General features: G+C 41.9%; 5 protein-coding genes and 2 long non-coding RNA genes across 28 annotated transcripts; 2 read left to right on the top strand and 5 right to left on the bottom strand.

The window, feature by feature from the left end:
* The first annotated feature begins 1,501 nt into the window (after nucleotides 1-1,501).
* Nucleotides 1,502-34,498, top strand: Kdm5c (lysine demethylase 5C). Of its 16 annotated transcripts, none has more exons than XM_077106730.1 (26): nucleotides 1,502-1,958; nucleotides 5,635-5,712; nucleotides 7,539-7,661; nucleotides 7,956-8,126; nucleotides 8,878-9,009; nucleotides 10,035-10,158; nucleotides 10,257-10,438; nucleotides 11,421-11,579; nucleotides 13,811-13,930; nucleotides 14,063-14,221; nucleotides 16,434-16,615; nucleotides 16,714-16,876; nucleotides 24,817-24,936; nucleotides 25,046-25,240; nucleotides 28,112-28,293; nucleotides 28,383-28,507; nucleotides 28,636-28,783; nucleotides 29,352-29,457; nucleotides 30,350-30,708; nucleotides 31,293-31,431; nucleotides 31,896-32,075; nucleotides 32,242-32,379; nucleotides 32,570-33,169; nucleotides 33,448-33,517; nucleotides 33,665-33,864; nucleotides 33,974-34,498. In XM_077106730.1, the coding sequence occupies exons 1-26, from the start codon at nucleotides 1,809-1,811 to the stop codon at nucleotides 34,337-34,339; spliced, it is 4,671 nt and encodes a 1,556-aa protein (XP_076962845.1). In that variant the 5' UTR covers nucleotides 1,502-1,808; the 3' UTR covers nucleotides 34,340-34,498. The 16 variants fall into 16 exon arrangements, with proteins under 16 accessions (XP_076962845.1, XP_076962842.1, XP_076962837.1 ...); XM_077106727.1 differs by having other exon boundaries at nucleotides 33,448-33,526; XM_077106722.1 differs by having other exon boundaries at nucleotides 10,236-10,438; nucleotides 33,448-33,526.
* Nucleotides 34,499-35,180: 682 nt separating this feature from the next.
* On the bottom strand, nucleotides 35,181-105,486 carry LOC143638816 (uncharacterized). The gene is made up of 3 exons (XR_013154639.1): nucleotides 105,340-105,486; nucleotides 105,148-105,222; nucleotides 35,181-39,361 (listed from the first exon to the last, which is right to left on the bottom strand). It is a non-coding gene; the product is annotated as an uncharacterized LOC143638816 (long non-coding RNA).
* On the bottom strand, nucleotides 79,198-79,428 carry Kantr (KANTR integral membrane protein). The gene has a single exon (XM_077107444.1). The coding sequence runs from the start codon at nucleotides 79,426-79,428 to the stop codon at nucleotides 79,198-79,200; it is 231 nt and encodes a 76-aa protein (XP_076963559.1).
* Nucleotides 105,487-112,344: 6,858 nt separating the features above from the next.
* Nucleotides 112,345-118,746, bottom strand: Tspyl2 (TSPY like 2). Its single transcript, XM_077106851.1, has 7 exons — nucleotides 117,828-118,746; nucleotides 116,435-116,512; nucleotides 116,217-116,328; nucleotides 115,989-116,134; nucleotides 115,774-115,868; nucleotides 114,739-115,460; nucleotides 112,345-113,091 (listed from the first exon to the last, which is right to left on the bottom strand). Exons 1-7 carry the CDS (start codon nucleotides 118,632-118,634, stop codon nucleotides 112,943-112,945), a joined length of 2,109 nt encoding a protein of 702 aa, XP_076962966.1. The 5' UTR covers nucleotides 118,635-118,746; the 3' UTR covers nucleotides 112,345-112,942.
* Nucleotides 118,747-122,733: 3,987 nt separating this feature from the next.
* On the bottom strand, nucleotides 122,734-123,875 carry Gpr173 (G protein-coupled receptor 173). The gene has a single exon (XM_077107660.1). It carries the CDS (start codon nucleotides 123,873-123,875, stop codon nucleotides 122,754-122,756), a length of 1,122 nt encoding a protein of 373 aa, XP_076963775.1. The 3' UTR covers nucleotides 122,734-122,753.
* Nucleotides 123,876-194,754: 70,879 nt separating this feature from the next.
* On the bottom strand, nucleotides 194,755-212,725 carry LOC143639306 (uncharacterized). 2 transcript variants are annotated; one of them, XR_013154679.1, is made up of 7 exons: nucleotides 211,529-212,725; nucleotides 209,983-210,032; nucleotides 209,353-209,493; nucleotides 207,625-207,825; nucleotides 207,201-207,321; nucleotides 204,233-204,427; nucleotides 194,755-196,406 (listed from the first exon to the last, which is right to left on the bottom strand). It is a non-coding gene; the product is annotated as an uncharacterized LOC143639306 (long non-coding RNA). The 2 variants fall into 2 exon arrangements; XR_013154678.1 differs by lacking the exon at nucleotides 207,201-207,321 and having other exon boundaries at nucleotides 211,529-212,720.
* Nucleotides 211,546-224,524, top strand: LOC143639303 (protein FAM156A/FAM156B-like). 6 transcript variants are annotated; one of them, XM_077107484.1, is made up of 5 exons: nucleotides 211,546-211,769; nucleotides 213,594-213,685; nucleotides 214,815-214,895; nucleotides 215,153-215,293; nucleotides 222,425-223,847. In XM_077107484.1, the coding sequence occupies exon 5, from the start codon at nucleotides 222,545-222,547 to the stop codon at nucleotides 223,187-223,189; it is 645 nt and encodes a 214-aa protein (XP_076963599.1). In that variant the 5' UTR covers nucleotides 211,546-211,769; nucleotides 213,594-213,685; nucleotides 214,815-214,895; nucleotides 215,153-215,293; nucleotides 222,425-222,544; the 3' UTR covers nucleotides 223,190-223,847. The 6 variants fall into 6 exon arrangements, 5 of the variants coding, with proteins under 5 accessions (XP_076963599.1, XP_076963598.1, XP_076963597.1 ...); XM_077107483.1 differs by having other exon boundaries at nucleotides 211,546-211,989; XM_077107482.1 differs by having other exon boundaries at nucleotides 211,546-212,052.
* The last annotated feature ends 591 nt before the right edge of the window (nucleotides 224,525-225,115 follow it).

The following is a 225,115-nucleotide window of genomic DNA, read 5'->3' as shown; positions in this document are numbered from 1 at the left end:
AGGTTGGTAAGGAAAATAGGTTTATTCAAAGCCAACTTGGAGGAAATTAGAGACTTCTCAAATCATCTTCTTGGGGGCTCTTAAGGCAGCTGGAACAAAAGGCAGGAAATATACATATGCAGATTTAATAAGCCAGAGAACCAGTCAGTTTCAGCTTCCCTTGTGTCTGTGCTCTGTTGGAGGAAGTAAATGCTGTCATCGGGAAGTTTTTAATTTCATAGGGAAATTAATCATTTAATTTAATTTAATTAAATAAATCTATTCTGAAACTGCTCAAGGAACATGCATACAATAGAAGTAGATGTACATACAGTAATAAAATGCATATGATGGGCTCTACACTACACAATAAACACACAATGTACACAACCATTTTTCTTTCTTTTCTTTCTTTTTTCTTTTTTTGGTACAGGGAATTGAACCCAGGGACGCTTAACCAGTGAGGTACACCTTCACCCCCTCCCCCCTTTTGGTATTTTATTTAGAGACAGAGTCTCACTGAGTTGCTTAGAGCGTCACCATGCCGGGCTGTACACAGACATTTGAGAAACAGTACGCTGTAAGCTTACAATTGACCCTGGTGTTTTACACAGTAGCACTCACCGGTAGGCGAAGGATAAAATAACGCTTGCTAAACATCCAGCAGTTAAAATATATACACTCGGGCTTATTTTATAGGATTACTGTGCCACAAATGTGTACACAAATACATATAACAGTTGAAAGCGTTCATTAAAATGCTGTCAATGATTCTTTGGGGGTTAAGAATGAAAACCCATCTCTGAGAGGCCTCTACATAAACTTGGATAAAAGAAATATTTCTTTACTCTACTTGGGACCGAGGATTTAGGGTTCTAAAAATCCATATTCCCCAGGGAGTGAGCGGCCTCTTGCCTTCCTTTTTCCAAAGCTCTAGAGGTCGGGGCCTAGAACAGGGAGCCTAAGTATATTTTGCTCCACCTGCGAGCCAGTACAGAAGGGGTCCTGTGAAATCAGGCACCCCAAACTGCCTTCCGCGGTCCACACAAAAGATTAAGAATAAGGGGCAGAAAACACCGGAGCGGGGCTGGTGACCAGGTTGAGATCCTCTGGGTGGTGGTGTGGCGCGGGGGTAGGAGGGGTGGGGGGCGGAGCGGGGCGTCAGTTTGGGCCCACCACCCACGGAGACCAGCTCCTCTTCCGGTCTGTCCCCCAAATGCGCATGCGCACCACTGGCCTTTAAACGTGCACCGCAGGTTCATCCGGAAAAAGGATCCGGCAAACAAATTACAACCTTGTTCTTCCGCGGCTGAGGTGAACTATTTTCTGTAAGTCGGGAAGGTACTTTTGAGTAATCGCTTTCAAATAGGGAGCCCGTGACATTCTATTTAGCCAAGTCCCCAAAGGATAAGGGCTTCCTAGAGTTTATCCTGATGCTAGTTAAAAGAGGCTCGGAGGGACACTCCGCGGAGGGATCCGGTTTGTTGTGGTGAGGGGAGGGGGAGACGCTGACAAACCAAGATGGCGGCGGCGGCGATGGAGGCCGCGGCGGTTGGGAGGTAACTGTAGTGGTGAGTGCTCCGTTAGATAGGAGGCAGCGGCAGAGTTTGGAAGGAACGGAACAAGACGAAGAGGGGATAGCAGCGGCGGTATCCTGAGAGTCTCAGAGTGCGGCAGCCACACGCCCCCCTAGGCTTTCGGCGGGCGGCGGCCGCCGGGCTTAGGGCCTAGTCTCCGAGCAGTGCCTCGGTTTCAAATAGCGGCGGCGCCATGAGCCCTTAAGGGCGGTTCGAGCCCTGCTGATCCCTGGCCCATTCCTCGGGCCCGCCATGGAGCCGGGGTCTGACGACTTTCTACCGCCGCCGGAGTGCCCGGTGTTCGAGCCTAGCTGGGCTGAGTTCCGAGACCCTCTGGGATACATCGCGAAAATCAGGCCCATCGCTGAGAAGTCCGGCATTTGCAAGATCCGCCCACCCGCGGTAAGGCTTGGGGGCCGGTAGTCGCCGGCGGCGAGGCCGGGGATGAAGGATTAGGGTAGGCAGCGGTGAAGCTTGGGGCGGAGGGCAGCTCGAGGTGTGGGAAGATGGGTTGGTTGGGACCGTTGTGGATTGGCGCGGGCTGGAGAAACGGTGCTGGGGGCAGGGGTCCTCTAGTTTGAGGCGCACAAGTGACCTGGGGTCTGAGTCCTACTTCCGTCCCCGCTTTTATTTCTTGGTTTTAGGCAGGGAGTCTAGTGGGCGGGGAAGAGTTCACAGAGAGGCATCCCAAATATCTCTTAGTTACTCCGGACCATTCAGGTCAAGGCTCCATTCAATAAAGCCCTTCTTCCATCTGCTGTCATCACTTCCCTTAAGGCAGGCGGCATAGTGTAATGACAGTATCACAGCTCAGAAGGGAGACAGACTTGAGTTCAAAACTCCGCTTTGAAGCTTAGCAGCTGTGTGACCTTGGGCAGGTAATGTAATCTCTCTGAGCCTGTGAAATGAGTCCCAGGAATGGTTGTTTCTAGGATTGGATTAAACTAGGTAGCGTCTGTGCATAGTAGGCACTAGGTAAGGGGTAATTAGTGAGACTGCGAAGGTGTTTGATGTGGTCATTGGTTTGCTTCTATGTGGGTTGACTCATATTTACTCACACCCTGCTAGGCCAATTCGTCTATGATAACATCCTGGCCGGGTGGACCAGTCATGAAATCAGTCTCACAGGGAATGCTCTGTCTGGCTCCCTTGAGGTGGGTTCAGGGATTGTCCCCTTTTCCTATTTGAAGGCAGTGTCAGGCCTTTTCTTGCACATAACCCCCAAGACTTGCCTTCTGTGGAGAGGCTTGAACCAGTCATCTTGGTAGTGTGGGCTGAGTCCTTCTCAGAAGATTTCCACTTTTCTGTGGCCCCGGATGTGGGAGGTCCCAGAGGAGAGGGTTTTGGGGGCGGGGGCAGGGGCAGAAACAGAATGGAGCTATGGAATTGTGCCCTTTTTGGAACACTTGATTCCCAGATGTCAGCAACAAAGGCCATGTCTTTCCTTCTGGACCTGGCTAGGCCTGGAAAAATCCCCCAAGGGCTAGGAGAGATTGCTCTCTTGCCATGGAGAAGAAATGATATATGCTGTTTATTGACCACTTGGGATTCTGAAGGCAGGAATTGAGTTTGAATGGAACAGGGGGTCTTTTGATTGGGTGTCTCTGGATGGGGAGCCTCATTCCCACCTGAGGAGGGCACCACAGGCCTTCTTATCCAACTTGGTACTTTTGGTGCTCAGCCACAGATCTAGGATGGTTTCAAATAGATCCTCTGGGAGGTGTTGGGTAAGCTAATTTCTTCCTTGTTGGATCCTGGCCACAGATCTCTGAGGTATCCTTATCCATGGTGAGGGAGTGGCAATGGGAGTGAGAGGTCAGGAAAGCCAGCAGAAGGGAGAGGCTGGAGTCCTGGGCACCCTTAAGGAGGCACTCCCTGAAGTGGTTGGGCAGGCCTGTGGGAGAAAAAAATATATTTGACATAGGGATTAGTTGAGGACTCAACTTCCTTTTTTCTACCTTGGACTTACCCGGCAGGCTGGCCTTCTGCATATTATTACCCTGGTGTGTGTATGTGTGGGCAGGAGGGATCTGTCCTTTGTTAGGTTTCTTTACCCCAACAGTGTGCTCCCCTCTGATCCAAGGCACTTGGCTCTCTGGTTTGGTATTGTTTTTTCTTCTAGACGACTGTTAGGCAGGTTGATATTCGAAGCGCTTACCCAAATGATGCTTGGGTTCAGGGTAGAAACCTATGTATGGGTGGGTGCCTGGGAACTGGAGGTTTGCCTTAGGATGAGTCATTTGGGGTCTGAATTGCTGGGAAGGTATTACCACACTAGGGATAGATGGGTGGGAGGACAATGTTGGTACCCTAGAATAGACCAAGGGAGCTTGGAAGGTTCTCACTTCCTGCCTTTTTGTCACCAATCGTAATAATGCTACCATATTGTACATGGGCACACAGTAGTATGAGACCAAAGGCAGGAAGTTTGCTGGACCTTCCCCAGCTATCAGTTGCATCCACAGCTCCTGCTCTAGGGTTCCAGTTCTGCAATTTCCTGTTGGGTGCTTGATATTGCACTGATTCTTGTCTAGAACCTGAGTCAGTAGGAAAGAAGGTGCCTGGCTTTTGGGTTTGAGCACCTTTCTACCTGGGTTATCTGCACTGAGGGGAGTGCCCTAGAGGTAGGAGACAAGAGACATTGGAAGCTTGACTGGGCTTTAGCCTATCATTTTAGCCTATTTTTTCTCCCCCTGCTTCACTGTATTTTTTACCTGCTCTTGCTGGAGTTCAGGAGGAGGGGTGAGGAAGAGTATGTGTGCATGCAAGTGTAAGTTCTCTTGCCCCTTTTTCTAAAATGTAAGTGTAGAAGAGGTCAACAGCTTTTCCCTCTCTTACTGTCCCCCCACCTTTCCTTCCATGTATATACATGTATGTATGAACACTGGTGCCTTGCTGTAGTGCAAGGAACCTTGGACCTGTAGTTAAAAGATATGAGTGACTCCACCACTAACTCAACATGTGAGTTTTGGAGAAATCACATTTCTTCTTTGGGCCTCATTTTCCCCATTTGTAAAATGAGGGCATTGATCTAAGTTATTCTAGGTTCTTTTTGTTTTGCCACCCCAATAAAAGCCAGAACTCTGGGTACCCCTCTCTAGTACCCCACCCACCCCAGGGACATGGTAGCTGGGGGTGGGTGGAGTACTAGAGAGGGGAGGAATCGTTTACCGTCATCCTTTGGGCAGGAGAGAACAAGCTCCAGCATGAAAAGGCAGAGTCTCCCTTACTTCTTTATTTTTCCTTGACTTCCCCCTCCTCAAATCTTACCATTCGTTGCCACCACAGTCTGGCATCCCAGTGCTTACCTGCCCTCGGCTTCCTCCCCTATCTCTTCCTGTATGAGGCTGATGTATAAGAGAAGACCCACAGGAAACCTTCCAAACCAAGGGAGTATGAGGATTTTGATGTTCCTTGCTTTTTCCTGCAGTATCTATCTCAGGCCCTTTAAACTGAGAATAGACATGAAAGTCCCAAACCTTTAAATCCTGCCAGAATCAGAGCTGAGCTACCCTTTGTGTGTATTGGGTTATGGAGTCAGCCTTTGATGTTAGGTCTTAATGATGACTCCTTATTTATTTATCAAGACCAGAGTTCCTTTGAATGATGTTTTCATTCGAAAATCAGTATACAGGTTCAGAAAGGTAAGATTTTATAACTAGTAAGTAGTGGAGCTAGAACATGAACCCAGGTCTTCTGACTGTAGATCCTATGTGTTTTCCTGTACATGCCTTGGGTATAGGGAGTTAATGTGGGTGTGAGGAGGGTTTGGGGTCATCTGTTTTGGGCTCCATCTCTCTGTGTCTTGAAATCCTGACATTGTACTGTTGAGAGGGACTAGAAGTTTCCCAGGGCATATGCATGGGACCTTGGATGTAGACTTGTGGGTCTACCAGGCCTTTTGTGAGTTCTTGCTGGGAAATAGGGGTGGGTGGATTGGGTATTTGCCAGGTTAATGGATCTGGGGTGCCTAGAGATCTGGGAAGGTGTAAAAGGAGTGCTAAACTACTTTTATTGCCCTCTAGTCTTGTATTATACTGGGATAACGCTAGTCTCTTTCCCCTTTTTATTCTCTCAGGATTGGCAGCCACCCTTTGCTGTGGAAGTGGACAACTTCAGGTTTACCCCCCGAATTCAGAGGCTGAATGAGCTAGAGGTGAGAAGACTGGTAGCTGGTGGTTGGGTTGGGAAAATGAACACCTGAGCTCCGATCCCTCTTCCTTCATACCTTCTAGGGCTAAGGTCCTTTATTGTCAGGGCCATAGAGGAAGCTTTAGAGCTCCAAATAAAACCAAGATCAGGGGGCATTTAACGTTTCTGGTTTGGTGGCCCAAAGGCTAGAAATGCCCCTTTCCCACAAAAGTTTGCTATTTTTGAAGCTCCCCTGTCAAGATCTACCTTCTTGGGTTAATAAAAAGGAAATACAGGGCTGGCTGAGACCCTTTCTTCATATATCTAATTCATTTATAGCCTTGTGCTTTCTATCTTCTTTCCATGGTGCTTGGTAAGGTGGGAGGTGAGGTAAAAGGGCAGGAACAACACAAGGACTGGTCTATGTAGAGGCAAGAATGGTTAGAGACAGGCTGGGTCAGGCAGGTAGGCTTTCCCCTCTACCTTTTGTTCTATACAGGAAGTCCAGGCCCTTTTTCATGGATAGATAGGGTTCTACACCAAGGAATTGAGAATACCCTGGGATAATGAGATAGGGTGCTCTGAAACCAGTTCTAGGTAAGGTCCTGGAGTTTTCCATGAAAGATGTAGGTTAGACATGTGCTTCCACTCTTCCAACATTATTATGTATTCACAAGCCTTACTAGAAGTTCTAGGGGTGATTGGGCCCAACTAAATACCCATAACCTGAAAGTTTATTTATCAAGACCAGAGTTCTGTAACCTCAACACTGTTGACATTTTGGGCCAGATCATTTTCTTGTCATGGTGGATGGTTGGTGGGGCTGTCTTGTTCATTGTAGGATGTTTTGTCTGTCTTATGTTGTACAGGCGACTGAACCCAGGGGTACTTAATCAGTGAGCCACATCCCTAGCACTTTTTATTTTTTATTTTGAGATAGGATCTTGATCTTGCTAAGTTGCTGAGGCTGGCCTTAAACTTATAATCTTCCTGTCTCAGTGTATACTAATAATTAATTCTCCCTAGAACCATGTCCTCTGACTGGAGTGAGGAGGTTATAGAATTGGGGCTTTGGGGAGCCCTTCTTAGGTCACTGAGTTGACCCATGACCCATGATACATGCCTTTTTCCTAGGATTTTTGCTCTAGGTCAGGTACTGAGTTGGTCAGATGATGGTGCTATTTCAGAATTCCATCTCAGTTCTTTAGTCCATTCTGCCTATAGCATGTTCTCTTGTCCTTTAAGAGTTTCATGGTACTCTTGGATCCAGTTTCATGGTACATAAGGAAGTGATTATGTTCTTTTGGAGTCTTCATTCTTTGAAACCTGCTTAGAGCTTAGATACAATTCTGAAGTTTCCAGAGGGCCTTTACTGGTCTTATTGAGTTTACTCCTCTAGGGTAGGTGGACTGCCAGTTATTTTCTTTGTATAATAAAAATATGGTTGATTCAGACATTAGAACCAATTTGTTCAAGGCTATACAGCAAATCAGTAGTAGAGGGAAAACTAAAACTTTAGTTGTTTGACAACCCAGGTATCTTGATGCTTGCTGTGTGATATAACTCTCTGATCCTTTGTGTCCTCTTCTGTACAAGAGATGATAATACTCATACAACCCTGTCAGGGAGATTGGGAATAAATGTATGTAAAGCTTTGGCTGTTCTACCCTCTCTTGGGAGATGAGAGAGAGAAAAAACTAAGCATTGCCCAGAGCGGGAGATCCAATTTAGTAGGAAAAGCCCTGAGTTAGTGTACATGGGCTGCTCTTTTCCCTTTTCTCCTTCTCTTGAGCCAGAAGATAGGAATTGGGGGAAGGGCTGGCCAGTCTCTTTGAGCCATTTCTTCTTCAGGCCCAGACAAGAGTGAAATTGAACTACTTGGACCAGATTGCCAAATTCTGGGAAATCCAGGGTTCCTCCTTAAAGATTCCCAATGTAGAACGGCGGATTTTGGACCTCTACAGCCTCAGCAAAGTAAGAACAGGTTTTTTTCAAATATCCCTACCCCACCCCAGTAACCTTGCTACTCTGGATTCTCCTTATTTTGGATATTAGATCTCTAGGCTACAGTTGAAAGGACGCAGCCTGATAGCGCACAGGTGTCATCAGAACATCTTGGCATCTCTTGCTGAAATTTGAGATTGGGAGAAAGGGGTAGCCCCCAGTAAAGTGAGGGGCTGGGGTTGTTCATATTTCCCCTTTGACAGGCCTGCTTCCTTATGTACATAAGCACAGCACATTTATGTCCTTTCCTGCTTGTCCTTTCAGATTGTGGTGGAGGAAGGTGGTTATGAAGCCATCTGCAAGGACCGTCGGTGGGCCCGGGTGGCCCAGCGCCTCAACTATCCACCAGGCAAAAACATTGGTTCCCTGTTACGCTCTCACTATGAACGAATCGTTTATCCCTATGAGATGTACCAGTCTGGAGCCAACCTTGTGGTAAGGATGCCAGGCAGAGATAGAGTAGGGCTTTACCCTTAGACATAGATTGTCACTCTTTTTAGGGGGTGGGGGATTGGGGGGGTACCGGGGATTGAACACAGGGGTACTCAACCACTGAGCCACGTCCTCAGCCCTATTTTGTATTTTATTTAGAGACAGGGTCTCACTGAGTTGCTTAGTGCCTTGCCTTTGCTGAGGCTGGCTTTGAACTCATGATCCTCTTGCCTCAGCCTCCCAAGCCACTGGGATTACAGGCATGTGTCACTGCACCCAACTGGATTATCACTCTTGCTCTTAATAAAACTAGCTTTGTGGACTGGAGCTCTGGGAGCTAGACCATACCCTTTCCTAGTGGGCCTTTTCTTTTCCCACACTGTCCAGTGTTAGAGGTCAGGGAGTTATCTGTAGAGCTAGCCTACTATTGACAAAGTCATAACTGACAGAGAAATTCAGAAGAGGGAGGGATCTTTTGGACTAGAGAGGTTGTGGGAAGAGATAGCATCTGATTTACTTCGGGAGATGGTTGAAGAAGGATCATTGGAAAGAGGAATGACTGTGCAAAAGCACTGAGAGGTCCTCAAATGCATCTGGTGTCACTGATAGAGACTCGTTGAAGGGAGGCTATTGGTATGTGTCAGGGCAGTGTACCACAATTTTGGTGGCTATTGAGTGAGGTTAGAGGGAAGTTTTTGCTCTTGAGGACTGAAGTTCCATGCCCTGATCCCTTCCCTTCATGTGTCCCCAGCAGTGTAATACACGTCCGTTTGATAATGAGGAGAAGGACAAAGAATACAAACCCCACAGCATCCCCCTTCGACAGTCAGTGCAGCCTTCCAAGTTCAACAGCTATGGTCGGCGGGCCAAGAGACTGCAGCCTGATGTGAGTACTTCCCCTTTTTTAATTTAGAGTTGCTTTGGGGTGGAAAATCTTCTTTTCGCTGACCAAGGCTGTGTTCCCTGTTGTACTGTCTCTCTCATTCTCTGAGGGTTCTTTTTTTTTTTGAGAGGAGTGTAATTGGGAATTTAACCCAGGGGCACTTCACCACTGAGCTATATCCCCAGCCCTATTTATTTATTTTATTTTTTGGTACTGGGGATTGAACTCAGGGACACTTAACCACTAAGCCACATCCCCAGCCCTTTTTTATTTTTTATTTTGAGACAGGGTCTCATCAAGTTGCTGAGGCTGGCCTTGAACTTGTTCCTTCTGTCTCAGTCTCCCAAGCTGTTGGGATTATAGGCATGTGCCACCATGCCCAGCTCATTCTCTGAGTTTTTAAGCATTGGTGTGCTTATATCTGCTTTCATTCTTGCTCATTTCTCCATTCTTGGCTGCACTATTGAGCTAGATCCTGGTCTGTTTATGTAATACCTTTTGTATGTTTGCCCTTCTTACCTGTCTATTCTTTTCTTGACTCACTTTGTTCATAGAAGTGAAAGTCTTTTTCTTTATACCTTGTATCCTAACTTTAGGCAGAAGCTTATGTGCCAGGTGTTTTTGATGCTGGTGATAGAGTAGAGAACAGGATAGATACTGCCCCTGGGCTCATTGAAGCATATAATTCAGCAGACTATTATAGTCACTGCCACTAATTGATAAAGCCAAACAATATTAGATTTTCTTAATATGAGTTATCCTTGAACTGCATCATCAATATGAGGTAGGAGTTAATAGTCTCATTTTATAGCTAGGAAAACAGATTTTATCTTTAATTACTTTCTAAGAGAGGGCTGAGGTGGGAGCTCATTTACCCCAAGTGTCCAAAAAGCACCTGAATTCTTGTCTTGGTCCATCTGTGCTTGAGCCCCTGGCTTGCGCTTGGGTGATACATAGTCCGAGTTATTCTTTCTGAATGGGGCATTCAGCCACAGATAGCAGTCTTGATTCATTTCTTTTCCTCCTAGCCGGAACCCACAGAAGAAGACATTGAAAAGAATCCAGAACTGAAGAAGCTACAGATATATGGGGCAGGTCCCAAGATGATGGGCCTAGGCCTCATGGCCAAAGATAAGACTCTGCGGAAGAAAGGTGAGCCCTAATAGGCGAGGGATGGTCTCGCCTTGGGGGAGGAGGTAGGGCCCTACATGTCTCAGACCTATGTTTAGAGCCACTTTTCTTTCTGCTAGATAAGGAAGGCCCTGAGTGTCCCCCCACTGTAGTGGTGAAGGAGGAGTCAGGTGGGGATATGAAGGTGGAGTCAAACTCGCCCAAGACCTTCGTGGAAAGCAAGGAGGAGCTGAGTCACAGCCCAGAACCCTGCACCAAGATGACCATGAGGCTGAGGAGGAACCACAGCAATGCTCAGTTTGTAAGGACCTAGCCCTGATTTTCTAATGTTCTGCTTCATGGCCCTTCAGTGAGCATTTTCCCAGCGTGGCACTGCATTAAACAGACAAGTGGGTCTGGTGGGCCCTTAATTGGGAAACAAAGCCAACTCACTTGGAACAAAGAACAAGAAAGGGTGATCAAGTGTTGTCTACATGAAGTGCTGGAAGGGTCCAGAGAATGAGACTCACTGTCCATTAATTTAGGATAAAGGCTAAGCTCCTCATTATCATGCACGATCCAGTTCCTGGTGACCTCTACCCTCATTCCCCATCACTGCCTACCTCATTCATCTGCTGTAGCCACACCAAACTATTTGAGGGTGTGTGTGTGTTTTTTTTTCCCCTAAGATATGCCATCCTCTTTCATACCTGCATCCTTTGCATATGTTGTTTCTGCCTTGAAGTTTCTCCTTCTGCTGTGCTCCATTGCCAAGCTTCCACTTGCCTAAAGGGTTCATCCATTATCAAGTGTCACTTTTACAAAGAAGTCCTTCCTCAAGGCTGTCCTTCCTTATCTCCAGCTGTTTTGAGTGCTTCCTTCTCTAGGCTCCCATAGTACCTTTTATGGCCCATATTGGCCGTAAGTTTTTATAAACATAGGTGTCTAGAGTACCGTAAGCCTTTGGAAGGCAGATACCATGTCTTACTCATTTCTGTGCCATAGGGTCTAGGGTAATGCTGATTCAGTAAATGTTCACTGAATTAATAAAAATGGAAAGATTCAAGACAATGATAAAGACCTTTCTTACAGTTCTGCCTGCTTATTTGGGGAGATGGGACATGCATGCAGTTGAATTCTAGACCTCACATGAGTAACTCATACAGGGCCATGAATGATTCAGCTGGCAAGCACAGCAGGTTTTCACAGCTGCTCTCTGGACTAGGGTTCTGTGTGGATGGACCTAGAGTTTGAAGGCTGGACAGGGCTTGTGTTGATGGACTTTTACTTCCCTCCCATGTCAGATTGAGTCATATGTATGCCGGATGTGCTCCCGAGGGGATGAGGATGACAAGCTCCTGCTGTGTGATGGCTGTGATGATAACTACCACATTTTCTGCCTGTTGCCTCCTCTGCCTGAGATACCAAAAGGTGTCTGGCGATGCCCAAAGTGTGTCATGGCGGTAAGGCTTTCCCAATCCATCCACATAGGGTATCCTGTCCTTTGTTCCTCTGACCTTACTGAGGACAGCCTCCTAGCTCAGCCACAAGCCTTATGTTTTGGTTCCCTGGGGTGGGGTTAGTCTGAGCAGAACTTTGGGAGAGAGAGAAAGAAGAGACCCAAGCTTTGCTTGTGTTCAATGGGAGTTCCTAGGTAAATGTCATGAACAGAGAAATTGTGTTTGGTGATTTATAAGCAAACACTAAGAAATTCTGAGGTATAGCAGTTGAGAAGAGAGGAGAATGATAAGGAGTAGTAATCAGGGAAAGTGTCAGGAATGAGCTTTGAAGGATAGGAATAGATTTCTTTTTCATGTTTCTGAGATTTTTATTCTTTGATTTTTTTTTTTTTTTAAGAAAATAGACAAATTACCTATCGCCACCTAGTGATAATCACTATTAATAGTCTGATATATTTTTTTCTCTTTTTTGTTGGTTCTGTGTAACTATCTTTAACAAGTTCGGGGTCTTGTTATATATGGTCATTTGTTACTTCATATCATATTTTTTTATTAAACTTATTCAAGGTATGAAATTTTAATTATATGGGTATAATGTTCATTTGGTTGTTCTCCTATTATGACCTTTAGATTGATTTGCAGTAAGCCTGGGGAATGGGAGATTATTGGGAGCTGAGTTGTATAGGAGAGAATGTGCTTAGGGCAGGTAGGGGCAGTAAGCAGAAGCAGCAGTGAAGGCCAAGGACCTGGGAAGTCTGGCAGGTCCATTTCATGAGCTTCCTGCTTTCAACCAAATTCCTGGTGCTTGTCTTCTACATTTCCCTCTGGTTTTCTGGAGAGCACGCATTGGTGGTTTCACCTCATCTTAGGGACTCAGCTGTGGTTGTAGAGACCGGATGTGCACATGTACACACACACACACACACATATGGAAAAGGACCAGGGCAATACAATGCATAACGGCCTTGGTATTAATGGGGATTATTGCCTGGAAAAGTTTGGATACCAATAGCGTCATGAATGAGGAAGACTGTGAGCCCTACTTGGCTCTCTTAAGTGGTTATGAGCCAGTGGACCAGGCTGACATTTATTTTTCCATCATAAGCAGGATGTGTGGGGTGCATACAATTCTCATCTGAAATCATGAATATAGATACAAGTAAGGCAAACCCATGTCCTGTCTTCTTAGACAGTCTACAGAACAGGAATAGTGAAGGGTGTGACACTAGAAACTAGTGCCTTCGTTTTTCCATTCAGTAAGGTACTAGAATATTCAGTGCCATTTTCCCAGGCTGAAAAGTTCCAATTTGACCATTAAAGAAAGCTTCATTAGAAGTATCCTATATGAACTCATACTTATTGGAAAGAAAAAATGATGGCAGAAGAGCATGGGAGACCATATTAAAGCTAGAGCTCGTGGTTTAGATGGTAGAGTCTTAAAGAATAGAGTATAGCTACAGCTATGAGGCAACAGTTTCTGGAGGCTGTGGGACAGAAGTTGGGTTTTGTGTTTTTTTCTTTTTTTTTTTTTTTTCCCTTGGTACTAGGATTGAACTCAGGGTGCTGAACCACTGATCTACATCCCCATATTTTTATTTATTTATTTATTTTTTTTACTTTGAGACAGGGTCTCACTAAATTGCTGAGGCTGGCTTTGAACTTGTGATCCTTCTACCTTAGCTTCCCAAGCCACTGGGATTATAGGCATGCACCACCCTACTCAGCTTTTTTTTTTTTTTTTTTCTTCTTGAGGTGGAGTCTTGCTACTTTGCCCAGGCTGCTCTTGAATGCATGGGCTCAAGTGATCCTTCTGCCTCAGTCTCCCAAGTAGCTGGGACAGGCATGCACCAATGTATTTGGCTTGAAGTTGAGTTTCGAAGAGTCATGAAAAAAATGTGAGAGGGGTTGAGGGTATAGCTCAGTGGTAGAGCACGTGTTCAGCATGTGTGAGGCCCTAGGTTCAATCCTCAGCACTAAAAAAAAAAAGAGAGAGGACATTTCAAATAAGGAGGATCTATATGAACAAAAATATAATGAGGGTGTATGTGGGGAATGGAAAAGATGAATTAAGATCAAGTGGTAAGAGAAAAAAATAGAGCTATAAAGTAAAAGCTGCCTCAAAGGCCTTGAGCGCAGACCTCTCTCCCTTACTCCTACTCCATATTCCAGTTCCACTTATGAGGATTCTCTATCTCTTTGCCTGTTTTGGTGACATGTTCTCCTTTGGGTTTCAGGAGTGTAAACGGCCCCCTGAAGCCTTTGGCTTTGAGCAGGCTACCCGGGAGTACACTCTGCAGAGCTTTGGCGAGATGGCTGACTCCTTTAAAGCCGACTACTTCAACATGCCCGTGCATGTAGGTGATGGAGGGTTGGGATAATGTTGGGGCTAGGGTCATAGGTATTGGTTCCTGATAGTCTCACCTTTCCTGGGTCAATGGGGCCAGGATAAGACGTACCACAATTCTCTGCTGTCCCTGTTTCCCCAGATGGTGCCTACAGAACTAGTAGAGAAGGAGTTCTGGCGGCTAGTGAATAGTATTGAGGAAGATGTGACTGTCGAGTATGGGGCTGACATCCATTCCAAAGAATTTGGCAGTGGTTTCCCTGTCAGTGACAGTAAGCGGCACCTAACCCCTGAGGAGGAGGTGAGTGGGTAAATACCATGGTTATATGTCAGCTATGTAGCTTAGGCAAGTCATTTAGTATCTGAAAGATTCAGTATTTCTCTAAGATGGAGATGATTATGCCTCTTAATGTAGTTGCTGTGAAATTTAGATGAAATGCTGTATGTAAAGAACATAGTCTAGTACCTGGTGTGTGTAGATGCAAGATGGGTTCTTTGACCTTTCTGAACCTATTTTCTTAGCTGTGAAATGGAGATAATACCTATCTTGCAAATGTTACAAGAATTTGCTCAGCTTATTCATAGGAAGTGTTCAGGGAGTGGGATTTGGATGCATAGGAAATTGAGGGCCCAGTCTATCTCAAGGGAAGAGTGGCATTTGGGTTTAGAACAGGGTTTTGATGTTTATTTTAAAATTTATAAAATTATTAAATGTATTATTATTAAAACTGATATATAAAAACATTAGAATTATATATACTTATGGGGTACCATGTGATGTTTCAGTATAGTATATATTGTATAATGTTTAAATGAGAGTAAATATCTCATTTATCTATGGTCAGCATTCAAAATCCTTTCTTCTAGCTTTTTGAAACATAATAGTACTTAATTGTTGTTGGGGTTTTGTTGGACTGGGGATTGAACTCGGGCGCTTGACCACTGAGCTACATCCCCAGCCCTATTTTGTATTTTATTTAGAGACGGGGTCTCACTGAGTTGTTTACGCTGTTGCTGAGGCTGGCTGTGAGGTTGGCTTTGAACTAGCAATCCTCCTGCCTCAGCCTCCTGAGCCGCTGGGATTACAGGTGTGCACCACCACGCCTAGCTCATAAATGTTATTTATAGTCAACCTACTATGCAGTAGCATACCAGAATTTCATACTATCTAACTATAACTTAGTATATAGTTAGATACACAACCTTTCTTAGTTCTGCCCTTACCTTTACTTTCTCTGCTCACTAGAACCACCATTTTACTCTCAGTTTCTGTGAGGTATGAACTTGTTTAGATTCCAAATACAAACGTGATCATGTGGTACTTGGCTTTCTGTGCCTGGCTGCTTTCACTTAATATAATGATCTCCAGTTCCATCCATTTGCTGCAGATGACAGGATTTCATCCTTTTTATAGTTGAATAGTATTTCATTGTGTATATTTACCACAATTTCTCTGTTCCTTCATTGGTTGATGGACTCAGGTTGGATTCCATTTCTTGGCGATTTTGAACAGTGCTGCAATAAACATGGGAGTGCAGATGTCTCTTTGACATACATATTGATTTCCTTTCTTTTGGATATATACGCAGTAGTGGGATTGCTGGATCATGTGATAGTTCTATTTTTAAGTTTTTGAGGACCCTCCATACTGTTTCCAACATGGCTATACTGATGTACATTCTTACCAATAGTGTACAGGGGTTACTTTTCTCCATATCCTTGCCAGCACTTACTAACTTTTGTTTTTATTTTTCTCTTTTTCTGTGGTGCTTAGAATCAAACCCTTGTGCATACTAGGCAAACTCTATGCTGAACTATATTCCCTGCCTCTTTATCTTTTTGATACTAGTTATTCTTACTCAGGTCAAGTGATATCTCTTTGTGGTTTCACTGTGTATTAATCAGGTTATCTATTTTTTTGGTATTGAATATTTTGATTACCTTACTTATTCTGAATATTACTTCCTTGTCAGATATTGTTTGCAAATATTTTCTCCCATTCTGTAGGTTGTCTCTTCGCTCTGATTGCTTTGCTGTGCAGAAGCTTTTTAATTTGACGTAGTCCCATTTGTCTACTTTTGCTTCTGTTCACTGTGTTTGGGGGTGTTATGTGGCATAGTAAAGGAACCAAAAACCCTTGCCTGTTTCAATGTCCTGATGTATATCCACTGTTTTCTTCTATTAACTTCATAATTTAAGGTCTTATATTTAAGCCTTAACCCATTTAGAGGTGATTTTTATTAATGATGGAAGATAGGGGTCCAGTTTTATTCTTTTGCATATGGATATCTAGTTTTTCCAGCAACATTTATTGGAAATACTGCTCTTTCTCCAATGTGTGTTCTTAGTGCCTTTGTTGAAAATCAGTTGGCAGAGGGCTTTGACTTGTAGTTGGTAGATGGATAGATCAAATATAATTGAAATTTTGTGTTTATGCATTTTGAGGGAAGGGGGGTAAGAAAACTTCAGTTTTAGATGTTTAGATGTGATTCCCCAAATATCTGACCTTACAGGAGTATGCTACGAGTGGATGGAATCTGAATGTGATGCCAGTGTTGGAGCAGTCTGTATTATGCCACATCAATGCAGATATCTCTGGCATGAAGGTGCCCTGGCTCTATGTGGGCATGGTCTTCTCAGCCTTTTGCTGGCATATTGAGGATCACTGGAGTTACTCCATTAACTACCTCCATTGGTGAGTGGGGCCCTGAAGAGCCTGAGAAGCAGTCAGGATGGGCTCTCTGCATGACATCAGGTGTGACTACATTATGTGTTCCTTTTTCACTTGAGCAGGGGTGAGCCGAAGACCTGGTATGGGGTACCCTCACTTGCAGCAGAACATTTGGAAGAAGTAATGAAGAAGCTGACACCTGAGCTCTTTGATAGCCAGCCTGACCTCTTGCACCAACTTGTCACTCTCATGAATCCGAATACTCTCATGTCCCATGGTGTGCCGGTGAGTGTCCAGGAAAAGTGAACAAGGAGTAGGAATGATTTAGTGATATCCTTTTTGGTGGCAGTGGTAGTCTTCATCTGAGTTTACCCCTGCTCTCGTTCCTTTTCTATCCTGATTGAGTTGTAGGTGTGACTATTCTAGTAGAGACCCATGATAATAGGTAGATACACACTGTGATTGTGAGCCCTCCAGGCCTTGTGTTTGAGGCGGGTACCTTAGGACTGGCTTATTATCATAACTGTGTTTTAGTTAGTGGAAGAGGGAAATGGAGGAATGGCAGGGCTAGAATGTTTCCTTGCTTTTAAAGGCAAATCTATCAACTTATCTCCTGTTAGAACTTGGTCACATGGCCACATCTAGCTGTAAGGAAAACTAGGAAATGTAATTTTTACACCGGATGGTCATATACCACCTACAAATTGTAAGTTAAATTATTATGAAATAATATCAGAGGACAAATAGCTATTTGTGCCATGTTTTCATATTGTTACCTTTTTTGGAGCAGTGGGTATATCTTTTTACTTATTAAACAGGTCAAAAGTTGAATCCAGAGTCCTGGCCTATCCACTTTCTCTGACAATTTTTTTCTTACCATGAAAACAAAACAAAACAAAAAAAACGTATTGCTGGGTATACAACTTCACATATCTGTGAGGGACTTTATATTTCTGGGAATTTTTGGCATTGATTAGCATCTTCCAGTTTTCTGGTGTGGACCTTAAAAAAACAAATAAACAAAAAAAACTGATCAACATTCATATGTAAAAAGGAATTAGTATATCTTCCATCTATGCTTTAGTTCTTACTCTGTGCTGATATTACTCCCTATTCCCTTCTACTCCCTCTGGCCTTGGCCTTATTGCCACTTAGTCTTATACGTAGGACATATTAGGTAGTTATTAATATTTAGTCTTTTTGAGGTATCCCAGACCTTTTGCAGTAGGGCTTTGGACTTGGTCTGTGGTTCTCTCTGAATTTTTTTCTTGCATTCTCCTTGTGTTATTATTTTGTATATCCTATGGATAAAATTTTTTACATTTTAATGATACTTAACCATGAATTGGGATATTGAACAAGGGAAGCAACATCTTAAAACAGCTCTGGCAACCTTCCTGCACTTGGAAGGGACTCTCCTTTTCCCTCTGTGCTTTACCCCAGTTAAGGATTACTGCAGTCAAAATGATCAAGGAGGGCTGCAGATTGACTCCATGGTAGAATGTGTGCTTAGCATGTGCAAAGTCCTGGGTTTGATCCCCAGCACATACCCCCTAAAAAAGAAAAAAAAAAAAATCATCAAAGACCCTTTCAGTTTTGCTACTTCATAAGTAGACTTTGGGTCTGACCTTTTCTCAGACTTCCCTCTTTCTCATTCATAGCCCAGCATTTGTTCTAGTCTACAATGCCAAGGAAAACTGTAAGAGTAGAAGATTCTTAACGATTTAGGCAGCTAGGATGCATATATAGAGAGAAGGTCATGGAGCTGTTTGATCCTGAGCTCTTTTTTAAAGACTGTCACACACTTTTAAACATGTACTCTTTGCTTATATCTCCATAGCTTTTTTTCTGCTAATGGCTAACCAGCTTCGTTAGCCAGCTCCTGCTTTACCACTCTGCCCTCTTTCTGCCCCACCCCATTTTGGTAGTTCCTAGCATCTCTAGGTCCTTTGGACTTGGCAGTATCCCCCTAGTCCAAGGCATCTGTGATTTTCATGTTCTCATACTGGCAGGCTGCAGTGTAGCCAGCTGGAGCTCCCTGCAAAGCTATCTTTAGCTATCTGTTCCCCCCTGCCTTCTTCTTTGGAGGGAGAAGGCCATTTCTTTTTATAGATATACAGTGTAAGTATTATTTTCATTAAAAAAGAAACATTCCTCCTTTTCAAAAAGTGGAAAATAAGGAGGTTATCCATATTCCATCCTAGTAAACATTTTTGTTATGTTTCCATATGTTTTTTGTTTTTTGGGAAAATTTTGATGTAGTAATAATCAGTATATAGATTTTTTAATGTTTTATAAATTTGACGGTCTAGAACTGCACTGTCCAATTGGTAGCCACTGGTCACATGCGGCTATTAAACATTTGAAATGTGACTAGTTCCAGTTGAAATGTGCTGAAAGTATATATAATTTATGTTGGATTTCAAGACTTAGTATGAAACAAAGATTGTAAAATATCTCACACTTTGTATAACAATTGACACGTTGAAATGATAATATTGTGCCTTTATTAAATAAAATTATTGAAATTAATTTACCTGTTTATTTTTTTAATGTGTACTAAAGAATTTTAAAGTGCATATGTGCCTAGCATATTTCTTATGGACAGTGCTAGTCTAGAATGATTTTTATAATTGTCATTTTTTTAAAAAACAGTTCATTGCATTATGGTTTACATACCATAAAATTTATCCATTTTAAGTGCACAATTCAGTTGTGCTGCCATCACCAAAATCCAGTTTTAGAATATTTCTCTTATCCCAGAAAGATCCCTTATTAACATTTGTAGTCACTCTTCATTCTAGCCCTTAGGACCAGGCAACCATTGATCTGTTTTCTGTCTCTAGATTTACCTTTTCTGGCCAATTCATGATAATAGAAAAATAAGTGGTCTTCTCTCACCTAGTAGGTTTTTAAGGTTTATCCATGTCAGGAGTTCATTCCCTTTCTGACCCAATAATTTCCCTTCACTATCTAATGAATATTGGGTTGTTTTTACTTTTTGGCTGTTCACATATGTCATTTTTAGTAGCTACAGAACGTGAGAAGAGTTTTTTAAAACCACCATGAAGGAAATAGTAAAGTGAAATTTGCCAAAATGAAGGTGCATGCTGAGATGAAGAGCCAGGAGCATTAGGTTCTACTCCTGGTTTTCCTACCAAAGGCTTCTCTGGGACTAGTTTTCACATCTGTAAAATTAAGTGTGGGACTAGATCATTCAGCAAATATTGCTAAAGCCCTTTCTGTGTGCAGGGCCTCTCATCAACACCCTGAAGGTCAATAAATCAGTCACTGCCTTTGGGTATGCACAGTTGAGTACAGGACAGAGAGCAGTAAACATGGAATAAAGAGGGGTGCTGCAAAAGAACCACAAACTGGGTCATTTAAGACTGGGGTTTTAGGAAAGGGTTTGTAGAAACAGGTTAAAATGAGGGGCTCTCAGCAAAGATATGCCATTGTCAGATTTGCAGTTTTAGAAGATAGTTCAGGTGTTTGATAGTAGAGGCTAGTACAGTAATATGGCAAGCTAGTACAATAATACAGCAAGAAATGCTTTGAGGCAGATAATTGCCTCTAAGCAGAGAAGAAGAAAATGTACTGGAGGTAGAAACTGATATATGCCCCAAATGAATGTGGTGATATGTTCATGAATGGGAAGATTTAATTTTGTTAGCATTAGTTCATCCTGAACTATTCTAGAATCCTATCAGAGGAATCGTTGAAGGGTATAAACAGGTTCTTGATAAAAGTTGGCAATTTTGCATGCAGTAGGAGTAACTTAGAGACTCTGGGTTCAATTCCCAGTGTGTGCACACACATAAGATTATTTTTTCGAGAATAGAGTTTATTTTTTTAGCATCACTGTACCTATTTCACTGTGTGTCTTTGCTAGCATCAAATGTTCATCTTAAAAGTTTTGACTTATTGTAAAAAAAGATAAAAGTATACATAGCTATTTCCATTCCTTAGTGAAACTCCAGTAAAACGACACAAAGGGGTTTTTTTTTTAGGATATAAGGTCACAGAGATTATGAAAACAGAGGATACAATGGTAAATAAAATTCCTGAAACTATAAAACAGACAAGGAAACTGAATCTTAAGCCAGAACTGAGAACATCTGAGAACCAAGCTGATTTTTACCTCAGAAGTCCCCCAAAGGTTTGTAGTCAGTGGCACCAGACATTCTAGAGGCAAAGATGGGATGAAAATAAGGACTGGTTTAAATCTATATGAGAAGCTGTGAGCCAGGTGCTGTAGCATATGCCTATCGTGCCTGCTACTAGAGAAGCTGAGGTAGGAGGATCACAAGTTCAGGGTCAGCCTGGGCAAGTTAGTTTCTGTCTCAGCATAAAAAAACAAAAATGAGTCAGATGTGGTAGCGCACGCCTGTAATTCCAGTGGTTCCAGAGGCTGAGACTGGAGGATCGTGAGTTTAGAATCAGCCTCAGTAAAAGTGGAGGCGCTAAGCAACTCAGTGAAACCCTGTCTCTAAATCAAATACAAAATAGGGCTGGGGACGTGGCTCAGTGGGTGAGTGCCCCTGAGTTCAATCCCTGATACCCATCCCACTAAAAAAAAAAAATAAAAAGGACTGGGGTTAGTGGCTTAGTGTAGAGTACTCCTGGGTTCAATCCCCAGTACTGTAAAAAATAAAAAATAAATAAAAGAATAAAAAGCTGGAGGTTCCCCTCCCACGCTGGGCTGCTAGAAATGTGAACTACCTTTACTCAAGTAAGACCAAGGATCTATTTCTGAAGAGGTTAATACAGAGGGCCCCTGGATTGAGGTCCCCTAAGTGCAGTTGAAGGTGGGGTTAACAGTGAAAATAGGATTTTTATCATTTGAGCATCCTGATAGCTGGGATTCCTAGGCATTTTCTTTTGCTTGACCATTAGAACATGCGGACAGGCCTTTTTCCTACAGGCAAAAAATGTGAGGATTTTCTCTGGCCTCAGAGGAAAGAAGTAGAGTTTTCTAAACAAAATGACTCAGGTAGATCACCCAGCATTGAAACTCAAGTTGTCAGATTTCACCTATGTACTCAGAGCTTTTTCATCTCTCTCTTTTTTTGGTACCAGGGATTTAATCCAGGGATACTGAGCCACACTGAGCCATATCCCCAGTCCTTTTTATTTTTTACTTTGAGATCGGGTCTTGCTCATTTGCTGAGGCTGGCCTTGAACTTGCAGTTCTTCTGCTTCAGCCTCCTGAGTTGCTGAGATTATAGGCATATACCACCACAACCAGCAGCATCTCTTCCTCTTAAATATAAATAGGCAGCCACAAATTAACAGTCAACTAAAGAAACCCTAGTAAATGCAATAGAAACAGACAAATAAGAAGAAAGCTACTTGGAGAAACAGAGGCCAGGAAAGGAGAAATAAACTTAACTTTAGGGTTTTTTTTTTTTTTTTTTTTCCCTTTTTGTACTGGGGGTTGAACCCAAGGGCACTTTACCATGGAACTATATCCCTAGTTCTTTTAATTTTTTTAAATTTTGAGACAGGGTCTCACTAAGTTTTCTGAGCCTGGCCTTGAATTTGCAATCCTCGTGCCTCAGGCTCCCAAGACCCTGAGATTAGAGGTGTGCACCACCATGCCCAGCTTTAAAAGCAAAAGAAACTTCATTACTGTCTTCAGAGATAAGCATGCACAGTAGTGCCCTTTTATTCATAGTTTTGCTTTCCATAGTTTCATTTATCAGTGGTCAGCTGCAGTCTAAAAATTTTAAATTCCAGAAATAAACAGTTTATAAGTTTTAAATTGCATACCATTCTGAGTAGCATGTTGAAGTCTTGTGCCACCTCTGTTCTATCCCACCTAGGGCATGATCATTCCTTTGTCCAGTATATCTGTGCTGTATATGCTACCCACTTGTCAGTCACATAGCTATCTTGGTTATCATATTGACTGTCAAAGTATAATAGTGCTTGTGTTCAGGTAGCCCTTGTTTTACTTAATACTGGCCCCAAAGTGCAAGAGTAGTGAAGCTAGCAATTCAGATATGCCAAAGAGAAGCTGTTAAGTGTTTTCCTTAAGTGAAATGTGAAAAGTTCTCAACTTGAAAAAATTGTGTGCTGAGGTTGCTAAGATCTACAGTAAATCTTGTGTCTGTGAACGAAAAAGAAATTTGTGCTATTTTTAATATCACACCTCAGACTGCAAAAGATATGGGCACAGCATGTGGTAAGTGCTTATTAGGAAAGGAAAGGTATCAAATTTGTGTATGTATGTGTAGGAAAAAAAGCATTAAATATAGGATTTGGTACTATCCAAGATTTCAGACCTCTACTAGGGGTCTTGGAATGTATTCCCCACAGATACAGTGAGAGTACTGCACTGCAAACCTGAAAGAACAGAATACTATTTAAAAAGAACATACTAAGAACTAATTAAAAAGACATACTCAAAACATATTGAGCTCTTGGAGCTTAAAATTTTGATAGCAGAAGTGAAACTTAAAAAAAAAAATGTAGTTGAGATTTCCTAGAAAATAGAATGAAAAGATAAAAATGGGGAAAGATAACATTTGAGAATTTATCCAGGAAGTTCAAATTCAAATAGTGGGAATTATGAAAAGAAAAAATAGATGGAAACTGAGAGAATGGAATCATTGGTGAAATCATTTAAGAAAATTTCCTTTAACTGAAGAATTGAGTTTTCAGAGTCAAACAGCCTATCCAGTATATGAATGATCTACACTAAGATATATCTTGGGGATTTTCATCTCCAACACTGGGAACAGAATAATCATGTGAACTTCTTGAGACAGAATCAGGTTTAATTCAAAGCATTAGAAATAAGAATAGCTTTAGACTTTTCAACAGCAATATTGGAATCTAGAAGACTAGAGCAAGCCTTCAAAGTGATTTTCATCTTAGAATTTTATTTTATTTTTTTATTTTATTTTTTTTAAAGAAAGAGTGAGAGGGAGAGAGAGAGAGAATTTTTTAATATTTATTTTTTAGTACTTGGCGGACACAAAATCTTTGTTTGTACGTGGTGCTGAGGATCGAACCCGGGCCGCAGGCATGCCAGGCGGGCACGCTACCACTTGAGCCACATCCCCAGCCCCATCTTAGAATTTTATACACAGCTGTATGTCGTGGTGCATGCCTTTTATCCTGACTCAGGTTGCTGAAGCAGGAGGATGGCAAGTTCAAGGCCAGCCTCAGCAATTTACCAAGGCCCTAAGCAACTTAGTGAGACCCTGTCTAAAAATAAATAAAAAGGGCTATGGATGTGGCTCAGTGGTAAACTGTCTCTGGGTTCAATCCCCAATAACAAAAAAGCAAAAAAAACCCAAGAATTCTATATACAGTCAAGTGTGAGAGTAAGAATAGACCGTATCACCACCAAAAAACGTTTCTTCCCTCCATTTCTTAGGAAGTTTTTGGAGAAAATGTTCAAATAAGGCAAAGGAATAAACCAAGAAGGAGTAAGTCATGGGATCTAAGAAATAGGAGGTCTGTCATAGAAGTATGAGGATCTCAGGAAGACAGCTGATCCAGACTGGATCAGATGAGAAGGCTGTATGAGAGAGTGTTATAGAAAGGTGAAAATTAATAGGAAAGGTGATTCAGACACTTGTCAGAAAGTTGGGGGTTAAAATAATAGTATGTGCAGAGAAAGTTAAGCAAATTGAGAAAAAAGAGGCTGTCTTTTTTTTTTTTAACCCAGGGCCTCACACATGCCAGGCAAGTGCTCTGCCACTGAGCCACAGCTCTATGAGACTGTTTTTAACAGAGTCCAGAGCATGTCATTTAGGGTTGTTAAAGGTCAACACCAATGTAACCAGAAGAGGTGAAAGTGATTGGCTCTGGGAAGGGGAGAATGGTAGGACCTTCTGATTTTATAACAAATCATTTAGAACACGTTTGACTCTTAAAACTATGTCTGTGACTAATAAAAGTAAACATTAGTATAAAAAGTTTGGCCAGCTTAATGAAAAGTGATATTTATAATTTTTACAAAAATTACTAGGGAAGTTGAAATAATTTGATAGGTATGTTGCGGGTTTGTGACTCAAATCTTTCTGTCATCTGTCAAGATCAGAACCTTGAAAAACAGACTAATGGTTCTCCCTTCAGAATTGAAGGGCCTAGGATTCTGTTGTCAGGTTGTGTACCCTGATGCTTTCCTTTGTCTCCTTAAGGAACCTGCAGTGGTTTCTGCAGACTGGAAAACCTCCATATCAATAGTCTTCACCTTTCTTGTTTTTCAGGTTGTCCGTACAAACCAGTGTGCAGGAGAATTTGTCATCACCTTTCCCCGTGCTTACCACAGTGGCTTCAACCAAGGCTACAACTTTGCTGAGGCTGTCAACTTTTGCACTGCCGACTGGGTGAGTCTGGAGTGTGGTGGGCTGGCAATGAGAAGCAGGAAAGTTGTGAGGAAGCTAAGACATCACTGCCTTCAGACTTGGCCACACTCAAACTTGAACCTGTCCACAGCTGCCAGCTGGGCGCCAGTGCATTGAGCACTATCGCCGGCTCCGAAGGTACTGTGTCTTCTCCCATGAGGAACTCATCTGCAAGATGGCTGCCTGCCCTGAGAAGCTGGACCTGAACCTGGCAGCAGCTGTGCATAAGGAGATGTTCATCATGGTGCAAGAGGAGCGGCGTCTACGGAAGGCTCTGCTGGAGAAGGTGGGTGGTGGGAGAGTCCCTAGCATTAGATACCCTAGCCTAGGAGGTTGTAGGAAATGGGCCATACCAAGGAGATGTAACCTTACTCTTGGAGTGTAGTGAAAAGAACTGGATGCATCTGAATTGAAAAACTCACTCCATTCTCTGCTCTACCCTTTACTGGCAACCTTACACAAGTCAGTTGACTTCACTGTCAGTTTTTCCATCTGAAAAATGGGAATTATAATAATGCTTATGGGCTGGGATTGTGGCTCAGTGGCAGAGCACTTGCCTTGCACATGTGAGGCTCTGGGTTTGATCCTCAGCACCATGTAAAAGTAAATGCATAAAATAAAGATACTGTGTCCATCTATAACTAAAATAATAATAATAATAATACTTATATTTTTGAATAGTCCAGGAGATCAGATATAATGTTTAATAACTGACCCATAGCTGGTGATTGTACAGCAATTCTTTATCATTGTCCAAATAACTCAGTGAGACAGGCAAGCATATGAAATCCTTACTGCTAAGTATCTTGGTGACTTTATGAGGTTACTTAAACTCTCATAGTTTCACTTTCCTTACTCTGTAAAATGTGAATAAATACCTGATCTGCAAGGTAGTTGTGAAACTCAAACTAAGTTTCACATGTGTGAGGCAAGTGTGAGGCCCTGGGTTCAAAAAAAAAGACAGCCTCTTTTTTCTCTGCTCTTTTTGGTAATGTTAATACATGAAGAAAATGAAATATGGAATATTTCTTTGAAAGTGCTATTTTCTTACACATAGGTGGTTTAGTAACTCTAATTAGGGAAATAGTGTTACCAAGTAGAAAGTGTTTCTACTTTAATACATTTCTGATAAGCATGTGTCAGTTGTGTGTGTGGCTGAGTAGAAGCTGCTACAGAGGTATAAAGTCCACCCATGCAGATTCAGCTGCCACCTTCAGCTCCACACTTATCTCTTTAGGGAATTGACTTAGTGGGGCTCCTCCATAAGATTACAGAGTAGGGTTGAGGGTATAGCACAGGAGTAGAGTGTGTACTTAGCATGCATGCATAAGGCCCCAGCACCACCAAAAAGAACAAAGTTTACAAATGAATGCTGGTCCTGAGAAATTCCTTGCTTCCTATTTGGGATGATACTTTATAATTTTAAAGCTCATAACTTTTCTGTGAATATGGGATGTAGGGAGAGTTTCAGCTATAGTAGTGTTGGAAGTCTGGGGCCTCTAAGTCATGGCATTAGTTGGTAAGTCTCTGAGGATTTCCAGGCATCATTTTCTCTTTCTGTGGTCCTATTCTTAAATGATGGCCCTGAGGCTATACTATACTATAGGAAAGAGCCAAAGCAACATGGGGAGAATAGACTTTCCTGTCCTAACATTTAGAATTCTGTACACTTGGCCCTCACCTCAGAGAGGAGTTTTGTACACCCTGGTCTTGGAATACTTAAGACATGATGTGTGTGTTTGAATACTTTTCTGGGAGGAGAATATTTGATTTGCATCCAATTCTGTTTTGTTTAATTTGATACTGTGGATTGAACCCACTAAGCTATATTCCAGCCCTTTTTATTTTTTATTGTGAGACAGGGTCTCACTAAGTTGCTGAGTCTGGCCTTGAACTTGTAATCCTCCTGCCTCAGCCTCCTGAGGCACTAAGATTACAGCATTTGCCACCACGCCTGGCTGCATCCAATTCTTAGGAGTTCATGATCCATGAAAACCTAGGGGCTTCATTTTTAATTTTTTTTTTAAGGAAGTTCTATTCTTTTTTAAATACCTTTATTTTATTTATTTTTATGTGATGCTGAGGATCAAACCCAGGGTCTCACACGTGCAAGGCGAGCGCTCTACCGCTGAGCCACAACCCCAGCCCATAGGGGCTTCATCATTATAACATTCTTTGGCTTGGAGTCAAAGTTACTATAGTCAAATCCTTAGTTGGCAAGTAACTGACTCTTGAGACTTAATTTCCTCCTTAGTAAAATGAGATATGCCTGTGAGATACATATTAGAGCTAATAATAATAATAATAAGTATTTGTGGAGCACTGAAGTTGCTTTTTAATCCTCCTAACAATCCAAAGAGGATGGTACTGTTACCTCTGTCTTACAAGAAAACTGAGACCCAGAGAGGTTTAAATAATTTACTCATGATTATACAGCTAAAATAAGTGGCACAGCAGTGGTATCTATAATTTGCAGTGGGCTTATAGCTTATGCAGAGGTTAGTTGTTGAAGGGTATAAGCAAAACTGTTAGCATCAGTATTTCTCTTTAAAATCCCTAAAATAACCCATAATATATAGCATTTTGTCTTTAAGTTACTCCAGCATAGTTGGCTTTTCCTTCATTTCTGAAATAGACTGGTTTGTCTTCATTCTAAGCAGCAGATGAAGTCACTGGCTTAGCTTTGGAAATCTTGTATCTTTAAGACATGGACACAAGGGCATGCAGTTGAATTTCTGTAATCTAGATAGATGCAGGCAGTGTCTTCTGCCTGATAAGCAGTCAGCACAAGTAACTCTTAAGCCAGGATTGTTCCCTTGAATACATTCTACATTGCTACCTCTCTGGTGCCATGGTCCATCACTGTCCTTGCCTTCTCTCATCCAAAAGGCCCTTAGTATCTAGCTGAATCTTATCTGATTTTCTTCCTCTATTAAATTCTGTCTCAGCCCATATTGATTTTGCCCTGATCCATCTGATTTCCTCTGCCTTGAGAGTGTGGACTTGATAAAAGGCAGGTGTGCTCTGTGAAGTTTGGCCTCTCGACCTCCATGACCATCAGCATAGATTTGAGTCTAAATTGGGGCTCAGTGGTAGCTAAGATGGGGGTTTATTCAACCCTGCCTGGTTCATAACACATGTGGTTGGATGTTCCCAGGGTATCACAGAGGCTGAGCGAGAGGCTTTTGAGCTGCTCCCAGATGATGAACGCCAATGCATCAAGTGCAAGACTACATGCTTCCTTTCTGCCCTGGCCTGCTATGACTGCCCAGATGGCCTTGTCTGCCTTTCCCATATCAATGACCTCTGCAAGTGCTCCAGTAGCCGGCAGTATCTGCGGTGAGCATGGAACCTTTCTGGAGGAAATGAGATAATGAGGAGGGTGCAGAGCTGGGCCAGACATGCTCTTCCTTGTCTTCTTCCTCCAGGTATCGGTACACCTTGGATGAGCTCCCTGCCATGCTGCATAAGCTGAAGGTTCGGGCCGAGTCCTTTGACACCTGGGCCAACAAAGTGCGAGTGGCCCTGGAGGTGGAGGATGGGCGGAAGCGCAGTGAGTGATGGGGGGGTCGGAGGGACTCCACAGGCAAGTTCTATTCCCTTTTCTACTGTACCCCTGACACCCTTCCTGTGCCTTTACTCAATACTGCCTACTTCTTGCTGCTCTCATTCTCCCTCTAGGCCTTGAAGAACTGAGAGCACTAGAGTCTGAGGCCCGTGAGCGGAGGTTTCCTAACAGTGAGCTGCTGCAACGACTGAAGAATTGCCTGAGTGAGGCAGAAGCTTGCGTGTCCCAGGCTCTGGGGCTGGTCAGCGGCCAGGAAGCTGGGTATGGCAACCTGAGGTGCTAGGGCATAGAGAGACTGCTTAGGATCCTGTGCCTAAGAGAAGTGCTACAGGGGGTGGACTCTCAATACCACTGGGTGTGTCAGCAGGAAGTTGTTAAGTACCTGAGAGTATGAGGTAGCCTGGAAGGGTAAGGAGACCAGGCAACTTGTGTCTATTTTATCAGTACCTATAGGAGATTTGAGAGACAGGCTGAGGAATTTTGTGGGCAGGGAGAAGTTATGGGAGAGTTGGGTTAGAACAGGATGTAGACACATAAATCTGAGCATAGCCACACATCTTTGGGTACACAGTCGGGGATGGATTAAAGAGTCCAGGTATTGGGATGTGTAACTAAGTGTAGAGGACCTATTTCTCCTAATTTCCCTTATCCTATGAACATACTTATACTTTAAAACCCTACCTGTAATCTGGGGCAGTTGGGGAAATCCTGAGGTATGAGATCAAGGTGGATAAGTATGGTGAGGAAAGGTATTGGGTCTTACTTAGCACAGAGATGGAGGGAAGGGACTGGTTTTGGACCTGAAACCCCCACATGTGAAACTCCATAGTCCCCACAGGGTAGCTGGTCTACAGATGACCCTGGCTGAGCTCCGGGCCTTTCTGGACCAGATGAACAACCTGCCTTGTGCCATGCACCAGATTGGGGATGTCAAGGTGAGGAGGGGTGGACTTGGAATGCTGCTGAGGGATCAGAGGGACTGGGGAACCTGAGCAGCAGGTCACTTTGGGCTCCCTTAGCAAGTTTAAGGTATTTGGGTGATGTAGGTGCATGTGTGAGAAAATAGGCACGAGGCAAGGGTCTAATAACTCTCTGTTAAATGTGGGATTTGAGGGGCAGGTGACGGGTTTGAGTGTAGGATGCAGAATCAAAAGAAAGTTGTTTGGAGGAGGTAGAAGAAAAGGAGGTAACGAAAGTGCTTATTGGGCCTGGAAAATTGAACGAAGTTCATAAAAGTAAAGAATTAGCAGGATAAGAGGAGAGCAAACACCAGTGTGAGCATGATTGTTTGTACAGGGACTAAGTGTAGGGTGGCATTTTTTAGGGCAGAGGGTCTCTCACTGCTCTGAGGGCAGAGTCCTTTGCAGAGAGAAATGAAGCAAATTCCTGACCACTCTCTATTAAGAATTTCTGAGGGTGACTGGGTGTGGTGGTACTCACTTATAATCACAGTGACTAAGGCTAAGGCAGGAGGATCACAAGTTTGAGGCTATCCTTGGCAACTTAGTGAAACCCTGTCTTAAAATAAAAAGGACCAGATATATATATCTCAGTGGTAGCCCCTGCTATACCATTAAGAAAATTTAAAAAGAATCTTTAGTGGTGGGGCCTAGGAGTGTGCATTTTAACAAATTCCCCAGGGCATCTTAAGAAGTACTCAATGTTAGGAATCACTGTCTTAGAGCTTGGAGGAGGAGAGCCTGGCATTTAGGTTCCCTTTTCCCAAAAGATTAGAGGGGAAGAAGATAGTGGGGCAAGGGTATGTACTGGTAGAACCTCTAAGTGAGCCCAGCTGAGGAGTTTGTTCTTCATTCCATATCCTGGTAGGGTATTCTGGAACAGGTGGAGGCCTACCAGGTTGAGGCCCGTGAGGCCCTGGCCTCACAGCCCTCTAGTCCAGGGCTACTGCAGTCCCTGTTGGAGAGGGGGCAGCAGCTAGGAGTGGAGGTGCCTGAGGCCCAGCAACTCCAGCGGCAAGTGGAACAGGCGCGATGGCTGGATGAGGTAAAACGCACGTTGGCCCCGTCTGCCCGAAGGGGCACCTTGGCTGTCATGAGAGGACTGTTGGTTGCTGGGGCCAATGTAGCCCCTAGCCCTGCTGTGGATAAGGCCCAGGCTGAGCTGCAGGAGTTGCTGACCATTGCTGAACGCTGGGAGGAGAAGGCCCACCTCTGTCTGGAGGCCAGGTAGGCCCGGCTCTTCCCCTCCATGCCCTTTATCCTTCAAAGTTTCATGGAGAACCCGAAGATGGTTGCTATAGGTGGTCTTGGATGTTTTACTCCTGTGTTGGTGTAGGGACTCTCCACCTAACTTGTGTTTCCTGTCTTGTTCTTTTTAAAACATAATTTATATACACAGAGGGGCAGAAATGCATAGAGGACTAGCCCTGTAGGCTTATGTGGTATACACACAAAAGTACAAATAACAAGCAGTTGGGCATATGTTAGTAGGAAGACAACACACATGGGGCAGTCTGATAAGACTGCAGCCATAGGTTACACACCAACAGTATGTGTAGGCACTTCCAGCAGACTGATAGACTGGTGGATAGGCAGAGGTGCAAGAATTGTGGCAAAAGGAGATGCATGGGTGCATGCAGTCTGAAGGAAACAGGGACTGGCAGCCGTCCATAGTCAGGACTCAAGCAATTAAGCCCACATGATAGCAGGAATTACAAGTGCCCAAGGGGCCTATGCAGTTACATCTGGTTATCAGACTGGGCTTCTGGTCAGCTATACCAGACAGAGTCCTCTTTTTTTCCTACCTTTAGGCAGAAACATCCACCAGCTACACTCGAGGCCATAATCCGTGAAGCAGAAAACATCCCAGTTCACCTGCCCAACATCCAAGCTCTCAAGGAGGCTCTTGCTAAGGCCCGGGCTTGGATTGCCGATGTGGATGAGATCCAAGTGAGGACCACTCCCCCATCCAAGGCTTTCTGTCAGCTGAGAAGAGTTTGCAAACACTGGGTTGGGTGGGCTAAAGAGAGGAAACTTGTATGGCACACTGAGGAGGCAAAATGTGCTTGGTGAACAATGTGAGAGGAAGGGTCGTGAGGCTGGCCTGAAGAAAGTTGAGGTGCTGGTTAGGATGAAGATGGTAGGGCAGGGAACCAGTTAGTGTGGGAGTGGAGCAGAGTAGGTACCTGGAGGAGGGTTGAAGAGGAAAACCACAGGCTAACAGTGAGGCTGGTGGTCCTGGGACTGGGGATAAGCCAGTCAGTGGATGCAGGTATTTAGGAGAGAGCCAGGACAATGCCTATTTTCTACTTCAAGACTGAGTCCAGTCCATCTTCTCAGCTCAGGACTGGGCAGAGTAAGGATCAGTAGACATTGGCAGTTTAAACTCAGCTTTTTCTCATCTCTGTCCTCAGAATGGTGATCACTACCCCTGCTTGGATGACTTGGAGGGCCTGGTGGCTGTGGGCCGGGATCTCCCTGTGGGGCTAGAGGAACTGAGACAACTGGAGCTGCAGGTACTGACAGCGCACTCCTGGAGGGAGAAGGCCTCCAAGACCTTCCTCAAGAAGAACTCCTGCTACACACTGCTGGAGGTGAGACCTTGCACCTTCACCCACAGCCTCTTCTCACCTGGCCTGGCTGTTGTGAGATGGCTCATATGAGAAAATGGGTTTTTGAAGGGCACCAGAAAGGGGAGGAGAGGAGAGGGTGTGGGAGGTAGGGAAGCCCGGTCATTCCCCCTCTGTCTGCCTGCCTCAGGTGCTCTGCCCGTGTGCAGACGCCGGCTCAGACAGCACCAAGCGCAGCCGGTGGATGGAGAAGGAGCTGGGGTTGTACAAATCTGACACAGAGCTGCTGGGGCTGTCTGCGCAGGACCTCAGGGACCCAGGCTCTGTGGTAAGGAGCTTAGACACAGATGGGTGAAGAGCCTGGCAATGATAGAGTTGTCTGAGCCGGGTGACCATGGGCAGACCGCTTGCTTCCTGAGCTTTACTTTTCCTGGTTTGGGAGTGGGGTGTTAAGGGGGCCAGAGAGGAGAGGGGGCAGGCTGCTGACCTATTCTTCCCCCCTGTCCTGGGCACGGCAGATCGTGGCCTTCAAGGAGGGGGAACAGAAGGAGAAGGAGGGTATCCTGCAGCTGCGTCGCACCAATTCAGCCAAGCCCAGTCCACTGGCATCGTCGACCACGGCCTCTTCTGCAACCTCCGTCTGCGTGTGTGGGCAAGTGCCAGCCGGGGTGGGAGCTCTGCAGTGTGACCTGTGTCAGGACTGGTTCCATGGGCGGTGTGTGTCGGTGCCCCGCCTCCTCAGCTCCCCAAGGCCCAGTCCCACCTCATCCCCGCTACTGGCCTGGTGGGAGTGGGACACCAAATTCCTATGCCCACTGTGCATGCGCTCACGGCGCCCACGCCTGGAGACCATCCTGGCACTGCTGGTAGCCCTACAGAGACTGCCTGTGCGGCTGCCTGAGGGTGAGGCCCTACAGTGCCTCACAGAGAGGGCCATCAGCTGGCAAGGCCGTGCCAGACAGGCTCTGGCCTCTGAGGACGTGACTGCTCTGTTGGGACGGCTGGCTGAGCTCCGCCAACGGCTACAGGCTGAACCCAGGCCCGAGGAGCCCCCTTCCTATCCTTCGGCCCCTGCCTCTGACTCTCTCAGAGAGGGCAGTGGCAAGGATATGCCTAAGGTGAGCTGCTTGGCCCAGCTCTTGTCCTCAAATTCCTGTCTCCTGGCCCCTACCCCGATTTAGATTCCAGCTCTGTCCCTGCTTTCCAATTTTCATACTCTTGGCCCAGCCTCCCTGCCCCATTCTATATCTGTCCAGATCCATAGACTCTTCCCTACTGGTAGCCTGTGTCTGCTCCCTCCTCTTCCAGGATGTAGAAGGTCCCAGGTTGGGGATGGAAGAATAAGGTGTGATTCTTCAGTTCAGTTACTCTTACCCATTATTGTTCTCCTTGGCAGGTCCAGGGTTTATTGGAGAATGGAGATAGTATGACCAGTCCTGAGAAGGTGGCCCTAGAGGAGGGCTCAGGTAAGAGAGGTAGGTCTAGATGTGGTGTGGGTAGGCTGTTGACTAGATGTCACCAGAGTGACCCATGTAGTTCTCAGCTTTGTCATAGTAGTGGAAAAGACCAAGGACAGTCTCTAACATAGCCTGTCCCCACCCCACCTCTCCTAGATCTGGAGATGCTATCCTCGCTGTTGCCACAGTTGACTGGCCCTGTGTTGGAACTGCCTGAGGCAACCCGGGCCCCATTGGAGGAGCTCATGATGGAGGGGGACCTGCTTGAAGTGACCCTGGATGAGAACCACAGTATCTGGCAGCTGCTGCAGGCTGGGCAGCCTCCAGACCTGGAGCGGATCCAAACACTTCTAGAGGTGAGGAGAGAAATCATAGGCAGGGCCAGGAGGTCAGGCCAAGCAGGCAGGGAGCCCAGGCCTGACTGCTGGCCCACAACCTATCTTTTCTGCCTGTCTGTGATCACAGCTGGAGAAGGCAGAGCGCCATGGGAGTCGGGCACGGGGCCGGGCCCTGGAGAGGCGGCGGCGGCGGAAGGTGGATCGGGGTGGGGAGGGCGATGACCCAGCCCGAGAGGAGCTAGAGCCAAAGAGGGTACGGAGCTCAGGGCCAGAGGCCGAGGAAGCCCAGGAGGAGGAGGAGCTGGAGGAGGAGACTGGGGGTGAGGTCCCCCCTACATCCCTCCCCAACACTGGCAGCCCCAGCACCCAGGAGAACCAGAATGGCTTGGAACCGGCGCTAGGGGCCACTTCAGACCCCTCGTCCCCTTTCTCTACTCTGACTTCCCGGCTGCATATGCCCTGCCCACAGCAGCCTCCTCAGCAACAGTTGTGACAGTGGCTGAGCCTAGCACAGACCCCAACAGAGATCCCCCACCTTGGCCTCAAGGATCCTCTTTCTGACCATCAAGCCTGCTTCTTGGGAGGTGGGCAGGGAGGGGGGGAAGGCCAACCCCCTCCCCACCCACCCCTGAATCCCTTGATTTTTATATTCTGACTCCAAGGTATTGTTCAGACCTCAGCTCCTGGGGGCCGGCCCCTGGAGTCCCCCCGTCCCTGGTAACCTCTAACCAGCATTCCCAGACTCCTGAGGCAGATAGACAGATGGGCAGGTGGGCAGAGGGACAACTGGGGCTGGGCCAGCACCATTCCAGAGACAAGGCCAGTGCATATGCAAACTGGGGGATCTCCTCTCTCTTCTCTTCCCCAGTTCTGGCCCTGGCCAGGCCATGCTACACTAACCTCCCCTTCCCCCTCTCACTCTTGCCTCTCCCCACTCCCCTTCCTCCCTCTCCCATCCTTCCTCTCCCTGACTGTTCTACCCAGGAGGAGGAAGCTTCACATAGCTGTGCTCAGTTTCTTATTTTAAAGGAATTTGGTTGGGGGGCTGAACAGGGCTCCCTGTGGTCTGAAGAAAGCTTTTGGTGCTTGTCCTCACACCCACCTCAACCCTCCCACCCCCTCTTCCCCTGTCTCCTTTCCTCCTCCTGGGTTCATGTTGTAATAAAGAAGATTGTTGGTGTGTAATTAATTTGTTCAAAAGGAAAAAAAAAAAGCAAAACAAGAAACTTGGTTCCAACTGAAGCCTATTTTAATTTTATTTTATTATAATTTTCCTCTTGTTAGAAATAAAACCCTTAGCAACGTTTTTTGGAAACATGTTTCTGAAGTGCATTTCTCTTCGAAGGGGAGAATGGTGCCTCCCTCGCCTGTCAGTGGAGCAGCTGTAGTGCTAGCAGGATTCTGGGGATGAGGCCAGGGAGCCCAGGGTTCACTATCTTAGTCCCACCAGCTTCTCTTTAACCTGGGCAAGACATTCCAATCAGGTGGGCTCTGGCCCTGCCCACCTAACCTCCAGCACAATAGCCTCTGCCAGCTTTGTGCCCTCGTCTAAGCCTCTAGTTCCCAGAGGAATTTTTTTTTTTCATGGCTTTATTGTGATACAGTCTTCACGCCTAAAATTCACCTGTTTGAAATGTGTGATTTGTTCTGTCAGACAGTTGTTTCTACAGTATGGATCTGACCGTATCACTACTGCTTAAAACTTTGTGATGCTTCATTGCCCTTAAGATAAAGATTATATTTAATGTCATTCTTTCTAGAATGCTTTCCTGTTTAACCTATATGCCGTATTCAGGGACTCATCCCTGATGTTTCTCCACTGGTTCTTTCTGCCCCTGATCAATGGGGACTAAAGCTCAAATGTGTGGTTGGCTATTTGCAATTCCTGAGTTCACTTTTTTTATTTGCTTTATTGAGATAAAATTCACATACCATATAGTTCACCCACTTAAAGTGTACAATTCAGTGGCTTTTAGTATATTCACAGAGTTTTGCAACCATGACTGCGAAAAAGTCTAGAATGTTTTTTATCACCCCCAAAAGAAACTCCACACTCCTTAGGTGTCCTTCCCATCCCCCCATTTGCTCATTTTTGACATTTTATATAAATGAAATTATGCAATATGTGATCCTTTGTGTTTGGCTTCTTTCACTTGGCATAATCATTTCAAGCCCATTAGTGGTCCCACAATAGTTGGGTGGATTTTTCCCTTCTGAGCCTTGAAGTCTTTTTAAGATGAGGGTGCTGGGCTAGATCAAGGACCACCCCTGGAGATTACTGACATGTTTTTGTGAGTGTTTGCATGCGTTTTTTCAGGTAAAAAGACTAACCAACTTGCATCAGATTCATAAAAGGATCCTTGACCCTCCAGAAGCTAAGAACCATTCCTTGTGGTCTTGAGTGTTCTGTGCTCAGGACATAAGGACATAGAGGAGGAATCAAGAGCATAGAAACTGCAAAGTCAACCAGCTTCTCTTCACGCTTGGTTCCTAAAGGGCTTTCCCTCCTTTCAAGGGGCTGCACAGAGGTATTAGAAGCTAAAGGCCAGGTCCTGATCCCTAGCCCAGGAATACAGCACATTGCCACTCTATTTTGTCCTTTTTTATCTGTGTGTTCGCAGGGTTCCATTTGCTCTATTTGTCTCCCTACCCAGGATTTCCAGGTGATAGGAACCTGGTGATGAATTACAAAGCATGCCCTCTTGTGGCAGCTCTGAGTGGTGAGAGGGCTTATCTCAGCCCTGTGTCGTCCAGTTTGGGTTGGGGCCCTGGACTAAGGCAAGGGCCAATGAACTACCCTATCCTGGGCCCAGTTTGATTCCAGGTTCCAGTCCAGGGAAAAAGCTGGCTTTTTATCTGCCCACTTGTCTAAAATTGATCATGAAGAGGGTAATGACAGACAAGAAAGACCTGGGACAGGGACAGAAAGGGGCTCAATCTTGGCAATTAATCACCACTCCAAGGCAGCTAACCACTAGAAGAAGTGGCCAGACAGGAAAGGAAGAGATGATGCAGCAACACCCAGGCTAGAGAACTGCTTGCCTGAGGTGGGGGTCTTCCAGGTTATGGGCCCATCCCTCACTAATTGGCAGACACCCTTTCTCACCTTGGTACCACCCTGCCCCATCCCTCTCTTACTTTATGCCCCCTTTACAGTGGACATGTATCCCTTGAATTCTACAGAAAAGGCTGTAGCCATCCTGCAAGACCCAGGTTAATTCTAACCTCTACTAGAGAACTTCCTTTGGTTCCACATCTGTCCCCTTCCCAGGTAGTCCCCTAGAAAGGGACGGGTAACTGATGCAGGAGCCTTAGATCTGAGTGGGGGATAGGAGAATGAAACCAGGGCATTAGTATTGTCTCACTTCAAAGTTATTTTCTACTTTATAGAGAAACCCTGCTCTGTATCCCAGATACTACTTTGCCCCTCAGTATGTCTCCTGAGTCTGCAGGTGACAAGGGGATAGGAAGACACATTAGTAAGGATTATCCCATTCCTCAGGCTCAATTGATCCCCCACCCAACACCTGCCATTAGTGCCTCTACTGTGCCTTAAATGGTGTCTGAAACAATAGGATTAATGGGTTTCCTCCTACCCTCTGTTCCCCATACTGGGAGTTCCTGAAGGGAAGGTGAGGCACAGGCTTGAGTCCTCCCCACTTTTAGGCTAGGAACCCTGCAAAGTTGACTTAGAAGAAGGCAGACAGAAGCAGCAATTGGAGTCCCATACTGTGCATGTGAACTTCCTTTTTGCATTGCAAAAAGTTCATTAGTACCAGATGGCAATCTATAGTGGTAGTAATTGGGTTTGAGGTCCATGGTCAATGGGACAGGCATTAGGCATGCTTCCAAGAAGACCTGAAATTGTGAGAGAAAAGGGATACCAAGCCAGAGAGATGGGTTCCCTCCCCTAGAACACTTATATTCTAGCAAAGGGAAACAGCCCCTTGTGAACCCCCTACTGGGTGCCAAGTTCCACATGAGATATTTCAGAGTCCTTGATAGACACATAGGAAACAGACCCCTAGAACAGGTCAGGCCCAGGTATTATCAACCTGATAGGGCTGGGATGTTCACTGTTTCTGTGAATCTAAGCTCTGCCTGTCAGAAGGGTTCCAAAGTAAGTGGTCTGCCACCAGGAAGTAGTTCATAGTGGGAACCCAGCATTGATCTCTGCTGTTGGTAGGCTGGGAACTCAGCAGTGCTATTCATATTGGCCTTGGTAGGTAGAAGCCTCTGTTGCTGAGATTCTGCATAAGCTCCATGCCTATCTGTATTATGTACTGGTGTGTCACAAATTACCTCAAAACCATAGTGGCTTAAAACAGCATTTATCTCATAGTTCCTGTGGGATAGAAATGTAGGTACATCTTAGTTGTTTTTATTTCAGGGCCGCTCACAGCCTGCAATCAAAGTGTCAGCCAGGGCTGTAGTCATCTCAAGGCTCCACTGGGGAAGGATCTGTTTCCAAACTCCCTCACAGGGTTATTGGCAAGATTCAGTATTTTTTGCTGGCTCTTGACCAGATACCACTCTCAGTTCCTTGCTATGTGGATCTTTTCATAGGGCAACTTGTTTTGTCAGAGCAATCAAGTGAGATGAGCGAGAGACAATGTGTGCCCACGTGCAAGACAGAAGTCATTCTTTACAACCTAAATTCAGAAGTGACATCCCATCACTTTTGCAATAGTCTGTTCATTAGAAGTAAGTCACTAGGTCCAGACCATACTGAGTGGGAGGGATTTAAACAATGGTGCCAACAGTGAAGGTGAGGAACATTGGGGGCCATCTTGGAGACTGACTACCATTGGTCCCCAATGATTCATATTCCTTCCACATACAAAATATATTCATCCCTTCCCAAGTTCTCTAAAAATCTCATCCCATTACAGCATGACCCAAAGTCCAGTATATTTTAATCAGGTCCAGGTGTGACTAAGGTGCCTTGGGTGTATTCCTTAAGTATGGCTCTTTAAATACTATTTTTCTCTATGTACAGATCTGTGAAACTTAAGAGGCAAGTTATCTGTTCCCAAGACACCCAACACACAATGGTGGAACAGGCATAGGATAACTGCTACAGATATTCCTGTTCAAAAGGTGGGGGAAATGGGAGATGCAAGAGAGTTACTGGTCTATAATAATTCTGAAATCTAACTAGGCAAACAGAAGTTCCTTGATTAGATTTCAAGGTCTGGGAATAATTCTCAATGGCTCTTTGCCCTGCCTTCTGGGCTCTTGCTTCCATCATCTGTGCCTTCTTTCCTTCCTTCCTTTTTCATTAAGAGTAGCACATGTTTGCAGCTAAGCAGTTCGCCCAATCTGCTTACCGCCAGTAGAATTTCAGAGGTCCATTGACTTCTTTTTGTCTTGTATTGTCTCTGTAATCATATGCTTGGTATTTCTCTTCTGTTGGTGAGTTGGGCAGTCACCAGTGACTATAGCCAGACTGGTGTTGGTGGAAGTCCATATTGTGGAGCCCATGTCCACCATCATGGCCATTTTGTTCAGGAGTCTGTCGGGCAAGGAAAAGGACGACAGGATAGAGGTTGGCTCATATTCACAGAACAGGTTATCTTGTCTGAGATCCTCCTCCATAGTGGATTGTTTCTGGTGCTCATTTATGAGGGACAAAAATAACTCTCACACTGTATGTCCATTTTATGGAGGACATGGCCTTCCCGAGACTTCCTTATTAACAATATTTCAACTCTATCCTTTTTAAATCCTTGACCAGGGAGCCAGGTCATTGGTAACTACTCATCAATGAGTTGTCAGCTATCTACATTTTTGACCATTTATGTGACCAGGTAGTTTTTCTACTGGAAGAATTTCCCTTCTTATTATCCTTCAAGATCAGTCTTAAGTGGGGTTGTAACCCTGCAACTAGCCACTTCTGGCAGATACCAGCATATTGTATAGAACCATTTGGTTTTAAACCAAGATTAAATATTGTATCCCTTAGTCATTTGGTCACAGGCAACTCCCATGAGGCCTAGGTGTAGGTGAGAAAGAGATGGCAGTATAACAGGTGGGGGAGTAAGATTACCTGTTCAGGCAGCTTACTTGTGTTTCCAAGACCTGCTGTATAGACCTATTCTATTTGATAGTGGAATGTTGTTGCACAAAGATAACTTCATGGACCTGATGAGACAGTTCCAGAGATCAACATAAGCAGATCAACACCAAGCACAGGTCAGCTGGTGTTGACCTGGAAAATTGATCCACTTTTCCATTTTTATTTCTCACTGCTTCTGGGATTCCTATATCATGATGTTGCCAATTCCAATTTTATCCTCCATTTCTTTAGTCTTTAAAAAGTATGTTGTATCTCCTTAGTCTTTCCTATTGATTTCCAGAAAAGGCCCTCAATCTGATCTTCCTCTCAATAATTTGTTCTTATGCTATAACCCTCTATCTTTATGCCATCTGTACTGTGTGTCTCAATAATGTATCCAGGAACTGGAGAAATCACCTTAGGATTTCTCCTGGGCACCATTTGAGGATTCAGGATGAAACTTCATGTATAACCTGATCCTAGTCTAACTAGTTGACCATAGTGAGTGGCTGGGTCACCAGGGATTAACATCAATACAGCATATCCAGTGTATTTTAAGATGTCTGGATATTTCCCTGTCCCCAGCACAAAATTATCCAGGCTGTAGGTCCCTGTGGGGAAAGCAGGAAGGGAGATTTTACCATATACACTTGTGAAAGTGTAGCAAGGTCATTCTTCAAATGGACTCTCCCTTTCATTCAAGGGGCTTTATTTAGTCTGTGGACTGGGGGAAAGGCTGGGACTGTACATTTTGGCAACTATATCATATGCCACACCAGAAAAATTTGGGGGGGGGGGTTATACAATAAGTAGGACTGTCCATCTATTTGGTCCCAATAAAACCATGCTTAATTAGCCACTAATACAGATTCCCACAGGTCAAACCATTCTGATTACTGCTGTGGTTCTGATGTTCACTATAGAACCAAACCCAACTTGTCTCTGAAGGTGATCCTATCATCCCCACTGAAATCTTCAAAATATGGTCACCATTGTACTATTGTCACCTCCATCCCAGCCAGCCAGAAGAGGAAAAGACCAGGTAGAATGTTTTTAGGAACTAAGCCTGGATGTAGTGCATGTTACATCTGCTCACATTCTGTTAGCTAGAACTCAGACAATGGCATACCCAATTTCAGGAACACTGGAAAATATAGTCTGAATTTGTCCCTAGAAAGAAGAGAAAGAAGACTTAATGATCACCTAACCAATTTCTGCCATATGTCATACTGTACTTTTCAAAGCCCTTCTAGAAGAAATAGTAACAGAGGATGAACTGAATGGGTTAGCATGATTAGTCAATTACAACATTCTTGTTGCCCTAAACAATTTGGATTCTTCTATTTACATTGTACCACAGATTTTCTGGCATCGTAACTTCATTTAACACAGATTATTGTTGAGACCACATTTTAGTCAAACAATACAACAACTCTCAGAAATACTCATAGTTGCTTCAGCCTACAAAGTACATCTAGGATTGCTAATGACTGTACCCATATTGAAAAGTCTGACCTCACCAAAATCAGATAAAAATAGCACAAAAAAAGAAAATTACAGAACAATATCCTTGATGAATATAGATGTGAAATTCTCAACAGATTACTAGCAAGACAAATCCAGCAGCAGATTGAAAGTATTATATGTCAGGATCAAGTGGGATTTACCCTAGGAATGCAAGAGTGATTCAACATGAAATATATCAAGGTAATACATCACAATAGAACAAAGAGAAAAAACACATGATCATCTCATTTCATACAGAAAAGGCATTTCAAATGCAGAAAAGGCATAGAGCTAATAAATTTAGGACAAGATGCAGGATACAAGAGGAACACATAGAAATTAGTTCTATTTTTATATTCTAGCAATGAATGATTAAAAATGAAATTAAAAAACAATTCCATTTACAATAACACCCACAAAAATAAAATACCTAGGAATAAATATGACCACGGAGGAGAAAGACTTACACATTAAAAACTATAAAAAATTGCTGAAAGAAAATAAAGATCTAAAGAAGTGGAAAGATTCCATGTCTGTGAATTGGAAGATTTATCATTGTTAATACTAGCCAAGATGTTAATACTAGCCAAGGTGTTCTATAAATTCAATGCAGTCCTCTGTGAAAGTTTGAGCAGGGTTTTTGCAGAAACTGGAAAGCCAACCCTCAAATTAATATGAAATTGCAAGGGACCAATAATAGCCAAAACAATATTGAAAAAGAATATCAAATGGCCAATCGATTTTTGTGTGTGATACTGGAAATTGAACCCAGGGCTTCACATAAACTGGGTAAGCCCTCTACCACGGAGTTAACCCTCCAGGTGGATAACTGATTTTTGACAAGGGTGACAAGTCCAGTAGGGGAGAAAATAGTCTTCAACTGATAGTGCTTGAACAACTTAATTTCCACATGCAAAACAACGAACTTGGACCCTCTAACTCACACCATATACCATTAACCCAAAATGAATCAGTGCCTTATGTTTAAGAGTTAAAATAACACTCTTTAGAAGAAAATAGGAATTACTCCTTATGACCTTGGATGTGGCAATGGAGTTTTAGATATGATACCAAAAGCATGAGTAAAACAATAAAATAGATAAATTGGATTTCATTGATATTAAATTTTTTGTGCATAATAGGATATTATCAAAAAAGAGAAAGGACAATTTACAGAATAGGATTCTATATTTTTAAATCACATATCTGATAAGGATTTACTATTCAGAATATGTAAAGAGTTCGTACAACTTAGAGAAAAGGGAAACAACCCAGTTTTTAAAATGGGCAATGGTCTTGAATAAATATTTCCCCAAAGAAGATATAAAAATAGGGGCTGGGGATGCGGCTCAGCGGTGGAGTGCTTGCCTAGCACGTGTGAGGCACTGGGTTCAATCCTCAGTACCATGTAAAAATAAATAAATAAAACCAAAGTATTGTGTCCAACTGCAGCTAAAAAATTTTTTTAAAAAAGAAGATATAAAAATAGCCAAGAAGCACAGGAAAAGATGTGTTATGTCTTTTATTAGGGAAATGCAAATCAAAGCCACAATGAAAAACCACTTAATGTCCACTAGAATGGCTACAATAATAAATTTTAAACCCAGAAAATAGGAAGTTGGAGAGGATATGGAGAAATTGTAACCCTAGTATATTGTTGGTAGTAATGTAAAAACGGGCCCTCTCTGTAAAACAGTTTGGCAGTTCCTCAGAAAGCTACCAGAATTGCCATATCACCTAGCAATTCCACTCTTAGGTTTACACTTAAAAACTTTAAAAAGGAACTCAGATAATTGAATACTAATTTTCACTGAAACATTATTCACTATAATCAAGAGGAAAAAACAACACAAGTGTCTGTCCATCAACATAAGAATGTATAAACAAAATGTGGTATGTACAAATAGTAGAATATTATTTAGCCATAAAAAGAATGAAGTTTGGACACATGCTACAATATGAAAGAACTTTGGAAAAATTCTAACTGAATTTATACCATTTTATGGTAACTGAAATAATCTAGACACAAAGGGCAAAGATTATATGATTCCACTTTTGTGAGATTATCTGGGCTTGGCAAATTCAGAGACAGAAAGTAGATAAAAGGTTACTAGGGGCTAGTAATATGAGAAAATGGTTGTGCAGAATTTCTGTTTGGGGTGGTGAAAAGTTTTGGAACTAGATAGTAGTGATGATTGTACAACATTGTGAACGTGATTAATGTCACCTAATTGTACACTCAAAAATGGTTAAAATGACTAATTTTTTTAAATAATGAAGAATTACTTTAGTATTTATTTTTTAGTTGTCTGGACACAATATCTTTATTGTATTTATTTTTATGTGGTGCTGAGGATTGAACCCAGGGCCTCACACATGCTAGACGAGCAATCTACCGCTGAGCCACAATCCCAGCCCCAAATTTTTGATTATATATATATAATGTATGTATATATATAAATATAATGTATGTATATATATATATCCATCCACAACAAAAAAACGTTTAGCTCAATGTAAAGTTACATGTCTTTCTCCTGATCTATCATCCTTAGAGTCAATTCCCACACGTTACTGAGATTCCTGCCAATATAAATTAGCTAAATCTCCTTAGGTTTGTGTATGCATGTGTGCTTGCACAGTTTCTAATAGGTGTCTACTTGTTCTCAGACGTGTGAATATCTGAATTCTGTAATGGGTCTAAAGGCAGCAAGGAGTGATATTGTTGGTTCTTTGAGAAAGATTAGCCAGATTGTTTTTTTTCTTTTGCAGGGGAGGTATTAGGGGATAAACTTGGGAGCTTTTTACCTCTGCACTACCTCCCCCTACCTTTTAAATTTTTTGAGATGGGATTGTTCCAAGTTGTTTAGGGCCTTGCTAAGTTACTAAGACTGGTCTTAGATTTACAATCCTCCTACCTCAGCCTCCTGAGTCACTAGGATTAATTAGTCAGATCTTGAAAGGGCCCCTAAGTCATGCAAGACCAGCCCCATAAGACTGGGGAGGAAGAACAGCCTCTGGTGCCAAGGGACGCTCAATGAAGGTTGGGGTTTAGGGCACTCAGATCTGTCCAAATCAACTCTGATATTTATATTCCAATTCTTTTTTAAAAAAATATTTATTTTTTAGCTGTAGTTGGACACAATACCTTTGTTTTATTTATCTATTTTTATGTGGTGCTGAGGATAGAACCCTGGGCATCGCACATGCTAGGCAAGCACTCTACTGCTGAGCCACAACCCCAGCCCCTCTATTCCAATTCTTAAGGTCCCACTGTTTTCCTAATTAGTAGCCTTGTTTTCACATAAGAGACCCGGAGGTCCTGTGAATTCAATCTGCATTGGAAGTTAGCAACCTACAGGATTTAGCTTATGTCTGATTTCAGTCTGCATCAGTCCTGGGCTTAGAAGAGATAAACAGATTTCTTTTGTAACCATAAACTTTATTTTTAGAGTTGTTTTAGGTTCACAGTAAAATGGAGTGCAAAGTACAGAGAATTTCCATATACCCCCTGCTCCCACATGTGTACAGCCTCCCGCACTATCTAAATCTCACAACAGAGTGGTGCATTTTTTACTATTCATGTTCATAAACTCATACTGTCGTATCATCAATCAAGTCAATAGTTTATATTAGGGCTCACTCTTGGTGTTGTACATTTTATGGTTTTTGACAAACATAGTGACATGTGTCTACCACTACAGTATCATACAGAGTAGTTTCGCCACCCTAAAATGTCTGTGCTTCACCTATTCATGTATCTCTTTCTTCTAACCCCTGGCAACACTGATCTTTTTACTGTCTCCGTAGTTTTGTGTTTTCCAAAATGACATTATTTAGGAATCAGAGTATGTAACATTTTCAGATTTTCTTCTTTCACTTAGTAATACTCATTTAAGTTTCCTCCATGTCACTTTATGACTTAATAGCTCATTTCTCTCCTCCTTCCCTCCATCCCTCCCTTCCTCCCTTCCTTTCTTCCTTACCTTTCTTTTCTTCAAACTGGGAATTGAACCAAGGCCTCAGGCATAGGAAAGCACTCTGTCACTGGACAGCTCACTTCTATCTTCTTCTCAGTGCTGGGGATTGAACTAAGGGGCACTTTACTAACTACTGAGCTACACCTGTAGCACTTTTTAACTTTTATTTTGAGACAGGGTCTTGCTAAAGTTGCCCAGCCTTCCCTGGTACTTGTGATATTTCTGTCTCAGTTTCCAAAGTGGTGGAGATTACAGGCATGCACCACTGCACCTGCTCATTTCTTTTTAGCACTGAATAATATTCCATTGTCTGGATGTACCACAAATTTCTCCATTCACCTATTGAAGGACATCTTGGTTGCTTCAAAGTTTTGACAATTATGAATAAAGCTGCTGTAAACATTTGTATGCTGGTTTGTGTGGATATAAGTTTTCAACCCACTGGGAAAAAATATCCAGGAATGTGAGTGTTGGACTATATGGTAAGAGAATGTTTAGTTTTGTAAGAAACCGTCAAACTGTCTTCCAAAGTGGCTGTACCATTTTGCATTTCCACCAGCAATGGCTGAGAGTTACTGTTGCTCCCAATACTCATCAGCATTTGGTGTTATAAGTATTCTGGATTTCTGCTATTCCAACAGGTATGTAATAGTATCTCATTGTTGCTTAATTTGCATTTCCCTGCTCAGTGAAGGTTGGGGTTTAGGGCACTCAGATCTGTCCAAATCAACTCTGATATTTATATTCCAATTCTTTTTAAAAAAAAATATTTATTTTTTTAGTTATAGTTGGACACAATACCTTTGTTTTATTTATCTATTTTGTGAAGCATCTTTTTCATGTGCTTTTTTACAATTTGTACATCCTTTTTTTGGTAAAGTATCTGCTTAGGTCTTTTACCTATTTCTTAATCGGGTTGTTTTCTTTTCCAAAATTAAATTTATTTTTTAACTGATACAGAACATAAAATTGTTCAAAGGCTGGAAATGTAGCTCATTAGTAGAGTATTTGCCTAGTTTGTACAAAGCCCTAGTTTGGTCCCCAGCACTGCAAAAAGAAACTATACATAATGATGGGATAACATGGGATGTTTTGGTATATGTATATACTGTATAATGTTTAAATCAGGTTAAATTTATCTATCTCCTCAGTTATTATTTCTTTATGGTGAAAATTTTCAAAATCCTTGTAGCTTTTGGAAATGTACTGTACATTATTTTTATCCATAATGTGCAATAGCACATTAGAACTTCTCTTATGTAACTAACTCAGAAACCCATCTGTCATCTTCTCTGTATATCCCTGCTATTTTTCCCTGCCTCTGGCAACTACCTTTCTACTCTCAATTTTAATGAGATCAAGTTTTTAGATTCTACATATGAGTAAGATCATGTAGTACTTGTCTTTCCATGCCTGGCCAATTTCCTTTAACATAATTATCTCCAGTTCTACCTGTGTTGTTGCAAATGACTAGATTTTGTTCCTTTTTATGGTCATATAGTATTCCACTATGTATCTGTACCATATTTTCTTTATCCATTCATCAGTTGATGGCCATTTAAGTTGTTTGCAGTTCTTGGCTACAGTGAATAATGTTGCAATAAATATAGGGTTGCAGATGCCTCTTTGACATACTTATTTCATCTCTTTGGGATATAAATTCAGGAGTGGGAGTGTTGTTTGTTTTTTTTTTTTATTGTTGAGTGTGAAGAGTTATTTGTATATTTTGGATACAAGTTCTTTATCAAATATGACCTGTAAATATTTCCTCCCAGTCTGTAGCTTGTTTTCTATTCTTTTGACAGTGTCCTTTGTAAAATATGTCATTAAAATGTCATTAAAAGATCTAATGAAGTCCATCTTATCAATTCTTTCATGGATCATGCCTTTGTTGTTATATCTAAAGTGTTATCACCATACCCAAAGGTCACCTAAATTTTCTGCTATTATTTTCTAGGAGCTTTTTTTAGTTTTGTGTTTTACATTTAGGCCTATGGTTCATTTGGAGCTAATTTTTGTAAAGGGTTTAAAGGAGATTTCTTTCCTCGGGGCAGTAAAGAAACTCCCCAGTGCCTTGAACTCAAAATCTAAAACTATGATCTTACCTTTAAAAATGCTTTTTTAAGCCAGGTGCGGTGGCGTACACCTGTAATCCCCGAGGCTCAGGAGGCTGAGGCAGGAGGATTGTAAGTTCAAAGCCAGCCACAGCAACTTAGCAAGGCCCTAAGCAACTCAGTGAGACCCTGTCTCTAAATAAAATACAAAAAAGGACTGGAGATGTGGTTCAGTGGTTAAACGCCCCTGAGTTCAATCTCCAGTACAAAAAAAAAAAAAAGCTTTTTAAAATCATGTCAGCCAGGGGCGGAGGCTGTAGTTTGGCAGTAAAGTGCTTCCTTGCATGTGTGAGGCACTGGGTTCAATCCTCAGCATCACATAAAAATAAATAAAGATACTGTGTGTTCATCTACAACTAAATAAATATTTTTTAAAATCATGTCAGCAATATGTATTTACTGTTCATAAATAATCAAAAGACACTGCTTATATTAAAACAAGGTACAGTTTCTCAAATGCATCTAGAGATAGAGAGTAAAAAGGCCAGTCATATGTATATTTTAGGATACTCACATCTACACATTTACCTTCAGGTCTAGTACAGGTAGATGTTCTCCATACTGTTTCAAAAGCAACATATTCTGACTTGGAGCACTTCTAAGACATAGAACATGTTGAACATATCTCATACATAAATAATACACTGAAAAGAAAGAATAAAGTGTTTCTTCAACCATTCTGCTGAGCTCAAGTGAAAAGCACATTAGGCCGGGCATGGTGGCACACACCCTTTATTCCAACAATGCAGGAGGCTGAGATAGGAGGTTTGCAAGTTTGAGACCAGCCTTGGCAATTTAGTGAGACCCTGTCCCTAAATAAAAAGGCTGGGGATGTAGCTCCGTGGTAGATCACTCTGAGTTTAATTTCCAGTAACCCCCCCCCCCCAAAAAAAAAAACACTAGTTTGTAAAGAAAGTGTACAGTAGGCCTATTTCATTCTTACACTAAAACATTTGACAATTACTTATTAAATACTAAATTAAGTCATCTTAAACCAAATGATATACTAATTATTACATCAAACAGGAACTTTGTTGTTCTTTGGGTGTCTATGGATAAAATTTCAGATGGAAAAACATTATTTACCTGAAATATCACATGTATTACAACTGGCGGGTATTCATATAAAATTGTTTCCTATTTTAAATTTTTGGACATAACCACAAACAGGAAAGGGTAAGAGTAAATAAAAATTTGAAATAAAAAAATAAGTAATTAAAGTACAGAATGTAACAGATGGAATAAACAGTAGATTTGACTACATTTGTAGAATGAATAAGTGAACTGGAAGATCAGATTTTTCATAGCTAATACTTCCACTTTTCTATGCCTGAAGGAAGATCCCACATGAGCTATCTGAACAGCTGAGTAGGGGTTTGTTTGAGAAGGAGGATGAAAATCCTGCTGAGATCTGAGCAATAGTTAAGGTCCATAGAACAGACAGCGGGGGCCCAACTTGTCCTGCTGGGAATGGCTGGGGCATAGAAAGTAGGATGTGAGGGAGATAAGGTGGGGGAATGCAGGACTTTGTATACTTTATAGAGCTAGGGTCATTGATTCTGGTGGGGAGTGCCCTGACTTGTGTCCTCTGCAGACTGTTATGACCTCTGGAGAGTAGTCTGAGGAAATGTTGGAGGACACCCAACTCTTTGAGTTCAAGAGAATTCCCCCATTCAGTTCATGTTCCAGGTCCATTCTTTATCCCTTGGAGTACTTGCCAGCCACCACCTCCTTTCTTTTTTTTAATTAATATTGTTTTTAATTGTCAATGGACCTTTATTTTAACTATTTATATGTGGTGCTGAGAATCGAATCTAGTGCTTCACACATGCTAGGCAAGCGCTCTGCCACTGAGCTACAGCACCTACCCCAGCCACCTCCTTTCTTTCTTGGGAACAAAGATAAGTGAAGGAGACCTAGTCTAGAGGGGCTGGGAATTGAGGTCGGCTATGGAGGGACTCAAGCAATGGAGATGTCTTTGGGGCCAGTTCCTTTCTGACAATTTCATCCCCTCAGTTATTGCTAGGAGGTGCTGCTGAGGACCTCCCTTCAGCACCTCCTTGTTCTTTGGATGATGTCATTCCCTGTTTTGTCTTGTGATCAGACAAGAGGGTAGGTAATGAGCTAGGCATTTCCCCTTGTTATTTTTTGAGACAGGGTCTCAATAAGTTGCCCAGGCTGGTCTTGAACTTGTAATCTTCCTGCCTTAGTTTTCACAGTCACTGGAATTATAGGCATGTGCCACTGTGCCCAAGAGTAGTCCTTGTTCTTTACAAATTACCCAGTTTCAGGTATTCTGTTACTGCAACAGAAAATAGACTAAGACAAGGATATTCAACATTGTCCATTATGATAGTTAATTTTAGGTGTTGACAGTGCCATGGCGTGCACAGATATTTGCTCAAACATTATTTTGGATGTTTCTATAAGAGCGTTTTTTTTTAAATATATTTTTAGATGCATGGACCTTTATTTTATTCATTTATTTATATGTGGTGCTGAGAATCCAACCCAGTGCCTCATACATGGTAGGCAAGTGTTCTACCGCTGAACCTCAGCATTTTTAAATGAGATTAAAATTTAAAGCTGAGTGTGGTGGTGCATGCCTGTAATCCCAGCAGCTCAGGAGGCTGAGGCAGGAGAATCTCAGATTCAAAGCCAGCCTTAGCAATGGCAAGATGGTAAGCAACTCAGTGAGACCCTGTCTCTAAATCAAATACAAAATAGGGCAGGCTTCTAATGGTGAGGAGATGTGGCTCAGTGGTGGAGTGCCCCTGAGTTCAATCCCCAGTACCACCCTCCAAATTTTTAAATTGGTAGACTGAGTAAAGCAGGCTGTCCTCCTTAATATCAGCAGGCCTCATCTAATTGAAGGCCTGAATAGAAAAAAAAAGTTTATTTTCTCCACAGTAAGGAAAAATTCTTCCTGCCTGTTTTGGAATTGGGCCATAGGGTTTTTTTTCCTGGTTTTGTATTTTAATTAAAACACTGGTTCTTCAAGTCTACTGGCCTTCAGACTAGAACTACACAATCAAATCTTTTGTGTCTTCATAATTAACATGAGCCAATTCCTTATAACAATCTCTCCCTCTTTTTCTGATATCCCATTGGTTACTGATCTATGCCATGATCTGGCAATAGAGTTCCACAAAATGTCACCACGGAATATTTATAATCAATCACTTATAAAAAGGTTCTGGGTGACTGTGTATACGATCCTTAGGGATATTTTTGTCAAATACAATTAGGTTGGATAAATGCTCTTAATGTCACCGGACAAAGTGGGGAAAGTAAAGGATGAGTTTCGGGATATGAATCCTAAGCTCAAACACTGCAGAAATGTCCTAAAAGCTTTTATGTGTGTTCTGAAGGTCACTCTGATCTCCAGTAGTTGCCAACAATCAAACTCAGCATCATATCACCTGGGCTGAATTACAATGCAAGTGAACTGCCAGTCTTTATTAGGAGGAACTTTGATTGTGAAAGAATGGGGTCCTGAAAGATGTAATGAAGATATGTGGGAAGATCCCTGATGAAACTGGGGACATTTGGCCCCTAAATTTTGATGTGTCTTCTCTGCCAAGGGAAGCAGCCTCCCCAACCGTAGAGGAAAAAGCCTCTTCACCTTCCTCTGAGAGTGTTAGCCCTGAATTGCCTGAGGAAAGTAATAGACTCCCCTGAGGCAGTTGCTATGCAAGAAAATGCTGATCCTCCTTACAACCCATCCCTGCCACCCTGCATTTGCTTCTAGATCTGTAACTAGACTCAAGTATCAGCAGGCTTCTAATGGTGAGGCACAAAGTAGACCCATGAGGGAATGCAGTACGCTCCAAAACTACTTGAGTCTTCTAATTTATACAGACAGAAATCTGGGGAGCCTGTACTGAGAAATACATATAAGGCCAGTCATGGTGGTGCATGCCTGTGAACCCTGCAACTCGGGAGGCTGAGGCAGGGGGATTGCAAGTTTGAGACCAGCTTCAGTAACTTAAGAGATACCCTCTCTTATAACCAAATAAAAGGCTGGGGATGTAGCTCAGTGGTAGAGTGCCCCTGGGTTCAATCCCTAGTACCAGGGTGTGGGATAATAGTGGAAGGAACATAATGTTGGATTGGGATAAAATTTATTGATATGGGCCCACAAAGAGATACTGAATTTAAGGTTGCCACTTGGAAACTTAGAAAGGGTGCTAATAGGCTGGGGATATAGCTCAGTTGGTAGAATGCCTGCCTCAGGTGCACAAGGCCCTATTCAATCTCCAGCACCACAAAAAAAAAAAGTGTTAACAGTTGGGTTGGTTGGTTGAAACATTGTGATGGGACCAGCAAAAGAGAAGGAAAAAAAGCTGGACTTGCCTCGATAAAATAGAGAGGAAAAGATTCAAAGACCTGAGGAGACTGGAATTTTAGATTGGATTTGCCACTTAAGATTTACTCACTGTGGAAGGGCCCAGAAGACACACCTTTCATCAGGATTATGGGAAATTTTGAGAGGGGAGCTCCAGCATCTTTGAAAAGCTCCCTAATCACTCCTCTCAGAACTTACAGTGGGAACTGCTGCCGCTGAATTAGGGAAACTGAAATGCCATGCAAGTGTAGTTGCTCCTCAACTTTTGATGAAGGTTATGTCCTGATAAACTCATCATAAGTTGAAAATGCATGCAGTATACCTAATCTACCAAACATCATATCTTAGCAATACAGGACACAGTAGAGAGTTATTGGTTTCCCCTTGTGAGATCATGGCTAATTGGGAGTTGGGGTAGCTACTGCTGCCACTGCCCAGGATAAGAACATATCTTGCTAGCCTGAGAAAAGGAAAAGATCAAAATTCAAAATTTGAAGTACAGGGCTGGGGATGTGGCTCAAGCGGTAACGCACTCTCCTGGCATGCACGGGGCACTGGGTTAGATCCTCAGCACCACATAAAAATAAAAGAAAGATGTTGTGTCCACCAAAAACTGAAAAATAAATATTAAAAAATTCTCTCACTCTCTTTAAAAAAAAAGTTGAAGTACAGTTTCTACTGAATGCCCATCACTTTTGTACCATCATCAAGTTAAAAAATCCTAAAATGAACTATCATAAGGGGAGACCATCTGTAACTGACTTCCAGGAAAGTAGGGGTGGACCACATCAGCCAAAGGCCAGGTTAATGTGGTAATGGAGAGCAGTCAACTCAGCAATCAGAATAATTTAATTTTGCACAAATCTAGAGCATTGGCTTGTTGATTATCGTATTCCTAGAAGTGAAATAGTTGAGAAGCCCACAATTCTTACTTGAGCTGTATCAGCATAAAAGTTCTAGGTCAAATGAACAAAAGTCTAACTTGAATCATAAAAATGTAGTATCATAGCCCCCAAGATAATTCCCAGACTTGAACCAGTTTGTAGAACCCCAAACCCCTTGAATGAAGGGGAGACTGGGACCCCTTGAGGAAAGACCCCAGTACACTGCTGAAATTACATACTGTAATCTTTTTCCCAGTTTTTCTCAAAGGTACTTAGAGTCTTTTACCAGGGCAACTGTACACTGAGGGAAAAGAAATAATTACATTTTTAAAAAATTGCTGGACACTGGCTCTGAACTGACACTAATTCCAGGAGACCCAAAATGTCACTGTGAACACATCAGAGTCAGGCCTTATGGAGGTCAGGGGCCGTATTAGTCAGCTTTTCCTCTCTGTGATCAAATTACCTAAGAGAACAATTTAAGAGGAGGAATAGTTTATTTGGGGTTCAATCGTTTTAGACCCTACTGGCTGGGCCTGGGGTGTGGCAGAATACCATGGCAGAACGACATAGGAGAAGAAAGCTGCTCAGCACATGGCAGCTGAGAAGCAGAGAGGGGACGGTGCCAGGGATAAGACATAACCCCCAAGGGCATACCTCCAGTGACCTACTTCCTCCAGCCATGTCCCACTTGCCTATAGTTCCCAGTAGTCCATTCAAATTATTAATTCATCAAATGGATTAATCTACTGATGAGGTTACAGCTTTCATAATCCAATCTTTTCACCTCTGAACATTGCTACATTATCTAACACATGAGCTCTTTGGGGGAACAACTTTAGATCCAGACCATAACAGGAGATCAATGGAATTTTAATTCAGGTCATCTCACAGTGAGTCCAGTTGAGTCCCTTAATGCATAGTTGAAAAAGATACATTTGGCAACTGGCAGAATCCTACAATGATTTCCTAATCTGTGGGGTGAGGGTTATGGTGGCAAAGGTCAAGTGGAAGCCACTGGAACCACTTCTACCAAGGGAAATAATAAACTGAAAGCAATAACACAATCCTAGAAGATAGCAGAAATCAGTGCTACCATGAAAGACCTGAGGAATGCAGGGGTCGTGAGAATCATCTCTATTCAACATGCCTCTGTTCTGTGCAGAAGACAGGGGATGGTGAAGAATGGCAGAGGATTACTGTGAGCTTACCCAGGCAGTACCTCCATTTATTTATAGCTGCTGTTCCAGGTGTGGTTTCATTGTTAGAGCAACTTAACACATCATCTGGTACTTGATATGCAGCTAGAGTTCTGGCAAATGAACTTTTTGTCTGTATCTGTCCAGAAGACCCACCGAAAGTAGTTTGCTTCCAGCTGGCATTGCCAGCAATATGCCTTGACTGTCCTACCTCCAGTCCTAATGTCATAATTTAGTCCAAAGAAATCTTGATAGATTTTTTGCTTCCACAGATATCATGCTGGTACATGATATTAATGATATTATACCAATTGGACTTAGCAAGAAGTGACAATTTCTTTAAACTTATTGGCAAGATATCTGCATGTCAGCAGGTAGGAAATAAGTCTGGGAAAAAAATTCAGGGGGCCTTTACCTCAGTGAAATTTCTAGGAGTCCAGTAGTAAGGGCATGTCAAGATATCTGTTTTAAGAAGGAGGATAGATTGTTCTATTTCCCTTCCCACAACCAAAAAGAGACACAACTTCTCATGCATTATGTTCCTCTGGTCCATTTACCAAGTGATCTAAAAAGCTGCTGGTTTTGAGAAAGGCCCAGAACAAGAGAAGTCATTATAATAGGTCTAGGCTGCTCTGCCACTATGGCCATATGATCCAGCAGACCCATTGGTATCTGAGGAGTCAATGGCAGATAGGGATAATGTTTGAAACTTTTTGTAAGCCCCAGAAAGTGAATTGCAGTGAAAACCTTTAGGATTTTGGAGCCCTGCTATCATCTGCAGATAACTACTCTCCTTTTGAAAGACAGCTCTTGGCCTGCTACTGGGCCTTAGTAGAGACCTAAATGCTTAGCTATGGGCCACCAAGTTACCATGTATCCTGAAATTCCCATCATGAACTGGATATTATCTGAGCCACCAAGCCATGAATTTGGACCTGCATAGCAGCACTCCATCACCAAATGGAAGTGGTATATATGCAACAAGCAAATTCTGAAGACACAGTTACATTAAGTGGCCCAAATGCCCATGGTCCCCACTCCTGCTACACTGCCTTCCCTCTCTCAACCTCCACCTATGCTCTCATGGGGAAGTTCTCTATGATCAATAGACAGAGGAAGAGAAGACTCAGGCCTGGATTGTGTATGGTTCTTCATGATATGCAGGGAATAGCCAAAAACAGACAGCTACAGCTCTATAGTCCCTCTCTGGGACATCCCCAAAGTACAGTGGTAAAGGAAAATCCTCCCAGTGGGCAGAACTTCAAGCAGTATACCTTTTTGTTCACTTTTCTTAGAAATAAAAATGACCAGATATGTAAAATGACTAGATAATTCATGGCCTGTGGACAATTTTTTCAAAGTATAGTCAGAAAGAAACACAGTTAGAAAATTGACAAGTAAATTGGGGTAAGAGGTATGCTGTCGTTTGGATTTGGAATGTCCCCCCAAAAGCTTATGAGTTGAAAGCATGGTCCCAGATATAGCAAGGTTAAGGTTAAGGTTAAGGTTAAGGTTAAGGTTAAGGGGTGCAGTTTTAGGCAATGATTGGATCATGATGGCCCTGACCTCATTTATAGCTGGGCTACAGGGAGGTGGAACTTAGTTGGAGGAAGTAAGTCACTAGGGGCATGTCCTAGAAGGATTTATCTTCTCCCCACCATCTTCTTGCCCCTGCTTCCTGGCTGCTGTGAGCTTTCCTTCAACATCCCCTTCCAACAAGATGTTTCTGCCTTGAAGCCAGCTGACCATGGTCCAATGAACTTCTGAAACCATAAGCCAATAAATCTTTCCTCCTCTAAGTGGTTCTTGTCAGGTATTTTGGTAACAGTGACAAAAATCTGACTAATATGGTAAAGTATGATTGTACTTGTGTCTCACCAAAGAGTGACCTCAACATAAGATTTTAATAATCAAATGGATAAAATGACCAGTCAGTTTCTTTCCCCAGCTACCCCTGTCATCTTACAATGGGTTTCAACAAAGTGGCCATGATGGCAGAGCAGAGGTTATTCATGGGCTCAGCAACATGGACTGACACTAAGCCCAACCTGGCTATGGCCATTGCTGAGCACCCAACCTACCAGCCACACAGATCAACTCTGAGTCCCTGATACAGCAGCATTTCCCAGGGTTATCAGCCAACTATTTGGTGGCAGGTTGATTCTTTTGGATGATTTCCTTCATGGAAGATGCAGTGTTTTGTTCTTCCTGAAATAGACACTCTAATTGTGGAATTACACACAAAGTTTCTGCCAAAACTACCATCCATGGACTTGCAGAATGCCTCATCATGGCATGGCACATAGCATTGCTTCTGATCAAGGAATTCACTTCACATCAAATGAAGTACAGCTGGGCCCATGCCTATGGAATTCACTGGTCTTACCATGTTCCCTACCAGCCTAAAGCAGCTGGCTTGATAGAACAGTGGAATGGCCTTTTGAAGATTAGTTACAGTGCCATCTAGATGGCAATACCTTGCAGGGGTGCGGCAAGGGTCACCCAAAGTCTGTTCTCTGAATAAACATCCAATATATAGTACTATTTCTCCCACAGCTGGGTTTCATGGGTTCAGAAATCAATGGGTGGAAATGGCACCAGTAACCATCACCCCTAGTGACTCACTGGCAAAATTTTTTCTTCCTGTTCACACTACTTCCTGCTCTACATGCCTAGAGGCCTTATTTCTAAAGGAAGTCACAACAATGATTCCATTGTACTGTAAGTGGAGTCCCATCCCTCCACTTCAGACTCCTCAGGCAAAGAAGGGAATCACAGCCCTGGATGGGTGACTGATCCTGTCAACCATGGGAAAATTGCACAGCAATTTCACAGTGGAGGTAAGAAAGAGTATTTGTGGATGCAGGAGATCCCTTAGGCCACCTCTTAATATTATCATGCGTATTATTAAGTTCAATGAAAAATTACCACCTAATCCAGGCAGGACTACATATGGCCCAGACCCTTCCAAAATGAAGGTGTGAGTCATCCCACCAGGGAAAGAACCAATCAGCCCACATTCCTGCTGAGAAGAAAGGGAATATGGAATTGGTAACTGAAAGGGGTAGTTATGAATACCAGCTACAACCACATGAACAGTCACAAGAAACGAGGGCTCTAATTTTCACAAATATTTCTTCTATATTCTGTTGTGACTTATACCTGTGGGTGTATCAAATATCTTTTTCTTCCCTCTTTTATCCCATTATCATGTAACATAACATGTGTAGGCTTTATACCATAATATTTAAGAATATTTAACTTTATATCATAGTATTTAAGACACAGGATCTCAAAGAAAAGAATAAATATCAGTGAAAGGCTTTACCTCCTTTGGAGGGGAAGGAGTTTGTGAGGAGAAAAGGGAGGATTTATGAGGATCAATTCCACATGTCAATCTGACTTGGCCATGGTGTGCCTAGTATTTGGTCCAACAGTATTCTGTGGTTTTCATGAGGGTGTTTGTGAATGAAATGAACATTTAAATTGTAGATTGAGTAAAGCAGATTGCCCTCTCTAATGTGAGTGGGCCTGAATAGACAAAAGCCTGATCCTCCCTTGAGTAAGAGAATTATCTTGCCTGACTCTCTTCAAAATGGGACATCAGTTTTTCACTCCTTTTGGACTTAAATTGAAACATCAGCTCTTCCTAAGTCTTGAGGCTACCTGCCTTCAGACTAGAACTATACCATTGGTTTTCCTGGGTCTCTGACTTGATTTGCCTTACAGAACTAGAACTAGAGACTGGTCAACTTCCATAATAACATGAGCTAACACTCCTTACAATAAATCAATCAATCTCAATCTCAATATCTATCTCAATCAATCTCTCTCTCTCTCTCTCTCTCTCTCTCTCTCTCTCTCTCTCTCTCTCTCTCTCTCTCTCTTATTTATTTTTAAGAAACAGATCTTAGTGTGTTGCCCAAGCAGGCCCCAAACTCCTGGGCTCATGTGATCCTCCTGCTTCAACCTCTTAAGTAACTGGGACTACAAGTGCCTGCTACCATGTCCAGCTTAGTTATATATTTATATACATACATCCTATTTCTCTGGAAAACCTGAAGACAGATTTGAAAGTAAGTATTTGTAAAAATTAGATCCATTTATATGTAAAAATTAGATCCATTTAAAATAATTCAAAAATTATTTTAAACTGTTAGAATGTATTAAAAACCTCCCATATAATAAATTAAATATTAATTTTGGCTAATTTAAAAATAAAACTTTGAGCTGGATGCAGTGGTACATGCCTGTAATTCCAGCTATTCAGGAGGCTGAGGTGGGAGGACTGCCAGCCTGGGTAACTTAGTGAGACTCTGTCCTAAAAAATAAAAAGGGCTAGGGATGTAGCTCAGTGGTAAAGCACCCCTAGGTTCAATCTCCAGACCCAAATAAATTAAAATAATAATAATAATAAAAATTCTAAAACTAAATATTATACTCATGTGTGAACATATTTTGAATGACAGGTTTTTTGAAGCTGTAAAGGCCTAAAATCAACCCACTCTAATGAATCAATTTAAGTGGTTCCACTGTTGGATGTTTCCTTTTTTTTCCTGAAAATAAATAATTAAAAATCAATTTCCATTTAAAAAAACCAGCATTTGGGCTAGTTGTTAGCATCAAAATCCAATAATATAGAGAAAGCGGGAGAAAGAGAAATGGGGAGGGAAAGGAAGAGGTACAAAGAATGGATAGAGAGCCCGGGCACAATGGCACATACCTGTAATCCCAGCAGCCTGGGAGGCTGAGGCAGGAGGATCCCGAGTTCAAAGTCAGCCTCAGCAAAAGTGAGGCACTAAGCTACTCAGTGAGACCCTGACTCTAAATAAAATACAAAATAGGGCTGGGGATGGGGCTCAGTGGTAGAGTGCCCGTGAGTTCACTCCCTAGTATCTTCCCCTCCCCCCCCAAAAAAAAACCAAGAATGGATAGAGAGAGAAAAAAAGATGAAAGAGGAAGAAAGGGATGGAGGGAGGAGGGGCAAAGAGAGAATAAGAAAATAACAACTGAATAAATAAACAAAATAAATGATGTTCCCAATAGTAGATGCTGTTGATACTGATAAGAAAGATGTTACCAGAAAAAAACTGTGAAGAGGATAGAGCGAGTTTAATAAATTTAAGTATTATACATATACCCACAAAATGAAGCATCTTGATGAGGAGGGGCAAACTTAAAAATCAGATTATATGGAATGATCCCCAGAGAAGATCACAGAGGTGCCATATAGTGCAGCCCCCTCACAGCTCCCTGCTGGTGGCCTGAGCTGTAACTTATAACTTTCATATCAGCATAATAATCATTGCATCTAGAAAATTAAAGAGTGAAAAATTAGACTGTTCAAATATAATTTCAAAATAACTTAACACTGGAAAACAGCTATTAATGTTTGTTAGAAATATTTTTAAAACTTTAATCATTGCTTTAAAAATTATAACTACTGGGGCTGGGATTGTGGCTCAGTAGTAGATCGCTCGCCTAGCACGGGCAGGACCCGGGTTCGATCCTCAGCACCACATAAAAATAAAGGCATTGTGTTATGTCCATCTACACCTAAAAAAAATAAATATTTAAAAAAATTATATAACTACTGATAACTCCTACCTCTGGAATCTGCAGCACTCTAAGTACCTGGGAACACAGGTCAGGGAAACTCTATTTTAATGAAGGAAGACTTGTGTTTTTGCCCCTGGAAGCTTCTAATTTGGAGGGGCATACATTTGGTTTTGGCCTTTTCCTTTTATGCTTCATGTTGTGATGAAGACCCTTTTGTCTGTCCTCTTATATATCTGTATATTTCTCTGGGACTTACAATAGCTAGGGGCAAAACTGTTGGATCATAGAATATACACCATCTCAGGTGAGGAGGAACTTCCAACAGCTTTTCACAGTGGGTGCTTTAGTCCACATTCCCATCAGCCACATAAGACCTACAAACATAGGTATTCATATCCCCACCACCATTTGGCCTTATTCTGCTTTCTAATTTTGCTGATCTGATAGACATAAAGTGATATCTCACTGTTATTTTAATTCCTCAGATTTCTAATCTTGAACCGCTGTTGGCTTTTCATATTTCTTCTGCAAATTGCCTATGCTTTTGCCTTCTCCTCTCCCCTCTTCCTTCCCTTTCCTTCTTCTTTTTGCTGTGCTGGGGATCAAACCCAGGGCCTTGAATATATGAGGCATGTGTTCTACCATTGAGGTCCATTACAAATTCCAACTGTTCTTTTCCTATTGATTAATGGGAGGTCTTTGTATATTTTAGATATTTAGACACTGCAACTACTCTCCTCAATCTGTAAGTTTTCTTCTACCTGTGTCCATAATGTCTCTCATTGACCAAAAATCCTTAGGTATTTTTTTTTTGTATGGGGTGGGGTGGTAAACCCAGGAATGCTTAACCACTGAGGCACATTCCTAGCCTTTTTTATTTTTTAATTATATATATATATATATATATATATATATATATATATATATATATTAGTTGTAGATGGACACAATACCTTTACTTTATTTATCCATTTTTATGTGGTACTGAGGATCGAACCCAGTGCCTCACATATGCAAGGCAAGCGCTCTACCGCTGAAACACAACTCCAGTCCTACTTTTTAATTTTTAATCTTGACACAGGGTCTCACTAAGTTACTTAGAGCATGCCAAATTGTTAAGGCTAGCTTTGAAATTGCAATCCTCTTGCCTCAGCTTGCTGAGTCCCTGGGAAAACAAGTATGTACCACCACACCCAGCAAATCCTTAGCTTTAATGTAATCCAATCAATCATCATTTTACCATAGTCACAAAGTTATCCTCCTACAATTTCTCCTATTAACATTACCATTTTATCTTTCACATTTATGTCCAACATGTGTCTAGAATCCACTTCTGTACATGGTACAAGGTAGAAATCCAGTTCTCCATGTCACAAGTCAGTGTTTGCAATACCCTCAACTTAAATGACTATCCTTTCTCCAATAGCTTGTTATACATTAAGTTCCTTTATATACATATGCCTGTATCTGTGCTGTTCTATTGGTGTAACTTTCCTTGCCAATAATACATTGTATATATTACTAAATTTAAATATACAAGAAATAAAAATGATAAGGCAGAAATAGAGAACAAAAGACAACAGTGAAAATTAACCAAACCCAAACTGATTCTTTGAAAAGACTAATAAGAGGGGGCTAGGGGGATAGCTCAGTGGTAAAGCACCTGCTTAGCATGCATAAGGCCCTGAGTTCAATCCCCAACACCACATAAAAAACAAACAACAATAATAAAAATGATATTTTTTTAAAAAGACTAATAAGAGAGGCAGACCTCTGACAAGAGTAGGTAAGAAAAAAAAAAAACAGAGAAAAGTTAAAAGTCAAGTGTAGCCAAGCACAAAGATGTATGCTTATAATCCCAGTCACTCAGGAGGCTGAGGCAGGATAATCACAAGTTCAAGGCTAGCCTCGGCAATTTAATGAGACCGTGTCTCAAATGGCTAAGGATGTAGTATAGTGACAAAGCACCCTGGGTTCAATCCTTAGTACAAAACAAACAACAGACCAAAACCCCAAAATATAGAATGAAAGCAGGGAAGTAACTATAGACAAAACAGATCTTTTTTTAAAATGCAGGATTACAAATTATATGTCAATATTTGAAAACCTAGATGAAAAAGATATGCGTTCTTAGAAAAATATAACATGCTTTTGGCACAAAAAGAGAGATCTTAGGGCTGGGGATGTAGCTCAGTGGTGCTTGCCTAGCATGCACAAGGCTCTGTGTTCCATCCCCAGCAGAACAAAAGAATGGGGGGAGGTCTTGAATAGTTTGGTGAGTATTAATGAAACAGAAAAGCCCAGTTGGTTTTGTAGAGTTCCAGCAAACTTCTAAGGAATAGTTCATTCTTACCTTATACATTAAAAAAAAGAACAAAACCCATCCATTCCATTTTTTGAACCTAGTGTAACCTAGGTAGTAAAACCAGATAAGGAGAACCCAAGAAAATAAAATCCTAGAGCCATTTCATTATGAAACAAAAATCTCTTCAAAAAACTTAGAAAACAGACACTAATAGTGTATTCATATCTAAGGGATATTATGGTACAACAGAAAAAATATACTAATATAGTCAGTCACAGTGGTGCACACCTATAATCCCAGTTACTTGAGAGGCTAAGGCAGGAGGATTATAAATTTGAGGCCAGCCTTGGCATATTAGTGAGACCCTGCCTCAAAATTTTTAAAAGGGCTAGGAATGTAGCTCAGTGGTAGAGCGCTCCTGGATTTAATTCCCAATAACACACAATAAAAAAAGGAGAAAGAAACACACACACACACACACACACACACACACACACACACTACACATATATACAATTTATCATATAAATGGTCTAAAGGAGAAAATTTTATCTCAATTAATGCAAAAAAAGCAATTGATCTATTCCTTTTATGTTAAAGTTAGTGCATTATGTTAATATTTTTAAACTATGTGTGTAGATGGGTTCCATTATTACTAAACTCCATTTCAGGTTGGTAAAGGGAATAATGAGTCTAATATGCTCAGACTTAACTGCCCTCAGGTGACACTGAGGCATACTGAGGACCAACAGTATACTGCCTAGAGGTAGTAGGGTCTGAATACTGATCCATGAACTGCCTACATTTGAGTGAGAAGCCCTGAGGCTGCTGTGGGTCCCTAAGTAAATGAAGAGCATCTTGTATCCCCAAACACTCCTACTATATCATCCAATACTCCTTTTGTGTGGGGTGGGGTACCAGGGATTGATCTCAGGAATACTCAACCAATGAGCCACATCCCCAGCTCTATTTTGTAATTTATGAGAGACAGGGTCTTGCTGAGTTGCTTAGCGCCTCACTTTTGCTGAGGCTGGCTTTGAACTTGTGATCCTCTGGCCTCAGCATCCCAAGCTGCTGGGATTACAGGTGTGCACCACCGTGTCCAGCTCATCCAATACTCTTGAAGGTAGAGTTATAGGAATTGAGATTCCTTTGGAGAGCCTGTCTGCTTAGGGTGGGAAAATTGGTGTAATCCGGAAGGGACAGTCCAAATTATCTGGTGCTGATGGTGAAGGTCAGCCTTGACATTTTAGTGAGACCCTGACTCAAAAAACTTTTAGGGGCTGGCGTTGCGGCTCAGCGGAAGAGCGCTTGCCTCACACATGTGAGGCACTGGGTTTGATCCTCAGAACCACATAAAAATAAATAAACAAAATAAAGGTATTGTGTCCATGTACAACTGAAAAAAAATTTAAAGGCCTGAGGGTGAAGTGAAAGCAGAGTTTTGGGTAACTGGGGTGTAGTGAGACAAACAATGTTGGTCAGGACAACCTCTAAGAAGCCTGAACTAGATTCATGGAGAGGAGGATGGTAAGTTCAAAACTCAGGGAAGAACAGGGGTGACAGATACTCATTAATGTCATATGGATCCTGATCATGGCAGTAGACCTGTCTGCTCCTAGAAAAAAATTTTTATTGACTTTCTTACCAGGATAAGGCTTGAGTTAGCTTTCTGTTACTGTAGAATAGTTAACAAAATAATCAACTTATAAGGAGGAAAGGTTTATTTTGGTTTGCAGCTTTGGAGGCTTCAGTCCTGGCTAGCTGGTTGGCTTGCCCTGTAACTTTGAGGCCTATGGTGAGGCATGTCAGTGAGAGGACCTAGTGAAGGAAGCTGCTCTCTTCGTGGAGGGTGGGAAGCAAGACAGAGGAAGCAGAGGGGCCAGGGTCTTAATATCTTATTTTAGAACATGCCCTTAGTGTCCTCAGATCTCCCATTAAGCCTCACCTTCAGCACCAAGCTGGGAACCAAGTCCTTAAACACATGGGCCTTTGGGAGACATTCCAGATCCACTATAGATTGGCCACCACACAGACTCTGGGTTAGCAAAGACAGCCAGTTTGAATAGCATCAAGTTAAAAAGCTTTTGCACAGCAAAGGAAATAATTAAGAATATGAAGAGAAAACCTACAGAATGGAAGAAAATCTTTGCTATTTACTCTTCTGACAGATGATTAATATCCAGAATATATTAAAAAAAACTCAAAAAACATAACACCAAAAAAAAATACCAAGTAACCCAATGAATAACTGGGCAAATGAATTAAACAGATACTTCTCAAAAGAAGAAACACAAATGGCCAACCAATATATGAAAAAAAATGTTCAACAGCATTAGCAATTGGGGAAATGCAAATCAAAACTCCACTGAGATTTCATTTCAAACCAGTCAGAATGGCAGTCATCAAGAACACAAACAATAATAAATGCTAGAGAAGATGTGGAGGAAAAGGAACACCTTTATACTGTTGGTAAGATTGTAAGTAAGTACAACCACTATGAAAATTAGTATTGAGGCTTTTCAAAAGACTAGGAATGGAACCATTGTGTGACCCAACTAAACCACTCCTTGATATTTATCCTAAAGAATTAAAGTCAGCATACTATAGTGATACATGCCTACCCATGTTTATAGCAGCATGATTCACAATAGCCAAACTATGAAACCAGCCTAGGTGTCCATCAATGGATGAATGGATAAAGTAAATCTAGCACATATACACAATGGAGTTTTATTTAGCCATAAAGAAAATGAAATTATTTCTTTTGCAGGAAAATGGATGGAACTTGAGAACATTATGTTAAATGAAACAGCTAAACTCAGGTCAAGGGCTGTATGTCTTCTCTCATATGTGAAAGCCAGAGAGGAAAAAGGAAAATAAAAGTGGGGGGAATCTCAGGAAAATCAAAGGGAGGTCAGTAGAGAAAAGGGATCACAGGGAGGGAGGAGAGAAGAGAAAGGGGAAGTACTGGGGAATGATTTTGGACAAATTATGATGTTATATTGTGCATGTAAGAATATTTAACAACAAATCCCATCAGGTACAACTACAACGCACCAATAAAAAAAATGTGGGGAAAAAAGGTACCCTGTTTGAGAAAGATAATAGGCTCTTTTCCCTCTTCTACCAGTTTTCAAAGTGAGCACCAGGGCAAGAAGACAGCAATGTATGCTGTGTAAGTTTGATTTTAATAGGAGTACTAAGCAGCTGCCTGCCCCCATCTTGTTAAGGTCAGCTGTCCACAAACTGGATTGGACTTCAATAAGGGCCCCACCCAGAAAGCTACTGAGGGCCAGATCAGGGTGATACAGAGCATGGGGAGGTCCACTTATACTCCAGCTGGTCTGCAGTACATTACTATGTTTAATTTGCAAGGAACATTTCTACCTGATTTGCTAGTAGACACAAAGAGCTAATCAGGAAGGCACATGCCTCAAAGGAGACATCCCATGGTAATAGGAAGCCATTTTGTATTGCTAACTGACCTGATCTCAACTAAAATTACAGCAAACAACAGCTCTGATGAGACAAACTGAATATGGGGGGATAAGACAGAATAAGCAACTTCAGGATTGAGTGGAAAGTTCCATTTGCCCATCAACAAAGACAGGGACAGAATGACTGGAGCTCAAAGGAGGCTCAGTGTGACTAGGGTTGATCTGTGCAGATTCACTATAATCCTCATCATTCTCTTCTAGTCAGAGGATGGTTAAGATTTATCCAAGCACTCATTTCACCAATCACCAGATTTTTGTTTTTGTTTTTAAACTCCAGGAGCGATTTCCAGGGACAGGGCCCAACATGCACTATACTTTTAAGGTATCAGGGTTTGTTTTTTTGTTTTTTTGGTTTTTTTTTTTTTTTGCTTTTGTAGGTATACAAGTTTGTTCTCTTTTTCCCACTAGTTTATTATGAATTGGGGCTGGGTAAGAGCTGCATTTGGAATCCTTCAGGAATGGTAGGGAACAATCTACAGACAAAACTTTGGATAAATGACCACTTAGGGGGCACTCAAAATCCTTCACCTCAGACATCCTTTCTAGCAACAATTTGCTTGATTATAATGATCTCTTGAGTATTCATGTGATTTGACCTTGGCTTTGGAACAAGCAGATTTATGTAATAGGGTCCAGTTTCTTCATCACATTCAATAGTATTTTTTTTCCTTTGAATCTCAGAAGGTAAAGGAAAACTCTACTGTACTGGTCTTGTTATATTATCTTTAAATAGTAGAATCTGTATCTTTTTCCATTCATTAATTTATTCCATTTTATTTTCATTCTCCACTCTTATTTCTAAGACATGCCCCCCATGGGTAGATATTCTAATATATTTATTATGATTCTCTTTGATTCTCTGTGTTGTGTTAGGTGTAAATGTAATTGGATTTGAAACCTCTTTGTGTTTCTTTTAAGTTTTTCTATGCATTCAATATAGAGAAAAGTTTCTGAAAACATATATATACCATTTAAAGAAGTATAATAAAATACATACTCACCAATTAGTTTAAGAACTACATCCGTAGTTTTAGAAGCATCCTACGGATCCCTTCACATGGCTCCTTTAACAGTCCCAGAGAAAACCACTATTTTGACCTTTATATTCTCATTCCCTTGCTTTTTGTGAACATTTTACCTCCCATGTATGTTTGTCTAAGTAACATATTGTTTTGTTTTGAAAACATATGGCAAGCACACATCTTAGCTAGTTATGGAAAGGGCAATATTGGTATGATTAGGTGAAGAATTCTAGGGGAGGATAAGCTGAAGAGAATCTGGGTCATCATCTGGCTTCAATTTCCCAAGAGTGTACACAAGCCACTTCTAGGGAAATATGAGAATAAAGTCAAGAGGAGCCCAGGCATAATAAAAAACAATATACACATGAATGGAAATTTCACAGTGAAACCCATCAGTATGTATAATTTATATGCATTAATAATTATAATTAGTGAGTCAAGTGCTGGGTGTGCATACTGAAATAACAGTAACTTGAGAGGCCGAGGCAAGAGCATCACATGTTCTAGGCCAGCCTTGGCAACTTAGTGAGATCCTCAGCAACTTAGTGAGACTCTGTTTTCAAAATATAAAAAAATAAAAAAGGACTGAGAATACAGTTCAGTGGTAAAGTACCCCTGGATTCAATCCCTAGTACCAAAAAATTAAAAATAAATCAAAAGAGTAAGTCTAGGGAAATGAAATAAACCCATGGCTCAATGCAGTCCAGACACCAGAAGGACTGCTGTGCAGACCAAAAATTAGTCATCTGGGCTGGGCATGGCACACACCTGTAATCCCAACAACTCGGGAAACTGAGACAGGAGGAACACGAGTTCAAAACCAGCTTCAGCAAAACCGAGGTGCTAAGCAACTCAGTGAGACCCTGTCTCTAAATAAAGTACAAAATAGGGCTGGGAATGTGGTGCAGTGGTTGAGTGTCCCTGAGTTCAATCCCTGCTACCCCCCAAAAGAGAAAAAAAATAGTTATCTGGTAACTTTATGACTAGACAGGAACTGGGCTGCTCTGATTTTCCCATTTCTTTTTAAAATTTTCCCATTTCTAATCTCCCCATGAACAGCCCCCATCCTCAGTAGATCACATCAGAACTGCTGTGAGGTGACATCATGTCCACAACTGTCCCAAGCAACTACAGTGCTGGGAGGAGGGGTCAAGACTAGTTAAGACACTCATCTGAGGCAGGCCCACCTGGGCATTCTGGCCTCAGGTCAACGGAAGATATGTGTTTCTATTTCCTTTTTATTGAAGAACAGATACCAAAGGACAAATATCAAAGGGAAATGGGTGACTAGGCCTAGGAAAACATTTATTGCTTGGAATCTGCAAGGGATTTGTTCCAGAACCTCCTATGAATTCACATCCACAGATGCTCAAGTTCTTTGCATAAAATGGAATAGTACTTGCATAGAACCTACACATATCCTCCCAAGTACTTAACTTCTTGTTAATTTTTTTTAACATGCTGGGGATGGAACCCAAGACTTCTCACATGCTAGGCCAGTGCTCTACCACTGAGCAACACTCCCCAGCCCATCTCCCGTTCACCTTAAGTCATCTCTAAATTACCCATAATATCCAGTATAATGTAAATGCTATGTAAACCATTGTTATACTGTATTGTTCACAGAATATAATATCAAGAAAATAAATTTGTACACATTCAGTAAAGATAGGATGTTTTTCAAAACATTTTCTATCCACAGTTAGTTGAATCCCTGGATGTGAAACTTGTGGATGCAGAGGGCCAACTGTATCTACTTTCTATTTATCTTTTACTCTCCTTTTTGTTTTATTTATTCCCTATTATCCATACTCCCATTCCTCCCCTAACCCACACCACATAGGATCTTTTGAATGTGCTTAACTTATATCCTTTTTGTTTGTGTGACTTCTTGAAGATGTGTGTATCTGTGACTTATATGAATAATATTAAGTAACATGGTTTGTTTCATTTCACTCAGTTCTACATGGTGAAGTCTTGCTCCAACTGCTAAGAGGCCTTCTACAGAGTGTATCCATCACTGTCCCCATGTACCCCCCACCATTAATGGACACATAGCAGGCCTCCAAACTTCCCACTGTTGCAAATCACACAATAACGAATTTTCTCCTTCGTGACCCTTTATGGATCTGTGTGAGAATTTCTTCAGAGGGTACCTGGAGATACTGAATTTGACTATGTACCACCATGTTCATCTCTGACTGTCAAAGTCTTCACCATCACTAGAAGTACATGAGGATCCCATATCCCTACTATAGGACTTGGCATGATCCAGCTTTTCAAAATTTTGTCTATGAGATCTAAAGTGAAATCTCATTGTACTTTTATTTTATACTTTCCTCATAACTCATGCATTTCAGCATCTTATGCCTTTAGTGGGGTTTCCACTTCAGGAAATTGTTTGTTCAAATCCTTTGTAGACCTGTCTGCAAATAGAGACCTCTCCACTGATTTTCTTCTCTGTATGGATCTACTAATAAGTCCTGATATTGTGGGAAGGCTGGACTCTGAACAGGGTTTCTATACTCTGTGCCAAGTTCTGTAGTGCCTTTCCATATGAATTTTAGGATCATCTTGTCAATTTCTGCAAAAAATACCTGTTGATATTTTTATAAGGATTATACCAAATCTATTGATGAATTATACCAAATCTATGATAGAATTGGCATTGTAACAATACTAAGTTTTCTGACCTGTGGATGCTATTTTCCATCTATTTTGCTCCTTTCTCTCTGCAGTACAGGTTTCTATGGTTTGGATGTGTCCCCTGTTAAAATCTTGATCTTCCTGGTAGCGCTATAGGGAGGTGGGGCCATGTAGAATGTCTTTATTTAATTGAAGCTGTATCCTCAAAGGAGATTGTGGGACCCCAATCTCTTCTTGGTTTTATCTCTTTGTTTCTGGCTTGTGATGTAAGTCGTTTTGCTCTGCCACGTGCTCCTGCCACAGTCTGCACCTTTGCCAGAGGCCCAAAGCAATGGGGAGGGCACCTGATCTTAGAATGGAACTCACTGAATCATGAGACAAATTAAATCTTTTCTTTTTTATAAGCTAATTGCTTCAGGTATTTTGGTCTAGCTATGGAAAGGTAACACACAGGTGTACAGGTCTTTTACATCTTTTGTCAGATTTATCCCCCCACTTTTTTGAGATGGGATTTCCCATGTTGTTCAGCTGGTCCAAATTTCTGGAATTAAGCAATCAGATTTATATATAATTTTTAGATATTATTATTATTTAAATTTTCTCTGCCCAATTATCTATTGCTAGTACATAGTATTGCTATGGTTTGGATGAGTATCCCCTAAGGTACATGTGAATATTGGAAGGTTCTATGAACCTTTCAAAGTAGTACCTTATGGGAGGTCCTTAGGTCACTAGGAATGTGCTTGCAAAAGGAATTGGGGGACCCTGCCAGTCTTGTCTCTCTTTGCTTCCTGGTTCATGATGTGAGTAGTTTTCTCTGACATGTGTACCCCACCATTGTCATCCAGTACCCTCATCTGAGGCCCAAAAGAAATGGGTTTATCTGATTTTGGACTGGAATACTCAGAACTCTGAGCTAAATAAACTTTTCTCTTTATAAAGTTTTAGCTGCCTCGTATACTTCTTTGTAGTAATGTAAAGTTAATAGATATACAATTGTTTTATTCAACTCTTTTTTGGTGCCAAGAATTGAACCGAGGGGTGCTTAACCACTGAGTTACATCCTCAGCCCTTTTTGTATTTTATTTAGAGACAGGGTCTCACTGAGTTGCTTAGGGCCTCACTGAATTGCTGATGCTGGCTTTGAACTCACAAGCCTCCTAAGCCACTGGGATTACAGGTGTGTACCACCATGCCTGGCTATATGCTTCATCTTGATAGTAGTTCTAGTAGGTTCTTTTTTTCAGTAGATTATATTGGACTTTCTACATAGACCATTATGTTGCCTACAGTTTTACGTCTTCCTTTTCAATCTGTATCCCTTTATTTCTTTTTCTTGCCTGATCACTTGGTGAAAACTTCCAATACAATGTTGAATAGAGATGGTAGGAAGGGACATCCCTGTCTTATTCCTGATCATGTGGAGGAAAGCATTCAGTCATTCACCATGAAACATGTTAGCTGTGGGTTTGGGGTAGGCACCCTACATCAAGTTGAAGAAGTTCCCTTCTATTCCTAGTTCCCTCATTAGTTTTTTTGCTTTTTAAAAACAAGAATAGATGTTGGATTCTATCAAATGCTCTTTCTGTATTTATTGTAATGATCATGAGTCTTGTTTTTTTAGCTTGTTAATATGGTGAATGGTATTGATTGATTTTCTAATGTTAAACCAACCCTTCATTCCTGGGATAAACACAACTTGGTCATTGTATATTATTTTTTTCATACATAATTAGATTCGATAAAATCTCATGAAATTTCACTTTTAACCCTAATGTTTCCTCAATTTTGCCTCCCCATGAAGCACCTACTTTCAGTATGACCCAGTCCTCCTGTTTGTATCATCTAGATTGTATGGGACAGTGATTGAGGTAAGACTTTCCCCAAACTTAGAGAAGGCCCTAAACTTAGAGAAGAGTATTTAGAACAAAGACTTGAAAGCATTTTTGATGTGGTTAATCCTACCTCTGAAAATGAATTAACTCCTGGCAGCATCCTTTCCCCTTAACTGTGGTGTATCCCCAACTTGAAGAATCATCACAGTACCTACAGGTTAGCTCCTAAGAAAAAAAGCATTATTAAATTTTAGGAAATCATCTTACCCTATATTATCTCTGTTACTGTTCTCCCCATTTGGTATTTCTCTGTTCCAATGAGGAAATATCCAACACAGCTTGTCTCTACAGAAGGACCGAGCATTAAATACTGCTTCCCATTTTCCACTGAAGAATCCTATTCCATTCTGCCTACCTAATTAACTTGACATACCACATCCTAAGGTGTCCAAATAATAGCTTCAGACTCCTGACCTTGTCTTTTTGTGGATGGCATTTGTTTCAAAGATAGTGGAGGAACCCATAGGGCAGGATATACTCTGCTTTCCCCAATACATCACAGAAACTCTTTTCCTTTCAATCCTCTCAGCACTAAAGTAATAATGGAGGTCTGAGGATGTAGCTCAGTGGTAGAGCACTTGACTAGCATGCATGAGGCCTGGATTCTATTGCCAGCACCACAAACACACACACACACCACACACACAAAGTAATAATGGTAATAATATCAAACATATGTACAGTGCTTATTAAGTACCAGGCACTATTCTAAACACTTTTTATATACAAACTCATTACTATCTTCAATAACCCTATGAAGTAAGCATTATCATTATCATCACTTTTATTGAAGAAGAAACTAAAGAAGATAGAGGTTAAGTAACTTGACTAGTTATGAAGTTGCAGATCTGGATTTGAACCCAGGCAGTCTAGCTCTGGAACCCACTGCACTAGAAGGCTCTCAAGTGACACATCAGTGGCACTGACCACTGTTTGCATACTAGTAGAGGGGCCCCTCTTCCCACCATCTATACAAACTCCCTCTAATATGTTACACCTTTGGTATCTATGGTACCTGCAGCCAAATCTGTCATCAGTCAGAGTTTCTCACTACAACTGACACCCAAATATATGTATTTGGAAACAAAAACTAAGAAGGGAGAAGAACACACAGAAAAAGACATTATCAACTAATATCTTCAGAGTGACAAGAAAAAAATATTACATTCATGAAGCAAGATGAAGATACTATAAAAAGGAACATTCAGAGGACAACAACAAAAAAGTTCTTAGAGTTGACTTATAATCAAAGAAGGATCTTCAAAACTGCCCAAGAAAAAAGAACACTAGCAAAAACCATTTCTACTGACATCAGACTTTGCAACAGTAATAATGGAAACTAGAAAACAGTGCCATATCTTCTAAGTGTTAAGAAGGAAGAGAGGTAATTTAGCATTGGATACCCCCAAAAAAATCTATCTTTAAAGAAGAATAAAGTTTAAAAAAGGGAATTTATAGATAAACCCAGACTGAGAGAGTTTCCTATTAAGTGATCTGCGCTAAAGGAGCTTCTAAAGTATATATTTCAAGAAGGAAACTCATCCCCAAAAGTTAGAGTTGAGGTTTAGAAGATGGGGAAATAAAAGTGCAAACAAATATTTAAAACTAAACACTGTCTGCACAAAATAATGATATTGTTAATGTGTATTTTTTGTGATAAAGTCTTCCTTTAAAGAGCTAAAATAGTAGACACAATAATATGAAAGTTAGGAGACATTAGAGTTTTACATTTTTTTGTATTATTTGGGTGGGGATTATGGTAATGTCTAACTTTAAATTTCAGGTTAAATCTGTATGGTAAAATGTCAAGGCTAGGAGCTGGGGTTGTGGCTCAGCAGCAGAATGCTCACCTAGCATGTGCAAGGCACTGGGTTCGATTCTCAAAACCACATAAAAATAAATAAATAAAATAATGGTACAAAAAGCCAAAACTTTAAAAAAAAATGTCAAGGCTAACTACCAAAACCATCTCTGGAGGGACTAATTTTAAAAAGAGAAAAAAAATGCATGAATACTATAAACAATGTAAAAGTTATAGCAAAGATTTAAAAATAAGAGAATATAATTAATTTGAAAATTTAGATGATTTGAGCCAATTCTAGAAAACTCATTAATTTACTAAATGAGATGACTATAACTTTGACCAGATAAATACAGTAGATGACCAAAGACACAAAAATCCTAAAGAATCTATTAGCAAACTAAATCCAGAATGAATAAGATTAAATATAACATAAAAAGTTGGGTTTAATTCAAATGTGAAAGCTATGTACCATCAAGAAGTTCCCATAAGAAAGTGGCCCTGTGACTTCAAGGGGGAAGTGGGGTCCTCTTTAAGAGCCATAGAAAGAAGAAGAGGCTGAAGAAGGAAATCTTTCCAGAGGGCAGGGTGGGGAGGGGCCTAGTGCCTGTGAAGGCCCCATCTTGCATGTTATGTGTTATTATAACACACAAAGAACTCTGAGGTGGGTACATTAACCTTATTTTACAAATGTTAAAACTACTAAGGCTAAAGTGTTACAAAATTTGATCCAAATCACATCAATAACTAGTTGAACTTTAATTCAAATTCACATTGTTCTGGATCTACAGATCATACTCTGAATCCTAGACTGCTCTCCCTTTCATAGCAATAGTAATAGGTATTCAATAAATAATGGCCAGGTGTATATCTGCTCTAACAGCAACAGCAACTATCAAGGTAGAGGGCAGGTGTCTTAGCTACATTCAAATAAGCAAGATGTAGGAGTTCCATGCTTAGAAACTGGGCCTACCAGAGGGCTGGGGATGTAGCATAGAGGCAGAGCAGTTGCCTAACACGAGGAAAGCCCTGGGTTGGATCCTCAGAATTGCCAAAAATGTAACAGCAGAACTTCAATGAAGTACTAAACCAAGTGTGGGGTCCCTGCCCCACTGTGCAGTTCTCACGTCTATCAAGTCAGCCCTGGATACTAAAGGGTTTCTGGTTCTTGCTGGGTGTGGTGCTTCATGCCTGTAATCCCAGCAACTCAGGAGGTGGAGGCAGGTGATTTGCAAGTTTGAGTCCAGACTCAGCAGCTTAGTGAGATAGTGTCTCAAAATAAAAAATAAAAAGGGCTGGGGATGTAGCTTACCAGTAAAGTGCCACTGGGTTCAATCCATGGTACCAAAAAAATTAATAAAATTGAAACAGGGCCTGCTGGACTCCACTACATACTTTTCCTGGATTATTATGGTTCTGAATAAAGCTCAAAACTAAGGCCCAGTCTATTTCCTGAAGGATAAGGGTTTCTATTCCATGGCAGGTGTCAGGAGTCAGAAAAACATGGGGCTTCTGGGCATGGTGGCACACAGCTGTAATCCCAGCAGCTGAGGAGGCTGAGGCAGGAGGATCAAAGTTCAAAGCCAGCCTCAGCAACTTAGTGAGGCCCTAAGCAACTCAGTGAGACCCTCTCTCTAAATATAATATAAAAAAGGGCTGGGGAATGTGGGTCAATGGTTAAGCACCCCTGGGTTCAATCCCTGGTACCAAAGAAAAGAAAGACATGAACTGAGGAAGATTCTATAACCTCCAGGACAGTGGGAGTGAGCCTAAACCTAGGGGAGTTCTAAAAGAAGTTAGTCATATAAACTCCATGATCTACATAAGGAAAACAGGAATACTGGAAACTTATAGCCATATTAAGCTCATAGACAGGTCAGACTAACTTTTCACTAACTTTATGAATATTTATCAGATTGTCACATCAGGGAGGCTACAAACTCTTTTTTTTTAGAGAGAGAATTTTTTAATATTTATTTTTTAGTTTTCGGTGGACACAACATCTTTATTTTATTTTTATGTGGTGCTAAGGATTGAACCCAGTGCCCCGCACATGCCAGGCGAGCTTGAGCCGCATCTCCAGCCCCAAACTCTTAATGTCTGAATTTTGGTATGTATCAAAGTCTCCTAGGATGGTCTTATGGGAAAATGGGTGAAACATGAGGCAGCTTGGTACATACCATGTTGCTTCTTGTCTTTGGATCATTGCCATGATGTATCTTTTGTCTGGACCACCCTCTCCTCCCCTTGTTTGATTTTTTTTCTTTTGTGATGCTGGGGATTGAACCCAGGGCTTTGTGCATGCCAGGAAAGCACTCTACCAACTGAGCTACATTCCCAGCCCATCTTCCCCTTGTTAATCAACTAGAAGACTCCTACTCATCATTTAAAATTCATTTCCTATGCAATTTCTACTAAGAAATCTTCTTGGCCTCCTGAGATGGGCTGCGTGTTCCTTAGGGGGTTTTATAGTCTACTATGCCCATCACTGTACTGATCATACTGCCCTGAAATTATGGTGCTGTATCTGGGAATACACCCTGGTTCATTTCTGTGTCTGATGTACAGCAGAAGGCCAAAACATAGCGGTCAAATTTTGCTCAACTGAACTGGTTAAACCCAGTGTGCTAATGACTAATGCTGGCATGAAGAAAGAGGTCTTTACTAGCATGCCACAATATTCTGTTTGTATTGACAATATTCTGATGAAATTAGTGGGTGACAAAAAATGTGGGGATGGGGCATAGGGCATACGTTAGACAACAGAACTAGTATCCAGTCATGCACAGGCAGTAACAGTGAAGCCAGGCTAGTTCCCAAGGGGGTTAGGGGCAAAGTCAGGGCTAGAACCCCAGAGACCATTACCACCTGGACAATGGATAAAAGTCCTTTTTGTTCAAAACTTAGTGTTCATCATTATAACAGCACTTAACTATCTACCAGAGATTTATCAGCTTCTTCACTGTTCCCTCCCCTCAAGTACCATAGATAGAAAGTCTAACATGGGTGATCCCTTGGCTTGAGAACCAAGAAACAGTTCCTCAGAGGACAAAAGAAAGGAGAATGCTAGCTGGGATCCCTATGCAATCTGGGGCTTTGGCTTCCACTGAGTAATAGGCAGGTACAATACAAGAGTTTGAGGGCTGGTTGAGACAGAGGCAGGCCTGCTTTCAGGAGCCCTAGATTGTAGGGCCAGTCATAGAGAACATGGGGCTTTTTGATCATATTACCAAGTGAGATCTTGATTCCCAAAATAACCCAGAAGCTATCCTCCTTCTTCCCAGCCCCAACCTTGTGAACTATGGTATCCAAGCTCATTAGGATGTCCTTCAGGCCTAGCCTACTTCCCAAAGCAATATTCATTCTCATATATATTCTCATTCATTCTCTCTCTTTCTCTCTCTCTCTCTCTCTCTCTCTCTCTCTCTCTCTCCTTCACATTAATTAATAAAGTCATTCACTCATTCATTCATTCAGTTTATTCCACAAATATTTATTGTCTACTAAATATTACGATGCACTCTTCTTGGCACTGGGGATACAGCAGCGAACAAAACAGAAGTCCCTGCTTTGTGGAGCTTACAGTCTATGGGGAAGAGACAAACATACTCACAATAAATAAATATAAAGTATATCAGGTGGTGATCAGTGCTTCATAGAAAGATATAACAAAGTATGTAAGGAGAAAGAAAATGGAGGTGAATGGGGCTGTTTTATACATGTTGATCAGGAAATACTTCTCTAGGGAGGTGACATTTGAACATAATGGAAATACTTGGGCAAGTCATCAGATAATTTGGGAGGAGGGGTGTTCTAGGCAGTGAGAATAGCAAGCACAAGGGCCCTACAGAGGGAGGTTACCTAGCATGCTTGAGGAGCAGAAAGAAGACAAGTGTGGCTGAAGAAGAATGAGTGATGAGGAGAGTGACAAGAGATGAAGTCAGAGAGGTAAGAGGAACCAGATTGTGTAGGTACACTTGGGCCATGGTAAGGGCTGTGGCTCTTGTTCTGAGGGAGGTGGAATCCACAGGAGAATTTCAAGCAGAAAAGGGACATGTCTGATTTGGATTTAAAAAATAATTCAGAGAAGAATTTCTAAAAAGGTACTAAAACTTAAGGCAAAAGAAAACAAAACATTAGCTCCCAGGAAAACAAAAAGGTATACAACACAGAATACGTAATCAGAATGTATTATGTGGTTTAGACACGAACAACATTTACAGTATTACACTCATGCAAACAGTGACTACTAGTTGAATGAAAATTGTATAAAATATTTGAAGAAGTAACAGATGTAACCACAAAGGTGAACAAACAATAAGAGACTACAAGGTATGACTAAGAAATTACAAAATAAAGTATATGAATCTTGTACAAATTAAAATATAATTTTTGAAATAAAATCTCAATGGAAATATTGAATAGCAGATTAGACATAGTAGAAGAGAAAAATCTAAAGGATATATCTGAAGAAATTGCCCAAAATGAAGTACAAGAAGACAGAAAATATTAAAGAAACGTTATGAGATATGGAAGACAGATTGGAGGTCCAAAATATGAATGGCTAGATTGTGAGAAATAAAAAATAGAATGAAAGAGAGACAACATTTGAGAAGATAATGATTGAGAATCTCCCAGAAACTATAAAAAACATGAATATACTGAGCCATGAAACACATTTCCAAAGTATGTATAATACATGAAAAGAAATGTATGCCTAAATATGTTTAGATGACTGATAGTGTGCTAGTGTGCTTCTTTTTCTTCTTCTTCTTCTTTTTTTTTTTTTTTTTTTGCAGTGATGGAGATTAAGCTCAGGGTCTTGCACATTCTAGGCAAGTGCTCTACCACTGAGCTACATTCCTAGCTCAACAGTGTACTTCTTAACAGCAACAAAGAAGACTTTTCAAACCTAAAAGAGGACAAGATCATATTCTCTCCAAGTACTGTAAAAAACTATCTTTTAAGAATGAGAATAAACTAAAGTCATTTACATATAACAAATATTTGGAGAATTTAACACCAAGAGACTTGTGCTAAAAGAACATTTAAATTCTATTCATAATGAAAGAAAATGATTCTAGAAGGATGGTCTGAGATGTAAGAATGGATGCATGTAAGTCCAAACAAATACTGTCTATGTAATATAATACTGAGGATGACAACATACAATCGTGAGGTTAGGACAAAAAAAAAAAAAAAAGAAACTGACATATTTGCAAATAATGGTATGTAGTCAGAAGGGTAATGACTAAAATTGAAGGTTTCTAAGTTTCCTGCATTCTTCAAGAGGGGATTAAAATACTGTTTAACTTTAAAAGAAGTTTAAGTTAAACACACATGGTAAAATTTCAAGGATAATCACAGAAAGAATAGAAAAAGAAATCCAAGCAATAGGGAGGGGAAAATATAGTAAGAAAACAAATCTTAGAACCAAAAGAGCAGGTGAGAAAAGAGAAAATGAAGCATGCAAAAAGCAGTGATAGGGAATGGGGATGTACCTCAGTGGTGGAGTGCTTGCCTGGTATGTGTGAGACTCTGGGTTTGGCTCCCAGCACCGCAAAAATAAAGAAATTAATTGATTCATTTAAAAAATAACAAAGAAAGTGGTGGTAGAAAACAGAAATAAGAAAGTGTGATGGTAGAAACAAATTCAATTAAAAGACAAAGATAATAATTTTGATTTTTAAAAAATGTCCAGCTATATGTAGTTTCCAAGAGATATATAATTAAAACATAAAGACACAAAAATGCTCCACACTAAAAGGATAGAAGATTATATGCCACACAAATCCTAACAAGACGAAATGTTTGTGCTGCTACATTAATACAAGATTAAGTAGACTCTGAGGAAAAATGCATTATTAGGAATAGAGAGGGGTGTTACATATTTACCAGAAATATATAACAATTATTAATTTGTATATTCCTAATAAAATACATAAGCCACAAAAAAGAGAGAGAACCACAAGGAGAAATTGACAAATCCACCATCATCATTCAATACTAACATAACTTTTTCAATTACTAATCAATCACGACCAAAAGGATCAGTTTAGAAAAATAATACTTGAACAACATAGTTAACAAACTTGATAATAGACATATGTAGAACTCTGTATTCAACAATTGGAGAACACACATTCTTTTAAAGCACACATGAAACAATAAAAACTGTTGACTGCATACTTGTTTAAGTCTTAAAACAAGTCTCAATAAATTTCAAAGTGTTGTTAGCACACAGACCACATCATCTGATCATAAAGCAATTAAGAGAGATTTCAATAACAAAGAGGTAAAATTTTAAATCTCCAAACATTTAAGGAATTTAAAAACACACTTCTATAGCTCGTGGGTCAAAGAAGTAACCGTGATGAAAATGTTCATGTACTCAGAACTGAACAGTAATGAAAATACTACATATCTGAACTTGTAGAAAAGCAGTATTTGGAGGGTAATTCACATCCTTAAATGCACAAATTAGTAAACAAGAAAGATTGAAAATTAATGAGCTCAAATGTGCAATTTAAGAAATCAGAAAAAGAATAACAGAATAAACCCAAAAAATGTGGAAGGAAGGAGATCAAAAAAGATAAGAGCAGAAATTAAAGAAATAGAAAACAAAGATACAATAGAGAGAAGCAACAAAGCCAAAAGCTGGTTCTTTGAAAATACTAATAAAATAGACAAACCTCTGGTGAGATTGATCAAGAAAAAAAGTGAGAAGGCACAAATAACCAATATTAGCAATGAAAAAGGAGACATAGCTACAGATTATATACAGAGAATTAAAAAAATAAAGGAACTGTGTACTAATGAATTCAAAAACGTAGACAAAAATGGACAAATTCCTAGGAAACTATTTTACCAAAATTGACTCAAGAAGAAAAAGAAATTCTCAACAGTCCTATAACTACTTAAGAAACTGAAGCAGTATATTAAAACTCTTTCATACCAAAAGAACAAAAACAGCAGGCAGAATTTTCCAGTTGGTTTATGGATTACAGGCAGGTAAAGAGATACTGGTTCCCTCAGCCCTAGAGGTAGCCAGGTAGGACCTGAGGCAGTGCAGACCCTAGGAAGACCACCTCTTTGGAGATCCTAGCCTTCTCTGGAGATCCTTAGGGAGTGGCCCTTAGTGAAGTGGGGTCTGACAAATCCCTCTGCAGCCCCTGCAGGTGGTAAGCACAAATAAGCAACATCCAGCTTTCAGTTACTGCTCTGTGGCAAATGTGCTAAGCAGGGCCAAGGAGGTGATCTACCACTTGGACAGCCTCTTCAGTAGCCAGCTTCTGAAGTCTTCTGCTCATTTGAGGACAAGGGACATGTGGAGCTGCTGGAGGAGTCTGTGTTGCAGTTTCCAAGAAGCACTATGCAGAGCCCAAGTTGTGACTGGTTAGGATGGGGCTGGGTGCGGGGTGGCCAAGCAGGGGCTTCTGGAGGGTGTAGCTCCAGGTAGAAGCCCTGAAACTCTGTCTTCCCGAATATCAGATACTTCTATCCGTTTGTTGCCCTTCTAATGATGTCCAAGCTAGCTGCAGGGTGATGATTCTAATAATGATGCATGTTCTGCAAATAAGAGCTTCATCATTATTTTGCAATAGTTAAATAAGAGAGAGATCAACTGGCTTTGAAATCTACTCATATTATCATAAGAAAATTTAACAATATATATATATATATATATATATATATATATCAGTGAAAAAGAAAAGCTGTTACATATAATTTCAACTGTTAAACACCTTTGAACACTTTTAAAAATGGTGTTAAATATTTTAACACCTACTGGTACAAAAAATATATATATATATTTTTTTGTTGATGGTTATGTGTTCTTCAAATTCTGAACAGTCATTACAAAGTCTTGGTTTGGATTTGGGGGTAGCTTATATAAAATAAACATTTTATGGAAGCAAAACGTTTTTCATTAAATTTTCTATAGATTTTAATTTAGAAGTTTAATAGTAACTCAATATTCAAAAGTAAAACACTAGGCCAAAAAACATTCTTCCAAAATGTTATAAAAGAAGGAACACTCTGGCTCATTCTATGATACCAGAAGAATCTTAATGCCAACAGCAAGTCAGAACAGCAAGAGAAAGGAAAATTAAGGACCAATTTTACTCACAAACACAGATGCAAAAATACTAAACAAACTATTAGCAAACAAAATCCACTGTTGTATAAAAAGGAAAAGATCATGACCAAGTTATGTTTATAATAGAATTGCAAAGTTCCAGAATGAAGGAAATCTACAAATATCATTTGCCAGATTTTTAGATTATTGGAGGAAAAATCCATAATCATCTAAAGAAATAGAAGAAAACATTTGATGAAAAAACTTAATACACCTTCATGATTTAAAAAATAAAACCTATTATAGCAATAGGATAGAATTTATCTAACCTGATAAAACCTATAGAAACCTACAGCAAATATCATTGTTAATAGGAAAAAGTGGTGTTTTCACTAAAATACATAAGATGGAGATGCCAACTATCACCTTTTCTATTCACTACTGTACTGGATATCTTGGCCATCTTGATAAGACAAGAAAAATAAAGAAAAGGCAAAAAAAATAGAATGGAAAAAAAATGTTTTCATTATTTATAGCTGATAAACTGTCAACATATAAAACACAAAAGAATGGACAATTTAAAAGTAACCAGAGCTCTTTGGAGAAATGGCTGATTGAAGGATTGGAATAGGAAAATACAACATGAATTTGATGCATCTTGTAGTGCCAAAAAGTAAGGAAGTTCTCAAAAACAAAGAATGAGGACACGTCAAAGAAGCAAGACCTGAAAGAGTCCACAGTGGGTAAAGCTGGAACAAATTGAGCAACAAAACAAAGAACAGAGTACTGGGTTATTAAGTTAAATTATTAAATAAATATACATGATATCATACTGATATAAATAAGTGACTGGAAAAATAAAGCATAAGAGATACATTTTTACAAAAGAATTCCAAATAATATGTATAGATATACCCTCCTCAGAAACTGGAGCTTAGTTCCTCCTCCCCTCCTTGAAGGCAGTCTAGATTCACCCAAAGAACAGAATGCTAAAAGGGAAAAACAGCAACTTTGCCATGGAGAAACCTGACCAAAACCACCTTAACTAAGGGATCAAAGTTCACATCACCAGGGGATATCCTGTGAATACTATATACTCCCTGATATGGTGGGATAAGAAGGACATTTAAACTCTGTGGTATTCATTTAAACTTGAGACAACTCCAAATTCAGGGACATTTTATGCGAGGGACGGTATCTTCAAAACTATTAAAAGTCATCTAGAACAAGGGTAGACTGAGAAACTGTCATAGACTAGAGAACATTATGGAGATATAAAAATGAAATACAATGTGGTATTTTGAATTAGACTCTGGAACAGAACAAAAAAGATATTTATGGGAAAAATGATAAATCCATGTAAAGCCTGATGTTTAGTTAACAGTAATATATCTATGTTGCTTTCTAAGTTTGATAAATGTACCATAGTAAGGAGTATATAGGAACTCTCTCTCCATACTATCTCTCTACTTATTTTTCTACAAATCTAAACTTACTCCAAAATTTAAAACTTGCTTAAAAAAATAGAACTTTGTAAGTTGAACACTAATAATATCAATCAAAAATTGACTCATTTCCATATACCTGAAAAATGGATATAATATTAAATAAAAATATCCCATTTATAAAAGCAGAAAACTCATAAAGTAAGAAGGGGTTAATCTAATTTAAGATATGCAAGGTCTTATGCAGAAAATTACAAAGCTCAGACAAAAGATATTCAAGAATTTATTAAAAATAGAGGGATATATTCTGTTCATAGCTAAGAAGATGCAACATCATAAACTTATAAATTTTCCTCAAACTGATTTGTAGATTCATCACAATTCCAAAGTTTATATAGAACATGATAAACTGATTCTGAAGTGTTTGAAATAAAAAGTGCCAAGGATATATGATACTCTTGAAGAAAAATAAGATGGGAAGATTTTGTGCTATTAAATATCAAGATTTATAAGGGAGCTAAGTAATTAAGGTAATGCAGTACTGGTTCGAGGACAAAAATCTGGTCAATAGCAAAGAAAGCCCAGAGACAGACCTATAGAGATAAAGAACTTTGATGTATGAAAGAAGTGGCACTTCAGATCATTAGTTTATCCATGTAGAAAATAAAATAAATAGCTCCATACCTTATACCCACACAAAAATCAATTCCAGTTGGATTCAGGACTTAAATATAAAAGGTAAACCTTTATTAGAACAAAGAGTATGTAATATGACTTGGTCAGGAAAGACAAGACAAAGTGCTGGCTATAAAAGGGAAAAGATGGATTCATTCAACTCAACTAGAAAATAAGAATTTCTGGTCATGCAAAGATATAATAAAGAAAAAAAGTTGTTAGGTGCAAAGGCACCCACCTGCAATCCCAGCGACTTGGGAGGATGAAGCAAGAGACCACAAGTTGGATGCCAGCATCAACAACTTAATGAGATGCTGTCTCAAAATAATAAGGCCTAGAGATGTAGTTCAGTGGTAAAATACCCCTGGGTTCAATCACCAGTACCACACACAAGAACTTTAAATCACAAACTTTAAGAAGATATTTGATACATTGATACATATACATGATAAAGGATGAATATCTAAAATAAAGATTTCCTACAAATTGCCAGGCATGATGGTGCACGCCTTTAATCCCAGTGACTTGAGAGGCTGAAGCAGGTGGATTTTGAGTTCAAAGCCAGCCTCAGCCACTTAGTGAGGCCCTAAGCAACTTAGCGAGACCCCATCTCTAAATAAAATATTTTTTAAAAGGGTTGGGAATGTGGCTCAATGGTTAAGCACCCTTGGGTTCAATCTCTAGTACAAAAAAAAAAATCCTACAAATCAATACAAATGGTCAAAAATTTAAAGGTACAAAAGATATCAATAATTCTTTAACAAAAAAAGGAACTGTGTCTCCAATAACCATGAAAAGATGCTCAAATACATCAATAACTGGGAAAAAAAGTCCACAGTGAAATATTTTATACTCACTAAAATGACAAAAAATAAGTGAGGCAAAATCAAGTATATGAAGGTATGGATCAATGGGATCTCTTGTAGATTGCTAAAAGGAGTGTAAATTGGTATCATCAGGCATAATCCTGTCAAACTGAACTTTTACATGTCCTATTAGCCAGAAATTCCATTCCTAGGGATAGATAAATGGGTGTGCATGTAAAGCAGGAGACCTGTACAAGAATGTTCACAGCAGCACTAGAAATGACCCAAGTGTCCATAATAGATAAATGGGCAAATAACTTTTTTTATGACCACCCTAAGAAATGTGATACATTGATAATGAACAAAGTACAGCTATATGGAACAACAGAAATGAATCACAGAAACATAATACTAAGTGAAAAAGGAAGTCACAGAAAACTACATACACTATGAAACCATTTTACTTTAATGATTTCTTTCTTTCTTTCTTTCTTTTTTTTTTGGCAGTGCTGAGGATTGATCCCAGGGCCTCGTGCATGCTAGACAAGCACTCTACCACTGAGCCATATCCCCAACCCCACCACTTTAAGAAAGCTCACAACTAAGTCAAATAAATAATGTATTGGTTAAGCATACCCACAAATATGAAAAAAAAACCCTCATATATGAAAAAGAGCAAGGGAATGCTAAACACAAGACTTACGGATGACTTGGGAGGCTGAGGCAGGAGGATTGCAAGTTTGAGACCAGCCTTGGTAACTTAACAAGGCCCTAGCAACTTAGCAAGACCCTGCTTCAAAATAAAAAATAAAAAGGGGTGGGGATGTAACTCAGTAGTTTAACACTCCAGGTTCATTCCTCAGTACCAAAAAAAAAAAAAAAAAAAAAAAAAAAACTTAAAAAAGTGGGAAATTTTAATGGGAAGGACACACAGGGAGATGAGATAGAAAATGACAAGGGTAGATGCTATCATTAATGCTGTTCTTGGGTGGGGTAGTGAGTCCCTGAGTTTTCATGATACAACTATAACTCATATGTACAATATATATTCTTTTATCATATATTTAAATTTTGTTCATTTGTTTACAGTACTGGGGATTGAATCCCAGGGTGTTCTACCACTGAGATAACTCCTTAGCACTTTTTTATTTTTAATTTTGAGACAGGGTCTCACTAAGTTGTCCAGGCTAGCCTCCTACGTGCAATCCTCCTGCCTCAACTTTCTGAGTGGCTAGGATTACAGGCATGTGCCATCATGCCCAGCATATCTAATATATTTTATATGAATAAACAGAGAAGAGTAAGAAGAAGTAAAAACTCATTTGAAGGGCTGGGGTTGTGGCTCAGCGGTAGTACGCTTGCCTGGCATGTGTGAGGAACTGGGTTTGATTCTCGGCACCACATATAAAGAAATAAAATAAAGGTCTATAAACAGCTAGAAAAATATTTTTTTAAAAAACTCTTTTGAAGAGTTTTGCTCTTAGGGGAATTCAGAAATAAAGTCATGATTTCAAGGGGGATATGAGATGGAGTGGGTTTAAAAAATTCTTTTGAGATAAGAACAACAGGAGGGACTTTGATGAACTCACTTTCCCTCTAAAACAATGATAATATGGGCAAATCAACTGAAATCAATTTCAGAACTCTGGCAATTAACTAAAACCACAGAATGAAATGAAAATCATATATCCAAGAGAGATTACTGAATCTTGGTAAGACAGTAGGCTTTGTGACATTTTACTTGTGACTAGTCCCTTTCTACACTCCCCATACTCTCTCCCTTTCTCCCCCAGCTTTCAGTTCAGTGGTGTAGAAGCCAAAATGTAACCAAATTCCACACAATAGAGAGATCTAACTACTTTGGGAATTTAAAAGGAAATTCTGGAGAAGGAGACAACCATAGGGAACTTACTGTACTCCTAGGGATCTAAGGGGCTATGCATATACTCAAAGGTTATGTGTATACCTGGGAAAAACTTGGGAAAGAAGAGGATCTAAGTCACCTCCTTCTGGTTGAAAAGCCCTGTACAAGCAGAAGTTGAAAGCTCAGATGGTCGTGTAAATGGCTGAAATTTGAAAGTATGTTTTCTTATACACATCTTCATGGCAAAGGATGGAAGACATACAGGCAAGGCATTGAAGGAGATCTTCTGACCAATCATTGGCTGACGAACAATATATATTTACCCTGGTGTGACTCTTAGGAATCTAGGCTTAAAAATAAAAACAAGAACTTTAAAAATACAAGCTAGCAGAAAACTCAGGGGCCACTTAATATAAAGTAGGGAATACAGAATCTACAGAATTAATCCAGGAAAGTCAATAAATAGATACATGACACCAAGAACAATAATCACAACCACAAGAGCAACAAAAGCTAAAGCAAAACAACAACAAACCTTGGGAGTCCGGACGTCAGCAAGATGGCAGAATGGGGCTTTCCAGCACTTGTCCCCCCGAAGAAACATCAATTTGAACTATCCACGCATGAAAATACCTTCACTAGAGCTAAGGAAACCAGGTGAGAGATTACAGTACCTGGGTGTAGCACAGAAATAAGAAAAGACATATTGAAGAAGGCAAAAAGAACAGTTCCCAATTATCCACTCACCCCCACCCACAAACTCATACAACACAGTGTAGAGAAAGATAGCTAACCATGAGGGGAAAGAAGAGGGAACTGAGAATTGAAATTTGTCTTGGACACCAAAACTGGGTCCATTCAAGTAAAACCAGTTCTTAGTAACCATCCACGTCCCAGATTCTAGGCCGGTACCTACAGACTGATACTCAAGGCCAACCCTGATACCAGAACAGATTCCCCAGAGTTCTAGGCTCTAGGACTACCTGGTAGACTCAGTCTATAGGCCTATCCAAGCACCAGGCTGACCCCAGGCTCACAAATGGCTCAAGTTCCAGGCTAGCTCCCATATACTCAGGTTATTGGCCTTCTCCATAGCCAGTCCTTCCCCAATAGCCCTGGGCCCCAGGCTTTAGGCCCATCCTAGCACTGGGCCAGCCTCCATAGCCCTAGCATTACAGCTACTCTCTGACAACCCAAACTGCAGGCCAGACCCTGAACCAGGCTAACCTTTAGTGTCCATGGCCTCAGGCTCCAGACCCACCACAGGTTCCAGACCAGCACAGAATGGTTGGCCCATATAACCCCATGCTGCAGGCCTACCTCAGCATGAGATCAGCCCCCCTGGCCTCAGGTAGCAGGCTTGCAACTGGAGACACAGGCTCTAGGCTTGTCCATGGGAGGCTGGTTCTGTGGCAGAACCACAGTCCAAGCTTGTTCTAGCATATGTGGAATTCAGGTCCATCCCAGTAGAGCCCAATGCAGGGCTGGCTCCTTTGGATCGAGGCTTCACACCTTCCCTAGCACCAGGCCTACCCAGGCTCCAGGCTGATCCTATGGCTTAAGGCTACACTGGACCCACAGTCCAAGCCTGCTCTAACACAGGATCAAGGCCCACCCCAATAGACATTAATGCTTGGCCATCCCCTATAGACCAAGGCTCCAGGACCACCTCTGTAGACCCAGGCTCCAGGCCAGGTCCCATGGACCCAAGACCCAAGTCTCCTGCCCCATGGATTCAGGCTCCAGACTTTCCCAGTACCAGGGTAGCCCCTTTGGACTCAGGCTTCAGGCAAAACCAGTGAATCCAGGGACCAGGCCTATCCCAGAGTCTGGCTAGCCTTAGGCTCATGGCTCACCCCAGTACCAGGTCAGACCCTGTGAACCCAGATTTTAGGCTAACCCCATGAATACAGACTCCAGGAATGCCCTTGTGGACCCAGGTTCCAGACCCATCCCCATAGATCCAATCAATAGGTCAACCCCATTATATCCAGGCTCTAGTTCAAACACTAGGATAGCCTGACCAAGGACTGCAGCACCAAGCCTGCCCATAGCCCACACTGACTAGTAAAGGCCTTTTACAGACAGTGTCACTTTTGCAAATCCTGGAATAAGTCCCTACCTCTTCAAATGCATAGAAACTGAAGTACAGTAATAATTATCAAAAATAACCAGGGAGCTGTGGTGTATGCCTATAATCCATGCAGCTGAGAGGCTGAGACAGGAGGATCATAAGTTCAAGGCCAGCTTCAGCAACTTAGAAAAGCCCTAACCAACTTAATAAGATCTATCTCAAAATAAAAAATAAAAAGGACTGGGAATGTAGATCAGTGGTAAATTACTCTGGGGTTAAATTGCCAGTACCCCCCACCCCCCGGCCCAGAAATAATATTAATCAAGGAAATACACTACTACTAGAGAAATAAAATAAAGCACCAATACCAAAATCTAAAAAAAACATTTATGAACTGTCTGAAAAATAATTCAAAATAAATGTTTTAGTGAAATCCAAAAAAAAACCACAAAAATAATCCAATATAGCAATAAAATAATAAAAAATCAAGAAGAGAAAATTATTAGAGAGGTTGTAATTATAAAAAATTATAGAGCTGAAAAAGACATTGAATGTAGAGAAAAAGGCAACAGATCATTAATAGCACAACTGATGAAGCAGAAGAAAGAACATACGAACGTGAAGGCAGGTTATTTGAAAATATATACTGAGGAGAAAAAATAATGAAAAGAATGAAGAAGCTGGGCATGGTGGCAGCACACCTGTAATCCCAGCAACTTGGGAGACTGGGAAAGGAGGACTGCCAAATCTGAAGCCAGCGTCAACAACTTGGTAAGACCCTCCGCAACTTAGTAAGACCCCATTTCAAAATAAAAATTAAAAAAAGGTTGAGGATGTAGCTCATGGTAAAGCACCCCTGGGTTAGATTCTCAGTTTAAAAGAAAAAAAGAAAGAAAGAAAAAGAAAAAGAATGAAGAAGCTTATGGGGTATATGGAGAAGCATCAAAGGAGCAAATAAATATTTGAATAGAAATTCATTAAAGAGAAGAGATAGACAAAGGAAAAGAAAGTTTATCAGAAGAAATAATAGCTGAAAACGTTCTAAATTTTAAAAAAGATATAACTATCTCTGTATAGGAAGGTCAAAAGTCTCCAATCAGATTCAATAAAAACATAGCTACAAAAGGACATATTATAATTGGACTGTCAGATGTCAAGAAGAAAGAGAAGATCCTGAAAGCAGAAAAGAAAGAAGCAAATAACATGTAAGAGAGTTATAAGGCTAGCATCAAATTCCTCAGCAGAATTCTTATAGGCCAGTAAAGAGTGGAATGATATTTTAATGTGTTGAAGGAAGAAAACTGTCAACAAAGAATATTGTATCTGGCAAAGCTATCCTTTGAAAATGAAGGAGAGATGTAAGACTTTCCCAGACGAACAAAAGTTGAGGTATTTCATAACCCAGACTTGTCTTACAGGAAATGCAAAAGGGAATTCCTCAAGTTGAAAGAAAAGGATGCTAATTTGTAATATGAAAACATAAAGAAATCATAAAACTCACCAGTAACAGTAAGTACACAAATTCAGAACACTCTAATACTACAATGGAAGTGTGTACATGACATCTTTAGAATGAGAGGAAACTATTAAAAATAATGATAGCTACCATAATTTGTTAGTGGAAACACAATATAAAATGATGTAAATCATGAGATCAAAAGACATAAAATGTCATGTGTGATGGGGTGAAGTGAAAGTGTGGAGCTTCTTTTTTTCTCCTTCTCCCTCTTCTTATTTTGTAGTACTGAAACCCAAGGCACTCTTCCACTGATCCACATCACCACCTTTTTAAGTTTTTTTTTTTTATTTTAGAAATTTTTATTCTTATTTTAAGGTAGGGTTTCACTAAATTGCTGAGGCTGCCTTGAATTTGTGATCCTCCTGTCTCAGCCTCCCATGTAGTTGGGATTACAGGTTTGAACTATCAGATAAATGTGAAGTTTCTTTTTCTTTCTTCTTTTTCTTTTGGCTCTGGGGTCTTTACCACTGAGCTACATCCTCAACCCTTTTTTATTTTTATTTTTTGTTTTGACACAGGGTCTCATTAAGTTGCTCAGTCGATAAGTTGATAAGGTTGGCCTTGAACTGTCATCCTCCTGTCTCAGCCTCTAGTCACTGGGATTACAGGTGTGCACCAAGAAGTGTGGAGTTTCCATTTTTAAAATATATTTTTAGTTGTAGATGGACATGATACCTTTATTTTATTTTCTTTTATTTTTATGTGGTATTGGGGATTGAATCCAGTGCCTCATGCATGCTAGCAAGTGTTCTACCACTGAGCCACAACCCCAGCCCTGTGAAGTTTCTTAATGCAATCAAAGTTGTTATCAGTCTAAAATAGCCTCTTATAAATATATTTTATGTAAGCCTCATGGTAACCAGAAAGCAAAAACCTATAGGAGATACTACAAAAAATAAAACATCAAAGGATACCACTAGAAGAAATCACCTAATCACACAGGAAGACAGCAAGTGAGGAAGAGAGGATCAAAAGATCTACAAAACAACCAGAAAACAATTAACAAAATGGCAGTAATAAATCCTTACCTACCAATAATTACCAGGATTTAAATGGATTAAATTCTGCAATCCAAAGGCATAGAGTGGCTGCATGGACCATAAAACAAGACTCAATTATGTGCTGCCTACAAGAGACTCAGTTTACCTTTAATGACACACATAGACTGAAAGAGAAAATATATGAAAAGATATTACATGTGAATGAAAACCAAAAGAGAGCAGGGGTAGCTATACTTCATCTGATAAAATAGACTTTAAAACTATAGGGCTGGGGATGTGGCTCAAGCGGTAGCGTGCTCGCCTGGCATGCGTGCGGCCCAGGTTCAATCCTCAGCACCACATACAAACAAAGATGTTGTGTCCGCCGAGAACTAATAAATAAATATAAAAAAAAAACTATAAAAAGAGGTAAGAAGGTCAATACATAATGTTAAAAGGGCCAATTCCTCCGGAGGATATAACCATGGTAAACATTATGTGTACCCAACAGTGGAGCACTTAAATATACAAAGCAAATCTATCAACAGATCTGAAGAGTGAGACAAACAGTAATGCAGTAATAAGAGGGGACTCTGATAAGCCACTTTCTATCTGAACAGATCATCCAGACAGAAAACCAATAAGGATACATTGGCCTTAAACTACACATAAGACCAAATGAACCCAACAGATTTATACAGGATAGTCTATCCAACAGCAGCAGAATACACATTCTTTTCAAACACACATGGAACATTCTCCAAGACAGATCATAGGCCACAAAACAAGTCAATAAATTTTAAAAAACTGAAATCATATCAAATGTCTTTTCCAACCACAATGGTATGAAACAGAAATCAATAACAGAAAGAATTTCAGAAAATTCACAAATATGTGGAAATGAAACAATATACACCTGAATAACCAATGGGCCAAAGAAGAAATTAAAAGGGAAAATGTAAAATATCTTGAGGAAAATGAACATGGACATACAACATACCAAAACTTATGATGTGCAGCAAAAGCACTTCTAAGATGGAAGTGAATTGCAATAAATATCTACATAATAAAAGAAGAAAGATATCCAACAGCCTAACATTATACCTCAAGTAACTAGAAAAAGAAGAGCAAACTAAATCCAAAGTTAATAGAAGGAAGGCAATATTAAATATCTGTGCATAAATAAATGAAAAAGAGCTACAAAAATAGAAAAAAAAATCAACAAAAGAAGAGCAAACTAAATCCAAAGTTAATAGAAGGAAGGCAATATTAAATATCTGTGCATAAATAAATGAAAAAGAGCTACAAAAATAGAAAAAAAATCAACAAAATTAAGAGTTGTACTTTTTAAAAAAAAAATAAACAAAATCAACAAATCTTTAGCTAGATTAAGAAAAAAAGAGAGATCCCAAACAAAATCATAAACGAAAGATGAGACATTACAACTGATGCCATAGAATCACAACAGATATAGGAGACTAATATGAACACCTGTACATCAACATATTACATAACCTAGAAGAAACATAGAAATTCTTAGACATATACAAACTGTTAATAAATAGAAATTCTAAACCAACCAATAGTGAGTAAAGAGATTGAATCCATTAAAAAATAGTCTGTCATGGGGCACAGTGGTGCACTCCTGTAATCCCAGCAGCTTGGGAGGCTGAGACAGGAGAATTGCTAGTTCAAAGGCAGTCTCAGCAACTGTGAGGCACTAAGCAACTCAAAGCAACTCAGTGAGACCCTGTCTCTAAATAACATACAAAATAGGGTCAGGGATGTGCCTCAGTGGTCGAGTGCCCCTGAGTTCAATTTCCGGTACCAAAAAGAAAATTTTTAAAAAGTCTCTCATCAAAGTAAAGCTCAGGACCCAATGGCTTCACTACTGGATACTACCAAATACTTAAAGAACTATTACCAATCCTTTTCAGACTCTTCCAAAACACTGAAGAAGGAGTATATCCAAACTCATTTTATGAGGCCAGCATTATCTTGATACCAAAATCAGATAAGGACATTACAAGAAATGACAATTATAGGCTGATATCTTGAAGAAAATAGATGAAAAAATACTACTCAAAATTTAAACCAAATTTAATAGTACATTAAATGGATCACTAACCATGATCAAGTAGGACTTATCCCAGGGATGCAAGGATATTCTCAACACATGCATATCTACAAAGTTGACACACCATATTAACAAAGAGAAGGACAAAAACCATAAGTTCATCTCCATAGATGCAGGAAATGCATCAACTTTAGTTAATAATAATGTATTGTAGGTTTGAAAATTGCTAAGAGAATAATAGATTGTAAGGGTTTTCAACAACAAAAAAGTATGTGAAGCGATGTATATCTTAATTAAATTGGTTTAGCTATTCCACGGTGCATGTATATTTTGAAACAAATGATCAAAATATATAATTTTTATTGGTCAACTAAATATAAATAAATTTAATAATAAAAAGAATAATAGCTGGGCATAGTGGTATACCAGTAATCTCATATACTCAGGAGTCTGAGGAAGAAGATCACAAGTTAGAGGCCTGGGCAAGTTAGCAGGATGTTGTTAGCAAGTTAGCAAGATGTTATTGTTTTAAACAACAACAAAACCTCAAGGGTAGTAACCAGATGTCGTAGTGCATGCCTTTAATCCCAGCTACTTGGGAGCCTAAGGCAGGAGGATTCCAAGTTTGAGGCCAGCCTAGGCAAATTTGTGAGACACTGCCTCAAAAAATTTTAAAAATGCCTGAGCTATAGCTCAGTGATAGAAAGTGCCTGCATGGTTCAATCTCCAATATTGAAAAAGAAAAAAAAAAAACACCCACAAACTTGAGAGTGAAAGAGTGATACTACAAGTGTTAAAGCAGAGTATCTACAATGTCCAATTTTTTTAAAAATTTGTAGTTATAGATAAACAGAATGCCTTTATTTAATTTGCTTTTTTAAAACATATTTTTATAGTTGTAGGCGGACACAATATCTTTATTTTATTTTTATGTGGTGCTGAGGATCAAACCCAGTGCCTTACGTGGGCCAGGCGAGCGCTCTATCACTGAGCCCCAGCCCCAGCCCCTATTTTATTTATTTTTAGGTGGTGCTAAGGATTGAACCCAGTGCCTCACACATGCTAGACCAGCACTCTGCCACTGAGCCACAGCCACAGCCCATATACAATGTCCAATTTTTGACAAAAAAGAAATTACGAGATACACAAAGAAACAGGAAAGTATGACACAAAGGACAAAAGGCAGCCAATGAAATATGATCCTGAGAGGGCCCATGTTTAGGACTTAAAAGACAAAGACTTTAGCTATTATAAATATTTTCAATGAAATAAAAACTATATCTAAAGAATTAAAGTATTAGAACAATATCTCAGCAAATGAGGAATACCAATAAAGTGACAATTTAAAATATAATAAAATTGAAAAGTGCAATATCCAAAATGAATACTTCACTAGAGGGACTCAATGAGAGATTTGAGATAGGAGGAGAAAGGGTAAACCTAATAATAGGTTAATAGAAATTATCCACTCTAAGAATCTGAAAGATAAAAGGAAAGAGAAATGGATCATCACAAACCTGTGGGACACCATCAAACATAACACATACATAATGGGGTCCCAAAGGAAGAGGAAGAGAAAGAGGTAAAAGTTACCAAATTTAATGAAAAATATTAATCTACACATTTAAGGAGTTCAAAGAGAAAAAAACTCAAAGAGATTTATATCTAGAAATATCATGGTGAGACTGATGAAAGTCAGAGATAAAAGAAAATCTTGAAAGAAGTAAGAGAAAATGACTTACACATACAAGGGACTTTCAATAAGTTTGTTTCCTCATCAGATACCATGGAAGTCAGAAGATGGTGTGATATCTTCAAAATGAAGTAACAAAAAGACTGTCAACTATTAATTCTCTATCCATCATTGCTGTCCTTTGAAAAGGAAAGAGAAGTTAAGATAAAGAAAAAGTGAGAGAATTTGTTCCTAGCAAACTTATTCTACAAGAAACACTGTCAGAACTGGGCATGGTGACACACAGCTGTAATCCCAGAGGCTTGGGAGGCTGAAGCAGGAGGATCCCAAGTTCAAAGCCAGCCTCAGCAATTCAGGGAGACCTTGTCTCTAAATAAAATACAAAAAAAGGGGTGGGGATGTGGCTCAGTGGTAAAGCGTCCCTGGGTTAATTCCCTGGTACAAAAAGAAAAAAAAAAGAAAGAAAGAAAGAAAAAAGAAAAAGGAAGACAGACTTTCAGGTTGAAATTAAAGTTGACTAAATATGCAGGGTATGGTGGTGAACACACCTATAATACTTGTGGCTCAGGAGGCTGGGGCAGGATGATTTTGAGTTCAAAGCCAGCTTCAGCAATTTAGTGAGGCTCTAAGCAACTTAGAAAGATCCTGTCTCTAGATAAAATATAAAAAAGTGGGGCTGGGGTTGTGGCTCAGAGGTAGAAGTGCTCGCCTAGCATGCATGAGGTACTGGGTTCGATCCTCAGCTACCACATAAAAATGAAATAAAGATATTGTGTCTACCTATAACTAAAAAATTATATATATATATATATATATATGGCTGTGGATGGAGATGTGGGTCAGTGGTTAAGGGTTCAATCCCTGGTACCAAAAAAAAATTGGCTAACTGTTAACTTGAAGGTAACTATACAGTATTACAAAAGAAAGTATTTTTGTTTGTAACTTTTATTTTCCTTTCTATCTTAAAAGACAATTTCATAGCCAGGTAAGGTGGTGAATGTTTATAATCCCAGCGACACAGGAGGCAGGGGTAGGAGGACTGCAAGTTCAAGGCCAGCCTAGGCAACTTGATAAGACCCTCAATAAATATTTTTAAGGGTTTGGGATGTAGCTCAATGGTAGAGCACCTGTAGGTTCAATCCCAAGTACTGGGGACATAGACATAAAAATAAATTAATAAATAACTATTTAAATGAAAATAATAAAATTGTTGATTTGGCTTATAATGTATAAAAAGATGATTTTTAGGACAATAATGCAATAGAGGTGGGAGGGAAAAGTGGTACACTGAAACAAAGTTTTTTTTAAAAAAATATTTATTTTTTAGTTACAGGTGGACACAACATCTTTATTTCATTTTTATGTGGTGCTGAGAATCGAACCCAGTACCTCACGTGTGCCAGGCAAGCATTCTACCACTGAGCCACAACCACAGCCCCACAAAGTTTTTATATACTATTTGAATTGAGTTATTATTAATCCAAAGTAGATTTTTACAAGTTATCATGTTAATTGTAATACTCATGGTAATTAGTAAAATCTGAGCTAAAAATACAGTTAAAAAGGGAATTAAGGGCTGGGGTTGTGGCTCAATGATAGAGTGCTTGCCTAGCACATGTGAGGCATTGGGTTTGATCCTCAGCACCACATAAAAATAAGTAAATAGGGCTGAGGTTGTAACTCAGTTGGTAGAGTGCTTTCCTAGCACGGGTGAGGCATTGGGTTCAAGCCTTGGAACCACATAAAAATAAAATAAAGATATTGTGTCCATCTACTATAAAAAATTTAATAAATAAATAAAGTTGTTATATTCATCTACAACTAAAAATAGTTTTTTAAAAAGGGGAATTAAAAATTTACAGTAGACAGTATCTATTTAACACAAAAGAAGAGAGGAATTGGGGAACAGGTGAACACAAACAACGTAAGACATACAGGACGTCAGGCACCTTGGAACATACATATAATACCAGCGACTTGAGACCAATCTCAGCAACTTAGCAAGGCCCTAAGCAACTTAGTGAGATCCTGTCTTTTAAAATAAAAAAATAAAAAGGGGCTGGAGTGTACACAGTAGTTTGGGACCCCTGGGTTCAATCTCCAGTATTAAAAAAAAGATATACATGAAGTGAATAACAATCCTTCACAAACCCATTCCAAAAACAAAGGAGGATGAAACAATTTCTAAATCATTCTATGCAACCTAAATACTATGTAGGTTGTATGATAAGAAAACTATAGACCAATATCCCTTATAATATCCTTTATGAACATAGATGTAAAAATCTCAACAAAGTACTAGCAAAACAAATCTAGTAGCATATAAAAATTGTATAAAACATGATCAGGTGGGTTTTTATCTGAAAATTAATGTAATATACCATATAAATAAAGCATAAAATACATGATCATTTTAATAGCTGCAGAAAAAACATTTGACAAAATCCAACACACATGTAACAAATTAGGAATAGAAGGAAACTTTCTCAACCTGATAAAGGGTATCAACATAGGACACACAGCTAACATCGTATGAAAAGGAGAAAGACTCAATATTTCCCCCCTAAGATCAGAAGCAAGACAAGTATATCTGCTCTTATAATTTCTTGTCAAAATTGTAATAAAAAGGGTTGTAACTCAGTGGTAGAGTGCTTGCCTAGTATATGTGAGGAACTGGATTCAATTCTCAGCAGCACAGATAAACAAATAAATCTAAAAATAAAGGTCCATCAACAACTAAAAAATATTTTTAAAATTGTAATAAAATGTTTAACCAGGGCAATTAGTCAAGGAAAAAACTTGGTATCTATTTAGGAAAGGAAAAATTAAGACCATATATATTTACAAATGACACCTTTTTATTGAGACATAATATTTATACATCTTTATGGGGTATACTATGGTAATTCAATACATGTTCACAAAGTAAAATAACCAAATCAGGGTAGTAAGCATTTCCATCTCTTCAAAGCATTTCTATAAAATCATTTTTATGTGTTGTGAATTTTATACTCTTCTAGTTTTTTTTTTGTTGTTGTTGTTGTTTGTATCAGGGATTGAACCCAGAGGTGCTGAAACCCTGAGCCACATCCCCAGCCATTTTTATTTTTTATTTAGAGACAGGATCTCACTAAGTGGCTTAGGGCTGAGTTACTGAGGCTGGCCTCAAACTTGCAAACCTCCTGCCTCAGCCTCCTGAGTCACTGGTATTACAGGCATGCATCTGACCCCCATACTCTTATAGTTATTTTGAATTATACCATATATTTTTTAACCAATAGTTGTTACTGTGCTATAGAAAATCATAACTAATTCCTCCTCTCTGTGTTTTAGTGCCCTTTATTAAACTAATTTCCAGTCCCCATCCCCACTGCCCTTTCCAATGTCCAAGAACAACTATTCCACACCATTCTTCTATGAGATGAACTACTGAGTTTCCACAAATTTGTGAGAATTACATGATTTTATATATGTAAAAAAACCTAAGGAATACACTAAATAATTATTTGAACTAATAATCATTTTAAGCAATGTATGATAGAACAATAAACAAAAATCAAATGTATTTCTATACATTAGCAATAAGCAATCAGAAAGTGAAAAAAAGAAAAAAATCCTATTTATAATAGCCTCAAAAAGAATACAATGCCTAGTAATAACTTAACAAAAGAAGTACATAACTTATATGATGAAAACTACAAAACACTCCTGAAAGAAATTAAAGAAGTTCTAAATAAACAGAGGATATGCCATGTTTATATAGTAGAAGAGAATATTGTTAAATGGCAACACTCCCCACACAGATATATAAATTCTGCACAATCCCTATTGAAATTACAGTCTTTTTAAAAAGGAAATTGATAAGCTAATCCTAAAATTCATATGGAAAAATAAAAGTGCCTTAGCAGAGCCAAAACTATCTTGAAAAAGAAAAACAATGTTAAAGAAGTCCTATTTCCTTATTTCAAAATGTTCTATATAGCTATAGTAAATAAGACAGTATGGTCTGGTATAGTAAAAAACCCTACAGATCAATGGAATAGAATTTAGAAACCAGAAATTTCCCTTTATATTTGTGATATATGGCCAAGTGATTTTTGACAAGGTTGCAAAGATCATCCAGTGAGGAAAAGAATACTTTTATCAGTAAAAGGTGCTGAGAGTGAGATAGTCACAAGAGTGAATGTAGACTAAGCAATGGTTTGAATGTGTTCCCTCAAAGTTTAATGTGTTGGTAACTTAATCTTCAAGTTCATATGTTGACAGTATTTGGAAGTGAGGTCTTTGAGAGGTAACTGGGGTTAGATAAAGTCCTGAGCGTTGGGCCCCATGATGGGATCAGTGGCTTTATAAGAAAAGGAAGAGAGACTTCAATATTCATACCCTCACTCTCTCACCATGTGATGACTTTTGCCATGTTATGATGCAGCAAGAAGGCCCTCACCAGATACAGCTCCTCAACCTTGAACTTCCCAGGCTTTTCTTTATAAATTATCCAATTACAAAATATAAAGGCCCTTTTCTTTATAAATATTGTATTTTAGCAATACAAAACAGACAAAGACAGACTCTTATATTATACTACCCAGAAAAATTAACTCAAAATGGATCATCAACATAAACGTAAGAGCTAGAACTATAAAATTCCTAGAGGAAAACAGTAATAAATCTTTGTGACCTTGAGTTAGACAATGATTTCTTAGATATATTACTAAAAGCACAAGTGACAAATGAAAAAAAAATGGACTTCACCAAAATTAGAAACTTATGTGCATCAAAGGACACAACCCAGAAAGTGAAAAGACAACCCACAGAATGGAAGAAAATACTTGGAATTCATATATTTGATGAGGGACAAGATATACAAAGAACTCTTACAACTCAAACATAAAAAGAAACAATACCAATGAAAATGAGCTAAAGATTTGAATAGACATTTCTTCAAAGATTATATACAAATAGCCAAAAATATATAACAGGATATTTAAAATAATCAGTCAGTTGGGAAATGAAAAATCAAAACAATGCAATTCTATTTTATACTCATTAGGATGGGTATGATCAAAGACAATAAAAAGTGTTGGTGAGAAGGTGGAGAAATGGAGACCCTCATATATTGCTAGTGGGAATGTAAAATGTGTAGCCAGTTTTGCAGTTTGGTAGTTTCTTAAAAAGTTAAACACAGAGTTGCTATAAGACACATCTCTTCTACCCAAGAGAAAAGAAAACATAAATCCACCCCAAAACTTGCACATGAATGTTCAGAGAAACATTATTCATAACAGCCAAACATGAAAACAATCAAAATGTCTGTCAACTGAGCAATGAATAAACATGGCATTATTTGACAATAAAAAGAAATGATATATGCAACAACATGGATGAACCTCAATAACATTATGCTAAGTGAAAGAAGCCAGATATAAAACCCAATATATTATATGACTGCATTTATATGAAATGTCTAGAACAGGCAAATCTATAGAGATGGAAAGTATATTAGTAGTGGCCTAGGGCTGGGAAGAAGGGAAGTAATGAGGGATGAATGCTAATAAGTAGAAAGCTTCTCTGGCAGGGAAGAGGGATGAAAATGTTCTAAAACTGATCATGGTGATGATTTTACAACTCCATACATATACTACAAACCACTGACCAGTACCCTTCAAAAGGGTAAATTTTATGGTATGTACATCTCAATCAAGTTGTAACAAAACGATAGAAGCGGGCTGGGGTGTAGCTCAGTGGAAGAGTACATGCTTAGCACAAATGAGGCCCTGGGTTTGATTCTCAGTGTTTAAAAAAGAAAAAAAAAAGAAAGAGAAAAAATGTGGAGGAAGCAATAAAAAAAACCTATGTGTTAATGAGAGTGATTTTTTTTTTAAATGAGAAAAATATTATTTTGGCTCACAGTTTTAGGAGTTTAGTCCAAGGTCGGCCAACTCCATAGCTCTGGGCCCAAAAATTTCATCATGGTGGAAGGGCTTGGCAGAGGAAAGTAGCTCAAAACATGGCGACCAGGAAGCAGAGGAGACATTTACCAGGGACAAAATATAAACCCCAAAGGCACACACCCAGTGACATACTTTCTCCAACCATACCCTACCTGCCTACAGTTACCACCCAATTAACCCATCTCAGTGAATTAATCCACTGATTAGGTTACAAATCTCTGAGAGCGATCCCGTAGAGAGGGGAAAATTGGTAGAGCAATGTCCTAAAGTAGGTAAGAGAGGGTGAGATTTAGAGCCAAAGTGTAAGGTGTGCATTGGGGGTTGAATCCAGGACCTTATACATGCAAAGCACATGCTCTACTACTGAGCTATACCCCTAGCCCAAAGAACTGGATTTTGATGACAGCATAAATAGATTATCCATAATAATAGAGAAGTAGGCAGAGTAGGTGAGTACACATGCTATATGGTGGTTGGATGTGATAGTGGGAATTGGTGGATGTTTTCTTCTTTTTTATTTCTTTTTTGTAGTTGTAGATGGACAGCGTGTCTTTATTTGTTTCATTTTTATGCGGTGCTAAGGATGGAACCCAGTGCCTCATACATGCGGGGCAACTGCTCTGCCACTGAGCCACAGTCGCAGCCCAGATGTTTTCTTCTGATGCCTTTACTTTTTCAGTTAAATAGGAAGCCTGAACATGATGGGAGAGGCTATGCTGGAGTTTTGAGGAGACAGAAGGTATGAAATCATCATCTTGGAAAGTAGGAGAGTGAATGGCTTGGGGAAATGCTTGGGAACAGGCAGAGTTGGATTTAACCAGGGTTTTGCCTAGTAAGTATGATGAAGTAAGAGAGGGGCAAGGGAAATGAGGCTGTATACAAGAGAATAATTATAATTAATGGTGAGCCATGGAATTTATCCTAATTAAACAAGGTACATGGGAGCAAAAGTGTGTCAACATTCGGTCCCAGTGGGGTTGAAAGATTGCTGGATTGGGGGACTAGAGACAGTGAGCTAGAAGGATAGGAAGTACTGGTTAGATAGTAGGATGTTAGAAAATGAAATCATGGAGAAAACACAGTCACAGGTACTGCTAAGAAGAAAGGTAACATTGCTAGAATGGGTGGTTGAGGTGCAGTCAAAAAGCAGGATCTCTATAGGAGAGTTGGTCACAGAAATGAGAGATGAGAAGGATCATTAGAAGGATCATTTATGAGGATATTAAAATCATACAGAGTTCAAACTTGAGCAGTGTTAAAGAGAGTTACAGTGAGTTCATAGCTAAACAACTTTTAGGAATGAGGAAGGGGACAAGTATGTATGTCTACACATGACCATAACAGAGGGGCAGTGGATGGAGAGTCTGATTTGAGATTTAAACAGGGTGACTGATAGTTGTATAATCTCAAAGAATATCAACATAGATCACTTATTAATTACAGAGGAACAAAGAGTACATGGCTGAGGGTGTGGGTCACTGGACTAGCATGCATAAGGGTCTGGGTTCCATTCCCAGCACTGCAAAAAAAATACAATTATATGTTGCTTAACAATGGAGATGTGTTCTGAGAAATGTATTGTCAGGCAATTTTATAGTTGTGTGAACATCACAGAATGTACTTACACGAACTAAGACAACTATGACGTTACTAGTCAATTGAATCATATGAGACCACTGTCATATCCATGTCCATCATTGACCAAAACATCATTATGTGGTGCATGGCTGTAACTACAGTGGAGAAACCTGGCAGACTTTACCTTAAACAAAAAGAAACAAAATTAAGATTAAGAAAAAAAGATACCAGGTGCCTCCTGATATGACACACTCAAGACCCAACATCTCCTCTATGGTATTCTTGCCAAAATTACACAACTGGAATATAATCACAATCAAACTTCAGACAAACCTAAATTCTATAAAAACAACTGGTCAGAATGCTTCAAAGTTATCAAAGTCATGAAAGACAAAGACTAAAGATCTGGTCCAGATTGGAGAGCCTAAGGAGACATAATGATGAATCATGAATTGGATCCTACAAGAAAAAAAATATATTAGTAGAAAAACTGATGAAGTCTAATAAGTTCTATACTTTTATTAGTAATACTGCACCAATATTAATTTTCTAATTTTTTGTTGTTGTAGTATCAGAGATTGAATTCAGGGCCTTACTCTTGCTAGGCAAGCACTACACCAATGAGCTACACTCCCAGCCCAATTTTCTATTTTTTTTTCTTTTTGGTACCAGTATTGAACTCTGGGGTATTCAAACACTGAGCCACGTCCCCAGCCCATTTTTGTATTTTAGTTAAAGACAGGGTCTCACTGAGTTTCTTAGCATCTCACTAAGTTGCTGAGGCTGAATTTGAATTCACAATTCTTCTGCCTCCGTCTCCCAAGCAGCTGGATAATTTTCTAAATTTTGATACATAAACTATAGTTATATAATTTCTTAACCTTTAGAGGATCTGAGTGAAGGATATATGGGAACTCTTCTGAAATTATTTTAAAATTTGTAAGTTTAAAAATTGTAAAAACAAACAAACAAATAATGATTAAGGAAGAGGAAGACAAAATGTCTGGAAAAGACAATTAGAAGCAAGGACACCCAATTCAGAAGGCTAAGGCAGGAAGACTGCAAGTTCAAGGTCAGCCTCAGCAACTTATCAAGACGTAATCTCAAAAAAAAAAAAAAAAAAAGGACTGGGGTTATGGCTCAGTGGTAAAGCATCCCTGGATTCAATCCCCAGTAACTAACACACACACACACACACACAAAATAAGAAATAAGCAGCAAGGACACCTACCATCACCTCCCACCCTCCTGGTAAGAAGGGTATGAGAGCTACTGGGGGAACAGAGTGTTCAGGGGGAAGTCAAATCTCCATTAAAACAGTGATTCTCAGTGTGGACAGTCAAGGAGTGCTTGGGGGAACTTCTGATTGTCACAAAAGTAAGAGATCATTAGTGACATTTAGTGGGCACAGACCAGAGATATACTCAAGATAACACCACACAATAAAGAAGTGTTCTGCATACTGTACAACTTTAAAATGTTGTATCAGACTATCATAGTGATAAAAAATCTGTTAATTCATTCATTTATTTGTCCAACATTTATTGAGAGAGCCTACTATGTGCCAAGCATTGTTTTAGGTAATACAGATACAGCAGGGAACAAAAAAAGACAAAAACTGCTGTCTTTCTGTGGCTTACAAATTAGTGTCAGACAATAACAACAAATATAATAGAGGTAAATAATATACAGTCAGGTGCTGCATAATGATAGTAAACTAAGGACCATATATATGACAGTGGTCCCATAAGATTACATCACCTAGGGACATCATAGCCATGTTAGTTTGCATAAGTACACTCTCTTATGTTTGCATAATGACAAAATTGCCTAACGACACACTTCTTGGAAAGTATCACCACTGTTAAGTGACACATGACTATTACCTAAGAAGATAAAGAATACTATGGAAAAAATAGAGTAGGGTTAGTGGTAGGAGGGAGCTGAAATTTTAGATCGGATGGTCAAGGTAAACCCTAACTGAGAAAGTGACAACTGAGTAGAGGCCTGAAAGAAGTAAGGGTATGAGCTTTGTGGATACTTGGGGTACATGGAAATGTGACTAGGTACATGGAAAGGCCTAGTTCAAAATCCCAAAGGTAGAAACATACCTAATGTGTTCAATTATCTTCCTTTAAGGAGACCAGAATGAGTGAAACAGAGCAAGGAGTTGGGGGAGTGGTAGCAGATAAGGCCAGGGAGGTTAGGGGGAACAGATCAGGGATTTTAATATATATTAACATTTCCAGAAATTCAATGACTTTATAAATTGAGGGAAGATTGTTTTGTTTAGAAGTTTATAAAGAATTGTTCACCATTTAGGAAAACTGCACCCTCCTACCTGTGGTTTCACCAATCAATACACATGTAGCTGTCACATTTACAGGTGCAAGTATCATTATGTGCAAGACCATTTCATTATGTCTTCTAGTAGAGTCCTATCCTAGCCTGTATGTACTGAAATGCATATTGTTTCCTTTTAAACTATTATTTCTTTATTTCTGCCTTATATTACAATTAGGACATTATATTGGTTGGGAGGGAATTATGTGTACAGACAGATTCTACTTTGTATGCACTTCACTTAAGAATAGTGAAGGGGGCATTTCAAATATTTCAAATTATACATTATAGAGTGTAGGTCCAATAGGTTTCAGAAAGACCAAGATATGGCAAGAAAATAAAGGGAGTATTCTAAAGCCAGGATGAGAATGGGGGAATGGGTTGCTGATGCCTGAAGGTGAGTTTCAGAAGGCTTGGTAGAAGGACTTCCCGATAAGGACAGAAAAGAGGTTGCCCAGGGATGCATGAAGATGTAACCAGGATAGGCTTCTTGTGGTGACTAATGTTATGTAGGATGAAGGGTTTTTTAATGTGTGGAGGGGTACTGGGGTTTGAACCCAGGGGTACTTCACCACTGAGCAACATCCCCAGCCCTTTTTAATTATTATTTTTTTTTATTCTGAGACAGGGTCTTGCTAAGTTGCTTAGAGCCTTCTTAAATTTCTGAGGCTGGCTTTGAACTTGTGATCCTTCTGCCCCAACCTCCCAAGTCTCTGGGATTACAGGTTTGTGCCTGTAATCGTGATCTTTCTACCTGTGTAGCAGAATAGGCCAGGAAACAAAGAGGGTTCTCTCCTTCACAGACCAGAGCATCTCAAGGCCAGGCTCCATTTTTTACCCTGCCCTCAGGCCAAGCACACTGCTATAAACAGGGCACTTCTAACCTCTTTGAGGCTGGGAAAAGACAGGCTGAAAAAGGAAAAATAATAGAAAGACAGAAGCATTCAGAAAAAAGACCCAATGGGCAAGGGTCAGAGACAGATAAGGAGAAAACAGAGACCAAGAGAGACAATATTCTTTTCAATTACTACAGTCATTATTTATTGAATTTTTTCTAGGGGCCTGGTGCTGGGCAAAGTGATGCACATGCATTACTATCTCAAATAGAGATTATTAGGGCCCCATTAGACAGATGATGAAACTGAGGCCCAGATAAGTAAAGTAGCCCAAGGTTTCAAAGCTAGTTTTAACTGATTGGGGCAGGATTCTGCCTCTTATATCTGGGCTGTCTAGTATGTCTCAGAGGGCGAGACAGACAGAAACAGTGGGGTGGGGGTAGACAGGGAGACAGAGAGGTAAGCAGACGATCACGTGAGCGGCAGACCCACACAGAATCATTTCCCAAGGGACTGGGATCAGCGGAGGGTGGGCCCAGCGGTGGGCTCCGCAGGGTACTCACCTGGGCGCCGTCTGGGGATCTCAGGGGCACTCGCCCTCCCTCGGCTACCCGTAGGATCCTCCACCACCCGCTGACCTAGGGTTGAGAGGCCGCCCAGGTAAAAGCTCGCCCAGGCCCCACCCCTCACGCGCTCTGGGCAGGCCTCTTCTCCCCTCCACTTCCCCCACCACCCCCACCCTTACGGCTTCTCACCAGACACCTCTAGCCGTCGGCACCGCTGCTGCCAGGCGCGAAGAGATGTCAGGGGCCCTCAGCACGATCTCGCAAATATACTGGACGCTTCCCTCCCGCCAGCTCCGGAGCTAGCGGGGTCACAGGCCTCCACCGCTACCGACGGCTCCTCGGCTCCCATTGGAAGAGTGCCTTCTGCCTTCCCTGGGATTGGCTGAAAATGGAAACACTTTATTTTTACCCCCCAGGCAGGGATCCAAGCCGAGGAAAACTCCGCCCCTTCGGGGGTCTTTGATTGGTTTACGAGTCTAACCCATCCGTTAAGAGGATTGGCCGGGAAGAGAGTGCTTGTCATTGCCCTTTGCCGGTCTATTCGGCAGGACTTAGTGGAGCCGGGGGCGGACGGGGGTGTAGCTGCGAACACGCAGGCGCGAAGCCCCAAGCCGGGCTAGGCATGAGTCACCGAACTCTCCCGTTAGTCACCTAGCACTTGCATTGCTTTACCAAGCGACGCGACTTTAACTCCAATTTCTCAAAGCTCCACACCTACGTGCAAGGATTTCTGAACCAGATGTCTCTCTAGGAGAGAATTCCTACTTCCATTCGTGGAGGTTGAAGTGGTTATGGGAATATGGACATCTCACACTGGTCCCTACTACTTCCAGAGATATTGGTCAAGTGACAACCTCGCTAGTAGCCTCGGTTTAACCATCTGTGAAATGGGAATATATTTACTTTTCCCACAATGTTGTGATGATTAAATGAGAACACAAATTAATTGACTGTGGCATAAATAATTAAATACTCTCCAAATTCTTGCCTTTCCCACGTTCAGGCAAAGAAGACTATGGCCTAGAGAGGCAAACCAATTGCCTTGAAGTCACACAACAATTACCCAGAATAAAACCCAGGCTTATATCTTCCAAAGGAAAGCTGTTTAAGAAGGAAGGAAAGATAGGAAAGAACCTTCTATTAATGTAGGTTTTTGAGTTTCACAGACCTCCAGGTGAGTCTGGGGATAGAGTTTTAAAAAGCCCATAAATTTGGGTTGCAACAAATTTATGTCTTTATTCTTTCCCTCTCTAATAACTAAAATTTAGTGTTTTCTCAATTAAGAATGTGATTAATTGGGCTGGTGGTGTGCCTCAGTGGTAGAGCCCTTGCCTAGCATGTGCAAGGCTCAGTATCACAAAAAGGAAAAAAGAAGTAACTAACCATACTACTACTATTATTGGTGACTGTCCCCAATAGAAATCACAGAGATTTTTACATCATGTTTTAGATGTTGTGGATCTCTTGAAATACATAATCTCATCACTGTTTTTAAAATCATGATACTAGCCAAGCATGCTGCTGCACACCTGTAATCCCAGTAACTCAGGAGACTGAGGCAAGAGGATCACAGGTTTGAAGCTAGCCTCAACAACTTTAGCAAGGCCCTAAATAACTTAGTGATACCCTGTCTGAAAATAAAATATAAAAAGGGCTGGGGATGTGTCTCAGTGCTTAAGCACCTCTAGGTTCAATCCCTGGTACTACAAAGTGAAAAAATAAAAATCACAATATTTATTAGATCCTCCATAAGATCTTATGATTTAATGAAGTAATGGGGAGCACATATATTACTCTAGCACATATTTGCTTTATATATTATATGTGTATACACACACACATACACACACAGGGATTGAACTCAAGGGTACTCTACCACAGAACCACATCCCCAACCCTTTTTATTTTTATTTATTTTTTTTAAGAGAGAGAGAATTTCAATATTTATTTCTCAGTTTTTGGCGGACACAACATCTTTGTTTGTATGTGGTGCTGAGGATCGAACCCGGGCCGCACGCATGCCAGGCGAGCGCGCTACCACTTGAGCCACATCCCCAGCCCCTTATTTTTATTTTGAACAGGACCTCACTAAGTTGCTGAGGCTGGCTTTGAAGTTGCAATCCTCCAGCTTCAGCCTCCCAAGCTGCTGGAATTAAAGGCGTGTGCCACCACACCTGGCTCTTTTTCCATATTTTTATAACTATATTTCAATATAATAGTTTTCCTTTGTAATTCTACATATTTTGTTTTAGGCACTAAAGAGGTATTATTTTTTTCCTGAGAAAAGATCAATGGGCTTAATTAGATCACCAAAGAGGTACAAAACATTGAACTTGAACCCAGACTCCAGAAAGACACATATTTGGTCTCTCTTGTTTTCTTGTTATATCCCTGTCACCCATTCTAGTATGGGGCACACAGTAGGTGTCAATGAGTACTTACTGAATGAATAACAGGATTCCTCCCCAATCATCCTTCACACCCTCGCTTCAGGGAACCAGTGCTGGCCCTTTTGGTCACCTAAGAATAAGGGACATTTCTGAATCTACTTTTGTCCCTGCCAAAACTGATTCTCTTCACAGAAGTGAATGGCACTTTAAAGGTCTGGCCCTAGGAAACAGTGGGAACCTCATACTCAGGAACAGGGCCCTCTGCTTCAGAGGTAGATAATCTGTGAAGGATACTAGGACAAGTTCACCATGGGATCAGGCCCTGGGGCACGTTGGATGTGTGACTATTCATCCTCCTGGCTTCTGTTTAAGGTCCCAGCTAATGGGACCTTAAAGAAGAAGACTACATTTTGGAGCTAGATGTGTCCCTAAAGACCTTTTTGAACAGTCTTTTTTTTTTTCCCTTTGGAGGTCCAGTTTAAGGACTGAGGGCACAGGGAACAAGATGTCATTCTAAGCAAAAAAATGTCCTCTCCTCCTCTTAGGGCTTGGTGGTGTCTTCTGCCCTCCATCAGAAGAAGCAGATAAAGGCACACCTGCAATGGAAACAAGACTCCACTGGGACTTCTTGCTGGAGCAGAAAGGAGGCACATCAGTGACCAAGAGAATGTCAAGCGCCTCTCAAAACAAAGAGAAAGAGCTTATTTTATTCATGTGAAAGGGTAGTAGGGGGTGAGCTAGAATTGAGGAATGTCAATTGGTTTTAGGTGTATTTTAAAAGCTGTTCTTCTTCTCCTGGGAAGCACTTTAACCATGAAGCAGGGGTAGTCAGCCCATCATCTGGTGTCAAATGTTACATTTTTCATGTTGGTGCCACATCCTGCATAAACCTCTTTGCCCTGTGATAGGATGAGTTGTTGCAGCTGTTAAGAGAGCACATGGGTGGAGAGTGGAAGAAAACATAAATCATGCAAGTAACAAGTTCAAGGGCCTAGAAATTTGTTGTTTCAGTGAGTCCTCAACAGCTTTATCTTTTATGTTGTTTGTCCTTAGAGAGTCATGAAGAGTGTGTTCTGGCTTTAATGATGCACCTGGTTTCTAAGGCCCACAAGACTATTTGAAAGTGACTGAGGGAGGGAGTGGGGGAAAGCACAAATGCTTTTAATATCCAATGAGCCTTGAGTTAAGATGGGAGAACAGGGAGAAAGCACATGCCATGCTTTTAATAGCTTATAAGCTAAGAGTTAAAGTCCCTGAAGTGCATTTGCCCTTTTCAGGGATGGGAGCTGTCTCATCTGCCCCTTCAGAGTTTTTACTTGCTTAATTTTAAGGGGTGCTGTTTTTCATGAGGGTCTCTTACTTCTTCATTCTTATGCCTTAGCCCTGGACATGAGCACCCTGGACAACTATACTAGAATTTCATTATTGGCTCCGAAGAGTGTCCCTGCAGACCAAAGGCCCTCTCTGACAGGGTGGATAAAGAGAAGCCTCATAAATCAACTTGAGGGGCTGGGAATTTGACTGGGGTGCAGAGAGAAATCAGAGAAGAGCACGAAGAAGGCTAAACTTCAGTGACTATCTTCAAAACTAGATTCTATCTTGGGAACTTAGGTTGTTTCTCTTGGACTGATGTCCCAGCATGATTTGCCTTAGATTATATATGGGAAAACTGAGGCCCTCTAGAGAGGATGAGGGAGTCACATTGTGAGGTAGACCAAACTGAGGCAAGAATAATCAGGCTGGCTACCTCCCAGACTGGCTGGGATCCTCTTGCCAGGCTCACACCTTCCTGGCCCTCTCCAGGGCCTTTGCCCTGCTGCCTCCCATTCTCCCTTCGCTCTTCACATGCGCTCATTAGGACTGGCTCCAGGTAGTGTAGGGAGATGTCTCTTTTGACTCTGCACAAGATGCCTTGATTCAGGCTGAGGATGTGGCTCAAGCAGTAGCGCACTTGCCTGGCATACGTGCGGCCCCAGTTCGATCCTCAGTACCACATACAAAGATGTTGTGTCCGCTGAGAACTAAAAAATAAAATATTAAAATTTCTCTCTCTCTCCTCTCTCTCTCTCTAAAAAAAAAAAAAAAAAAGATGCCTTGATTCAAGGTTCTGCGCTCTTTTCTTTGTTCTAGCCCTGAGGTACTACATTATCTTGGGCAAGTTTTTTCCCTTTCTTCTTTTAAAAGTAGTTTCTTTTTGTTTTGAAATGGAATCTTACTATGTTTCTCAGGCTGGTCTTGAACCCCTAGGCTGAAGCTATCCTCCTGTCTTAGCCTTGTGAGTAGCTGGGAATACAGGTGTGCACCACCATACCTGATTAAATGTTTCTCCCTTTCTAATCCTCAGTCCTTTTTACCCAGCTCTGACAAAATGAGTCAAGGTCAGAACCAGAGATATTAAAACCTCCATTCTCTTCCCAAAACATTTATCAGAAGCACTGAGAATTATGTCCATGATCTGGCATTTCAGCCATTTCAAGAGACATGCCCAGAGAGCAGGGGCCTTGCCAAAGTTTCCACCGCAACGTGACACTCAGCCTGACTCCTCTCAATCCTTCTCCTTCTATATCTAAAGCCTGGCAATTTCAGTAACTTAAAAGCTCTCGTGTAATAGACAGATTTCTCATACAGAAGAATTCTAATTACTTTAGATACTTTCCTCTCGAGGAAATGCAGCATAACTCCCCACTCCTTAAACATTAGCTGCATATAGTGGCTTCTTTCCAAAAATTACAGCAGCACAAAAAAGGACTAGCTTTAGAGTGAAGAAACCTACAGACACTACTTCAGCCATATGATCAAAGTTAACATCAACAGCAATAAATCATGTTGATAATACAAGCCCTTGATATGATATGATTAGAATAGCATTTTACTTCTGTGGTCTTCCTCCCATGTTGTGGTTTGAATCTAGAAATATCCCCCAGAGAGCTCATATGTTAGGCAATGTAGCAAGTTCAGACATGAAAATATTGGATTATGAGAGCTATAACTTCATCAGTAGATTAATACATTTGATGGATTAATAAATTGGAATGGACTACTGGGTGGTAACAGTAGGCAAGTAGGGCATGGCTGGAGTAAGTAGGTCACTGGGGATGGGCCCTGGGACTCTTATCTTGTCCCTGCTCCTCCTCCCCCTCTGCTTCCTGGGTGCCATGAACTAAAGTTTTCTTCCATCATGCCCTTTCATCATGATGTTCTGCCTCATCTCAGGCCCAGAGCAATGGGAGTAGGCCAATCATTTACTTGGACCTCTGAAACTGTGAGCCCTAAATAAATTTTTCATCCCCTAGTTGTTCTTGTCAGGTACTTTGGTCACAGAGACAAAAGATAACTAACACTCTCTCTTGTTTAATCATGAGAAAAACATCAGACAAATTCCAGTGAAGGGATATTCTACAGAATACCTGACCAGTACTTCTTAAATATTGATGACTCCAGATTATCAAAAACAAGGAAATCCTGAGAAAGTGTCACAGTCAATAGGAACTTAAGGAAACATGACAATTAAATGTAGTATGGTACTCTGGATGAGATCCTGGAGGAGACAAAGGACAACGAGTTAAAACTAAGGAAACTTGAACAAAGAGTGAACTTCGGCTAATCATAATGTGCTGATACTGGTTCATTAACAGCAATAAATGCACCACAATAAAGTAGGATGTTGATAATCAGGGAAACTGGCTGTGGGGTATACAGGATATTTCTGTATTATGTTCGTAGTAATTCTTTAAATATAAAACTACTCTGAAATTAAAATAAATATATATATTTAAAACCCTACCATATCTATCCCCATGGTACCTTCTCTTCTGAGGTATAGCTTCAACTTCCCCACAGCTTTTTCCTCCCTCCCATCCATTCTCCTGACAGCCAGCAGAGGGCTGTCTCTGAAACACAAATCTGACCTTATCTGAATCCTTCCTGCAAAATAAAGGCGTTAGATAGAAAGTTCGGGAGATATATTGTAAAATACCGACCCGAATATTTGTCTAAAAGTTATTATAGTCCAGACGAATGTGGAAAATATTTCTGGTGTCCGTGGAAATAAAGTTACTAGGTCCAAAATTAAATACAGCTCAGTCTTTCCAAGGTTTCCCAGGCAAAGCCTGCTTTTCAGATGCCCAACTCCCGACTCCTCACCCCATCGATTCCCCACCCCACCGCACAACTATAGAATGAATTCCCTTTGTTCTGCCTTTGTCTGTATAGAAACTCCTCAGCCTCAGCCCTCCTTATTCCTGCTTCTCCCTTGGGTCCAGCTACAGGGATTCTGCACCCCCCCCCCCACCCCAAAGACGAGAGCGAGCTCCTGTATGATTGTGTTGTGATATCCGGACCGATATCGTAGCTTTTATTTTTTTTTACTACGTAAGAACAAGAAAAAAAAATGGATTCTTCTGGCTTCCCCACGCCTAGCTAACACTAGGCCCCAAGAAAGACTTGACGCACTAGAAATGAACAGATGAATCACCGAATAAATTAAAGTTCAGGCTCAGAACATCTCTTTGCGCATGCGTCAAAGGAAAGGCGTGGGAAGCTCTTTGCTACCTGGCTGGGTCTAAAGCGACCGCCGCGACAGGGAGGGGCTTCCTCAACCTCACCCTGCGATTGGTCAGGATGGTCCGCAATGGTCTGACGCAACGCCTTTGCGGCCTGGAGGAGCTTGCCCCAGGTCTGCAGAACCCCCAGCAACTACCATCTTGGAGGCGATTGCGTAGGCTAGGAGGCTTCGTGCAGGCCTGTTGGAAGACTGGCCGCTAGAGACTGCACACTAGGGCGGACAAAAGACTCGAAGCGGCACTTTGAATTTGCTCAGTTTTATTAGGATCATCAGGGTTCACAGGGAAAAAGAGGCGGGACTTCTGGGGGAGCGGGGACAGGAATACCGCAATGGCAAAGCGGCCTTGCATAGACACCTAGGCAGGCTAGCGGCACGGTGAGGGAGGAGGGAAGAAGAGAAGGATGGAAAGAGAGAGACTTGGTAGAATAGGGTGGCAACAGAGCCTTCAAGGCTACTGCACAGCTGCGATGAAGGCCACAAGGACCCTCTCCGCTTTGGGATCAGGGTGTCCACTCCACAGGAAGAGGGGCTGGGGCCAACACTAACAAGGAGAAGGGGGCTAGAGGGGCCCTGACCAAGGCATCACAATAAATACGTTTAGCAGCACACAGAAGCCTGCGGGAGGAGGAGGGCCAAAAAGGGGGAGAATCTCCCTTCCCCCCTCCCAAAATAAGAACTCTGCAATTACTAAACCATAAAAATAAACTTTAAACCCGTGTACGAAGTCGGTCACCCCCCAGAAGTGCAATGTGGAGCCGCGTGGCCCTAGCTGAGGGGGTGGGAAACAGGACAGGGGGAGGGGGATACAGAGAAGAGACCCCCCAAAAGGGTAATATGTTTATCCGGTTTTCCCCCTCTTTCCCGGGTTGGCCCAAGCGTTTGGGACTTGAAGCACCTCCTCAATGTCAGAATCTTCTGAATCGATTTCGCTTCCTTCCTCCTCGTAGCTTCTTTCCTCCTCATAGCTGTCTTCGCTTTGCTCACTGCCTGCACAGGGGAGAGAGGCAAGGAAGAGGAAATCAGGGCAGTTAGATGTCACTCTGAAAAGGAACAGAAGACACAGCCAGGGCCTTTGAGGGCCTGGGACCACTTTCCAAGCGCCTCTGCTTGGAAAAAAGCAGCTCTGTTTGTGTCAGCACACGCCCACAGACTCAATCCCACAGGGTGTTGGGGGAGGTAGGAAGGAGGCATGGAGGCAGGGTGGGCTCCCTGCCTGTCCTGTCAAAATTGATACATTTCTGAAAGTAGCTTTTTTTCTGTCCCCTCACCCCCCATTCCTCAATCTGGCTCTTCCTGAGTTCAGACTTCAGCTGAATAAACCTATTCATCCCCAGGCAGCTCCCTCACTTCTTTTCCCCAGTCTGGTGCAAACAGGCCCCAGTCTGTCTTTTTCAGCCCAATTCCCCACACCCACTACCACCCAGGGTTGGGCAGACAGCTCTGCCTCCCATTCTTGGACTTGCCATCAGGTGGGAGAAGAGGACTGACAACTCCCTCAGTTCCCCTACCCTACCTGAAAAATAAATCTAAATTGAGGCCACTCACTCATCCAATGCCATTATCCTTGATGACCCACCCCTGTCTGAAATGATGTTTGCCAGGGAGCCCATGGCCAAAATCTGTAGGAGTGGTTGGTTTTCTCACCCAGTCTATCTCCCTCTCCACCAGGTGGGGGCAGGAATGACACTTCTCTTCTGTCTGCTTAGAATCAAGCTCAAATACCTCCTTTACCAGTCTTCTGGGTCAGAACCAAACTTAGGTTACCTCAAATACTTCTCTCTCCCTTAAACCCCCTTGTGCAATCCTTCCTCATTTCCCAAAAATGTGTTCTTTGATAACTTCTGTGGTAAAGAAGTTTAAACATGTTGAGATCTGCAAAGTGAAATAGGTCTTTTTTTCACAGGTTTTCTTAGTCTTTAAGGTGCTAATATGTGTGATTCTATAAGAGGAAATTATTGTATGAAGCATGTATGACCACTGAACCCTTCTGTGAGGACCAACTTTCAAAACTGATAAAACGGTTCTCAGGAGACAATTTTGGAACCCTTGCCCAACAAACCATGCATTTTCACTCTTCTAGGTCCTTCCTTGTTCACACTATCCATTCCATGGAAAATGCTCCACAATGCTCTTCATTGGGAATGCAGCTTCCAATTCAAGTATCACCTTCTTTTTCTAGCTCTCCCACCCTCTTCCCCACTCTTGAGTTAGAATTAGCTGCTCCATCCTCTAAGCTTACAAAGGAAACTGTCCCTTCACCTTCAGCTGCCCAAACAAGCCTGGGAGTTCTCACAAGACCAGGGAGCTGGGTACAGAGTGCTGAACTGTAATGTATTTGCCACTTTTTTCCACATATGTGTGTGTGTGTGTTTACTTTTAGTTTTCCACCACTATCCCCTATATTTTTGTCTACTTTTTTTGTCTTTTGCTCTTTTACAACCTAGAACAGTTCTATCATCTAGAATTGAACTTTTTTTTGTTTGGTTTTGTTACATTTATAAATAAATGCTCTCTGACCTTCCTTTATTTAAAAAGCTGCATAGAAGGTCTTTTCTTTCCTTCAGAAGAAAAGACAGTGTTAGTAGCTGGATACCCTGTTCCAGGCTTTCTCTGAGAGAAAAGAGTCTAGCTCACCTTCCTCACTGCCCTCCTCCTCTTCTTCTTCCACTGAGTCTTCAGAGATGATCTCTACCTCATCCTCATAGTCATCCTGGTTGGAGCTGTTATCCTGATCCTTGTCAAAGATGTTAATATCATTCTTGTAGTAGTCAATGTCTCTGTCGTCATCATCACTTCCCTCATTGTCACCCTCGTTGCCATCATCATCACTACCCTCATTGTCACCTTCATTGCCATCATTATCTTCATCATCACTACCCTCATCTCCGTTGTCACTATCACTGCTGTCCTGGTTGTTGGCACTGATGGCAAGGTTGCCACTGATGCCTCGGTTGTCACTGTCCAGGTTCTTGTTGTCACTATCAACACTCTTGTTGGGATTCTCATTGTTTTCAGGATTCTCATTTTTGTCGTCAGTGCTCTCATTGTCATCAGTACTCTCGTTGTAAGTGGTCTCATCATCAGCACTCTCGTTACTGTCAGCGATCTCATTGTTGGGGTTCTCAATGTGGTTAGGGCTCTCACTGTCACATAGGCTCTCATTGATGTCAGTTATCTCATTGTCAGTGGTCTCGAAGTAGTCGGTGGTTTCCATGAAGTCAGAAATCTTGATGTCATTAATAGTCTCATTGTCAGTGGTCTCATCAATGTCTGAGATCTCGCTGAGAACGTCTCCCATGGCATAATAGTCATTAGCGTCTTCCATGATCACCATCTCAAATTCATCCTTGGCTTTACTGTGGGGAAGTTTCAGGCTAAGTATGGGGTTAGTGGGAGATAAACCCAGGGAAAACACTGAAAAATGGTAAGTAAATGGGAAGGCAGTAGGCTACAAGGGCTCCTAGGAATGAGGTTAGGCTAGGAAGAGTTCCATTTCTGCCCCTGACTGTGTAACCCTCAGGCCATTTCTGGGAGTCATTCTTCACTTATAAAATATTGCACTAGATTATCCCCAAGGTCCCTTGCAGCTCCATAAATCTTGTATAACACTAACCTAGTCTTTGCTCCATGTCCAACAAACCATTTCTCAACCACCAATTCCCCCATCACCTTTCCTTCTCTTCTTGCTTCTTTCTGTTTGCCCTGTAGCCCCCTTCTCTCATGTAGTAGCGTAGAGGGTTAACCCACAGGTCATTCTTGATAATCTGTTGAAAGAGAAGGGGAACAGAGCCATGTGTATAAGTGCCAGACCTTACATCCAATTCCCCAGACACCCAGGGAAAGCCTAGCAAAGCCTTCTCTGCAAATGCCAAGAGGGTCCTCACCTCAGCAATTCTGTCAGCTTCTGGGAGGCTGTGGTTTGAGAACCAGCTGAAGAAGCTGTGGCTGGTGTCCTGGTTCCTGCGATTGTGGGCCTGGGGTTCCTGGCCCCGGTGCCAGCGAATAGGGGTGGAGTGAGATACCAGCCGGCCTATGGGAAGAGGAGGCCATAGAAACAGGACTGTATAAGGACAGACAGGGGGACATGGATTTACCTTGGGACCACCACTTACCCGAGCGGTTGCGCTGGAACTCCTTGACGATCACCATGTTTGTAAAGTAAGGGTTTGTCTGGAAGTATAGCTTCATTTTGTAGCCCATGGAGATATGTCTGAGATCCTGTACCTGCTCAGGGTGGTGGCAATGGTGGAATCTTTTCCCCCAACGGTACCTCCCACACCCCCCCTCACCTTTAAGGACCAGATTCCTTGGTGTTCCTCTTTGGCCTGACCTGAAGATTGGTCAAGTAGCGGAAAATGTCTTCATCTCGTTGGTTGATCAAGATTGAAATTCTGGGGTGGTTGAGGAACTGATGAGTGGAGCAGTTTAGGTCAAGGATTAACTGTTCAATGTGAGGGAGGGAGGGAAGGCCAGGCAGGGCAGAGCAAAAGAGAGGCTGGAGCAGGAGGATTTCTTCTATATTGATGTGATATGTGTAGAGCAAGCATACTTTATAAAAGCATACTTTTATTCCCATGATACAATTTATGTGATGAGACCCTGTGTTTATGTAATGTTAAACCTGTGTTAGGTAGCCCTGCCATGGTTCATATTTGCTATGTGTCTGGGTGCTGAGGATCTATGTCCATGTGATATCTCTGGATGCTGAGGGTATGTGTTCACAAAATACTATGTATCTGGGGGCTGAAAGCCCCAAGTGATGATGTATCCGGTTACTGAGGGCCTCTAAGTGGGTGTCAAGGGTCTGCATCCACATGATGTTGTGTGAATGGCTCTTAGAGTCTGTGTTCAAGTGATGCTATATGTCTGTGTGCGAGAAGCTATGGCTACATAACACTGTCTGGGTGCTGAAATCTTGTGACTACATGATACTGTATGCCAGTGTGCTGAGGGCCTGTGATCACATGATATTTATATCAGGATGCCAGGGGTCTGTCTCCATGTAATTCTGTTAAGATGTTAAACCTACATGTTCCTAACATGTTACATGTATATGTGTTCCCCAGGGATGAGCTTAACAATCAGGAACAGTGAATGGGATTCTTCCTATTCTCCCTTTTCCTTCATTTAACCCCTTGATCTCCATACCCAGGTAATTCTCTCCTGGCCTTTCAGAGGCTCCAGCCCCTCCCAAATGCCCTCTCCTCCATCCCCTCCCAACTCCAGCTAGGATTGAGGTCTCCTAGTGTCTAAGTATACAACAAGGCTTGCAGAGCCCTCTGTGCCTTAAACATCCTCTCTGGGCAGTTTCTCTGCCTTTCTCCTCCCTCTTCACTGTCTGAGTCAGTTCATCTTCTGTATGCCCCTCCCCTTCTCCTTTCACCATCTCTGGTCCAATTTTTCTGCTGTGCTCCCCTGTTACCCTCCCCCTTTCACTGTTTGTGATCCATTTTTTTTTAATGTTATGCTTCTCTTCTTCCCCCATTCTTCCCATATGTGGTCCAGTTTTTATTGTGTGCTCCCCCCAACATCTCCAGTCCAGCTTCTCTGCTGTTTTGCCCTCCTCCTTCCATCCCTCTTGTACCCAATCTAGTCAGTCTTCCGATAGGGGGCTCACCCCCATCTTTGGCCCTCCCCGACATCCCTTCACCCTTTCTGTCCCTCCCCCACGTCTCCTTTTCTGTCATGGGTTTCTGGCCCATGAGTATCGATGAGAAGGATACTGCTTTGACCCAGAAGCCTGGGATGTGCTGAATGATCAGGTCTCTGCGCTCCAGGAAGGGTCTTCGCATCTGAATGAACTTGCGCTTGAGACGCAGGAAGGCCTTGCCTGCCTTGATGTTCACTGCCTCCAGGTCCATTTGAATGCTCTCCAGTGCCTGCAGGATGCTTTCCATCCTCTCAGCATTTCTCTCTTTGCTTTCCTTCACCTTCCTCTGCTTCCTCCGCCGCCGCCTCCTCCTCCTCCTCCTCACACTTTCCTTTTCATCCTCATCCTCATCTTCCACTATGATGACAGCCTCCTCCTTCCTCTTTGGACCGACTAACATCTGGGGCCCCCACCCCCCTGAGCTACAGGTTTCTAGGGCCTTCTCTCCTGCAAGGCTGCTGGGCTCTGCAACCTGAAAGTCAATTTCCAGGCTCCCCCCAGAGGCTTCGGAAGGGGGGAGTGTTTCCAGGCTCCCTGTGGGAGGGGGCGACTCCCCATACCCAGACTCGATCGCAGGATCCCAGCCGGGACCACCAGCACCCAGGGTGAAGTACGCGCGGATCCCCCCCTCCTCAAGAATGACATAGGGTGGCGGTGGGGGCAGCGCGGGGCCCAGTCCCACCCTCCTCATATCAGCCAGCACCTGTGCCGCCTCGGTTTCCTCGCGGAGCCTCGGGCGCTGCTGGGGTGGAGGGAGAGGCAGTCGCAGGAGCGGCGGTGGCGGCGGCGGGGGAGGCGGCGGCGGCGGATCGCGCTGAGGGGGCTCCGAGCCGCTGAGGCGGCGGGTCTTGGCCGGAGGCCCCTCATCCGGGCGGTCCATGGTGACCGCGCTCACAAGCTCAGGAGATAGCACTAGCTCCTTTGCTCTTGGCCGGCCGCCGCTACCAGTTACACCTCAAGTGCAGCCGCTGCGCCTCACGCGACCAGCTCCGCTCACCGCCTCGCTCTGGCGTTCCCTCCCACAGCGCTTGCCCTACTCCCTCCGCGCCAATCGCGAGGCCCCGCCCAATGCCTGACGCAAGGAGCCTGCCTGCCTCATCATTGGCTGCCGGCCGCCGCGGCGGCGCTCGCGTTCCTGCGACCCCTGCCCGCTCTCACGCAATCTGCTTGCCAACACTACACATCATCACTTTTCGATTGGCTCTCCTCAAACCCGCGAATCAGCGGGCTAGCTACCCCGGCGAAGAGAGGAAAACTGCCAAACGATTGGTTGCGAGGAAAGCTAGGGGAAGAAGCCCCTCTCCCTCACTCTTAAAACGTTTATCCAATGGGAAAAGTACCAGTGGTTCTGAAGACCAAAAAACAAGACGAAAAACAAACGCAGTGAGCAGGATGTGCTCAAATAAAATCGAAGAGCCTCGCTATCGTTCCCCCGCCCCCCTCTCCTCAGCAACTACGCACTTCTTAAATCTGCCCCTTCCCCCATCTCCTGCTTCTGCCCCCGTGGTCAACTCTTATGTATCCACTTAGGATGCCGGCTGCCCTAGCGCTCCTGCAGTTTAGGCACTCAAGGTCTTTGATTTGGGGTCTAGGTTTTGACGTGGCATTTTCCATCTCTGCAAAATGGTTCTAGAAACAATACCTACACAAAAAAGTAACTGCCTCTGCGTCATAAAAAATGATAGCGATTCAGCTCATCTGCTAGATTTTTCTAGGACTTTCTATCTCTTAATCTATTGAACAGTTCTCTTCCCTTCCATCCTTTCCTCCGTGTATACTGCTTTTAATTATATCTTAAGATTTTGTTTTTGACCAGAGATGGATGGTCTTTGGTGAGGCATGGTGGTTAGTGGAATTCTGGCTTTGGGTCTGGAATGAGTGTGACCCTCACATTGTAACCCTAATCAAATCACTGCACCTCTCTGAGCTTCTTCTCTAAATTAGGCATCCCTAGTTCCTAAAGAGATTTAGGTAGCTTCCCATTGCAGCCTTGTTGTGGTAGCAAAGAATGGAAGTGAACCTAGGGATCCATCACCAGGGCAATGGATTGGAAAAATGTGATATATGTTTGAGATGGACCACTAAAATGAATTAGATCTATATACAGCAATATGGCTGGATCTCAAAAACATAATGTTGAGTGAAAAAAGAAACAGAACAAGATTTATAGTACAATACTGTTTATGTAAATTAAAACACACAACAATACCATATATTTTACACAGATACACATATGTAAAGAAACACATGATCGGTGGATTGGAAGGACAACGTTAAATACACGAGTGGGTGCCTATGTGGAGTGGGGGAGGATGGGATCAGGGATGGGTGATGAAGGGGACAAAACAAAACAAAAAATTAAAGGGCCTTGCATGGACCAATGATGATATATTGTGCCAAGAACTGAGGAGTATGGTCCACTCAGTTCTGTGCACCTGAGAGAATAAATAAATAAATAAATAAATAAATAAATAAATAAATAAATAGTAAATCAAGTGTGCAGGGAGTAGGCCAGCTGGGTAGACCCCAGACCTGCTGCACCTGCCTCTGAATTTAATCAAAGTTGACCAAAGTCCCAGCTGTATATAGTGGATCCTTGGGAAAGGCTCCTAGCCCAGACTGAGCAATTTCTCCAGTGCCATTACTTTGGGGGGGGGCATTTTCTAACCCTATCAGTTTCCCCAATATTTTATTCCCAATTCCCTTTCCCCATTCTCCATGGTCACCCAATTTCAAGAACATCTTGTTTGAGTTTGAGGAAGGGGACTGAGACTCCAGGCTTTGGGAGGAGATGGGGTTCTCAAGCACCCTGCCTTTTTCACCTGGTGCTCAGAGCTTGGGCCAAGAGAGGATGATCTTATGAGATGGGAGTCAGCCCTCTTGCTAAATACATACACATAATTTCCAGGTTCTATCTCCTGAACACACTACTTCCTCCTGCAGGCACATACTCTAGTTTGTCTCCTCTTAACTAGATGGATGTGTGTGTGTGTGTGTGTGTGTGTGTGTGCGTGCGCGCGCGCGCATGCAATGAATACATCTCTGCATACAGGCATTTACTCATATGTGTGCACCAGGCAAGTTCTCCTCAGGGGTGTCTCCTCACACAAAGTCACACAGACACACACTGTCTTACTCAGTCATACTTCCCCACATAGTCACACAGACAGGACACAGACACACACACACACACAGTCAGAAAGAGAAAACATCCAATATAGCATTGTTCATTTCGTTTTTCCATTTACAAAATCCAATGGTGAATCCAGGCAGTTAGAAAAAAGAAATGGAGGAAAACCCTCCTGAGTGTACCCTATCTACCCCCCCCACCCCCTTGGTCTTCCCACCCCACCCCTCGGAAAGGCACCCCCATCACTATCACTGAGAGAACAGGTACCCCCCCACTCCTAGCCTCTCAGCCACTCTGGCCTGCCTTTCCAGGGTCACTCCACAGCTAGGCTCGTTAATGTCTCTCCTGCCTAGAGTGCCCTCCTCATTTCTTTTGGGTCAAGGCTTCCCCAGTTCAGGGGCTGTCTTGGGGTAGGGAGGGATCTTAGGACAGGGGGTTCTGTAAGAAAGGTAAAGGGGGGTGGATAAATACAGATAGATCCCTGCCCCTGAAGGAAATTATAGGGGGACAGAAAGCCTGGGCAAGGCCAGGTAAAGGAGTGCCAACCTGGCTTACCAATTCACAGAACTAGCCTTGAAGTAAGCCCAGAGTAGATTCTGTCCCTGGAGGGAGGCTTGGAAACTCCCATCTAAGTAATCTGGTTGCAGTCTGCTCCACTTTGGGTGTAGGTAAGGGTGGAAAGGAGGAAGGGACTGAAGGATTGTTGTGAGGAAGGACATTTGGGGATGACTCAGAAAGCCAAGGGCTACCAAGGAGGGGCTTGTGGCCCAAGGCTTTAGGGGGACAAAAAGAGGTCAGATAGGAATGGACTCAAGTCCACAGTGCCTTGGGGTTTATACCACTATCAGTTACCAAGGCCCAAAAAGAATTCTCATCTTCAGAAGAGTAATGTGAACCTGGGAGAAATTCTGGGGTTGAATTCAGCTCTGACCTCAGGCTCTGGGGTTCAAGGTACTCTGGGGAGTTCAGCTTCTTCCCTACACATCTGAGGGGCTGCTCCTGCCTGCATGACACCTACAGCCCTAGTGGGGCTGGAGTGGGTTTCCATCCTCAGGAAGAAGAGTTATTGGGCTAGGGATCCAGGAGATGGTGTGAGAGAATGTGGCTACGCTCGATCTCTTCAGCTCAAGGAGTTCAGCTCACATCCTACTTTTTACCTAGTTTTTTGGGCCCATCATCGGGGCCCTTTTCTCTACCCTCTTGGCTTCTCAAATAGATCCTCAAGAAGCACTAGAGAGGTCTGGACATGGTGGGGAGGGAGAGAAGACTGGGATTGGGACCAGCATTAGCCAAAAACGACATTGCACACAACATAGCAATAGACATCCTTGCTCCCTGGGGACCTAGCACCCCTTTTGGTCCCTCTTGTTGGCAGCCTTGGATAAGTTTCTCCCTAAACATCCAGGCCTTGCTAAAGGACTTGGAAGGGGAGGGTGCCTGGGAGCAGAAGGGGCAATAAGAGCTCTGGAATTCTATTTTACAGGACAAATTTCCCCCTTCTGGACAATGTCAGAAGGAGAGACATTAAAGCAAGAAAGCCTGCCTCCTTATCTGTTAGTAGAAAAACCTGCATTTTCAATTTTGTTTTCTTTTTCTGAATTGTCAGAGAGAGAGAGAGAGAGAGAGAGAGAGACTATAGAAGTAGAGAAGGAGGCTGCAGAGACAGGCCCCACAAAACTAGGATGCCTCTTTCCCAGTCCCCCACCCTAGGGTGGTATTGGCAAAGGTGCCTGGATTATGGGTGGTTCGAGGGGCTGGGGCTGGAGCTCAGAAAAGAAGGCTCCTGTATGGGGCCCCACCCCTCCCTTGCTATTGGCCCCACCATGGTGGCCATGACCTTTTCCCTGCCTGTCTGCCTACCCGCCTGCTTCACATGACACAGTAGGGTTCTCTGGGAGCCGGGGCACCTCCTGTGCCCCAGCAGGGGGCATGAGTCCTCAGGCACTTCTTGAGGTCCTTGTTGAGCAGGAAGCAGACGATTGGGTTGACAGCAGCCTGGGCGAAGCTCATCCAAACAGCGGTGGCCAGGTAGCGGTGGGGCACAGCACAGGCTTTCACAAACACTCGCCAGTAGCAGGCCACGATGTAGGGTGACCAGAGGAGCAGGAAGAGCAGTGTGATCGCGTAGAACATGCGACCCAGCTGCTTTTCACCCTTGACCTCGTCCATGCCCAGCAGCCGCCGGCTGGCCGCATGCCCATTCTGCCGGATACCCAGCAGGGTTGGTGGCATGGGCCCACGGCCAAAGCCGGCGATCCAGTTGGCAGCAGCCTGGCCTGTGGCCCCAGGGCCATGGAATGTCCAGTTCTGGCTAATGGCTGGCACCATCTGCACTGGCTTCATCTTGCGGTGACGGTACTCGAAGAGGAGCAGCTTGCCATAGACAGCATGTGTGGCTGCCATAAGCACAGCCAACATAAGCATGAAGCCCAGAGTGTCATTGGCCTTGAAGTAGCGGTGCTCAAAGATGCATTGGTCCTCCTCCCGGATAAACTTGTAGGTGCCCACGTCGAAGACGGGTGGGAAGGCCATGGCCACAGACAGGGTCCAGGCCATGCAGATGACAGCTGCGCATGTCCAGAGTGTCATGCGCTTGGCGTAGAAGCGGTGGTGGGCAATGGCCATGTAGCGGGTAACGCTGATGCAGAACAGCATGAAGGCCGCATGGAAGCAAAAGAGCACGGCCATAAAGGCCACAATCTTACAGCTCAGTGCACTGAAGGTCCATGAGGAGCCGTGGCGCACAGAAGCCAGCACGAAAGGGAAGCAGACGGCAGAGCGTATGCCATCAGCTAGGCACAGGTCCAGCAGAAAGTAGTAAGGAGCCTTGTGCAGGGCACGCTCCTTGAGCACCAGCAGGGACAAGATGGCGTTGCCCGCCAGGCTCACGCACATGATCAGTCCCAGCAGCACCAGCTTCACGTAAGCCGATGCTGACGGCGGGGACAGTGCACCGCTCACCTCCTCGGGCTCTCCGGTGGTGTTGGCCATACTGAGGGGCAAGGGCTACTCCCAACCCTAGGGGGTCAGCCAGTCCGGTACTTGATGGGCCCTGGGGGACTCCATCAGTTGTCCTGCTGGGCTGCACCTGTAAGTGGGGACAGTGAGGGAGACACAGACACAGAGAGACAGAGAAGTGAGGACAGGAGAGAAACAGAAAAATGCACACAAATATGCGGAGACAGTAGGAAAGAATGAGAGGAGAAATGGTGACGAAGTTATAAATGGATATAAAACAACACAGATGTGGAAAGGATAAGAGGATAAGAAAGAGTGATATGAAACAGAGATAAATGAGAGACAGTGAGAAATGGGTGGAAAGGAAAGGTGAGGAAGAAACATAGAGGCCAGGGTTAGTGTATCTGTGAACCCTTCCCACTGACTCCCTAGTTAGGGTCTGGCCCACTCCTGCTCCTACCCCTTCCTTGCTGGGAGCAGATGCTTCATCTCTTTGGATGTCCTCAGTTACCCATTTCCTCCACTTGTGCGTCTGTGGGGACAGGAATGTTGTTGGGGCTCCTTTCCCCCTTTTTAAAGCCTCAACGTTGTGTTAAAACTTTTTTGACCACCACCCACAATAAAAAGGATATTTTACACCACAACCCAGTACACATATGTGCATGAACACACACAACTCACCAAGTTTCAAAAAACAGAACTGATCCCATGTGTAGTGTACTCCATTCTATTTTACTACTTTTTTCTTTCTTTTCTCCCCCCTATCCATCCCTCCCTCCCTTCCTTCCTTCCTTCCTTCCTTCCTTCTGTACTGGGGATTGAACCCAAGGGCCTTTTACCATTGAGCTACATCTCCAGGCCTTTTAATTTTTTACTTTGAGACAGGGTCTTACTTAGTTGCTTAGGGCCTTGCTAAGTTGCTGAAGTTGTCCTCAAACTTTTGATCCTTCTGCCTCAGCCTCCCTGGTTGATGGGATCATAGGTGTGTGCCACCATGCATGGCTTCTATTTCATCTTTTTTTAAAAAAATGCTGGCAGTCATTCATCAAATAGATTTCTGTTTAAAATTTTTTCTTAGGATAACAAGGCTTCTTTAAAAAATTTTGTTGTTGTTGTATATGGACACAATACCTTTATTTTATTTATTTATTTTTATGTGGTGCTGAGGATTGAACCCAATGCCTCACATGTACTAGGCAAGTGCTCTACCACTAAGCTACAACCCTGGCCCCTAGATTTCTTTATTCAAGATCAGATATGCATTCAGCATGCTCCAGGAACAATGGAAAGATTAGTGTCAGAAAAGTAGCATAGGTGAGGGAGACTGTGGTAGGAGGTAAGGTCATACACGTGTCCAGGGTCAAGTAGTATAGACTTGTGGGCCATGAAGAGGACTTTGGTTTTTACTTTGGGTGAGATGAGGAATATGCATGAATACACAGATGAAAGCATGCTTGAATGTGTTCATTCATTCATTGAAAAAATATTTATTTATTGAGTATCTACTGTATGCCAGGCACTATTCTAAGTACTGAGGACAAGACAAATGAACAAGACAGATGAAGATCCCTGCCCTTGTGGAGATGACACTGAGACACAGGCGAAGTTGGTATATCAGATGATGACAAATTCCTATGAATAAACATAAAGGAGGGAAGAAGAATAGGAAGTACTAGGGCTGGGGAAGGTGTTGCAGTCTTTGAAAATTTCCTCAGGGAAATTTTCACTGAGGAAATGTTATTTGAGCAAAGACCTGAAGGAGGTGAGGAAGAGAGTCACGTGGCTATTTGAGGGAAGAGAAATCCAGGCACTAAGAACAACCTGAACAAAGGCCCTGGGGTGGGGCAATGTATGGCACATTTGAGAAAAAGCAAGGAAGGAGTTGGTAGAACAGAATGAGCAAAGGGCAAGTGCTTCCAGGTGAGGTCAGAAAGGTGGCAAGGAGAGACCACAGAGGCCATGGTAAGGACTTTGACTTTGACTCAGAATGAGATGGGTTTTGAGCAGAGGTGAGGTGTGATATGATTTAGGACTGAACAGGACCCCACTTGCTGCTGAGAACAGATCATATGGTGCAATGGTGGAAGTGGGGAGACTAATCAGGAGGATCCTGCAGTAATACAGGTGAGAGGATAGGTCACAACACTCCCATTCCTGGTTCTCTCCTTTATTTTTTCTTCCTAGAATTTCTCTTGCTAACACACGATATAATTTATTTTTAAAATATTTTTTTAGCTATAGTTGAACACATAATCTTTATTTTATTTATTTATTTTTATGTGGTGCTGAGGATTGAACCCAGCGCCTCACACATGCTAGGCGAGCACCCTACCGCTGAGCCACAACCTCAGCCCTATATAGGAGTAGTACACACAGTAGGTTCTCAGAAAAGATGTCAAATAAATTGACTGAGGGACTAAATGGGCTGGTGAGTAGAGAGGACTCCCTGGGGGCATCCATGTAGGATTTGCTGAAAGAATGGCCTGGGGATTGTGTCTGGTAGTGAGAGTGGCACAGCTGAGCTTGGGGAAATCAGGAGAGGATCTGGTGTGTGCAGGTAGAGAATTTTGGGATTTGATAAGGCAACTGGGCAGGGCCCAGAGGGAAGGTAGCTGAGCTACTTGAACAGAAGCTGGAGAAACTCACAATTGCTATTGGGGCTGGGGCTGGGCTGGGCTGGGCTGGGCTGGAGGAGGTGGAGCTTGAATGGATATTTTCCTACCAACTCCTTCCTAAAATTTTCTCTCTATACTATTTCCTGACCCAGTCCTACCTAGTCTGCCACAGCCTCCTAGAACCAGTTTGTGGGTTTTTTTTTTTTTTTGTCTTTTGTTTTTTGTTTGGTTTTGTTTTTTATGGTTCTGTGAAGTCTCAGAGTCATTGGCTTACTGGCATAGGAGGGGTCTAGGACAGGTGTTAGGAGAAGGAGGGGTGAGCTCTCTTTCAGTCCCTCAAGGTCTGGTGGCCCCCTCTCAGAACTGGAGGGCAGCCTTCATCTGGGTGTGTGTACATGTGCATACACCCATGCCTGTGCACAAGTATGTGCACATACACACACACTCCTTAGCCTTTAGGGGAGGCAAGAGGAAAGGGACAGAAATAGAGACTGAATGTAAGAAATTTAGAGAGACACATAGTGAAAGAAAAGAGAGGTGTGTGTGAGAGAGAGAGACAGATGGAGACACAGGAGGGGGAAAGAGATAAACAGAGAAAGAAGAGAAAGGAAGAGATTGAAATAGAGACAGAAAGGGGAAGAAGAGTGAGAAAAAAGATACAGACAGGCACATAGAGAAACATCACAACAGAAAATGAAAAGGAATAGAGTCAGAGATAGAAAAGGAGAGGGGGGAAGAAGAGGGATGGCAACAGAAAGAAAGATCTAGAAGACTAGAGAGAGATGGTAAATGAAAGATAGAGAGACAAAAATAAAGATGGGGGGAAACACAGAGAGACACGCTAAGACTGAGAAGGTGAATAATGAGTAACCTTGAGTCTCAGTAGAAACAAAAGCTAAAACAGAACCCCCCCCCCCAAAAAAAAAAAAAACCTTACAAAACAATGGCAGCAAACAAAGCCCTGGTGTTTCTGGGAAAACTGGGGAGATTGTTGTAAGTGACGATGGGGTGCTCCTGAGCACAGACTAGCAGCCACAACTGGGTCCCAGCTAAGGCTAAGGATGTGTGTGCACCCACAGATCACACCTGTGCTGGTGCCTGGGCACTCTCACATGCAAACATACACATTTGCAGATTTCTACAAACACAACCTGTGGCTATGGAGCCTTTTGGACAGCAACCAGCTCATACACGAATAACACATTCTCTCTCTTTCTCTCCTGGGAACGCATGCACACACCAGCGCGCACACGCGCGTGCACACCACACACACACACACACACACACACACACACACAGAGACACACACACGAGATGGAAGTCGATCTTATACTCTGCCTCTTCTCACAGGGACACAGTGTACAATGCTTAAGAACCAGTGCCTTTCTCAACAAAGCCATTACTGCCCCCTAGGGGACATTTTGGAAATTTGTAGGAGCATTTTTGGTTGCCACAATAATGGAGTGTAAGGTGTCCTATTTAGGGGTCCAGGGCAAGGATGCTGGCCAGCCAGTGATCTTCATGACAATACCACACCACCACCATATGTCCTGCATCCCCTAGGACTTTGAACTTATAATTAACAGAAGCTAGACTGTAACCTACTTCAGTCAAACGCCATTTCTTTTTTCTGGTTCTAATATACCCTGAATTATCCAGGAATGTGTCTTTCTTTGTAAGTCAAGATGAGACTGTACTTTGGTTTGTAGTGCACTTCCCTTGGCACGATTTACTATTTTGTAAACTCTCATCCAAATGATTTTGCCTATCATTTTCCTGAACTTTCCCCCATCTCCTAAATCCATATTTATGTAGGGTCTTATGAGCCACTAATTTCTTTCTTGAATATACTAAAGAGTGCCACACCCAAGCATTTACATGTTGAAATATACATTATTTTCTTATAAATCATTTCCCTTTTATTTCACATTAGTATTATAGTTAATAAAATATGCATATTGTATAAAATACTATATGAGCCCAGTGTGGTGGTGCACTTAATATTCTAGTGACTTGGGGCCAGGGTTGTGGCTCAGTGGTAGAATGCTTGCCTAGCATGCATGAGGCACTGGGTTCTATCCCCAGCATCACACAAAAATGAAAACAAATAAAATAAAGGTATTGTGTCCATTTATAATAACTTAAAAAATTCTAGTGACTTGGGAGGGTAAGGCAGCAGGAACACAAGCTTGAGGCAAATCTGGGCAATTTCATAAGATCTCATCTCAAAATAAAAAAAAATAAAAAGGATTGGGGATGTAGCTCAGTGATAGAGCACCTGTGGGTTCAATCCTTAATCACACACACACACACACACACACACACAAAAAAAAAAAAAAAAAACCTGTATGGATTTTTTTTTTTGAAATTGCATGTGTAGAGTGCTTATATTATTTAAGAATTCTGTCTCCAGATAGTAAAAGGGTATTACAAATAGGTTACATTAAAAAGTGCATTGGGGCACCATCCACTACTGTAATCTCAGAAATTTGGGATTACAATTTCGGAGGCTGAGGCAGGAGGATTGCAAGTTTGAGATCAGCATCAGCAACTTTGAGAGACCCTGTCTTGAATAATTAATTAATTAATTAATTAATTAAATTAAAAGGACTGGGGAGTAGCTTAGTGATAAAGCGCCCTGGGTTTGATTCCTAGTACAAAAAAAAAAAAAAAAAAGGCCAAATTGGATTCTTGGTGGTATTTCATCATTAATTTATTTTTAAAAATATTTTTATGTGGTGCTGAGGAGCGAAACTAGTGTCTCACAAATACTAGGTAGGCAAGCACTCTAACACTGAGCCACAATGCCAGTCCTCATCATTAATTTCTACCTTTCGTTTTTAGGTAAAAATATTCATCAGTAAATGAATGAAATGTGACTTAACTGAGTTGATTCAGTAAAGGTAAATCTAGGCCTTCATGGCAGGGAAATTGTCCCACACTATATTTGGGACCAATGAGGTTAAGGGAATAGGAAAGGGGACACTTTCAACTATTGCTATTAGGAAGTACTGGGGTGTAGCTTAATGGTAGAGTGCTTGCCTAGCATGCATGGGGCCCTGGGTTCAATTCCCAGTGCCTATCCCCCCCATACATACACACACAAAAAAAACTGTAGTTCTCAATTATTGCTATTAGGGACACACTGATGAAAGGTCAAAGGACGTTGAGATGACACTAACCTAGAAGACTGTTGAATCAAAAGAGTTTTCATCTTAATAGTGATGCATCTGTGGGTGTCATCTAACTGTGCTTAGTTTATAACAGCCAGAAACCCTGAAGAGAAATGAAGGAAGTACCAAAATGAACTAAGGTTGAAATATGCAAATTGGTACATGAATATTTTGAGATACTGTGGAAACTCTGCATAAGTCTGTGGGATCAATGCGGCTGTTTGCTGGCAGAAAGTTTGTTCTGATAATACTGAGTTTCAGTCACCTGTAAAAGTTGGCCTGTAAACCAGCATCACTTCCACAGTAAATGATGCTGTGTGAATTTAACTACATCCAAGACACTCCTCACCTATCTTTCAGCTTTCTCTGAAGAATTTGGATCAGTACAACCTTCTCTGGTGTGTAGGGATTTTGTAAAAAAAAAATATATATATATATATACACACACACACACACACACACACATCAGCTAAAGGAGGAAACGTTTAAGCATTTCTTTGTAATGATTCTTACTTTACAGATTTGATACTTACTGGCCTCAACAAATGGCTTTTTGAGCACATGAATAAAAATACATTCAAAAATTTAAAAACACTCAAATATATTGTATAAAGAGTATGCAGCGCTGAAAAGGTTTACAGATTCAAAGCAAAATTTCAACTTGAGAGAAGTGAGGTCAAGTATGATTCCCTGGGTGATGTTTACTTGGTGTTACAATTTGAATATGAAGTAAGACTTATTAGGATGTGTAGAGAAACATTAATTTCTATTCTGGGGAAAATCTCCATCATTATTTTGAGATACTGAAAATTAAAATTTTTTGTTGGATTCAAAATTCATGAATATTGATTACAAGAAATCTCAACATCACATTTGATTGAAAGAAGAGAAAGAGGTGGTAGATTTAAGAAAGATCTTCTCTCTTTTTTTAAATTTTATTTGTTTATTTTGTATGTGGTGCCAGGGAATGAGCCCAGTACCTCACACATGCTAGGCAAGAGCTCTACCACTAAGCCACAACCCGACCCAGATTCAAGGACTGTATTATCCAAATTCTGATTATTGGTGAGAAATAAATTGTTTTGCTTATCTATTTGTTTTTGTAGTGCGAGGAATTGAACCCAGGGCCTCCTGTGTACTAGGCTACATCCCCACCTTAAGAAATAATTTTTTTAAATTTTAAGATGTTGATGGATCTTTATTTTATTCATTTATTTATATGAGATGCTGAGAACTGAACCCAGTGCCTCACACATGCTAGGCAACACTCTACCACTGAGGCACAACCCCAGCCCCCTCAAGGAGTTTTAATCAGTAATATATATATTCTTTGACCATTTGTTGCCACCTACTTTTGCAAGCAGTTTCCTATTGATGGTGACTACCAAGAGACAGAAAAGATCATGTAGCTACTTTGAGCCTAAAGCCTGGGTCTCTGACCATGGCAAGAGCAAGTGAGTTATAAAGGGGAGGTGGAAAAGGGAGGCATGAACGAGTAGTTGTTCCATTTCTTAAGATTAAGTGGTGTGGTATGGAAGCACCAGCTATATTGAACAGTGGAAACTGCATTTGATGCTTCAGAGAAATCACAATAGTATCCAATGACCTCAAGGCTCATGTTTTTGAGGTGAGCTTTGCTGACCACAGAATCATGCATTTATGTTTCACACATTCAAGCTAATTATGAAAGACTTAGGGCAAAATGTGCCTGAACACTATTCATGGAATGGGCCTTACCATCAATAACATGGCTTCCAGTATCAAGAAATGGCAAGCTATGATGGATATTTTATCCATGCCCAAACTACCAGTTGTTATTTGCTTCACTTGTTTATTTTTTTTATACAAAGAAGCAAAATAACTTGATGTAGAAGATTTAAGCTCAACACCAACAGATTTACCAAACTAAGGTTTAAAATGACAGAAATGAATCAAATGACCATAAAATGAACCCAGGCAGTTACGACCAAAGGCTCAGAAGAAGTGTATACAGATATTGACCACTATAAATTTACATTAGTGAGTAAAAAAGTTATATTCTAGAAGCGAGTTCAAGTGTGTCATGAAAAAATTCTGAAAATATTTCATATGAAAGTTATATCAAATTCAGTACTTAATAAGTCCCCCAAACTTTGCATTTTTTTTCCTCATATGAGACAATGCAAGGAATTTCTTTTCACCAAGTCTCAGAACCCCAAATCCTTTTCAGTTTATCACACTGTGCCATACAAAGATTTCACTTTCTCTGGGTGCTGGATTGTAAGTGCCCTAACACATCTACATTTAGTCACATCACATGAAAACACTACCACACATAGATATGTCCACAGGGGCACATAGGTACATGAAGATTCAAATTTGCACTTACAGACAGACATACCAGCTGATAAGCACAATTAGGTGCTCCTATATGCACATGCGCGTGCACGTGCATGCACACACACACACACAATTCTCATCTACATAGAAACAGGTAGATATGTATCTAGGTACCCACTCACATATACCAGTGAATCACTCAAGGGTATGCAACACACACACACACACACACACACACACACAGACACACACACACACACACAAGCAGATATAGAAATACAGGACCAGGCAAAGACACATTCATCATTCAAAGGTCACTTTCCAGTACACACACATATAAACCAAATTGCATGGACCTGCACTTCCTGCTTGTGTAGACATAAGAATTGACATTCAAACACAAATCAAGTCCTGCTCACATCCCAAGATCCAGGCCCTCACCTGCCATACACTGACTCTCACACTAAGAGATTAAAGCTCACTATTTATACAAAGCTACTCAAATCTGCCATGGCACACAGACATATACACATAGTATAGACATGCTCATGAATACAGGCAAATTACTCAGGTTCACTGCTACATACAGAGGCAAGCAGGCATGTAGAGCAATGTAGACTCATGCATACATACCACATAGCTACTGAGGCTTATAAATACCTAAAGACAGGCTGGGGTTGTGGCTCAGTTATAGAGTGCTTGCCTGGCATGCATGAGGCACCAGGTTTGATCCCAGCACCACATAAAAATTAACAAATAAAATAAAGGTATTGTGTCCATCCAAAAAAATTAAAAATAAATAAATAAATACCTAAAGACACAAGCCTTCAGATGCACGCACCCATTCACACCTACACATGCACTCACACAACACAGATTCATGCATCCTAATACACAGCCTTAGAAACACAAACTCTTTACACACACACACACACACACACACACACACACATCCACCTGCATCATCACATATAAAACTGGATACTAACCAATGACATTTATGGATTCTCACAATAGAGATTCACATGCATGTATTTCAATGCTGATAGCTGCAAACCTGGTTCCATGGTCAGAAAAAAACACACTGGCATGCACATATGCACTTACACATAGACAGAAACATGGTCATATATACAGAAATTCTAGCAATGCAGAGAACACCTGCACACACGCAGATGCTACCACAGATATGGGTATGTGTATCCATATGCCCAGAAGAGTGTGTACCCACAAATATACACACAGGGCCCAACCCACTCCATCCATATCTAGACACATACTTCCTTTCTCATGCACCTGCACCTGTAATTAATATGCACACTGGGGCACATATATGTATAAACCCATTTTCATGTGAACAGTCTTATTCTCTCACACATACACATGAACACAGATAATGGGGCAAATATGCACATGGGAACCCCCTTTGCACTTGCAGTTGGACACATACTGTTATACAAGGAGGTAGATAATAATTGCATTAATAGGTAACACCTCATGAGAGGGCTTATTATGTGCAAGGCACTGTTCTAAGTGCTTTTCATATATTAACTCACCTAATCCTCACCCTATGAGATAGGTAGTATTATTACCCACTCCCTATAGATAAGATACTGGAGGTTTATTGAGGTTGGGGTGACTTCCCCAAAGCTACACTGCTAATAAATGACAGAACTAGGGTTCACACCCGAAGGCTGTCTCCAGAGATCCTGAAGATCCAATTTACATGTAGAAACACACTCACCTCATATATAAACACACACCATTCTAGCACAAACATGCACACACACAAGTCAGCTCCCATTTACTGACACTCTCAATACAGGTAAAAATGACCACACTCACCTAGTCATATACATGGATGGAAAAAATGGACATGGTGATGTTATAGACATTCCAACAGAGATGTATATGCCCAAGGAAATATACATACATTCATATATATGCCCATAATCACAAATCCTACCCACCCACACTACTAAACACACAAAACATCCAGATACACCACCTCCATGGCATATAGATAAATCCACTCACACACACATACTCACATTTTCATGTACATTCCCCACATAAATACACTTGAACATGCACACTACCCAGATATACCCACATGCACACCTATCCAGATTCACTCACATTCCACACAGACTTACCTATATACTTTCATGTACACATACCACTTGAGTACTCTCTCTCTCTCTCTCTCTCTCTCTCTCTCACACACACACACACACACACACACACACACACACACACACACCATCCAGAAAGAACTTCACCATTCTACTTAGATATACCCACACTGCCACATGCCCCAACCCAGATACACACCCATTCTTCTCATACACGATTCAGATATGCCCACTTTCACACATATACCCAACACCAATATATCCACACTCTCACACACATCTTATCTAAATACACCTACCCTCATATATACATACCTCAAATACACTTACACTCACCAGCATTCTATCCAGATATAGCTGCACTTAAACAAATCCCAACTCAGTACACCCACAATCTCACATTCAATTCTCAGATACACTCGAACTTATGCCCCCAAGCTCAGAGCCCTCATATCTATCCCAGATGCATCTACAATCTTTCACATGCAAGGTATCAAAACACACCTACAACCACATACACACTTTCCACCCAACCTAGATACTCAGACCACAAATTCTCAATCTAAATATGTGTACACATACAGACACACAATCACTTGGATATTTACTTACACATTATTCAGAGAATCCACACTCACACACAAATCTTGTCCAGATGCACACTTATACTTTCTCAAGTTCTCTCTCTTTTTTCTCTCAGACACAATCACATTCAAAGACACATATCCCAAATATAGTCTCACTCGGATACATTTACCCTCTTGTACATACATCACCATCCAGAGTCATCCCAACAGAAATGTGCATGCCTGAGAAAATACACATTCATACACATGCCCCCAATCCCAAACCTTATCCAGACACACCCACACTACCGAACACACAAAACATCCAGATACACTACCTATTTGATATCCAGATAAATCCAAATTCACACACAGACACACTCATATTTTCAGACACATTTCCCATCCAAATACATTCAAACTATTAAGACCATTCAAAGCCACAAACACCATCTAGATAAATCTACATTCAAACATACATCCTACCCAGATATATCCAACCCTCACACATCACCACACACATCTTACTCACCAGATATACCCATGCTCTCATACCCTCCACACCACCTGGATGCACCCACACCCTATAAACACACTCCCATCCAGATATGCCCCAGACTCTCTCTTTTATGTTTTTATTAGTGCATTATAATCATACATAATATTAGGGTTCATTGTGACATCTTCATATGTGCATATAACATACTTTGCTCCATTTCATTCCCCAGTACTTTCCCTTTCCCTTCCCCCTCCCCAATATCATTCCTCGAGTTTAGTGTTTTCCCTTTTATTTTTTTTTAATCAGTGCATTATAATTTTACATAAAGGTGAGGTTCATTGTGATGTTCTCTTTCACATGTTCTCTATTCAGTTACACACACACACACACACACACACACACAAGTACATACACACTCACACTCCACCCAGATATACAACCAAAGCTCTTAAAACACATTATTCACATATACCTTAGTGCACACTCTGCCACCCAAATATACTCATGCTCTCACCTGCCCACCATCCTAACACATCCACATTTGTACCCATTCCACCCCATATATTCTCACACACTGTGTCATGTCACACAAAGCCCAAATGTACCTACACACTTTCTCTCCCGTGCAATCCGAAACTTACACATGTATCATCCCAATACACACTCACACCACTACTACATGCACACTCATTCCAACCCAGTTAAATCCAAACTCTTGTATTCCACCCAGATAGATACATATTTACATTCTTCTTATCAATAACATACATGTTTTCATATCTGTACTACTCTCAGAAACATCTGCACAATTACACACATCCATGTGTGGGTGTACGCACACACAATCCAGACCCCTCTCTGAATCACCACTATCCAAATCTGTCCACATCCACACTCTACACACAAAATGCAGATATACTCTCACACACACCATACACATCCTCACCTAGATGTGCCCCAAATCTCTCTTCTACACACACCATCAGAATCACCCCACCATTCACTTCCATTGCCTAGATAACTGTGTTCTCACGCACCTACACACCATCCAAATATTCCCACACTTGAATAACCCCACTGATACCCATACTCCCTCATATACATATTCTACCCAGAAACACCCAATTTTTCTTATATACAACAGATACAACTATGCTATCAAATATACACACTATCCAAATAACCCCTTACTCTCTCCTGCACCATCCAGATACACCCATACTCATATGCCCCTCAAATATACACATCCTCACACATATTCCACCCAGCCAAACCCAAACTCTCATTCACCATCCTCCATTTACATACACCCATACCCACCCCTTCCCTCCAAAATACACCTAAATATCTCACATGTACACCTTACTCACAAACAGCAACACTCTCCCTTACATACACACAACCCACACTACACACACACACACACACACACACACGTACTCTACTGATATATCTTCACTTAAATATATACATTCACATTTAGATTTCTGACAGGATAGTGTAATTTGGGTGCTATGAAAACTATTTACCAATCCAAGACACTATATACAATGCCATTCTGCCATGAGCCTTTGATGGAGCAGGGATGGGAAGAGAGATCTTTGTGTTTCAAGGAATCCTTTTTTAAAGAGTTCACAGGCTTCCTTCTCCCAGTAGGATATCAGTCATGATTGGTTCCTACTTTTGGGGTGTGAATAATAAGAGGACTTGTCCTGAGACCCCCACAAAACCTAGTATATGGTCAAGGCAAGAAAAGCCCCAGACCCAGAATTGGGGTCATGGATGGCTTAAGTGTCATAGCTTGCCAATTCACAATTATAAACAAATCTGGTCTATTGGGGCACCACTGACTCTCAGATTTGCATATAAGCATAAGCTAAGGTACACATGGAATCCCATAAATTCATAAGAAACTTCTTTATCACCCTCTCAGTGATAAGTCCCATCTACACAGGACCAAGCCAAATTTCCTTCATATGCACCATCAAATGGGTACATGCACAAATAACTTCACTCTTCCATACACATACTTACACGTCAAAGCATGCTCACATTGTACCAGCTCACACATGTATTCTTTTTTTTTTTAAATTTAGTTGCAGATGGACACCTTTATTTTATTTATTTTTATGTGGTGCTCAGGATTGAACCCAGTGCCTCACATGTGCTAGACAAGCGCTCTACCACTGAGCTACAATCCAGCCCACACACATTTACTCTTAAACACAGGCATATATGTGACATACATTCATGCAACATGATGTACATGAATAATATATATTCATCCACAAATACAGGTATACATGCAGGTATATTTTCACGTGCCCATGGGCAAGCTAACTCTGTATCACACCTAAGGAAATGAAAAAGAAACATCAGATACACATTGTCAGATAACCACATAATTGTATTTATGCACACACACACACACACACACACACACACACACACACCTGTGTCGGTGTGCTCACAACATAAATACCCAGATATGTGCATGATTATAAATGAGATGATGATACATATATAGCCATTCTAACACATAGACTTGTATGCAAGTCTATGTGTGAGCACATATACTTATGAGCATATTCATATGCACATAAACTTGTACACTAATTCATTCCCATATGCAAACAGATATTGAAACAAAAAATATACTTACACTATCATAGCCAGATATGCACACCATGTAAATTCACACACCCATAATAAGACCATACAAATGAGAGCAGGATCATTTGTATCTACATTCCCATAGACAGACTCAGATACAAAGGTGTGTTTACACACATGCACACATGGAAGTACATTCACATATTTTTGCACACACAACTATTCATCTACACAAGAAGAATTTATCCACACCTATAGAAACACACCTGCAAAGACATCCTCATATATACATACACACTCAAACACTCTTATAGTGGCATGTACATACATTAACTTACATTGTTCTGCAGTATATGCTCCAGAACAAAGATATACAAACACATGAATACAAATAATTAGAACTGTACAAACTGGTACACTCACACACATGTACATTCAGACAGGCACACACACATGCATATTCACATACACAACTAGATGTGCATGAACATTCAGGCATATATATATACATATATATATATATATATATATATATATATATATATGGATTATATATATATGGATATATTCACTCAAATGCATGCAGTCATGTGTTCATACATATTAGCATATACACCCACATATACATGCACAATCATTCACAAGCATATTCAAACATATACTCATAACACTCATACTCAGAAATTCAAACAAAACACATGAGACACAAATGCCCAAGTATTATGAAATGTAGTTACTCATGCATATCACAATTATATATGTACTCACACATGGTGTATACACAAACACAATTAGGCATATATACAAATATATCCACTTATCTACACACACAGCCTTGTGTGTTTGCATATGTATAATATGTACTGGTATATACCCCCCACAGCCATACTCATATACATAGTCTACTGTGCATATATAGGCATACCCACAAAGTATATTTTTATTCATATAATATCCCATACTCACAAAATCAGTTCTCTTTATACTAGTGTGCCCATCTATGCTTACATTTCCTAATTGTATATGAAATCATAGGTTTGTCTATAGATAGTGTGCACTCAAACATGTACACAAAGATATACACATAATTAAAAATGCTAGAGAATCCACATAGACATTCACACATAGACATACTCACACAAATACATTACAGACACACCCACATGACACACAAGCATGTTCACACATATACACACCCTCTCCTACATGCATGGCCAGACACATATATGTCTTTCCACTTACAAACACACCATTTTGATGTACTCACACTCAAAGGGACTTGTGGGCAGAGATGAATGTACATACAACTAAGAATCCATCTAATTGGACATGCATACTTAAGCATTCTGAAATCCACATACTCATAGACATATAACCAGACATGTACACACTCATACACATATAACCAAACATACAACCAGACATTCAACAGGCCTATAGGCTCAGAGAAACACACCCACACTCAGGTCAGAATCAAACATGCCAATTCCCTTACCCAGACAGACATGCAAAGTCATACCCAGCCCCCTGTACAAACACAAGCCTGACCCAGACACCCACACACTCCCACATGCTGTCACATGGCCTGCTCACACACAGAGACTCATAAACAGCCACAGTCCCCACGAACTGACATGCACATACACACAGACTACATACATAGCCACATGTTTTCAGTTGCACATATACACCCACACTCAGGTCAGATGCCTCCAGACACAGGCTAGGTTCTCTCCTTTCCACACCAAATGATTTTTTAGAAAAGTCTACCCTATACTTCAAGACCCCAGATCTCCCTGCTCCCACAGAGGAAATCTGGCCTCAGTCTTTCTCCTCCTCTTGCTCCTCCCCTGGCCCCCGACCTCTTGCTCAGTGTTCTCACACCCAGAAACCAACCAGCAGACCACACTTCCCCCTCCAACCCCAGGCTCTAGGTGAGCAACTCCCTGGGATCCGTTCTCAATGGGTCTGGTTGCTGCATGGGCCACACCCCAGCTCTACCAGAAGCCCTGCGATCTCAAAAAGCTTCAGCCTCATCTCCAGGCCCTGCCAAACATTGACCACAGGCCAAACTCTTGCCAAGTCTCCCCTCAACAGGGAGACGCATACATCACTAGGGCCAGGGATGCTGCAGGCTGCAAGCCAGGCCTTTGCTGGATCATGGGGGCTCAAGACTGTGTGTTTGTGCACACAAACAGGGGAAAGTGCAGGAAAGGGTGGGGATGGAAGGCTCTGCCTACAACTATCACTTACCATTCCCTACAAATGATAAGTAACAACATAGGTAGCTCCTGCCTCCTCCCACTTCCCATCCTTCCATTTGCCCACCTGCTGTCTTCCCAAGATCTCTATTGGGACCCTGGACAAGTATTAGCTCTTCCCCCAAATAATCAATAGCAATATTAATCATAAACAATCAGCAATGATATTGACCATGAGCTTCGTTGACATTGCTTCAGTGCCACCTCTATGCATATCCTTTATTTATATGCACCAACACATTTAATCCCTTCACACACCATGAAGGAAGGGTTACCAGTATCTTTGACAGATGGGAAAACTGAGGTTCAGTAAGTGGCATGCTTCTACTAAAGTTGCAGAGCTAGCAGTTGAGGGATGTGTCCCTGGTAGAATCCATGTTCTCCATGTACCAGTGTTCCTGACCTCAATATATAGGGACTGCTGGCCACCATGCAGAAGGCCATAAGATCTGGAGGTCCCAAACACAACATGGATATCTGAAACAGAGACAGAGCCATATGATGGAGGCTGAGGCCCACAATGTGGGAATGACCATGTTGTGCCTGGTCACTGCAGGTCATCATGTGGATTGCTCCTTGCCCCCTGAGAGCCTTCAGGCAGTCTAGGGCCTGGAAGTACTCCCTACCACCACCTCACCTTCTTTTATCCCTACAGCATCTTCCTCCCCCTATATGGGAATCACATATTTTCCATAGTGAATGAGCAAAAGTCTGTGCTACCTGTGGGGAAATACGGGAAGGAAAAAAGGAAAGGCAAAAAAGGAGCAGGGGGTGGTCTGGGCTAGGTGCAGCTTTCCTGTCATATGTACCCACCTGCTTGCTACACAGGTGCTCTCTCTCTCTCTCTCTCATACACACAAACACACTCACACGGACATGGACACACACACACATCCTGCAAACAGGCCAAGGAACCTGGAGGAGGGTGAAGGAGGAGGGAGAGGGAGAGGAAGCAGCTGCAGGCATTGTGAGGGGAACACAGCCAGGCTCCCAGGCATCCCTTCTATAGCTAGCACACAAGGAATTAACAGTCTCATGCCCAAACACGACCATAATGATAAAAACAGACCCTATGTGGAGAAACAGGTGGTGGTTCCCTTTCTCATGGGACATTTGGGACTGGGAAAGATGGAGAAAGATGAGGAGTCTCCAAGCTTGGGTGCTCGAGTAGTCCCTGTGATGGAGCAGAAAGAGAGAGACTAAAGAGTCAGAGAGAGAGAGAGATAGACAAGGAGCATGGCAGTGATGGAGATTCTGAAATGTGTGGGGAGACAGAAAAGAAGTCCCAGCCCCCTATCCTTGATAAAGAGATGCCGACTGCTTACCTGGACTCTCTCAGCAGGTCTGTCTTGGAATCCAGGAAGGGGGCTCAAGCTGTCTCGCCCAGGATAAATCACAGTCCAGGCCACATTGTGGGACCCTCAGTGATTTGGCGGCCAGTGACACTTCTGCTTCTGTTGCCGTGGATACAGCTGGGCTGGTCTAAATCGCAGGCATTAGGGGAAGCAGGCACCGGAGGGGTGCACTGGGCAGGGCTGGGGGTGTTGGGGAACACCAGGTGGGCAGCATACAGCCATGAGGTGCCCAACAAGCTGGCAGGTGGGGGTCCCAGCAGGTGCTTCCCCCACTACACACTCCCACCCCCATCTTCATGCCACAGCCAGGCTGGGAGGGGGGGCCAGCGCTGGCCCCTGCTACCCGCCTACTTGCCTGGCTGCCGGTACCCCCCCCCCCCCCCACCGCCCGTCTGCCTGCTGGCCGCCGCCTTTTGTCCTCAGAAGACTCGGTCCCCGCGGGGCCTCTGCCAAGCCTCTAGCAGATGCTCAGGGTCTTGGGCTCCTCCCCAGGAGCACAGGGGCCATGGCCTGAGAGAGCCCCAGGTTGGGGGGCTCTCATCCAGGCTCACCCCTCTCCCCGGGCCTGGCGGGGATGGGGAAGAGGTGCAGGTCCACAGCCAGAGGCAGCAGCAGAGGTGGTGTTGGGGAGGGGATGGACGCCAGAAAGAGGGGGTGGGGTGGAGAGAGAGAGAGGCTGGCCTGATAGCTGTGTCCCGGGTTTTAGATCCGGGTTGAGGAGGGTGGCTCAGAGTATCCGAGGGGGGGGTCCTAATGTAAGACGAGGGCACTACAGGCCTGCCGGAAGGAACTTCCTGGCTTGGGAATCACCCTAGCTAACACAAATCTAGTTCCTAAGATGCTGGGGATACCCAGCCTGGATAGGGTAACAGTGGGGAGTCCAAAGCCCTAAGCTAGACCCCATCCGGCTTGACTGTCCCCCCTCTCCACGATTTGCACGGTCCCTGCCTCAGGGGCGGGTGGAGGAGGGAGGGAGAGAGAGGGAAGGAGGGAGGCTGAGCAGGCAGGGAGACTCCCAACCACCAGCCTGGTCCTCCCTAGGGCGGGGCGGGGACGGGGGGCTGGTGAGGCCGGGGAACAGCCGGCTGGCTGGCTGGCTGGCTGGCTGGCTGGCTGGCTGGCTGGGTGGGTGGGGATGCTGGCGTGGCGGTTGTGCTGCCAGGACAATAGCTGGCTGAGGAAATCAAGCTCAGGCCTTTCTGAGATGCTCCAGAGAGGCATGCATGGAGGCAGGTAGAGGTGGTGAAGGAGCTGCTGAGAGAGCAACTCACATGGGTTACAGGTGCAAAGGAGGCAGGGAATAGGAGTGTCTGGGGTCTGGACAAAGGTCCGGTGGAAGTTTTTCAAAATCTCTGCGTTGAGAGGTATGCTTAGGTCTCTGAGAGGTAGGATAAATAATTTATTTAGAGTGGGGTTCTATGGGCAGGTCCAGGAGATGGGTGGTGGGGGAGGGGGAGTTCGGGGAGAAGCACATGTGCCCAGCTCTGATTAATCCCTGATACCTCTTGTGCTACCCCTGTTTTCCTTAGGCAACTAGACAGGCATGAACCCATACTAAGGCCATGTTCTGGGAAGGCATAATGGGACAGGTGAAGAGAAAGCCTGGTGGGCAGACCAGAAAAGGAAGGGAAGACAAGGAAAAACTATTTCTGATCCAAATGGGATTAAACTGGGACCAAATGATGCTGCTTGAATTTAGCATTCCAGAATTCTAATTATCTTTGTATAAGAAGTTTGTTTCCTTTCTTCCTTCATATATTGGCTCATTCGGTTCTTAAACACAGTTTTACATGGGTCCAATGCTGGGCCCTGATGATAGGGTGAAATGAACTTGCTCCCTGCCCTTAGAAAACGCAGTCTCTGACACCAAACTGTGTGCCAGGAAGGCAAACACCTGCATCTCAATCTGCTAGAGGACTTATGAAATGTGAATCCTCAGGCCCTCTTTATAGAAATACTAATCTGGTAGGTTTGAAATGGGACTCGAAATCTTATATTTTGACAAGCCATTCAGATGGTTAATTTTTTATGCCCACTGAAGTTTGGCACCATGATTTGGAGAAGGAGAAAATCCCTGGATAAAAGAAAACTCCAGGGCTGGGGTTGTGGCTCAAGCGGTAGCGCCCTCGCCTGGCATGCGTGCGGCCCAGGTTGGATCCTCAGCACCACATACAAACAGAGATGTTGTATCCGCTGAAAACTAAAAAATAAATATTAAAAATTCTCTCTCTCGCTTTAAAAAAAAAGAAAAGAAAACTCCATAATGGAAATTAGAAAATATTTTGGATTGACCAATAATGAAAATAATATATCTGAAGGCTTCTCATTCTCAATATAGCCCATTTTTTCCCCTGAATGTGTCTCTGCTTTCTTAAATAAACACTTGTCTGTGTCTGAAAAAAAATATATCTGAAATTCTGAGGGATGCCACTAGGTCTGTGTTTCAGGAGAAACTTATAGCTTTAAATTTATATATTATTTTAAAAGAATGACTGGAAATCTCAAGAAATTAGAAAAATTAGCAAATTTTATTTGGAGGGTGATAATAGCGATAAGACAGAGGTCAAAGAATACAAACTAGAACAATAACAGAAAGGATCGATAAAACTAAAAGTTGGTTCTAAAAATCTAGAAAATGATAAATCCCTGAGACTTATTTAGAAAAGAAATATAGAAGTCACATTAAAAAAAAAGTAACAGGAACAAATGGGGGCACTATAGCATAGGTCACAGAGACATTACAATTTAATAAGATGGTATTAGAAAGAACTTTATACTGGCAAATTTGAAAATTTCAATACAATTTTAAAATTCCTGGAAAAATGCAGTTCACTATAACTCACAAAAAATAGATTCTGAGCAATCCAATAATTATTAAATAAGTTGAATTTATAATTAAAAAGCTTTCTACAAAGAATCCTCCAGGCCCAGATACCATAAATAGTAAATTCTACAAAGCATTTAAAGCAAAAAAAAAAAGACCACTAATCTTCTAATTTTACACAAATCTCTCCAGGTATTGGAGAAAAATCACATGATTGTTTGAACAGATGCAAAAAAAAAAAAAGTAAAGAAATCCATTATGACAAAAAAAATTAGCAAACATAAGTTTGCTAAGAACATAAGGGAAATTACTTTTAAAGCTGTAGTAAATATCATACCTAACAGGAAAATGTTGAATGTTTTCTAAGTTGGGAATAAAACAAGGATGCCCACTATAGTCTTTTCGTTCAAATTGTGCTGGAGGTCCTGCTCAGTGCATTAAAGCAAGACAAATAAAAGCCACAGGATTAGAAAGGAAAGATAAATATACAAATATTTATAGATGATGTGATTTTTGTGTATAGAAAATACAAAAAGTTACATAAAAATTTACTTATAATAAGTAAATTTGTCAGGGTTGTGAGACATGGATCAATATAAAAAGTTAGTTCTTTAGGACTGGGAGTATAGATCTGTGGTAGAGTACTTGTCTAGCATGCACAGGGCCCTGGGTTTGATCCCCAGCACCACAAAGAAAAGAAACCAGTATTTTCTGTATACCAGTAATAAAGAGAAAATTTGAGGAAAGAAGACATCATTTATATCAGCATCAAAAACTACCAAATATCTAGTAATAAAACTAATGAAAAATGTGCAAGACCTATATACAGCAAATTATAAAACATCATTGAAAAATTAAAGACAACTTAAATAAATGGAGCAATATGCTATGTTCAAGAATTGTAATGATATACAAGCTTCCAAAAGTAATAGAGTTGTTGAAATTCTAATGAAAATCCCAACATATTTGTGTGTATGTGTATGTGTAATTTGATAAGCCAATTGTAATTTTTCTTTAGTATTGCAAAAGGCAAAGAATAGTCAAAACAAGAGAAGGTTTCCTCTACCAGCTACTAAGACTTATGAAGCTACCAATAGGGCAGTTTTGCTGCAAGGATAAATAAATAGACCAATGGAAGACAATAGAGTTCAGTAAGTGAACTAAGAATATATATTCACTTGATTTATGATGAAGTTGACTCTTTAGAATCCGCAAGGTCAATCTTCTCAATAAGTGTTTTCAGATTAGTTGGATATTCACATAAAATGTATCTTTTTTAAAAATATTTATTTTTTAGTTGTAGTTGGACACAAAACTTTTATTTATTTATTTATTTATTTATTTATTTTTATGTGGTGCTGAGGATTGAACCCAGGGCCGCACACGTGCTAGGCGAACACTCTACCGCTCAGCCACAATCCCAGCCCATAAAATGTATCTTGATCCCTGCCTCACACAAACATCCCCAAATCAATTTGCTAAATATTGAGAAAAATATAAAAGGCAAGACAATAAAGCTTTTAAAAATATGACATAGGAGAATATCTGTATAAAATGGGGTGAGAAAAGACTCAAGACAGGAAGGAGTTACCTACCATAAAAGAAAGGATCAACACATTAAATTACATTAAAATTTAAGACTTTTGTCCCTCAAAATGTAGCATTAAGAGAATAAAAAGGTAAGTTACAGAATGGGAGAAAATATTTGCACATACATCCAATAAAAGATGCATATCTGGAATATCTGAAGAACTCTTACCAATCAATAAGAAAAGACTGATAACCCAATAGAATAACAGTCAAAACACTTGAAGAGAGACCTTACAAAATAGAATATACAACTTAAGAAAATGTGCTCAACCTCACTGGTAGTCTAAAATTGGAGTTGGTGGTATAGTTCAGTGGTAGAGCACTTGCTTGACATGTGTGAAGCCCTGGTTTCATCCCTAGCACTACACAAAACAAAATGAACAAACCCTCCCCATACCCACTAGAATTGCCATAAATAAAAAAACAATATAAAATATTGGTGAGAATATAGAATGAATAAAATTCTCACACAGTGCTGATGAAAATATAAATTGATATCACCACTTTCAAAACTGCTTACCAGTATTTACTAAAGGGGACCATATGCACAGTTCATAACCTAACAATTCTACTTTTAGGTATGGGCCTGTCAGAAATGCTTGTACAATCATGTGCTGTCAACAACTGACTACATATACAATTGCCCAGTGACATCATAGCCATCTTGGTTAATCCAATGACAAAATTGCCTAATGCATCTCTTAGAACTTTATAAAACATTTTCTTATGTTTTCTTTTTTTGTTTTGTTTTGTTTTTGTGTTTTTGGCTTTGGCACTGGGGATTGAACCTAGGGGCATATAATCACTGAGCTACATCCCCAGCCCTTTTTATTTTTTATTTTGAGACAGGGTCTCACTAAGTTGCTTAGGGCCTTGCTAAGTTGCTGAGGCTGGCCTTGAACTTGTGATCCTCCTGCCTCAGCCTCCTGAGTGTCTGGGATTACAGGAATGCACCATTGCACCAGGCTTCTCTTAGAATTTAATCCTGTCATTAAGTCACAGGACTGGATATGCTAACTAAAAAAATACAATAATATTCATAAAACCACCATTTGTAACAGCACAAATTGGAAACAACCCAAATGCTATCAACAGGAGAATGATAAATTGTGGTATATTCACATAATGAAATACTACACATCAACTAGAAGAAATGACCCATTGTACTGCATACAATAATATGGATGAATCCCTCAAACATTATGTGGAGCAGAATAAACCAGACTCAAAAAAATACATGCTATATGATTCCATGTATAAAGTTCTAAAACAGACAAAGCTAATCTATGGTGAAATAAATCAGAATATTGATTACTGTTGAGGGACTGAGTAGGAGGCCCCAAAAGACTTTCTGGCATGCTGGAAATGTTCTGATTTTTTTATTTCAGTACTGATTACATGAGTGGTTACTTAGGAATGATTAGTTGAGAACTCTGCATTTGGGTTGTTTCCAATTTGTGCTGTTACAAATGGTGGTTTTATGAATATTATTGTATTTTTTTAGTTAGCATATCCAGTCCTGTGACTTAATGACAGGATTAAATTCTAAGAGAAGCCTGGTGCAATGGTGCATTCCTGTAATCCCAGACACTCAGGAGGCTGAGGCAGGAGGATCACAAGTTCAAGGCCAGCCTCAGCAATTTAGCAAGGCCCTAAGCAACTTAGTGAGACCCTGTCTCAAAATAAAAAATAAAAAGGGCTGGGGATGTAGCTCAGTGATTATATGCCCCTAGGTTCAATCCCCAGTGCCAAAGCCAAAAACACAAAAACAAAACAAAACAAAAAAAGAAAACAGAGGCTAATATTTTAATTCATTTTTGGCTTATTCTTCAGTGTTTATCTATCTCTAATCAGATACTATACACCTTATAGATACATAAGATGATAACTTATATTCTGCTTTTCTTCCTTTCTTATGCAAAGCTATCTGACTGTATATGTCGCTTTACCCTTTCTGCAAGCATCTATTGAGTTCCAATTCCCAGAACTGTGCTGAGGTAGTCAGGCAAGATTTTACTTATCACCATGTTCTAGTGTGTTTTTCCGTGTAACAGTTAATTAGGGCTGCTGCTCTTATCTCTGACTCTCAGCAGACAGCGCTCCTTGGGTAGCGCCTTAGTGCAACTTATTTATCTCTAGTATCTTGCAGTGAGCACTGACAGTGACAAACATTTGTCCCTCTGCACGTCAGAAATTATACATATTTTAATTACACAAGCAATGCATGTCAACATGCACATTGTGAGATGCTTGAATAACTCAGAAGTGTATGGAATAAAAAGCCATAGGTTCCCCTTGCTCTCTCACAATCCCTTTGCACTTGCCTGAAACAATGACTACTTTAGTAGGTGCCAAATGGTGCTTTTCTAATTCCATTATTCCATATACATTTATTAGTTCACATTCTACAATAAAAAGGTTTTCTCCCCCATTTATTTATTCATTAATTTAGTCAATTTTATCACATGAATTTGTGGATTCTTATTTTATTCAATGGGCTATAAACCACTAAATTCAATATTTATTCTAGAATTATTGTGTTGTTTTTTTTTTCTGGTGGTACTAAGTATCAAGCACAGAGCTTCATGCATACTAGGCAAGCATTTGACCACTGAGGTAAAACTTCCGCCCTGGGGAGTCCCCTTGAACTTTCCTTTGTGTTCTTTTATTACACTCCATTATTCTTTGAACATTTATTCTTTTTTCTTTCTTTCTTTCTTTTTTTTTTTTAACAGCAAGATGTTCCAGGCTTATTTTGTAATTCAGTCTTAATTCTTTGGGGTAAAGGTACCAAGATATGGGCACTAGGTGTGCTCTTGTTGCTCTTATTTCTAGGCCATTTCAGTGGAGCTAGGATATTCCTACATATATCCCCTATCTATCTGTCAGTTGGTCTGTCTATCCATGCAACCATCCACCCTTCCATATACCCATCTATCCATCTATCATCTGTCGATCTAATCTCTGTATCTCCTTGAAGACCATGAGCTCATACTGATATTTTAATTCCAATTCTAAATTACAAGGTTCATTCTAGCTCTGATAGAAACCGAGTTCCCATTATCCACAGTGAATTTATATATTTGTTCAAGTCTAGTTATGTAGGATAGAAAGGAGACAAAAGGAAGAACAAGATGATTATAACTTAAATCTGAAAGTCTTGTACTAAAGTTCTTCATACCTTCACTCCCAAAGCCAGTATTCTTCCCAGGCTGATCACTCCCTATGATAGCTTTTTTCCTAGACCTGCCAATCTAAAATTTCTGGGAAATCTAAGAATCTTCACTCATAATCTTAAAGTTACTGGAAATTCCACCTATTTATGAAAATTGCCCTGTGCAGCCGGGCATGGTGGCACACATCTGTAATCCCAGCAGCTTGGGAGACTGAGGCAGGAGGATAGTGAGTTCAAAGCCAGCCTCAGCAACTTGTGAGGTCCTAAGTAACTTAGTAAGGCCCTGTCTCTAAATAAAATACAAAAAAAAAAAAAAGGCTAGGGATGTGGCTCCGTGGTTAAGTGCCTGGATTTATCCCCAGTACAAAGAAAAAAAAAATGCCCTGTGCAGTGTTAATTACCCCACAGATAAATGTAATTTTTAATAGACTGAACAAAGGGAGATTTAAAAATACTTATAATGTAGGACACTTTCCCAGAATCATCTGTTGAAAACTGCCAGACCACCACAAACCACCTGTGATCATGAGACTGATGTCATTTTCACATACCTTCCCATGCCCACTCCGCACAAAGTTGCCTTTAAAAAGAAGAGTCTGAGACCCCAAAAGTCTGCTTCTCATTCTCAAGATGGCCTGCATTCTCCCTTGAATTTATACTCCTTGCTTTCCTGAATAAATCTCTGTGCCTCTATCTGACATATCTTGAAATTTCTTTCTGCCACATTTGTCAAGAAGGACTGTCATCCTGAGTTGAAGTCTCCTTCTCAGACCCTCTTCAGGAACACGAGAATATATACTCAGCAGTTTCAGAATTGGCAAACCACACTACTACTAAAAAATAAAACTACTAACTAGGACTAAATATCTATTTACAGTTCTTTTGGTTTTTCCCCTTGCAGTATAGTCCCATTATTCACTTGAAATAAGCTCCTTTATTTCTGTTTGCTTTCTATTTTCTTTTTCCCTATTTTTGTTGATTGATTATATGATACATCAACATGATTTAAAGTTAAAACTATACAAAAATTATACTCAGAGAGAAATGTCACTTCCCCACCTGCTGTACTCCAATCCTCTCATCTTTTTCACCCCATTCCATACCTTCACTAGTTTCTGATTTGCCCTTGCTGTGTTTCTGTCTGCACAATGAACAATATATGTATTTCTCATTTTTACTTTTCTTCCACACAAAGTAGTATACTATGGATCCTCTGTTACACTTTGCTTTTGTTTTTGAAGTATTTTCTTTACAACTATATCCTGGAAGTTATATACTTTAAAAAACATTTTAATGGTAAATATATATACCTACAGAAAAGTACAAAATCTTATATCTATTAATTAAGAATAATTATAAAATTAAACACCTATATAACAACCACACAGTTTAGGAAACTAGAAGTATTCTGTGTGACTTACCAATTGTATCTCCTTCTCTTTACTCTAAAGGTAATTATCACCTGAATGTTATAGTTTACTTCCTTGCTTTTTTCTTACTATCTGGTTTGCCTTTATTCTAGTCTCTCTCTCTCTCTCTCTCTCTCTCTCTCTCTCTCTCTCTCTCTCTCTCACACACACACACACACACACACACACACACGCAAGATTCCACAAAACTTATGGACAATTTGATGAGTTTTCACAAATGGAACATACTCAAGTAAAGAAACGTATCCTTGGGCTGGGGATGTGGCTCAAGCGGTAGGGTGCTCGCCTGGCATGCGTGCGGCCCGGGTTCAATCCTCAGCACCACATACAGACAAAGATTTTGGGTCCACCGAAAACTAAAATATATATATATATATTTATATATATATTAAAAAAATTTATATATATATATATATATTAAAAAAATTCTCTCTCTCTCTCTGTCTTTCTCACTCTCTCTTTAAAAAAGAAAAGAAAAGAAACAGATTCTGATCAGCATTCTAGAAGGTCCAACTGTGTACTCCCAGCCACTTTCCACCTCAGGGTATCCACTATTTTGACTTCTAAAGGCCTTGCATGTGAAACAGATAGATGTGGCAGAAAGTTGTATAAATTCTACATGAGAGTTACACAAGTGGAGTTATGGGTACCTAAACCTAGGGATGTTTGAGCTAAATTTTGACAGATGGCAAGATAGAATATTCCTAGGAAGAAAAGAGGGGGTGGTATTGAGATTTATTGATTAAAGACAGAGTGGGAGCATGAGGAACTGTTAGCATTTGGGAATGCTGGGTCATAGGGAGATTTTTTAATTGTTTACAGGTAGAGGAGAGAATTAAGGTGGCAGGGTCAGTTGGTGAGGCAAGTAACATGCCACAAAAGCTCCAGGGTGCTGAGTTAGGACGATGGGACTTTATCCCTAAGGTATTGGGTCAGTACTGAAAAATTTCTTTCTCTTTCTCCTTAATCATGGACGTCGTATGGTCTTTTTTGCAGTTGAGAAGGACCTCTCTAGCAGGGAAGGCAGGGAAGATGGATGGAAATGGGTAAAAGCAGGAGGCAGGGTGGCCAGTTAGGGAAGCCATATCAATATTCATTCAGGTACTGATATATATTAGTGGTTAAGAGTGAAAGTCCTGGAGTTAGGCTTCCAAATTTATTTATTTATTTTCATTTTTCTTTTTTTTATTAGTTGTTCAAAACATTACAAAGTTCTTGACATATCATATTTCATACATTTGATTCAAGCGGATTATGAACTCCCATTTTTACCCTATATACATATTGCAGATTCACATTGGTTCCACATCCACTTTTTTAAGGCTTCCAAATTTATGTCTCCAGGCTAGTTCTCTCTCCTGATCTCCAGAATCTCACATCAAACTTTGTACTTGACGTCCTCTTTTAAATGTCTAATAATCATTTTCAAACTCAACACATCTATAACTCAGTTCCTGACATTGTCCCTAAAACTATAGCACCTCCCACAGTCTTTGGTTTATCATGTTGGTAACCCCATCTATCTGGTTGCTTAGGTCAAATGTATGTAGATAGACACAATGCCTTTTCCTGGGGTAGGGTTAATGGAGATTGAACTCAGGGGGTACTCAACTACTGAGCCACAACCCTAGCTCAGCCCTATTTTCTTTCTTTTTTTGTAGTTGTAGATGGACAGCATGCCTTTATTTTATTTGTTCATTTATTTTTATATGGTGCTAAGGATCGAACCCAGTGCCTCACACATGCTTGGCAAACGCTCTACCACTGAACTACAGCCCAAGCCCCCCAGCCCTATTTTCTATTTTATTAGAGACAGAGTCTCACTATATTGCTTAGCGCCATGCTGTTGCTGAGGCTGGCTTTGAACTCGTGACCCTCCTGCCTCAGCCTCCCAAGCCACTGGGATTATAGGTGTGTGCCACTGCATCCAACTGCCTTTATTTTATTTATTTATTTTTATGTGGTGCTGAGGATTGAACCTAGTGCTTCACATGTGCTAGGCAAGCACTCTGCCACTGAGCCACAACCCCAGTCCCTCAGGTCACATTCTCTAAGTTATTTTTGACCTCTCCCGACTCCCCACCATAAACACCATATTTGAACCATCCTCCAATCTATTAATCCATTCAATTGCATTTCTTGGATTCTATATCAATATTATATGGTATTGATTTAACATTCGAGCAGCCATCTTAAATGTTAATCGCCATCTCATGAGATAAGTTTCATTTTCCTGTGCTTCCTCTTACCCGAACTCCCCCCACCCCCGTCCCCATGGTCTACCCCACAAAAGCTGAACATGCCAACATCTTGGGGCCTCTCTCCATCTATGGAGAGATGGCCTTTATTTGTGAGCTCTGACAAATAAACTCTCGTGTGTATCTCTGCCTGGTCTCCATCTTTCATTTCTTGCTTGTCCATCTCCCAGTTCTTCACTTTCCTTTCAAATAGAATAACACAGTATGTTCTCTTTTTGGTCTGGTTCTTTCACTCAGTATAATTAGTTTGAGACTGAGCCTTGGAGTCAATAGTTCATTCCTTCTTAGTGCTAAACAAAATTCCCCAGTATTTATGTACAACAATTTGCATTTCCCTAATGATTAATGATGTTGACTGTTTTTCATGTACTTAAACTATCACCTGTATATTTTCTTTAGTGCAGTATCTTTTCAGATATTTTGCACATTTGAAAAATTTGATTGCTTGTTTTCTTAGCAAGTTTTCAGAGTTCTTAACATATGCTTATGCAAGTTCTTTATTAAATATATGCTTCATAAAACTTTTTCCCCCCAGTCTGTGGCCTGTTTTGTTTTTTCTTTTCATAATAGTTTCTTTTTGAAGAATAAATTTCTACTTTTGATTTAAGTTCAAGTTGTTGTTGCTTCTTTTCATGCTTTTTGTGTCCTCTTTAGGAAATCTATCCCAAACCAAATGTGATTAAGATCTCCTCCTATGTTTTCCTTGATTTTAAAAATAATTTTATTGTGGGTCTCTGATCTATCTTGCATTATTTTTTATATGTTGTGAGGTAACTGCCAGGATCCAAATTTCTTACATATGGCTATTCGATTGTTCAAGCATCATTTAATGAAAACATATTCTTTCCTCGTTGAATTACATTTATACCTTTGTTGAAAATCAATTGACCATAAATGTGTGGGCCTATTTCTTGACTCTCTTATTTTTCACACATCTTTTATATCAATAGCATATCATTTAAAAAATTGTGTTGGTTATTCTAGGTCATTTGCATTTCTTTATGAATTATAGAATCAACTTCTCAGTCTGTGAACCTTGGTAATATGAGTCTTCCAGTCTGTGAACACAGAATATCTTCCTTAATGCTCTCAGAAAGGTTCTATGATTTTTCAGTGTACAAGTCCTGCACATTTTCTGTCAAATTTATCTTTCAGTGTTTTGTATATTGTGATGCTACTGTTAATGATCTTTTTAGTCTCAAATTCTGATTGCTAATTGTCAGTAGATAGAAATACAGTAGACCTTATATGTTAATGTGTTTCCCCCAGGACTTCACACATACACATATCACTAAGCTACAACTCTATGCCCTTTATGTTGACCATTTATCCTGCAACCTTGCTAAACTCATTTATTTGTTTACTTCACAGATACCTCAGGATTTTCTATATATAATAGACTATAATATGTGAGAAAGAAAGTTTTCTTTCTTTACACACTGGAGGTATCTACCTAAGTATGTATCATAGATAAATAGATAGATGGGTAGATAGACAGATTTTTTTCTGTACTGGGGACTGAACCCAGGGGTGCTCTACCACTGAGCTACATCCCCAGGCCTAGTAAGATAATACCTCACTATGTTTCCCAAGCTTGCCTTGAGCTTGTGATCCTCCTGCCTCAGTCTTCCCAAGCACTGGGATTCCAGGTGTACACCACCATGCCTAAAACAAACTGGATATTTTTATTCTTCTTATCACTATATTTCAAAGACTACAACATCCAGTACAATGTTGAGTAGAAATGGGGAAATCAGCACAGTGTGGTGACACACACCTATACCCCCAGTTACTGGAGAAGCTGAAGCAGGAGGATGGCAAGTTAAAGTTCAGCCTGGGCAACAGCTGGTAGAACATCCCTGGTTCAATACCCAGCACTGCACAAAAACATAAAGAAATGGGGAAATCAGATATTCTTGCCTTATTGCTGATCTTCTAAAGGAAGCATTGCTTTTACCCATTGAGTATGATGTTAGCCGTTGGGTTTTTCATCTTGTTTTGTTTTGCTTTTGAAGTACTGGGAATTGAACTCAAGGTATTACGCATGCTAGACAAGTGCTCTACCACTGATATACATTCCCAGCCCTTTTCAAATTAAATTTAATTTAATTTGTGCCAGGGATTAAACCCAGAGGAACTTAACCACTGAGCCACATCCCCAGCCCTTTTTTGTATTTTATTTAGAGACAGGGTTGCTTAGTGCCTCACTAAGTTGGTGAGGCTGGCTTGGAGCTCATAATCCTCCTGCCTCAGTCTCCTGAGCAACTGGGATTACAGGCATGTGCCACTGTGCCAGGTCCCTTTTATTTTACTCTGAGATAGGGTCTCACCAAGTTTCCCAGACTGGTCTTGAACTTGCAATCTTCCTGCCTCAGCCTCCCCAGTAGCTGGTTTTACAGGCATGAATCACCACACCCAGCTAGCTGCTGGCTTTTTATACATGCTCTTTATCTGACTGAGGAAATGTTTTTTCTATCCCTAGTTTGGTAAGACTTTTTTTTAGTATGGATGGGAGTTTGATTTTTTTGAGTGCTTTTCTGCCTCTATTGACATGGTCATATAGATTTTCTTTTTTATTCTGTGAGCATGATTAATTACATTGATTGATTTTGGAATACTAAACCAATCTTACACTATAGGATAAAATATCTTTTGTTATTAGGATCTATTTATAATTTTTTGAATTTTTTGAAGTCTTTGTTAACATTTTTCATATATATATATATATATATATATATATATATATATATATATTCACAAGGGATGCTAGTCTGTAGTTTTATTTGTAAATTCTTTTTTCTGATTTTGGTATCAGTTTAATTCTGGTCTCAGACTAGATTGTATCATGTTCTTTCCTCTTCAACTTTCTCAAATATATTTGTATATTTCTACACAAATACATTGTGTAGAAGTTATGTTATTTTTTTCTTAAAAGTTTGGTAGACAGCCAGGCATGATGATGCATACCTGTAATCCTGGTTACTTGGGAAACTGAGGCAGGAAGATTTCTTGAGATCATAGTTCAAGACCAGCCTGGGAAATACAGAGAGACTTTCTCAAAACAAATGAAGCTGAGAGTGGTGGTGCACTCCTGTATTCTCATCGACTCAGGAGGATGTGGCAGGAGGATTGCAAGTTCAAAGCCAGCCTCAACAACTTGGCAAGACCCTAAGCAACTTAGTAAGACCATGTCTCAAAATAAAAAATAAAGAAGGGTTGGGGGAATGTGGCTAAGTGGTTAAGTTCTCCTGGGTTCAATCTCTGGTATCCACCACTCCCCCCCCCAAAAAAAAAAATGAAAAATGTTTGGTAAGTAGCATTCATTAGTGAAGTCATCTGGGCTTGGGGTTTTCACTAAGGGAAGATTTTAACTATAAATTCAATTTATCATATATATATACACACATACACATATACATTATTTCTTTTTAATTGAGCTTTTGTAATGAATGTATGTATTCAAGGAATGTATGTACAATAGATTCTATTGCTATCTTTTTAAAATCTGTAGCAGCCAGGTGCAGTGGTGCATGACTGTTATCCCTGTGACTTGAGAGACTGAGACAGGAGACTCTCATCAAAAGCGAGGCCCTAAGCAACTCAGTGAGACCCTGACAGTGAGACCCTGTCCCTAAATAAAATACAAAATACACCTGGGGATGTGGCTCAGTGGTCCAGTACCCCTGAATTCAATCCCCAGTACCAAAAAGAAAAAACAAATATGTAACATCTGTAGTCTTTCTTGATGTAGATAATTTGTGTCTTCTCTTCATTTCCTAATCATTCTACCTAGGAGTTAATCTTCTAAAGGAATGAACTTTTAATTCCATTTATCTTTCTCTTTTATTATTTTTCCATTTAATTCTGATCTTATTTCTATAATTTCTTTTTTCTGTTTACCTTGGCTTTTGTTTTCCTTCTTCTTCTAGTTTATTATGTCAGAATCTGAGATCATTGGTCTGGGAGATTTCTTTTATGAATGACTTCTTTCACTTAGGATTATGTTTTTAGGCTCATCCATGCTGTAGCACATAGCACTTCATTCCTTTTTATTGGCAAATAAAATTCCATTAAAGAACGTATTACAGGCCGGGGATGTGGCTCAAGCGATAGCGCGCTTGCCTGGCATGTGTGGGGCTCTGGGTTCGATCCTCAGCACCACATAAAAATAAAAAATAAAGATACTGTGTCCACCTAAAACTAAATATTAAAAAAGATCTTGGGCTGGGGATGTGGCTTAAGTGGTAGCGTGCTCGCCTGGCATGCGTGCGGCCCGGGTTCGATCCACAGCACCACGTACAAACAAAGATATTGTGTCCACCAAGTACTAAAAAAATAAATGTTAAAAAATTCTCTCTCTCTCTTAAAAAAAAAGATCTTAATTGTTTTAAAAAATAATATATTACATATTATTTGTTTAATCATCAGTTAGTAGACATTAAGATTTTTCCACTTTGTCTATTGAAATAATGCTGCTATAAACATTTGTATGGACCTATATTTTTAATTCTCTTGGGGAATATACATAGGAGTAGAATTGCTGAATCCCACAGTGACTTTATTCTTAATAGTTTAGAAGTTGAAAGACTGTTTTCAAAAGAGATAGTCTTGTTTAGACTTATATAACATAATACCATAAACTAAGTAGCTTATAAACAACAGAAACTATAAACAGCAGAAATTTCTCAAAGCTCTGGGAAGTTCAAGATAATGGCACCAGCAGATTTAGTGTCTGGCAAGGGTCCACTTTCTGGTTTATAAATGGTGTCTTCTAGTTGTTTCCTCACATGGTAGAAAGGGCAAGGCATGTTAAATTTATTCCTAAATTTTACTTTTTCAATGGTATTGTAAGTTGAATTGTTTCTTTTATTTCATTTTAGGGATATTCATAACTAGTGTATAGAAATAGGATTTATTTGTTATATTGATCATTTAACCTGCAAATTTTCTGAAGTCATTTCTAAGCTTTAATAATTTTTAGTAAATTCCTCCGGGTTCTTTATATACCAGAGCATGCCACCTGCAAATACAGAAAGTTTGCTACTTCTTGTCCAATCTGAATGACTTTTATTTCTTTTTCTTGCTTAATTGTTCTGATAAGAACCTTCAGTCAGTTTTGTTTATTGTTCTCATAGACCTATTAGCCTCTTTTTAATTGCTTACCATCAAAATCTCCATTGTTTTTAGGAGTGCCCTTAAGTTTGAACTTCCCCATGCTCTGTTTTAAATAAAGTTTTTTTTTCCTTTGGGGATAATTAGAACTTTCTTTTCTTTTTCTTTTTCTTTTGTAATATTTATTTTTTAGTTGTAGATTGACACAACACAATGCCTTTATTTTTATGTGGTGCTGAGGCTCGAACCCGGGTCCACGCTCGTGCTAGGGGGCGCTCTACTGCTGAGCCACAATCCCAGCCCCGCTTTCTTTTCTTATGAACTGCCTCTGTCCCTGGGCGAAATCTTTGAGTTAGATGGGGTTGGTAGTCTATGCTTTTCTCAACTAGAACCACATCTTAAGAGTAAGATGAGGTGAGGTTGTTGATGTTCTAGCCTGTTGTGGTTGGGAGCCCCTGAACTCTCACACACTCCACTATGAATTTAGCCTTTGCAACTTGAATTTGGAGGCAATGAGAAATACTGGCATTCTGCCTCTTCCAGTGAGATATGTATCCTTTGATTGAGAGCTGAAGGGAGAAGGAGCCTCATCTTTTTGGTCACATCTTCCCAGAAGTGAGCTTGGGGTATAGGAGATACAATGGTCATTGATAGACCCAACCTGATCTTTTATTAAAATTGGGAGCCATCTTGCCACAAAGCCATGAAAAGATAATTTCGGCTTTACTATAAATTACTGCAAATTCTGAACTGCTTGGAATGCCTGCCCATGCTTTGAACTCACCCATGCCTGGCTCTCTGACCAGATAGCAGCCCTCTCTGAAACTTAGTGACACCTCATAAATCTTGGCCTTCCCTGGCCAGACAACGACCCTCTCTGAGGCTCTAATGGTCCTCATAAATTCTGATGTTGGGGCCAGCAAAAAAATGTAAACTACCATTAGTGTGATGCTCGTCAGAGTTCTGTTATCTGGGAGCAGCAGCCCGGCAGGTGGAAATAATAAGCTTGCTTTAATTTGATTTTAATTGGAGTCGGTGGTCTTTTCTTGCGTCCTGGTCTAACATCATGGCTCAACTACCAGACTCTCACTGTTCTTACCAAAAGTTAGTAGATATTCTTTTTTTTTTTTTTTTTTTTTTTTTTTTAAGACAGAGGGAGAGAGAGAGGGAAAGAGAGAGAATTTTAATATTTATTTTTTAGTTTTTGGCGGACACAACATCTCTGTTTGTATGTGGTGCTGAGGATCGAACCTGGCCACACGCCTGTCAGGCGAGTGTGCTACCGCTTGAGCCACATCCCCAGCCCAGTAGATATTCTTAAATAAATGTTTCCTTGTCATATGCCTTTAGTACATGTAATGGAGACTTTGTTTTGTTCTTCAAAAATATTTATAAGAGTAAGAATTCTTTTTCATTGGATCTTTTTAGTTATACATAACATTAGGATTCATTTTGACATAATTATAAAAGCATGGAATATGATTTGATCTAATTCAGTACCTAGTATTTCCCCTTTCTTCCCCTCCTCTCTCTCCCTGTTCTTTTTTCTTCTACTCTACTGATCTTTCTGCTATTTACTTTTAGTTTTTTTTTTTTTTTATCTTTTAAAAACATTATTTAAATCCTTGCATTGTCATTCTGGAAGAGGAATCCCCTGAGTGGCCTCTTTAACCTATTTGTGTCTTTACATTCAAATTGGCTTTCTTCTATGCAGCATGAAGCTGAGACTTGTTTTTTAAATCAATTGGACAAACTTTGTCCTTTAATGGGAATATTTAGGCAAATTATATTTAATGTGATTATTGATGTGTTTGGGTTTACATATTCCACCTTGTTTTTTATTTGTCCCATCTGTTCTTTGCTTCCTTTATCCTCTTTTTCTGCTTTATTTTGTATTACTGTAGTATTTTTATGAGTTCATTTAATCTCCTTTGTTGATTTGCTGGCATATCTGCTGTTCTTTGATTTTTTTAAATAGTTGATTCAGGGACTATAGTATACATCTGCAATTTATCACAATCTACTCTTAAGTAATATTATACCACTTTGGAGAGAGTATAAGAATTTTATAATTATATAATTCCAAAAGCCTTTGCCTTTGTTGGAGTATATTTTACTTTTATATATGTTTTAACCCTCATTATATATTATTATTATTTGCCTTAAACTGTCAATTAAATTTTAAGCTTATTATAAAAATAATAAAATGAATGTTTCATATTTACACATGTATTTATCATTTAACTCTAGCTGATGGAATTTTTAAACCTTTTTTGTTGTTGTTTTTTGGTATCAAGGATTGAACCCACGGATGCTTAACCACTGAGCCACATCCCCAGCCGGTTTTATATTTTATTTAGAGACAGTGTCTTGCTGAATTGCTTAGGTCCTCACTAAGTTGCTGAGATTGGCTTTGAACTCACTATCTTCTGGCTTAGTCTCCCAAGCCACTGGAATTACAGGTGTGCACCACTGCACCTGGCTAAACCTTGTTGTACTGTAAATGTGCTAAAGAATATGTTCAGCTTTATATCTGTAAAATCACTATTTTGTCTTCATTGTTGCAAATTATTTTATCTTGGCTTCAATTCGATTTGACAATTCCTTTCTTTGACTTACATTAATGATGATGTTTCACTGCTTTCTGATTTCTGATGAGACATGTGCTATCATTTTTATCTTTGTTCTACTTCACATAATGAATCACCCCCCACTGCTTTTGAGATTTTCTCTTTTCTGCTGCTTTTAAACATTTTGATTATAATACACCTTGGTGTATTTTTCCTTATGTTTCTTGTACCTAACATTCTTTAAGCTTCTTGGATTTGTGAGTTTATGGTTTGAATCAAATTTTGCAAGAAGTCAGTTATCATTTCCTTAACTATTTTTTTTTTGTGTGTGTGTGTGCCTACCTCTCTTCCCAACTCCAATAATACGTGTGCTGGGCTGGGTGAAGTTGTCCTACAGCTCACTGTTGCTCCATTCAGTTTCTTCCAAGCTTTCTTCCCCCCTTCATGTGCTTTATTTTGTGTTTTTAAAAATTTTGTTATATCTTCAAATTCATTAAGCTCTTCTGCAATATCTAACCTACTATTAATTTCACCCAGCATAATTTCCATCTGAGATCACATTTTCCATCTCTGGAAGTTCAATTTAGGCCTTTCAAAAATAATAATAATAACTTCATGTCTCCTCTTAGCATACTCATTCTTTTCTCTATCATCTTCAACACACAGAATACACTTCCAGTAGTGGTTTAATGTATTTGTCCATTAACTTTATCATCTGTGTTATTTCTGGGTCTGTTTCTGTTTGAATTTTCTCCTTCTTATTGGTTGTACTTTTTCTGATTTGTGCCTAATAAATTTTTTAAAAATTTTTTATTAGTTGCTCAAAACATTACAATGCCTAATAATTTTTATTGGATGCCAATTTTACCTTGTTGGATTCTGGAATTGATAATAATAATTTCTTTAAATAATTTTGAGCTTTGTTTCAGGATATGGTTAAGTTACTTGGAAGCAGTTTAATCCTTTTGAGGTGTGTTTTCAAGCATTATTAGGCAAATTTATCCCACTATTGACATAGTATCCTGCTGAATACTGAAAAGTCTGTATGTTATGAGGTTTTTCCCCTCTCTCTGTCAGGTGCAAAGATAAACTATTTTTGTCTCTTTGTGCCTTCTGGGGTTGTTCCATCCACTCCTGTTTCCTGACTCTTTTGCTGGACTTGGGTAGTTTCCTTACACTCTTGTGCTATTCAGAATTCAGCTGGGAACTGAAGAGGACTTATTGCAGATCTCCAGGGTTCTCACTGTCTCTGAAGTTCTTTCCTCTCCATGTAGCTTTTTGCCCTCTGGATCTCTGCTCTATGAATTCTAGCTGTCTTGGCCTCCCTGAATTCTGAACTCTGTTTCCACAACTTGGAGAACTGCTGGCCTTTGTTTAGTTCCATTTCCCTGCACTGATGCCTGGAAACTCTCTCCAGTTTGCAAGTTAGGGGTAGTTGTGGTGCTCACATCATTTTCCTTCCTCTTAGATATCAATGCCTACACTGCCTGTTTACCATGTCCTAAAACGGTTTCTCCCAATTTTCTAGTTCTTCAAAGTGGGAGAATACCTCCAAACCCATCAGAGCCAAAAGCAATTCTTAGGTCCATCTTGAATTAGTTCTGGGATGCTATAAGATGATTGGCCATTTTCTCATTTTATATTTGTATGCATGTACTGCAATGAAGAGGTCAAGAGAAACTCCCCATTTCAATCAGTGTGAAGATTATTAATTTTTTTTTGTTTGCAGTGCTGGAGATGAAACTCTATGCATGCTAAGCAAGTGCTGAACCACTAAGCTACACCTCCAGCTCTAGTGTAAAGATTTAATAGCTATTGCTATTGTTACCAAACCCAAGTTCACTTACTCACTGCTCAAACAGAGGCCCAATGAATGGAGGATAAGTTGTTGGGGCAAGGAAAAAGATTTATTTGAAAAGAGCAAAATTAGAAGATGGCAAGCTAGTGCCCTGGGGAGAAAACATCTTAATTTAGCATAAGCTTCAGGCTCCTTTTACCCTTAGGCAAGGGGGAAGAAAGGAGGGCTTAAATAAAGGTCTGATGACTGCAGACTTTTAGGTGTCTCACCAGTGGTCTGGAACAGGACATTAGGAAAACCAATGGCTAGTACACACATAAGCACAGGGTGGTGATGTCCTTGTGAACCTTGAAAATATTTTGGTTACCTTTGTCTTGTCAGCATCAATCTGAGAAGGAGAAGAAAGGAGATTAGGGAGGTTTTGGTACATCAATTTTGTACTGTATGTTTTGGACAAACATTTCTTAAATGATTAATGTTTATGTGCAGAGTTAAGAAGAAATCTGACCCAGAGATTAAGGTAGCAAAGGAGACAGGTACATTATGAAGGCAGAGATGCCAAACTTTTTCACCCTGTTCTGGTAACCCACTGGACATATTTACGGACCCAAGTGAAGAGTCAGTGCTTTAAGCAAAAGCGACCTTCAAGTACATGAAAAGTAACCTAGTCAGCCATTATTATGACCCACATGTTAGAGATGTCATCCATGGCAAAGCTAGTAGCAGACTAATAAATATATTGCTCAGCTGTGTGACCTCCAAAATTAGTGATTTTTTTGTGGTGTTGAGGATTAACCCCAGGCCTTGCACATGCTAGACAAATGCTCTTCCACTAAGTTATATCTCCAGTCCCTCAAACTGTGATTTTTAAATTCAACTAAAAGCAAGTGAAACTAGAGAGTTTATTTAGGTTTTCCTTGTTACACTATCATAACAATTACCATTATTTATGTTGATGAGCATGTTAGAGACATCGTGTGTAAAGTAGTGACATGTGATCACCATTTACAAAGCATCTGCTACTAGAAGCAGAATAAAATATTGTTTCAGGTCTGGACACTTAGAGCCAGAAAGTGTGGTCTGTGAATTCACGCTTTGCCACAGACTAGTGGTGTAGTCCTGGGCAAGTTGTCTAACTCTATAGTACCTAAATCTCTTTATCCACTGGTCTGTTGACACAATTGGGGTAAATGTGGACTGTCACAGTCACTCCAAGGGGAGAGTACCAGGAAGGATGGTCAGCTGACCCAGGGGCAGAAGTTCCCTAGAACAAGAGGCTCCAATATCCCCCACCTAGCAGCTCAGGGAGAGGTTGACGTCAGGTCAATTTTGGACATGATACTTTAGATGGCACAGAGATCCCTGGAGGACAGTACCCATAAAATGGATTTCTTCATCCCACAAGGAATGAACAGAGAAGAATGGTTCTCTGAGACTGAGAGCACTCAGGGTATCTAGTCTTTGCTTAGTGCATTGTGGGGGCATATTTATTTCAAGGTCTATGCAAATGGGGTCTATGCTTGACTTTGGCTACCTTTATGACCTCAGTGGCTATTGCTGTCACTGACACTGCTGTGGAATAAGGCACAGCCAGTGGTATGGACAGGAGCTCTGGGACTAGACAGACCTGAGTGCAAAATACTGGCATTTCCCCTTGGGCTCTTGTGAGCTTGAATAAGTTAGCTAACTGATGCACAGTACTTCAGTTTACTTATCTCTAAAATGGTGATTGATAATAATAACCACATTTTGGGAATATTATTAGTATTAAATAAATTAATTGATGACTAAAATACAGCATCTCTGCCATTGGTGTACAATGTGACAAAATGCATTCTACTGTCATGTATAACTAATTAGAACAAATAAAAAATAAAAAAATAAAAAGGATGAAAGTAAAATAAAGATATGTAGAAATTTAAAAAAATAGAAAATAAAAAAAAGCATCTCTGGAAATAATAATAATGACAAAATAATAATACTGGCTAAGTTCATCTTACATTTATTCTGTGCCAACCACCTGTGAAAACTCTTACTGGTATCATCTTATTTACTTTTCACTACAACCTGTAAGGATTAATACTATTTCACAATTCAGAAGATTGAGCCACAGAGAGGGTAAGGGAACAGTCTCTGGTCACAGAGCTGATATGAAGAAGAGAAGCTGGGCTATGCACTCAGGAGAACCCAAACTCCTGACCACTGATGAAGATGGGTAAGTAGGGCATTGAGAGGTCCATTCTAGAGAGTTTTGCTTGGAATGAAAACTAAGAGCAGTCTGCCGTGAGCCATGAGTACTGGGATGACACAACAAGTGGAAGAAAGGGGACAGAGGGCAGGTGATTATGCCTAACAGATGTTGACCCAGGACCCTAGAATCAGGGAAGAACAAGGCTCAGGAGTGGACATTATAAGGGACATCACTGGCTGAGAATAGGAACCATTTTCCAGGTCTGAATATTATCTCCTGATTTCATTCGTTTTTTTTTTTTTTCATCCAAAAGGCATTAGTTGAGCTACTGCTCTCCTTCAAAAGAGCTTCAGAAAGTTTTCAGAAATATTTGTCTCAGACTAGATCCCCCAGACCAACCCCACTCTTAGACACATTGTCTTATATGGCTTAAACAGAGGTAAGCTGAACCACACTTTTTGTCAAGTTAATTCATTTCCATTATTAAAAAAAATTGGAGATGACAAGAATCTAGACTTCCAGTTTCTCTGGAAAAACCCAGAAAATCTGACCATGTGGGAATCTCATTCCTGCACAAAGACAGTCAGCAATAGTTGCACTCTGCAAAACTCTCAGATGGGGTGTGGGATCTGGAGTCCACACCAGCTGCATCTTCTCTATTAGCACCTACTCAAGAGGCTGACAGGGAACATTTACATTGTGCTACTATTTCTTACCCAGAGACGACTTGGGTTCTCTTATGTACATTAACTGTCTGGTCCCTGGGGTTTGGAAATTTGAGAACCCTCTTCCTGGACACACTCCAGATACCCTTGCATAAAATGTTCTGTGGTGCAGATATTATTTTCATCATATGTTCTTGCTTTATAAAGAGTTGCTCAGGAAAAAAATAAAGAGCTACTCAGATTATATATAAATATGGGCCTGGTATAGAAGAGACTCTATTAGTACATCAGCACATGAACAACACAGGCCATTTCTTTCTCCACATTCACCCCTATCCCTGCTTACCAGCGATGTGAGATATGGGCATTTCCTTGTTTTCTTTCAAACATTTCTCTGTGTTTAAACAACAACAACAAACACACACACACACACACACACACACACACACACACACACACAGTCCCACTAAGAAAATCTTCTTCATGCTTCCCCCTTCCCTGACATTAACAGCATGTCATTTTGATCAGTACAGAGAGTAATCTCCCTCATTCTTTTCCATGGTCAGTGAGTGTTTCATGTTATAACATGAATCCCTTGCTATTTGTCGGGGTTTTTTTAGCCCCCTCACCCCGTTCCCTCCTGACCTGACCTGAGGGAGAGATGGGGAAATCACGCCCTGACCAGGATGAGCTGAGAAAGGTAAAGGTCGACTGGCCACCCACACCCAGCCCTCCCCCCACCCCAGGACAATCAGGTGGACCAGGGAGAACAGTCAAAGCAGGATCTCTCCTTTAATGAGAAAACATACACAGCTAATATAATGTACAGGAGCCAATCAGGATAAAGGTCAGCAGGGTGGGGAGAATTTACATCTACACCCATCCTACAGGCAGTAATGTCCATGTGGGCAGAAGGGTTCTGAGCCTATCCTAGAGGTGGTCCGATTCTTCATGACAACCCATGGCAATGCCTTCTGGCTAATCGCTAGGTGCTCCCTTAGCCACATGTGGCCCCAGGACTGGGAAGCAGGTAGCAGCCAGTGTTAAGGTCTGTAAACAAGTCTGGATGGCGCCTGGCATTTTGCCAGGGGGAATGGTTTGTGAGGTGGAGCCAGCGAGCCATTAAGTGTGGAGATTTCTTATTGGTTGACATGCTGTTTAAGATAAGATGTGTGGAATGTATAAATACCTCTGTTGTCTTACAATAAACGGCTCCCTTTCCTACTGTATCAATGTACACAAGTTGTTCGTCACCCCCCCCCCCTTATTTTGCTGCAGCTGGACTGCGGCAAGCCAGCAAGTTTCCTCTTCTCTGATGCATCATGTCCCACTTTACATCATGCCCTACAGCTATTCATTTACCATCCAATGATCATTGACTATTAATGGGCATTTAGAGATTTTCCCTGATTGTTTGCTACTACCTTTTTTGCCCTCATTCAGACTCATTCAATTGGAAACTTTGGCAGGTGTGGCTTGGTGTTTTAACAAGCCCTCTAAGGGATTCTGATGCACATTGAAGTGTGATAACCAGCAGGATAATCCACAGGACATAAGGATGAAACAGCCCCTCTTGTGTTTCACTTCCTAGAAGTATGTCTGGGATGAGTGAGGTGTGAAGGATGGAACTGTCCCCCACCCAGAACATACCATAGAAGGTGCCAGGAATGAACACACACCACTACTTGAGGTATCAAAAGGGAAGGAAGGTTCTATTTCATAATATAAATACTGTGTGTAGAGGGTCACTAAGCCCATACCCATCTATGTGATTAGCCCTACCCTTTGACAGAAGAAAGGTTGACACTAAGTTGACTGCCCCTGCCAGCAATTGGTCCTCTAGATTTCCTCCCAACCTCAAGCACACACCAATTCTTGGTTTTCTGGGTAGACCACTCTATTCCCATTTTGGGCCATGCCCATCTTGGTTCCTTAGATTTGAATAAACCGGGAGCCTTCAAAGGACAGGTTGATTGGTTGTGGGATGAGAAATACAAGGAAATAAGGACTGCTCTGGGATGCTCACTCTGAGACTTCCAAAGCCAGCTCTGACTCACTCTTATAGGATACAGAAGGATGGTCCCTGAGCTTGCATATAGTCAGGAGCAGTGGTTGATGGGCAGGAGCTCCTAGTTTAGAGCTCGAGCACGGGAGTACCAGCCAGGCACAGTGGCACACACCTGTAATCCCAGTGATTTGGGAGAGGAAGACAGGAGAATTGCAAGCTGTAAGCCAACTTAGTGGAGACACTGTCTCATTTAAAAAAGGGTCACGGGGGGCTGGGAATGTAGCTCTGTGGTAGAGCCCCACCCCCTGGGTTCAATACCCAGTATGGGGGAAAAAAACTTGTAGCATTAATCAAATCTAATCTCCAAGATTTGATTAGCTGTCTAGTAACAGAGCTGAGGATTCCTCCCCAGTCAGAGGCAATGTTTAGCATAACCATTCACTAAGATTAGGGGCACTTGGTGCATGGGGCTCTCTGGTTAGGCTTTTTTTTTTTTAAACTGAGAATTGAATCCAGGGGCACTTTACCACTGAGCTACATCCCCAGATTCTCAGTTCTTTTTATTTTTAATTTTAGACAGGGTCTTACTAAATTGCCGAGTGGCTCACTAAATTGCTGAGGCTGGCCTCAAATCTGTGATCTTCCTGCCTCAGCCTCCTGAGTTGCTGGGATTATAGGCGTGCACCACTGGGCTTCCAGGGCTGTATATTTTAAGTAATTCTACATTTGATCTTCAGTGTCCTAAACATGTCTTATGTGGTATCCCATTTAATTCTCACTAGGACCCTTGGGGGGGAAAAAAAAAAAAACTTCCTTCATTCCTGTCACTAATTAGAACACTGAGGCATGAGAAGACAGGTACTGGCTCAGTTCTCCAGCTGGGTGGGGCCAGATGCCAAAGCCCAGAAGGAGGACAGGCAAGACGTTCCCCAAGCCTATGTTTCCCCAGTTCCCTCCTAGCGTTCCTTCCCTGTTCCCACAGATCCAGCTCTGCAGTGTCACCCCATCTTGTAAGGCTACACTCAAGGTAGCTCCTTCCTCAACCCCAACCACAGGGGACTTGTTCTGGACTCCCAATCTGAGTCTGGAGTTTCATCTGGTTGTAACAGAGCCCTGTTGGGGGGTGGGCAGAAAAGAGATCTGTCCTGTACAGTGTTCTTCATTTTCATGGAGAAAAGGGGGTGTTGTGGGGGTCCTCTGAGGGATACAAATGGGGGTGAAAGGATGTAACTAAAGCCCAGTAATGAGGGCTGAGGGAGGTGGGTAAAGGGGTCCCTGGGGTGGATGGGAGAACTGGTGGGTCCATGGGTCTTCTCCTGCACTCAGACTGTCTGGGTCCATGGGTCTTCTCCTGCACTCAGATTCACTCTGAATCCCCTACAGGGTAGGATACAAAAGTCATCATGATCAGAGGTGACCAGCATTGGTCAGATTATGGCCATGCCCAGGAGCCACATATGAGAGGTCACCCTCAGAACCCAAAAGTCGTAGAGTTCTTCCTAACCGTGGTGAGAACCTGCCTTCCTTATGATGACATAATGATGACTGTGGATAGCAGAGAACTGTGAGAACAGAACCCTCTCCCCAACAGGGTTGGATGGTATAGAGACTCAGTGTCACTGCCCTCATGGCATCCTAGAGCTAAATATTTGTGGGTCTGTGTCTCAGGGTGCAGCCTTTGGTGTCTGAGCAGTATCTGAGCAGCTGGGAAGCTGTTACCTAGAGGTAAGAATTCTCTGAGTTGGTTGGGGGATCCTGTGTGCTCACGTGTGGCATCTTTGAGCTGTTTGGTGGTTGGCGAATAGGGTGAGAAGTCTCCAAACTGTTGGGGAGTATCTTTCAAAAAATGTTTTTATTAGTGCATTATAGTTAAACACAATAGTGGGATTCATTTTGATGTTATTCACAACTGCATGTAACATAGTTTGCTCCATTTCAGTTCCTAGTGCTGTTGGGGAAGATCTTTATCCAGAAAATTAGGACTCTGAGCTGTTCATGTATCTGCATCCCAGGATGTTTATTTTTTCTATTTATTTATTTAGTGGGACTAGGGGTTAAACCCAGGGTCTTGCACCCAGGATGTTTACTTAAGGAAGGCAAAATGGACCTTTCTCTCTTAGGGCTTAGAACAAGGCCTGTGATTTCACATTTGACGTGATTTTATTTCATCCCTGCCCTGGTACTGTGGAGATGAAACATATGTTTGTCATCCTCAGGAAGAGCAATTCCTCAGTCATATGCAGCATGTGGGGACCTCTGGCAATAATACTACTAATAACAATATCTGCTAAAATCAGCACTATCTTTTCTCAGAACCAAGCCTGTGAAAAACCCATGTACATGTATTAATTCAGTTTATCTGCCAAACATAGTATAGGGGGGGGTGTCACTATTTGCAGATTAAGAGGCTGAGGCCAAGTGAGGATGGGTGACATGCTTCAATCCTAGGTTCACAAGGCAGGGAGGAACTGGATATAAACTTGGACTCACTGGATGTTTATGCACAGCTGAGGTCAGGGGAGAAATGACAATGAAAGGGGACAGGGAAAGGTTTTCCCAGGGCCCCAAGGACTCTTATTTGACTCGTTGTCAGGATGTCTGTTTCTCTGTCTCTCACACATACCCTGCTTGGTACCTGAGATGCAGGTTGCAATTCTCATAGTACCTGTGGAGGTAGTAGGGTAAGGTAGAGATAGAGTGTTTACACAGGTGGGGAAAGATCCATCAATATCTAATTTTTTAAGATATTGATGGATCTTTATTTTATTCATTTATTTATGTGGGATGATGAGAATTGAACCCAGTGCTTTGCACATGCTAGGCAAGTGCTCTACCACTGAGCCACAACCCCAGCCCCCAGATTCATCAATTTTCACAAGGCCCCAGAGCAAATGTAGAGATTCCTGCCTTCTCTTCCAATTTTAAAGATTTTGGCACCAAGAGTCATTAGAAGGTCAAAGCTTGAGGGGGTGTGGGTGACCCTATGTACAACATGGGTCTTCCCTTAACTGGAACACGTTCTTGTCCTTATGGGTAAAGGGACCTGATATGTGTCAAGGTAGTGGGGAAGTTCTTTCCTCATGACTGAGGCCCAAGCCAATTTCAGTCCCTAGAAACAGTTGCTGGGGAAGTGCTTTCTTTCCCCTGTAGAGATAGGCTTAGCCTCCTGAAGTATGTATGGGAGTGGTCAGAACTCTGGGTGCTAATTCAGTGGAGACAATAGCTGCTAGAAATAGTCTCTCTGTCCTTGTCTATATCATGCTCTCTTTTTCTGTCTTCTTTGTGTTACTTTGTGTCGCGAGCAGACGGTCCCGATGTCTGGAACTCAGCTCCAGATCACCTCCCGGGGGTCCCGCAATGGGCAAGGAGTCCACTCACCCTCACGGGTATCCGTTCCGGTCCAGCAACCCCACGACGTACTGCAAGACGCGGACACCAGATGTCTTTCTCGGATGCTTGGTTTATTCAGGTCACGCCTCACATAGCGGCTCCGGAGCAGAGACTGGTTGGACCAACAGACCGTCTGGTGTTGTCCTCTCTCGAGGCAGGTCTGAAGGTGAATGCCAGTCCTCCGTGCCGATATATTTATACTAATCCATAAGTACATTACATCATTCATATCAGCTCTTTGCAAGTACATTACATCATTCCAATGGGGTGAACATATCAGTTCTTTGCAAGCACACTTTCTTATCTCTACCTAACAGCACATGTCTCTCCTAGCTAGCTACTGCACAATAATTATGACATCACCTTTTAATCAATATATTTTTACTAATACTCCTATCACTTTGTCTCTCTAACACATAGGATGGCTGTGCCCTCATACATTTCATGAGGGCCCTTGCTCAGTCTTTTCTGAGAGTATCATCCTTTCACAGCCATTTTCATGGGGATCAGTCGTGGAGGATCACCCTGAGTTTATTGTCCAGGGAAGGCATATTCATTTGCAGAGGGGCTGGGGAAGGTGTCCTTTCTTGGGGAAAACCAGGACCTCCTCCCTATGCATTGGTTAACCTGGGCCTCTGGCTGCTGAAAGAGATATAGGGGCCTCTCTGCTAAAAACAAAAACAAAACAACAACAACAAAAAAACACATTTATAGCTCACTCAGGGTAAGTCAAAATTTTCAGCATGGCTTAGAAGCAGTACATGATCTGGCCCTCTCTAACCTCATCTCCTGCCTCTCTCTCCCTTGAACATATGCTGTCAGCCACACTGACCTCCTCACTGTTCCTCACACATGCTAGTGAAGTTCCATCTTAGCACTTTTGCATTGGCTTTTATCTTTTATCTTTCCTTCCAGATATTAATTTCCCATAGGTTTCTGCTCCAGTATCCCATTCTCAGAAAAATCTTCTTCGGCCACTCTTTCTAGAAATGCTCCTCCCATCTCTATTTCATTACATTGACTTAATTTTCAGAACAGCAATTACCACCAAGTGGAAAAGGACCTGCTTACATTTTGGGGCTGTATGATCCCATGAATGCAGGGTTTTTTTGGGTCTCTTTCCACGTGGCTGTATTCCTATTGCCCATAATGGTGTACAGCACATCATTTGGATAGAATGAATGAATGAGTGTATAAACAAATGCAAAGTTATAGTGACAGACATAACTAGACAAATTGAAGATTTTGCCAAGGAACATCATCAGGTGTAATAGGATGATGACAGGATTTATTTGACCTGTTTACTATCTCTGGGGACCCAGGGAGATGGTCTTTTCCTGAAGGGAATTTGAAGGCCCTCCTGTCCCTCTCACCCATTAAAGACAGAGACCTGGCCCATACCAGGCCTTCTGACTCACTAAGAGCTACTTCTCTCCAGCCCCTTGGGGGGTGTGGCAGGGTTCTCAAGCAGTTAACTCCCTGCCCCAGCCACCAGAAGACCTCTTTTTGCATTACCTAGGTAGGCACAAATGAGCACAATGTGCAGCACACAGTAAGCATTTGAAAACTCTCTGTATTATCACGGTGGACACTGCAAGGAGGTAAATACCAGCTTACGAAGACTTTTTCCATGTTCAAGACTGCAGCGAACACGCAGTGAGGGTTTTCGTCTTGACTTTGCCCTCTTTGGGAACTGGTCTTTAATGGTTCATGGGCATTTACATCGACCAGCTATTCCCGGTTTGCACCACGAAGGGGCGTGCGGGATGTTTCAGTTCTGTACTGGTTCATACCACTGAGGGGAGCAGAGGTAGGACAGCCAACTCTGGAAGGTACTACCGAGAAAGGGGCGTCCACTTGGGAATAATCCCTCGTGTGTGTGTGTGTGTGTGTGTGTGTGTGTGTGTGTGTGTGTAAAGAGAGAGCGCGAGAGCACACTGAGGATCTCCTCAAACTCATGTGGGCATCAACCACAGTTCTCAACAGAGGTACTACTGACCCCTTTCGGTCTGTCCCTACTCTGTTCTGGCCCACTGGAGCCCGCAGCATTTTCACAGCCCTAACTTCACCCCTTCACTTCAACTTAGTCAAACCCAGCTGGGAACAGCAAAGTAGCACGTGATTGGCTTTGGGATGTGGAAGGTGGTGGGAACAAGTGTTGTCCTGGGAGGTGATTGGTCACCGCTAGAGGGCCTGAGCAAGCATTTCCGGGGTACAGAATGGCTCCGGAAGGACTTCCAGCCCCTCCCTCCTTTTTTGCGTACTTTGTTCCCATTGGCCATCTTTTGGGGGCAGGCAAGATACTGCAGAGCCAGAGTTCAGGCACAGCCGGTTAAGGTGTGTGTGTTGCTTTTTCAGTCTGTAGAATTCTTTGAACTACTTACCAACTGCCCCAGCGGGGCTGAAGATGCTATCTAATCAAGGTTCGCCTTAATCACTTGCTTGTACCCAGGTCTGGCGCTGGAATCGTGGCGTGATGGGTGCTTTCTTCACGTGAGCTCTTTCAATCACGTTTATCCATAACTCTGTCACAAACATGGTTTGGAGCTTTTAGCACCACATTATCATTCTTACTGAGCATTCAATTAATGTACAGGGAGAGGTCTCTGAGCTTGTTGTCTCTGCCAGTAATAAAGCATGTAAGGTAGTTTGGGAATGCGTTTTGCTAGGTTTGACATCTTAGATGCTGTTTGGGAATATTCTGAGTCGTTAGGGGGATTGTGTCTTAGTGTGGGATATTTCATGTGAATGGATTTTGTATGTCTGTATATCTAGATGTGCATTCCCTGAGCTTTTTGGGCATTTATGCCCCTGAATATGTGTCCTTTATGTGGGCGTCTGCATCTGAGCTATGTGTGATTCTGGGTCCCAAATTCTGTTTCTGAGATGCTGAGGGCACTTTATCTTAAGGGGTAAAGTGGCTGAACTGGTTGGGGATCTTTAACTTTGTCCATGGACTTGACTTTAAGGTTATGTGACGTTTCTGAGCCATTTGTACTTCTGCATTTCTGTTTTAGGGGTCTTTTATTAGGTTGGGAAGTGTCTGAGTGGCATGGGAGATCTAAGACATGTATCCCAACAGTTTTGTTTCCCAGGGTTGAGAACTTTGTTCTGGTGTGTGTGGAAGGGTAGAGGGGCATCTTTGTTATAGTGTGATTGGTCTGTGTTCTGTTTGGGGCCTTTTTGTCTCAAGTTGTGAGTTCTCTCTGCAGGGATTTTTGTAGTATGTCTTAGATTGTGAGTTCATTGGGCTGCTTTTGGTAGCATTGGGTATCTGTGTCTCAGGATTGAAATCTCTTCATTTTTTGGTTGTAAGATCTCTATCCCAGAACTGTGGTTTTGGAGCCTGGAAGACATGACTTTAAGGCCTGGAACTCCCAAGTCCTGGTTGTATGATGTTGGACAAGTCATTTGCTTCCTCATGTCTCATTATGTATGTATCATAATCAGTAAAATTGGACCAGTTCCTCATCTTGAAAGGATGTGTGTAATAGTATCCTCCTTCAGCTATCCTTCAACAATGTTCTGAGATCCCATTTGGTGCCTGAGTACTGTCTAGGTTCTGGGTATATGAGAATAAAACTGACAACATCCCTGATTTTGTAGAGTTGGTCAGTAAATATATAGCACATCACAGGGTAGCAAGTGCTATATAAAAAGTTAAAGTGGGTTGGATGCCATGGTCTGCACATGAACTCATGGTTTTCAATATATATGTCTGTATGTGTGGATAGATTGATAGATTTGGATGTGCATATGTACATGTATGTCATGCATACATATATTCCAAAGTTCCTGGCACAAGCAATACCCCAATTTTAATAAGCACACTTAGCCCCCAGATTTTAGTTTCTAAGTGCCATTCTCCACTGAGAGGAGCCAAGACTCCTTGGAGAGCTGGGAACGGTAAAGGATGAGTCTGACTTCAGTCGTGATGCCACTAATAAGAGAGTGTTCAGGGGAGGGGAGGGGAGGGGGGATAGTAGAGGATAGGAAAGGCAGCAGAATACAACAGTCACTAGTATGGCACTATGTAAAAACGTGGATGTATAACTGATGTGATTCTGCAATCTGTATACGGGGTAAAAATGGGAGTTCATAACCCACTTGAATCAAATGTATGAAATATGATATGTCAAGAGCTTTGTAATGTTTTGAACAACCAATAATAAAAAAAGAGAGTGCTTTTTTCAAGGGCTGGAGTTGTAGCTCAGTGGTAGAGCACTTGCCTTGCATGTGTGAGGCACTGGGTTCAATCCTCAGCACCACATAAAAATAAGTAAATAAAATAAAGATATTGTGTCCATCTACAACTAAAAACATATTTTTTAAAAAAGAGAATATTCAAGGAATGATGGGGGCTAAGACAGGGAAACTGCTTGAAAGGACTCCTAATGACCAAACTGGGGACAATTTTGGCATCAAAATAAATAATGATAGTAATAGATGATTGTATCCCACTGAATAAAATAGGAAACACTGAGTCCATACAAATACATATAAATAAACAAATGAATTGCAAGTTTGATTCAAAATGGAATATTTAAATAATTTCACAGGATTTTGTTATAAAATTTGAGTTAATCATAAATGGGAAAAGTGTAACTCTTCAAGAAGTGATGAAAGTAATCATCATCAGAAATAGAACAAATTGAAATCATGTGCCACATGATAGAAAACAATGAGAAGAAAAAGCAAATATGTGAAATTCCTGCCAAATATACATAACCTGAACTTAATAGAGGAAACAGGACAAACCCACATGAGGAGCATTGTACAAAATAACTGGCCTATAGTTCCCAAAGCATCAAAGCCTGGAGAGATGGTAGAACTATTCCAGATTGAAGGACACTAATGAGAATAGGATAACTAAATGCAATGTGATTATGAACTGGATTCTAGTACTATATATAAACTGCATTCTTGGAAAAACTGGCACTTTTTAAAATATTTTTTTAGCTGTTGATAGGCCTTTATTTTGTTTATTTATATGCGGTGCTGACAATCAAACCCAGTGCCCCACACATGCCAGGCAAGTGCGCTACTGCTGAGTCACAGCCACAGTCCCCAGAACTGGCACATTTTAATGGGTCTGTGTAAGTTAGCTCTCTATTACTGTAACTAAATACCTAAAATAATAAGAAATAAGTAAAGTTATTTTGGCTCACAGTTTTGGAGGTTTCATCTCATTGTTTTTAGGTCTGTGGCAAGGCAGTATATCATAGCAGGAGTACACGGCTTAGAAAAGCTGCTTACTTTATGGCCAGGATGTGATCAAGAAAGGAAGGGCACATCCCCAATGGCTAGAAGGCCTCTCATTAGGCCTCACCTATTTCACCACCTCTCAATAGCTCCAAGCTGGGGTCAAAGCTTTTAATACATGAACCCTTTGATGACATCTAGATCCAAATCATAGAAGGATCTGAGGATCAGATGGCAGTACTGTATCAATGCTGACTTCCTGGTTTTGATGGTAGGATTGTGGTTATTTAGGAGAATGTCCTTGACTGTAGGAATTACAGTCATATCATGTCCTCATGTTCCTGCCATTGGCTTAAGGGAGAGGAAAATATTTTTGCAACTTTTTTGTAAATATTTCAGAATAAAAAATTATGGAAAAATGAAGCATTGAATGATGTCTTATATGCTTTACAGCTGAATTTCTTTTAGAAAGGTGATAACTCAGGCTGAGTGTGTTGGCATGTGCTTATAATCCCAGTGACTCAAGAGGCTGAGGCAAGAGGATCACATGTTTGAGGCAAGCCTCAGTAATTTAGTAAGGCCTTAAGCAACTTAGTGAGACCCTCACTCAAAAATAAAAAATGAAAAGGACTAAGGATATAGCTCAGTGGTAAAGTGCTCCTGAGTATTTTACCAGTACCAAAGGAATCCCCAGTACCAAAGGAAAAAAAAAAAGGAGTTAACTCCATAAAAATTTATTATTTGAACTATCACTGGAATGGATTTTAAAACAGTAAAATTTTAAAAAATATCTTATCTTCCTTTTCCTTACCATTCCCTCCCTGGGTTTAGGGGTTTTTGTTTTACAGTTCTGGGGATTGAACTCAGGGTCTGATGCATGCTAGAGAAGTACTCCACAATCAAGCCACATACCTCCCAGCCCTTAGCACTCTCAACCTAGGTGTACACTTGGGCATTTTTGTTTTATTTTGTGGTGCTGGAGATGGAACCCAGAGCTTTGTGCATGCTAGGCAAGCCTCCACCCCTGAGCTATACCCTAGCCTAAGGTGTATCAACCTAGTCTACTATTCTCAGCTGAAAGAAGATAAGCTCCTATCTGGCTCCCTGCCCTGTGTTCCCCACAAGTAACAGCATTTCCTTTGCTCTGTGCTAGACATTTGGATTCCTTTAAGTACTTGCATTCTTTCTCACTTTGCACATGATATCTTAAGTAATGGTATCACTGAGCACCATTTAATCATCTGGGAGTCTGTGGGATGAAGTGGAGAAGGAAAATATGGTTTGGAGACAGGCCAACTTTGTCTCAACTGTCGACTCTGACTTTTTCCAACTGTGTGACTTGGGGAGTCATTTGTCTTTGCTGAGCCTCTGATCCTCATTCATAAGTGGGGTCTGATCCCCATCAGGCTGGGTAATTATGGGGTTTGGGTAGGATATATGTAAAAATCCCTCATTTTTGATTACATTTAATTGATTACGCTTAATTGATCTGGTAGTTGATACAGCTTATCAGGGCAGGCAAGAGCAGGGGCTAGAGTGACATAATCTAAGACTGAAATGTCCCCATGTCAAGCAGTGGGCAAGTTACTTAGACTCTCTGTGCTTCCCTTAGATCATCTGCTGTCAGGGTAGTAACTTTCCCTCCTCACAGGGTGATGTGAGGATGAAATGAGATGACTTGTCAGTCACTGATAGCAGCATCTGGTACATGCCTGTGGTTGTCACCCCTTGGCAGTGTGGATAGTTATAACAGTGGATGATGTGCAGGGTAGGAGCTTCCCCATGCTCCAGGTGCCTTCCTGGCCTGCACCCTCATGAGGCACTGGGTCCTTCACACCCTCACCAGAGGACCTGAAACTTCTTCAGTCTCCTCTGTCACTGAACTTGGTAATGAGACAGGGCCCATTACCTGAGCTATACCTGAGGATAGCTCAGTGGTAAAGGGCTCCTGAGTTCAATCCCCAGTACCAAAGGAAAAAAAAGAGTTAACTCCATAAAAATTTATTATTTGAACTATCACTGGAATGGATTTTAAAACAGTAAAATTTTAAAAATATCTTAACATTCCCTCCCTGGGTTTTAGGGGTTTTTGTTTGCTTGTGTCAGTATCTCAGTGACATCCTGTGTAGGCTGCAGGGCTAGGTGTCTCTGACACAAATGGCCTGGGAGGGAGGACGGGAAGGAGGGTGGAAAGGATGTATGTCCCACCTGAATTGTTTCCTGTTACTGATGGAAAAAAAATCACAACAAACTTAGTGACTCAAAACAACACAAATATATTATCTTACAATTCTGGAAGTCAGAAGTCTCACAGGTTGGCAGGCTTTATTCCTTCAGAAAGCTCTAGGGGGAGAATTCATCTTGCTTCCAGAGGCTGCTCACAGTTCTTAGCTGGTGCCCTTCCCCTCCCATTTTTAGAGCCAGCAATGGCCAGTTGGTCAGGGTACACATCAAGTGGGAGACAACAGCATGTCAATGTCAATTACCATAGAATGATTCTAGTAATAATCACAATACTATCAGGATTTACCTCACACTAAATCTGTGCTAGAACCAGCTGACCAATTTACAAGAATCACACTTTTCTTACACTAACTCTTAAGAGTGTGAATTTATCATCAGCTAACAGATGAGGAAACTGAGGCCTTGGGGCCTTCTGTGTTCTTATCAGCCCTGAGTGCAGTCCCTTTCAGGGGCCTTCTTATTCATCCTTTCCCTCTTCTTCCTTGTTAGTAGGCTCAGCATCTGAATTTCACAGTGGATCATGCTCTCTCTGGTCTCAGTTGTCACCTGCACACATCCTACAACCTCTCTACTTCCCTTTCTGGGTGTCTGTTATATAGTACTGAAGTGGTTCCAAACACTTAAATAATTTGCTATAAGATATTTCTGTTTTGAAGTTTATGTTTTGATGTTTTAAGAGTGGATATATTATTGGATCCCATATGTGAGAATTTGGAATGAATTCCCCACTTTCTTTAAGAGTGCAAGCAATCTTATTCCTCATCCTTAGGATCCACTATATGTGAGTTACTGACCTCAACTACTGGACTTCGAAAAATGTATAAACTCAAGAGTTTATATATCTTGAAAGCTTAGACAGTTAGCGGGGCTATACTCTGTCAACTGCTTTTCTGAAGAGAGTCACAGTGTCACATCTCTGTACAATAAGAGCTGAGGCTGCAACAGGCAAACACAGGAACATGAAGGGATCTTCTTTTTTAAAATTTCTTACATACATGACAATAGTGGAATGCATTACATTCATAATTATCCACTCACAGCACATTTTTCGTAACTGTATATAAAGTATGTTCACGCCAAATTATGCCATTATACATGAGCTCTCTTTTATGTATTAAAGATGTACATCAAACTTCCGTTAGACCTTACTTTTCACAGAGGAAAACTTTTCAATCCTGGAATTCATATACTATGTAACTAATGTTTCTCATATATCAAGTATATTCCCTGTGAGTTTTGTTCATGTTATTTTCTTCTGTTTAAACACTGAAATCTAAGAAAAATTCTCTTTTTATGTTAATAGATGGTGAGTGATTCATGAAATCATAGTATGATCAAGACTAAGGTTCCTATTAAGTTAAAATGAGTTTTATTTTCATTTAGGGAAGCCTGGCAGAAGCCTGTGGCCCCATGGTGACTGTGGTTACACATTGAGGTCTTGGTGTTACCTGGTACAACTCAGCCATGGAGTCTATGTTGCAGCAATACCCATCTTTGCCAGCAGGGGGTGTCACAGTTCCAAGACAGCGAAGGCCTCAGAGAAGACAAGGGAGTTTTAAACATTAACTCCTAGAGGGGTGACAGGCCCTGAGTGCATGAGCCTTAGGGCGGAGTGTCCCTTGGAGCTGCCTCCTCTAAATATGGAGAGGTGGAGGCAGGGGGGGTGGGGTGGGGGGTGGGGAGGTGGGGACTACACCATCTTGATGGTCCCAGATTTTAGTGAGTGCTGTTCTGGGTTTTCTGAATATGCCCTTTTCTTCCTTATTTTCTTCTTCTTCCTACCAGGAGTTCATTTCCAAGGCTCTCATATTTTTAATCTTCTTCTCCTCTAAAGTTTGCATTATAGGCTTTTTTCCCTATAATGATGTATTGGCTCTGAAGCTGGAACCATGGGCAGGTTGGGGTACAGCTCGGCCAGTCCTAAGGGCACACAGGTCTAGATCCTAAAGGCATTGGGGACAATTCCAGCAACCTGGAGTTTAGAAGGCCACCAAACTCTCAGATATATCCTGGGCAGCTGCTAGATAGCCTCTGCCCAGTCCTCTTCCAGGGCCTGAATGATGAGTCTACAATCCCTCACTGGGGCAGGTAGATGCCCCAGGTCTAGTGGTCTGGGGGAGATACAGGCCAGGAGGCCACTCAGGGGAGCAAGCAGCAGAAAATCTCCACATGGCTTGAGGTGGCTTGAGAAGATGTATGGCTGTGGGTTAAGGGACGGCCTACCTACCACCTACCCAATGCTCTGCTGTGCTGCTGCAGATCCAGTTCCTGCTCTTTATGGCCTCAGTCTCCTAACCTGTTCAATGGGCATAATTATTCTCTCAGAATATGGGGGATGCTCCTGAGTGGAGGGGAGCTGAAGCCATAAGAAAGCAGATTTGGCTCAAGAAAAGGAGGAGAAAGTCAGACTTAGTGGGAAAGGACTGATGTGGGCCACCTCACCCTCAGGGATTGCCTTCCTAGAAGTACTCAGTGTGGTCAGGTAGGGGGACACGCTGAGGCTGTGACCAGAACCATGGGCCAGAGAGGCCAGAATAAGTTGGCTCCATAGTGATTTGTGGCAGGCAGGTGCCTTTTTCACTGGCTCCTTCCTATTTATCCTCATCTCTGCCCACCAGAGCCCTGAGATGAGCTCAGAGAGCTCACTGCCCCATTAGTTACTGTGACCCACATGCCATCATTAGAGCTGTGAGCCATCATTACAACAGCCACCAAGGGAACACTTGTGTTATTTATCCAGCGTACATAGTCTGAAATGATTCTGATGATATGACATTATTTATTATCATCACTGTTAATTAAGTCATTGGTTAGATGGTATTTGATTTACTTTTTTGCTATCATAAACTATCTGGTCAATAATCTTGCCCATATGTGTAAATCTAGGAAAGGTACAGAAATGCTCATGAGAAAATAACCCTATTTATAATAGCATAAAACAAAATAGAACAATGACAAAAACAACAAAAAACCTGGAAACTACCCAATTATCCACTGATGGGAAATGTACAAATAAATTGTGCTATACTGGAATACTGCACCCTGGAATACTATACAACTATGAAATGGAATGAACAAAGGAGTACACAGAAGTAATGTTAAGTGAAAGAATCCAGATATAAAAGAGGACATACTACATGAGTCTCTATATATGGCTTGAAACCAGACAGAACTAGTGTTAATATCTACATATACCTGCATTAAAACATTTTTACAGAGCATAGCAATTCTCACTGCCTGGTTGGCAGGTTTTTAATTTTTAAGTTTTCTTTTGGACTTTGCTTTGACTTGTGGATTATTTAGAAGTATATGACTTAATTTCTACACAGTTGGAAATATTTCTGTCAACTTTTTTTTATTTGTAGTTTTTTTTCTATTTTTGTTAGAGAAAATTCTTATATGATTTCAACTATTTTATACATGGTAAGATTTATTTTAAGTTCTAGGATATGGTCTATCTTGGTGAAACTTCCATATGCACTTGAATATATAGTCTGCTATTGTTATGTGGAATGTTCTGTACATGTCAACTAAATCCACTTGGTTCATGGTATCATTCATTTAATCTCTATATTGCTGATTTGTTCAGTTCTGTATGATTTGAGTATGTATCTTGAATATTTGTGTTCTCTTCTGTACAGAAAAAAAAGTTAATATAAAAAGCCTGAGACTACTGTCCTGAGAAAGGCCAGCTTACAATATTGACCTTTGCCTGGCAACTGGGAAAATGGATTTGGGGTTTCCCATCATTATGTGCCTGATAAGAGTGATTAGCTCCTAAACTCTTTGTTCAAGCAATATGATTTATGCTAAACCCCAGCTTTCCTCCTGGGAATCTGAAATCTTGGTACATGTTGGGCAGAGGGTGCCTATGTGAGCAGCCACCAATAAAAAACTTGGGCACTGAGGTTCTGATGAGTTTCCCTGGTAGAAACTTCACACGTGTTGTCATAATTCATTACTGGAGGGACAAATTGTGTGACTCTGCTGGGAAAGGACCCTTGGAAGTTTTACTAGTTTCTTCTAGATTTTGCCCCTCGCTGATTTTGCTTTGCATCCTTTGGCTATACAAGTCTTAGCCATGAGGACAACTATATGTTGAGTTTTGCAAGTCCTCCTGGAGAATCATTGAAAGTAAGGATAGTCTTGGAGAATCCTGGAATAGGGGTGGCAGTTGAGTGATTCCCTGGCAAGACCCTGATTCACTACAGTTTGGTGAGGGGGGGTATGAGTGATGACCCTTTGATGTCTGGGGACTATGGATTTACCCATAATATGAAACAGCAGTTGAACTGTTATCTATTATGAGAAGTAAATGTGAATTATAGAATTTTAAAATAATACATTTGACTGAAGGAGAGTTGACTCACAGAATCCCTTGGCTGCCTTGGCCTTTCTTGATGATGTGAAGGGAAATAGGTGCAGCTAGGTGCTGGCTTTGGTTTTTTGTTCTCTCTCTAGGCGGGAGCAGAAAGGAACTAAAGGTTCCCCAAAGTGAGCTTTGGATAGACCAAAAATGTCAAATGTTTTGAGTTGCTCTCTCGAAATGGGAGAGGAAAAAAAATGATCAATTCCCTAGTTTGAAGCAAAGCTTTAGGTAAAGCAGTGGGGAAAACACTCTTCAGCCTGTTTTTCAGCTTGGCTACTGCAGGCCCCCTTCCAATGCTCCAGACAGTACTTCCCTTAGCTGCTATAATGGCAACCCTGTAAATACTAAATGCACTGCTAAGGATTTTTCAGCAAGACGATATAAAGGGATAATTTTTAACATGACCTTGCATTTTGTGGATATTGCATCTGGATGTATGATAAAACTAATGTAACATATCAGGCAGTTTGATTATTCAAGCAGTGTCTCCAGCAAGAGATTGCTCTTTTCCAGTGTTCTCACTGGATAAATGATAGAGACAAAAGGGATGGGAGGCTATGGAAACCTGTTTAATTCAAGATTTCATCCTGACAGTTCCTAGATGAGATGTGTCTTTATAGTTAAATTATAGAAAATTATTTTCCTATGACAGTGTTTTTCATCATCTTTCATATAGTCCTTTCAGACAAAAGAAATGTGAAGTTTAGATGACAGAATGGAACATGCTGATTTCCAAACAATGGAGAAACCTCAAAACCTGCCACCTGGGGAGAGATAAGGGTGGGAGAGGACATTAATGATCTCTGTTTCTTTAAATGGTTCCAGAAAATTTCCCCTTTTCCTGAACAAATACTACTCATGCTGCCTTTCTATCCACTATGAGCACTTTGAAATCACACTCACTACTTTCCATAGGCAGAACTGATAAGAAGAAAAGATTAAGAGAAAAAATGAAATCACCCTGCCTGCCAAGGTTCCAGTCACACCTGACAGAGATAGCAGGGGTGACCCCAGCATGTGAACTTCCCATGCAGAACACCCATCAATGTCATCCACACTTGGAAAGGGGAAGAACTGGTGTCATGGACTAACAAAACTGGAGCTGACGGCCTCTGGCAGTTCCTCTGAAACCAAAGACACAAGGACCAGGAACTGGAGAGTGAAAGGTCACACAGTAGGGGGCCACACTGGGGGCCCTGGTCAATTGCCCTGTCTGACTGACATGTTCTGCTGGGTGTGCCTGAACAATTGTAAATGATTGGTTTCCAAGATGTACTTGCATGTGTACCTGCCTATCCTGAGCCTGTCTCAGCCCTGGCAGGTGTTCAGGTCAGGCCGGAATTGGACTGAGCTTGAGTTGATTACTTGGGTCAAGAAGAGAGATTAATACAGAAACTTAAGTAGTCACTTACCTTTCTAATGTAGACCTTGATGATTAAGGGGATTTGTATTAGCTGCCCTATGATGGTTAGCTTTATGTTTTCACCTGGCTAGGCCATGTACACAGGTATATTTTCAAACACCAGGCTTGAGGTCTCTGGAGGTACTTCTTAGATGAGACTAACATTTACTTCAGTAGACCTTGCATAAAGCAGATGACCCTCCATAGTGTAGTTGGGCCTCATCCAATCAGTCGAAAGCCTTAGGAGAAAATAGATGGGGGGTCCCTTCAGAAAGAAAATATTTTATCTGCAGAGAGGAACACCCTAACTGGCTAAAAGATATGAAAGATCAATACCGCAGAATGGGTTTCATTCTTCTGCATGGTCCTAATACAGAGATCCATGGTTATTCCATTGCCCTCCCACCTTCTGCACAGTGATAGCCATATAGCTCATCGTTAGGACACTGGGATTGTTCATCCAGTCATTTAGCATGTATTCCAATTCTACAAGTGTTGACTGGGGTCCTCCTGTGTGCCAGGCCCTGTCTTCTATCCTGAGGACTCAAAGAGTATACTGGTTGTTTCCTGCCTTCCAAGAAGGTACAAGGAGAATGGTGAGGGAAAGACCGGGTCTCACAATAAAAATAAAACTGAGCTGGGTGTGATAGTGCACACGTGTAATCCCAGTAACTTGGGAGGCTGAGACAGGATCTTGAGTTCAAAGCCACCATCAACAAAAGCGAGGCACTAAGCAACTCAGTGAGACCCTGTCTCTAAATAAAATACAAATAGGGCTGGGGATGTGGCTCAGTGGTTGAGTGAGTTCAATCCCTGGTATCAAAAAAAAAAAAAAAAAGATAAAATAAAAATAAAATGGGTTGAGGGTGTAGCTCAATGGTAGAGTATTCTTGGGATAAATCCCCAGAAACACAAAACAAACAAACAAATAAATGTCACTTAGTGCTTGCTATGATTTGGTTGTGGTCTGTTCCCACCAAAACTCATGTTGAAATTTAATTGCCACTGTAATATATTGAGAGGTGGGAGAGGCTTCGGGTCATGGTGGCCCCACCCCACAAAAGGTTAATATACTTGCTGTGAGACCAGATTAGTTACTTCCAAGGGTGGATTATTATAAATCAAACCCACCCTTGCACATGTTCCTACTTGCCCTTCCACTTTTTTTTTTTTTTCACCATGAGATAAAGTAACACATAACTCTCACCAAAAAGAAGCCAAGTGGACACTGGTGTCATGCTCTTGGACTTCCTGGTCCTCAGAACCATAAGTGAAAATTGTTGAGAGCCACAGCCGAAGGGGCCCCAGCAAACTTCCAGCTGCCAACAAACTTCCAGCTGCCAGCTAATGATTGGCTCACAGCGGCCCCAGCAAACTTCTGGCTGCCAACTGATTGGCTCCTCTGTGGTGATGCTCATTGGGCTGTTTCCCCGCCCTTTCAGACCACAGAGCTGCTCATTGGGGGACTTTTTTTTGGCTCCACCCATGCGACCCAGCCAATCAGCCTCAAGAGCAGGAGGAGTGGGGGAGGTTCAGAGGCTTGTGGGAAGCCAGTGGTGGCAGTTGGGCTCTGACGGTCTTTCCTGAAGAGCTGTGTGATGCGGTATGTGTGTTCTAAAAATAAAGTTCATTTCTTTTGACAAGTGGCTCCTGAAATGTGCCCAGCCAGACTGCGGCATTTGGTGGCTTGCATGGGGGAATGACTGAGGGTAAGTGATAAGGTAAACTGCTCACCCCTGAGGGCAGGGCGAGAGGATGGGTAGCCATTTTAAGATTCTTCTTTTGTTTTGCTTCACTTTTCTTTTAAGTTGCCTGTCCCTGGAGATGTGTAAAATGGAAGAAAAACCACTCACATCTGAGGAACAGATAGGGAGAAAGGACGGATGGTCATTTCAGGAGGATAGAAAGGCTGATATAATGATTTTTTGTTGTTCCAATTTTGTTTCACTCTGTTTCAGTTTTGTTTGGCGCTATCTTGTTGGGTTGTATTATAGTTATAGTAGAAAAATTCAAGTAAAAGAGAAGGTCTCTCGAGCTAGTCAGACAGAGAAAAAAATTCAAGTGAAAAAAAAAGGTCTCTCGAGCTAGTCAGACAGAGGAAAAAATTCAAGTAAAAGAGAAGGTCTCTCGAGCTAGTCAGACAGAGGAAGAAAGTTTAGAGCAGAAAAAGCCATCAGGGGGCAAGTTACAACAGGAGTCTGCTACTAACACCTTTCTATCACCAGAGGGCATAAGTGTCCAACCAACAACGCCACCTCCATATGCTGGGAGGCCCCCAACCCTCACAGTTGATAGATGGGATCCTGAGACAGGATCTCAAATATTAACATGCCCTGTAGTTGAGCAGGCAGGAGGGCAGCGAATTCACAATGCTTTAAATTTTAAAACAGTGAAGCAGCTAAAAGAGGCTGTGACAACCTATGGTCCTCAAGCACCCTTCACTGTAAGCATGGTTAAATCCATTACCAACTTGAACATGACGCCAGCAGATTGGGCTAATATGTGTACAGCTGTGCTAAATGGAGGACAATACCTGTTATGGAAGTTTGCCAATGAGGAATTTTGCAAGGAGATGGCTAGGTGAAATGCAGCAGCTGGTTATCCTCAGAGAAATCTAGATATGTTGTTAGGAAAGGGACCTTATGAGGGTCAGCAGCAACAAATTGCATATGATCCTGGCGTATACTCACAAATTGCTGCAGATGCGGTTAGGGCATGGAAGACTTTACAAGGACATGGAGGTTTACAAGGTCAATTATCTAAGGTAATACAAGGAGCTAATGAACCTTATGCTGAATTTGTAGATAGGCTTATTCAAACAGCTACCAGAGTTTTTGGGAATACAGAACAAGCAATGCCATTAATAAAACAACTGGCTTATAAGCAAGTGAATCATTGGTGCAGAGAAGTCATTAGACCATGGAAACATGAAGATTTAAACACATATATTAAATTATGTAGAGACATTAATGAACAAGGGCAAGTCATGGCAGCTGCAGTACAACAGGTTTTAGATGCCAGGCCAAAAACATCTACAATTGTGAACAAACAGGACATTTTAAAAGTAATTGCTCCATAGGAGGAGGGTTTAACAAAACTAGGTATCAAAGGAGTAGAATACCGGGAATTTGCTCATGATGCCGTAGAGGGAGACATTGGGCTAATGAATGCTGTTCTCAAACCACCATAGAGGGTACTCCATTATCAAAAAACAAACAAGGACCAGGTGTCTGTCCATGATATTGTGGAGAAAGGCATCGGGCTCCATTGCCAAAAAATGGACAGGGGGGCCCAATGCTCCGGGGCCCAAGACCACAAATATACGGGGCACTGGAGGAACCCAGCAACCCCATCAGGGTAGTGCCCAGGACACATTGTCCATTAGATCCCTCATCAGACAAACCAGAGGGAGCGCAGGGTTGGACATCTATGCCTCCGCCAGAGCAGTACTAACTCCAGAGATGAGAGTTCAAATCATTCCCACAGGGGTAAAAGGACCTCTTCCCAAAGGAACAGTAGGCTTATTATTGGGATGCAGTTCTTCTACTCTAAAAGGACTTATGGTAAGTCCTGGGGTAATTGATCCCGATTATGAAGGTGAAATAAAAATTATAGCCAGTTCTCCAAAGGATATATCAGTAATTTCACCAGGAGATAGAATAGCACAGTAACTAATAATACCCAGCCTACATGATAAATTTTCCAGTCATACTGTAGAAAGAGGTTCCAAGGGATTAGGCTCCACAGGTATAGATTGGGCTATGCTTTCTTTAAATTTAGATTCTTGCCCCATGCTAAAACTAAATATTCAAGGACATGAATTTAATGGGCTACTGGATACAGGTGCAGACCTTAGCATCATCTCTCATCAAGAATGGCCAAAACATTGGCCATTACAACAAGCCACTCAAACACTTCGAGGCCTAGGAGTGGCGACTAATCCCCATAGAAGTGCAATGGTATTAGATTGGAAGGATCCTGAAGGATGTGAAGGAACTATACAGCCATATGTGTTGGATCATCTTCCCGTAAATTTATGGGGACGAGATGTCCTAGATCAATTGGGTTTGTCATTAACAAATAACATCAATCAAAATGCACCCACTATTATGGATACACAAGGTTTTAGGAAAGGAAAAAGATTAGAAAAACAAGAACAAGGTATAGCAGCACCAATACAAATAGATCAAGGAACGGACAGACATGGGTTGGATTTTCAGAAGGGGCCACTGAGACAATAAAAATTACTTAGAAATCAGAAAGACCAGTTTGGGTTCCTCAGTGGCCCCTGACTAAAGAAAAGATACAAACAGCCCATGACCTGGTCAAACAACAATTAGCAGAAGGACATATACAACCTTCTGTATCTCCCCATAATACTCCCATTTTTGTCATCAAAAAGAAATCTGGTAAATGGAGATTATTGCAAGATTTAAGAGCCATTAATAATGAGATGGTTATTATGGGACCTGCTCAATCGGGGATTCCTCAATTGTCTGCCTTGCCAAAAACCTGGTATGTTTTAGTTATAGATATTAAAGATTGTTTTTTTTCAATTCCAATTCATCCTGAGGATAGTCCACGTTTTGCATTTAGTATCCCTGCACTGAATCATGAAGGTCCTGGTCAGAGATATGAATGGAAAATACTCCCTCAAGGGATGGCTAACAGCCCAACTATGTGTCAAATTTATGTTAACAAAGTAATACAGCCACTTAGAAATCAAAATCCTGAACTACAAATATTTCACTATATGGATGATGTATTATTAGCACACAAAGATAAAAACGCATTGCTAGAATGTTATGGCACACTTACAAACTTATTAAAAAATTATAATCTAGAGATAGCAATAGATAAAGTACAATTAAATTTTGCAATTAATTATTTAGGATTTCTATTATCCTCAACCATGGTCTGTCCACCAAAAATTCAAATACAAGTAGATCAACTCATATCACTTAACGACTTTCAAAAGTTATTAGGAGACATAAATTGGATAAAGCCTTATCTAGGTTTACCAACAGGAGAGTTGGAACCTTTATTTGATATCCTAAAAGGTCCATCAGATCCAAATTCACCCCGAATGTTAATGCCTGAAGCAAGAAAGGCATTAAAAATCATTGAAATATATATGGAAAATATGCATTTGGATAAAATTGATATAAGTTTGCCTTTATTATTTATTGTACTACCAACAAAAAATATTCCTACAGGAGTATTTTGGCAAGAAGGTCCATTATTATGGATACATTTATCTTATTCTCCTAACACTATTCTTACTAGGTATCCTGAGGCTGTAGGACAATTAATACTCAAAGGAATAAAAGCAGCAAAGGGAGTGTTTGGAATTTCTCCCAATAAAATTATTGCTCCATATACTATGAATCAAATTGATGAGTTAGCTAATGAGTTAAATACTTGGGCAATAATCATGTGCAAATCTAATGTTTCATTTGATAACCACTTACCATCTAATCCTTTATTGTCTTTTTGGTCATCGCATCCTGTAATTTTTCCAAAAATGACAAGAAAAACATCTATCATGAATGCTCCAAATATATTCACTGATGGGTCAAATAATGGTACAGCAGCAATAGTTACACCTGATCAAACTTTTACATTTTTAGTACCCAAAAAATCAGCTCAAAAAATACAGCTTAATGCAGTATTCCAAGCTTTTGTGATGTTTAAAGATTCTGTATTTCATTTATTTTCCGATAGTCAGTATATAGTTAATGCTATAGTATCCCTTGAAGATGCTGGTAGGATTTCCCCTTCCTCTACTGTTTTCTCTTTGCTTTCCACTATACAAAGTCTAATCTGGGACAGAAAAGATCCATTCTTTATAGGACATACCAGGGCACATACAGGATTGCCTGGAGCCCTTAGTCCTTTTTACCACAAGTTAATCTTGGAGTCAATCCTAGAGGACTGATACCTAACCATATTTGGCAGATGGATGTCACACACTTGCCAGACTTTGGAAAATTAAAATATTTGCATGTTACAGTTGATACTTCTTCCGGATTTTTCATGGGCTCCCTTCATGCCGGAGAAAAAACTAAAGATATTATAGCTCCTTGCTTACAAAATTTTGCCACTGTGGGTGTTCCAAAACAGTTAAAAACAGATAATGCCCCTGGTTATACTTCTACCTCTTTTAAACAATTTTGCTCATCATTTGGCATTACTCATATAACAGGAATCCCATACAATCCACAGGGACAAGGCATAGTTGAAAGAGCTCATCAAACTATTAAAATATACTTATTAAAGCAAAAAGAGGGAATTGGGAAGGGGTATATATTCCCCAAAGATAAACTTAAAATAACCCTTTTTACTCTAAACTTTTAAAATTTGGATTTATCAGGACTTAGTGCTGCGGAAAGGCATATGTGTCCAAAAAATGTACATAAGCCCAAGGTACTTTGGAAGGATATTCTAACAGGACAATGGAAAGGTCCTGACCCAGTAATTGTCTGGAGTCGGGGGTCTGTTTGTGTGTTTCCACAGGGAGAACAGCAGCTGATTTGGATTCCAGAGAGATTAACTAAGGTCCTGACCCAGTGATTGCCTAGAGTCGGGAGTCTGTTTATGTGTTTCCACAGGGAGAACAGCAGCCGATTTGGATTCCAGAGAGATTAACTAAAGCGATTTCTACAGACCAAAAAGAAGATGATTTGGCTCAAATCCATAACAGCTGATATCCAGAACTCCAGTTTGGCTATTCTTACATCTTCAACAGAACCAGGATGCTTTTTTCAATATCTATTTTATTATTGCCCTTTCCCATATCATGAAGTTCTATTTTGTTTTTTGAGCTCATACAGACCTAGGTTAATGTTTTGCTGATCAGTTCTATTTTTTTGACTATAGAGTTTTTGAACATTGCAATGGAGATTTCACCTGTAAAAAGTTATAAGGCCTTTACTATTATGTGTTGTATGTATTATATTATGTGAGCACACTTGTGTTTTGTGTTATATGTTTGAATGTACGTATGTCCATATATCATATATGATGAGCGCTCATGAAAAAATGGATCCAAATTTTTTTTTTATTTCACATGATTTAAATGGTTTAATTTAAATTGGGTAAACAACTGTTGAGGATTGTTTTAATATGTGAACAAAAAAGGAGGTTAACAGATCTGTTTACTTTCACCTTTCCTTTTCATTATTATTTTTTTTTAAAGAAAGAGTGAGAGCGAGAAAGAGGGAGAGAGAGAGAGAATTTTTTAATATTTATTCTTTAGTATTTGCAGACACAACATCTTTGTATGTGGTGCTGAGGATCGAACCCGGGCCACACGCATGCCAGGCGAGCGCGCTACCGCTTGAGCCACATCCCCAGCCCCTCCTTTTCATTATATTTAATAATTCTCTTCAAGATAATGTAAATTGTTAAGAAAATTGTTTTCTTTTAGTGCCTTCTGGAATGTTACATAATTTTTTCTTTAGCCATTATTGCCAGAATTTCTATCTTCATCCCAGTGCTGGTGAAGACAAAGATAAAACCAATCTACAGCTTCTGCAATAGCCATCACTGAACTGCTTGCAGAACTTGCCTGGACTATGTGTCACTTGTATGCATTGTGAACTATCTGTTGGTGCAGCGACTTGTGGTAGTGTTGGGGTATTTATGCTGATGATGTCATCGGTGGTACAATTTTTCCAAAAGGATCCGTCAATTGGCTTGGTGTATCTTCCTCCCTTCTGCTTGTCATGATCATTCAGCTAAAATTTGGGGGCCAACAGAGGTGAGGTAAAGAACCTCACCCCCCCGTTGGTACAAAGAGAGCTCTACACAGGTGTGGCTGTATACTGGACCGGTAGTCAGTGACGGGTAAGATCCAATTACAATGGTACCAACCTATGATAACGGGTAAGGACCATATGTACTATTGGACAACCTAAGGCAGGCACGATCCCTAAGCCACATGCCTGTTGTTTAAAGAGGGGGAGATGTTGAGAGCCACAGCCGAAGGGGCCCCAGCAAACTTTCAGACTGCCAGCTGATGATTGGCTCACAGCGGCCCCAGCAACATCTAGCTGATTGGCTCCTCTGCGGTGATGCTCATTGGAGATGCTCATTGAGCTGTTTCCCTGCCCTTTCAGACTACCAGCTGATGATTGGCTCACAGCGGCCCCAGCAACATCTAGCTGATTGGCTCCTCTGCGGTGATGCTCATTGGAGATGCTCATTGAGCTGTTTCCCCGCCCTTTCAGACTACCAGCTGATGATTGGCTCACAGCGGCCCCAGCAACATCTAGCTGATTGGCTCCTCTGCGGTGATGCTCATTGGAGATGCTCATTGAGCTGTTTCCCCGCCCTTTCAGACTACCAGCTGATGATTGGCTCACAGCGGCCCCAGCAACATCTAGCTGATTGGCTCCTCTGCGGTGATGCTCATTGGGCTGTTTCCCTGCCCTTTCAGGCCACGGAGCTTCTCATTGGGGGACTTTTTTGGCTCCGCCCACGCGACTCAGCCAATCGCCCTCAAGAGCAGGAGTATTGTGGGAGGTGGAGAGGCTGGTGGTTGGGGGAGTGGCTTGTGGGAAGCCGGTGGTGGCAGTTGGGCTCTGAGGGATTTTCCTGAGGAGCTGTTTTGTTTGGCGTGTGTGGTTCTAAAAATAAAGTTAGTTTCTTTTGACAAGTGGCTCCTGAATTGTGCCCAGCCAGACTGCGGCAAGCTACCATTCTTCTTTTCTAATATAAAGATTTAATGATACAAATTTTCCTCTATGCACTTATTTTGCTTCAGAAATTTGATGTTTTTACTTTCTAATTCTCTGTGATTTCTTCTTTGGTTTCACCATTATGTAGAAATGTCATTTAATATCAAATTATTTTGTGATTTTTCAGATATCTTGCTCTATTTTTTTTTTTTTTGGTGGTGTGCATGCTAGGCAAGCATTCTACTGAGTAATATCCCCAACCCTCTTGCTCTAATTTCTATTTTAATTATTTTTGGTCAGAGAGAATACTTCTATGAATTCAGTCCTTTTGAAGCTGTTGAGATTTACTTTATGGCCCAGAATTATGGTCTACTGGCGAATATTTTACTGGTAAATATGCACATCTGAAGTTTGTGTATTCTGCTGTTGTGGGTCTATAAATATCAATTAGGTCAAGTTTGTTAGTGAAGTCTTTTATGTATTCTTGATATTTTTTTGTTCACTTCTACTATTGATTGCTGACACAGGAATGTTGAGGTCTTCATATATAACTTGGATTTGTCTATTTCTCCTTGCCCATTCTATCAGTTTTTACTTATTTCATTTTTTTCTGGTACTGGGGATCCAACCACTGAGCCACATAACCAACCCTTTTTTGAGACTGGTTTTCACTGAGTTGTCTAGGCTGGTCTTGAACATGCAATCCTCCAACCTCCAGCTCTTGAATACCTAGGATTTCAGGCATATGCTATCACATCTGGCTTCAGCTCTTGCATTTTGAACATGCATACCCATTCATCATATTTATGTCCTTTCAATGAATATGCCTATCACTATGTAACATTCACCTTTACCCCTTGTAATAGTCATTCTGAAGTATGTTTGGATATTAATTTAGCCTTTTGGCTTTCATTTGATTCATATCTTCTGGGTATATAATTTCCAATAATTCAAACTTATTAATATTTAAAGCAGGATTCTTTGGATGGTATACAGTTAAGTCTTGCTATTTTTATTCCAACTAACATTTTAGATATTTTAACTGACAGTAGAAGAAATGCACATTTAGTGTGTAAAGAGTTTTACATTTAAATCTACCACCTGGCCATATTTTTCTATTATGTCTTTTATTCAGACTTTCCTCTTTATTTTTATTGGATCAGTTGAACATTTTAAAACTATTATGTGTACTATTGCTATATAGTTTACAATATATATTGTTCCTTTATCACAGTATGACTTCAAGTAAAATTCGACTTCATGTATGTTCTAAGAATCTTACAACTACTTTCATTTCCTTTCCCCCTTCCTTTGTGCTATTATCTTGCAGTATATTTCTACATGTCAAAACCCCACAGTACACTGCTACTTTTTTGACAATTTTCTTTTAAAGAGATTCTCTAAGAGAAAAAAAATTGGCTGGCTGCAGTGGTACACACCTGTGATCCCAGTGATTGCGGAGGCTGAGGCAGAAGAGTCACAAGTTCAAAGCCAGCCTCAGAAACTTAATGAAGCCCTAAGCAACTTAGTGAGACCCTGTCTCAAAAAATAAATAAATAAAAAAAAAAAAAAATATATATATATATGGCTGGGGATGTGGCTCAGTGGTTAAGCAGTCCTGGGTTTAATCCCCGGTGGAAAAAAGAAAGAAATTTATTTTTTTTCCACAATTTTGCTCTTTCTATCACTATTCAGTTTTTTGTGTGGATCCAAATTCCCTTCTGATCAAAGATCTCCTAATTATAGCAATATTACTTAAAAATATTAAATACTTATCTAGAATTATTTGAGTTTATAAAACCTCATATAAAGTCCCAAGCAGGTCAATAAAAGGTAAAAGAGGTTGATCCTTCAAAAGGAAATTGTATGTAGTATAACTTTAAAAGAAGCAGTTTTAGCCAGGTGCAATGGCACACGCCTATAATCCCAGTGGGTCATGAGGCTGAGACTGGAGGATCTGAAGTTCAAAGCAGCCTCAGCAATGGAGAGGCACTAAGCAACTCAGTGAGATCCTGTCTCTAAATAAAACACAAAATAAGGCTGGGGATATGGCTCAGTGGTTGAGTGCCCCTGAGTTCAATCCCTGGCCTCCCCGCAAAATATGCCCTACAATCCCTTGTAGGGGATATGTGCTAGCAATGATGTTTAAAAAACTTTTTTTTAACCTTCATTTTAAAAATTACAGGGCTGGGGATACAGCTCAGTGGTAGGGCACAAGATGAGGCCCTAGGTTCAATCCCTGGCAAGGCAAAAAATAAAAACAAAAACAAAATTCTGGGTTACATAGATTCTGATGAAAAATCTGATGACTTTAAATTTGTTCTTCTGTAGTATGCCTTCTTTATTGTATTTTTCTGTCAGGGCATCATGAGTGTTGGTATCTGAATCAATATTTTCATTAGCTGGACTTCAGTTGTATTATTCCTATATTTTATTTTTAGTATAATACAGAACTTCAGATTCAGGCCACAAGATGGAAGACCAATATACAAAAATCAATTGTATTTTTATATACTAGCAATGAGAAGTGCAAACAAATAATTAAGAAAACAATTGCAGCTACAGCAGAATCATAAGAATAAAATACATAGGAATTAATTTAACCAAGGAGGTGTAAAAGTTGTACACTGAAAATTACAAAGCACTGTTGAAAGACATTAAAGATGACTTAAATAAATGGAAAGACACCTTGAGTTCATGGACTGGAAAACTCAATAATAAAATGACAATATTTGCAAAGTTGACATACATATTCACTGTAATCTGTATCAAAATTCCAACTACAGTTTTTGCAGAAATTGACAGGCTGATTCTAAAATGAATATGGAAATCCCAGCAACCCAACGCAGGTTAAGTAATCTTGAAACAGAAAACCAGGTTGGAGGACTTATACTTTTGAACTTCAGAAATTATTACTAAGCTACAGCAAACAAGACAGTGTGGCACTGGCATAAAGATAGACCTACTGATCAATGGAACAGAATTAAGAATCCAGAGAGGGCTGGGGTTGTGGCTTACAGGTAGAGCACTCGCCTAGCATGTGTGAGGCACTGGATTTGATCCTTGGCACCACATAAAGTAAAATAAAGATATTGTGCCCACCTATAACTAAAAAATAAATATTTTTAAAAAAAGAATCCAGAGATAAACCCACACATACACAGTGACTTAATTTTTGACAAGGATGCCAAGATAATTGAGTGGGAAAAGAGTATTATCAGGAAATGTTGCTGGGACAACTGGATATCCACATACAAAATAATGAATTTCAACTCTGACATCATACTGTAGACAAAAATTAGCAAAAATGAATCAAAATCCCAGGGTAAGAGCTAAAACTATAAAACTCCTGAAAGAGAGCACAGGAATAAATTATTGTGACTTTGGATTAGGCAATGTATTCTCCAATATATTAAAAGCCATTTTTAAAAAATGACATGTAATACATGTTGAGAAAGATGTGGAGAAACTGGTGGGAATGCAAAATGGTACAGCTGTTACAGAAAACAGTTTGGCTTTTCCTCAAAAAGTTAAACATGATCAAGTGATTTCACTCCTGGGTACATACCAAAGAGAAATGAAAATATGTGTTTACAGAAACTTGTACATACATGTACAAAGCAGCATTATTCATAATAGCCAGACTATCAGCACCCCCAAATGTCCATCAACTAATGAATATATAAACCAAATGTGGTAGTATATCCACATAATGAAATATTTTTCAGCCATAAAAGTACTGATATATACTTCAAGACCCATGAAAACTGAAAATCATTATACTATCTTTAAAGAAGCCAGAAACAAAAGGAACCAGTATACTATTCTATTTACATAAAATGTATAGAATCCACAAATCCGTAAATAAAAGAAGATAATTACATGAATCACAAAGGGAATAGAGAAGGGGGAAGAGATGTTAACCATATGGGATGGGTTCTATGTTTTAATCCATTCTTTATAACAAAATATCTAAGACTGTAATGTAAACAAACAAACAAAAAAGGTTTACTTTGGTTCATGGCTCAGAGGTCTAGTACCATTGTGCCAGCATCTTCTTGATTTCTGGTGAGGTAGCAGAGATGAAAGCACACAACTTCTTCTATAGCAAATCCATTCCTAAAATTAAAAAAAATTAGTCTATTCATGAGAACACAGCCCCATCACCTAAAATAACTTTTAAGGGACCCACCACACCCAATACTGCCTCATTTAAGAACAAACTTCAATATGAATTTAGGTGCAGACAATCAATCAATCAGAATATAGCATTCTAGAAATGGTTACTGTGATGGCTCATAACCTTTTGAATATTACAGTACTTGAGTTATAGCTTTATAACATTAAATGTTAAAAAGGAAAACTACATGTAAACTTGTATATTTTGATGATTTTTGGCAAATACAATCTACTACATCAAAAAATGAAATAAGCAGTCCATATCTTGCCTCTATCAGTATAATCATCAGAGGAGACTGCTGCAATTACTTTAGGTATTTTGTTGGCCTTGCTTTCTGCATTTGTAAGCATCCCGTGTGTGTGTGTTTGTATGCCTTTCCTAATGACCAATCCCCATTAACAGCATGACATGAAGAAAAGCATTATGGCCAGGATAAAACAGTTCTTTTATCTGGTTCAAGTACAGAGGATGTTACATCACACAATATGAACATTTCATCTCTCACTTACCTTGACTACAATCATTAACCATTTAAGCTTATTATCCCCACAAGTAATGTCCTCTTCATACCATTGTACAGATTTTCAATTGCTCCCCTAATACACATTTTTGGACATAGAATTGCCAGGTCAAAGGACTCTTTCCTAATTAAAATCAATGGAGGGCCTACTTTGTGCCTCACACTATTCTAGGTGATAGGGAAAGAGAAAGAAATAGAGCCAACAATATACAATTCTACTGAGGGGGAGGTGGTTTAATTTAGTACTGATAGATAGAGACCTGAGGTTGTCTTCCCAATTCACATGCATACACAAGTTTTTGTGTGGACATAAGTTTTCATTTTGGGGGGATATGTACCAAGAAGTGGAATACCGGGCCACATGATGCTCTGTATTTGATTTTGTGGAACCGTTTCCAAACTGACTGCATCATTTTACATTCCAACCAGCATCTTACGAGGGTTTCACTTTCTTCACATACTTAACCAACATGTTTTTTGGAAAACATCCTAGCAGGTATAAAGTGCTATCTCAACATGACTGACTCATAGACACATTTCCCTGAAGCTAATGATATGGAGCTCCTTTTCATGTGCTTATCATCCATTTGGATATCTTCCCTGGACAAACTGTATTTAGATTCTTTGCCCATCTTCTAATTGGGTTTTCCTTTCTATTGAGTTGAGAGGTGAGTGAGTGTGTTTTATAGATAGAAGTTCTTTATCACATGATTTGCAAAACTTTTTTCTTATACTTTGGGTTGACGTTTCACTTTCTTGATGGTATTCTTGGAAGTATAAAAGTTGAAATTTTGATGATGCCACATTATCTATTTTGCCTTGGGTTGTTTGTGCATCCATGTCACATCTAGTAAACTGTTGCCTAAACCAAGGTTTTTGAAGACTTATGTCTGTTTTCTTCCGATAATTTTAAAGTCTTACATTTAGGTCTGTAATTCATTTTAATTGTAGACAGTGTGAGATACAGTTCTAAATTCATTCCTTTGTGTATGGACATACAGGTTATGCCAAGACAATCCACTGAAAAGACTTTTTTACTAGGTAACAGGCTTTGCATCCTTGACAAAAAATAAGTTGACCACAGAAATACGGCTTTCAGAAAACTCCATTTTACGCCACTATCTAAAATTATGTCAGTACCATACTGTCTTGACTGCAGTAAATCTATAGTAGGTTTTCAAGTCAGGGAGGGTGAATCTTGCAACTTTGTTGTGTTTCAAGATTGTTTTGGCTATTGTGGAAGCCTTTTCCCCTACATTTTTATTAGGGCTTTAGAATTGTACATAATGGTGGTATTTGATGGTATATACTTGTACATGCACACAACAATATAATTTGGCCAATATCACCCCCCAAGCACTCCCTCCTTCCATCCCCACCTCCCACTCCTTGGTCCCTTTCCTGTACAGACCAAACTTTCATTTCCACCTTTCTTTTCCTTTTTCCTCTCTAGCTTCTGTATATAAGTGAAAACATAGCTCCTTTTATGGTTGGAGTTTGACTTACTTTGCTTAACATAATGTCTCTAGTTCCATCCATTTTCCTGCAAATGACATACTTTCACTTTTCTTTATGGCTTAATAATTAACTCACATTGAGTACACATACCACATTTTCTTTACCCATTCATCCATTGGACAACTAGCCTAGTTCAATAGTTTGGTTATTGTGAGTTGTGCTGCTATAAACATGGGTATGCACATACCACTATAGTATGATTTTAATTCAGGAAAAATACCAAGGAGTGATATACTTGGGTCATACGGGATTTCCATGCCTAGTCTTTTCAGGGCCCTCCACTGTGATTTCCATAGTAGTTGCACTAATTTACAATCCCACCAACAGTGTAAAAGTGTTCCTTTTTCTCTACATCGTCTTTGCGGGAGACTTTCATTTCATTAGAATTATAGCACCGTCTTGGTAATTTAGGGAGGTAAGTAATTAGAATTTTGATAGGGATTGCAACGAGTCATAAGATCTCCTTGGGGAGTATAATTGACACTAATAGTAAGTTTTCTAGTCCCTGCATGTGAGATCTGTGTACGTACATACATGCACACACACATGCTCCCAAGTGTGCACATATACACGTTAACACACACACATTTGCACGTGCATGAAAACACACACACTGGGTAGGTATGAGCATCTCCTTCTTGCTACTCTCCATTAATACCATGCCATGGAGAAAGGCGCTATGGTCAGGACAAACTATGCATTCCTAGGACATACCCTTGGCCATGGAATTGCCAGGTCAAAGGATGCTTTCCTTAACAACATCAATGGAGGGCCTATTCTGTGCCTGACACGGTTCTAGGTGCTGGGGAGAAAGCAAAGAATATATTGAACAACAGTCTCCCTCTACTGAGGGGGAGGTGGTAGAATTTAATGATCGATGCATGCAGTTGTCTTGTTGATTCAGAGTTCTGTCAGTGGGGACGGGAAGCAATGTCCCATTCTTGACATCCTAAGTACCACTCCTGGGGCAGGGGTTCTAGCTAGGAGGCCGGACTCTACACTAGGCACTCTACAAGAACAGGAATATGCAACTCGTGTGGCCCATTAGACAATATTAGGAGAAGTGAGATGGGAATGGAATCCTCCACTGAGCAGTGTCAGGATCACAAAGGCAACACCCATTGGATGTACTGCGGGGGTGGGGTGGGGGATAGAGATGAAAAGACTCATTAGAAACAGCCTAAACTTAGCACCAGGGACTGAAAAGGAGCAACTTATATTCTACGCACATATGACTAGGTCAAAGGAACCCCACTATTATGTACAATGATAATGCACCAATAAAAACAATTTTAAAAAGAAATAGCTTGAAACTGTCCCTTCTGGGAGAATCATAGACACTGGGGACACTGAGAAGGAACAGGCTGGATGAAGAGGGTGGGTGAAACCTCCCTGCACTGAAATGTACCACTAAAGGCCCTGATGAAGCAGTACACTTTGGGAAAGACCACTGGGAAAGGGAGCCTTGTATTTTAAAATAAACCATTCTGCATCATGTGTATTGGGCTCCCCACCAAGGAGGAACCTCCATACATCTAGTCAGGGTGAGGCCTCTGCAGCCTCTCAGGTCACCATCATTCCATTTATGGCCCCAGCTACTTGGCTCTACAGATCCAGCCCTAGTGCTGCCAAGAATAAGGGCGAAGAGATAAGTGAATGGTTCCAGGGTGGAGCAGCAGGGCAGAAACTAAGGATGACACTAAAACCTATTTGGTTAATGTGATTACCCATTCACAATCTTCCAGGTTCAAGAGCATGCATGGTCTGGGTGTCAGGGGTGTCGTCCTGGTTTGGAAGCTTATAGCCCTAAAGGTGGGGCTTCAAATAGCAAAGTGGAGGTGGATTGGGAGACTTCAGGATCCTACCCTGGGACCTCAGTTGACTCACCAGTACAAAAGACTGAAGGTATTACCAGGTCAGTAAGATCACTGGCTCATTGACAAATGCTTATTGGATCCCATTATATTGATCCGAAAGCCCAATATCAGTTTACAGACACACCAAGAAAACCATTCACAGTCAGAAATATGTTCCCCAGAATACCCGTGGGTGCAGTTCAAAGGGGACTGGGTGACTCCAGAACCAGTCCTGATTCCTCCAGGGAGACGGCAACCTGATCCATAAAAAGTAAATGCTTAAATGATGTGTTTTTAGGCATTAGGCAGCAGAGATGTTGACAGCATCTTGGTAATTAGGGCTTAGGTGAATTCTTAAGGGAACGAATTTATCAGCAGGCATCAATTAAGCCCTGACTTTGTTCAAACGTCTCCAGAAACACTGCAGGTATGAGACTGAATCCTCAGGGAATGGAATGGAGATCCACCAGGGAATCAGATATGAGCCAGTGTGTGTCTCCCAAGAAGATGAGGCCCACCAGCAAGGCCACATCAGCCTCAGTCCCAAAACAGCACAGCCTCCCAGCTGTGACTGCCCATGAATAAATAGTCCTATACCAGGGTTGCTCTCATGGTCTATGTGCGGGAATATATCTGCTCTATGTCAACTTACACCAAGCTATGCGTAAGTTCAGAGACCCTCACACCCCATTCCCTTTATACCTGATTTATGAATTGGGAGGAGGGGACAAGCATACTCAGAGGACAGAAAGGACTGGGAGTGAGGGGTTGATGAGGGGGCGGGGTTGTGCGGTCTGTGCCATATAGCCCTGGCACTCTGCGGCAAACACTTTCACCATCTCCCCCTTTAATCTTGAGTCATTCATGCTCAAAAGATCTGCAGAGGGCCATCTGTTCAGGGTTGAGGAGGGCAGAGGAAATCAAGGGGCTCCTGGATCTACATGCTCAAGAGTCAGAAGGACACCATTCAGGGTGAACAGGATGCTGGGCAGGAGGTCCACTGTTGAGCTGGAGGCGGGTTCCCAGAAGAATCAGCTCTGCTATGACCACTAGAAGACCATTGTGGTTCACAGAGATACACTCAGCCTCTCCTTACCCAAAGAGTGATTCTGTGGCATAAGGGCATCTCAGGCCTGAGGGCAGTGAGGGTTCAATTCCAGGATGGCACAAGACATCTTAACCTAGAACATATCCCCAAGCTGGCAGGCACAGGACTCCAGGGTGCATCAGGCCTTGGTATATGTGAATCACTGCCCAGAAGCAGCCTCTGAGGGCAGAACCTGGGTCTTCATCCCCTGGAAAAGGATACTCAGGTGCTTGGACCAGGGCCCAGATGTAGGGGTTCATTCTCATTCTCTTCTATTTCTCTCTCTCGGTAGTGGGGATTCAACTCAGGGGCACTCAACCACTAATCCACAGCCTCAGCCCAATTTTTGTATTTTATTTACAGAGAGGGCTGAACTGAGTTGCATAGTGTCTTGATAAATTGCTGAGGCTGGCTTTGGACTCACAAGCCTCCTGTCTCTGCCTCCCAAACTGCTGGGATTACAGGCATGCACCACCATGCCTGGCCCTCCCTTCTCTTTCATTCCACCCCTGTGTCTCACTCAGGAGACTGGGAGAAACACGGCTGTGGCCCTATTTAGCATGGATCCTGGAAGGGGTGACATTGTGGGTGTCACTAAGGCCATCCATCACATCACTGAGTTGTTTCAAGGTCTCTGTCCAGACTGAGAGGTCCCTGGCCCATTACAGGTTATCAGTTGTCTGAATAGTTTCAGGATGTCTGTGCAGGATGTGAGATCTGTTGAGCCCTGAGTGGCTTGTGTCCAGAGTGAAGGATCTCAGGGTTCTTTATAAATGTGTGTGCTGGTGTGTGAGGTGTGTGATCTGTTTTAGGTGCTGTGTCTACCATATACATTCTCTGCAGTTTTTGTTCTGCACGTCCAGAATTAGGGTTTGAGCTCTGCAGAGTAGCGATATGGAAAATGTGATGCAACCCGACATTCCTCACCCTATGCTCATGAGATCACAGATGTTATCCAAAACAAGGGTGTCTGATCTTTTTTGATTCTGGATCCTGAATGTGACCTCTGTGACCCAATCATAAGTCTGTATCCCAGGGACTGAGCTTGCTGCAATTTTGAGGGGTTGACCATTTCCTGGTTTGCAAACTTTGGGCTTTGTGCACCAGGCTCTGACTTCCCTGAGATGTCGGTTACACATACCCTCATGCATGAGGTCTCTTGTGTTTTCAGTACCAGTCCTCTCAGATGTGCATGTGCCTGCATTCCAGGGTAGGGATCCAAGTTTTTGTGGATTTGTATGCCCAGGGTGGGAGGTCTGGGAGCTATTTGGGTTTTTAAGTCGTGAGTTATGAAGTTGTCGGCATGCAGTTGAGTCTATACTTCAGAACTGGACATCTCAGGGTTCTTCTGAGTCCCTGGCCTCATTCATTGAGCTGAGCAATCTAGGTTCAGTCAAGTGTGAGGTATTATGTGCCCAAAGATTTGACGTCTGTGAGTTGTGCTTTCCTGGATTGAGTTCTGGGTTCTGTGTGGCACTGGGATGCTTGGGGTTTGGTGACTTATAGGGTGAGGTCCCTGAAGTAGCTGGAAGTTCATGTCCAAGGTGTGATGGTTCTGAGCTGAGGGAAGATCTGTGTCACAGAGACAGGCATGGTCTGCCTTTTGTTCTGTATTCCAGGGTCTCAAACACCTGAGCTATGAGCAGGTTCCACTCTGGGAAGAGAGACATTGTCACATTCCCAAGTTCAGACAGGAAGTTTTTGACCTCCTCCTGATGTTTCATTTTCACAACTGTCCAGAAACAGTGAGAGGTTATCCTGAGACTTCGTTCACTTCAGCTCCCCAAAGCCCACATTCCTTATCTAAATGTTCAGTTTAGTCAGCTTCCTTCAGACCCTGCCCTGGGTTGAGAATCCTGCTGCTCTTTAGAAAGACAAGGCACCTCCCTCAGCCACAGCTGAGGAAATCTCAGTGACAAGGGAAAACGGGCCCCCCACCCAAGTACGAACGGGACATACCCATCCTGTCCTGGGGTATTATGGTCTGCTTCCTTCTAGGCCTCACGACACCCAGAAAGTAACCAAGGCAGAGGCACCGCTGCAGCTCATCACCCACACAATTAAGGGCCTGGATCCCAGGACACTGCTGGCTAAGAGAAGACACTAGCTCTTGGGAGCACCTTCCTGACGGCACTGTATCCAGACCCCTTCGGACCCTTCCTCCCATTGGACACCTCTGAAATCAGAAGTTGGGGCTGGGGAAAAGAAAGGGATGCCGTGAAAGGCCATCTCTGGCCAGGGAAAGAGGATGGGCCCTACTGTCCAGCAGGAAATGCAGGATGAAAGTGTACAGATCATTTACCAGAAATGTGGGTAGGGCCGATGATAGTGAACTATCCCATAAGATCACCTCCATCTCTAAGATACCCATGGTTTCATCGTATTAACTTCTGACTAACCACACGTTATACACTGCCACATGAGAGAGAGGTTCAGAGACAGAACTCTTGGTTCCTTCTCTGGCAACTTGGAACATGGTGACATGACAGGTTCCTGATAACAACCCAAGCCATTTCCACGTTGCGCACAATGGGATAACAAGGCAAGTGGAGAATGGGATGTTCTCTTCAACTGCCAGGATTAGTGTTTCAAGCCAATTGTACCAGAGCAGGAAGCAAAACACCCTCTGTTGGAGGACAAGCAACCCCTTGCTTCTACCGCATGTGTTCCCAAACCTGTAGAGTATCGAGGACAGTGCCTCCAGGATCACATACAAGAGCACCTTGCCTATCACATGCTGGGGAAACTTCCTTCTTAATGACAACTGAGCTTTGTGGGACTCACCTTGCACCTTGGCCTCAGAGCACTATTCGCTGTGGAGCCCAGATGCCAGTCTCTGGAGGGGTGAAGTCTGGGGAAGCCTTCTCACCTGCAGGGTCAGGGGACAGGGAGTCACACCCCATGACGTTCCTAACTTCTCTTATTCTCCAATTCCATAAGGCCAATGGGAACTTCATAGATGTGTGTTGAGCCTCCCCTCTGTAACAGACATGGGAATCGTCTCACTGTTATTTAACAGTGAGATCCTTTGGGGGCAAGTCATCTGAGCACTGGGGGAGGTAGAAATCTTCTGCTTACTCTTGAAACACAAAAAAGGTTGAAAATGAGAAAAAGGGATGAGGGAAACAAGTGCACACACACAGTTCAAAGCATCTCACAGTCACCCAACCACATTAATCACACTGCTCTCCTGAGTGTTTCCTAAGGTGACGCGGTTTGTTTTCAACTTACCACTTCAAGGAATGACTTGAGGCTCCAAACTAGGGCCAAAATGCTGACTAAATTAAAATTTCTGGAAAGTCAGTGTGTGGGGTTTGAAACGAAACCGGGCAGCCTTGAGACTCAGATGACAGAACTGTTCGGCAATACTTGTGCCTCAGACTGATGCAGCTGCTGCCACACAGCGACCTGGCCTGAGCACACTGAGGCCCCTACCAGATGGGGGAAACTAGGACCCAACAGGGTCTCAGTCCAGTGGGAAAGGACACACGACCCTTCCAGCGACAAACCCTGTGGATGGTCTTCTCTGAGCCAGGGCAGCGTGCAGAGCTAGGGTTCATCTGGGAACAGAATTGACAGAAATCCCTGCCCAGGGACCTGGGGATGTGACTCAGAGGTAGAGTTCCTGCTTCACATTTGTCTCCAATGATAGGGACATCTACATCAGCCGCAGCAAAGAGAATGGGACTGTGGCCCTGGATGGGCACCTCCAGGAGGGCAATAACATACTCTTCGTAAGTGTTGAAGGCCTAAAGAACCTACTCTAGACCCCTTTCATAATGCAGCCTATGCTCTGACACTGTAAGTGCAGCACAGGTTATAGTGCAGAATGGACTGAAGAGATGTAGAGGTGAATGGGAGCCGTGGTATTCCCATAGCTATGGTGCTCCTGCCAGTGTCTGCCTTCACCATGGTCATGGCCTAGGCTGTCACGAGACACTGGTAACACCTTTGGAAGGCTTGCTGTCTTCTAGTGCTCCCAGTGAACCTCACATTTCTCTTACCCTCCTTCCCTGCTGTTGTCCCATAATCCTTCTCTCTCTCTGCACAGCTAACACATGACTTAAAGGGCCTGATTCCCACCATGAAGCTTGCTGTTCAAAATCTCCAAGTCGTCATATTCTAATCAAAGTGTAAAGGTATAACTGGGAGGAAAGCTGAAGAAAACAAATGAGGAGTTTTGTGTTTCACTAAGACTGTCAACAGAAACTCACCTACTACCCAAGCCTGAAAACACCCATCACCATGGGTGACAGCATTTTTCTTAGCTGGCATGCCATGAAGGCCAGCTGCAGGACATGAGATAAAGATGTACATGGTACACACACATATGCATATGTGACAGCATAATACCGATGCCTTAGGGAAACTGAAGAGGCGAGAAAGCTACTACCTGGTTTCTAAGATTATGATTTAAAAGATGATTTTAGCTGAAGAATTTAAAGAGCTATTTGCAAAGAACATATTGCGAGATAGTGGAAATGTCACTATCAGTGTCATCTAAAAAATTAACAACTGAAGGAACTAACTGAAAATCACAGAAGAATGGTATTTCTTTTCACAATAGCTAAGGTGAAGGAGAGGTAAAATTTGCTACAAGGTAGCAAAATCTGCTCCCATCAGTGAGTACTAAAAACCTTGTGATATTAAGGTAAGACTCATCAATCTCCAGCTACCCTAGTGGCTTCTTTGGTACCTTTCAGTGCTGTTAAAGGTCAGCTGGGTTGACTCTGATCAGGGTTATGGCAAAGGGACCAAACCGACCCTTCAAAACCACTCTGGAGGGACAAAAGATAGGGCCTCCAAGGTGGCACCTGAACCCTCTCAGGTTATCTACCGGTCCTTTAGGTTTCTATTAACAGGCAAACCCTGAGAAAAGGAACTGCTTTCTGGGCAGGATGAGCATGAAATCAGCTCTGTTTCTGATTTACGAAAGACGAGAAGGCCTCGATTTTTTTTTTTTTTTGGAAAGTCTCCAACACAGAGCATGGCCTTTAATAAGTTAACAAATGATTTTTCAGAGAGAGGGTAGGGAGGGGAAGAAATGCTATTGAATCAGAAATATTGAAATGGACAAGTGAGCTGCAGGTGCGAGTATCAAACAGAGTAACTAGAGTCCCCATGGAGAAGGAGACATTTTGACACAGATGAGAAGAGGAAGAAGATTCAGTCAAGCAGACACCTGGGGTCAGGGTTTTCCTCACAGAGAGAACAGCTGGCTGAGGCAGAGCTTGCCGAAACAGTGCAGACACACTGCAAGGATACCAGAGTAGCCTAGAGTGGGGAAGAGCTGAGAAGAAGGCTGAAAGTGTGAGGGTCAGAGGGCCAGGCTGCTGTGAGACGAAGAAGCTTCGGCTCTTATCAGCCGGACAGTAAAGGACGACAGAGGGTCACAGATGCCCAGGAAAGGCAAGGTGTGGGGAAAGGAGAGAGGTGGGGCAAGAGAAATCAGCAAACAGGAGGGTTTGGGCAAAAAGCTAGGACCACAACCAGGTAAGGCTGAGAGAGCCCATGGGGACCTCACTGGCATCTTCATACCGTCCACAGCCTTGACTCAAGGGACATCTGTGCTCTAGCCATAGTACCACATACTCAAATACCAGGCCCAAATTCACTCAGTAGTCGTCCTGCTGAACAGGGGTCTACTATGTGCACCAGACACTTGAGAAACTCTGGTGACGGACCAGAGCAATACTACTGGGAGGCTAGACTGGAGCCTGATGGACCAAGAGACTGCCCAACATATACTCACAATATTTGGAACCTCTTTCCTCAGAGTTCCAGAATTAGACATGGGATGAAACCACGATCTTCCTTTCCACCCTGGCGGAAGACAATCCAAGCACAGGGGAACCCTTTGTTCATTGTCGTTTCTGCTGCAGAAATAACTGTAACTATAACAGCTATCCGTTTCTGTCCAAGTAACTTTGCTCAAAGTTCTTCAATCACTAAATAAGCAAGTTCTAAGCACTTGCTGGGCAAGGAGATGGGAAGGAGCATGCAGGGATGACACAGACAGTACCTTTGCAGGCTGAGGACACCCCCCCACACACACTCTGGTGTGGTGGGAGAAGAACGATGCCAGAGTTTAAGCCACAGCACCCCACGAACATAAAGAAGGGCAACTCACACTCACCTACAGGGTGTCGGGGAGGGTTTGCTCGGGCCACACTCACCAGGGAGGGGTCGGCGTAGCAGATAGGTGCTCTGATTATCCACATCATAGAATGGGGAGAGCTGAAGAACAGAGCTAGACATCCATCCTCAGTCCGTTGGGCCCCACATCACTATGCTTCGGTGTCTGGTGGACTCCAGGGCTGTGTTGAAGCCATTACAAACATTTCTTCTGGCACTGTTTGCCTCTGAATTCCTATTATCTGTCAGGGAACGAGATTAAACAGAGTGAGACATAATTTGAGGGTGGAACTGAAGATTTCCTGCTGGAAGAGAAAGCCCTGTGCCACTGTAAGCTGAAGCCAACCTTTCCCACCAAAGAGACTCCAGGGCTGTCGGGTCACAGCGGCTCCTGGGAGGGCAGACACCGAGTGTCCTAGAACCCTCAGGGTGGCTTCACCTGATGGGGGCCCATGTTTCTCAGATGCACTTGGTGTCGGAACAACAAGGACCATCCAATCACAGCACGGTATCTGCATCTCGGTAGGCAGCTCTGAAACCCAAACAGACCGTTTTGCTGTACCTGGAAAGAGGCCTGGCTATAAAATTGGACAGAACTGGGATGTGAATCCCAGACCCAGGCTCTTCTGCATCAGCAACCCAACTTCTTACTGTTTGTCTCCCTTTGCTATGCAGAACCAAATGCTAGGGCCCCTGGGATTCTAGCTTACACTCCAGGCAGGATGAGGTTGAGAATGGTGGTGGTGGGACTGGTGCCATTTCCACCTTTTCTTATTTATTGTTCCCCTGTCCACAGCACATACTTCATTTCACGCTTAGGTGTGCTAAGAGGAATTACACTGGGCTTCGGTGAACAAAATTCATGCTCACGGTGTACTATGTTGCAGATAGAACCAGCTGTGGACCCGACTTCTCTAGTGGATGGTGTAAAACAGACACAGAATCTCATGTGGGAAGCGGATGGCATCCTTAGTAAAAGATAAATGACGAGTTGCATGCAAGCACTGCAGAGTCCCTTGGAGGGTCCCCGAGTCAAGACTGATGACCTTGGCCTCCTGCTGACCCACACCCTGGCAAAGGGAGGACAGCTCGGCTAGTATACTTTCTTTTTAGTTGTACAAGACAGCAGACTCCATTTTGAGATACTTAAACAAGCGTGGTATATATCTTATTCTAATTAAAATCCCAGTCTTGTGGACGGACACCATGTTGAGATTCACTGTGGTGCATTCACATATATACACATAGGAAAGTTATGTCAGACTCATTTCTCTGTCTCAGTTAGAATGCTTTGTCACTACAGAAAGCTCAGACTGCATCTAAGACGGAACCTGCCGTGGACCATCATCACACCAAAACAGTCGTTATCAAGGGCAGATCAGATCTTGTTTACTTAATTTCCTTGGTCAAGGAGGCTATAAAGTGACAGATTCTTTCCTTGATTCTACTACTTAACTCTCCACTGCAAAAGAGACCTCCAGCCTGCATCTCATCATGGTACAAAAATTATAGCCGCAACTGCAAATTCCAAAGGCAAATGCAACATTGGGTCCATATGAATGAAGGGGAGATCTTTGTGAATGTATGCTATTCTCTTCCTTGAAATCTTTTACACATATGCCTTTATTACTATTTACGTAGGTGTCACTATTCTTTAAGCTTATTTTTATCTTATATAATTAAGGCATACGACATGATGTTTTGCACTACATACACAGTGAAGTGATTACTGAGGTCTATCAAATTAAACTGTGGCCTTCCACACTTACCATTGTGTATTGTAATTCTCAGTAAAACTTGCCCCGGAAGCCCAGCTCTCAGACCTATTCCAATTAGTCAGTCGATCTGGGAAATCTGTAAGGAATCTTCATCATGTGCCAAGTCAGTAAGCTTTTCCAGCCATCTACTCCCTAGGTAAAACAGAAACTGCAGCTAGGCGTGATGGCAAATACCTGTAATCCCAGCGGCTGGGGAGGCTGAGGCAGGAGGATCATGAGTTAAAAGCCAGCCTCAGCAACTCAACCAGGCCTTAAGCAACTCACTGATGCCCTGTCTCTAAATAAAATGTAAAACAAACAAACAAACCCCACCAAAACCAAAAGGTGGTGTCTTGGAGAAAAAGGTGTGCAGAGGGTGGGCGTGGACAGTTTCAGTTTGGGACATGCTGATCATTAACTGTTGTGGGAGTCAACCACAACAGTGACTCTGGGGAGCTGACCTAACCTCTCAGTGCCTAGCATGCCATTTCTGTGATTGGAGAATAATAAATAAGAATTAGAAAACATGACTTAATTAGTTTCATCTGTTTAGTGTAAGGGAATGTTCTCTTTTTATCCAGAAGCATGGTGGTGGTTATGGTCAGGTACTCACCATGCAAAAATGGGAATCTCTCTACTTACCCACATATAGGCTTCGGGTGTGCTCACCACAAGAGCATGTTTTGCAAATGCTGAAAGATAGGCAGGAAGGAAGGGGGGGGGAGAAAGGAAAAGTAAATAAATTGAATATAATCCGAGCTGACCACCACCTGCGTGGGGCATAATTGTCTGTCTCCTATGGAAGACTTAAACCTCTCCTCCTCTCATCCTTCAAGCTCCTGATAATAGGCCCTCTCTCTCTCCAGCCGGTAGGGCACGGGCTTTGGGATCCACTTTCCCTACCACTCTTTTCTCTTGGAGGTCACTCCACTGCCCCAGAGTTCACTGAGTGCAAAAATGTGACTGGTGGGTGTTTAGCTGGCTCAAGAAGTCTACAGTTTAGGAGGGAGGACTGATTCAGATATCTGGATCTGGAATGGGGTAATGAAGCCACAGACACTTGGATGTGCATCAGTGATACCCCAGTTATTCCCTGTGTAACTCTGGGCTGGTTATGAATCTTCTCTGTGGCCGTTACCTCACCTTATAAACATTTTTATTTGGTGCTGGGGATCCAACCTAGGGTCGCCAACCTGCTGGGCAAAACCTCTGCCACCTGAGCTCCAGCCCTCATTTGGGGCTGGGGACAAAGTTCAGTGGCAGAGGGCATTCCTAGGTGGCGCAAGTCCCTGGGTTCCATATCCAGCACTGGAACACAAAAAGTCACCTCATCTATAAAATGAGGATGATGATCACAACCTGGGACAATTATTGATTTCTGCCTTCATCTACACCATGAGTATGCGACCATCTGGAAAGTATAAAATGCTGTTCATGGGTTAGTAACTTCCAGGGCAAAATGATCATCTCTTTCCATACATATGGATCTGCTTGGAAAGGCAAGAAAGATGCCCTGCTTAGTTTGACCTTGTCGACAATGCTGAGCATCTCCTGACTCCTGATGCAAGTCATGGGGAAGAAATTCCAGCATGATTTCCTGCTTTGGGAAACGCTGACCACAAAGGACCACCCTTCCCCGTGCGACTAAAGATATGAGGCCTGCACTCTGTCCACCCGGCCACCAGTCCCACACCACTCGGGTATGACAGGCCCTCCTGACTCCTGGTCCACTGTCTGTCTCAAGGATGATGCGCTTAGATTTGGAAGTTTCTTCTCTTCGACTAGCTGGGCAGCGATAATCACTCCCCATCCAGTTTACAGAGAGCACCTCTGATCATATCAATAACCTCCGTCCCCGTAAATCTCCCCCACTATAGCCTGTCTATTCCTCGCGAAACGCAAAGGCAAGAGCCACCCCGCCGCGACACTGGTATCCACATCCAGGGCCCTCTGCCTACTGCAGCAGCCCGAATGGGTTCCATGTCTTTGCGTGTGTGCGTGCGCACGCGCGTTCCTTCTCGGTGGGCTCCTTCCGCCCTTGCAAAAGCAGCTGGTGAAAAAAAACCCAAATCACAGAGCGGGCATCCGGTCTCGCGCGCTCCAGACCAGAACGAGCCAGCCCGTCCCCGAGCAGGTGGCCTCCCGTGACCCCCTCGCCGGTTCCCACGAGCCCCGCCTGTGACGTCACCTCCGCTGCCCGGAATCTCTTCCCACGGCCTGGGCGAGCATCGCCGCGTCCCGGACCCGCGCTCTCGAGGTCGCGAGGGCCCGCGGCGGTGCGCTGCCCGGACGGCGGGCGGCCTCGACGCCGCCGCTCCGCGGGGCCGAGAGGGAACGCGCGGGCCGCGACCCCCTACCCTGCCGCTCCGCGGAGCAACCCGGGGCCGTCCCCTTCCCGACTCGCACTGCAGCTGCCACAGAGAACCCAGGTCCCCGTTCTCCTCCTCCCAGGCGTCCCTGCCCTCTGACGCACGCCAGGCCCACAGACCCCGCCTTCCCTGGCGCGGCCTCTCTAGCCTCCGGAGGGCGGCTCCTCTCGGTGATCTTAACCCTTTCCTCCCAAGCGCCGCGGTGCGTTACCAGGGCTGAGGAGAGCTGGCGGCGCGCCGGCGAGCAGACGCCCGGACCCGCTCCGGAGAAAGACCGCGCGTGAGACAGCCCGAGTGACAACGAGACCTAAGGAGCCCGAGCGACAGAGATAGAGAGAAGCGGGTGGGAGAGAGGCTCGGAGAGACGGAGAGCGTGGGAGCCACAGAGAGACAGGGAGAGACTGAGAGAGACTGGGAGGCGAGGGGGCTGGGAGAGAGACAGACGCAGAGGGAGCCAGAGACCCCGAGAGACGGAGAGAGAGGGAGGCCGAGGGGGAGAGACAGAGTCTCCCTGGCACCGGCTGGGTGAGAGAAGGAGAAGAGAAGGGGGTGGGGGGAGAGACTCGGAGAGAACCTCCTGGACCAGACCAGGTGCGCCTGTGGGTCCTGGGACCGGAGTCCTCCTTTGGCCAGCCGTGAAGGGCGCTTTCCGAGGGGACCGTTGTTTTTCTCAGACGCCCCATCTCGTCCTCATCAGAATGGCGGGTGGACAGTCTGCGTGTGGCGTATTTCTCTTTCTCTAGCTGGGGCCCGGCGTTTTGAAGCCGAGAAATAGGACTGAAACTTCCTGTGGGCATCCTTAAGCAGCTGGGTGCGATCGGGCTCGAATCCGTGTTCAACAGGTTCAGAAATAACCAGTTTCCTCGGTATCGCCTCCCACTCCTCCGCCTCATCTCCCACCCCACCATAGGAGACAAAAATCTCTGAAGTGATTTCAAGGAAGGCGACATTTCCCAAATGGAAACGTCAGAGAAAGTCTTCCCAGGATGCTTGAAAGCCAGAGGGCTCAGGATGTGACTTAGAAGCAGGCAGGCTCTTAGTAGGCTCTGTGATTCCTGCATTCGCATGCAAGTGTTTGGACCTTTTCCATCAAATCACCATGCGAGCTGCAGTGTGTGATGTTCAGAGAGGGAGGGCATCTTTGGTCCTCCCGTTGGCTGCAGTGCAGCTGATCCTGGGCAGTTGACCTGGGTGGGATCAGAAATTTGGTGTGATGATAGGCTGACAGATGTCCACTGGCACTTCCCTTGCGGTTTCCCTAGATTCACACGGTCCTATGGGGTGTGCTGCATTTGTGTGTTGACCTGCGTGCGTCAGGGTAGTGTTAGTTTTGTCCAAGAAGGGCCAGTGAGTGGCCTTGCTTGGCTGAGCCTCTTGGGGTACCAGCAACAGGGAGAAAGGCCAGAGAGGAAGCAGTTCCCTGTTTTCAGGAGCAGAATCCCAACAGCTCCCTGTCAAAGTGTCTCTTAGCCTGGACCATCACTGGCATTTGAGAAAATCCTCCGGGAATGATTTTTGTAGGGAGGCGCTGGTCATGCTCTCTGCAGTCAGATGTCCATTACATTGGAAATCAGACTTGGGATTGTGTGACTAGCTGAGTTAAAACTAAGCCCCAGATCCATTTTGTTGACCCGGCGTGTGGGTGGCAGATAAACTAAAGATAAATGTTCGGTTCTGGTGCGTTGCAAGGAAAATTTATGTCCTTAGAGTAATGATCCCGTGCTAACACCCCATCTGTATTTGATATTTATCAGATTATGAGAATTTAAAGGTAAGGAGAGCCACGGGTAAGTATAAGATGGCGGATGGAAACTGAAACAGGCGACAGTAGTGAGAGGAGAGATTGGTGTGATGAAAGGTACAGAGATATTTGTATTTTAACAGACCTAGCGGAGAAATGGCCAGCATCACAACCTAGCTCCGTGACCTTGAGTGAGTGGCTGAACATTTCTGATCCTCACGTACCTCATCTGCAAGTAAGGGCGATAATACAGATTGAGCCTCCGTCATCTGACACTCCACAATCCGAACTGCTCCCAAACCCCAAAATTTCTGAGAGTGGCTGGGGGTGGGGTAGTTCAGTGATAGAGGGTGTACTTAGCATGCCTGAAGCCCTGGGTTCACTCCCCAGTGGGTATGCACACATACACACAGGCGCCTTAATTAAAGATATCATATGAAACTATCTTTAGGGTATGTGTGTACAAGGTGTGTATGACTCGTAAATGAATTCAGTGGGTCCCCCTCCCAGAGAATCTCATTAGGTATATGAAAATTTTGCAAAACCCGAAACACTCTGAAATACTTCTGTCCCTGAGTATGTCAGGTAAGGGATAGGTAACCTACATTTTCCCTAGGGCACCACGCCCATGGAGAAGCCCTTCCTGACCACCTGGGCCTCAGGGCCTTCTCTGAGTTTTCAGTTCCCCCAGCTCAGGTCCTCTTCCTCATCTTCAGTTTGGCTCCCTGCCCCCAAAGACTGGGAGCCTGCTGAGGACTCTTATCCTGCAAGGAGGATAGAGTGTGCAGGAGTGGATGCAGAAAGTATATCAACTTCATTTTCCGTCCATGCAGAGAGTGTTTGTGGCTTTCATCCCCACGCAGTAGAGAGTCCAGAGCCATATACTATGAGCACAATAGCCACGTATTCCCCTTCGTTGGGAATACGAACTGTCAGACCAGCTGTTACTTGGATGGAAAAAAAAAAAAAAAAAAATATATATATATATATATATATATATATATATATGTATGTATTTATATATATATATATATATGTATATATATATATAGCGAATGAGCTGGTGTGGCAGGTCCTGTGCTTGAATTTCTGCTTATTCTGAGGAGATGGGGTGAGAAGCATTGTGTCTTCTATCCCTACTCTCTTCTTAGGTGTCTAGTAACAATGTAGCGCCTAGGTTTTTTTTTTTTTTTTTCCTTCTGCTTTATATTATACCTTAGAATGTTCCTTACTGGGGCTGAGCTCTGTTCTCGGGGTATGGCCGCTTTGGGTACCTCACTGAGGGGACCGCTGAACAGAGTGTGCCATCAGTAAAGAAGTGTTAGGTGAATATGCCTCACCATTCAGGTTTTGTTGTCTTGTAGGTGAGAGGCATAGATTTCACTCACGATGGCATCAGCAGCATTGACGATGTGAACCTAGTGATCAGTGACCCGGGTGACCAGGTGAGCTCTTCACTTTGCAAGAGGAGACTTTTCCCTTGTCTTCCTCCTGCTGCTTCAGCCTCTCCTCCTCTTCACCCTTTCCCTGCCCCCACCCCTTTGAACTCCCACTGTGGTTCCCTGTCGGTGTCTTCTGGGCCCACCTACAGGAAGATCCCAAATGCCATGCCGGGACCACGTTTCATTGGTCTTCATTTTCTTCTTTCATGCTGGAAAGCGGGCATCACTGAGTGTTGGCTAATGTCCATGTTCTTTTGCAGCAGAGCCGCTGACAAGACTATCCCCTCTCTTCCTGGTAGAGGAGAATACAGCTAATCCGTGCAGGTGACAAAGATACAGAACAGCAGCGTGGCACTGCATTGTCTGGAACTCAGACTCCTTTTTCCCTGGCGTTGTATAAGGTGGGCATACGCTTTTCAGCAGACAGTGACCTTGCACGGATCTCAGCCATTTTTGGTAGAGTCTTGCCATTTCTGGAAAACCATCATAGTATTATGTAGTTGATAGTAGTATGTGAACTCAGTTCTTCCGAACTGAAATGGACTCATTTTATAAGGATATGACATCACATTAGGCAGAGTTGGAAAAAGTATCGTGTGTCCTTGTCTCGATCGTCAAAATCAGCACAGCTCTCTTCCCAGTGCTCATCACCCCCACACTGTATGCATTTACTTGTTCGGCTATTTACCTTCTGCTCACCCGGGCTAGAATGCAAGCTGATGAGGGCAGGAGGTTTGAGCAGGCTTTGTTGAGGACAGCATTCCAGGCACCGAGAACAGAGCCTGGTACCAGTAAGGGAAGGTAAACATTGGCTGTGACAGTTGCCTGATCCCTGGACCAGCTCTGGACACGTGGGCCAGCCTCCAGGACTTTCCTCGCTGGCCTCTCCCCCCCGCAGGATTACTTTGTAACTCGGGCTTCCATGCGGGTTGATAATCCACAGAGGCAGTGCCCTGCCCCCATGAGAAACACGCACCTGGAGTCAGACAGACATGGCATGGAATTCTGCCCCTGTCTTAGATGTGTGATCTTAGGGCTATTACCCAACTTTGTGGTGCAGGAATTTGCTTCCTTGCAACATGGGACAGTACAGATTGTATAGGGTTTTACTTACAGAGTGAGACGTTTGTGGAGGACCCCAGATTTTTCTTATTTCATTTGCAGGCTGTTCGTGAACGTCCACCGGGGTCGGGGCTCTGTGATGGGCAAATTCTGCCAAGTCGCTGGCCACTGTTGGCTTCTGGGCTAGTGAGTGAGACAGGCAGAACCATCTGATGCCAACTGAATGGGGCTGGGGCTGGGAGAGGGGAAATTCAGGGTGCTGTGTGAGCTCATCTAGGGCTTGGGGAAGAGGCCAGAGAAGGCCTCCTGGAGGAAGTTCTTTCTAAGCTGATTCCCCAAGGGTGGATAGGAGGTGAAAGTCCTCCAAGGCACCACTCCCCTGCAAAATCTCTCATCCAAGACTGCCATGGTCATCCATTCCACTGGCTCCCCACTGACTGAGGAATGGGGAACTAACCCAGAGGGAATGTCTGTGGGGGCTTCTGGTCTGCTCGCTTGCTACAGCAGAGATACAGAGAGTAGAAAGTGCCTTCCTGTCCTTGGACATTGGCATGTATGGATGTCAGTCCTAGAACTGATATGGCCGAAAAGGAGAGCTCCAACAGATGATCCTAGGTGGCACTGGTGGGTCACAGATTATACCTGGCCTGGGCCCACCCTTCCTCTTCACTCTGTTTTGTGAGTTGGCAAATTACCTCTCTGCTTAGGTCTCATTCCTCTTCACTCATTGTCTAAAGCTGACTGCCTGATACAGTGACTGTTGTGGATTTTATTTGAGGGAGCAATATTAAAATGATTAAAACTGCCAGTGCCTCTGTGGGACACACTGGAGGAAGGCGGGGCCCAGGCCATGCTGGGAACCCTAGAGAAAAGAATGTAAGTGTCACATTAGCATTCTCTGGCCAGCCCAGGAGCCTTTCTTTCTCCGCCCCATTCTTCTGGGCCTCACCAGAATGCTGGCCATTGCATGGTGGTTTCCCCATCTGGGAGCCATAAACACACCTCACCTTCTATTGTGTGGATCCATCCAGTTCAGCCCCAGCTCTATCCTCAGTAGTTTGGGGCTGCTTCTGCTTTGGTGGATGCCCCAGGACAGTGCACAGAGGGTGTGACTTTTTATTGCTCCTGCGTGGCTTGGAAGTCCTCCATGAATTGGTCCCATCTGCTCTGTTCAAACCCATCTCCCTATTCTCCAGACTACTCCCCAGCTCTCTCTCACACTCCAGATTCCAATGTGGGCCCTGCCACCAACATCTTTCTCCCCGTAGGCCTCTGAGTCCCCATTTGTAAAATGAGACCAAATGAGATAATGGATGTGAAACTCCCAGCCCACGTTTCCTGGCACGTGGAAGACGCTAAGTCAACAGAGGCTGTTTTCTGTCAAACATCTTGTCATCCACCTGGCACTTGATAGTATGGCAGCTCGGTAAATGTTTCTTGGGTTGGACTTCAGGAAGATGTGGTATGTTGTGGGTACACGAGTCAAGGTTCTCCGGAGAAACCAAACCAATAAGGACGTCCATGTGCCTGTGCATCTGTGCGTATCTATATCCATCTGCACATGGATAGATGGGTTTTGAGGAGTCAGCTCCCCGGGATCTTGAGTACTGGCAAGTCTGAAATCCAGAGGGCAGATGACACCACTGGACTTTCACATGACAGTTGCAGTCTTGAGGCTGAAATCTGCAGGCAGGCTAGCAAGCTGAGAACTCGGGCAGAGCGTCTGTGGTCTTCAGGCTGAGTTGCTTCTGCCTTGGGAAGCCTCAGTCTCTGCTCTTGTGGCCTTCAGCTCATTGGCTAAAGGCCACTCACGTGATGGGGGCAGTGGACTTTAATTAAAGTCTAGTGACTGTGCAAGTTCATCACTCCCCACAAATACCTTCACAACAACACCTAGATGAATGTTTGAGCAACTGGGCACCGTAGCCTAGCCGAACTGACAAGTAAGATTCACCAGAGCCGTGGGCAAAGAGGCTGCTGAGGGACATCACCTGCCGAACTGAGCTCAGACCAGTAAACTTGGTGGGTTCATTCGTGTCCAGTGGTCCTTTCCTTCTCTTCAGAAGCTGGGTGTGAAGATGAAGTGAATCCAGAACCATGGTGCTTGCAGCAGACATTTGATATGAGATCTTTATCCCTCTGGGACAAGGGACTGTGGAAAAAGGGAAAAGGAATAAGATAATGAAGGATGGGAAGTCACAGTGATTGACTCGACTGCTCCCCTCCCCCCAAATAGGGGACTTCTCTAGGCCCCGGTGCCTTTGATGGCTCTGGAGAAGATCATGAGAACCTTCTTGTGTGTGGTTTGGAGATAGGACAGTGAAATAGTTCACGGGAACGGTGTGGGGAGAGAGGGAGAGCAAAGGGTGATTAAGACACAGGTCAGTTATGAATTGATGTTTCCAAAGGCTTGGTTTTTCTTCACAAAAAGGTGTTCGTGAGAATGGTTTTCTTTCTGCGAGAATCGCCTTTCCATATGAGGAAATATGATCCTGAGGGAGTCCCTGTGACATGTGAAAAATCAGTTGGGGAGGTAATGGGGCTAAGATCAGTTTCCAGATGTTTCACACATAAGCGTTTATGTGGGAGGGCGATGGCCCAGAGGATGTAACTGGACTAACTCCTGAGAAACAACAGCTTTCACTTACTGACGTGTTAAGGGAGACTCTCTCTGGGACCTTTATCTGTGTTTGTAGGTCAGATGATTTGAAACATTTCTAATATTGTTCTGTGTTTCCTGCTCTGATGCTTGGTTAATACAAATTGCCAATTGCCAGTATGCTCTGAAGAAAGCCGGTGTATTCTTGGTTTCCAAGTTGGCTTGAAGGACAGAGCCTGGGCTGCTGCCCTGAAGTTTCAATCTGGCATTGCATGTGAAGCGTTTTTAGACTCCTTCAGGACATGTGTATTGAGAAAATATAGAGAGATGCCCTTGTGGCAAAGTCTGCCATTTGGGTTTTTCAACTACCACCCAGTAAGACCAACATTTTTGTTTTCTTTTGAGTACGGTTCCGCAGGCTTTATCACATGTGTAGCTGCTCGTAGCCACCACCAGGATCAGGACCGTGTACTCGCCCTTTGCCCCCACAACACTCCTTGTTGCTGCCCCTTTGCAGACACACCTCCCCACCCCTACTCCCCGGTAAAAACAAATCTGTTCCCCTGACCTGCGGTGGTGTGTTTTAGAGAGGGTCATGGATCTGAAACCAGGAAGCCTGTGGCCTTCCAAGATGGGCCTCCTTCTTTTAGCATAATGCAACATCTTGGTGAATCTCAGAGCAATACTCTATTCCTTTTGAATGCTGAACAGCTTGTCATTGTGTGGACACCACAGTTTGTTTATCCTTTCATCTGAGGAAAGAGCTGCTGCAAACATTCGTGTGCTGGCTTTTGTGGGAACCCAGGTTTTTCTTGGTCCAGGGTAGAGGCAGGCATGGGATTCCTGGGTCCTCAGGGGAACACAAGTTTAGCTTAGGAGAAAGCATCACTCTAGATTCAGAGTGGCTGTAGTCTTTTGCCTTCTCGCCAGCAAAGTGTGAGGGTTCCATTTGTTCAGTCTGTCCTCCGGCCCTCAGTACTTCCAGTGCTTCTCGTTTAACCATCGTAGTACTGTGTAAGGGGATACTGTCATCATGGGTTTATTGTTCAGGTCCCTGATGGTTAATGATGTTGAACATTGTTTCACGTGCTCACATGCAAGTCTTTGGGGTTTTTTGTTTTCTTAGCGGTAAGTTTTGCAAACGCTTTCTTTCTGTGCTCTGGATATAAGACTTTGTCAGATCTGTGATCCTTATGCATAGCTCTGCTTTTCATCGTCTCGACATACTGTCTTTTTCCAAGCCAAAGCTGGTTGAAATTTTTATTCCTTCCTTTGTTTTAGAGAGAGGGTCTCTGTGTATTGCCCGGGCTGGTCTGAAACTGGTGAGCTCGAGTGATCCTCCCTCCCTCGGCCTCCCCAGTAGCTGGAACTACAGGTGTGTGCCATCGTTCCTGGCTTCAGTTTTACACTTTGATGGAGTCTGTTTAATCAGTTTTCTTTCTTTCGTGGATCGTGCGTTTGCTGTCGCGTTCAAGACTTACTCTTTCCTGTCCTCTGGCTCCGGAGATGTTCTCCTGTGTTGTCTACTGAGAGGCTCACCAGTGGACTTTTCACTTTTAGATGTCTGAACCATTTTCAGTTAGCCGTGTATAAAAATGGTGGGGTCGAGGTTGGTATCCTGGCACACGGATATGCAACACTTTCAATGGAAAGATTCTCCCTTCTCTTGAATTCACCTTCGCATTTCTATCAGAACTCATATTTTCATGGGTGTGTTTACGGACTCTGTATTTTCTTCCGTTAATCTACCTGTCTACTCCTTTCCAAGATGGCAGTCTTGATTACTGCAACTCTGGCAAGACCTCCCCCAAATTCATCCTTGTTTTTGAAAATTTGCACGTTCCAGGTGAAGCGCAGAATCAGACTGTGTATGTACACAGAACTCCTGCCAGGATCTCGATGGGAATTGCATTAGTTTTACAGAACAACTTGGGGATAATTAACTATTTTACCACATGGACTCTTCCACGTCATGGACACATTGTTTCTCTCCATCGAATTAGGTCCTCTTTGATTTCTTTCATTAGGATCTTAAGGTGTTCCGCAGGCACTTCCTGTAAATTTTTTGTTGTTGTCGTTGGTTTCGTACGTACCTATTCCCTTGTGTGTTGCTTTTCAGTTTCAGTTTGTGACACTCACGGTGGTTTTCCATGTGTTGACCTTGTCTCTTTCATCATTGCTAAATGCACTTATTAGTTCTAGGGGTTTGAGCAGAGATACGTTGGGGTGTTCCACGTAGCATACACGGTCATGAGATCTACGCCAAGGGACAAGTTGATTTCTTCCTTTCTCATTTGTGTGCTGCTCCCTTTCCTGACATCATTGCCCTGTCTGGGACTTCCAGGGTGACATCAAACAGTCGTGGTGAGAGTCACCACCCTGACCTTGTTCTCAGCCTTACAGAGAAAGCATTCCATTTCTTGACCTTGCAGGTGTGGGGGCACATACCCTTTAGCTGGTTCAGGAAGTGGTCTTCCATTCCCTGTGTGTCAGAGGATTTCATATCATCAGTGGATTTTGTGTCTTGTCAAATGGCTTTCCTTCGTACCTTCACATCATGCTGTCATTTGTCTTCTTTGCCTGACCTCAACTTCTGTGGAATTATGTTGTTTTTTGGCGAGAGAAAGCACCACCTTTGCATTCCTGGTATGAAACCCACTTGGTTGTGGTTTGTGATTCTTTTCACATACTGCTGGGTTGGAGCTCTTGTGTATTTTGTTGAGGAATTTTGGGCTTTTGCTGATAAAGCACCAGTCTGAAGTTTTCCAGGTATCAGTACAGTACTACCTTCATGGCATCGCTTGCAAGTGTCCCCCCTGCTCTGATTTCTGGAAGAGATTGTGTACAATTGGTGTGATGTCTTCATTGAATGTTTGTTAGAATTGGCCAGGAAGACTCTCTGGGCCTGGAGATCGTTTTGCAGAGGTTTTCTTTCTTTCTTTCTTTCGTTTTTAAAACTACCAGTTCAGTTTCTGTAAACAATAGAGGACTGTCTACGCTACTTCATCCTGGGTGAATTTTGGTGGCTTACAATTTTACAGCAACTGGTCCATTTCAACTAAGGTGTAGCATTTATTTTCATGGTGCTGACTGCAGTCTGACCACGTTGTTCTTTTTGTTCTCCGAGTCTGTAGTGAAATCTCTTCTGCCATCCCTGCTATTTATACCTTCTTTCCTCCCTCTTTTGCCCTTCCTGCTAAAAATGTATCAATTGATCATTTCAAATAACCAGTTTTCCATTTAATGGAGATTCATCATTCTTCCCCCCCCCCACCTTCGCCGCCCCCCCACCCCCCTACATGTGTTGTTTGCATTGTCGTGGTTTTACCTCCTGGTTTTTTAGTAGAAGAAATTCTTATTTACACGTATCGAGACTTTTGAGATGATTTCCATCAGTACGAGCAGCCTTTTTAACTAGATGTAAAGCCACTGATCGTGAAGGCAGAAATTCCCAAGGGTGTGTTGTCACCGTGGTACAAATATGTACAATTTACTGAAAGTCTACTCGATGAAAGTATTCAAATGCCTATGAGAAGAGCACGTGTTAGTCAGGCATTGCTTGTTCTTATCATCGTTCCTGAGCCTGGGTTACAAAGAATCTGCACGGAGTTAACCTCGTTCAATATGTTTCTCCATGTTACATCACATGCCTCATGGATGCAATCAGTGGTGCCATTTCTCAAACCTTTATGCTATGCCATCAGCATTCTAAGCTCTGGACATGTGTTATCTCATGTCATCCTCGGAGGAAGCCTAGAAGGTGGGTCTCATCATCAGCCCCATTTTACACCTAGGAAGCGGAGGGACAGAAAGGTGGAGTAAGATGAATAATCACGGGTTTTCTTTCTTCTCTTGTCACCCTTTGTTGCAGTCTGGTGTGTTCTGGCCACACGCTTCCCTCGCCACCTCTTAGCTATTCGAAAACCTCCAGCTTCACCTTCCCGGCTAGACCCCCGGGCTGGGCGGAGCTTCTAGCTCTAACTGGACCCCCATGGATCCACTCCAGAAATGGAACCCAGCGTTGGTTTCCGGATCTTCCCAGGCGACCGCTGGGGAGAACTCGCAGGAGGGCGCAGCAGCCTCTCAGCCTTCTTCCTCGGAACAGCTAATGATGGGCCTCAGCGGCCTGAACCCCAGTCCTGGTCCTGGCCTCCCTGCCCCTCTGCCAGAGGGGCTGTTCCAGCAGCAGTACAGGGAGGAGAAGACCCTGCGGGAGCGGCGCTGGGAGCGGCTAGGCTTCCCTCAGAGGAAGAAAGCATTCCTGGGTCACCTGAGACGCAGGCACCGCGATCACATGGCACCTTACCCAGTGGAAAGGGAGACCAGGGTCTACCCCACAGGCGACAGAGCTCAGAATCGGTTCCGATGTGAATGTCGCTACTGCCAGGGCCACAGGCCGAGTATTTCTGGGCTCTCTGGCGAGAGGAATGGGGCCCCCAACCCTTCCTCCTGGGAAACGTTAGTGCAGGGCCTCAGCGGCTTGACCCTCAGCCTGGGCAACAACCGGTCTGGCCTTCTGCCAGAAGGGGCACAGCAGCAGCAGCAGGAGCAAGAGGAGAAGTGCCAACTGGAGAAGCAGCAGGAAAGCAAGAGAATGTTCCAGAGGCTGCTCAAGCAGTGGTTGGAAGAAAACTGAGAGCCCCCTGCCCCCTTTCATGGGGCGGAGACCTGAAGGGATTCAGACAGTGCTGTGTTGCCAGCTCCTGGGGGTGGGCTCCTTCTGGGGACCAAACAGTCAGCTGTTGTCAGAGGAGTCCCAAGACTAGTTTTGTGACTGGATGGATTCCTATTGGCGTGAGATTTGACCCATTCCCAGGGAGGTCCTCCTCTTCCTGTCATCTGAGAAGCGCTGTGAGGCACCCTGGGGCAAGGGAGACTGCACACCAGTGGACCTCACCTCATCCCATATGGCTCCCATGCCGCATGTTGTCGCTTTCCCAGCCTGGATCTGCGTCTTTGCTCCCTACCTTGTTGTCAGTAAGATATAAGATGTCTATGTAGTGTGAATGCTTTGTTCATGTCCTTGTGCTTTTGTGCCGTTTTATCGACTGCCTCCTGGGAGCAGTGCTAGGGCTGTTTGAAATGGCGGTGCGCAACACTGAGATCCAGGTTCGAGAATCTGCAGCTAAACAAAGTGTGGGAAAGGGGTGTGGCATTGGAACTTGGTGGCTCACTATTGTACTGTCTGTGTAAACTATTATGACTATGATAAGCTAACTGTAAGTAAATGTTTCCCTGCTCCTTAACCATTGAGTAGTATTCCCCCGCGCAGGATTTTCTGATGGGGTACCTCATCGTCAATACCAAATAAACACATGTATGAAAGGAAAGTAACTTTAGAATTCAGGTTTGTTGATCAATAGTGGTTTGTTTCTTGTTGGACCTTGGCATCCCCGACCAGCGGACCAGAGCGTGTCAAGAGGAGCTCTGCACTGTGGAGATTCAGAACGGGGGAGAAGGGGGCTCAAGAACCCTGTCCGGTCACTGTTTCAGGTGCTGTAGTGGGACCAGCATTCAGACCAGTCAGGCAGCGAGGTTGGAAGCAGGGTCCCCAGATCCCAGTAGGAGCCCATGCTGGTTGCCGCTGATGCCCTGGCTGAGGGGTCCGGGGCCATTCCTTGTCGCCCGGTGCACTGGTTTGGTGAAAGTGTACAGCAGTTTTCCGCCTGCTTCCTGAGAACCAGAGCATCACTGAGTTATTTCAAAACTGTATCTGGATTTAGACACGTTTGTCTTTTGATTTCAGGAAGCCCGAGTGATTAAATCTACCTATTTTCCCCTACAGAAGCCCGTGATGTGTACCCAGCCACGGACCATGTGATTCCTCTGAGCCGAAAACAAATTCTGCTTTGTGTCAGTCTGTTTTTAGGGAGGCCCCAGCACTACATTGCTGCAGAAGTCTGAGCGTCTCCTGCCAACACAAGTGGCTTGAGAGCAGGTAAGTTTCTTAGATTTTCAACTTGGGATCCCCTCAGAGAACTTGAGAGCTAAACTGACCCGATCAGGATCGTCTCCCAGTTCCAAGGGAGAGGGTAAATAAAGAAGGTCGAATTCTTTTCTGAAACTCAAAGGCCTGAATCCTAGAACGGGGCTTCTGCAGTGTTCAGAAGGGATGACAGGGTGATGCACGTTGGCTGGTTCTTTACCAGGTGTCAGACAGTGTCCTGCGTATTTCTATATGTTAGCTCTTTTTATCCCCACCACAGACCCATCACTTAGGAACAATGTCAGCCCCCACAGTAGAGAGCTTGGCCAGGGTCCCCTGGGCGGCAAGAGGCGGAACTGGCACACAAGCCTAGGCAAGGTGGATTCTAGCTGGCAATCTGAACCTGTTCCCCCTTTGTAATGGCTATTGCAAAGTCACCTTACTGACACCTCATGCCTTCAAGGACCAAGTCTTGGTAAGATGTGTTGTTGAATCCTCAGCACAGCGCAACAGGGCAGGGATGCTTATTTGTCGCTGAGAGTCTGTGGAGGTTGTAGTGGTGGCCAGAGAGGCAAGCCTTTGTCTGACTCCCCACACACTGAGTCACGCTCCTCAGACCTCGCCTCACCATCCTCA

Source organism: Callospermophilus lateralis, chromosome X (genome assembly GCF_048772815.1).
Source record: "Callospermophilus lateralis isolate mCalLat2 chromosome X, mCalLat2.hap1, whole genome shotgun sequence".
Classification (NCBI taxonomy): Eukaryota; Metazoa; Chordata; class Mammalia; order Rodentia; family Sciuridae; genus Callospermophilus; species Callospermophilus lateralis.
The sequence above is the reverse complement of the archived record's forward strand: the minus strand, read 5'-3'. Positions and strand labels throughout refer to the sequence as shown.

Bases quoted from the DNA above. Each gene is read 5' to 3' on its own strand.
- Kdm5c (XM_077106721.1), top strand. From the start codon at position 1,809: ATGGAGCCGGGGTCTGACGACTTTCTACCGCCGCCGGAGTGCCCGGTG. The intron at 28,508-28,635 runs GTGAGTGATGGG...TTCTCCCTCTAG, and splicing joins GGAGGATGGGCGGAAGCGCA to GCCTTGAAGAACTGAGAGCA. The intron at 28,784-29,351 runs GTATGGCAACCT...GAAACTCCATAG, and splicing joins GTCAGCGGCCAGGAAGCTGG to TCCCCACAGGGTAGCTGGTC.
- Kantr (XM_077107444.1), bottom strand. From the start codon at position 79,428: ATGTCTCCTTTTTCATTGCTAATATTGGTTATTTGTGCCTTCTCACTT.
- Tspyl2 (XM_077106851.1), bottom strand. From the start codon at position 118,634: ATGGACCGCCCGGATGAGGGGCCTCCGGCCAAGACCCGCCGCCTCAGC. The intron at 116,513-117,827 runs GTATCCTTCTCA...TCCACTCATCAG, and splicing joins CAGGCTTCTGGGTCAAAGCA to TTCCTCAACCACCCCAGAAT. The intron at 116,135-116,216 runs GTAAGTGGTGGT...CTCTTCCCATAG, and splicing joins GTTCCAGCGCAACCGCTCGG to GCCGGCTGGTATCTCACTCC.
- Gpr173 (XM_077107660.1), bottom strand. From the start codon at position 123,875: ATGGCCAACACCACCGGAGAGCCCGAGGAGGTGAGCGGTGCACTGTCC.
- LOC143639303 (XM_077107484.1), top strand. From the start codon at position 222,545: ATGGATCCACTCCAGAAATGGAACCCAGCGTTGGTTTCCGGATCTTCC.